Raw genomic sequence first — 288,358 nt, 5'->3', positions numbered from 1 at the left:
CTATGTTTAATTAATACCTTGTCTTATGCACAAATTTGCACCAGTTTTAGTGGGTCAGTTTTAAAACACTCCTTTAGCTATTAATTATTATTAGTAGTTATATTACAGTAATCCCAAAAGGCCTGGGCCCCCTTGTGGTCGGCCCTGTACAAGCATATACTAAAGAGATGGCCTCTATCTAAAGAGTTCACAAGCCAAGTACAAAACTGTAGACAACAAGCTCTTCTTCAGGTCTGGGAAAGGTACTGAGAGTGTCAGAGCTCAATACAAGGTGAAAAGGATTAACATAAGTAGTTAACCCATATTTCAAGGGACCCTTTGAGGTGAAGTGGCCCATTAACACCCCTCCAGTCATAAGGAGGAAGGAAAAAGGGGGGAAATGAAACTGGGTGGGGGGAGGTTGTTTGAGGATTATAGATTGGTTTAATAAACCATCAAGCCAGCATCTCTGTGTAGTGGATGAGTTTTAGGCTTCGTCTACACCAGCACTTTTGTCAGCAAAACTTTTGTCTGCCAGGGGGTGTGAAAAAACACGCCCCGACCAACTTAAGTTTCGCTGACAAAAGCACCGGTGTGGACAGCACTGTGGGGAGAGGAGACGCTCTCCCAACAACATAGCTATGGCTGCTTGTTGAGGGTGGCTTAATTATGCCAATCGGAGAGCCCTCTCCCGTCAGCATAGAGTGGCTACCCAGGAACCCTTACGGCGATGGAGCTGTAAGGTCTGTAGTTCAGACATAGCCTTAGTGTCTAGCAAAATTATGAATTTAGGCTCCCAAGCTCATCTTCTGAAAGCGTCGTGCAGGCTTGCTCTCAGGATGAGGACTGAAACGTCAGATATCGAGTGATTACTTTGTGAAAAGCGTTCACCTACAGGTGATAGGGTGTTTTTGTCTTATTTTCCTGTGTGAGTTCATCTGAGTGCGTAGTGATGGTCTGGTTTCACCCACATGATTGTTAGTGGGGCATTTAGGACATTCGGGTGAGGTACACCACATGTCATGATAGGCACATGTAAAACCCATGGATCTTGGGAGGCGAGTTGGGGGGGGTGTTGATCATTGTAGTAGTGGGGCTATGTCTGCAGGTTTTGCATCTGCTGTTCTGGCAGGGTCTGGTGCTGCTTTGAGCGTGTCCCCCTTGGTCTGTGGGGAGCTGCTTCCGATGATGAGCTTGGAGAGGTCGAGGGCTTGTTTGAAGGCTAGAAAAAGGGGTCCAGGAAAGATTTCTTTCAGAATAGGATCCCCATCAAGTATGGGTTGTAGTTGTTTGATGATACCTGTATGGGTTCCAGTGTGGGGCAGTAGGTGACAACCAGGGGTGTGTGGTCAGAGGGGATTTTATTTCTGTATTGAAGTAGGTTCTCACTGGGTATTTGGGTGGCCCATTCTATTTTACTTCTCTAGTGGAGTGTCCTTGCTTGGTGAAAGCAGTTTTGAGTGTGTTAAACTGTATATGCCAGAGACGCTTGGTTTAGGTCTTATTACAACAAACACCCCCCTCCCAGCTGCCTTTCCCCCGCCTTCCTTTTCCTCCCCATGACAAGGGGTGGTGACAGGTTACTTCACCTTGAATCATCCCTGATTATGCTACTTATGCTAAACAATCTGTTGCACCTTGTATTGAGCTGTGACATGGAGTAATTTCCCAGACCTGAAGAGCAGCTCTGTGTAAGCGTGAACATGTGTCTCTCTCACCAACAGAAGATGGTCCAATAAAAGATATTACCTCAATCTCTTTGTAAATTTACAGAGCTGTATGAATGATTTTTCCATAATGTATCTACACATACACAGTTTAAGTCATATGTCAATAAGGAGTTAAAAGTTGCAGAGCAGTTGTTCACAGGCAAAGACATTGCAGGTCTGTGGTTAACAATGTGTTAATTTGGTAGTTGCCTTGGATCAGAATTAAGCACTTTGGATGTAATCAGAACCATGGTAAGCACTGAATAGAAATGAAGGCAAGTCAAATGTGTAAGTTTGTTTGCTGTAAATGGTTACATACAGTCATATGTTCATCCTACCAAACAGACTAAAAGACATGGAGAATGACAATGGATAATTGTAGTTATCAAGCAGACATTGTTGTATGTGGATAATTAGTCATGTAGTATCCCAGGTCACTGACCGGTTAAAGGATCCTATTTCAGAACTTTTATTTACTTTGCCAGAGAGATAACCTGGATGGTGTTTTATCCCAAACATTAGGACTACCTACTGCTTGAGCACACAAGTCTCTTGGAAATTGCTTCTTGGCACTCAAGGTCTGCCAAAGGGACCCTTGTGCTATCCTGCTGAGCCTTGAGGTGTGATTACAGTAGCGGAGGATGCAAAGATAACTTGTCCTGTTGCACGTTGCTTGTTGTTTCCTGTAGCACCCATGCCATCTTGTGAAATGTCAACTCTCCAAGGACAAACTGGGCTTGGCCAGGTCAGGGCTTGGTTGGGAGGCCTCCAAGGAGGCACCTCGGGCAGCAGACTTCCCAACCTTTCTCACACCATGACTTCCCTCCCCACCTAGCCATAAAGCAAAGAAGGGTGGTCACAACTGTCTGAAACCTGTTCACAACCTGCCTTGGGGATTGCAATCCCCAACTGGAGTACAATGATCTAGATGGTGTTGGTGACCTAGTAGGGGGCACTCCTCTGTGATTCACTACTGAACTCTGTGACCCAGCCTGGCTTCAGAGGTCCATCTTTCACATCACAGTTACGGCCCTGAAACTCTATTTAGGATCCAAAACATAGACAGCCTGATTTTCAAGTCCGCTGAGCATGTGGAATGGCCTCACTGGGACTTGTACGGTGCCTAAACGTGGATTAATTTAGGCACTCAGGTTTGAAAGCAGTAGCCATTCATTTTTGGCTCTCTTGGAGAAGTCGGAAAAGGCTGACTTCGCAAACAAAACCTGGGGGCTCCATTTTGACTTATTTGGCTGTGCAAGGCTTTGAAATCTCCCTGCTTGGCTCTGAGGGCATCCAGGAAATCTTTAGAAGCTTTGTTGGCTCACACCTCAGAGCTACAGTCCATTACAGGTTAGGAGGAAAAATATTTAGGGTTGTATTTGGAAACTCCTGGCAGGATTGTGACAGAAAAAAACTTCAAACCAATTTTTCCCTTTACTGACTCCATAGGAGTATACTGGAAACAATTATAACTGCCTGCCTCGATCATCCATTACTGAGATTCTCAACACTCTAGCTAATAGCAGTTCCAGCAAATCCAGAACCAGCATGTTGCAGCTATTGAGAAGTAGTACGTGACATGCAGAGAAGGCTAAAAAATATGACCTGTGCCAAAGAAATGTTGCTGATGGAACATGGGAATTAGGAACAAAACCAATTGTTGCTGGGTTCCCTGTGACCCCAACCACAGCAGCATAACCAAGCTGAGACACTGCCCTGGTTTCCACTTGTTGTGTCTGATAATTAATGTATGAATTGAATCCACAGCTGCCAGGTAGGGAGTCCAACTTCCCCTTTTGCCTCTGCTTGGCTACTCCTTTAAGTCCACGGTGTGCGGTGAATGTTATTCACCTGCCTAGCACTGAGCACAGGGGAGGTGCATTGGCTGAACACCTAGTTTGAAGAACAGACCTTTTTGGCCATCCACCTCTACACGAGGGCAGCCGCTGCAGAGGATGAGCTTTGTCTGAACCAGGGCAAAACCCTGTAAAACCAAGATTGCATCTTTTCAGACTGAACGAGATGGCTGAAGTTTCTGTGAGGTGGGGTTAACAGGTTTACTGCACTTGATAAGACACTGAGCAAAGCTGCAATTTAATGACTCATCCTGCAGCTACTCAAGAGTTGTAGGGTGCTTCCCTGTACCCTCCACTCCACCACCCCCGCCACTTCAGGCCCTGATTCAGGCTAACAATTAATGCACTTGCCTCTAAGCATAAGATGCTTGAGTCCTCTTGGCCTCAATGGAACTTAAGCATAAATATGTGCTTAACTTTAAGTTTGAGTGCTTTTCTGAATCAGGGCCCCAGTGAACAAATGGAAACCTGCCCCACAGATCCAAAATGGGGAGCAGCACAGAAAGGGGCTGTGCAGGTCATATCTTCCTTCCAACCCTACGGAAGCCCTCTTACAGGTACTACATGGGTTGCCATGATAAAGGACTTTGAGCTTCCTTCGGATTGAAAAAGACAGCACTTACAACATACCCAACACCCCCTAGCACTATGTGAGGGGATCAGTTCACTACCGACACAGAAGAGTGCTACCTACTGAATTGCTAACGTATCTCCCTGTAGCACATAGATGTCCCTTAGGAATCTCCTAACTAAGTACTGACCTTGCCCCTTGCTTAGTTTTTGATGGGCTCAGAGCACAAGGTGATATGTCTGCGAGGGGAGGCTGACTACTCAGACAGTGGGATGCATAAGTCATACCAAGCTATTAAAAACAAAAGGCTTTGTTGAGCATATTCCTGTTGGCATTTGTTCATCTCCGTGTTCTCTCTTTTACCCCAGCAATGCTCACTAAGTTAAATAGATTATTTGGTTTTCATTAACAAGCACTCAGACAACTAACGGCCAAATGCTAAATTCTTATAGAGAGTGTTCATTGTTTCTTTAAGCATGTTGCTTATGTTTGGCTTTCAAGGACATGTACATACTTATCTGTTGTTAAAAGGCACACTAAAATGGCCGAGCAACTGTACAGCAGAAGAGAAAGTGTCCATAATCTTTTATTAGCCCCTAGAATAATAGCACCTGAAATTATTTCCTATTATCTGGTCTAGTGCAAGATGTAACCATAATGGGGATAGGTGGTGCTTTACTGCCATCTCCTTTTGTTTAGAAGTCTTGTTGAAATTTAGAATCATGGTAACTTACATGTTAGCTGAAGCATTCTCTGTATTACTTGGTTGAGCTGTTGGGTCACTACAGTTCCTTGAATTTCCACCATGCTGGCTTAGGTTATGAAAACTAAAACTATAAAGCTGGAGAATTTAGTGTAGTATTCTCTCTCCATTGTACACTACTAATTAACATAACAATTCTTCCAACACGTTCTTATTCCTACTTTATTTCACAAAAGATCATGAAATGGTTTCATCTTGGTCACCAAAAAAAAAAGTAATCACCCAGCCCAGCTATATTAATCTGTTTTTAAAACACTTCATTTGTTTTTAAAAACCCATGTTTTAGTGCTGAAAGGTGAAACTCATTTGGTGCACCAGGAAGAGAATGCAAAATCTACATGTTTGTGCAGTGTGAAATATGGTCTGCTTTCCACACTAGCTCCAAAAGGCTGCATTAAAAAGATTCCTTGTGCTAAAAAAAGTGTTTTGGGCCCTTCCAGTTTAATCTGAAAGGTTTTGGGTTTTTACAGCCAGGAAAACAGAGAGATTACAGAGAAAAACAAGAAAAAGAAAATAGTAATTTTAACGTTTTGAGTACAATTTGTTGTGCAGAAGTCTTTGAAGTGTCAGACAGAAAATAAGGCATGTGTTGGAGAAGCAGAACACATCTGGACTTTAGAAAGACCTTATTTATAAGAAATTAGTTTTGAAAAGCTAGCTTCCTGACAGCAGCTGCAAGCAGGAACATGTATCCTATAATTCAAACATTTGAGTATTGGTTATTTAACTCTACTGCAGGATGATACTTGGGAAAAAAAATCATTGTTCTACTCAAAGTTAATCGGTCTGTTGCTTTAAATACATTCTCTAAAGAAAGTTGTTGTGTTTGTCGTAACTAATGAAAAAATCTGGAGGCTAACAAGAAAAACTGCTATTTTTTAAAAATCAAGGGCTGAATTCAGCGACAGGCGCAGGCTGGCAGAATTGTATGGTTTATTTCAGGTACTTCACTGCACTCCCATGTAATAATGGAGGGGTTGAAGAGACTGTCAGGCTAATGTAGATTTATTTTCTCAAAGAGTAGATAATGTGTATAAAAATTGGACAGATTTTTACTGTATCCCTCTCCCCCACTCTTTCTATGTGGCTTGGCCTCTCAGTGGGGCAGGGCGTTATCACCTTGACCACTGTGCATGCATGCAATAGCCCACTCGCGGTCCCTTCATTACTGGGCTTTGAGGCAGAGGCTATGTCTTCCTTTGTATTTGTGCAGCTCCTAGCACAATAAAGCCCTGATCAGGCCTGGGGCCTTTGTGCACGGTTGCAACACAAATCATCATCATCAGACTTTCACTGGCTGAACCTACCTTAGGACAGTTACCCAGCAACTACTGAGCGTGGATTATACCTTTTTGTGGGAGTCAGATAAGTCATACAAAATATTTTGAATGATACTGAAGGTGTGATTGACCATTCCAAAGACTGCTTAGTATTAACATGCAGTGGAGCAAGTATGTTAACTCGATGGAGCAGATTTCACTCACTCAGTGAGGGTTATATGCAATGTAAATCAAGGCAGAATTCAACCCTTCAGCCTAACTTAATGTAGGAGCGTAATGATGTTATGCTTTAGTTTCCATCACAGGTTTCAAGTTTGTTGCTTTCATCTGGTTACTCACAGGGACTAATACCAATAACGAATGTCCACTTAATTGAACAGTATTGATTAAGTAAAGAGAATACACATTGCTTTATAATCTGATCCAGTCTCACAGCTATAGACTACACAGGTCCATTGACACGGCAGTTTATAAGGCACTAAAATAGCATCTGAATACAGATTAGGGGAAAAGAGGCAAAATGTTGTAAGTGATGGATTCAAAATGGGTGAAGAACAGGAAGGCTAAAGACCCTAGTTAGACCAGCCTTTCAGGGTGCCAAACAGAGGGGACTTAGGGCGGGGGAGAAGGGGACAGGGAAAATCTAGTTTCACTATTTGTCTGCAGTTTAAAGGAAATTTGTAGCTAAATGCAGGCGTGACCTAAATCCTTTCAGCATGCTGTTAACCAATAGTATGTGTTATGGTACATATTATAGAAAAAGGAATATATGCTAGAGCTGTGTCAGTCAAAGATGCGGTGAAGGTCAAGCTATTCAGAAATCAAATACGGGGTGAAATCTTCAAAAGTGCTCCTGTGACTTAAGACCCTAAGGCCCATGTTCAGAAGTGATTTAGGCACTTAGCAGCTTATGTCTTTTTGAAATTCAAGGGGATTTAAGAGTTTAAGTCCCCTTTGAAAAAGTGACTCTCACATACAAGCCCAAGTCACTTTGACGACTTTGAACAATTTCCCCCTGGTGTTTACATATGTTAAGAGTAGCATCATCCCCTATGACGGAACCCTATTACTGCCCATAATCAGAAGTTAATAGCGGCACAGCTCCGTTGAAATGTTCCTATATCTTGCAGAGGTACTTGGTTTGAGCCTGTTATCGTCCTTCGCACAGGACAGCTTTAGAGGGGCCGTAATGTAATGTAACAAATGAACAGTTTGGGGCAGGCCGGTTTCCTGTCAAATAAAGAAATAACAGCGCGTATCCAGAAACACTCCTGTTGATCAGAGCCTGCAGTAGAAGAACAATGAGAGCATACAGTCGGGTGGGTCTCTTGTTGGTTTAATCAGTTGGGATTGTGGTCACAATGTGGTAGTCTGGGCTGGAGTTTCCTTCCATTATACCTGTCATTTGCTTTAATATGTCATTTCTTACTCATCCACCCCCCCCCCATCCCACCCACCCCCCTTTCTTTTTTTTTTTTTTTTTTTAAAGTATAGGGCTATTTCCTGCATAATAATTTCCCCTTTAGCACCTCACAAGGGCTGAAAGCACCTTTACTTCCTAACAACTGGAAGTAGGGCGCTGGACCCTATAATTATCTACCAGGCTTCAGGTCCCTTTGTTCTCAAAAGCTTTAACCGAGAGCTTGAGTACCTCAGATCAAAATGACAAGCATTTTTCCAAATAGAATCCATTCCTGCTGGATTTGTGACACATAACCATCCTTTAAAACTGGTTATGTTTCTGGCTTTTGAAAACAGAACACCCAAATCTGATAGGGGTATGATTTCATAAGGAGTTTAAAATACTCCCTAGAAATACATAAGGGCTATAATTTAAATGGAATATTTGACTATTTCAGCAATACAATCTGTAATTGAGCTCTAAGCAGTGAGAGTGAGGTATCGTTAGGCACCCGACATTCCAACCAACTCAAACGCAAGCCACAGAATAAACAGCATTCACTCCACGATGTATCCCAAAGGTCTTATTGTTATGGCCACAACATGCCAGCATGCTTTAACAAACACAAATGGCTACTGCTCTAGATAACACCTCCAGAGGTTCTCTCATTTGGCAATCATTTCCCATGGTTTGAATCTACACCAATTCCTTGCCCACTGTACATACAGGGATACGGTGTCATACTTTTAAAATCCCACTGGCAGGAAGTTATATGGATTTGAACGCTACAATGCCAATTTCAACCCCCCCCCAAAAAAGTCGTCCTGCTGTTGTAAGGAGTCATAGAATATCAGGGTTGGAAGGGACCTCAGGAGGTCATCTACTCCAAACTCCTGCTCAAAGCAGGACCGATCCCCAACTAAATCAACCCAGCCAGGGCTTTGTCAAGCCTGACCTTAAAAACTTCTAAGGAAGGAGATTCCACCACCTTCCTAGGTAACACATTCCAGTGTTTCACCACCCTCCTAGTGAAAAAGTTTTTCCTAATATCCAACCTAAACCTCCCCCACTGCAACTTGAGACCATTACTCCTTGTTCTGTCATCTGCTACCACGGAGAACAGTCTAGATCCATCCTCTTTGGAACCCCCTTCAGGTAGTTGAAAGCAGCTATCATATCCCCCCTCATTCTTCTCTTCTGCAGACTAAACAATCCCAGTTCCCTCAGCCTCTCCTCATAAGTCATGTATTCCTGTCCCCTAATCATTTTTGTTGCCCTCTGCTGGACTCTTTCCAATTTTTCCACATCCTTCTTGTAGTGTGGGGCCCAAAACTGGACACAGTACTCCAGATGAGGCCTCACCAATGTCGAATAGAGGGGAACGATCACGTCCCTCGATCTGCTGGCAATGCCCCTACGTATACATCCCAAAATGCCATTGGCCTTCTTGGCAACAAGTACACACTGACTCATATCCAGCTTCTTGTCCACTGTAACCCCTAGGTCCTTTTCTGCAGAACTGCTGCCGAGCCATTCAGTCCCTAGTCTGTAGTGGTGCATGGGATTCTTCCGTCTTAAGTGCAGAACTCTGCACTTGTCCTTGTTGAACCTCATCAGATTTCTTTTGGCCCAATACTCCAATTTGTCTAGGTCCCTCTGTATCCTATTCCTACCCTCCAGCGTATCTACCACTCCTCCCAGTTTAGTGTCATCTGCAAACTTGCTGAGGGTGAAATCCACACCATCCTCCAGATCATTTATCAAGATATTGAACAAAACCGGCCCCAGGACCAACCCTTGGGGCACTCCACTTGATACCGGCTGCCAACTAGACATGGAGCCATTGATCACTACCCATTGAGCCCGACAATCTAGCCAACTTTCTATCCACCTTATAGTCCATTCATCCAGCCCATACTTCTTTAACTTGCTGGCAAAAATACTGTGGGAGACAGTGTCAAAAGCTTTGCTAAAGTCAAAGAACAACACGTCCACTGCTTTCCCCTCATCCACAGAGCTAGTTATCTCGTCATAGAAGGCAATTAGATTAGTCAGGCATAACTTGCCCATCATGAATCCATGCTGACTGTTCCTGATCACTTTCCTCTCGTCTAAGTGCTTCAGAATTGATTCCTTGAGGACCTGCTCCATGATTTTTCCGGGGACTGAGGTGAGGCTGACTGGCCTCTAGTTCCCGGGATCCTCTTTCTTCCCTTTTTTAAAGATGGGCACTACATTAGCCTTTTTCCAGTCGTCCAGGACTTCCCCCGATCGCCATGAGTTTTCAAAGATAATGGCCAATGGCTCTGCCATCACATCCGCCAACTCCTTTAGCACTCTCAGATGCAGCGCATCTGGCCCCATGGACTTGCGCTCATCCAGCTTTTCTAAATAGTCCCGAATCACTTCTTTCTCCACAGAGGGCTGGTCACCTCCTCCCCATGCTGTGCTGCCCAGTGCAGTAGTCTGGGAGCGGACCTTGTTCATGAAGACAGAGGCAAAAAAAGCATTGAGTACATTAGCTTTTTCCACATCCTCTGTCACTAGGTTGCCTCCCTCGTTCAGTAAGGGGCCCACACTTTCCTTGGCTTTCTTCTTGTTGCTAACATACCTGAAGAAACCCTTCTGGTTACTCTTAACATCTCTTGCTAGCTGCAACTCCAGGTGTGATTTGGCCTTCCTGATTTCACTCCTGCATGCCCGAGCAATATTTTTATACTCTTCCCTGGTCATTTGTCCAATCTTCCACTTCTTGTAAGCTTCTTTTTTGTGTTTAAGATCAGCAAGGATTTCACTGTTAAGCCAGGCTGGTCGCCTGCCATATTTACTATTCTTTCTACACATCGGGATGGTTTGTCCCTGTAACCTCAATAAGGATTCTTTAAAATACAGCCAACTCTCCTGGACTCCTTTCCCCTCATGTTATTTTCCCATTGCCCATCAGTTCCCTGAGGGAATCAAAGTCTGCTTTTCTGAAGTTCAGGGTCTGTATTCTGCTGCTCTCCTTTCTTCCCTATGTCAGGATCCTGAACTCGACCATCTCATGGTCACTGCCTCCCAGGTTCCCATCCACTTTTGCATCCCCCACTAATTCTTCCCAGTTTGTGAGCAGCAGGTCAAGAAGAGCTCTGCCCCTAGTTGGGCAGAGTCACTGGATCGGGGGGAAGAGGCCACTCTGGTGCAATTTCCTAAACTCTAGACTTCCACAAAAGCGTTTCTTGCAGGGCTCTAAGTTTTCTCATGATCAGGCTTAACAGAAAGGAGAATTGTTTTGGAAAGTTTGGACAACTTGGAGCAACCTGCTGTGGAATAATTATAGGCCTGTGAAAAATACATGCACTTCAGGAGTTTAAGATTTTTAGGCTATAGATACATATTTTACTTCACTGAAGTCTCATAGTAAAATACATTTTGAAGAGTCAGGCAACATGACTGTATAAAATAGATAATTTTCTACAGCTAAATCCGCCTGCAGGACCATTAGAGAAGCTCAATATTAAAACTGATTCAGTCAGTCATCCTGCAATATTTCGGTCCTTCAATCCACACTTATCTGAGCAATTGTGATGCAGTATTTAAAACTACGATATATTAATCTCTGCTCAGATTGCCAGGCAGACTCCTGATGCAACACCAAAATCCCATTTCATTGTGTGGTGGGAAATGCTGTCTCAAACCCATGGAATCTAGTTTTCAAGACTAAGCCAGTTTAGACTGGGGTAATGTTTGCATGGGTTACGAGCTGAGAATTCCCAGGTCCAGATTCTGATTTCAGACACACTAGTGTATATCTACAGTAACTCCACCAAAGCCAAACGCGTACCTCTGAACGACGACTCCTTGCTCAAGGCTTTTTTGGCTGATGCCAGCAGATAATTAGAGTACCTCCCACATAAATATTCCTGTGCTGGCTAATGGGTAGGGGGTGGAGCCATGACTCTGCTGATCCCTGGCTCACTCCCTGCACTCCGGCTCCTGAACACTAGCTTCAGGCAACCCACACAGGAGTGGAAGTGGGGGCAGTCCTCTTGTGCAGAGTCAAAAATCGAGCCCTTGAGGAGGTGCTGTATTGTGCAACTAGGAAAGCATCCAGTCTCAGTGAAGTTACTAGTGTGCAACAGTACCTACAGCTCAACTCACAATGCCCTTCTCTACAGCAATCCATGTCATGTGTCCAAAAGATCTTTGCAATCTATCAGTACCAAGAACAAAATAAACAGGACCTTTTGTTGCACTGGATACACTATTGAAGAGAGACACTATGTCTGGCACTCAGCCCAAACCAGCAGAATAACTAATATTTAACTAAAAGCTTGAATATTTACCCAGTGAAGCCTTGTTTATGTTAAACTACTATTTAAGTGGGCTTGGAACCAGCAAAATGTTGGGGGTGCGCCAGTTCTGGTTGGGTGCGAAAACTTCCGGCATCGTGCCCAAAATTTTTGCAGTAGCAAAAGAGGAATTCTTGTGATTGAAAATGCCTGACCACTCCCTTTAGGCCCCAGAGCTGCCATCTCAGTGAACTTGGTTTACATAAGTAAGCTGGATAAGCCATGGGAAAACAGTCATCGAATGATACGCTGAGGTTTAAAACTGAAAACACGAGAAGAACTTTAATATGTAGTAGTTTGAACTTAGTTTAAACAAAGTTTATTGATGGTCCATCATCAGTGGCTGATTGCCCTTATGGAAAAACCCTATAGAATGTAGCAAAAAATGAGAAATGAAGAATGACTCAAAGCCAGCATTTGAAAGGAATGAAGACTTCTTAATGAAGAATAGTATCCCTGTGATAGAGTTCTATAGAATGATCACAAAAAACCCAAACCACAACACACTTTAGAAAGGATGTTCTCCTCTGTTAAACCATAGGGGTGAAAGCATGGCTCCATTGAAGTCAATGGGAATTTTGCCATCATCATCAATGGAGCCAGCATTTCAGCTAACGAGTTTCTGGAGTAATTTCTATGGTATGCTAGAAGATTTTGTAGAATCTGCTTGGTTACACATCTATTAAATTTGCATAAGGGTGTGTGTGTGTAATTGGAATATGATACATGATTCTATTCTCACTTAGCAGATCTACCAGCTGGAAAGATGCTACAGTGTGGAACCCACCCCCACTACAGAAAGTTGGCGGAGTGATTCCAAAACAAGCAACAAGGTGGAACCCCGGTGGAGTGTCTCAAAGGACCTTTCAAAAATATGTCTTGAGGCCCAGATTTCGTGGCTTTCCCTCAGCTGGTGGTGGTGAGGTTCACTAAGCTAAAATGCAGCTCTCTCGGGCAATAGAAACAAACCAAAGTTGCTCACCATAACCGGACTTGACTTTCACCTAAAGTCTCAGTATTCCACCCTTAGAATGTGCTGCTCAGCTTAAGAGCGAGCAGGCTGCTGTGCTCAGGAAATTGCACAGAGCTCAGTTTAAAAGTGCAGCCGAGAATGCTAAAATAACCCTTCTGCCTTTCCTTTCCTGGAGAGTCTGTTTCCACGAGGGCCGAGTTTCCAAAGAGCTTGCATGTGTGAAACCCTGAAATGTGTGCACGCAAAGTAGGTAGCTGCCTATACAAAATGTCAACTGCGGATTTTTTCCTCCTGGAACCACATACCCACAGATTCATCATTTGCGTTTCCAAGAGACCTTTTGAAATCCGTCCCTTGAAAAGTTTTCTTGGAGTCTTGCAGCCTAAAGTACTTACACATACTAGGGAAAATACATGACATTTTACTGTGCAGAGCAAGCAAAGAAATATACAGGCCAGTTACAGAGCACCTAACAGTGGTTAACCAAATCTCCCAGGAAAATGGAGCCTTGTCAGCCTCCCCTGACAGACTATGCCATGCATTGCTCCCCCATTCGCCCTACAACAGCTCAGTTATGCACTGTACTGTACTAGTGTAGGATATCTTCTGGGGGGAATTCAGTAGAAAAAACAGCTTCACTTCGCAAACTTTTCTTCAAGACTGGGTGCTCACAGCAAAAAAAAAAATTTAATGTAATCTAAAAATAAAAGGAAAAATTCCCCATCATGGGATTCAGCCCAGGTCTATGAATCTCAATTTCCCTTTTTTTGAGTCTCTCCTTCAGACTAATCACTTGGGCAAAATAAAGGGGAGCTGGGCTGGTGTTAACTCCTTGTTCTCCAGGAAACAGGCAGTGTCCTTGCCCTCTGGCTCAGGATTCCAACAGACAGCTGCACAAGTTACTGATTCAGAGATGATTACCGTAGTCAACAAGTGTAGCAGAGTTTGGTGAATTCATTGTTTTGGCACCAGCTCACCTTTAATGGCTTTTGATGTCATATTTTGGCCAATTCTGCACTGGAAGAATTCTGTCAAAAAAGTCATCAGGACTATTTCTTTCTGTGTTCTTAATTTGTTGAAGGCCAGTAGGTCTCATGGCAGAAGCAATGCTTGTGGGAAGATCTCACCCAAAATTCAGGATGTACACGCCTCCCTTTGGCAGTGCAGCCATGCAGCTCCTGAGATGGTCAGAAGAAACCAAAGCAGAAGAGTTGCAAAGCAGCTGGACGGAGTTATTTTGGGGATCGGCCACTGAAACCAGTTCCTACAAAGCTGCTAAATATATTATGCAGACAGCTCCAATTAATAGAAATGTAGGAATTGCCAGACTAGATCAGAGTCAGGGTCCAGTCTCCTGTCTGAGACAGTGGCCATTGCCAGATGCATCAGAGGAAGGTGTAAGAACCCCGCAGTAGGCAGATGTGGGATAATCTGCTTCCTCCAGCCTGATCTCTAATAGTTAGAGATTGATGTAAGCCCTGAAGCACAAGGTTTAGTGTCCCTTAATGGTTTGCTTGATTTTCTTTACTGAAGGGTGACTGTACCACAGCCATGGCTTTTTCCTCTTATATTTAGGAATGAAATGTTACTTTCATTACTCGCTTTGCTTTTTGGAAACCCTGCCACTTTTGGTGAGAAGAACAGAAGAAGATTTTGCTCGTAGGAGTCAGATGGGTGCCTCTTTGGGCTTTAACTAGGATTTAAAAAACAGGAACTAGTTATTTTCCTGAAGAAAAAACAAACTGCTAAGTTTCTGCTGACTTGGAGTTGCAAAAATGCATCTTGGATTCTAGAGTGCTTGGTAAAATATTGTGGTGGTAAGTAGCACAGGGAGTTAGTTTAGAAACAGCAGTGTAAATATACAGCATAATGGGCCAGCTTGTTTCAGGTTCTTTTTTGTGGGGTTATAGTCCTGTCTATCTCCTTTAGTTAACATGCAACTAAAACTTCAAGTTTAAGGTCAACCTGAGGCCGCGCATGTTTGATTGGGTGATTATGCCATGTAAACAAGTGCGGCCGTGCCGTAGACCAAAGCCGGTCCCACTCACTAACTTTGGTGCGGAGACAAAGAAAGCAGAACGGTCAGATGGCTTAGTCAATTAGTCAGTCGCAGAAAAAATATGTGGTTCTAAAGTCTGTGTTTAATATGGATGTGTGCGTGCAAAGTGACTCAACCAATGGAGCTAAAGTAGTCAGTATTTATTTTATTATCTATTTGGTGATATCTCAAGTCCCTACTGGTCTTGGACAAGACACTGTATAAGCATATTCTGAGAGAGAATAATAGAGTATCTTCTAAAAAGGTTTGCAGAGTGGTAGCCGTGTTAGTCTGCATCAGCAAAAATAAGGAAGAGTCCTTGTGGCCCCTTAGAGACTAACAAATTTATTTGGACATAAGCTTTCGTGGGCTAGAACCCACTTCATCAGATGCATGGGAGTGGAAAATACAGGAGCAGGTATAAATACATGAAAAGATGGGAGTTGCCTTATCGAGTGTGAGGTCAGACTAATGAGACAATTCAATTAACAGTAGGCTACCAAGGGAAGAAAAATAACTTTTGTAGTGGTAATGAGTGGCCCATTTCAAAGAGTTGACAAGAAGGTGTAAACAACAGTATGGGGGAAATTCGGTTTTGGTTTTGTAATGACCCAACCACTGCCAGTCTTTATTCAGGCCTAATTTGATGGTGCCCAATTTGCAAATTAATTCCAGTTCTGCAGTTTCACATTGAAGTCTGTTTTTGAAGTTTTTTTGTTGAAGAATTGCCACTTTTAGGTCTGTAAGTGCAATACCCACCTGGTGAAGTGAAGAAACAGATTGACAGAGCCAGAAAGGTACCCAGAAGTCACCTACTACAAGACAGGCCCAACAAAGAAAGTAACAGAACGCCACTAGCTGTCACCTACAGCCCCACAACTAAAACCTCTCCAGTGCATCATCAAGGATCTGCAACCTATCCTGAAGGATGATCCCTCACTCTCACAGACCTTGGGAGACAGGCCAGTCCTCGCTTATAGACAGCCCCTCAACCTGAAGTAAATACTCACCAGCAACTATACACCACACAACAAAAACACCAACCCAGGAACCAAACCTTGCAACAAACCCCGGTGCCAACTCTGTCCACATATCTATTCAAGGGACACCATCATAGAACCTAACCATATCAGACACACCGAAAGGGGCTTGTTCACCTGCACATCTACCAATGTGATATATGCCCTCATGTGCCAGCAATGCCCCTCTGCCATGTATCATAGAATCATAGAATATCAGGGTTGGAAGGGACCTCAGGAGGTCATCTAGTCCAACCCCCTGCTCAGAGCAGGGCCAATCCCCAATTTTTGCCCCAGATCTATAAATGGCCCCCTCAAGGATTGAACTCACAACCCTGGGTTTAGCAGGCCAATGCTCAAACCACTGAGCTATCCCTCCCCTCAATGTACATTGGCCAACCAGACAGTCTTTACGTAAAAGAATAAATGGACACAAATCTGACACCAGGAATTATAACATTCAAAAACCAGTAGGAGAACACTTCAGTCTCCCTGGTCACTCAATAACAGACTTAAAAGTGGCAATTCTTCAACAAAAACTTCAAAAACAGATTCCAATGTGAAACTGCAGAACTGGAATTAATTCCTAAATTAATTCCTAAATCATTTCAAATTAGTAGTCAAGTCCAAGGAAATGTGGAGTTGGTGACAAGTTAAACTTGAGTCTGGAAGTGACCTGCTGTGACAGTGAGTCTCTGGCGAGCTGTGGAGATGATGCATTGACAGTGGACGTAGAAGGCATTACTGTGCCTTAGATCTGCCCTAACTTACACCTTGCCCCAAGGGACCTCTCCAGCTGCCAGAGTTCAATGGGTCGCAATTTTTTTGCGATGGGAATACCCCTTTCACATGAAGAATCCAGTGAGGCTGCGGACCATGGTCTTTAAGAGAATTCAGTGATCAGTTAGCTTTATTCACTTATAAGCATCAAATATTACCACAGAGAGACGGCTTGCCATATCCCATTTGTTCTGGTGACTACCAGGGATACCACTAGTGAAGGGTTAGACTCGGAACTGCTCCTTCACTGCTGACCACACTCAGTGAGGGGAATCTCTCTAGGTATGATGAAAGTTACAGGCTAGCCTGTCCAGTTCTGGCTCATCTTCTAAGCCAAGTAGTTCACTGCAAGTGGCTGTGCTTCAACAGTGGTGGTCATGGCTGGCCAGAGTAATGGCTTTTGGAAAAGGGCAATACCAGCATGGGCACTTGGAAGATAGATGAGGAGAGTCTGCTACTGTAATCTGTTCCATCAATCAGCTAAGAAACAGGAGGCGACATCACCATCCAGCAGTCAGTGCTGTCAACTGCCAAAGAAATAGGACTACAACCCGTAAAGGCTAGTCAACATGAGAGAGTTCAAATCAGAGATGGGGTGAGTGAGGTAGGAAAATGTGATACACCTCCATGCAAGGCTTATTTTGAGAGGTCAGAGTTAGAACACGTAGGCCCTCCGGTACCTTCTGTATTTGTCTGGATGCTTCTGAATTGCGATACATTTCTTGTATTGTTCTTCCCCCAAAGGCAGTACTTCCTCAGGCTATGAACTTCAAACAGATTGACTGGCAAGAAGACATCAGTCTTTGTCATTCTAGCTGTTGAAACTGGCACCCTTCCAGGAACAAGGATGGAAAAATAACCAGTGTATCCTATGAACAAACAGGTATTTGGGGGTGAATAGTGGTTAGGGGGTATTTTCATTCCAGTACAGTTTATTATTGTTTAAACAATGGCATATGATCTATACTGTGTCAGTAAATAAATGAAGGACTAGTTCTTATCAGGAAGGAATGGTATAAGGAGAGGTGCTATACTAGAGACAAAACCCCAATTTAAGATTTTTTTTTTTTGTGAATAAGTGCACAGAATATTGTTTGCCATCTTAGATTTTAAGGGCAAAAGAGACTATTACTGTCATCTTGTCTGACCTCCTGTATGATACAGGCTATGTGTGCGTCATTGGTGTACTACACAGTTCAGGAAGTTAAGACTACATAATTACGTATTACTGGGAATCAGGAGTTCTAGATTCTGATCTGGGTCCTCCCTCTGACATGTTGTGTGACGTTGGGCAAGTCACAATCTCTCCATGCCTCATTATCCCCATTTCACAGATGGGAAAACTAATACCTACCTCCAGAGGTGCTTGTAATTAAAGCTTGTAAAGAGCTTCGAGATCCTCAGATGAAAAGGAGTTGCAGAGGTGTATATTATTATTGTTAATAGATCCAGTTTGTTCTGAGCTCTTCTAGCTTTCTGGTTTTAGCCATTTCACACACAGGACCTATTGTCCTTAGCCAGAATACTTCAAGGTCAACCTGAGGCTAGCACCTCAAGTAGCTGGTTGTGTGATGTACTCAGGCCTGGCATTACCCTCCCTCTTGAATCCTTAAGACTGTTGTAAGAATTTGGGGAAGGGATTGTTTGTTTGTTTGTTGTGTTTGTACTGCACCCAGCGCAATGGGGTCTTGGTCCATACATAAATAGTAAGGGTGAAGTCAGGAAGCACATGCAAAGAGCAGCTCAGCTTTTCATCTCCACAGATTGGTTTAAATCCACAATTCATCACTCATGAATTCAGATGTTACAAATTCCACACTGGGAACTCAACAGTCAAACATTGGTGACGTCACAGGATGACCCTGTCCTGCACATGGCTCCTCAGAACCGATGTGAGGACATCAGTTGGACTCACCCAAGTTCCAACCTGAAGCTGTGATCAGGCACAATAGATTTGAAAACTGGATCTTAAAATGTTCCATTTCTCTTCTTTATTTCAGATGAAGAAGGCCGGATTCAACCTGCCCCACTTCTTGCTACAGAGGGCCCAGGTTATGGCCACGCAAAGAAGTTGCAGCTTTCTCTGCCAAAGGGGGAAGGTACATACAGGAGACCAGAGCCCCACTGAGAGCAGTACCTGTAGGATTTGTTGATCCAGTGCATACACAAAGAAAATACACTGTGCATGCACCCAGCACTGACACAACGTATACACCATTTTTGGCTGCAACTTAAGTGTTACCACCCCTAGGGAATTTCTCTTCAGGTAACTTCTGCCAGCCTGAGCGACTAGGGCCTGCAGCCTAAAGCAGTACTCTCAAGCTGGAATCCATTAATTTCCATACCTGGGATACTAAAACTGTCACCAGGCTTAGGAAGAGACAGGGTTTCACCGTGGTCAGTTATATTCCATTTCTTCTAAGTTTCCTCTGCCACAAAGTCTGAACAGTGAAGTTCTGTAGTCCTGAAAAGTAAATCAGATAATAATACCACCAGCCTTTTATCCCTATCCCAAGGCCCCAAAATCCTTAACAAAGGAGGCATCATTAATCACATGAGAATTTGAGGAAACTGAGGCACCGGGAGGGAAGGTGACTTGCTCAAGGTCACTCAGCTAGCTAATGGCAAAGCCAGGACTAAAACAGAGGCCTCCTGAGTCAGGGTCTATTTCCCTTATCCTCTGCTTCAGACAACCCACTACACCCACTTTACAATATTTAGACCAAGCAGATAGAGAAAGTTAAAAAAAAGAAGTTTGACTGAGGCTGTGTCTAACTCCAGTTTATGGGGTGATTCCCCGGCTTGCCTACCCCTACCTGTGCTAGCCCCTATCCAGCTACTATGGGTATAAATAGCAGGGTAGCTGGGTACCATGGGCAGCAGAGGCGCAACCGAGCCATACAGAGGACAAACCAGAGCTTGCGTGAGCACGTGTACACGAGCGGGGAAATCACACCCTGGCTCATACCACAGACACAGCCTCAGAGCACAAACAGGGCACACGTAGCACAACTGGTTACAGAAGGCAATAGTTCTAACAAGTATATATTTAGCTTTTCTTCCAAGAAACTCTGTTGATGAGGTTTATTTAACTCTTCTAAATAGACGGTATATGCCTTTAAACATCCATCAGGACAGCAGGGAGATAAACTGCAACTATTGTCCATAATCCAAACCAAAGGAGAAGCTACAAAGCCAAACATATGAAAACAATTGCTCTTTTGGCTTCACCTAGGCTTTACCACTAGGTGGCAGAGGTCATTGAGAAATGTTCTATTTTATTCATATTCCACCTCATTCCACAGAGACCCAGATTTAACCATGCACTTACGCTCTTGCTTTAGAGAATCTTTGTAAGACAGTCACTGTTGCTTCTGTAATGGATGAATCAGCTGGATTACCCACATGTTGGAATGCCATTTAAATTTCTACACCACCATCTCTCTGATTTGATCCATTCTCCTCTTTGTAGGTACAGAGTTACATTCCTATATCACTTTGCATCAAGATCAGAATGAAATGCCGTCTAGTGCTGATTAGGGCGATTGAAACATTTTGTAACATTGCCAGACAATATGCTAGTTGATCTCTTCTATAATGCCTATGAAAGGGAAGCATTTTATACCAAGCTTTCATGGAGTGAGAAATGGAGTTAAAAGGTGAGTGGCAAACTGATTGGAGTTTTTCCCTATTTGATTCTCTAAAGTCTAAATTTCTTGCATGTAGTTTTAATCTGGGTCTCAGTGCTTCACTTATACTGGCTGACTCACCACTGTATCTGAGGGCTTAATGGTGCATAGCAACAGTGAGGAAGCTGAAGGCAGGCAATCTGGGTACAAATCATCTGATGTTGCACAGAGACTGGAAATTTAGCAGATATGTATGTACATAGAGATAGGTGTAGGTAAGTAAATGCAAGAGAGTTTTCTTGCACATGAGCCTGGCTTTTAAAGTGAATTCCCTCTAGCAACGTTCACAGCCCGTTATGTTCACTCTCCATGGACATTTTTGCGATCAAGTTTGACCAGTGTGAATGGTTGAAACAAGCGAATTTCAAAGCCACAGGCAGATATACTCATGGAAAACTAATTTTTAAAGGTGCTTGCCTCAGTATTTGAATGCCTATAACTGCTCATCTAATCAGAGCTGAAAACGGTACCATGCACTTTATCTGGTCAGTCACAATTACCCAAATCAGTGCAGACAGTAAAAAAAAAAAAATTGCCACACACAGCTAGGCGAATCATTGCATAAATCACAGTGTGCCCACACAGCATCCATGAAAACAGGAAAAGAGGCTACACTAATCAGATCAATCATTGTCTGCTCAGCTCCAGTAAGAAAAGATGAAGAGCGCTTAGGAGCCGATTGCGCACATATTGGAGTCAGTGAAAGCTCCCACTGGCATGAACATCAGAGCTCTCATTTGTGAGAAACAGATATGGGGGGTGATGGTCAATGCAATAAGCTCAAACCTTGTAAAAATCTAATCAGAAAACCAGCTTTGCAGGTCAGCATGCTGGGGGGAAAAGCACCTGTGGTTCCAGAGCTGTGCCTGGCAAATGGAAGAGGAGACTTTGGAACTAGGAACATATCTGGGGAGCTGAATCTGTGCTTTAGAGAAACTTCCCTTTGAGTGGGGAGATTTGGACATTGACAGAGAGCTAAGGTCCATGAGAGAAACAAAATGCACTAATTTTGGAATGGAATGGCTTTCATAGATATTAAGGTCAGAAGGGACCATTATGATCATCTAGTCTGACCTCCTGCACAATGCAGGCCACAGAATCTCACCCACCCACTCCTGCAAGAAACCTCTCACCTATGTCTGAGCTATTGAAGTCCTCAAATCATGGTTTAAAGACTTCAAGGTGCAGAGAATCCTCCAGCAAGTGACCGGTGCCCCATGCTACAGACGAAGGCGAAAAACCTCCAGGGCCTCTTCCAATCTACCCTGGAGGAAAATTCCTTCCTGACCCCAAATATGGCGATCAGCTGAACCCTGAGCATGTGGGCAAGATTCACCAGCCAGATACCCAGGAAAGAATTCTCTGTAGTAACTCAGATCCCACCCCATCTAACATCCCATCACAGGCCATTGGGCCTATTACCATGAATAGTTAAAGATCAATTAATTACCAAAATCATGTTATCCCATCATACCATCTCCTCCATAAACTTATCTAGTTTAATCTTGAAGCCAGATAGGTCTTTTGCCTCCACTGCTTCCCTTGGAAGGCTGTTCCAGAACTTCACTCCTCTGATGGTTAGAAACCTTCATCTAATTTCAAGTCTAAACTTCCCGATGGGCAGTTTATATCTATTTGTTCTTGTGTCCACATTGGTACGGAGCTTAAATAATTCCTCTCCCTCCCTGGTATTTATCCCTCTGATATATTTATAGAGAGCAATCATATCTCCCCTCAGCCTTCTTTTGGTTAGGCTAAACAAGCCAAGCTCCTTGAGTCTCCCTTCATAAGACAGGTTTTCCATTCCTCGGATCATCCTTGTAGCCCTTCTCTGTACCTGTTCTAGTTAGAATTATCCTTCTTAAACACCAGACCAGAACTGCACATGGTATTCCAGATGAGGTCTCACAGTACCGTTATACAAGGCACTGAACACCTCCTTATCTCTCCTGGAAATACCTCGCTTGATGCATCCCAAGACCACATTAGCTTTTTTCACAGCCATATCACATTTGCAGCTCATAGTCATCCTGTGGTCAACCAATACTCCAAGGTCCTTCTCCTCCGCCGTTACTTCTAATTGATGCATCCCCAGCTTATAACTAAAATTCTTGTTATTAATCCCTAAATGCATGACCTTACACTTCTCACTATTAAATTTCATCCTATTACTCCTGTTTACAAGGCCATCCAGATCCTCCTGTATGATATCCCGGTCCTTCTCTAAACTGGCAACCTCCCAGCTTTGTATCATCTGCAAACTTTATTAGCACACTCCCACTTTTTGTGCCGAGGTCAATAATAAAAAGATTAAATAAGGTTGGTCCCAAAACCGATCCCTGAGGAACTCCACTGGTAACCTCCCTCCAGCCTGACAGTTCATCTTTCAGTATGATCTGCTGTAGTCTCCCCTTTAACCAATTCCTTATCCACCTTTCAATTTTCATATTGATCCCCACCTTTTCCAATTTAACTAATAATTCCCCATATGGCACCGTATTAAACGCCTTACTGAAATCTAGGTAAATTAGATCCACTGCGTTTCCTTTATCTAAAAAATCTGTTACTTTCTCAAAGAAGGAGATCAGGTTGGTTTGGCATGATCTATGTTTTGTAAAACCATGTTGTATTTTGTCCCATTTACCATTGACCTCAATGTCCTTAACTACTTTCTCCTTCAAAAATTTTTCCAAGACCTTGCATACTACTGATGTCAAACTAATAGGCCTGTGGTTACCCAGATCACTTTTGTTTCCTTTCTTAAAAATAGGAACTATGTTAGCAATTCTCCAGTCATATGGTACAACCCCTGAGTTTACAGATTCATTAAAAATTCTTGCTAAAGGGCTTGCAATTTCGGGTGCCAATTCCTTCAATATTCTTGGATGAAGTTTATCTGGGCCCCCCGATTTAGTCCCATTAAGCTGTTGGAGTTTTGCTTCTACCTCAGATATGGTAATATCTGCCTCCATATCCTCATTCCCATTTGTCATGTTACCATTATCCCTAAGATCCTCATTAGCCTCATTAAAGACTGAGGCAAAGTATTTGTTTAGATATTGGGCCATGCCTAGATTATCCTTAACCTCCACTCCATCCTCAGTGTTTAGCGGTCCCACTTTTGTTTTCTTCTTATTTATATGGCTATAGAACCTTTTACTATTGGTTTTAATTCCCATTGCAAGGTCCAACTCTACTTGACTTTTAGCCTTCTCACTTTAACCCTACATGTTCTGACCACAATAAGGTAGCTTTCCTTGCTGGTCCCTCCCACCTTCCACTCCCTGTATGCTTTCTGCTTTTTCTTAATCACCTCTCTGAGATGCTTGCTCATCCAGCTTGGTCTACAACTCCTGCCTATGAATTTTTTCCCCTTTCTTGGGATGCAGGCTTCCGATAGCATCTGCAGCTTTGACTTGAAGTAATCCCAGGCCTCCTCTGCCTTTAGATCCACAAGTTCTTCAGTCCAATCCATTTCCCTAACTAATTTTCTTAATTTTTGAAAGTCAGCCCTTTTCAAATCAAAAACCCTAGTCACTGATTTATTTTTGTTAATCCTTCCGTTCAGTTTGAACTAAATTAGCTCTTGATCACTTGAACCAAGGTTGTCCCCTACAACCATTTCTTCTATAAGGTCCTCACTACTCACCAAAACCAAATCTAAAATGGCATCCCCTCTTGTCAGTTCAGCAACTGCTTGATGAAGGAATCCATCAGCTATCGCATCTAGGAAAATCCGAGCCCTGTTATTATTACTAGCACAGTTCCTCCAGTCTATTTCTGGGCAGTTAAAGTCTCCCATGATTATGCAGCTTCCATTCGTATTTACTTCATTAAAAACATCAAAAGAGGGCGCTATCCATATCCAGATTAGATCCCGGCGGTCCCAGGGGAGGCTCTAGTAGTTTTCTTCCCCAATGTGATTTTTGCCCAGACAGCCTCTGTCTTATCCATTCCCTCACTTCGTATTTCTTTACATTCTACCTCATCATGGATATACAATGCTACTCCACCACCTTTACCTTTATTTCTGTCTTTCCTAAACAGCACATCCCCTTCAATACCCGTAGTCCAGTCATGACGACTATTCCACCCTGTTTCTGTTCTCCCTAGAATATCTGGTTTCTCTAGTTCCTCCATTTTGTTACCCAGGCTCCTCACATTGGGTAAAGAATGTGAGCGAGGCTATCCAGCAAAAAATTAAGATGTTTGTACACCAATTAGGCACGGACATTCTACAGCCTTTGGGAATCTGTGATACTGTGGGGTGGGTCTTTGCGGCTTTGTTCCGGTTGGGCAGTTGTCATTTTTGAACCAAAGCCCTTGATATCTGACTATCACTATACTTTGGGAATGGGTTGATCCTGGATCCCCAGTCTGTGGTTCAGAAGTACTCCAACTGAGGGCAAACTATGCGAGGGACACAAGGTATGGGCCAAATCCTGCAAACGCTCCCATGAGTAACTTTACACATCAGAGCAGATTTGCTGAGATCAGTGAAACAGAAAGTCACTCATGTTCATAAGTGTCTTCAGCATCGGAACCTATACTTGTAAGGTAGGGTTTGGTTTATATTTGGAGGTGTAGCACCACATCCAATCTCCATACAACTCCATGTCAGCACTAATACTGATTGGCATGTCCCTGTGACGAAGTGCGACCTGTTTAATCTCTTCTATGAGTGGGCAGACTTTAGTAGCACATATAAAACTGTGCCAGTTTGTATAACCCAGGGGTTTAAGTCTGTATTTAACTTCAAGATTCTGCCAGGGAATCACCCAAAGATACTTATAAGGAGTGAACTACCCACATCAATGTCAGCAGAATTACAGGCTCATTACTTGAGCCAGGCTCAATACTCACTTCACTTCTACCCCTCTGAAGACAAGCTTCCATCAGCCCCTCTCCCCCCACCCCCCGGCCCCACCTTAGAAAATCCTGTGTACCTTCTTAGATGGGATGTACATCATTATTTATGGTCACAAATAGAATCTTTTCAGCAAACGTCTTCTCAGTTTGCAGCAGGCTGACAGTGGGAGACCTGTGGTATTGTTGGTAGTATTATTGCTTTCTCAGAGTGGCATCCCAAGCTGTGTAGTTGTGCCATCAAGAATTAAAGAACTTGCTGCTGGCAGTACCGATTAAATCCAGCCACAACCTCTTCCATGGTGTCCCCAGTTCTGAAAATGGCTCAGAGCTGGGTGCGTGCATGCATGTTAGGGGTGGAGTTGGTTGCGACTCTGGCTCAGACACGTGGCATTTGAGAGGAGGGTTGTTTGTGCTAGACCAAACTCCCTCCTCTCTGCCCTGCAAAACTCCTGGCAATCCTACATAGAATTTGGCTTGTTAACATATACAGCAACAAAAGCCATATCCCCTGTTGGTGTCATTCCACTGACTTCAAAATCCATGTGCCACACACGCCCAGCCTGACAGGTATGTACGCGATCCTTGCTCAAACTCCCAACACTGACAAGTGGAATTTGACCCACCACCTTAGGATTTGAATCTAAATGTGTCAAAGTACATGATCCCTGTTAAGAAAGCTCTTTGCACTCTTCTGTCCAAAGCAGAACTTTCTCCTCATAAACTGTAGAAAGCTTGGTATCCTTTTTCCAGTGTTTCCAAATCCCTCTACAGAGGAGACTTTTCAAAGGCATACAGGTCAGTTAGATGCCCACATCCCACTAAAAGTCAATAGCAATTGGGTGCCCAATTCTCATCTCTGTCTTTGAAAATCATCCCCCGCATCATTATCTAGTTCTGCATGTGCATGTAAACAAGATTAGGCGGGCTTCAATCTAAGAGCCAAATTATATCTTTAGAGGTATACGTATAAAGCCTATTGCTTCAGGTGGAGCTGTTCACATTGGATGAGGGTTGAAGACACGCTGAGAAGAACAGGGCAGAGAAAGGTACTTCCATTTGGTGGAGGATTTGGACATTAAGAAAATAGGATTTCAGTCTGATTTGGAATGAAAGCCCAAAATGTCAAAGTTCTCTCTGAAAGGAAATGGAGCTTGGCCACAGGGCAGTCTGCCTGGCAAGGCGCCCTGGAGCAATAAACTCCATTGTTCCCTCAGAACCTCATCAAAATCAAACTGTCTCTGTGAAATGTTTAGATGTCAACAGATTTTTTCCTCATGAAAATGTTTTCCCCCCAATCAGCTCTAGTCCTAAGTTACCTTCTACTGTAATCATAGGTTTTAAGGCCAGAAGAAACCATTATGATCCTCTCATCTGAATCCCACATAACAGAGACAATCAAATGTCGCATTAAGTTGCTGACCCCAGCAACTTGTGGTTGAACTAGAGCGTGTCTCTGCAGAAGACAGTAATTGCTTGGGCTCATGTTTTGTGTAGTATTTATATACTCTATTGTATTGTATATATTTTTCCCAAACCATTTGACCGAAGTCCATATACAGGCTTTAGATATGAACAAACTAATTTTGGTTCATTTAGATCTAGGTATTCAGAAATTCCAGTTCTGTTGGTAGGACTTCCTTTGTGTTTAAAGGCAATTAATGGCAACACAGAGGTCTGCATTATCAGCTCAAATCCTCCTTCACGTTATGAATCCTTTTTTGCATCAAATGTGTTTCAGGTTGCGGGGGCGGGGGGGGGATTCGAATAGTCCACCTGCCAAGAACCTGTTAGCGCTCTACGAAAAATGTTTGGGGCTCTAATTGCAATTGTGGGGAGGGGGAGGAAGAGCGTGAGAAGCAGTCCAAACCAAAGTCTGCTTGGAAAGGCTTTAAAGGAGAAAGTGAATAAAATGTTTTACAGCCTGTACGAAAACTTTCAACCAGTGCATCAGTTTGAAGTAGATTCCGTATGTGCTTGCATGGGCATGCTGGCCACACCATAGCCAGAAATGAGCATGCCAGGGATTCATGCCCAGCCTCGTGCAAGGTGTGTTGGCATGCAAATGCAAGTGCTCCATAGGTCTGACTGCACAAGTGCCCCACTGGCATCCAGCATTTGCATTCAGAATTGCAGGTGCAAATTTGAAACCTGCCTTTGAAAAGGTCATCTCAAGGCCTGTACTCTCGTAGGTAAATTGCAAGGAGTATTGTCTTTCAAGCAGCTCAATGAGATCTATATAAAAATAAAGAGACATCTTTGCACATTTGTTCTCTATTTCTAGATAGCACAACTGTGAGGGATCAGCCCTGGTATATGAAGACTTTCTACTCTGGATTGCTGGTTTGAATCTAGCACAGATTAGCATTAACTAATGGCTGTTTCGAAGCCCCTATGAAATGAACTTATGGTTCCTAGTGAACAAACGTTTACATATCCCACCACCACAACTGGAACGGTTGATGGCAGTGTTAGTAGAAGGGCAAGGTCTGAATGTGTCAGAGACTAAACTACCTCTCGCCTTATATATGGTCTCTACATTTGAGGGATATTTATAAATGCACGTTACATCAGGCTCCGCATTACTGTCAAGCTAAAATTGCCATAAACAATTATCCCCCAAACTTTATCATCTAGAGATGGGTCAAATCCTGTTCCCCCAGAACCACTCAGAACCACAGTTAGACTGCATCCAGGCCTGGTGTTCAGCCAGAGTTGCAGGGTACCCAGCATCACACACTTAACATATATTAAAACACTAAGGTCTGCCTTAGATTGTTGTTTTAAACACAGCAGGACGGATTCTGTTCCCAGTTAGGCTGATGTAACTACACCAAATTCAACAGAGTTGCTCTAATTTATACCAGCCTAATTTGGCCCTGTGTGCTTCAATGGGCTGTCAGATACAATTGTGATGTGAAGCAGTAGAAATACCAAAATGAAATAGAAGAGAAACCAGACTAAAATGGCCTGTACCCCAGACTGGTTTCAGATGTTCAGAATCCAAGAATTTCAAACTGAAAATGAGCTGTGAATAAATTTGGCAAGATTCAAACAAGACATGGCTGGGCTAAGGGTTTTTTGCTATATGATTCTGTATGTCATTACAAGGAAGTCTTACCTTCTGCCTGGGTTCCCACTGGTATTGTATTCTGTTTGTAATAGAATCTTCAAAATCTGGAGAGCCATTAAAACTGTACAGAACAATTAGTAAACCTGTATTGCATGCAAGCTAAAGCCTATGCTCTCTGCAAACAGACTGGTGACACAAACAGAAATGCAGAATCAAAAGGTACAGAACCACATAAAAATGCAGAATTTGCCAAATCACTAAAATTACCCACAGCACATGCCCGGCAAGAAGAATACAAGTCACCCCAGTCTGACAATATTTCAATATCAGGGCTAGCCCACAATTTCCTTTCACAGATCTATACTAAAGTTGTGGAGGATATCACCAAGACGATGAAAGTAAGTAATGAAGATACTGTATTTTCATGGATGGCGGTAGTAGGAGACTTGAATGTCGGAAATTGTAGTGGTGTGATGGCTAGCCCTAAAAATAGGGTAAATGATTGCATGGGCAGAAACACTTTCAATGGAATAATAAAAGCTGTTAGATTTGTCCTGGCAGTAATCAGAATATAACTGGCACCTTTTTGCAACATAAAGCTAGAAGTACATTTGACACATGGGAAAATGCTACCAGGAAAATGTTATGTACTTTATATTCAGTGGGTGACTACATACCAGTCTTAGAGATTATTCAGTTTTACAGTGATGTAAGTTATTAGTAAATGTATAGGCAATGACAGAAAGAGCTCCACACCCATGGATGATTGTTTCCTGTTTGAAGCCATCACTTCTTTAAAGCTACACTCAGGGGTTTACTACTTATCTGAAGATCTGATACATTTGAACTTTGAGAAAAATATGGAAAACTTAGTGATGGTTCTTTGCAAAAGTAGTTAAAGATGCTGTCACTGATAGTATAACTTTTTTTTTTTTTACTCTTCTCTTGAGATTTAGGGAAATAGACTGAATTATGCTTAGAATTATTTACACAGATAAATAACCCTACTATAGATATTAAAATTAGAAAGCTATTTCTGTGCAATATATACTCCTGCATGGTAGTGAATGCTAAAATATAGTGGCAGAATTCTCCCAAACAAGTTATTGAGGCAGCAAAGAAAGCAGACACATTATGAGCCCCTAGCACCGTGAGCTTATTTGTTAAGTTAGAAGCCAGATTAAGCCCTATGGAGCCATACATGGAATGGTCGGTCGCTCTAAGCACAAGTCTCTTCCCCATGTAGAAAGAAGGGTGTCGCCCCATGCTGTGGTATATAAACCCCTCTTTCGGGCACTTCAGAGAGCATGGGGAGAGGAAAGGGGGGGGTGTCAATCACTAATGTTAACTCATCCCCTCTGCACCAAGGAGCACCTTTGTGTGTGGGACCTAGGGCCCATGCCCACAGGGGAAGCCCTGTCAGTATGGTACTAACATGGCAGTGCCGGAGGCAGGGTGACAGCGAGCCAAGGAAAGCGTCGGGGTGCCAGGAGGGGCCCAGAGGAGGAAGCTCCCGCAATACGGCGGCTGTAGGAGGTGCAGAGTGCTGCTGGTGACTTCCTGAGAGTGACTGTAGGAAAACTGGAAATGCCATTTTAGCAGAGTCAAACTACTTGCAGAAGCTACAGATAACCCAGTTAAACACAAAACTCATTTAATCAAAGCATCTGCCGTTCCCACATCAGGCCAGATTAAAAAAAAACAACACAAAGAAAGCTAATCTGCAATCTTAAGAGTAGTAATGGAAACTTCCTAGATTCTTCCCAGGCCCACTGTATGCCTCGCGCACCTCTGGCCAATGCCAATGGGAAGATGAAGGCAGTGCTAAATTCTAGTTCGTACTGTGGGAGGGCTCCGACCTTGTCCCCGTGGGGCCCGCGCTTCCAGGCAATTTATGCTAGCTTCAGAGGCTCACTGAAACCCTCCACGTAGCCCTTCTCTCTCTAGGGCCAGGAATACAGTCTACTGAGTCCTTTTCATCATAAGCCAGCAATGGAGGATGGTGAGAATTCCCACAGTCTGTTGCTCCTACGGCCTTATGCCAAAACAGTTTAGCCTCCTGTTCTGACAGCGGCCTGTTTTCCCCACCCAGGAGGTGTTTCTGTAGTTGTGGGTTCGGGGGAACCCAGGCCCGCCTTCTACTCTGGGTTCCGGCCCAGGGACCCTAACGATAGCAGCTGTTGGCAGCCAACCTTTTACTGCCAGAGATGCTACATTTCCCTGGGCTACCTCCCCACAGCTCTTCTGCTTCTCCCTTACCTTAGGCCTCCCTTACCAATAACTTGAGGGTGTCTTCATTAACCAGTTCTTCAGCCGCACTTCCTCTCCTCTGGCTCCTCTGCCTGACTAGAGTGAGCCCTTTTATATTATCAGAGGGGCCTTAGAGTCAGGTGGTCACATTAGCTTAATGGCCTCATCTGACTCTTTGCAGGTTAATTGGAGTAGGTAACTTCTGGGTACTCTTCTGGCTCGGTCAATCTGTTTCTTCACTTCAGCAGGTGGGTATTGTAGTTGTAAGAACAGATTGACAGAGCCAGAGAGTACCCAGAAGTTACCTACTACAGGACAGGCCCAACAAAGAAAACGAAAGAACGCCACTAGCCTTCACCTTCCCCCCCCAGCTAAAACCTCTCCAACGCATCATCAAGGATCTACAACCTATCCTGAAGGACAACCCATCACTCTCACAGATCTTGGGAGACAGGCCAGTCCTTGCCTACAGACAGCCCCCCAACCTGAAGCAAATACTCACCAGCAACCACACACCACACAACAGAACCACTTACCCAGGAACCTATCCTTGCAACAAAGCCCGTTGCCAGCTGTGTCCACATATCTATTCAGGGGACATCATCATAGGGCCTAATCATATCAGCCACACTATCAGAGGCTCGTTCACCTGCACATCTACCAATGTGATATATGCCATCATGTGCCAGCAATGCCCCTCTGCCATGTACATTGGTCAAACTGGACAGTCGCTACGTAAAAGAATAAATGGACACAAATCAGACGTCAAGTATTATTCAAAAACCAGTCGGAGAACACTTCAATCTCTTAGGTCTGTAATCGAGTGACCAAAAAGTTGCAATTCAACAAAAAAACTTCAAAAACAGACTCCAAGGAGAGACTGCTGAATTGGAATTAATTTGCAAACTGGATACAATTAACTTAGGCTTGAATACAGACTGGGAGTGGATGGGTCATTACACAAAGTAAAACTATTCCCGCCGCCCCCGGCCCCGTTCCTCAGAAGTTCTTGTCAACTGCTAGAAATGGCCCACCTTGATTATCACTATAAAAATTTCCCCCCCTCACCCCGCTTTTCTGCTGGTAAATAGCTCACCTTACTTGATCACTCTTGTTACAACGTGTATGGTAACACCCATTGTTTCATGTTCTCTGTGTATATAAATCTCCGCACTGTATTTTCCACTGCATCCATCCGATGAAATGAGCTGTAGCTCACAAAAGCTTACGCTCAAATAAACGTTAGTCTCTAAGGTGCCACAAGTCCTCCTTTTCTTTTTGCGGATACAGACTAACATGGCTACTACTCTGAAACCAGCTGATCCTAGAAACTTCTGAGGCAGGGAAGGATCCCAAGAAACATGTTTCTAAATCCCAGCCCTTAGTGGAGGCTGAGAAATTTTATTACTAGCAGGATAAACAAAGGATTGGCATCTATACCAAGCTTTTGGGAAAGAGTAGCTGATGTCCTCCCTTTCAGTGCTGCTAATTACAGGCATTGAGAAACCTCTCCCCAAGTGACCCTAAAATCCAGTGTTTGTTTTTACTTCTGGGATTCTCAGGGACAAGATAATTGTGGGGGACTGGGATGGTAACACCGAGATCAGACTGTCTGCTCCATCTAATTGGTGGATCTCTGCAAAATTAAAGACACTATTTATTGCCTTCTGTACAATTTGGCTGAGATGCCAAGAGCCAGGGATTTCTCATGCCTGGCAATAAAAAGCTGGTAGGATGGGGGATTTACATGCTTTAACAGGATCTTGTAAGGCCCTGCTCATAGCACTGCCAGTGGGGCAGGATCCAAGGAACATGTACAAAGGATCTGCGTCTGCTACTGACTGTGGCTATGTATTCAAAATGATCTGGACAAACTGGAGAAATGGTCTGAAATAAATAGGATGAAATTCAACAAGGACAAAGGCAAAGTACTCCACTTAGGAAGGAACAATCAGTTGCACGCATACAAAATAGGGAATGACTGCCTAGGAAGGAGTACTGTGGAAAGGGATCTGGGGATCATAGTGGACCACAAGCTAAATATGAGTCAACAGTGTAACGCTGTTGCAAAAAAAGTGAATATCATTCTGAGATGTATTAGCAGGAGCATTATAAGCAAGACAAGAAGTAATTCTTCCACTCTACTCCACGATGATTAGGCCTCAACTGGAGTAGTGTGTCCAGTTCTGGGCACCATATTTCAAGAAGGATATGGACAAACTGGAGAGAGTCCACAGAAGAGCAACAAAAATGATTAAAGGTCTAGAAAACATGACCTGTGAGGGAAGATTGTAAAAAGTGGATTTGTTTAGTCTGGAAAAGAGAAGACTCAGAGGGGACATGATAACAGTTTTCAAGTATGTAAAAGGTTGTTACAAGGAAGAGGAAGAAAAATTGTTTTTCTTAACCTCTGAGGACAGGACAAGCAGCAATGCGCTTAAATTGCAGCAAGAGAGGTTTAGGTTGGACATCAGGAATAGCTTCCCAACTGTCAGGGTAGTTAAGCACTGGAATAAATTGCCAAGGGAGGCTGTGGAATCTCCATCATTGGAGATTTTTAAGAGGCGGTTAGACACATCTGTCAGGGATGGTCTAGATGATTAGTCCTGCAACGAGTGCAGGGGACCGGACTAGATGACCTCTCAAGGTCCCTTCCAGTCCTATGATTCTATGATTATTGTGTGTATTATAGTAGTGCCTTCAGACCTTGACAGAGACCTGACCCCATTGTGGTAGGCACTGTCAAAGCCCATAGGAAGACGACAGTAGCTCCCCTGAAGAACTTACAGCCTAAACACAAATGATGGTGAGAAGGGGGAGAACATACAAGCTGAGTAAACACTGATGAACCTTCAAGCATTCTGTTACTTCCATAACTCGTTCCGCCCCTGCCGCCTCCACTCATGGGTTAGGGAAGAGGTTGGAAAAAGCAGCCAATCACCAGAAGGAAAAGAACATTCAAAGTAAAACCATTAGAAAGCAGCTTGATACCACAGTCAGTGTCTGCAGTTCCCTGCTGCAGCTGCTTCTGCATCTGCTCGGGCTGGCAGAGTCTCCATCCCTATCTTTTCCTGAGCCCACATGGTATCTTTCCCCCACCTGCAAGTCACTGAGACACAGAAAACATACAGGCTGGCCAGATCTTTGTGCTGTCTTCTTCTCTGCTATATACAGCATTTTTGTAGCTGTGTTTGTCCCAGGATAAGAGAAAGACAAGGTTGGTGAGGTAATATCTTTTACTGGACAAAAAACTGTCTCTCACCAGCAGAACAGTTATCTTGGAGCACATTAGCGTTTCTTATAAGGGGCCTGAGCTGACCCTTCATTCCCTGAACAACCAGGTCTGCCACATAACTGAGGGGAGTTCTGGGTCCACCAAGAATATAGAATAAGGCCTCTGGTGACTGATGCATTCTAAGCAAATTTTTTGTGGTTCAGCAGCATAATTTAATATACAGTACCTACTGAGTTCCTTGTGCACAATCTGAAACATCATCTGACTAATCCGATGTGAACTGAACCTCCCAATCATTCTCCAATGTCTCTTTTAAAGGTTGAAATGTTTCTGGCTTCTGGCTCCGAGTCACAACGAGAAGGCTTTTTCAGAAAGTGACATTATCTCCATATACTAAAAAAAGTATTCGCAATATACAATTCTGGAGGCTCTGCACGGAGGGATTGAGTCCAGAAGGTCACCAGACACTGGTGCAATAACTTTGAATCCATGAGCACCATATCTATCTCTTAATTGATGAAAAAGTATTTAGTGGTGATCTTCATAGAGCTCCCCAATTAACCAAAGGCCCATTTCCCCAACCAGACGCAGAGCTATTGATTTTTACTTCCTGCAAATTGGAGAAAGACAACAGAGCTCAACTGCTTCAAATTCCTCCATAGTTTTGATTGGATGAGTATTCTTCACGTCCTCCTGTCCTTAGCTGTAGCATTGCTGGGTAGTAAGCAGCCCCTGCATTTCATTCTCCATGGTTGGCTGCATTTCGTGTGGGATATATCTATACTGAGCTTTGACTCCTGACTGAGAGGTAGGCTTACCCTCAGCCTATGTTTGACTCTGCTCCCACTTCAGGGCTGGGATTCTCTAAGGAGCCCTAAGAGATTGAGACAGAGTTGGATCCTCAGACTGAATAGACAGAGAACTGCAGATATCTAGCCAGAGCTTTCAGAGTCACCATGGGCCCACTCGGGCGGGCCTTTCACAGACAAGTTCAGTCAACCTCAGAAGCTTCATTTCTCACATCAATGACTTGAAACGGGCATTTTGCCTGCAGGATCGAGCCTGGTGAGAGGACGTGCTACAGTCTAGGAGCCCCGCTGCTGCTGCATAGGGGGACCTGCCAGCACATGTGAAAAATTGGGACGGGGGTGGGGGATAATAAGACCCTATATAAGAAAAAGGCCACAAAAAATCAGGACTGTCCCTATTAAAATCGGGGACATCTGGTCACCCTACTGCTGCTTGCTAATATTTATTGCTACAATTCTCCATTTTCACTTGAGAGGCTTCATGCCAAGCACACTCCAGAGCAGAAATGTCAGGAATTCAGACTCTGGGCTCAATTGAGTTCTCTCACACAGGGGGGCATCTTGAAAACCCTCTGAACACAGTCTTATGTAGGGAAAGCAAGTTGGGGTGTGCTAGGAGATCTGCTGTCCCCAAACAGAGCCAGGCTATCAGACCTGCAATAATCACTAAAATACCATCCAAGCGACCAGAGATTTATTAACCCATTGTCCTGTTACTCCTGTGAAGAGCTGCAAACTGAATTCCCCCACAAGCAACCTTTAGCTGTAGCTAGAATCACCTCCTTCTCAGATGCCCAAAGCACTTCTTCCTGCAGACCATATGCAAGCATTGCATCAATGGGATCAGTGCCTATGTAGCACTTACAATATCCCAAAGTGTCTCTCTTTGGGCGTATTCAGGTAATAGGCATCGTCAAAAGTTTATGAAGCAGGGGGAAGCTGCAGACACAGCTTGCTCATATTGGCTTGTTTGACTAAGAGTGGCCCAATTATGAAACGGGTGGCTCTTCCAATGCATAAACTTCCTTCAATTAAAAAGGAAACAAAAGCAATCTCCTCTGATGAGTTTCTCTGGCAGGTTGTCTCAAGTTTTCCTGGTCTGACACTCACTCACCTGCTTTCCACCCTTCCCTGCTCCAAGAAAATCCGTTCACAACAAAAGAAACTTGCCTCGGTCTCTTTACAGACAAGCTGCAGGGGGAGTTATTCACATGAAGAAACGTTATGGTTGTTGAAAGGAGTTCCAAGGAGTTCCATGTTTTGTAAATCAGATTAAGGGGCAGAATGTAAAACACGGGACAGCTTCAACTGCCTTTACACTCTGTTGGGATCATAGATTTTGTGTATGCTCCAATCACGTCCCTGGATTAATATTGCAATTTAGAAAACCTGAGCACTTCTATTGATTCTAACTGCTTGGCTTGTTCATCCGTATTTCAATGAGATTTACTAACTAGGAAACCAGACCAGGAGAGGCACATCTGCACATCCTCTGACCTGTCTCCATTTATAAACCGACCTGTGATATAAGGCTCAGAATGGAAGAATATCTTCTTTCCCTGGACACACACCAATATCAAGGGAGACTATCTCAACAGTTGGATTGTTTTCAGGTTCAGTAAAGGATGAGAGGAGACATTCCTATGACTCACAGACACTATTGGTATTTATTTGTGGTAGAATAGTACATAGGGTATGCCTACACTTCGGTGGGGAGCGAACCTCCCAGCCCGGGTAGGCTAGCATGCCAACAAGAGCAGTGTGGACATTGAAACTTTGGCTCTCAAGCCCACCCAACCCTTCAGCACCGAGCTCAGGTGGCTAGCCGGAGTGCCCACCAGAGCAGCAATGTCCCTACTGCTATTTTTAGCATGCTAGCTTGAGCCCTGCTTGCACAAATCGGTCTACCCCAGCTGAGAAACTTGCTCCCAGCTGCATTGTAGACATCTCTGTAGGGTCCCCAGCATCCCTATTGCACTAGGCACTGTAATCATGTAAGAAACAGCACCAAGACAGGAAATGAAGGCTCAAAGAGGCAAAGCGATTTTCTGAAGGTCACACAGCAGGTTTGTGTCAGAAATGGGATGAGAACCCATGCCTCAGAGCTCATAGTCCAGTGCCCAATCTACAGGACTACACCACCATCTTCTTTTGCACCCCTCTTTATATCCCCTCTAACTGCCTCTTTCAAAGTTAGACAGCTCTTCAGAAGCTTGGCTCTAATTGTTTAGAGGCTTAATAAGCTGTAACTTAAAACTAGTTTATGGCTGTACATAGAGAAAAAACTCTTGTTGTAAAGTATTTATTACACTTCCTTTGGAAACGATGACAGTCCTCCAGTGAATGTTTTTATTGTTATTCATCATCTTTCAAGAGGGTTAGAGAGCTCTGAAATACGGCTTTAATAAGAGAGCCAAATGAGAAAGTGCAGATTTAAGGGAAACCTCCATCGATCAGATTTCACTCAGTGCCTGCACCGCTTAGAACATGTGTTTCTGATAGAAAGCTTGACTTTGTTGTACCAAAACTTGAACTGCGTTACATTCATTTCATACGAACTGCAAAAGAGAGAGAAACACACAAAACCCGCTCCTCTGACTCGCACAGCGATTGCTGCGGGATTACTCACCCGAGTAAGGTGAATAGAATTTGCCCCAGACAGATTAAAGTTGTTACATTCTTTAAGGAGTAAGCCAAATAAAGCTGGGTCCCTGGTTTTACTAAGCTGTGATCTGAATGCAGAGCTAAGGTACCATTGAGTCATGTGCTTGAATATCACAGTGCTGGGTTAAGTATAAAACCCTAGAGAGATAAGTATAGATAATCTCTTGGAGAATGGTTGAAGGTTGGAACTGAATATTTTTAACTCCAGTTAATTTATAATCTTGGGAAAACAATCAGTATTTCCCTCAGTAAAAACATATTTAACGTATTATCTTCTTAGAGTGGACTATAGGGAATCACAATTAACCCAGTAAAAATATCATCTTCTGCTGCATGTTACAGTCCCATACACAAAGAGCAATCCCAGGCACTCAGTCTAAACAATTTTAATTTTAGGACTAAAGTATGGAAGTGAAGGCTCCATGAGAGAAAGCACTGGGTCTGGGTCCAACATAACATGCTTCAGCACACCCTCCACCGCCTCATTCCCTTCTTCAGCCCTCACGCTAACAAGACCTGGCTTTGCCTCCTCTCCACGGCTAGGTGTCAGCACTTGAAGGGTAAGGTAACAGGTTTGTGTGGGTGCGCAGGGGGACATTTCTGGATTTGCTGCAGGGAAACTGCCGGAGGGCTAGGAGGTGAATGTTCACCTGGCGAAGGAGGATTTTCTTAATGTTTAAATTTCCTCCTGCTTGGCTTGCAGCACTACTCCACCTCAAACCCAGGCGGCCTTTCAAGTGAGCATGAGATGTGATGCAAGTATTTCACACAGCGCTGTTAACTCTGCTTGCCACTGATGAGAGGGGACTTCAAAAGGAGCAGTTTATTGCGCTTGAGAGATGATAGAAGCAGCTAACTTCATAGCCAAATCATTCTGAACTGAACTATTCATCTAACCTGTATTTGTTTTCTGCAGATCCAAGATGGGGAAAGATTCTGTTTTGGTGCTTTCAAAGCAAAAAAATGATTTTTTAGGACTTCCTGTCCCACACAAACTGTGGCATAGATTGAAACCACTTCAGAGTCACTCAGCCCACTTGATCAGATGCAGGGAGAGCTGCTCCCAGCTGCCGTCATCCAACAGCTTGTAGAAAACACCCTATGGAAAGCCTGTGTATAGATGTTTATGCAAAAGGATGCGTCGGCCCCCCCACGTACCAGCGGAAGCATCTGTTTTCTTGTGAAATCCAAATGGCATTAACTAGCTTTGGAAAGAAGTTTTTGAAAATGGCAGAAAAGTGCCCTGTCTGCATGGAAGAAATAGTGAGACTAATGAGTGTCTGAGTTATAATGATGTAATGCACTTAGACTTAGTTGTCACAAGATTAGTCCCAGCTAAATGCTATAGCACATCCTAAATTGTGTTAACTTGCAGACACTCTAAGTCATCCTGCTGTGCTGTAATTAAGCTGGGGATTTGTGAATTTGCTGTTTGAAAACAGCCCTGGCAGAAATGTTTTAGGACTTTTCCCAGCTAGCAGCTAGCTTCAACCGCCTGGGCTAAGAAGGTGTTAATTTGGAGCCAGAGACCTAAAGAATCTGGCCCATTTGACAATGGAAAAATAGCTTTAAGGAAATCTATATTTAAAAGGAAACTTTATTTAGATTTCACAGGTCTGGACAGGACACCAGTTTGTAAACTTGTCAGGAGATGAGCATTTAAAATGATGTCGGAGGGTCCAGCTCTGCATGAGCACTTCAGTTTTGTGGGGGGTTCGCCCATGCAGAGTGAAGCTCACCCCTTTGAATGCCACTATGTAGCATCCCGGCCCTGTGCACAAGCAGTGTATAGTCCTCGTGTGGATTCTGCACAAGGGACGGGTGTCAGCCAGCGTGCTTGCAAGAGCAAGTCAGTCCTAAATCATCTTCCTTGCAATTGCTCATCCACAAATCTAGCAAACCGAGTGATAAAAGGGGTTAAATGATCCATGATAAATTGTGCCCCGGCATAACCATGTCCCTGCTGTACCCCCTCCAGTCAATGGGGTTGCACTGCATGTAAATCAGTGCAGATTTTGGCTGTAAGCTATTTGTTTCAGCACTAGAGTCCTGGTGTTCCAAACAAGCCTGGCGTTCTAAGCTCATGCTCAAATAAATTGGTTAGTCTCTAAGGTGCCACAAGTACTCCTTTTCTTTTTGCGAATACAGACTAACACGGCTGTTCCTCTGAAACCTATACCACATCATGTGAATCTGTTTCTCCGTCAGCTGGCTGGAATTTCCTGGCTGGTAAGAGGAGTGACTCTCACACATGCGTGGAGGCAATGAATTTGATAGACTTGAAGGATTTAGTATACAAGTTAAACCCTGTGCTGCTTCCAGCTTTCACTGGGCACAGCATGGAGTGGTGGGAGCCATGTCAGGGAGCCAGTTAAATTTCTCTGATTCTCTACCTTGAATAGAAGTTAGAGAAACCTGGTGGCTGCTCTGAGCTGCACCATCTGGCAATGGTCCCAAAATAACCACCTGCCAGCTGTGATTGCTAAAATGCATCAGGTTCCAGCCATGCCCACGCTCCACCCCTTCACACCCTAGGATGCCCCCGGCACCAGGGACTGCAGGGAAGGAGGTATAGACCTCGGCTCTGCCAGCTCTCGCAGCCAGTCTGTGCTCTATTTATGCTGTGTGCGGGACACAGAGGTACTGTGTCCTACCATGTATACATGCAGTGCTAGCTTGTCAATTCAAGTTCCCTACCGCACACCCCATCAGAAAGAGACTGTGGCAGTTTAATGTACTTCACCAATGGACTGAATTAGATGGTACCTTGCAAGCCTTGAAGTGCTGGATAAAACTACATGCTACAGTGAAGCCTGCATTAAAGACTCTCCACTAACAAAAAGAAAAGGAGGACTTGTGGCACCTTAGAGACGAACCAATTTATTTGAGCATGAGCTTTTGTGAGCTACAGCTCACTGCATCAGATGCCGTAGCTCACGAAAGCTCATGCTCAAATAAATTGGTTAGTCTCTAAGGTGCCACAAGTCCTCCTTTTCTTTTTGCGAATACAGACTAACACGGCTGCTACTCTGAAACCTCTCCACTAACAGGCATTCTTCCCCACTGAGACCCCCCCTTTATAACATCTCCAAGGTTTCTAACAATTTTGTTTGACCTGTAATTAAAAAATGACCTTTGCTAATACCACCACCATCCCACCCCAGCTCTTATCTAGCCCTTTCCATCAACGCACTTTACACAAAAAGAAAGGGAGGACTTGTGGCACCTTAGAGACTAACAAATATATTTGAGCACCTAATATATAGTCTCTAAGGTGCCACAAGTCCTCCCTTTCTTTTTGCGGATACAGACTAACACGGCTGCTCCTCTGAAACCTGGCACTTTACACAGGAGGTCAGTGTCATTATCCCCATTACGTGGAAACTGAGGCACAGAGCAGGAACATGACTTGCCCAAGGTCACGCAGCAGGCTAGTAGCAGAACCAGGGAACAGAACTCAATCACCTGAGTCGTGGTCCTGTGCCGTGTCCACTAGGCCATACCGCTAAGCAATTCTTTTTTGTTGGTGTTTTGGGTGAGGTCTTAAGACGGATTTCACTGGATACAGTGATGGATCAACTTCACTTCACCCTTCTTCCAAAATGAGGCCACCTCAGGAAGGGTATTAGCAGCACCACCTAATCCTTTAGAGACAGACAGGCACCAAAGAAAGGGGACAGAGCAACATTTTACCAGTAAGTGCCTGAGGGCATTGCAACCTAATGGAAAATGCTCCTGCCTTGCATTAAGGAGGCTGTTAATGAAGTGTTAATTAAAGTTGTTGGCTTTTTTTTTTTAAGCCTAAACTTCAGCATTTCCCTTGCAGCCTATTAACAGACAATTACCATCAGGCTCCTTGACTGGTCCCTTATGGAAAGTGAAATTTGACATACACTAGGACTTCAGATTTAATTTACACTGAAAACTGACAAAGGGCTGTATCTTGGGAGTGCTCCTTGCTTTGACTTATTTCTCTTATTTCTCTTTGGCAGCAACTTGTCAACATGACAATACTGGTCCTTCCCACTACGGGTCTCCAAGGAACTGCAGGTAAGATTCAGCATTACATTATTCCATTTTCATGCTGAAACTACAGCACAACCAGCATACTTTAATATAGCGCTTCCAGTTTTCAAAGCTATATGCTGAGGGCAAGATCCTCAACTGGCGTGAACTGGCTTAGCACTATTGACTACACCTGTTTCCACCAACTGAGAACATGGCCTTTTCCCTCATTTTAGCCCATGGAGACAAGGAAGCTACCAGGATACAAGTCCAGACTCTAGCATGGGGACTCTGCTTAAGAAGCTCATCTTGAGCTCCCATTGGATTAGGAGTTGAGTCTATCCTTGGCATTGGATAACCACGCACTTTAGACTAGATCTAGGGCTATTTTGTGAAAACCTCATCTAGAGAAAACCTATCATGTAGCAATAGCCTGAGCTGCACTGTAGCTAACAGCAAGAAGAACAATCTACACAGTTCTCTGTGGATTATCTATAAGAGCATCCAGATCTTGGTAGAAATTAGAATTGTAGAGAAAGTGCACATTCTAATGCAAATACTTTCCTGTGAACCACCCTCAAGGTAGCTCACTTGGAGAGGAAAACATTTAAGCGGGTTGTACTGAATACAAATCTAGAAATCAAGAAAGCTAATCATTGTATTGTAAAATATGATATGCCTGACTTCTCAAGGCTTCTTATGACAGTTATGTTGTTTCCCTGAGAATACCCAATTATAAAGCATGTAAATGTCCCCTATGAGACAGGGCAAGAAGACTTGTTGTGTGTATAGACCAAGAGAGTACCTGTCAGATAACATCTGTTACAAAAAACCCAACAACCTAGAAGCGAGCTCATTTCCAGACACCGTACACTTACTGCATTAAGAATTCAAATCTCTATGGTCTTCTTGGTATCAAGGTATTCCATCTGGGACAAAACCAAGAGGTATTTTGAAAAAAAAAGAATATAAACGCGTCTCTTGCTACTACTTCTGCATATTCAGAGCAAGTGAGCGAGCATTTTCAAGAGTTCAAAAAATTGTTCCTGTCTCAAATTGGGACAAAGTCAAAATATTTAAAAGATTTGAACCTTTTTTCATTCTGGGTCAATTAAAACATTTTGTTTTGATTTTGACCTTTTTCAGTTTAATTAGCTTAAATTTAAAAACAAATCAGGAATTTTCATTTAGAAAAATTTTGAAACTCCCTCCCTCCACTTCCTTTGTGTTGGGAAATTCATCAAACCCATCCCCGTTACACGAACTGTTTTGGTTTTGAAAATTCCCGACCAGCTCTACCTGTAACGTTTGCATTATTTAGCCCCAGTAAATCCTGCCTCCTGCTATACCTAGGTCCTTCTCTGGATGGTGGAAGGAGTAGGATTTGCCCCAATGCAGCCAGTGTGCATAAGTTTTACACTACTAATCCTAGAGAAAATGAATGACCATTCAGATGGTGACTTTTGGCTGAAATCACTGTAAAGCACCATGTAAAGTTCTGGGGCTTCAGAAATATTTATTCTGAATATTAATTCACTCTGAGAACACAATCTTGAGCAATTGGAGCTAAGCCAAGCACTATGATTGGGGCACATGCCGACTGAAAACAATAGAATAGAAGCACTCACTGAAGACCTTCTGCTATGTGCTCCTTGCCCCTGCAGCATTGATTCACCAACTCCTAGTTCACCCATGCCTGCCCTCCCATGTAAGAGAAGGGAAGAGTAACAGGGCGGCTTGCCCTTTTAATGGCCAGAGGCCTGGGGCCAGCCAACCCCAGCAATAAGCAGGCACACCTGAGCCGGGATCAGGGTGATTCCCATGCTAAGAGCAGCAGGAAGCTGCAGAGAGATGGATGCTCAGGAAGAGACAAGCAAAGGACTCTGTGGCTGAGGCTCAGAAGAGCTGCAGTGAGCAGGCAGCTTCTGCAGGAGACCCTTAACCAGGAAGAAGGGTTTGGGCCTGGAAGCTTGATCAGAGGGATGAAGGCAGCGGAGGGCCATGGAGAGCAGATTCCATGGGAGTAGGAAAAGACTTCAGCCAGGATGGGCTGAGGGTGGCCTGCCAAGGCAGGGAGGAGCTGTAGAGAGCACAGTCAGGGGGAGACAAGAAGCCCTAGGGCGGAGTTCTGTTTGGTGTCTTACATCAATAAACTAGACCCGGGAGGAAGGAGCATTATTGGACAAAAAAGCCTGCATGGCGTTTATTTAAGAAGCCCTTTGAAGGGGGGAAACTGAGGCAGGCTGCCTGTAGCACGAGCTCAGCCCAAGAGGGGGCACTTGGGAGGCATCCAGCCCATACACTGCCATAATAAAATAACTTTCTAAAGGGGGGCTATTGAACTGACCGCTAGTGGGGACTCCTACAAAACTCCGCTGTTGGGAGGAGTTGCAATTCTTTCACCCCTTGTTTACGACCTAGGATTTGATGAATTCCCAAGTGTCACGTCTTCTACAACTATTCAGGAACAAAACACCAACAAAAAGTGTCACGTCTTCAAAACAATTCAGGAGACTGGGAGGCCGAAGAACAAAGCATGCTGCCTGTGACGATTTTAACTTGTGACGGCCAGAACAGACCACGTCCTAACTGAGGGTCTGATGGATGTTGGGTTGCTTGGTGGTGAACATGGATCTGTGCCCCAAGAGGTGTTTTATGTGTAGGATTCCTTAGGTGCGGTGTTGGGCCACCCAGTGACCGGGGGGTGGGGGGAAGCAGTTTCAGGCCTGGGATTAAGAGTCATTGAAGCTTCATCTACACTGCCCAGTTAACCCAGGTGAGGGGTCAGCCTCACCTGGGCGTGAGCAGCCACACTGAAAAGCCCTACCTGAATTGCTGTGATGCCACTGATGCTGCACTACCCCCTGTGTGTCTGGGGGTGCGTCCCAGGGCCCTTTGGGCCAAGAGGCTCGAGGATTCTTTCCCAGCCAACTGTGTCTATTGCAGGAGAACTTGCCTGTCCTTCAGGGTGGAATTGTAGGAAGGCATGGGGGGGACTAACAGCACTGGAGTGGTTTAGCCTGTGTCTTCACTGCAATGTGCAGGGGTTCCTGTTCGAGCTAAAACAGGGCCAGGCCTCTAATCCACACTTCCAGCCTGGTAAAATAGCATGGGTTTAAAGCAGCTCCAAACCTAGTCCCCAAGTTTTTCTGTGTGGACGGCAGGGGCAGCTGGGCTAAAACCCAGGCTAAGAACTCAGGTTAACTGTGCATTGTAGACAAACCATTATTCAGCCACAAGTATATACTCCTTTCTTTCACCAATATAATTCAGAATATTAAAGGAGAACTTAATGCAGGTTTCAGTTCAGGACTATGGGGAGCGGCAGTCCAAAGAAGCTGGAAATCATTCAAGATGCTGATTGAAGCCATCCCTAATAAGGGATTAAATATTGCTCTCCGTCTGCAGTCCACAGGAGAGTGCAGTCCAAAGGATGGGTGTCATACGACATGCAAGGCCCTTTAATACAATGCAGAGACACAGTAAACAAAGCCAGAGACAGATGGCAGGGATCTCTCTGGTTTACTTTAACGAAGAATCAGCGTTGGGGACCCGAGAGAGGGATGAAGATTCACCAGACTTGATTTAGGCTGAAGTCCGACACACTGGCCACCAGATGCTCTAACAGGATTCATTCCTGGGAGCTGTTCAGTCTTTTGTCTGTTTTCACTTTGTTTAACAGCTGCCCTTTGGATTGTGCTACTTTGTGGGCTGCAGATGGACGAAGACATTTCAGAAAACACACTCAAACATTCATCTACTCGATTCTGATTCAAAGCAGCTTGGCTGGCCATGTTCCTAGGGTTAGGAGAGTCTGTGAATTGGTTTTTAGAGAACGCAACATACCCTAACATCAGAAATGATCAGAACTAAATATTTAATGAAAAGACCCACAATTTTTGGGAGGAAATAATTTTTCCAAGAAAATAGATTGGGATGACAGGACCATATAAATGTCTCTTCCTACTAAACACCGAAACACACTGAACATTTGCAAGTTCCCCCAAGGAACTTCACTCTCATCTCATCCCTTTGAGCTGGTGTTCGGAAGGCTGAGAAGGAGGAGAGCAATCCTCCTTTGGGGAGTTAGGGGGATGGGGATACTGATATGGTTTGTATTGTGCTGTGCAGCCTGATGATTACATATACAGGATGGGGGGAAGTATGTTGCAGTTTGCGTTCCATGATGATCTTGCAGCTGATGGCAGGGAAATCCTGGAACTCAGGAAAGGAAAAATGTGTACACTAGTTTTAGCTCCATCTTAACTTCACCCCAGGGTTCACCTGCATAATGGACACTCCGAGATCTAGAAAGAAGGACACTGAGTACTGTTATCCCCATTACACAGAGGGGGAAACTAAGGCACAGAATGGTTAAGTGATTTGCTCAAGATGCAGGAAACCTGTGGCAGAACTGGGAAGAGCACCTACATCTTCTGATTCCCAGTTCTATGCATTGAACTGTGTTAACCTCCCAATCCTGTGCTTTAGCCTCACAACATCCTTCCTCTTAATAGAGGACTTCATAGTGTTCATTTGCAACCAGGCTGAGGCCTGGCTTTCCTGTCTGTGGGTGCAATTTGCGTCCACCCTTTGGCAGCCACAAAAGGAGTCATGAGTATCAACTGGAGTGGTTGTACTTCTAAATAAATTTGCACCTGGAATCAAGAAGATGTAGCTATTCAGTTTTGCATCGTGCACTGAACTCCAGGTGTAAACATGAGGGTGCACACTTTACCCACAAAAGGAAGGCCACCGTTCTGAAACATACTGAAAGCTCTTGCAACATACAAGAACATCTCAGACTGGAAGCCTCCTGGAGTAGCTAGTTCTTTTGTGACTAGAAAGACAACCCAGAAAGTCATATCTGTTACCTCGATATGTCTGCAAGATCAGTTGTTCCAGTGAAGTCAAGTTACTTCAGGCAGATCATCGCCTGCTGCAGAGTCCATACATTTCCCTTTTTAAATGGATTAAGTAAAGTATCTCTATTAAATCATAAAAAATAAAAATTGAATTCTGCCAAGTCTGCTTATACCATCACCAGCCATCTAGCAGAAGAAATCATCCTCTCTTCTATTTTAGTGGATAAGCACTAGAGTTATACATGTCTAAACTTTACTGAGTCATGACTAAAGGACAGGCTAAAAGCTGATAAATACTCAAAAGAAACTGCAAGGAGAGAGGAGTTATTTAACAAAAAGGGGAGAGGGATATACACAGGAATACTTGGATGAAATGAAGACAGGAAAGATGGTGGCTGAATATCTGGGGAATCTTTACAAGTTACAACTGAATTTATAACATAGGAAGTGTTATAAGCTCCTCTTATGTCCAAAAGCCACCCAAGTGTGTACAGAAACTACCCAAAACCTCATCTACTTTCACCTTGAGTCACAAACCTGACACTCCAGCCAGGTTCATCGTAAGATCGATTAACCTTCCAAGTGAATGCAGAGCTCTACTGTGTTATTGGATTCAATTTAAGAAAAGGGGAATTAATGCATCAGATTCAGACATAGTTGGGGACAGCTTTAAGATGGAAGGTGCTCGTAACTTGGCATCTACTTTCGTATCCTTTTCTTTTACACCACAGTACCAATCACAGGTGACATGCAAAGGCACACAGGCCTTCTGTTGTATCCAGTCAATTTGTAAGTGGCCTTTTGGTGGGGGAGGGTGAGAGAGAGAGCGCGCTCTCCGCTGGGCTTGTTTAGCTGACCTCAGGAAAAGCAAGCCTCATGATGGAAGGTCTCGCCTCCCATCTGGGCTGCAAGCTCTGAGAGGAGCCAGTCGGTCTGACTGCCACTAGCTTTTGCTTGCTTATAAATGCTGAGAACATCAGATAATCCAGGGATGTCAGGGTCAGCTGTTCTAACGGCTTTATCAGTCATAGATCACTCCCATGGCCAGCCTCTTTCAGGAGACAGATTTCAAATGAATTGCGTGTGTGTTCAGTGTACTTGGGACACCGTGTCCCCACCAACGGGGCCTCTGCTCTTTGATGCAAAATGTTATTTTAAAAGTGCCACCCTTATTAGCTGTTCTCACAATATATCTGATGAAACCCAGAGGGAAAAGGCTGCAGATTAGCAAGCACAAATACAGCAGAAATCCAATTTTTTCCTGACTCTACATAACAGGAGAAGTCAGTTCATCCATCTCACAGCATGCTGTCTGTTCAAATCGCCTGTATCTCTTGCAAATAGAATGAGATATTCATAGAGTTTATAGTCAGAAGACACCATTAGATCATCTAGTCTGCTGACCTATGTATCACAAGCCATAGAATTACATCCATTTACCCCTGTCCTGAGCCCAGCAACTTGTATTTGACTAAAGCATCTCTCTAGATATTGGCTCTTCCAATTACAGCACAATAACCCAAACCTGCCTCTTATTTCGGGGGGAAGAGCGGGAGAATTGACGTAAACAGTGGACATAACGTTGTCCTCCTTGCTTCTTTTCCTGGAATGTGAAATGGGAACACGGCTGTTGTCTGTGGCACAGACAGCTCCGTGGCTGTTGTGCTCTGGCCTTCTTTTTCCTGTAGGGTGACCAGATAGCAAGTGAGAAAAATCGGGACAGGGAGTGCGGGGTAATAGGCGCCTAGGTAAGAAAAAGCCCCCAAAATTGGGACTGTCCCTATAAAATCAGGACATTGGGTCACCCTACTTTCCTGCACCTTCAAATATCTAAGGCGGCTGCCTGCCTGCAGGGACATCTGCCATTTTGTGAAGCAAAGTCCAGGCAGTTTTTAAATCTGACCAGATCCAGCAGCTCCCAATCTGCTGCGCTATACATTTGATTTGAAATATATTGGGCCAATTTATCTGTGAAATTCTGGCCCCCTTTAAATTGCTCCCGGGGCCTTGAAACTGGCAGATCTGGCCACCGGGAAATGTTGAGACCCAATTCTGTAACCAGGTTACAGCCCCTTTGCACCACTGTGGTGGCACGTTCTCGGCTAGACATTTGCCTCTAGATTAAAGTCCCTTTGGGCCACCACACACACAATTTGGATGCCAAGGCCCAGCATAGACTACTTCTTCTGAACAAAAACTCCCTGCTGATGCATTTGCTACAGCCCGCTCTTGTGTCTCTGCTTCCTGCCTTGCTAGTGTACACAGCATGGCAGGGCTCTGCCCCCGGGCACCAATCCCCTCCGGTGCAAGGCCTGTGTCAGCAGCACACTTGAGAGCTGCCCAGCAGTCACCCTGAATGGTCATCTGGCCATAACCTCCTCTGATTCTCTCCCATCTGCTTTGAGAGAGGCAGGAAAGAATCTAGCAATTGGTGTAGGCGGCGTGGCCGGTACACTGCTGAACTCTGGCGTTTCTTAGCTGCTGGATCAGCCAATGACAGACACCAAGTGTGAGTTGGAGCAGCTCTTACAGCTGGGCCGTAAGAGCCGATCTGCAGGCTGGAGTGGTCCCGCTCTGGCTTTAGAGGGATGCACAAGACTGGTTTTAAGCCTCTTCCTGCCACATTCCACTCTTGTGCCCAGCGCAGTTCAACGAGACAGAGCACCAGGTCCTTCTGCAGTGATCTGTAGAGAACCCTTACGTTTTACTAGCACTGGAGGAAAAGCTCCGTCAGATAGTAGTACATGTTCTAACTCTTATAAATCCAGCTCATTCTGACTGAAGAATTGGAAGCCAGCTGTAAAAAGACTAAAGACTTGTCTCCAGGAGGAAACTGACCAGCAGAACTTCCGCAGTATGATCTGCTGCAGAAGTGGAGTAATTAGACCAGAATAAAGTAACTCATTCCAGAAGAGCGTCCATAAGGGGAATTATACATAGCTATAGCAGTGTAATTATACCAGTTAGTTTCCTTGGGTAGACGAGCCTGAAAGCTCTAGGCTGGAAAGGCACTAATTCCTTTGCAACCTAGCAAACCACACCATGCCCCTAGAATGCCATTCAGTGTGCCAGCAAACTAAATGGCTATTTGCAAAGAAAACCAATGAGGCCGACATGTTTTCTGAAAAAGCAAAGCTAATACAAGGCGCTTAGTGTGCTTGGCTCCCATAGCTAAAAGGAAGGGAGCACGGAAGCATATAGGTGGCACTGAATGGCACATCTTTGCCTGGGCCAATGCCAGAGCCAATTACCCATCTTAAACAGTTCATCTCTTCTCATCTTAGGCACCCACTTCTCTCGTCAGTCTCACTCCAGCAGTGCATAGAGGCCCTGCCTCAGCTCACCCTCTTTTCCCCCCGACTGGTGTCTTGGCCCATTCAAGGCTCCTGGGACCGGCTGCATAACACAAAAGACAGCTGTTACAAGTAATCTCCTTAATCTCATTGGAAATTCAGTTGGAATGTCTGATCTGTGAGCAGTTCGTCACTGCATTGCTATTACACACTGAACGTGCAATTGTTGGCTAGCCAAAGCCTCCCCCGCCCCCTCAGTAAAGTAAGTAGGTCAGAAACATTTACAATTCGTTCCACACTTACACACCCCGCCCCCCACACACTCCCCACCCTTCCCCACTGCTCTACCCCCTCCCCTGTCTTGGAGGTGCCTGCAAGCAAAGCACTTTCACTCAGATCTGTGCAGAGTCAGCAGCTTTGTAATTGTAATGAACTCTTCACGACCACAGACCCCCCCGAAAACAGCCAAGGGCTGACAGTGAGTTTAGCCCACCCCACAAAGAAGAGGGGATACTCTGGCAACTGCCTTTGAGGCGCTTCCAACATAAAGGTCCAGTCACGGTCCTGTTGGCATCAGTGGCAAAACATCACTGGATTGAACCCCAAAGTAGGGGCCCGTAATTGGGGAATGAGCTCTTGCTCTGCCCAAAATGTGCAGCATTAGAGCCCCGTCCCAATCAAGTGGAATCCCTCCAGTACCCCAGACCTAGCGGAACATTGGTAGCAACCACAGGACATAGTGAACATGACCATGTTGTGAACAGGCTTGGTGCAATGGCTAAAGATGCAGTGTGAGCCTGGACAGAACATTTCAGGCTCTTTTGTTGGGCCACTTGGCAACCCAGCATCTTTCAGCCCTTTAATAGAAGCATGGACTGGCCTAAACATTCACCAGTGAAGAGGCCGGATTGCTCTGCAATTCATCCCTGCTGTAGTTGACTTATGGTCTATAGTTTCTCCAAATGATGATGGATTAGGACTAAGGGGAATGGATAATAATCACATACAATAAATAGGGTGTAAATACCAAAAGGAGGAAGAAAAATTATTTGGGTAGGAAACGGTGGTACAACTAGAAGCAAATAGGATGGAAGAAAAGGAACATTTCAGATGAAAAGCAGGGAGATGCATGTTAATAATGGAATATCTTAGATGTGGATCAAATGCCCAAGGAAAGTGGTAGAAACCATGTCTCAAGTCAATTAAACCCAGGCAGGACAAATCCCTGGAGAATAGACTGTAGGGAACAAGCCTGGATTGGCCCAAGCAGATGAGATAAATGACCAGGTTAGGTCCTTCTCACCTCTAATTTCTATGAGAAAGGGAAACAGCAAAAAAGCCAAGACATCTCTTGTTTCTTTTCAGCTAGGCAGATTCAAACATGCTTTTGTATCTGTTTTTAATTAGTATGTTTGGGTGTGGTTCTTTAAACAGGATAGCAATTTTCACAGTGACCTGCAGTGACATCGAAGACTGTACCAACTATTGTTCTTTTGAGAAGGAAAATAAACTAACATGAAAGCCCATAAAATCATGGCATAAGACATTCAAAGATGGAGCAAGTACATTTATGTAAAAAGTATCTGGTCTAGTATCCTCCTGGAATCTGGTCAATACAGGATGATGCTGACTCAACTGAGACAGGACTGGGTTTCCAATTAAATTCTGAATACATTTTTATTTGTACAGGCACTGGAAACAATCTCTAGTAACAAGTTTATGATTTTCTTCAGTTCTTAATTAAAGAGTTATGCGGACTCTCTTGAGCCGTACAATGTTTTAGTAACAAAGTCATTTAAGAATGAGCTGCTCACAAAACCACTGAAAAGAAAAGCAGGCAGTGCAGTATTTTGAGTTTCTCTGCACAGCAGGGAACAAAGGCAGAAGTACAGTTTGGTTTGTTTCTTGGGAAAGGGGCAGTAGTGTTAGCTTTAAGCGCTCCAAAATCAGAGTTGGAAGGCTCCCAAATCACAAGATTGCCTTAAAAATCAGAAGAGTAAAAAAAAAATATTTTTTTGAGGTTATTTTCTTTGCTTTCTACTTTGAGAGCCTTTAGGATGCACTTGGGTCACATTTTCAAGCTTTTCTCTGCAACCATGATGGCTAGAAAGTTATTTTTCTCTTTTAAACGAAAGCTGTGTGTGATGGGTTCCCCAGGGTGGGAGTGTGGGACTGCTGTGCCCCCTGAACTCTCTCCAGCCTGGGCTGTCTCTCACAGGGCCTCGATAGTGACCAGCAGCAAACCCCGCCAGGCGCTGTGATCACTCAGCACAACTGCAAGTGGAGCCCCACGCCCAGCTAGATTGCATGAATGTGCCCAGAGCCACTCACGAATCACACAGAGCCAAATCCCCCCAGCTCCCAGCACTGTACCCCAGGAATATACCACCTTGCACTGCTCAAGACGAGCGACACAGATTAATTGGTTCACCACTTCATCAATGGAAAGTGGACATACATGAGCCTTTGCAAATCTGAGCAGATTTGCCACACACGTCATAAAACTCACTGGTAAAGATAAATAAATTTGTTTTACTGTTTACTACAAAAGATAGATTTTAAGTGATAGACAAAAAGTCAGAGTTAGTTACCAACAGAAATAAAACATAAGCCCGCAGTCTAAGCTCTCAGCTCTATTAGACTGGACAACAACCAGACCAAGCAGGTTTTCTCACCTCCACTGGATATTGCAGTTCATAGTACACAGATTTCACCCTTGAAATCTGGGCCACTCCCATCAGTTAGAGTTTCAGAGTATCCTTGTTGCTTGCACCGTAGGTGGGTGAAGGAGAAAGGCCAAGCCTGGCCCCCATGTTCAATTTATACCCTCAGTCCATGTGCTTGGAAAGCACAAGTCCAGGCATGTCTGGGTGGGCCTTGCTGAGTCTCCAAGCATGGTGGAGCAATTCCCGTGTGGCCTCATGCAGGTGTCTTTGCACTGTAGCTCCCTTGCTGGACAATGGCTGTTGATGGGTTGTTTAACACCCCACCTGGGTGTTGGTTACTTTCCTTGTTATTGCCTCTGATGAGCGAATATGTGGCTGATTCCTCCACTTACAGCACTGACAACCACACAACCCAATTCTCATAACTCCATATATATATGGACAGAGAAATGACTTGCAGCAGATTATAACCTTTCCCCCGATACCTTACAAGGCCTGCTTTATGTACGAGATCATGAGGATTTAAAAAATGAGGAATACGGGGACTCCACGACACTCCCCCAAGGTACAGAATGTCACACTGAGGCCTTGTCTACACTGCCACTTTACACCGCTGCAACTTTCTCGCTCGGGGATGTGAAAACACCCCCCTGAGCGCTGCAAGCTTCAGCGCTGTAACGTGGCACTGTAGACAGAGCCACGTTCCCTCCCATAGCTACTCCCCTTGTAGGGGTGGTTTTTTCACAGTGCTGGGAGAGCTCTCTCGGAGCGCTTTAAAGTTGCTAGTGAAGACATACTCTGAGATTCTAACCTAATCAGAGCAGGGCTTCACTTGGGGTAAAATCGAGAGAGCAGGTAACACCAAAGGTGACAAGTGAACAACAATGAAAACGGAACTCTTTTGTCCCCTAAACTGTGGGTTATTTCTTATTGCACCGAAAGGTAGACTCTTACTGCACCATCAGGAAAAAATGACTCCCAAACTGACCCTGCAAACAATTAAGGATGGTGCCCTAGGACTTAAGGATTTGTGCTGGACCTCTGCAGAGGGTTGAATTTCACCGGTAGGGAATGAAAAGAGGTGTGGAAAGAGGTTTCAGAGTAACAGCCGTGTTAGTCTGTATTCGCAAAAAGAAAAGGAGGACTTGTGGCACCTTAAAGACTAACCAATTTATTTGAGCATGAGCTTTCGTGAGCTACAGCTCACTTCATCGGATGCATACCGTGGAAACTGCAGAAGACATTACATACACACAGAGACCATGAAATAATACCTCCTCCCACCCCACTCTCCTGCTGGTAATAGCTTATCTAAAGTGATCATCAAGTTGGGCCATTTCCAGCACAAATCCAGGTTTTCTCACCCCCCCCCCACCCCAAACTCACTCTCCTGCTGGTAATAGCCCATCCAAAGTGACCACTCTCTTTAAAATGTGTATGATAATCAAGGTGGGCCATTTCCAGCATAAATCCAAGTTTAACCAGAACGTCGGGGGAGGGGGGTAGAAAAAAAACAAGGGGAAATAGGCTACCTTGCATAATGACTTAGCCACTCCCAGTCTCTATTTAAGCCTAAATTAATAGCATCCAATTTGCAAATGAATTCCAATTCAGCAGTTTCTCGCTGGAGTCTGGATTTGAAGATTTTTTGTTGTAAGATAGTGACCTTCATGTCTGTGATTGCGTGACCAGAGAGATTGAAGTGTTCTCCGACTGGTTTATGAATGTTATAATTCTTGACATCTGATTTGTGTCCATTTATTCTTTGACGTAGAGACTGTCCAGTTTGACCAATGTGCATGGCAGAGGGGCATTGCTGGCACATGATGGCATATATCACATTGGTGGATGTGCAGGTGAACGAGCCTCTGGTAGTGTGGCTGATGTTATTAGGCCCTGTGATGGTGTCCCCTGAATAGATATGTGGGCACAGTTGGCAACGGGCTTTGTTGCAAGGATAGGTTCCTGGGTTAGTGGTTCTGTTGTGTGGTATGTGATTGTTGGTGAGTATTTGCTTCAGGTTGGGGGGCTGTCTGTAGGCAAGGACTGGCCTGTCTCCCAAGATTTGTGAGAGTGTTGGGTCATCCTTCAGGATAGGTTGTAGATCCTTAATAATGCGTTGGAGGGGTTTTAGTTGGGGGCTGAAGGTGACGGCTAGTGGCATTCTGTTATTTTCTTTGTTAGGCCTGTCCTGTAGTAGGTGAGTACACTTGTAGAAAGTGGTGTTGGAGAGCTGCCGAGCAACCTCTTGTTCATATTCTGACCTATTCATGATGACAACAGCAACTCCTTTGTCAGCCTTTTTGATTATGATGTCAGAGTTGTTTCTGAGGCTGTGGATGGCACTGTGTTCTGCACGGCTGAGGTTATGGGGCAAGTGATCGGAATATGAACAAGAGGCTGCTTGGCAGCTCTCCAACACCACTTTCTACAAGCCATTACCCTATGATCCCACTGAGAGTTACCAAAAGCAACTACAGCATTTGCTCAAGAAACTTCCTGAAAAAGCACAAGATCAAATCCACACAGACACACCCCTGGAACCCCGACCTGGGATATTCTATCTACTACCCAAGATCCATAAACCTGGAAATCCTGGGCGCCCCATCATCTCAGGCATTGGTACCCTGACAGCAGGATTGTCTGGCTATGTAGACTCCCTCCTCAGGCCCTACGCTACCAGCACTCCCAGCTACCTTCGAGACACCACTGACTTCCTGAGGAAACTACAATCCATCGGTGATCTTCCTGATAACACCATCCTGGCCACTATGAATGTAGAAGCCCTCTACACCAACATTCCACACAAAGATGGACTACAAGCCGTCAAGAACACTATCCCCGATACTGTCACGGCTAACCTGGTGGCTGAACTTTGAGACTTTGTCCTTACCCATAACTATTTTACATTTGGGGACAATGTATACCTTCAAACCAGCAGCACTGCTATGGGTACCCGCATGGCCCCACAGTATACCAACATTTTTATGGCTGACTTAGAACAATGCTTCCTCAGCTCTCATCCCCTAACGCCTCTACTCTACTTGCGCTATATTGATGACATCTTCATCATCTGGACCCATGGAAAAGAAGCCCTTGAGGAATTCCACCATGATTTCAACAATTTCCATCCCACCATCAACCTCAGCCTGGTTCAGTCCACACAAGAGATCCACTTCCTGGACACTACAGTGCTAATAAACAATGGTCACATAAACACCACCCTATACCGGAAAGCTACTGACCGCTATTCCTACCTACATGCCTCCAGCTTTCACCCTGACCGCACCACACGATCCATCGTCTACAGCCAAGCTCCAACCCCTCAGACAGAGACAAACACCTACAAGATCTCTATCAAGCGTTCTTACAACTACAATACCCACCTGCGGAAGTGAAGAAACAGATTGATAGAGCCAGAAGAGTTCCCAGAAGTCCCAAAATAGAGACTGGGAGTGGCTAAGTCATTATGCAAGGTAGCCTATTTCCCCTTGTTTTTTTTCTACCCCCTCCCCCACCCCCCGACGTTCTGGTTAAACTTGGATTTATGCTGGAAATGGCCCACCTTGATTATCATACACATTGTAAGGAGAGTGGTCGCTTTGGATGAGCTATTACCAGCAGGAGAGTGAGTTTGTGTGTGTGGTTTTTGGAGGGGGGTGGGGGGGTGAGAAAACCTGGATTTGTGCTGGAAATGCCCCACCTTGATTATCATACACATTGTAAGCAGAGTGGTCACTTTGGATGGGCTATTACCAGCAGGAGAGTGAGTTTGTGTGTGGGGGGGGTGGGGGGTGGGGCGGAGGGTGAGAAAACCTGGATTTGTGCTGGAAATGGCCCAACTTGATGATCACTTTAGATAAGCTATTACCAGCAGGAGAGTGGGGTGGGAGGAGGTATTGTTTCATGGTCTCTGTGTATATAATGTCTTCTGCAGTTTCCACAGTATGCATCCGATGAAGTGAGCTGTAGCTCACGAAAGCTCATGCTCAAATAAATTGGTTAGTCTCTAAGGTGCCACAAGTCCTCCTTTTCTGTGTGGAAAGAGGTGAACCCAAACGAGCAGTTTGGAATTTGAAGTTCATTCATGTATAACTTATCCGTATTAGGGTAGAGCCAGAGGGGCCACCCAATGGGCGTGGCATCGTACAAACAGATAACAGAGTCCCTGTCTAGAAGAGCTTACAACCTTGGAGGGGAGATGAGCACAGACAGGGGAAAGGTCACACCCCAAATTAGTGGCAGAGAACTGGGAACAGGACACAGATCTCCTGCGCAGCCCAGTTCAGTAGGCTACTGATCCACCCTGTCCTACAGCTTTCTAGAGCTACAAATAATGCAAACAGTGTTAAAAAAAAAAACCTTCTTCCACTGAATAGGAAGGAAAAAACAAAAAGTTAATAGGAAGAAGGAAGGAACTTACATTCAGCTGCAGGTTTGCCCTGGCCAGTTTGAGTGGGGCTCTAAAGCAAACATTACTAGAAAAAAGTAGCTTACAGTTTGTTGTCCTCGGAAAATGAAGAGTTGCTACTTAGCTAAAGTCCAGAGGGACATGATCTTTCCCACCCCTTGGTAAGAGAAATTTACAGCTAGGTTTTCAGCTGGCCCCATTCCATTGAAGTCACTGGAGCTATGTTGATTTCCACCAGCTGAGAATCTGGCCCCAGGTCTTTAAATTGTGCCTTCTTTAGTATCCAGTGGCTGGGCATGCTCCTCCTTTCACTCCCATTGGTTTTACAACCATTTCAACTTCAATATAATTTCTCCTGATTTACAGCTGTACAAAGACCATATTTACCCTTGCTTCCCCCTCCTACAACCTCACTGAAGTGAGCAGAGTGGGGCATAATTTGTCCCATCTTGTCTAACTTGTTCCACATGGAATAAACCTCTTTCACCCTGTTACTTTCTACCTGGGTAAGTAGCTTTGTTCCAGTGTGTTTTCCCAAGTTGCATAACGGAAGAGAATTATGTTTATCACTGTGCACATGACACAATGTATTGTAAGTTTTATTGCTGATTCACCTACTCACTTGCTGGGTGACCCTGGGAAAATCACTTCCCCCTGGGCCTCAATTTCCTCACCTGTCAATAGGGATGAATTATCATAGTTTATTTGGTGTCATTTCGTAGCACCTAGGAGCCCCAGTCATGGACCAGAATGCCATTACGCCAGGTGCTGTACAAACAGAAAAAAGACAGCCCAACACAAAGAGCTTGCAACGTAATGATACTGACTCAACTTTGTACAGTGCTTTCCTATAGCATTAGGAGTGAGATCCTGGCTCTATTGAAGTTAGCAGCAGAATGCCAACAGAATCACTGAGCCAGGATTTCACCGCGAAGTTGTGTGTGTGTGTGTGTGCTGGTACACATATATACAGAGTGTTAGAAGGGTGTTGTACAGATTATTTCATTCTGCTTACACAGGACTAGAGACTGATATCCTTACCCACGCTGAGTGGCACCTCACGCCTTGAATAGTTCTAACTGATTTCAATGGGACCAGACCAGGAGTTAGGTACTGCTCAATTTAAGAATCACAGTTGCTAAAACGGCAATGAGGATTATGGCTTGTGCTAGCAGGTCATTTCTGCTCTGCTATAGAAACCCATTTGCCCCTCTGTGTTTTATGGAGAGGCCTGGTTCTGACACGCCCCCAGAGCTAAGCATGTGGTAGGAAAGCACCTCCAGCGGGCAGCCACACACTGTGTTCTCCCAGGCGTGGTGATCAATCGGCAGCCCTCTAGCATTTATGTGCTTTGTGCACCTGCCCGCAGCACTTTGTTTGATCCTTGGCTCATACTTTTCCAGCTTGTAACAAAGAAAGCACTGCTGACATCACGGTGAGCACTAGGAGACTCAGCCAATAAATAATAAATTCAAGCACCACTGTTACCAACTGGATGTCAGGTGTCACAATGAGAGGAAATAAAGACCTGACCACACAAACAAATCACGAATGTGCTGTCATTTCAGTACCACAGTACCTTGGCCTGCTGTCCACAAAGCCACTCCCTTACATGTCTCATCCAATGCCCAGGGACCAAAGGCTACAGATTCTCCCAAGTCAACAGACCTTCTGTCTCTCACATGATAAACTTTCTTTTCAAAACCACCCAGTTGCTATGAATGGATCCTTTATCTATAGCCTCCAGCAGTCTTAAGCATGTGCAAAAGATGAGCCTTTAAGCCAGGCTGAGATGATTTGCTTGCTAGCCAGACAAGTTTTTTGGTTTTAAGTGTTATCCTTGGGCGATTGGTAATGGAACATAGAGCCTAGTACATTTAGGTCACAGTCTTGAGTTTGGAGAAGATCAGCAGAGCCCAAAGGCTGTTACTACCCTCTGTGGGTTATTTGGTGACTTAAGGGAAATGAGTTGATGGGATAAGTCTAATTTGCCGTAGAGAGGTACCTCGACATATGAGCTTCTCCCTCATCACCAGGTCCGTCTGGCACAGGACCTAGGCACTTTGGTGGAGAAGAGTCTGATGCAAAGATCAGCTGATGTCATTAGAAAGACTCGCATTGAATTCAACTGGCTTTGGACCAGCCCCACAAGGGGGTGGGGTGTTCCCTGTTCCTCTTTCTGTACCTGGTCAGTGAATGAATATTGGGCTTCCCTCCCCAGGCCTTTCATGAGCACTACAATTAATTTAATAAATTAATTTAAAGGCCAAAACACTTATTCTCCTCATGTGGCACATGACCCGAGGGCAAACTAAGCTGAAGTTTTGAATTCCTCCCTGCTCAGCTTTTAGTCAGCTTCTCTGCATGTTTATTTCTATTCTAGAAGCAGAAGGCACTGGCCTGGGAATCGGAAGATCCGGGGTCAGTTTCCAGCTGTGTCACCGACACCCTGTGAGGCTTTGGGCAAGTCACCTAGCCTCTCCATGCATCAGTTCCCCATTGGTGAAATGGGGCTAGTGATATTCCCTTTGGCTGTGTGGATGTTAAGCTCTCCGGGGCAGGAACTGCCTCTTACTCTGGGTATTTTCAGCACCTGGCACAGCGAAGCCTGGACACTAAAACACAAATCACATTTTCCGGTGGTTCTGCTGTGTGTGTTCAGATGTGTGTAGCTCATATTCATAGACCCGTCTGACCTCCTGCATAATACAGGCCACAGAACGTCCCCAAAGTCATTCCTAGAGCAAAGCTTTTAGAAAAGCACCCACTCTGGATTTTAAAATGGTGAGTGATGGAGAATCCCTCCCCCTCCCCCTCGACCTTGGCCATCATTTGTACTGTTTGCTTTGGGTTGCTACGGCTCCATCTGCCTAGTGTCTTCCCTCTCCTGTTTTGTTGACTCACCTTCACGGTCTATCCATCGTGAACATTCCTTTCCTTGCCCAAACGCAAATGCTATGCAGATAAGACTGGATTTTAAAATATTTTACATGGACAGAAAGAAAGAGCCGCATTAGCAAGAGAAAAGGGTCAGGTCCATAAAGATATAAGGTCCCTATAAAATGAGCTAAGCGAGGGAAAGGTTAGCTATGTTAGCACAACAGCCAAGTTAAACAAGACACAGTGAGGGGCCCATTCAGATCCCCCATCCAACTTTCCCACAAATATCACAATGCCCAGAGGTGCTTTTATAGATCTTTGCAAAAGCCAAGATAGAAAGGCTGGTGGTGGCAAAACTGGAGCCCGGGAATTTCAAAGGAGCCCAAGGGGGTTGGGTGCCTAAATCTCAGAAATTCAGGAGGTGGATTATCGGTCTCCCCTAGGCTCTTTTGATACAACCCAGCTGCAGCCATTTTATGGGGGCTGCTATATAAGTGAAATCAAGCTCTTCACATGAACTTTGGTGGGTAACTTCACAAGAAAGGGAGCCTTCACTGTGCTGTACAGTGTTTATGACTGTCTTCTGTGTCCTGCAGCTTTACACTGAGACTCTGTTGGAGGCAGCTGACATTGCGTATTCCATTGAGACAGACGGTTACACAGAAGATGCACTCCGTGCCGTCTCCTGCAGACTGCGCATTTGTTCTGCATTCTCTTTTTCGTGTTCCATTAATCTAAAATGGAAGTCACTTAGACTAAACATACATGGCCATTCTCTGTCTTTGGATAACATCCACTAGTCCACTGCTGCAGATGGAGACAGGTCAGACCTGAGAGTTGCATAGTTTGCCTAGGACAGGGGTTCTGTGGCAACCAATTGCTTTGTTCTTACGGCTGGATGGTACAGAAGAAAGAATTAAAAAAAATAATTCTTGACAACTGTACAAGGGGAACTGGACAGAAGCAAGGTAACTCATTTCACGTTGGTCTGTGGTCTATCGAAAGGTAATTCAGCTACTATTGGCCTGGATGAGATTTGGGCTATTGGCCTAGAAAGGAAGGTTCTATAATCCAGTTATCAAGTCCTGAGACATCCAGTTCCCCAGAATTACACGTTCAAAAACTCCCAAAACATGACCCACAACAGACTTTAAATTCGCAGGCTTTTATGTAAGCCAGTCCCCTTATACAGCAGGCTTACACAATATGTGGTTTAAAAAAAATTCTATATGTATTTGCAGGTGTTAAATTAGCCACCAGAGGGAGTCCTTGTAGCCCAGTGTCAGAGAGTGACGGAAAAGGATGGAATTAGAACAACTCTTTAGAAGTTCCATGAAGTCTACAGTTTTCAGTTATGGTGCATTCTCTAGTACATCAAATACCCAGAAAACGGTCTGTGTTGGTAATGGCCCCCAAAGGGACATCATAATTTTTAGAAAAATCTAATATTTGACAATTTAATAGCAAATAGACCAGGAGAGCAAATTGTGTGTCCTCGTCTCACCTACTCTGTAGACTGCCTGGGACTCTCATGGGTGTTCTCCTTAAACATTAATGTCACTACCCACATGGAAAAGAGATGAGCCCAAGCAGCCGTGATTATTATTTACGCCACCATGTGAGTACCTGGCATGCCGGAGACTTGGCTGAGGACACTGTCCCTGCCCTGAAGAGTTTACAATCAAAGGGCCTGATCCTGCAAGTCCTTCCCTTACTCTGAGTATCTCTCTAGTGAGTAAATTGATCAGAATGTGGGATGGAGAGAGAATAGGGGAGAACAGCGCTTAATGTTTGTTCAGTTTAGACTTGCTTCTTGCTGGCTCTGGTTTTAACTCACTCCCATTTCATTCCACTAAATGCATGTGTAGTTTGTATTGTTTTTTACTGAGAGGACAGGCAGGCAGGGACAAAGGGGAAGTGAGGAAGGGACAGAACTTGTGGGAGGGATGATTGAGGAGGAACATGATGGGACACAGGTGGAAATGGGAAAAGGAAGAGGAGGACTGAGATGAGGAGAAATCATATGTGAAGCAGGGTAAGGGAAGAGAATGGCAGAGCCAGCCATTGGTGCTCAGTTAACAGGAGGCAGTGAATGTATCAAGGAGGGAGGAGCAGGAAGGGGGTGTTGACTATTGCAAATGGCAAGCAGCAAGCCACAAGTCAAACAGCCTGGATACTAGTCAGTAACCCAGCTCTCCCAGTCTCTAGGGTTCATCTCAACCAGCTAACAAGCATGTGAGCTCTTTGCCATGTTTACACTAGGATATTAAAATATGTCCTGTTTTAAAAGCATACCTTTCTCCCAGGCTTCACATACCCTGGACAAACGCTTGTAAGCTTAGAACAAACATTAGGAGAGGGTTCAGACTAGCCTTTAGGAGGTGCTAAGTCCTTCCAGTTAACCGTAGTCAACTAACAAGGGAAAAACTCCAACCTGGAGGTTGCAGCAAAAGCAAAGGGGTTTTGTTAAGGGTGTGAGCTAAACATCTTCCATTCTTAGTATCATAATACTGAGTTCACATTGCACCAGATTCTCCTTTCCACTGGGGCTAATTGCCATGACACCACTGAAGTGGATGGCATTGCTTCAGATTTACACCAGTGCCAATGAAAGTCAGAAGCAGACTTCTCAAAATGTCCCTCATAATGAGGAACAGCCATTCGTTTTCGCCTGAAAGTGCCCTGTGTTTCATTCAAGTCTAGCGTCCCCTCGCTTGAATTGCAGGAATCCATTTACCTCTGAAATAAAGCATGATGAAACTGAAGTTATAGAAAAAGTTATTCACCAGAAAAGAGCACATCTCCCAGCATTTTAAAATTTCCTGCATGAATAACTTGTCTCTCAGATAGTGCAGCCCACATTTGGGCCTTGGCAGATTAGGAGCAGAATTTGACCCAATGTTTGTTCCTCAAGCAGTTTGCTTTGTGTAATAGGCTAATCCTACACCTCCAGAAACTGCATGGTTCTGTTGCCTGTAAAAACTAGAGAAAGTGGGCTGATGAAAGGGAATCCTGCTGTTACAATTTCTTTGTCAGTTTAACTCTGTTTATCCTAGAGTCAGCTGAAATTATTGAACATTTTTGTGAAAATACTGCCTTTTTGACATCGAAGTGGTCCATCAAAAATGTGTTTAAAATGATACAGTGCTAGAGCTCATAAAGCTCCCCCTTGTGGGCTACGCATCAATACCACAGTGGAAGCTCCATATTGCCTGTGAGTATGATTATAGAACTGCCTAAAATGATCAAAATGTCTTTGTGATACATCATCAAGCAAGGCTACGTGAATGGATTATCTGGTTCAGGATGCTCTGTAGCAATTGCAGCCAGCGACCTATGGAATTCCACGCAGAAAACGCACTTCTGGCATAGCCAGCCTTTGAGTGAGACGGTTCTGCGGACCATCACCTCTCCGCTGCAGATGCACTAGCCATCCAAGGCATTGGTTTCCCTGCATTAATTCAGCAGATTGCTTGAGGAGCCATTCATAACTGAAAAAGGAACCGCCCTACTGACATTCTCCAGAGTATGCAGGCTCCCAACGTGAAGCCCTTTGTTAAACAGTTGGGTGGGAAGCCCACAAGAGAGTGTGAAATGGGGTAGCTGGAACATTGTTATTTCTGCCATTCCAGGAGAAATTCTGAAGCTAGCCTGCCAGTAATGCCTCTGTACAGCCAATCCAGTCATCCTCTGGCACTTCTAAATACCGGTCACCTTGGTATCTAAGCACTAAATGTACAAAAATGGCAGATGGTCTTTGGGCTAGTCTTCACCACAGAGTTAACCCAGGCTCTCACTCAGGTGTTGCCTCTAGCCCCCCTCCTGTCCACACACAAAACTCTCTCACCTGAAAGGGATGGGGCTAGCTGGCCCTTCTTGGTGTATTGGCTAAAGCCCAAGCCAGGCTTTCACTGGTAACCCACGTACTTTGCAGCGAGGATGCAGGGTAAAGCACAAAAGGTTCTGCCTTCCCGCAATTCCTCCTGTGCGCCCAGAAGGGCGGACAGGTTGTCACACAATTCCCTGGAAAAGAACTAGAGTGGGCCAGCTTACTACAGTGCTGAGAACCACGGGACAGGCCCGCAGAAGTCCTAGCACCTCACAGGAGTGAGTGCAACCCCAGCAATGAGACAGCCGAGCATGGCTTTGCAGTGTGGCCCCTCACACCCAAGTGCCGATCTGCAGTGCGGTTTCCATTCTCAGAGCTTAACATTAGTGACCATTCTAATTACAACACAAGGCTGACAGGCTCATCAGGTGCCCCTTCTGGTGAGCATATCTACAGGAGCAGCCAAGTGAGCTCCGTCGGACTGTTTGCATGAGTAAAGATCTGCAGGATCAAGACCCGTCTGCCAGGACTCTTCAGACAGCAGCATGTAGCTTTGCTGATGCAGAACACTGGGCAAACATCTGTTTTCGTTTCCCATTTGTACAATTGTGCTGTTACCGCAGGAGTTCGCAGGGGATCTCATCCAGACCGCTCAGGATAGCTTCATTTTACCTGGCGGGACAAGGCTGGGCAATCACAATCACAGTACAGCTTGCAGGGCATCTCACATGAGCACTGATGTGGTGGCATCACGTCAGTATTTAATTGTCCTCAGAAGCTCCTAATTGTGTTTATATTCCAGCCCCATCAACCACATTGCTTGGAGCACCCACAATGTCGATCAGTGCCTTGCAGGGTAGAATAATCTTACAACTGCAGGAGCTATGCACAATCACATTGAGTTGATAGATTATTCCTCCCACCAAGCTAGCAGGTAAATCTCCCCTCCTTCTTTCTCTTCCTTCTCCTCATCTGCTCTGTCCCCTTTGCCCAGCCCCTTTCCCTCACTTGTCTTGTTTTTCCGTTTAGTTCATCCCCAACTCAACCCACCTGCCCCACAAAATCTGGGAACTAATGAGATTTTGAGCACCATCATGCTGAGTACACTGCTGATATGTTTTGTCCCTTTAAGCTACCCTGTGTCAGTCTTGTCTAGTGCTTTGGGTCTGTGGTTGTACAGCGCCTAGCACAGTGGGACCCCATTGTTCATTGGTCCCGAGGCAATACTGGAATAAGCTTGATTAATATTAAAATAAAATAAATCCATAGACTGTTTAACCAGTATGTTATCTTAGCTTACGGTCACTTCAAGTCCCATTTTATCCCAGGCACTATTAAGTCTGTATGAACAGATGAATGGGCTGAATTATGTTGTTCTCTCTCTGGTGGCTTTCAGATTTTGTCCATCCATTATTTCCTGAAGATGAAGGAGAAGCTATTGCAACCTTGCTGGGGTCTTTGAATGGTGTGCCAAGATGTTAAAACAGCTGTGGAGCACGCCAGAGAAGTCTCTCAGCTGACAGCCAGCATTACAGATGGAGGAGTTGGCAAACATCTTAGACGCTTAGAACACTCAAATAAGTGAAAGGGAAAGGTTCCCTAAGGCAAGAGACAGAAATGGGGGTGAACCCTGACTAAGGTTATCCCACCAGGACCAGAGGTATGTAAGGATATCTACTCCCTCAGCACTCTGGGGGACAAATACATTTTTGTTTTTAGGTCTTATGAACACCAGCTGCCCACACCCATATATTATTTGATTTTTAAAAGCATTTTTCCTGTAACTTGGCACGCCCTCTGATTGCCACAGGATTTTTCATTCTTTAAATAAACACTGCATAATGCACAATAATTACATTCTGGGGATGGAAACTTAAAACAACCACGGAGGGCTTCCAGACATTGATCTGTTGTGTCATGCAAGTGGTGGAATGCAATAATATTTCATGGACACACACAAATAAGTTAATGCCATGTGCACACAGGAAAAAATAATCAGGAAATTCAAAGTTACGGCTTCTGCAGAAATGGCAACTCAGCTCTTTTATCGATGCAGTATCATCCTTTGTGGCAGTAACTTTTCTGCCTGCATAATGAGGCAGAGTAACAGTTGCTGTGAACACCACAAATATGAATATACTTGTGTATGTAAAATCTCATTGAGAAAGTAGCAGGAGTATTGAGTTTTTGCTTTTAAATTCCTTGTGGGTTTTTTTTTGTTTTTTTTGTTTGAGAACTAGGATTCCACAATGTAAATGAAGTTGTCACATACCTTGTTTCTGTACTCTCCCATCATCAGGAACTCATTCATCTTGAATGTCTTAATCGGTAACCATCCCATTTTTAAACAGCTAAATTAAATCTTAGCAAGCTTCCAAAAATAAAATAATCCACATCTGGACAGAGAACAAGCACCTGAAATTTCAGGGCAACAGAAATGTTCAAATCAAGCATTTTCTCAACCATGTTGCTAATGCAGCATCCACAATATGACTATGAGGAGTCTGATGACACCTTAAAGACTAACAGATTTATTTGGGTATAAGCTTTCGAGGATAAAAAAAACCCACTTCTTTAGAAGTGGGGGTTTTTACCCACAAAAGCTTATGCCCAAATAAATCTGCTAGTCTTTAAGGTGCCACCGTACTCCTCATTGTTTTTGTGGATAGACTACCACGGCTACCTCTCTGATACCTGGCACAATAGGACTGACTTTCCTATCACTAAGAGATTGACAGTGCATTTCACTGGTATCATTTGCTGTGAACACATGTTGGAAGCAGGCTCCGGAGTATTTTGCGTTTCCATTCTGGTCTAGTATGGAATGGAGCATGCATATTACTAACAATGGTTCTACCACTATTGAATCATTACTCTCACACACTGAATGGGTGAACCTTCCTCGCAGAAGTGGTGCTAACTCAAGGCCAAAACAAACAAATAAAAACGCAATCCGCAAATCAAACAAAGCTTCCACATCCGTCAAGGATTAGGATACTGCATGTACCTGAAAAAAAAACCACCCTCTGAATCAAAAAAAAAAAAAAAAGTGAAATCTACAGACTTTTTTTAAAAGAGTTATTTGTTTGTGTATCAAAATATAGATTTGCCCCAAACTAAAATGGGTAGCTTCAGGGCTTTGCTCTAGGGTATACCAAATTGACTAATTATTTGGACAATTTTTGCTAATGCCACATTCCATTCTGGATCTTCAGGCTACAGTTCTATGTTATTTTGTGTGTCACAAGATGTACCATAACCTGTTAACAGTACAGTTTTAGCAGTTGGCTGAGAGCACACGTACTATGAGCTTTATAGAAACTGATCAATCTGATTTAATCCCCAAGTCCGTCATGGAAGGTCTTAACAATCCAATGGGTATTTCCCTTCTACCACTTCTATAATTCTTCTTTCAGGGCACAACAGGATAAGCCTACTGGAAGATCCTGGTGGATGAAGGCTGAGGGCAGAAGGGAAATACCTGTTGGAGAATGGCTGGATGCTTGCCAGTCCATATGACTTCAAATAAAAGGAGGACTAACAATTTAAGGAAATAGTTGGTAACTAACATTACTCATGTTAATGACACTGATTTCCTTTATTTCCCACCTTTCTTGCCCCGAGGCCTGGTGCCTGTGCTAAGCTCTGGATATTACTTTTCTAAAAAGACATGAAAGTAAAATGCCCTCAAGCAAGGATCCTGCAGCTGGGCCCTTCCGATAACATTATGCCCATGTATTAACTATAGTGCACAGCTGGGTCCATCCTCACCGCTGAAAACAGAATTCTGTGCCCATGGTGTTAATGGGTGTCAGCGGGAGGACAAACACAAGTGTTGGATGGGATAGCGAAGGGAGGCATCAGGGTTTGCAAGGAGGAGAAAGGAAGTAGGGGGAAGAAGAGTGAGTGTTTTAAACGGACACTCACACCAGGTTCCAAAAGGCCCATTCAGCAGCAGTTTGGGAGCTGCCAGCCTTCTAGTTATATGGACAAATGTAATTAGGATCTGCTCTACACTATAAAAACCAAATGGGAAGGAAGTACCCTGAATTTGAACCTGGTTGTGTCAAGCACTGTTGCTAGAAAAAGCTCCTAGGGGATAGGAGGAAGGAGCCCAGATGGAAAACTCAAGAAGGGGACAACACATTGGAGAATATTTAAAAAAGCCACACAAAATACTCTAAAGGTTAGGGAAAAGGGGTGTAGAGCCTCCCTTCTGGACATCCTCTCCCCTCTTCCACGGAACTACTTTCCACGGTGAAAGGATATACTGCATAACCTCCACAGGGTGTTTGTAAAACTCTTCCCTTGCAGTAGGAAGCCTGTGCCAGAGGGTGTACTTCAGCCAGCGGACTGGGTGGAAGCCAATTGCCCTTGGCCAGCCCATGCCTCCCCATGCACACAAGACACTCTCCAATGGCACATTGGTGCCCATGCCATGGGGGTTTATTGCTGTAATGCAGCCTCAGCACATTTCCCAAGATTTAATGGCTGAATGAATTCATTTAGAAGAGCAGCTCTGTCTTTGGGCAGTACCTATAATGCACTGGAAAGTCTCATAATGGCTTTGAGTACGTGAAGTTAGTGCCATTGACACAACGTAGATCTTAACGGCTCCCAAGATGGCATAACTGTCTATTGTTTCAACGATCAGGAGATTAAGGCTTCCTTAAGTAGTGCAGAGCAGTCACCATTCAAGCTGTTACAACATTGCTTTCGCAAGCAGATAACATTACTGCGGTATAGGGAATGCCATGGGAATTCTGGGAACACCGCGGTGATGTTAGTTACTTGCAAAGGCGTTCAATGGTGACCACTATGCTGCCTATAACACGATAGATGATTCCGTTGTGTGTGTGTGACGTATCTTGCTGTGATTCATACACTTAAATTCCATTTATAATCTCAGGACAGTTGATAGATACAAAAATGAAGAAGTGCCTTAGATCTGATTAAATAGTTTCTGGGATTATTATAATCGTAGCTCAGTACAGGTGGTGCTTTACCAGAAAGTATGAAGGCAAGGCGACCGAGCTGAAGACTTTATAGTCTAAGTATAACGGTTACATTTTACACTGTGGTTATATGCTCCAGAGATTACGAAACTGGAACAGAGCTCGGAGCAACTCAAAGCGACTCACTGATCGAATCATCATCATTCCTCTGAAAATGAATTAGGACCAAACACTGCACTGTTTCATCCTTGAATTATGCTGCAGAGGGCTCATCACAACTGCAGATGATGTGCTAAATACTAAGTTATTATTCTGGAACAATGTGGGACAGGTAGGGCTGGTTGAACGTTTTCTGTTAAAACTTTAGGGGTTTTGAGTAAACAGAAGTGTCATGGATAGTGTCTGTTTTCCTCAATTTTTTTTTTTTATTTTTCCTCCAAAAACTGAAAATGTTTTAGTTTCAGCCATTTTTGGCCAAAAACGGACACATTTTTCTTTTCATGTTTTTGAAGAAAAGTAAATTTTTGCAGGAAAAAGTTCCCTAATCAGCTCTAGTGACATGTTTAACTCTGAACTTCCTTGCATTTGTTGCCTTGAATAGATAAATTCTCATCTTTTTCCTTCTAGACACAATACGTGGAGTTACACCAGGGGAAGGTATGGAGCTTGTGTTCAGACAGGCACCCAGAATTTAGATGCTTATCTGAAACTTACCAGCACTGAACTAACCAAACCTCTTCATTCTAGAGTTAATGCTTCTTTCTTTGTTCCTCCAGTCTGGTATGCTACTGTACCATCTTACCTGCTCCTACTTAAGTATGCTCCTCCGTTACTGTTTAGAGGCCAAGTTTCTTTGTGGTTTGTGGGTCTGCATGTTTTCTGTCAAGCTGAAGTTCTTCCATTGATCTTTGATGCAGCATTCCAATTGTCAGTTTCTTCCAGGGGAGTTGATAAAAGTGAATACAATATCGACTGAACTGTAGCAATACCAGCTTCTGATCTTACTCCAGACTACAACATGATACATCTAACATGGCCTCTATTACCATAGTATCTGAGCTCCTCACAAATACCCCATGAGATGGCGAATTGAGGCACAGAGACAAGATGGTCCCTTCTGACTGTAAAGTCTATGACACTTTGACAGAGCAGGCAATTGAACCCAGGTCTCAAGCTGGTCCTTAGTCACTGGACCATCCTTCCTCCTCAAGTCTTAGCCATTCTGAGATGACCCTCACCCAAAACAGAATCAAGCCAGGTTTGGGGTTGTTTTTTTATTTTTTTTCCCAGTTCAAGGTGTCAATTAAGTTCACTTTAAAAGATCAGAAGAACTCTTTACCATTGAGCCGAGCAGGTGAATTTTATCAAGGAGTTCAACAATTTGGGATCCTGTCAGTTCTGTTTCAAATAAAGTTGAGCGTATTCAAATGTCACAGAAGCAGGCCCCAGAACCCTATTGTATCCCAACATGTTCTCCATCCCTAGTCTGAAGAGAGGAACTCTTCATGCTCTAGATGAGATGGTGATGGGAGTTGTCTGCAATGACCTGCAGCACCTTCCGGCGCAGATTCCCTTGAGGCTAAAGGAAGAAAAACTCCATTGATTAATTTACTGATGTGCTGGGTAGTTATTTCTCATCTGTCCCTGCATGCCTGTCAAGCTTTCCCTATGCTCATTTCTGTGGGCCCCCTTCAGTAATGTCATTTCAGGGAAAATAGCCCATAGCATTTTTGATGTTCCAGCTAAATCTGGTAGCCAAGTCTAGAAGAGCAAAAGAAACATTGAGGTTAGATGAAGACATCTTTGGCTGCACCTTTCTATATTTTGAGTTAAATTACAGTAATCATCTATTTGGAGGTACAAAATCTCACTTATAATAACCCAGACTACAAATGCCATGGCCATTAAAAAACTGAACATGCAAATTGGTGAAACAAAATTGTAACTCTTATGACTATCATTAGTAGTGTTCATGTCTTTGGAAAGCTGAGGCAGAAATTATACCGAATGATCCCAAACTTCAAAACCTTGTAAGTAAAATAATTATGATGGGGTTTATTCATCAGAAGAGTTATGAGGCCTTTTCTGACTGCTGGATGACTTGGAACCAGTTCCCGCATATTTTGGGCAATTATATTAAAATTGGCAGGGCTGAGGAAGCCATTTTCCCCCCATTGTCCAGGGCTGGGTCACAGATTGTTGGAAAAAAGGAAGGAAGGAAGGAGGAGGAAACTATGTAAATAGCTGTCCCTACCCCTGTCCAGGTCAGTGCCTGTTTCAACAAGGCCTTTTGTGGCTAGAGAGAAGTGAGGAATTTGGGTTTTGTTTCGGTATTCAACTGGATTAAATGAAGTTGTCACCAGAGGCACATCCTAGCTCTCAAATAAGTATCCCTGGAGGCTGCCATTGGTGGGTCCTCTCTGACGGTCCATATGCCTATGGTTGAGAATTTTGGGGTCAGAACCGCAGTTGTCTTGAAGAGCTAGATAAATTCATGGAGATTGGGTCCATCAATGGCTATTAGCCAGGATGGGCAGGGATGCAAAAACATGCTCTGACTTATCCTAGCCTCTGTTTGCCAGAAGCTGGGAATGAGCGACAGGGGATGGATCACTTGATGATGACTTGTTCTGTTCATTCCCTCTAGGGCACCTGGCATTGGCCTCTGTCTGAAGACAAGATACTGGGCTAGATGGACCATTAGTCTGACTCAGTATGGCTGTTCTTATGTTATGGAGATGTTATGCTCAGTATGGGAAGACCAGTGAACTCCGAGCACTTGTTGCAATCTGTTTGGCTTCTCCCATATGCATTCATCATGGTGCTTTGGATTCTGCAATGGGGAGTATGTATATAAAAAGGGAGTAGGAATTAAGCAAAAAGATATGCCACAGAACTTTGCACTCACAGTTAGGCTTTGAGTCTCCAGCATATTATACTTGATGGTATGTGAGCATATTTTGTAACACTTTATAATCTATTAAGTGTATTTATTGTCCATACAGCTAACAGATACCTAAAGATTAATTGTAAAAAAACCAAGCAGGCTCACTCTCCAGGAATACTTCACACTAGGTACTCAATAGTTAAGCTGGAATTTTTGAGTAGTATTATGTTACAATTTATTAAGCCCCACATAACAGTAAAGGCTTCTTCTTAAAACCCACCTTTACCCTTTGTTGTGTCCTCAGAATTGTGGGTGCAAATTCTGGACACAAAAAGAGAGTCTGGGTTAAAATTGCTTTAAAAATTCAGGCACAGAATGTTATCCTAATGTTTAACCATCACCTGTGCTAACTCCAAAATCAGCTACATATTTTAAAGTGTCCCACCATCTCGCAATAGTTCTGATTTCACAGGATATATTGCCTGGCTTTTGGACAGGATTAGTGATTCTGGAAACAAAGTGCTGAATGCATTGCTGAGCCCAAGCAAGCACTGAGCCCACCTGGGAAGGGAGCTACAGAGATGGTATTTGTGGCTCCCCCATCCTGAAGCCAGCTTTCCTCCAGCCCTACCTTCAATACAGTTTTGAGCAGGCTTAGCTGGCTGTCTGCCATTGCCTTCTAGTCTCCTTCAGCAGAGGGAAGAGGAGGGGGAGCAGCTGTGGCCAGAACGCTGCTGCACTCCAGCAATCCCTGGCTGGGGTAACAGCCCTTTGTGGGCTATGACTTGCTGGGATAGTTGAAACTAATCTGCAATTTATGTCTGGGACCAAATTGATCCCTAGCATTCGCAGGGATCAGGGAAGAGTAAAAGGGGTGTACGGGCATCTTTGCCATTCCTAGCACACCCAGGGGTCCTGCATCAGGCCAAGACCAGCTGGACCCCAGGATGAGGCCTTAGACAGTAATGGGAGAATCACTAAACTGCAGGATGAGTTTGCAAAAAATATCCTCTGACTGCCAGAAGCTGGGGCTGGAGGATATGGATTGGGTCACTCGATAATTGTCCTGTTCATTCCCTCTGAAGCATCTGGCACTGGCCACCAGGATACCGGGTTAGATGGACCATTGGTCTGACCCAATATGGCCGTTCTTATTCCTGTAATTGAATCTTCTCTTTCCCTTAGGGATTATAAACAATGTTGGTTGGGATATAGGAAGCCGGTACTATTTTGGGGGGATAAAACCCCCAATAGCAAAGCTGCCACAATTGTGAAAACTACATAGGACAAAAATAGGTGTTTTCCCATATTAATTCCCGTTGCTTGCATCTCTGGGTTTGATTTTCACTCTAGGTCTCTTTTTTCTCCACAGTTTTCCTCTGATCTCATTTCCTCTCTCCCCTCCCCACACAGAGAGCATGAACCCCATAATGTACATGTTTCACTCACACTGTTGAAACCTCACTGTTTACATGGGTTTGTAGTTCAGCAAAGCAAGCTTGCCTCTCCCATAGAGATTTGTGTATTTGCATTTTCTATCTAAGCATTACCATTTTTTTTTCTCACTGGTGCTCTTGAAAGATTAGCAATACTGGGAAGTTAAATCCCAACTTTTAATTGCAGTGTCAGATGCTAGTTTGCAGGCCAGATACTTCACACTAGCCACATTCAACTGCCTAACGCCAGGGTTTGGAAGGACCATCCTTTTCAGAGGTGAATGGAAGTTCAGCCTCCTCAGAAAATCAGCCCCTGCTACAGATTGTGTAATAGTAGACAGAGTGGTGCAAAATCACATGTAACATTATACAATGCTCACAAGAATCCAGCCAGAACTAAATTGAGATGACCAAACTCCTGTCACTTTGGACCCTCAGAATAGACTGGAATTATAATCCCAGAGATAATAATGAGGCTTTATTCCAGCCATCAGTCAATCTGCCTCCACTCTTCACCTGCCCTCCAGAGAACACTTTGAAAGGCTACAGGCTTATAGATGATATTTTATTACATCTCAAAAAAATAAATAAATCAGGAATGCAGTTTCATTTGCTGTTTCCTGAAACCTGAGCAGAAAGTTTATAAAAACTTTCGGTCATGTTTGGACTTCAGGAAACAGCATGAGAAATCCTTCTCCTTTTCCTATTTCTGTTTGCTGAGCAATCCCACCAATCCAGGAACATTCCCTCTTTATTATCATCATCATCATCATCATAAAAAGCATCTTAGTTCCAAGAGGAGTTCTATTGGCTTGGAAATAAATCAGAATGTTTGGGTCTGAACAAGATATTTCTTGTAGTTCACACACCCTTTTACAAAAACAAAGGATTAAGAAAGCAATTTGATCCTCATTTCCTAAGTCTAAATTGTCTGGAAACTGCTGTTACTTAAGGTTAAAAGAACAAAACAAAACAAAAAACAAGACCTTGAGATCTAAAGAGTTTTAATCACCATCTCCCCCCCCAAAAAAGTAGACATTCATACTAGACTAGGGTAATAACATGAGAGGTGCAAGGGAATCCAAATATGATCAGCTTCAGACTCTTCATTCATTCTTTGACCTCCTGTCTGACCTCACCTTGCAATGCTTGTAAGGGGCATTGTCACACTCACAAGCTAGTAGGCGGACAACAGATCCATGAAAAAGTTACATGCTGCAAAAAGTATCTTGTGCAGAAGTATCATCTGGTAGCCCCCCTTCCCTCACTAGAGTAATCTGGTTTGCGTTGTTTACACAAGGAAAAAGTTTAAATGGGAAGCATTTATTGCCGAAGAGAACTTGTGCCACTGGCAGACAGCAACTGGACATTGACAGCAAAAAAGACAGCGGGCAAGGTGTCTTTGAATGGGTGTCACATGGAAGGAGAGGGGGCTTCCACAGAGCGTCATGTCCAGAATACAGTATCGGCAGCACAGGTAGAGATGCCTGCAGTTAAAGTTGCTTGACACTTTCCATTATAAGACCCTGTTTTCAGTTGCTTATATGTTTGCCAAACCTCAGTCATACGGGCTGAAATTTAACATGCCAGGGCCTGAATTGGGACAAATTTTTGGAAAGTTTCAACTAAAACGATTCAGCCATTTTTGAGAACAAGATTTGTGAAACACAGTTTTGCCCATGCTTAAAATATTCTTACAACCATTTAACTGAGAAACTAGCACCTCCATGTTTTGGAGCATAGAGTTGACATTTGGCAGAGGTGTTGTCCTGCAGTCAGGGAGGCACCTTTTGCTGTTCCTGTGAAAATTAACCCCCGCATTGGCCAAGTTATGAGCCTCTGACAAGTTAACACATACTCAGAGACTTGTAGAGTTTGGCAACTAAACTGTCTGAAGATTCTGTCCTCACTGAGTATGCTCCAGCCTCTCAGCTTCTAGTGCTGACCGCACTCCACGTGCAAAGCCAATCCTCTACACACTATATTAATCTGAAGAATTTAGCCAGAGCAGTGGTGATTAGAAACATCAAATGGCTTTTGAATAATTCTGGAATTGCATCAACAAGTCACTGCTGCTCCTGCTGGCCACTGCCAGTTTCTGAGAAATGGAAACCCACATTGCTTTCTCTGTTGGACCCAATTCAGCTTCTAAATACTGAAAGGAGGGAGTCACGCAGTATTTACACTGGAGGTACCATGCAGCCTGTCCAAGCACATTTCGTGAAATTTAACTTTATTGCTACAGATTGCCTGGAGAAGATGGCGCATAAAGACCAAGAGTGGCCGTTCTCTGGGATGGAGGGCAAGAGGAGAGGTGAAATGGGAAAGCACCCCATAGCAAGTTACTGCTGTATTTACAAAAACTATCAGAAGTGATCTGTAGAGTCAGGTGAGATTAAAGTTAGCTACAATGCGGTCGCACTTGAGCGGAACTGGGCCCAGCAGCTGACGTACATAGATGACAAAACAGCTTCCCACTTGTAAATATTGTGTATTGGTGCATTGTTATGAGGATCTCTTAACAGACAGGAACACAAGGATACCATCAAAAGGTGGGCAGGCACTTTAAGGGGAGTTGATGTATATACAGTACTGACCTGGTATTTCTGTGAGCAGCCAGTGCCAGGGACCAGATATCACAGGGGAACACTTTGAAGGGACTCAGGGGACTGGGGACATCTACTGTTAACCTGAAAGGCAAAGTAAGGGCTGGCATAGTCCAGAGGAGAGGGCTTGGGTAGCTAGCAGGCTGGTGGTATTAGGGAGCAGTCACCCAGCTAAGCACAAACAAGAATCCCTCTCACAGCAGGCAGGGGATAAGTGACTCAGTCCTGGGTACCCCCAAAACTGTCCCACTTACTGACTGAGCCCTCCAGGCAAACCACACAAAAGCAGCACAAGAATGAACATATCTAGTTAGGGAGACTGAAGGGCCAGGAGAACCCCTGAGGAAAGCATGAGGGTGGTGGGGGGCAGGAAATGGCTTTCCTGTTCCAATCAGAATGAAAAAGTAAAATCAGTTCATGTCAACTGAAGTGTTTTGTTTTGATTTTTTTTTTACAATAAGCTTAAATGTCTAAAACCAAAAGTAATTGCCACAGACTTTTTTCCATTTTGAAGATTGACAAAATTTTCAATTTTTTCCACAGCTGACACTTTCCAATTTCCAACAAAACACATTGTCAAAAATATTTCCAACTACTTTAGTCTGAGAATCAACCAGACAGGAAACTGAGGCAGCAGCAGGGTCTAAACTGGATTAGGTAAAAACCCTATTATAGATACCTACACTACAAACTCATTGTGGTGGATGAATAATGGACATCAAACACTTGTATTCAATACCACTGAGCTAGTGGCAGGATTCTGGGTCCTTCAGATATTTTTACGCTAGAGACGCCTAAATTCAAAGACTGTTTTTATAGTTATGGCGATGGAGATTCATGTGCTCTTCACACTTGATCTATACTCTACTATTCCAGCTGCTAAATCATTTCAATTTGGAAAGTAGCTTCAAAGAACAACAGGTTTAGGTGGTTTTTTTGCCTGCTGAAAAGAGATTGCACACATGGCTTTCCAGCAGGGATCCAATGTTTTAATCATTTGGGCACATCACAACATTGCACTGTGCTAATGAACGACATAATACACCAGAGTCAAGAGATGCTGCCAGCTGAAGATTTGAAGGAAGATGCCGCATATAAAAGGCTAATTTCATCGAGACAGCTTCTGTCAGTTATCAAGACAGGAAGACTGATTAAGGAAAGATAAGGCAAGGAACTCATCACAGCCTTTGCTTGTTAGATAGAAATCAACAAGGCAGAGTGATGGAAACTTATACTTCTATGAGCAAAGCCTCAGAGGGCCAGCCAGAGAGAAATGGTATGAACCAGGAGGTAGCTATCCTTAGGAAAAGGATGCACATGCAGATGAGGTATTTTTAAAGTGACAGAATATTAGGTGTCCAAGTGAGAAGCATAGTGATCTAAAATTTAACATGATATTTCTGTGAAGAAAGCCTCACATAGGAAAATCTGAAAGCCTGCTATGAAGGCCTAGGTAGAAATAGGGTGACCAGATGTCCCGATTTTATTGGGACAGTCCCAATTTTTGGGTCTTTCTTATATAGACTCCTATTATCCCCCACCACCACCACCGTCCCGATTTTTCACATTTGCTGCCTAGGTAGAAACCATGCCAACAGCTGGTCTTAAGGGAACTGATGTCCCAAATAACTAATTTCCCTCCCACCTCTTCATACCGGAGAATCAGAACCAGTACTATCTTACTTTTATGACCAGTCACAGTCAACCAGCCAGGATGGCCTTTCCTTGCTGATTGTCCACTTCTGACCAGCTTTCAATTACCCTAAGAGATCATGCTGAGCCACATTCTAAGAGCTCTTCTTTTCAACTCTGTCCCTGCATGTTCAGATTCACCACTGAATGCTACCACCACAAACATGCTAAGCAAAGACATTCTCTGAATAGAAAAATACACTAATAACGACTGCCCATTTTACAACTAACTTATCAGATGCATTTTTAGGTTCATAAAGAGCAGGATGAAAGTATCTTATGATATTTCTTCCTCTACCAGAGTGCAATGAGCCTCTTGTCCTAAAAGGCAGAGCATCTCCTGGATGGAACACCTACACATATGCATTCCAACACAAACCTCTGGTTTGGAAGGATACAGAAGGATCAAGTCCAGAACTATCCATTTCAATCTGATCTCTAGAGGCACTAATGATTTTTGACATTGCATTGGACACCACCCCCAAACACCTTCATGATCCACAGAGGATAATCTCCATCTCTTCTCTCTTAAGAAAGCCCCACCAACCGGATATGCCTCAGTCAGGGTCTGCTTTGCACAGCCTCTTTTTAAGACTTTCCTCTCTTTCGTGTGCATGGTAATGATGGGCTCATGCCTGGATACTTCCGTATCTGGGCCTCTAATTGCCTTTACGGCTTTTGTCGGGTTATATTCATATTCTTCCCACTTTACTATTCTTGACAGCCAGAGACCTCAACATTCCACTAAGCTTTCCAGAACGGTCAACAAATTTCTTTTCAATAGATGAGACAAAGCTTGCTAGAATAGTTCTGAATAGTCAGAAGCATAAATACTGACTCCCATCAGCAACTGCCATGTGAATGCAGCATTAACTCAATGCCCTGTGGTTTACTATGAGACACACTAGACTTTCCTTTAAAAGTAAGATAAGCTTGATTACATCAGTGAATTTAAGAGTCCAGCTTTGCACACCCTTGCTCATGTGAGCAGTCTCAAAGTCCAGTATCAGAAAAGTCAGATAAGCATAAGATAAGAATGGCCATACTGAGTCAGACCAACGGTCCATCTAGACCTGTATCCTGTCTTCCGACAATGGCCAATGCCAGATGCTTCAGAGGGAATGAACAGAACAGGTAATCACCAAATGATCCATCCCCTGTTGCTCATTCCCAGCTTCTGGCAAACAGAGGCTAGGGACACTTCAGAACATGGTTTTGCATCCCTGCCCATCCTGGCCAATAGCCACTGATGGGCCTATCCTCCATGAACTTATCTAGTTCTTTTTTAAACCCTGTTATAGTCTTGTCCTTCACAACATCCTCTGGCAAGGAGTTCCACAGGTGGATTGTGCATTGAGAGGGGTACTTGGTTTTGTTTGTTTTAAACCTGCTGCCTATTCATTTCATTTGGTGATCCCTAATTCTTGTTTCAGAGTAGCAGCCGTGTTAGTCTGTATTCACAAAAAGAAAAGGCGGACTTGTGGCACCTTAGAGACTAACCAATTTATTTGAGCATAAGCTTTCGTGAGCTACAGCTCACTTCATCCGATGCATTCAGTGAACTAGTTCTTGTGTTTGAGTACATAGCACTTCCTTATTTACTTTCTCCTCACCACTCATGATTTTACAGACCCAGAAGTTCATATGCCTGTGATGCACCTAATTGCCTGGATGCTTCAGAAGTATCCAGATTTCCTGGATATTCAATACTGGCCTTGAAGTACAGTTAGAACAGCAAAATCAACAAGGAGTCCAGGGGCACCTTAAAGACTAACAGATTTATTTGGGCATAAGCTTTCGTGGGTAAAAAAAACTCACTTCACTAAACACCATGAGAAAAGCGGTCAATGCGTCTGGTCAGCCCTTCACTACCAAAGAAGCCAGTGGAACCATGTGATGATTCTTGGGGCACCAGGACTGAGTCACCTTGTTACCCCTTGCCTCTAGTGAGAGAGAACCTTGCCCGGGGTGAATGGGTGTTAGCCTGTTAGGCACTTAAGCACTCACCTCTAGGCTATGCCAGCCTTGTCTTTGCTTTGCAGGTTATCAAGAGGTGCACCCCAGTCCCCTTATCCCATTGAAGCATTCCCCTTTGACATCCAGCCCCTGACACTGGCTAGTCACAGGAAATCCAGATCCTCTTTCCCCAAAGGTACAGTGTACCCCAGCTTACTAGTTTTACCTTAAATCATCGTTCCTGTAAGCCACACAGCACTTGTAATAAAACAAAGGGATTCAAGAAAGAATGGTTAACTAGAAACAGGAGAGCGTGGAGGAAACAAGGCTACAATACAGAACAAAATCTTAAAACACGAACTTGGGTCTGCACTTAACATTTACCTTTCCTACCTAACAGATTTTCCTCCTGAGGCCAGTCCACTGCAAAGCTGGCTGGCTTCACAGCAATTAGGATCTGATTTTTCATGAGAACATCCCCACTCCCCAAGCTGTCTCCTCAGTAAATGATTACAGAGTGCCTTTCCCCCGTCTCCCACTGTTTTTTGTTTTTATTCTTAGGCAGGACGATCCAGTCAGTTGTAGTGTCTTTTTTACAACTCCAGTTGGTTTTGATTGTTTGCCATGGTCTCTGATGGTTTCCCACTGATAGTTTGAGATGGAGCAAGACCAGACAATTGAGCCCTGCATTACAATACCAGTTAAGCAAGGCTGGGTGACAGCTCCTTTCCGCATGAATGGGCCATTACGGAGACACATCCAAGTGACTAACTTACTCCAAGTCCATAAAGCATACTTTCAATATAATTACATTATTCTTAAATATTACCTGTACACGTGTCTTGCAGTGATTATGAATCTTGACAAGTTATGGCCCTTTCGTAGATACCTTACATGTTACATTCTATGGCTAAATACCCTGTAAGACAGGTTTGGAGTCGTGAGTTTGACAGGTCTGATGCAAGAGTTGGTTGGAAAGAACAGGAAACCCTTTGCTGAGGGGGCTCTGCGTCACAACTGCTCACACGTGTAAGGGGGGGCAGGACCAAGCAACACTTTACTGAATTTTGTAAAGAGCTTTGAGATGTTTGGATGGAAGCTGGTGGCAAAGTGCATGCTGGATCTGGAGTCTGTCACCCAACTCTCTGAACAGCATCAGGGAGTTTAGGACATTGGTCTTGGAGGTTCTTACTTTAAGGTGGTGGAAAAGTTACTCACACAAAATGTGATTTTAATTCTAAAACTGTTTCACAAATGTAGGCTCCTCCTTCCACAGATACTTCAGTTTTGGGCTCAAATTCCAGGGCTAGCCCCAGGCACAAATCCAAGCACAACCTCTTAACACTGGCTGCTATGGGAATTGGGCAGGGATGCCTCCATTCCTCCTTCAGAAAGAGCCATGCTCAAAGTTCAGAAAAAGCACCTAAGCTTCTTCCAGCTTCTTTCCCAGTAGGCATTATTGCCTGGTCTGGGGGTGAAAGATTCAAGGCAGGCTCACCAGGGTCCAAACAACCAGTCATAACAGGTGGTGATGCAAGAGGAGTAAGGCATCCACAACACTTTTTAGTTTTGCCATTGGTTTTATGGGCCATGAGCCTCCCTCTAAGTATTTTCATACAAGTGAAATTGAGCGGTAATAAGCATGTCGCATCTTAAAATTCTCTTTAGTCTCCCAGTGACTGCCTGAGGCACTAGAAGTTGAGCAAAAGGCACATTCTTACATTAAAAGTGTTTGACATTTCAAAATATTTGTGTTGTATCCCCCTCCCATTTCTAACCATTAATTGCCAGAAGCTGTGCAGTTTTGAATGTTTCCAAGCAGCTTTTATGACAGAGTAGAGCAAACATTTTCTAGGCCATCATGTTTCAACTTGCCCCATAGCTGCATGTCAAATGTAGCATCATCGTGAAGAATAGTTAGCATCTCAGTCAACTTGGAACCTTTCTACCCAGAAACAATCCTATCTATACAACATCCTGCCCATCCTCTCATGCTTTGTTTTAATGACCCAGTCTGGCCTTTCCTCTTTAAGGAGGGCTAAGTGGCCTTTGACATGTTGAGAGAGAGTTGGGTCGAACATCAAAATGTTTATAGATGCTTGAGATTGACCGTAGCCAATACGAAGTCTCAAGCAGGGCAGACCATTCTGTTGGGGATGTGATAAGCAGAGTAATATCCTTCTTTACTCTGCCGAATCTGCAGGGATCTTCCAAAACCTTCTTTTGTCAGAAGAGGAAGCAGGCACGAATTAAAGACACAGTGGGACAGATACACTGAGTAAGTCGGTGACATTTGCATACCGCCGTCTTATATGGCATTTGACTCCAGGGGGATTGCAACTGCTCACACCAGCAGCGAATTTGGCCTGGTGTATCTACAGCTGACCAGAACCACACTTTAAAATTCTGTGAACTTCCAGTGACGTCTTAAACAAGAAACGGAGCATTAGGCATCGACTCTTATGTGAAAACCCAGAGTAAACATTTGACATACACTAGATCAGCTCATTCATCCTGGAACAACACATCGCTTATTGTTCCTTAAACAAGTTCTTCTGTGTTTCATTTGCCTGACATTTCAACTGGGGTTCTAATTTGCTTTGGTGACACCATGCCCTCGGGCTGCATTCTTTGGGCATTTTTGATACTGGTGCATTGTAGCAGCAGGATGCTGCCAGCCAAGTGACTTGGTTACATCACTGTGCATCTGAAGCATCAAACCCATGCGATGCAGATCTCTCATTTGTGTCTATCAGCCAGCAGACCTGCCGTCGCCAAACTGTGACAGCCTGCCGCCAGACTGCATAAGCGTGGGCAAAGTCCAAAGAGGTACTAAGGCCTTGCTGGCCCTGGGAAAGAAATGCCCACAAGTTTGAATATGATTAGCAACCCCAGGCTGGCAGGGCATACATGGCATTTATTGTTCGAGGGCACAAGAAGCCTTTAGGAAAAAGTCGCATGGAGAGCTCTCATTTAGAGATTAAACTATTTCCCTTCATAGCTATTATGCACCGAGATAAAACTGGCGACAGCAGCTGATAAAGTGTCTGACACAGCCTTTGTACATGCCACAGCCTCTTCTGTTTCAAGCTGTTCCCAATGGGGAAAACGACCCCAGAATTTAAGAGGGACATTCTCCAGATATTTGTTTGCCTCCTGTAAAGTTAGAGGAGACAGTTGCTTTGTTGACTCTTTTGTTGTGAGCAGTGAAACCTTAAGCCTGGGTTCACGCAGGGGAGGTGGTTAGGAAAATGAGAGATTCCTAGAGTTGATCCATCTGCTCTTTTCACCCATTTCTGAAGCATTTTCTTAGCCGCAAGGCTCCAGTCAGTGAGCACTTTTCCAAGGAACCCTTTCACCTGCAGACACCACCAGCCTGAATGGCAGTGCCCTCCTGCTGCTGATTTGGAGCCTTGGCACTTCAGAGAGGTGATCACACGGGACAGCTGCACTCTTTTGCCTAGCAGGGCAAGTGCTGCCTTGTTCATATAACAGCTCTGGATTATACATAGAATCAGGAGCCATTTATTTCGGATTTTTATTTTCTTGAACGGGTCAGTGACTCAGGAACCCCAAAACCAAAGCATCGCTGGGCTGCGGGAAAACCCTCCCCGCAGCGAAAGGGCGGAGCCTGCGAGGTGCGAAGCACCTAATTAGGCTGGATTGGGTGGGTGGGGCTTGCACTAATCACCACATTGATTTGTAGGCACTTGCCACACAGCAACGATTTGAATACGAGACACATTCACAGAAGTGGGAAGTTGCAGGCCATCTCTGGGAGAACTCTTGTGACACCAAGAGAATGGGAAACGTGCCAGTGAAAAACTCCTTCCCAGCAACAGACGCGCTAGGCATTGCTGAACCATTCTGGCTCTATGAGCCTGATCTAAATGTCAGCAGGCTCCGGCCCAGACTCTACTTCCCCTCTCAGCCACACTGGTCTCACATTTGGTTTTCCCCTGTAGTTGTGTTATTCTCTTTTGCCTTTTGTCATCTGGTGTTGCATTATCTGAATCTTGGGGCAGACTCAACTTCCCTGCTCTGTGCAGTGGAGCAAAACCTCATGGCATCAGGAAGAAGATGGATTTTGACACTCAGAGGATGGAAGCCTTTCAAGAGAGGCTATATGGATTGAAAGCATTCAGCAGTCAGTGCTATACAAGGGCCACCTTTTGCTCTAACTAGCTTCTCTCCTGGTTTTAGGATTAAAGCCATTAATTATTGTCCAACCACATCTGCATGATCTAAAAGTGCAATTCATCCTAACATTCAATGGGGGAGGTAATTGTTACAGTAGAAAATGATCCAGCACACAAATTTCCTGTTATTTTTCCTGCATCGTACAAACGGACTGGGACAAAGATGTTAAGTAGGGTATTTAAAGAAAAAAACACTGCAGAACTATTCTAGCCTATCTTTAATCAAAGCCCTGATGACTGACAGATACAGTCTCAAATGCAGTAATTATTGCCATCTTTGAAGCATAACATGAGTGCAGAGTGTGCTTTCCACACCTATTTCAGCCTCACAATATTTACCTCATCCTCAGTGTACCTCTTGCGCAGCAACTCCTTTGTAGTCGGTGCCAGGGAAACTCATTGCTGTTCTCCAACAGAGTTACTTTTTGGAACAAGAGACAGTAACTTTATGCAGGAGAGAACATCAATCAAACCAAGTAACCGTGGACAGCAGCTCACATCGTGAGAAAGCCACGGCGTTTATCTGTAACCCCTTGACAAGGAGAAATTAAGTGATTGAGTTTCCAAATAAAAATATCTGATGTGCACATCTGATGCGTGTTTCTGACCCCCACCTGGTCCCCTGCCCCCAAACCTCTTGAATGAAATTCTCTCATCTTTGGTGCCTCCTTTCACAGAGACAAGATTAGCGTGTCTCATCAGTGGAGCTCTGCACAAGTTCAGTAAAAGGTCCCTTGGTGGAGATCAGAGCAGCTACAGTTTTAGCGTGGGAATGTTGGACTGAGGGCAGCGGAAGAAGAATGAAAATCTCTAACCAAATGATTTGTTTGTCCTAATTTAGGCTTATGGGCTGAAGAACAGAGATTCTGAAATATATTCATCAGACAAAGCTACAGACATTGCTGTGACATTCCAGTAGGAAAGCATCATCCTGGAAGGTCATGGGTCTCCTGGTGGCATCTTTGACTTGCCAGGCCAATATGTTCTCCACTGTGGTTATTCCCACTTAACCAGCCTAATAAAAGAAGAGGTCCTTGATCAATGCCCAGGCAGGACTCAAATGTAACTGCTTGTTCATGATGCTACCACCCATCCGTTAAGAGGTAGCACACCTGATACTCATGCACAGGGTTGTCCTGCCTTTGTTCATGTGTACTTGATTGCAACCTGGGAAGAGCAAAAGCATCTATGTTTTGGATTTTTCACTAGGGCTCCCTTCAGATGTTTTCCGCAAACTATATTTTCCAAAGGGAAGAATCTGTTTCTGGTGTATCGTTAATGTGAGAAATAGGCTGAAAGTCATCTTCAGGAGGTTCCTGGAGGAGTTTAAAGGAGCTGTTTGTCATCAGCATTTTAATTCATCTTTCCGGGAACAGGAAACAAACGTGCAAGGAGTATGGGGTGTGGATCCTGGAAGGATCTCATGGGAGAGGGAAGTCAGAAGGAGAAAAAAAGGATAGGTTTCTTACAGGGTCCGTTTCTACCACCCTTTTCTCTGAGTAGCACCCTTACTCCCCAGTAAAAATCAGTGGGGCTATGGCTGGAGTGAAGCATTATTCAGTGGGAGTAAGGGTGGCAAAATCAGCTTCATAGTGTTGAGAAGACAGAAGCAGAATCTAGCAGCCTCTGTGCAGGAGTAGAAGCCTGTTTTAATCCTGGTTCTGACTCCCTCTGTGACCTTGGCCTAGTCAGTTCACCTCTAGCTCTGATTGAGAAAGAGGGATAATTGACATGTGCACCCAAGACCAGAGATAACAAATGGCTTGAAGGGAGCTTAAGGTGTGCTAGGAATGAATGATCAGCCACAACTGTTGGCTGCCCTGAGGCTTACACAACCACCTATTCTTCCTGTATTGGTAGCACACCACCCAAAATGTTTAAAAATCTGCTTTTTAAACAGAAAGAAAAAAAGTGTTACTTTTGGCGATATGGCTGCACTGCCAACGTGGGCGATAGATCCAGCCTTCTCCCGTCTCAATGTTTGAGCTGTTCTGATCCAGAGATCTGGGCCAGTCCATTGTATTTAATTATGGCCAGCAATGAAATTGGCTTGGATTTGGATTCTGAACCCCTTCAAAATTTGAGAACGTTTGGATCCGGAGTTCAGGTCTGAGCCCATGTCTAGCTCCCACAACAAAACACAGGCTGATTCTTAGGCCATGTCTATACTACCCCTTATGTTGCAAAACTTCTGTTGCTCAGAGGTGTGAAAAAACAAACCCCCCCACAAAGCCTGAGCAATACAAGGTTTGCCAGCATAAGCACCCATATGCACAGTGGTATTTCAGTGGGAGACGCTCTCCTGCAGATATAGTTACTGTGGCTACACGAGCCATCCTACAGTGGCACAGCTATATCGGTACAGGTGTGCCGCTGTGAGGTCACTAGTGTAGACATGGCCTTAATGTCTTGGTGTCTCGCAAGGGGGAAAACCGAAGATGCTCAGCGAGTGGGAAGAGGGTCAAGGGTCTGGAAAATAAAGCCCCTAATGCACATTTTTATTTATGGGATCACCGAAAGGAAACTAGCCATAAGAAGAGGTCACAGTGGCTATACTTCTGCAGCCCATAGACATTTTATAAGGAATTTTTGCCACACTAACAAAAACAATTTCCCGTGAATCAAAAGTTAGCAATAAACTGCACCCAGGAAGGCAAGAGGCTAAAAGCGGACTTGCTGTCTCCCGCTTCACAGGCCTAGAGAACCATCGAAGGCTGCCAGTGTAACTGGCAGCCAAACGCTGCTGCTGGAAAAACTCTTCCAGCAATTTGGCACCCGAGTCTGGCAATTGCCATCTGAAAGGAAAGGGAGTGTGGGTAAGGTGGCAACCGATTAAGACTTCTCTTGTGTAATTGTTAGAGAGAACAGGTAAAAAAAATTTAAAATATGCTCTTTCAAATATATTTTGTGCAAATATAATTGGATCATCAAGGAGGAAAAAATATAGATGGAAAGCAGAAGGGAGCTTTACCAGCTGAAGCAATTGATACCCTTTGCAGCCCTTATACGTCATGAGTGTGGGCTAAAGATGAATGGTTACGGACATTTTGACACGTAACAGATGTTCTCTGTACGACATCTTTGCTCATGATATTTCATTCAGCCAAGATGGGACTATGTCAGAATCACTGAGAAATCGAAAGGCTATTGTCTGGCCTTACAACATTGTCGCTACATCTCACCAGCTCAGGCCGCCAGTCAAGTTGCAGTTATGCATGTCAGACCATAAGTTTCATGAAAATTCAATAGGAGTTTAGGCACCTAAATCTCTTTGGAAAATGGGACTTAGGTGCTTTTGAAAATGCTACCCTTCGTCTCCTGGTAATGGTTTCCATCATCTAAGAGATATTTGCCCAAAGAGAAAACAGATTTGTGTGCTGTAGCTAAGATCTTACCCCAGGCCGTGAGAAGAGATTTCATATTATAAAGCAGTGAAGAGAAATGGCAGAACTTTGAAAGGACAAAGACAGCCTGAGGCAATGAATAAGAAATAAAGCCATTTTAAAGGACTCCAGTATGTCCAACTGTGCACCTAATGTCCACCAGCAATCATCATAACTGCACACACAGATCTGGAAAGCATCCATGCAAATACCCCTCTAGATACATTTCTGGGAACTTGCTTGTGCTGTTACACACCAACACAATTTTAAACACCAAGTCCTGGAGGAAATTAACATTGGCAACCTGGTATACGGATTGTGCTGTTCCGATAAAATTATTTACCAAAATTTAAGAGAGGTAGCTAGTTGGTGGGATGTAAGAGGTGGTGTTTTTTCAGGACCTGACTGAAGAAGTGTTTCTCTTCAACCTGGTGCTCCTGGCATGGTCATCTGATTAGGGATGAGGGAACTTCTTTATCTCAAGACTTCTCATACACAGTGGATTAAATAAAATAAAATATTAAGCAGCAAGTGGAGTTGGGGTGCTCACTGACATAGCACCAGCACTTCCAGCTTTCCCCTCGGAATATTGGGGGGAGACAGGGATGGAGGCTAAAGATACTTCTAGTCTTCCCTCCTTTCACTAGTCCCAGTGAAGAGAAGAGGAAGAGACCGTTCTTCTGGGAAGCTGTCCCTTGAGCTCAGGAAAAGAGGATGACTCCCTCTAGCAACTCTCCCAAGAGGTCTGCTATGTCCAAAGATCCTGGCTGTTTCAGTACCTACTCCTCTCACAACCACTCTTCCCCCTTTGACTCCTGTGTTCCTGTGGAGACTCAAGCTAACCGAGGCAGATTCACTATTCCAATCTGGCCGTGAGCAGGCTCACGAGATCCATTATGGAGCGTTTGAGGCAGTTCGGAGGCATTAACATATAAGAGAAGAACTCTTTCATATGGGGGCAAAGATTCCAGAGACCCAACAAGGAACCAAAACATCTCGATTAACGTATGAAGGTTATTGAGAACGCGAACTCTGGCACAGAGCCCAGCTGTGTGCAGTAAGCTGTCTGTTTTCATTTCTGTGGTGTTAAAGCTGTGAGATTTTACAGGAGTGTTGGCATACCATAAAAAGGAAGGAGGCTTTTAACGGAGCATGGATATTCTTCTCTATGTTTATATCTCCGCTGAGCTTAACACTGGTGTCATGCTTTGCATGCTGCATTCCTCAAGAGAGGAGTTATATCAGGCTGTTGTATTTATGGTAGATCTGGAAAGCTGGGAACTGAATCCATCCAACCGAGCATAAGTGATTCCAAGTGAGACATGCCCTGAGGAAAGAAACTGACAGTTTGGTTTGTAACATTACAGAGACAGGTTTCAGAGTAGTAGCCGTGTTAGTCTGTTTCAGAGAAGAAAAAGAAGAGTACTTGTGGCACCTTAATTTGTTAGTCTCTAAGGTGCCACAAGTACTCCTCGTTTTTTTTTTATTACAGAGACCGTACTTGGAGAAGTTTAACACATTATAAAATACTTCAAATCATTCCTAACACTGAAGGAGATCAACTGTACATATTGCAAAGATGCAGGTTAGCAAACCGTCCGGCAGTCTATGTCACAAAGCACGCAAAACACCTAGGCCCTGATTCTGGAAAGCATCTGTATTTGGCTAACATGTACTTCCGTGCTTTCTTGAATTGGAGCCTTGGAGATCACCCGCATGTGGATTATGGTAGGTTCCAAGTATAGGATGGAATTTTCAATGCCCAAACCCAGTATCATCGGGTTATAAAGCACTGCAAACACAGAGGGCACTGTTAAATAGATATGGTACCATACGTAAATTATCCAATTCATTTAGCCTCTTTCTGCGTGCGTTGACGCTCAGTGACAAAAGATATCCACAAATCTCTTCCTTATTCATGAGACAAGGTGGGTGAGGGAATATCTTTTATTGGACCAACTTCTATTGGGGAGAGAGACACGCTTTCGAGCCACACAGAGCTCTTCTTCGACCAGACCTGAAGTTGGTCCAAGATATTACCTCATTCACCTTGTGTCTCTAATTTCCTGTGAGCAACAGCTACCAGCTTCCTTATTCAAAACTGAAGATATTTTTGTTAATGCTGGTAACTCCACTGACTAATTAGTGAGCTACAGCTCACTTCATCGGATGCATTCAGTGGAAAAACCACTGCATGCATCCGATGAAGTGAGCTGTAGCTCACGAAAGCTTATGCTCAAATAAATTGGTTAGTCTCTAAGGTGCCACAAGTCCTCCTTTTCTTTTTGCGAAAACCTTCAAAGAGCTTATTGCTCTCAGGAATCACTACTGAAAAGGGTTTGTGAATGTGATTCAAATTCCAGGTTTAGATCGACAGCCAGATACAGAGGCCCTGATATGCCCAGCAGGCAAAGAGGGGGAAAAAAAAAAAATCAGACCAGGGCTATTTTAGTGCTAATGATGTACCTTTCTAGCACACACAGTTCAGAGAGTAGAGAAGATTATCTGATATTTCAAGCCATCTTGCGAGTAAGGCTTCTGCTTGTCAAATACCAGTGGATATTGCTGCTGTGCATTGCGGGAATTATAAATCTGTGGACAATCTATTCCAATGCCTTTGGGAGTTTTCAGCCCATCAAACCTCTGGCCTCCTTGAAATACAGGGGAGCCAATTCCCTGTGAAATTTTGACTCATGTCATAAAAATAAAGAGGTCAGCCAAGCATCAATGTGCCTACTGCAGTTTACTTGTGAAATGCGTAAATGCAACGAGACAGTCATGTTTACGGAAAGCTGAAACCCAGGAATTCGCAAGGCTCAAATGCAGATAACATGTATTAGTTGTCATTTAATATTCTCAAATACTAGAAAGTGAAACTGGGGGGGAAAACCCAACAAGTCAATATTTGAAAAGGAGCCACCCCACGCAGATTCCTTTAGAATCATAGAAGATTAGGATTGGAAGAGACCTCAGGAAGTCATATAGTCCAACCCCCTGATCAAAGCAGGGCCAGCCCCAACTAAATCATCCCAGCCAGGGCTTTGTCAAGCCAGGCCTTAAAAACCTCTAAGGATAGAGATTCCACCACTTAACTAGGGAACCCATTCAGTGCTTCACCACCCTCCTAATGAAATAGTGTTTCCTAATATCCAACCTAGACCTCCCTCACTGCAACTTGAGACCATTGCTCCTTGTTCTGTTATCTGCCACCACTGAGGAACAGCTTTCCTCTTTGAAACCCCCCTTCAGGTAGTTGAAAGCAGCTATCAAATCCCCCCTCACTCTTCTCTTCTGCAGACTAAATAAGCCCAGTTCCCTCAGCCTCTCCTCATAAGTCATGTGCCCCAGCCCCCTAATCATTTTTGTTGCCCTCCTCTGGACTCCTAATTTGTCCACATCCTTTCTGTAGTGGGGTTGTACATTGGGGGTTTGAAAAGGCAGAGGTTATCAACCCATCATTTACAGCAGTGCTATGGGGTAATAGACCCAATCCACCCTCGCACTCAGATTCTGAACATCTGTCCCCAGCATTAACAGCAGCCCTAGCAAGCTGAATGATTGGCAGTGCTTGCTGATTCCTTGCTTTGGAGTACTTAGCTCACGAAGCACATTTTGAGATCTTCACTGATGGCTTGTCTTTTAAGGGGTTAAATTTTTTTTTAAAGTGTCCTCCTCTCCCCACGCCCAAACTACATAAATATAAACCATCTCATCTTGAGGTGTTTTAATGTCAACAGAAGAAAAATAGCAACTTCGGCACAATTTTCCTCACTTATCTGATGTCAGGGACATGCCTTCTACACCACCTTAGCCATCAAAAGTTGCCTTTGGCTGTTAAGCACAGAGGAGTTGAATCTTCTAAAGCACTCGTCCCCTCTGCCCTGAAGCTCTGTAGTCCATGCTATTTGTAAAAGCCTTTGGGGTATCAATACAATTACCACCTTAACTACTGAGCATGAACAAACAGCACTAGTGGGCCCTGCTAAAGCCAGTCAGGTTATTTATTAGGAAGGTATTACACAGATTGGGCCAGACCTCTGACAGACAGACCTCAGTTTCCTTGTGATCTCAAGGAAACCAGTTTTTTTTTTTTTAATGCTTTGAAATCCAAAGTCTGAGTCATTAAATGACTACAAACATTTATTTTCTTGTCATGTAGGAAAACTAAAACATCACAGCTGTTCCAGTAGAGGCTAATGGGACCTGACCGACCGGGCTACGGCCTCCCATTATTCATAGCAAATTCTGGACACTCAGGTGCCTTTTGTCTCAGGATGCTGTACAAAGCATTACGTGTGACCCCCACTGCGCCGGTGGGGGAAAATGAGCCACGGGTCATAGTTTTCAAAGTGGCCTTCCCTGGATGCCAAAATGCAATTAATTTTGACAAGGTCGTGGTGTTTAAGAACGGGACTGCCTTTTTGTGGCAGGCTGGCTCAGCAACAGCATAAAATAGCCACGCAGCAGTAACCCGTGGAACAGCTCTGACTGTATAAACACAAAAATATCAGGACCCTCAGTTAAAACACACCTAGAAGCAATTGTCTGGGCACAGCTTAGGAACAAAGGAAACACCAGACTGGATAGAGCAGCAGTCCATTCAGTCCAGTACTCCGTCGTGCGCAGCAGCCAGTATCCGCTGCTTCAGAGAAGGTGCGAGGATGCCTGCAACGGGCAGCTATAGGCTAAAGTTTCCTCCTGACCCCATCAGCTGGCTGATGCCCCGAAGCAGGAGAGTTTATAGCCCTTCCCAGACTCTGGTTTTTAATATTCTCTATTCTCTCTCCAGGTATTCTCCATATCTGAATGTCCAACTCCTCTGAAACCTGCTCAGCTCTTGGCTTCAGTATCTTGATGGTGAATATTAGGCCACTTTGGTGCAATGACAGGCAAGCTGAGGATTGTAACTTCTGCCACCCAGCCTCCTCCTCCTCTCCCCCCAGGGAGCCACTTGCAATCTCTCCCCCTCTCTCACACACAGCATTGGAAAGATTAGGCTCAAGCGAGGTGTGCGGCTTTGGCAACGAAGGGGTTAAACAGTAGCCCTGCACAGTTAGAAGTGGCTGTGAGTGCGTGACACACACTCTCTGGCATCCTTCCCAACTCTCCCCAGTATGCTTCAGGTCATAAATATGGGTTTTCTAAAAGGGAAAGAGCAGACTTGCCCAGCTCAATCCATAGCGTTCTGTCGTCAGGCACAGAACATACTGTATCTGCCGATACTGTGGACCAGTTTATACACTAATACTCGACGCATTGTTTCCTCCGCTCGCAGAAGGATCAGGACTGGAAGAGCAGCAGCGTGGCAGGTCGAGAAGAGTGAGGTGCTTTAGCAGAGCTGGCTTGGAAGTTCCAGGACTAGAAGAGCAAAAGCGTTGCAGATCAGGGTGAGGAAATCCTGTCCAGCATTTGGCTGATCTGGGCATGGCTCCCAGCACTGCGGTTATTGTCCTGCTTGTCAGGAAAGCTATGTTCACCCGCACAGGTAAAGATCCAGAATAATTGTTGTAAAAGTCACAGAACATTGCTGAAATGTCAGGGACTCCGCTGGCCAGCAGCGTAGTAAGGCACTGGCTCAGTTCCAAAGACACGTTCCCCTGCTGAACACACAGTTCTGCTCGGCTCACACGCCCATCCTATTGTTGTGAGCAAGCAGGGGACTGAAATGTACAAGACGGACAGCAAGATGATGCTTGTACATTTCAATCCCCTGCCAGCTCACAAGCTTGACACAGCAGGGAGACAACGCAGCGTGACTGCATCCTCCTGCAAACGGGGTTGGGATGGGTCTAATGCGAGACACAGTGGGCTTTGAATTGATGTATTGTCTTTGACATAGGGATGTAGCCTTCACCTACCCCAGAGCATCATTTGAACTGCAAAGAGTGAGAGTTAGCTTTAAAAAACGAGAAGGACAGGTACAAAGTAGCCCAGACCATCCTAAAGTAACTGAAAATTGCTTTATTAAGGAGGGGCTATGGATTAGCAAATTTCTCTTGACACTTGTGGGGAGAATGGTCATCTGAGCCCAACGTTACTTGAGATGGAAGAGGGGGAATTATTCAGACTCGGACTGGACATTAGCATAGCCACACGTGTGAGTATCAAGTTTAGTGGGTGCCCTCATTGGTTTGAGTGTGGTTTGGCACAACTTCTGCCTATATTCCACTGACATGAATATGCCTTTTGGTTTAACAATAATGTGGGCCGGCATATCGGGCATGGTTTGATTCGCTGGACTTACGCCATATCCCATTCAAGGTAAACATCCAGTGGGAAGGGGGTTAGCTGGGGACTTGGGAGACTTTGGTTCAGTTCCCTCCTCTGCCAGACTGCCTTTATGAAAGTCACTTTCTCTGTACCTTAGTTGCCCAGCTGTACAATGGGGATAATAGCATTGCCTTGTCCTCACAGCAGCCCTGGGAGGGGCAGTATTAAAGATGGCAAAGTGCTCAGATCCTACTGAAGTGGAAGCCATATAGGTACCCACAGAGGAAGAAAAATCTTGGCGGAAACATTCAGTTTATATCCTGGAGAGCCCCAGGGTGCTGGGGAGGAGGGAGAAGGAGGTTGCTGGGATGGATCAGGCAGCAGTCAGGGAAGAGAAGGGAGCAGATAGATCCCCTGGGAAGCCACTGCAGGAGGGAAAAGCTAGCAGGGAAGGGGAGGTGCTGCAGCGGGAGCAGCACAGAAAGGCCAGGGAAGACCGGCACTGGGTGTTTGGAGACAGTAGAGGAGGGCTCTGAGCAGTGGAGAGGAGATAATGCACCCTCTGTGTTTTGAATATGGAGAATTTCCTCCCGGCAGCAGGAAGGCAGAGCAGGATGTGGGCCTTGGCACCTCAAAAGCAACCTGGCACCAATGCTTTGGAACTGAGCAGCCCTGCTCACGTGTTGAGCTCTTGAGTAATGAAGAGCCAGATTGTGAGAGGCCCCTATGTAGGTGCACAGGCATGGGGCCGGGGAGGAGGTAAAAAAAAATCACACGGAGTTCCCCCCACTTTTCACACACTGCTTAAGGGTCTGACACTGGTATCCTTCACACTGCCCAGGCAAGATCCTACCCAATGGGAGGGAAGAGGTGGGGCAATGGCTGTAGCCCCCCCTCAGCCCATGGAGCAAGCCTGGCACAGTGACCAAGCTAGCTACAGCCACTGTAGGTTGTAGCAGCAGGTCCCCCAATTTCCCCTTGGGCTGGGGGTGGGCTTTGCTCCTCCATCTGGCTTCTACGACTGGCAGCCAAAGGAGAGAAGGCAATTCTTCGGGGCAACCTCTGCACAGTCTCACGTGGCCCATTCCAAAAGTGACAACGTGGAGCGGTGATCTCAGAACTCCCGTTATAGGTGAGCAAGCTGCATATTGATGCTGGGTCCGTATTTATTACACACAAAATAAATAGTTTTAGAAAAAAATTAAGATTTATTCATGTTCAACCAAACCCAATGTCCTGTACTCTGGTTTTAAAGTCCTTGCTCGGGCAAGACTACCATTATCTTTAATGGAAATTTTGCTTGAGTAAAGACTTGAGGATTTGTGCTTTTAACTCGAGGGTGCAAGTTGGGTGAGCAGCTCTCCTGTTCGCCTGTCCAAATGTAGACTGGGTGCACAAGGACTGTCTCCACTCATCGTCTGACACTTCGATTGTAAGCTCTTTGGGGCAGTTCTTGTTTATGCAGCGCTGAGCAAAATGGGGTGTTGGTTAGCGACAGGGGCTCCTGCAGTCTATTGCAATACAACGAGAGAATGGCTTGTGGCTGCCAAATTCTTTGGCCCAGTTAATGAGATGTATTCCCTTTTGGAATAGGCTGGCCTGGATAAGGGATGGCACTTGGAAAGATGGCAGCCATCTAGCTATTCCATCAGGGTTTTCCACGAAGTGTTACACAGTCACAATTTAGCTTTCAGCCTTTGCTTCATTTCCCCACCGCACCATCTTAAAATTATAACCTTTTATCTCCACTCGTTATAGAAATGTTTTTGCCATTTGTGAACTGGTTGCAAAGCCAGCCTGTAAGGAGGATTGCTATTGTGTTTCTAGAGGATACTCGCGTGTAGCTGGCCAGTATCCTACACTGAAACTCCAAGCAACTGTCAAGGAAAAACACGGTCAGGGAGTTTCCTTTCCCAGTCATTGCTATTTAGTGTTGGACTAAAGGACAACAAATGCACGGGGCTTGCACTATTCCCTAACTATATAGTTCCTACCCTCACTGCCAAGGGCTAAGTCCCAGGTAAATTCTTTTCAAGTGTTAATTACAGTAGAACATGGTTGAATCTTATGGACTCCATCAAACCTGACAGACAACCTCTCGTCTTACCCAAATCCACTTAAAGGGGAAATAAAAAGTGGAACATTGCTTTAGGCTCAAATATTTGTTAGTCTAAAAACCTGCAAGCTTCAACCGTAACCTTGCAATTTCCCTCGTATGTATTTATACTGATAACAGGTTCTGGACAGTAATTACTGGGCTTGTAAATACAAGCCAGTATCAGCTCCAAGGGCCAAAGGCCAGAATGAACGACAGCGAGCAGTCTACAGGAAAGCTGGTGACTTACTGTCACTGAAGTATCCACAAGAAAGAATCTTTTTATTCTTAAATTGAGACAAAGCGGGAGAAAATAAGCTGCTTGAAAATCAGGCAGTGAAACATTGTACGAATATAATCTTGGCATCAATAGATCCTCATTTTGCGCCTTTCAATCCAACTGACCCAGGTCCACTCCCTGCAGATGCCTCAACCAGAAGCGTCATTCCAGTCATTCCGATTTACTCTTTCCAAACACCCCATATTCCAGCCAGCCTCCACCCTGGCCTAGCTACCCACACAATAGGGAGGCATGGCCAGTCTGTGTACCTGAGACTCCTGTTTGTCCGCGCACATGGCTGTTTACACATGGAAAACAGGTGCAGGCTCCTTACTGCAGATGCAGAGAGACAAATTAAAGGCTAGCCCGGGTCAACAACTCTGTAGATTTTCATTATGAATATCAGGGTTGGGGAGGACAAGGGAAATACGTGAAAACAATAAGATGAACACTTTAAAAATACCACCATTTAATACCCTTTTATAATGTGTGTCTGTCCGAGTAGAATTGCCAATTAAGAGAAGATAGGAAAAATAACTGAATTAGAAGACAGACTTCATCTTACTTCATTGAAACAAACTTGGGTAAGAAAGGGAAAAAATGAAGGAAAAAGGACACATGCAAAGTATTTTTACCTGTTTGTGGGGTTGTTAGTGTCTTTGTTCGTTACGTGAGCCCCCAGTTGTTTAGTATTTATGTTGAAGTAGCACCTAGGAGCCAGTCATGGACTGTTGTGTTAGGTGCTCTGCAAACACCGAACAAGAGCTGATCCTCGCCCCTAGGAGTTCCCCAAGTATTCCACTTCATAGACCAGATGGAGGCATGTGAGCACAGCCCTGTATTCCTCCAGATTAACTGCACCCTGCAGTACCTGTGGGATCAGAATTTGCTCCTTTCTGCCGATGCTAGGAGTGGAGCAGAGGAGACTGAATAGGGGCCTTTTCTTCATGCCCACTGCAAATGGAATTTCTAATGGAGCCACTGATGATGGGCACATGAACTCTTCTGCTGCTCACAACGATCCGTATCCTCACATGGCGTCATTCTCCCATCAGCCCTCCCAGGGCCACACCCTGCATGCAATACAGCTGGGCTCCACACCAGCTCTGCATGTGCCACCATGGAGAGGTGGGGCACAGATCCATTTGGCCATGACTCCTGTAAGAAGTGCCGCAGGGAATGCGATATTCACTACAGATCTTCCCTAGGCCAGTCGGGTGGAGATTGAGACCACACCCTTTTGACCTCCATGTGCCATAAAGCCTATTTACTTGGGCCTTATATGTGGGGGGAGCAGTAGGAGGAGGAGGATGGTGAATTTAATCTGCAATGAATACCCAGAGGGAGCAAGAACAATTGCCTATTTATTCATTATTATATTGCACAGTAAAGTGTCATATGTTGAGTCCCACTCTAAGCTTTGATGAAACATGGATGGGCCATCTGGACAATGAGCACTCTAGCAAAGAGTCTGCTGCTACCGCCCTTACTCATCTCAGTATTACTTTGGAGTCGATTGCCTATTCATGTGAGCACACGTTACATTAGGAAGATTTGCAGAATCAGGGACCTAAACTCTGTTGTGTTCACTTGTGCAATTTTGGATGAAATGACCTCCTCTTAGGCAGACGTTAATAGTGTCACCTCCTCTAGCTGGCACCTTCATAGATACTAAGGTCAGAAGGGACCATTATGATCATCTAGTTCGACATCCTGCACAACGCAGGCCACAGAATCTCACCCACCCACTCCTGTGAAAAACCTCTCACCTATGTCTGAGCTATTGAAGTCCTCAAATCGTGGTTTAAAAACTTCAAGGAGCAGAGAATCCTCCAGCAAGTGACCCATGCCCCATGCTACAGAGGAAGGCAAAAAACCTCCAGGGCCTCTTCCAATCTGCCCTGGAGGAAAATTCCTTTCCGACCCCAAATATGGCAATCAGCTGAACCCTGAGCATGTGGGCAAGATTCACCAGCCAGATACCCAGGAAAGAATTTTCTGTAGTAACTCAGATCCCACCCCATCTAACATCCCATCACAGGCCATTGGGCCTATTTACCATGAATAAAGATCAATTAATTACCAAAATCATGTTATCCCATCATACCATCTCCTCCATAAACTTATCAAGTTTAATCTTTTGCCCCCAAGGCTTCCCTTGGAAGGCTATTCCAAAACTTCACTCTTCTGATGGTAAGAAACCTTCGTCTAATTTCAAATCTAAACTTCCCAATGGCCAGTTTATATCCATTTTTTCTTGTGTCCACATTTGTAGTGAGCTTAAATAATTCTTCTCCCTTGCTGGTATTTATCCCTCTGATATATTTAGAGAGCAACCATACCTCCCCTCAACCTTCTTTTAGTTAGGCTAAACAAGCCAAGCTCCTTGAGTCTCCTTTCATAAGACAAGTTTTCCATTCCTCAGAGCATCCTAGTAGCCCTTCTCTGTACCTGTTCCAGTTTGAATTCATCCTTCTTAAACATGGGAGACCAGAACTGCACACAGTATTCCAGGTGAGGTCTCACCAGTGCCTTGTATAATGGTACTAAAACCTCCTTATCTCTCCTGGAAATACCTCACCTGATGCATCCCAAGACCGCATTAGCTGTTTTCACGGCGATATCACATTGGCAGCTCATAGTCATTCTATGATCAACCAATACTCCAAGGTCCTTCTCCTCCTCCATTACTTCTAATTGATGTGTCCCCAGCTTATAACTAAAATTCTTGTTATTAATCCCTAAATGCATCACCTTACACTTCTCACTATTAATTTTCATCCTATTACTATTACCTTCCATCCACTCCAACGGATGAGATTTTGCACGGACAGGCCAGGCCAAGGAATACTAGCTATTAGCACCAACTTTCAGATGCTCAAATGGAACCTTCAGAACTTTCCAGATCCCCCCTCAGTAGCAGAAACCGCATTTGTAGCTCCTCTAGATTGTTTAGTTCTTTGAACCCAGCTGCGGGAAGCTGAAACCCAATTCTCAGCCAGCAGTTGGTGACTTGCTTAAGAACTGTGCCCCAAATTCCCTAGCTTTCTCAAGCTTATTCTTTATGCCCAATATTTCTTAAGGGGTTGTACACTTTACTGAAGTGGCATTGAATTTCTCTTTTCCCTTTCAAGCCCATTTCTCCCTTCTGCTCCTTTTCTGCCCAGCTAGGCAAGCGCTCAGAGTGGATCGGGCTGGGAAGGAAACTTGTTCACAAACAAAATTTGCAGTCATGGCTCTGATGTATATTTCAGAGACAGCACAAAGATTTTTGCTTCCCGAGTGGGGAGACATTGTCTGGAAACGGTCAAGTAATAACAGGGTTGGAGTACAATTAGATGATGCTGAGAAGACTGATCTGCCTAAGGACTTTTTTTCTGATGTAAATATATTTAGTGGGGGCATAAAGAAGCCATTTCTATTTCAAGAGAACCGGATTTTAATGAGTTGTCAGTTTCCCACAGTGATCAAGAGACAAGACTAGGCTGTCCTTAGTGCTTCACTGGGTTCAAGGGGAGCTTCTCCCTTTCCCCTTAACCAATTCTAGCTCCCAAGGATCAGAGTCTAGCATGGGTTGGGAGGAGAACAGGAGATATCACATCTGATCACTGCTACTCTTTAGTAGCTCAGGTGAGGTCACCTAAAAGGTTAAAGTAGCCATTCCAATTAGGCTATAAAGATTTTTCTTTACTTTTTCTCACTATGGGCAGCTCAGAACAGCTCATTTCTCTTGTGATTGCCTTAATTCGGTCTTTAACAACTTCTAGGCAAGAATTCAACGTCAACATTCAGAATCAGAAGCAAAACCCTCATTCAAGAGTCTCCCAATAAATATGTAAAAAGAAAAGGAGTACTTGTGGCACCTTAGAGACTAACCAATTTATTTGAGCATAAGCTTTCGTGAGCTACAGCTCACTTCATCAGATGCATTCAGTGGAAAATACAGTGAGGAGATTTATATACATAGAGAACATGAAACAATGAGTGTTACCATACACACTAAGGAGAGTGACCAGGTAAGGTGAGCTATTACCAGCAGGAGTGTGGGGGGAAACTTTTGTAGTGATGAGTGTGGGCCATTTCCAGCAGTTGACAAGAATGTCTGAGGAACCGTGGGGGGGGGGGGGATAAACATGGGGAAAGTTTTCCTTAGTGTAATGACCCATCCACTCCCAGTCTCCATTCAAGCCTAAGTTAATTGTATCCAGTTTGCAAATTAATTCCAATTCAGCAGTCTCTCCTTGGGGTCTGTTTTTGAAGTTTTTTTGTTGAAGAATTGCACTTTTAGGTCTGTAATCAAGTGACCAGAGAGAGACTGAAATGTTCTCCAACTGGTTTTTGAATGTTATAATTCTTGATGTCTGATTTGTGTCCATTTATTCTTTTACGTAGAGACTGTCCAGTTTGACCAATGTACATGGCAGAGGGGCACTGCTGGCACATGATGGCATATATCACATTGGTAGATGTGCAGGTGAACGAGCCTCTGATAGTGTGGCTGATGTTATTAGGCCCTATGATGGTGTCCCCTGAATAGATATGTGGACATAGTTGGCAACGGGCTTTGTTGCAAGGATAGGTTCCTGGGTTAGTGGTTCTGTTGTGTGGCTGCTGGTGAGTATTTGCTTCAGGTTGGGGGGCTATCTGTAAGCAAGGACTGGCCTGTCTCCCAAGATCTGTGAGTGATGGGTCGTCCTGCAGGATAGTTGTAGATCCTTGATGATGCGTTGGAGAGGTTTTAGTTGGGGGCTGAAGGTGATGGCTAGCGGCGGTCTGTTATTTTCTTTGTTGGGCCTGTCCTATAGTAAGTGACAGAGCCAGAAGAGTACCCAGAAGTCAATCTATTTCTTCACTTCAGCAGGTGGGTATTGTAGTTGTAAGAATGCTTGATAGACATCTTGTAGGTGTTTATCTCTGTCTGAGGGGTTGGAGCAAATGCGGTTGTATCGTAGAGCTTGGCTGTAGACAATGGATCGTGTGGTGTGGTCTGGTCTGGATGAAAGCTGGAGGCATGTAGGTAGGCAAAGCGGTCAGCAGGTTTCCAGTACAGGGTGGTGTTTATGTGACCATCGTTTATTAGCACCATAGTGTCCAGGAAGTGGATCTCTTGTGCGGACTGGTCCAGGCTGAGGCTGATGGTGGGATGGAAATTGTTGAAATCATGGTGGAATTCCTCAAGGGCTTCTTTTCCATGGTTCCAGATGAAGAGATCATCAATGTAGCACAAAGAGTAGGGGCATTAGGGGATGAGAGTTGAGGAAGCGTTGTTCTAAGTCATCCATAAAAATGTTGGCATACTGTGGGGCCATGCGGGTACCCATAGCAGTGCTGCTGATTTGAAGGTATACATTCTCTCATATGTATATTCATAGTGAAAGCCTACAAAACATCTTTTATCCATAGATCTCAACTTACTGTAGAGTGTGGGCGGGGTATCATCTCCATGTTAGAGACAGGGAAATGGAGGCACAGAAAAGTGAAGTGATTTGCCCAAAATCACCAATCAGGCAGTGACAGAGCTGCAAACAGAATTCCAGTCTCCTAAATCCCAGCTCAGTGCTATATCCACTAGGTCACATTGCTGTTCCTTCAAAGAGAAGCCTGAGCCATAAGGTGCTAAGCCCCTTTGACTTCAAGGATCTGGCCCTAAGGGAGGAGGCGTGCAGGCAGAAAAAGCTCCATGAGTTACTGTTCAAAATGCAGAATCGAATTCTGCCCTCTGACACAGCTCCCCTTGACTTCCGTGGCAGGGTGTGCCCATGTCAGAAGCCAGTCATTTCCATGAATTTGCTGTTTACTCAGAGTCCCTTTCCCATTATACATAGGCTTGGAAAGATTAGATTTGGTTGATTGGTAAGTCTACACTGTACACACAAACTGACAAATTTCTATTACTTGAAATTTACAGCTAGGCAAAGATACAATGGTGCTCGATTTATTTTGTATATTCTGAAGTGCAACGTTGACAATTTGTGTTTTAACAGTTATAAGTTTTAACTTTTGAATCTCAGAATACTGGTCGTTAAATAATTGTCTGACTCCCCCCTCATTGTCTGACCCTTGAATAATTTCTCAACTGAAAATCTAAATAGATAACCAAAAAAGCTTTAAAATGATTATCCACCAAAATTATAAACAAGCTAATTCTGCCAAGCCTAGTTATACATCAGCTTCTGTGCTTTGGAAGGAGAGATTACAGAGAGCAGCGACTGAAATGTGGTGAAAAATGAGCAGCCCCTTCTCCCTAGAGGTGGTCACTCCTAGGCAGACCTGACACACCCAGGTAGGCGGAGTGGGGAAACCTGAGATGCTGCTTCCCACATTGTACCTGTGGGCGAAGAACATCAGTCCCCAGGGCTGACAATCTAGCACTGAATTCCCAGATAGATGTGAAGGAAAGAGTTAGATGGGAACCTTGGAGCAGTTCACATTGTGTCTGAGTCCCCGCTAATCCAGATCACTGAACTCGCCAACTATCGGGTTTCTGAGAAGGTAGAGAAGGGGGAAGAAATAGAACCATAAGAAATGTAAAAGGAAACCTCATCCACTAAAAGCGACCTATCTGCTCTGACAGCAACTCCAGACAATTGTGTTTAATCCCTTTCCGACTGAGTGGCTTTGAAATCTGAAAAGAGCATACAGGGGGGCTGGCACAGCCCCCCAACAGATGGAGTTTACCATGTAGTAAGTGCAGTAATTGGAAGCTGCAATGGACAGATGAGAGCCCTGGCAAATTTAGGGCTAGAGTTTGAATTTAGGCTGAGTCCTGAGCAAGGAGCTGCATTGTCTGCATCACTCCAGGAGTGGTCCCAGAAAGTATTGGGACCCACTCCTGCCTGCTCCTTGCCGCTGGTTTGTACCAAGAGGAAGTTACAACATTTCACCACACACCCCAGCTAAGCTGTGCTAGCCAGTAAATACAAGGCATGGAGTCATGGCTCCACCCACTCTTCACCTGCCCCATTGCTTCTTACTCTTACATACAGAGACCCACGGTCCAGGTAGCCCATGTAAGGGAGGTTCTCACTCCCCCCTTGCTAGGATACGTAAATCCAGTCACCATCTAGGCCTCAGGAAGGGATCAGATTTTGAAGGACACGTTCACAAGTTTTTCAGTTGGATTTGAGACGCCTCCTTGAAGTGCTCTGATTCAGAAGGCCCTTAAAATGAATGCATGTTGTCTCTGAAATCAGAGGGACCTGCAGGTGAGACCCATATGCTCCATTCTTTTGCTGTTATGCCATCTTGTGATTTGGCTTGTAAATGCATTGGGCATGAGGTACAATGTCAATTTCCTCCACTTCCCCTCCTTAAATCCTCCTTCCCCCTCCCCTTTTTCTATCTGTTAACAGCAAAACACCACACATTCTAACCTGGGAAATTGACTTACTGTCACATAGGGTGAAAATTGACTGAAAGGAACAAAATGGCAGCTATAAATATCCCACATCTCTGCAGTTTACTTCCTAGAGATTCAGAGTCACTGGAACCATTACCAATGAACATGAGCTGAGGATCTGCCTCTCGCTAGAATTACAGCTAGTAAGAAAAAATCCTCACCCCAGTGAATTTAATTCAAAACTGCTAAATAAGCAGATTTCATTCATTAGCCAAGAGGCTGAAGGTATCAGTGGTTCAGTGGGTTGAGAGGAAGGCTGGGCTAGTGGTGAGAGCTCTAGCTTGGGATTCAGGAGAGCTGGGATTAATTCCCTGCTCTTCCAGACGTCCTGTGACATGAGGCAAGTCAAATCCCAACCACCTGCTCTGCAAGAGTTCCAGTGATCACAATGTGTTCTCCTCCTCCACAGGAATCCCAGGCCACTAGCTCTGTATCTCTCCCTGGGAAACTCAGTTTAAATGGAAAGGAAGGTTCATTCCTCTCCTCAGCCATGGTAACTAGCATCATGTGTAACGGGATCAGTTTGAACTACACCCACCAGCTGTTGCTGCAAACCTCCCACTCTTCTATTCTGTATTCTTGATGGAGATTTCTTGAAGCTGAAGCCACCATGTACAGACAGAGCTACTCAGTGAGCCAATTATCTTACACAGTCTCCAGTCGGCTTTGTATGCTTTGATGTTAAAGCGGTCATTCTCCTCGATTTTCCTTTGTGGCCTTCAGCACCCACAGTAGAACCATGATTCAAAACTAGCTACATTTCATGTAATTAGGGAACACCTGATTGGTAACGCTAATGCTGTGGATTCCTGGATTGGCCATCATGACCCTAAGTCATATTGGAGGCAAGTACGAATAGGTGTGTTAGCATCCTAATGACTCCTACCTACAGACGTTGTGTTATTAGGAGGCAGCCAGACTGTTTCCAGGAATATGAATGCCAGCTTTGACAAGGGCTTGGACCACTCTCCACTTTGACCCAAGCTGGTTCAGACTACTTGAAATGGGCCAGACTATTTGTGTGAAGCGGTAGTCCATCTCTCCTCCTCTCTCCTGGCGTGGAGGCTTAGACAGAGGTGGCTATTCTGAATAGCCGGTGGGGCTAGTGTGACTGCATAGTATACAGGACTCTGCTCCTCTCCGCAGCCCAGCCCTGCTCCAGACTTTGCAAAGAGGCTACGCAGGGCAGCCTATGCCTATCCTACGCTGGGCCTGCTGGCAAATGAGCTTTTTACAGCCCTCTCACCACTGCAGAAGCATAGAGGCCATGGCTGGCTGGAGAACCACTCCCAGAGTCTATGCATTTCCTTTGGGGAAAATTCTGGTCTGGTTTCAGTGTTACACCCACACCATGCTTCTCTTATGGATTTTCTCAATGGATAACATACCTGTGGCATAGTCCAACTTTACTCGGACTATTTTGCCGTTAGATGTTATAGCAACAAGACGAGACGATGCACTTAACCAAGAACTGGCACATGGGAAAATAAAAATCCAAACCTGAACTATGGTAGAACCAGGTTTGTCTGCTCTTCCACCTCGGGTGCAATGCACTGGCTGTTCTCTCTAGACAGCTCATTTGCTGAAGCTTTCAGCACACAGCTCAATAACACGATCCATATCATCAGTTTGCCAATAGTTGCAAAGCAGTATCACATGTGGTCTTCTCAATCCCACTCCACAACATAGCAACATGAAGCTCCCTTACCCAGCCCCTGTCCCCACTGACTCAACAAGTACCCCACACTCAGCAACCCCCATCCTTCCACCCCTCCCACATCCCCTTTCAGAAGCCTCTTGCCCTTCTCAACAGGGATAAAAATGAAGCTGTGACCCAAATTGCAGAAGGACTGCGGGATATTGTGGGTGGTGGGCCAACATTTCAGCCATTTTGTGGGGCACAGACCCAAGGTGGTCAGGGGAAGCACTGCCCCAGCGATAGCAATCTGCACTGCCATGCAGGAAGACCAGGTGATTGTCAGTCCTGGACAGCCAACCGGGGCTGAGAATGTCACAGAGAAAAGTGCACTCAGGGCTTGATGGAAGGAGAGAAGGTTTCACATGGCCCAATAGTAATGGCGACTAATTACAGACAAAAATCACAGTAATCATTGGTGCTCGGCTGTGAGGATGATAACTCATAAGGGAAGCAGAAGAGGTCCAGCTTCCAGACTTTTATATTTGGCATCTGGGCAGACTAAAGGGTAGAATTTTCTTTCTAAGCACAGAGATAGAGTCATTCTATTGCTCCTCATTATATTAATGGGATTTGTGTCTCTAAAATCACACACTGAGGTGAGTACATATGCTTTATCTTTTGTCTGCTTCTTTTGCCTGATTGAACTCACCAAGTTACCATTTTTACTGTACTTTTTGTCTTGGAAAATTTTCCATCTAAATCAGAGCAAAATTTGAGGAGTTTAATGAAAAACATTTTCTGTTTTGAACACGTTTAAGGAATGTTCTTAGTGCTTTGGAATATGGCAAAGGGAAGCCAAACCTCATACTGCAGTTTTTGAAAGCAAGAGATCTGACAGTATTTCTTGAGCTGTCTCCTTTTCAGCTTCAAATGTGGAAAAGATTAGTGGCCAAATCCAGTTCTCACACATGCCCTTTCCTCCTAATTGTGTTTTTTCACCAAGTCCTAACATTTAGTACAGAAGGCGGCTTCATCTGATTATATTTTTGTTTTGTTCCCTCCATTAGTATCACTTACACTAAGGAAATTAAAGTATCCTTTCATATAGTTGTCAAAACAAGGCATACAGCTATGTTTTTTCTATCCTTTTATTATTTCACTTCTAAGTCTTTATGTTCCTTTTGGATTCACTTCGGTCTAATTCAGAGTCAGAGTACCTTAGACAAATCAAACCGATTCTACGGTTTCTTTTTCGATTGGTAACAAAAAGACACGGACTTCAGATAAGCCTGTAAATGAACACTGTCTGCTTCAGTTATGAACACGGGGACTAACTTATCATTTACACTGGTGCAATTTCTGACTTAAGCACAGATGTATCTGTTTATGCCAGTGGAGAATGTCTCCCATAGTGTTACTGTGCATTTCACACCAAGTAACAGCAGAATTCATCTGGTCACCCATCTCCTACCAGAGTTGTGGATAATGCCACCCTAATTCATGGTGTAGGATAGATGTAGTATTAGACCCAAACAACTAGCACAGACAGTCCAGGAGATTCCAACAAACATGCTACTCAGAGACCACTCTATGTACCAAGCCCAGATCCAGCCAATAACTTTCCTGGGGTGGCCTTAAAGGCACAGTCCACTTTACAGTAGAACCTCAATATTTTGAACACCAGAGTTACGAACTGACGTAACACCCCTCATTTGGAACCGGAAGTACACAATCAGGCAGCAGCAGAGGGCCCCCTGCCCCCCAAAGCAAATACAATACAGTAGTGTATTATATGTGAACTACTAAAAAAATAAAGGGAAAGTTTAAAAAAGATTTGACAAGGTTAAGGAAACTGTTTCTGTGCTTGTTTCATTTAAATTAAGATTGTTAAAAGCAGCATTTTTCTTCTGCATAGTAAAGTTTCAAAGCTGTATTCAATCAATGTTCAGCTGTAAACTTGAAAGACCCATAATGTTTCGTTCAAAGTTACAAAAATTTCAGAGTTACAAACAACCTCCATTCCTGATGTGTTCATAACGGAGATTCTACTGTAACTAGAAATACAGATCTACACTGCTAGAGTGTAGTAAGTTTTGGTATGAAATAATCACACAAATAGGGACAGGGAGTGTCAAAGCTTTAGGGGAGAGAAGAAGTTTGAGAACAGAATATACTTTTTTGCTCTTCACTTTGACTCATGCCAAAAACTCTCTCCTCGTTATTTTGAGGCCTAGGGCTGGACCATTCTGGCCTCCCTAGTGGGTCTAATGTAATATTTAGAGCACCAAATACTAAACAGGGTTCTACATGCAAGCATGGCCCTAGAAACAACTCTCTGCTCTGTGCTGTGCTTACTTCTGGCAAAAGCAAATTCATGGTTAGAGGGGAGCTACGTTAGTTAATTCCTCTGTCTCTTATAAAGTCACAAGCTCACTTTCCGAGGTGCTAATTAGCTCATGAAGAATTCTTCACAACAGCAAGTTTCTTCAGTAGCAAAGATGCATTGGCTGCACACATCTTTCGCTACACCTCACTCCTTAAAAGAAGCCAGGTTACCCAGAGATATTGTTCATGTATTTAATTTTGAAGCCTCTGGCTATTGCTGTACTATGTTATTTCTTCAATAGCCGTAAAAAGATTGGACATTTGTTGGTTTTCACCCTGAGTCTTTAGGCTGCTATTCTTAGTAAGTCGGGTTTCCCAAGTCAGTCAGCAGTGTCAAATGAAACTGCTGTTGCATTCACCCTACAGATAAACGAACAACCCATGAATGTTTGTCTCCCAAAGGAAAAAAATACCAGTTTTTGTAAAATCCTAGATTTTCCCTGCATAGCATCAATTTAACAGATTAGTATGAGTGGCTCACTGTTTAAAAGCCTTGCACACTGACAGCTGCTACAGGCTTCAGAATCCTGCTGGCTCCTACCGTCTGCAGCGTATCTATATTCAGAGTTTTAATCTTGCCCAGTTTTATAAATAAGAATAATCTGTTCAACTAGTTCAAAGTCAACAACTGTACGCTCCAGTGGCAAGTTCCTGGGAACAGATAAGTTTTATCTAGAATGATTATGGTCTCAATAGAAGCGATAATAGAAATGTTTATTGTTTTGCATATTTGTGCATGGAAATAGATAATTTTGCATTTATGCATTCTTTACGTTTTATTGGGAGTTATGAAATTAATTTGTTTTCTTTCTTTTAATACTTATTTTGTGAGAGCGCTGCCGTACCTAACAATCAGTTCCGCGACGGTGTGGTACACTACACAAAAAGGTATACACAAATATAATGCCTTTTTCTACTTAGAGCTCTATCCATTATTTCATCTGTGAACCCTGCAGTATAGAGTCAGTGATTATACACCTGGAGAAATCCAGGCCTACATCTGCAAGAGTGACAAATGATTGCGGGTACCTCAATTTTTGGGTGTCCAACTTGAGACACTTTTAAAGGCATGATTTTCAGGAAGCATTGACCAACTACGCCCTCTGAAAGTCAAGTCCCTTGGTGTTTCAAGCTGGGCACCCAAGAAATGAGCCATCCATATCAGTCTCTCGAAAATGTAGGCCTCATCTGTCTATGGGTCACTTGTCCACATGAGAAAGCTGCACTGAGTTTAGTTGCATTGGTGCAAACCCTCCCTTCCCCCACCGCGTTTCCACCCTGACTCTGAATTAGGTTTCACAGCACTTTGTTGATTTAGCCTAAGTTGATTCCTAACCAACATAAAATGCCCCTACCAAAAATCAGAGTGCTCATGCCAGGGGATTACACCTGTTTAACTAAAACAATTTGTTTATACAGAACCAAAGTGCAATGGAATCCGGATCCATGACTAAAGCTCTTATACAGTATGGTGTAAAAAAACCCCAACCCTAGTTTAATTAAATCAGTGCAACTTTCTTATGTAGAACGTCCTTGGGGATTTATTACTGGAAAAGAGAAGACAGCTGTAGGATGCATTTTCAGTGAGGCTTCTAGTGTTTAAGAAATGCTCCCACTGTTGATACTATGTGGCATATGCACAGTGCGTATCTTTTCATGGGCACATGCATTTTCCCCCAAGGGTGATCACCACCCACAATCCTTCTGGAGGTTATTTTTTGACTGCCTGGCCTTTGAAGATGTGAGCTATCAGTGCTGAGAGGAAGGGTACTTTGGGGAATTGTAACCTCATGGCACGGAGTTAAAATGCCATAGAAAACCCATATCACATACAAAGTAAATGTCATTCCAATAGTCTCATAAGCCTCTAGTCCGGATCCTGCTTCCATTAATGTTAATGAGCATTTGCCATTGCGTATTGGAGATGAGGTTATCTATACCCATTCTAGGGGCTGTGACAGACTGTACCCCACATTACCCTCTGTACCGACTGTGACAGAGCTCCTTCTCTGCCTCAGTGGATTCTGCGCTTCCACTTAGCGGTGGGCCGGGGTATTCCTCTCTACCTCAGAATTTCCCCAAGTGCCTGGGCTTGCTGTCCATACCTTGTCTAAGCAGGGTTTCTCCCGGCCTCCCTGACGGGGGAGAGGGAGGGGAGCCTCTTAGTCTCTGGTACGCATGGTGGCAACAAACCAGGGACCCAGTTCAGTCTCTCCCCTCAGACTTCTGGGGCCTGGAAGGGCTGTTTGCTCTGTCGGGTAGGGTTTCCCCTGTCCTTTGCCTCTGTACCTGTGGGGTTTTTCCTCCTGGTATTTGTCAGCATCTGCACTGCCCAGATCTCCGTGTGCTTTTCTCCTACAACTCCTATCACACGCCCCTATCTGGCTGGATGGGAGGTTTTTAACAGGTTCTGGCAGGCCCTTGTTTGGCCCCAGGTGTCCTAATTAACCTAGAGTAACCTCCATTCAGTTACCAAGGGAAAGGGGACCTGCTTATCCTCAGGCTAATATACCTGCCTTCATTTTAAAAAAAAAGCACTCCTGTATCCATCTGGCCTGACCCTGTCACACCACATATTCACCACTGTTATGATGATGATAGGTTTTGTGTTGTACAAAGTATGCCTTGTGAGGTATCCTTTGAAAAGTCTGAATTTGATGAACCTCATTCTGTTGAAATGCATGTAGCTGTGTCTATGAAGTTGACATTTTGCCATGTTTGTTATGGAAACATGCGAGTCTGGGAAACGCCCACAGACTTGTCCCTCAGAGAGGACAAAACCTGAAAACAGTGGCCACATGCCAAGGCCATACCTAGAGGCCTCACGTAGACAAAAGGTGTGAGCAAAAGTTTGCAATTCATAATCAAGGATGGTCAGCAGCTCATACACACCACGAGGGCTGCCTAACCCCTGATACAGCATGGATTTTTCTAGCACCTGGAGAAAAGCATCAATGAGGGACAGTGATGTCACCGGGGGCCTGCCTCTTCCTTCCGATCTCTGCACAAGGGAGCAAGAGAGTCTGGAAAACCAATCTCCACTGAGACTTTGGGAAGGGCTGGACCTAAGTGGAAGGCGTTCCAGTTAGCAGGAACTGCTGTGAAGTTTTGCTTTTAGAATTACTAGTCTGGTAACATTCAGGATTTAGATTGCTGTTTTCCTATTTTATTTTATTTGTAACCAATTCTAATCTATGCCAATACCACTTAGTCTCTCTCTAGTAAATAGATTTGTTTTGATGTTTAATCTAAACCAATGAGTTTGTCCAAAGGGCTTGTGGGATCTGCTCAGATTACAGAAGCTGGGGCATGTCCACTAGACTTCGAAGGAGTGGCGAACTAATTAATGAGCTTGCATTGATCACAAAGGACTTGAGTACAAGACACACATTTCTAGGGTGCAAGGCTGGAGGAATTTGCCGGGGTCTCTCTGTATGCTGTTCACAAGTGGCTATGAGAGTCTTCATGTAATTTTGCTGGGTGTGCCTCTGTAGACTGATGGCTGAGTGAACAGAGCCTGGAGCGGTTTGCTGTTCACTGGCATAGCAATATAGGAGACAGCCTGGCAGGAGATTGAGAGAGGGCACAGGGGTTCCACAGTCCAGATTGTACCCTGGGGCATGTCACAGAGCATCTTCCAGTCTGCCCCAGGCTTGTTTCCTACACTTCATTTGTATTGTAAATCCCAAGCAATAAAGTTAGTGTATCATAAATCCTCCTTAGTCCACCGCAATCATGGTAATTTGAGATAATTTTGACTGTGCGCTCATACTTGAAGTGGATTTCTGCACATAGCCAATCACTGAAGTGACGTGGCAATGGTCCCCAACACATCTGCGCTCAGTGTTCAGTCTGCAAGCTCAAACTCCTCAAGAATCATTCACTGAGAAAATGTAACGTGAGTAGGCCCAGAAAACTGCATTTCTAAATAAAATCACTCATTCCCCTTTCTCCCTGTTTCTCAATTAACATCCTGAAAAGGTTTCTAAAAAAATAAACTGATTTGAGATAGAAGTAGGTGTTTAAAAAAAAACCTGAGAATTTTATTTCAAATTCAGTAAAGGAAGGTTGCTCCCCATGCAAAAGGCCAATTTTCAGCTCAAAGTGCAGTTTTTATGAGGAGTTACAAGCCTCTTGAAGCAAGATTTGGTCCTGGAAATACTGACAAGTTGAATTCTAGTGGCATGATAGGGCGCCACTGGAATCCTCTTAACTGCAGAGCTGCAAACCATTGTACATGGCAGGGTGGAGCGCAGGACAGTAAAAATGGAGGCTGTGATTTCAGTCCTATCTGCCAAAAAAGTGAAATTGCTTTGCTAGTTGGCATGACAGTCTCTCTGTATAAACAAACCTTGGTTTAAATGCTCCATTTAAATGTTATGTAAACAGTTTCCAAGAGAAACATTTTCAATGCTGATTATCTTGGAGTCTCTTTGCACATGTGTACGAGCTTGTAAAATCTAGAGAGTTGTGTGTTTAAAACATATACTGGCCCATATTTAGCAATTGCAACTATTGGTTTCAGTGGGCTTACTCCAGGGCTGAATTTGGTCCAAGACTAGAGCTTTTAGAAGGAACATTTTACAGCATGGCAATATCCAGCCCTTAACTGCGAAGCTTACAAAAGCCCAGGGCTAACCCTGAACATCGGCAAATCAAAAGTTCTCCAAAAGTTCTCCACTAGCTCCTGGTCAATCATGAGACCCAGCAAGGAAGTTCTACACTGACAGAAGAACTGGAAAACGTAGAACACTTTGCCTACCTTAGCAGCCATCCCTCACGGAGGGCAGACAGACGTCGAGATTCAGCGCAGAATTTGCTGTGCTAACCTTGTCTTTAGCAGACTGTCTCAATGAGTGTTCGACAACCACAACATTAGAAGACACACCAGACTTTTCGTTTATAAAGCCGTGGTAATCCTAACGTTCACTTATGGCTGTGAGACTTGGGTGACTTGCAGACAACACCTGAAAAACCTGGAATTCCAGCACTAGAACTTTCTTTGGAAGATCCTCAACATAAAACGGGAGGATCGCCGCTCTAATGTCAGTGTCCCCACCGAGGCCTTTCATTCAACACCTTCCATATTGAGGCCCTGATTATCCAGTACCAGCTGAGGTGGAGTGGGCACTGTGTACGCATGCCTGATGCGCACCTATCAAAATAATTGCTGTATGCCCAACTCAAAGGAGAAAGGAAACGGGGAGACCAAAAGAAGTGCTTTAAAGACACCCACAAGACAAACAAGAGATGTGGCCTCGACACCGCACACTAGGAGACAGTAGCCCAGGAAAGGGCTAACTGGCAAAGACTTGTCAGAGAAGGAACGACCACTTTGAGGAAAATAGCCTTGCCCTGGCTGCAGAAAAAAGCCAGAAAAGAAAGGACAGACAACTGTCATGCAGCAATCGTGGCCCAATCCTGCCTTCCAACATTGTCTACAACAGCTGCCAATGGGTTTGTGGCTCAAAGATTAGACTCCTCTGTCACCAAAGGGCCCATAAAAAATAAAACCTGTGGAAGAGATCATCATTTACCCCAAAGGATCAACGACGATGACCACCAGACAAAGTCATTGGTTGTCAAGGACCAAGGTGTGCTACAAAAGTTATAATTGCTTTAACTTTAATTAGAATGAATCAATTACAATCTTATTGCTCAGCAGAGGGGGTTTAGTTTAACTAGCAACAAAAAGGCTTTGGGATACCCATCATGGTCATGGATGGTACTTGATTTTCAACTAACAGTGAGGGCTGATATTGACTATATTAAAAGTTGATTGCATTAGCTAGTTCCAGGTATGCTGTCCGAGTTTCCCAGCAGCTCTGTTAATGGACCTCCAATATAACCTATACTACCCTGCTACTCTAGTCCTGAGCAGACAAAAATCCTAAACCACACACACCTTGCCTGGCTTATGGTTTTGTTACAGACTTGAAACCCAGAAGTAGTTCCACATTCAACTAATTTCAAATGCACCTAAACTCAGCCTTGGTTTGAGTTTGACTCATGTTCCCAGAAGACAGCCAGAATTTTCTTCAGGGTTAGACAAGCTTTTCTGGAGGTGCTGAAATGGTTTGTTGGTACATTTAAATGTCTCATCTCTGTTGGCTTCCCAAAGTCACATGGAACAAGTCATGCTCTCACTGGTTGGCTGAGCCCACTTTGCACTTTGCAAAGCCAGCAGAAGCAATATCACTTGATTGCTCAGAGATGCTGTGCTTTATGCTGAGCTCCCTCACCCAGACTTCAACACAACAGCTAGGATAAGATGTTCTTTCAGACTGGCCCCCTGCCACACAGGTTAGCTGGTATTTTTAATTCGGTCACTTAGTGGAAACCAACTGTTTTAATAGTTAGCTTCATTGCAGCACATATTACTGTTGTGGCTTTGCAAATAAAGCATTCCCTAGCTCTAAGTCCAGGCTCAGCCAGTGCCCCCAACCTCAGCAGCAACCAGACCCACAGGCCTAACCATTGTTGTTATGGCTGTATATAGTAGGGGCAATTCATGCCTACACAGCAATTCTGGTCAGCTGCATTGTCCTGACACCCCAGGCCATGACCGCCCTGCCCATCCCACACCTCTGCATGGTGTTCTCCTAATTAGCACTTCCTTGGACCACCAGCTGCCTTTTTGAGGAAGCGACTGCAGGTGACCCTGCGCTCAGTACATCCTGCTGCAAAATGGTCCCAGAGCACAGAACAGCCAAGGCAGAGCTTTATCCTGGTGACCCAACTGGACCAGGATATGCACTTGGCTGATCCTCTTTTCCATGCTCCCCATAACCTTCCAGCCTTCTCCTTCCACACTCCCCCCGCACCATTCCTCTCCTCCACTCCTAGCATTAAAGAGTGAGGGTGAAAAGCAAGCTCTCGAGTTTGCTCTCTGCACTCTCTAAAATGGCTTCTCTTTCTCTTTACTAAATCTGCATAGCAACTGGTTCCCTGCCAGTCCTAGTGAATCCATGTGAGGAAGGCGCACACACCCCTGAAGCGTGCCTATAGGTTTGGCAAGTGAGATTTAGACATGGGAAAAAAGGGTCTGAACCCCAACCTCCTTGATCTTTAGAGTCATGGAAATGATTTTGACACAGAAAATTCACTAGCCCGTTTCAAACCAAACCTCATTGGCGACCTGCTGCTCTATTTAGAAACCTAGGTCTACTTGCAGTGTCATTGAAGCCACAGTAAAGCGAATACTTTGATACGAACTCTGGGTTCCATTAAAGGAGGTCCCGAGTCAGAAACTCTGGGTCTAGATTTCATCATCTAGCATTTCTGTGGGACTTCAGTCCAGGGGGTTTGTTTTCATTTTGGGCTCATCTCTGTGTTTTCAACTGAGTTGTTCAGGCTCTGTCACCTGGGCTAGGAGGAAGCTACAAAACACATTTCATTGGCTGCCAAATGCAGATGTTTACCCAACCCTCTCGGAGATGAATGACTCGTGTTTTAAGTCGGTACTACTTCTGAGCTTCCACCAACTCCAGTGGGTGACCAACTAAGGGGGGGCTTTTCCATTTTCCAATCACCTCTGCCAATTCTACATCTGCACCTCTTTTGTAAGCCAGTAAAGCATTTACATTTATGGAACAGACTGATGCTTAGCAGATACTATAGGATTATGCTTAGAAAGGGCACATAGCAACGCTGGGACTCATTACACGCAGCACTTTTATGTTGCAGTTTTATGAAAAATTATGTGAGGAAGGGTGTAAAAGGCCATGGCATGCTAATTTATACAGACATGTTCTGGTGTAAAAATAGGAATGGGCCAGCAAAGCTGTGAAACAGTACTGTTGGCTCCTTGATATTTCAGCCGATCTACAAAATGCAGAGATGTCTTCCATCCTGATCAATCATTTGGTTAAGATCATGGGTCAAATTGGGCCAGCTTACAGCCGCTCTAGGACCTGGCTGTTTGACTGTTTTGCGATCCAGCATCTAAACTTTCACTTAGAGAAAATTTAATTCTCAAGCCTTTATTAAATTGTCAAGATTACACATGAATCACGTTCTGCAGGGTAACCGAGGCAGAGATGTTTGCCTGAGTCATCAAGCAGCCTGAAAAAAATGGGAGCCCTCTCTCTCTAATGGACCTAGCCTACTTCTTCCCCAATCACCTCAGCACACAATTTACATTCACCCAGTAGATGTGGCCACTTGGGAATTCCCTTTGTGTACTGAGTCACTCAGGTGTACATGGCCATCATGCCAAGTTTTACACCATATTCCTACCCAGCTGCCAGTGAAGGGGAGAAATATTTTAGCCTCTTGCTGGGGAGGAAGGATCCTGTGATGAAAGAATACAGTTGGAAATCAGAAAACCTGGGTTTTATTCCTAGTTCTACCACACCGTGTCAGCTTAATTTCTCTGTGCCTGCACCTTATCTGTAAAATGGGTATAGTACTTATCTCACAGGAGGACAGTGAAGCTTAATTCACTAATGTTTATAAAGCACTTTGAGATCTTCAAATGGAAGGGTGGAGTATCATTCTATAACCAGAGGACCAGACTCTGATACCCTTCCTTCGGCTGTGTAGAACCTTACTCCAGAAACAGTCTGATTGAACTCAGACGACAATGAGATGAGTCAAATACCACCTCAGCCTCAGTCAGGGTACCAAACATCATGGTCGACAGTTTAAAATTCCCCAAAGCTGTTCCCTCAATTCTTACATTGATGGAGCAGCCCTAGTTCAGTTTCCAAGGCCTACTCAACCTCTTCCTCTTCAGCTGAGCCTGCTAAAGGCAGCATCAGTAACAAAGGTGGTTTTCATGATGCGAAGGACTGTTCAGTAGAAATATCGAGCTTCTTCCTTCGTGTCAACAGCTATTGAGAGAAAATTGAAAAAAGGCGAGCAGAAGGACAAAACCAAAGCTAAGCACAGATCAGATAAGCAATTGCTCACGCAGGGCTTTGAGAGCTGTTGTGAAATGGGGCATTTTCAGTTTCCAAACTATCTGTATTTGCCTAGTGAGCTAAACCACCATATCCTGTTTGTAAGCAGAAGGATCAACAGGATTTCGAGACCAGCGTTACCACAGTCTGAGAACCTTATCGCAGAATGGTATTCTTGTGTTTAACATTCCTGCCTCTGATGAATACAATGCCCCTCTTAATGCTTAATTAACCGCCATCAGGGAAGACCACACAGCAAAGGTTATTAGCACAGCTGATTGTATGTTTCACAAACATTCTAAAAGGTACCACTTACCAGTCTGACTTTAAGGATCGTCTTCATTCCCCTTTTTGGATTAATCTTGGCATAGTTTATATGCATTAACCACATTTCATTTGGTAATCTATGTGTATCGGACAACATCCTTGGGCCCAATTTACCTGTAAGAATTAAAGATTGAAATATGAATGTAACCCCATTGGATATGTAGCACTTACCAGAAAATTGGTGTTTCAGATACATCAAAGATACTTGCTCAGTTCTTTTATAGCCTGCAGCATGTGCCATAGTTGAAAAATCAGTAATCCATGACCTGACTGCTGTCAGCACTGGGTAGCACATTTAAATACTGGACCTAACACAACATTTAGAGTACAAACAGATCTTGTTGGCTAAATTTAAAAGGTGCTAATTTCACCTAAGATCATTTTGGTAGGAAAGAGATCCACCATTGCTAAAGAGATCTATTATAGGTTGGTAAGTGAAATTTGCGAGACGTTCAGACAAATCTGGCAATGCATTTAACAGTTATATATGAAAGTTACATAGCAAACACTGCAGAAAAGATTTATCCTGAAAAGCAACCAAATGAGTCATAAAAGTACAGTATTTAAAAGGCAACGTTGGTGTCCAGTTCGGTGCATGTAACTGATTGCACCTGCAGAAGTGGGTACATGAACATTTTACACCTCAGCAAGCCATTTGCACACAAACTGGAGAGTTGTGTGCCCAAACTCCCAGCTTGCCTGTGCAAATGACCACAAAGTGTGTGCCCACCATCAGAGCCTGGGCTGAAATTTGGTCTCAATGTCTCCTTGTGATGGTACATGGGAGACAGCCGTCAGAACAGTCATTGACCCTATCTAACAAGGAGTTGCAGGTGTGGCACTAGGGACATGCTTTGCAGCATATAGAATATATTTCACTATTTGCACATAAATATTTATTGTTCAGCCATATCAATACAGTAGGATAGTCAGCCCCACAGACAGCATTTATATTAGACTATTAAGCTAGTGAAAGTGCATAACATGGAATTCAAGTACAAAAATATGTATTAGCCCCTGATGCAGGACGTTCATAATAGCATCCAAACTCGTCATCCGAGCATGTCCAGCCGCAAAGCTGTAGTTAACGCAGGGGAGGGCAGGGCTGGTTTTGAAAGCAGCCGCTACACAAGATAGCGCTTGGGGTGACAGAAAAATGACATAAGTGGTGATAATGCCTAAAAACCAAAATGCTAAAGGCATTTTTCCCCGTTGGAGGGAACTTTACGATCTCAAGGCACAACCCACAGATACAAAGATGGGGAAACAAGGCCCCAACTTGTTTTATTACAAGTTTCTGGGCGCTCTCAAATAAAACCCTACAAAAGGCTTCACTTCTAACGTTTAAATGGCTCTCTTGCCTGGCACAGAAAGTTATCGCTACAGTTGTATAGGAGCTGCCTAGGTGGGCAGATGAGCAGCCAAGGAAGTCCAGGGAGCCTGGGCAACCTGCCCAAAGCCTGGCAGGAAACCAAACAGGCAGATTGGCCTGTCAGCTAGCCAGCCTGCCTTCCATTGAACATTTTGACAGAACAGACATCCCCGTGGAACGTGTTGATCCCACTGAATTAGAAGGTTCTGATGGAAAGCTGGTCCATAAGAAACACTTTTGACCAGCTGTAATCATACTGTTTAGATACCCCCGAAAACATGAAAAACAAAGAAAAATATGCCTGCAGAGTGACTCAACTACTGCATTTACCTTCTAACCAAGGACCCTCTTTGGGGAAAAGACCCACTCAATTACTTCGCTCACCAGGCTTTTCCAGTGAACAGTCGCCACTGCCGGTAACGTAGACACCGATAACATAAGGCGGATGTGATTTGCTAGCATGTGTTTGCTAGAGAAAGGATGCAAATGTTTTAGCCTATTTTCTTCCTTCTGAAGTAGCACAGGAGAGACTGAGAATCATAAGAACACATGAAGGTTAAAAGATTCAGGAGTAAATCACATTTGTAGAAGGTTTTCTGCAGAATGGTATGCGGCTATATGGGTTTTTTTCAAACGCTTCCAATGGCCAGCCCTACCTAGCTTCCTGTGCCTTGTGTTCAATGCGACAGCTGAACACGGGGCAGAGTTGTTGCTTATTGTGCCATTAGGGACAGGGGCTAGATACACCATAGCCCCTGGTAAGTCTGCTTTATGCCACTCCTCTAGCACAAAGCAGACAGACCTGGCTTAAGTAGTCTGCTGAGGGTTCCTGTGATGTAGGGGAATAATCCTCTAGTGCAGCGTTTCTCAAGCTGGGGTCTGTGAGGGTACTCCAGGGGGGTCTGCAGGCCCCGCGATCAACTCCTCCCCCTCCCTCAAGCGCTCGGAGGGAGAGGAGAAGGGGCGGGGGCACTTGGGGAGGGGTGGGAAAGAGGAGAGGTAGCGGTGGAGCAGTGGCAGGAAGAGGTGGGGTGGGGCCTGGGGCTGAGCAGGGGGCTTGGGAGTCAGTAGCAAAATTTTAAATCAAAATGGGGGTCCCTGGGTTACTAAAGTTTGAGAACCGCTGCTCTAGTGTTCCAGTGCCGCCCTAGACAGCCCTACGTTTCCTTTGCAGCGCTGGCCGAGGTAGCATTTCAGGTGCATGACCAGAGCACTTCAGAGTCCCTGGCTGCACAATAGCCCCTTGTGCCACTGGGCCCTGGAGATTGCTCCAAGTTGCACCAAGCTGGTCATAGGACCAAGGGCACAGGGGTAACTTCAAGCTTTTTTTTGCCTCCATCCTTTTCTGATCCCAAGCTGAGCTGAGCTGCTATCCCCTTTAAATACTGGTTTGCAAATCAATGCCAAGACAATCCCTTCTGTTCCATGCACAAATTCTCTATGGAGAGAAGGAGTCTAAGCACAGACAGGAGCAGCCCTAGGCATTTTTCTGGCCAGGGCAGACACTGCCCCTCCTGCCAAAACAGCCAAGACAAGAAGGTCAATCAGAAGATTGAAGCAAAAACCAGTTGAGTGGAACAGCGCCCCCTAGAAGTTGGCACCCTGGGGCAACTGCCCTGCTTACCTGCCCCTAGAATGTGCTCTAAGAACATGGCAAAGAATAATACCTCAGACATTCTCAACCCTCTGTTTATGGTAGGGCTACATGATGTTATTCTGTATCAACTTGTGAATAACCATAGTTTTAAACCATAAAAAATATTTATAGATCGCATTCCCAGGACTGTAATTCCAGGAGTTAAGAACGAGGCGTCTGTCCCTTTTTCTTAACTGGGAAGTTTCTGAAAGGTGAATAGAAAGAATCCCTTCATGCCAGGATCCTCCTGGAATGGGGAGGTTCAAAGGATGCTGCTCACTATACCTTTCGCTCACGAAATCTGTTTAGAGCAAGTCACCGTGTGCGGCCTCTGCACCTGCACATTGAGCAAACTGATAACTGGACCCACCTTCTGGCCTTTTTAATGGTTTATTTATACTGCTTTTTGAAAATGGCCGCATCAAGCCAACTCATTAGCTTGATTTTTATCTCTACTGAAGCACTTCCTTCCACCCATAAATAAGCTGCTATACAGCAGTTTGACCTTTGGACACAGAGATCAGGATATTATTTCACCAGCAACGATCCTTAGCTAGTAGTTCCCCACTTGGGAAAAAAAAAGAAACAGTTTTGAGCCCCTAAACTCAAGCAAAACGCCCATCCCTGCCAATGAGTGTTGCCTTGTAAGTGTCTCAACATTTTTTTCATCTTTGTTTTAACAATGTCCAGGAAATAGCACAAGTTAGAGACCATCCCAAAGCAAAACCCAATCTCGGGCCCTTGGCACCGAGTTACTATGAAGATGGTGCCCTGGAAATACCTAAGAACACCCTCAGATGTTCTGAAAGTTTGGATGCAGATCCCGATTAAAAATTGGCGGCGTGGGCCCTTTCTGAAGGGTGTGTCTGCAAATAATCTCGTGTGCGCCAGTGGGTAAATTCTCTCTCCAGGCCACTTCCAGGAAGCTGGCAGTCACAAAAGGATCCCCCTGAGGGCACTGGTGAACTTCCAGCTCCTCTTCATAAAGGCTGCTTCCTCCAGCATTAACAGTGAACAGCTCAGAACCTCTCACAGACAAGCAATCTTAACATTGGGTGGAGGAAAACCCGTTACTTTTATTGTGTACAACAGCAGCAGCAACTGGCAGCCGATGCCAGGAGGCAGCCATTGTACTTCCAAAGCAAAGAAGAGGAGATCATTCCTGCCTTTCACCAGCACAGGAGAAATCCCGGGGGTTACCTGGTGGCAGTGAAATGGTGCACAATCAATTGCATATGGTCAACGTCCATTGATTAATGGTTATGAAACGTGCAAGTAGTCCAGGGATGTCAGACCTTTCTGCTAAGCCAGATATCCACTGGCTCTAACTTCACCTAACAGTGCTAACCCCAGTGGGTTGCAGCTAGCCTGGGCACTTCTTCCTGGTCCATCTGAAAGCAATGCACAACCTTTAACTTATCTGCGTTTGCTAACCAGTACTCCAAGAGATCTTGGTGCATTTCCCCTCTGCACTACCAGCATGGAGCGCCAAGGAATGTTTGCAGCTTTCATACATCTCTAAACATGGAAAAAATACTTCTCGTTAGAACACCTTGATAAGTTCACAATGGGGGTGTTATAATGAGGTTGCCTATAATGGCGTATGACCCATCTGCCACTGCTATTAGCAAATATCTCCAACTGCCGGAGACGGAACACTAGATGGGGAGCGTTCCAAGTTACTACAGAGAATTCTTTCCCACATGTCTGGCGGGTAGGTCTTGCCCACAGGTGCAGGGTCTTACTGGTCACCATATTTGGGGTAGGTCAGACTGGCAGGGGGTTTTTCACCTTCCCCTGCAGCATGGGGCATGAGTCACTTGCTGGTATGAACTAGGGTAAATGGTGTTTCACAGCAGCGTTTTTCACCCCTTTTTTCACCATGTCTGAGTACCGTGGTGCCATAGATGTTGCTTTTGGTGTTTGGAGCCATATGCATGCCAGGAATTTTGGTGTGGTTTGTTTGTCTCTGTCTCTTGCAAGCACGTAACATCCATCCTACATGTAAGATGGAACATCACCCGTCTCTGCAGAGAGCCCCTCACCATTGAAACTGACAATTTCAAGTGCTATTTTAGGCTGAAAGGGGCAGTTTATGTTGACCTTTATGACTGTCTTCTATTGCAGTCTCAGTGTGTACGGTCATCTTTGGTCTCCCATGGTTAATTGCAATGGGAGATTAACAACTGGTGTGACAACAGGAACTGACCCCTGGATATCAGTCTTGCCTCATGGTCACAGAGCAAGTTAGTGACAGAGCCAGCCAGGTCAGTTACCTGGCCCCAGGGGTGTTGTACAAATTAACTAACTGATGTTGTGCAATCAATTGTTTATAAACATCAAGACAAAGGTTGCTATACAATTATTATTGCACATGCAATGTATTAGATTTGTCCTTCATCTAGAATGACTAATTTATTTAATTGTGCCTACTTTCACTATGATTTAATCAGAGTGGCATCTGATCTACATTGGGCTAGGCTGCTAACCCTTATGGCTGTTGGTGAGCACTTGAACAGTCCTCCGATGGATCAGTAAATGTCAAACTGAGTTCAGGCTGAATAACTGATCTATTTGGAGGACAGAGCTAAGGGTAAAATGCAAGAATGAAAGGCTGCATGTGCAGTACTGCACCAACATCATATCCGTGAGCCCTGCACCGATGCCATCCTGAAGCACAAACTCCTTGGCACCTTCTCTCTTCCCAGAGCCAAGACACAGGCCCTGGTTAACATAAGAACATAAAAATGGCAGCCATACAAGGTCAGCACCCAGGTCCATTTAGCCCAGTATCCTGTCTTTCCACAATGGCTGGCACTAGATGCTTCACAGGGAATGAACAGAACAGGGCAGTTATCGAGTTGTCCAGGTCTAGCTTCTGGCAGCCAGAGGTTTAGGGACACCTACAGCATTGTGCTGCTTGCTAACCATCTTGGCTAATAGCCACTGATGGACCTATCCGCCATGGATTTATCTAATTCTTTTTAAAACCCAGTTCTAATTTTAGCCTTCACAACATCCTCAGCAACAAGTTCCATGGGTGGACTGTGCATCATGTGAAGTACTTCCTTAAGTTTGTTTTAAACCTGCTGTCTATTACATTTCATTGGGTGACCCGATTCTTATATAATGGGTTAAGGGATAAATAACACTTCCCTATTCACTTCCTCCACACCATGCATGATTTTAGAGACCATCATTCCCTGCCTCCATCACCTTTTCCAAGATAAACAGTGCCAGTCTCCTCCTGTGGAAGCTGTTCCATCTCCTTCATCATTTTTTGTTGCCTTCCTCTGTACTTTTTGTAGTTCTCATGTCTTTTTTGAAACGGGGTGACCAGAACTGTATACAGTGTTCAAGGTATTGGTGTACCATTGATTTATATAGTGGGATTATGTTATTTTCAGTTTTATTATCTAGCCCTTTCCTAATGGTTTTTAGCACTGTTAGCTTTTTTGATGGACTATGCACATTGAGAAGGTGTTTTCAGAGAACTATCCACAAAGATGCTACAATCGCTTCCTTGAGTAGTATCAGCTAATTTAGACCCCATCACTTTGTAAAACATAATCCCAACTATATATACGTGCATTACTATGTACTTAACATTGAATATCTGTCATTTTGTTGCCCAGTCTCTCCATTTTGAGACACTCCTTGGGAACTCTACCCAGTCAACTTTGGACTTAACTATCTGAGTAATTAAGTTGTCTGTACATTTTGCCCCATCACTCTTCACTCTTTTCCAGATCATTTAGGAATATGTTGAACAGTACGGGTCCCAGTACAGGTTCTGGTCTAGTGTAAATCAGCAGTAATTCCAAAGTCATTGGACTCACATCCGTATAAAAACCTGTGGAGTTCAATTGGATCCAGGTCCAAGGCCTGAAAAACTGAATCCAGCCTCGACACAGTTTGGTTCCAAAAAAATGTCAAGACACAGATGAGTTAGTTATTCTGACTGCTGGGGAACTGCTGACTCTGCTGAAGCATTAACCTGCTAGGCCATGGAGAGCAGCCAGGCTGAGCCTTCCTCTCTGCACAGGTAACTTCGTGTATCTTCTGTTAGCCTACAGATTGAACACAAGCTATTTGGTATATGCTGGAAGTGCTAGGTAGAGGTGAATGGAATGCCGGCTTAGCTCATATGCAGAGCACTTCTCATTTAACATCACTGAAAAGAAGGTTCTGCAGATTAATATCTATTAATTAATATCTAATTATTCTTCAGATTGCTCTTAATATATTCATCTTAGGTTTCCATGAATGCAGTAGCACCAGGTTTTCCAGCATGAGAACTTTGCCATGTAACAAACGTTTCATTTCAACAGCATGCTAAGTAAGTGCAAAGGGTCACAGGAGCTTAAAAGAGGACATCATTCACTTTACCATTAATCCTGTGTTGAATATTATCCAGGAGAGAGTAATTTTTAAATGAGGCCCTGGTTTGTCTTGTTTAAACTTGCACATACCTGAGCTGCTTTTAGGCCTGAACCCACAGAAAAGAAAATACAACTTGGCTTGAGTGCAAAAGAGAGAAGTGCTAAGAGTACTAAATCCACCTTCTTTTCTCTTTGCGTTTGCTCAGTAGTACAGAGTAAATATAAGAAAATGGAGATTGTTACATTAAGGCACACCTAATAATAGTACAACATTCTTAGTGCCAATTAACTCCACCATTTCAACATTGCAAATCATTCCTAGTGCACTTCAGATAATACAACTGATGGCAGCAGTAAAAAAAGTACAATGCAATCAACAGTTCTACATTCGATCAATTTCAACAAGTGGTACTAGCAGAGAGAGTTTATAATAGCAACACACAGCACCTTTGTTCTGAGGATCTTCAGGGTGGGGGTTTAGCAATAATTAAACAAGCCTCAACACCCAAGTGAGGGTATTAAATATTGTGGCCACAAATGTGGGTTCTTAAGGTTAAGCCCACCAGTCCATATTTAGGCACCTAAAATATAAATTTTGGAGTCTAACTTTAGGTTCTCAGATTTTAAACTTTTGGTCTGTTTTACAAAAAGAAAAAGACACCGGGGAATGAAATACTTGGCCTAAGTTTGCACAACGAATTAGTGGAAGAGGCAGAAGTTCCGAGCCCATTTCCTCTCCACCATGTGTGTTTCAAGACATCTGCATTAACCTAGAACTTACTCATGCAAGCAGTCCCATTCACTTCAATGGCTACTCACACAAGTGACAACTACTCATGTAAGCCAAGGATTGGAATCAGGCCCATAGAAAGGATAAATTCATGAACACTTGCAGTTTGCAGAGGAGTACAGATTTTTCTACTGTACTGGGAGCGGTTGGTTTGTTGGCAGGTGGAGAGGCTTGGGCTAGTATAAGTCTCTAACCTATTTATGAGCAAACATTTAGGGCTGTTATACAGTGATGTCCAGGTGATGTTTACAGAAAAGTATTGCATATTAAAAGAAAGTGATCAGAAAAGGTGGTGAGGTTCTTTGGTTTTTGTTTTCCACAGCCTTCCAGAGGACTGCTAGAAACACTACAGGGTCTCCAGTAAGGTTCTAAAGTTCCTGATGACCTTTTAAAAGTTGGAATGTGGTTTTCTGACTACATAGGCAGATAATTAAAAAAAAAAAATCTTAGGCCTATCCTAAGAAATGGAGCCTAGAAAACTGAGTGATTAGGGAATTTCTCGGGCAGTTTACAGTGTCTGAGCCCCACATTTCTGCAGTGCAATGCAGGAATAGGTTACAATTATTTTTAAACCTTTATCTTAGGGCAGCTGCTAGAAAGCTCAACCACGTTGTTCTAGGCACTGCACAAACACAAAATGACTATCCCCTCCCCATAGAACTGGTCTCAGAGACAAGAATCAAGAGGTGAATGAGAAACAGTTGAGCCAGGGAGGTAAGAACAGATGAGGTAAAAACAGGGCACTTTAGGACACAGTATGCGTAGCTCTTAACCACTGAGTAGCAGTGATCAAATACTGGGCCCAATTCTGCAAACTCTTACTAACATTAAATTCAGTGGGGTAACCCCTGGCAGTAAGCAGTAGGCAGAGCAGTAAGTGCTTGCAGGATCATGTCCAGTGCAAGCAAGGCCTGATCCAAAGCCCACTGAAGTCATCAACTTCAGTACACTTTGGATCAGGAGCCTTCGAGTTCTGACATTTCATGAGTATTGAGTGTTTAACATGCTCACAGCACTTAATCGCTCATTAATACTAAACAGCCTTCCTCCCGCAGGGCTTGCGAGGATAATCCCCTTTGCATAAATGGGGGAAATGAACCAGAAGGGTCAAGTGACTTGCCCAACACCACACAGCTCCACTCAGCTCTCCAAACCACGTTGCCTCTTAGAGGAAGTGCAACCACTGCCCAGTCTGCCATCTTCCTGATGTGGGGTAGTTCTTACTGAACTCAAGAAGGTTACTGGAGGTGAGGCTACTCAGGGGTAAGCACTAAACCTTGCCTTAGCAAACTGTCTGCATGCAGGCTACGATTTACTGGAATGTATTTGTTATATGGAATTCTTCACCTGTAAACAATTCTTGCTCCATAGATTGGGTGTGAGCAGTTTGTGGTGAGTATTCCAGGCCATGTTGGTCAGCTTTGCCAGGATGCACAAGTCACAGACTATTGTTTCACTCATTGATTGGATAAGAGTTCGCTCAAAGAATCTGGTAGCCAGGGTGAATACTGACAAGTTCAAAATGTGCTTTTTCTAAACAGGCTAAACATTCCTGACAGTGGGCTCGTGTACTAGAAAGTTTGAAGAATGAGAATATACCAAATGGTGCAGGCTCAGCTGAAGTGAATTCAATTTTTTATTTAGTAAATATTTGCTGAAAAATGTTTTGGAGATATTTGCCCAGTAAGGATTGAGTAAGAACTTCAGGATTAGACCTTTAGACAATTTCACCCCCCTCAGAGCGCACACACCCATTCAGACATGCAAACTTAGCACCACAAATGCAGAGACTTCACTGATCTCTGAAGTTTGCAACATTCCAATAGATTAATTTTTACATCCCAAGATATAACCTTGTGGCAGGTTTCCCAGACTGAGAAAAAAATGATAGAAAAGGCATGGTAACCCCACAGTTGATAAGCAAACAGACCCCAGAGACTGAATAGATTACAACATGGGACAAAATTGAAAAGTGAACTTTTAATTTTCATGGTCTAAAGTTAAGTCATCAAGTTTAATTATTTCAGAGATGGAAGGTATGATCTTCATTTCTAAATATATGCACAGAGGCCTGTCCGGGGGTGGGGGAGACTCAGAGCTCCAAAATCAATAGGCAATTCTGTTTTCAGGGAAAGAAAAGCCCTAGACAACTCTAAAACTGTTTGAAAATTCTTTACGGCAGGGATGGAGGCTTTGTAGAAATTACAACCTATATAAGCGTAAATTTCAGCTCTGACCCTAAATGCAAAAACTTTCAAGATGAAGGATAAATTTACAAGTAAAATAGGACTTCAGTCCAAGCAACCCATTGAGAGAGTTCTTTATTCAATAAGCTCATTAATATTAATGGAGCAAGGCACAAAAGAGTAAACATATGATATTAGCTATATATCTGTTGGATCATTTTATGTGTTTGTTTGAAGATCATTTGGCTTGTGGTCTTACTTTTAAACCTCAATACAACACGACATCCTCATTAGCTGTCCAAGGGACTGATACTGTTCCCATTGTAGAAAGTGGCAAAATCACCAATGACTTCAATGGGAGTAGGATCAAGGCCTAATGTAGGGGCCAGAAGCTTAGCTGGCAAGTGTAAATCAGTGTAGGACCACTGAAATCAAATGAAGCCAAGATTATAATTTGATTAAATGCTGGAAGGTACTGGACAGATAGGAATGAAATTTTTTCCATTGAATTGCTTTTGGATTAGTGTGAGAGAATTTCCATTTTTATCAAAACATTGGAATTTCCACTGAAAAATAAATTCAAAAAGCTAAACTTTTTGCGGGGTGGGGGGTGGGGGGGGAGGGTTGGAGTTCTTTTTTTTCAATGGAAACAATTTCAAAGAAAAGGAACAATCACTCCTGTTTTCCATTTTTGTTGAAAATTTTCCAAGGGAAAAAAATTTCATTTCCGAGCTGTCCAGAGCACTGAATCAGGTGAGGCTGAGTGTTGGCTTAAGTTTAAAATGATTTTTTAAAAAGTTTGATAGCTTAGACTTTTAAAAAACTTGAATACAATTTATAAAAGCAATTCAATCCATATTATGGATTAACCACCCCCATCCTGATGATGTAAAAAAGAAACCATTGGTCAGATAGAAAGAAACTTCTGAACAGTTACATATTTTTACACTGGTACTCACATAACTAAACCAGGAGATTTGTGCCAAATAGTTGCTTTTGTTAATGCATAGCATATTCTCTCTACAGCATAGCCTACATGTGCCAGTTTCACCCTGAAGCTAATGTTTACAGCCCAGTTATAAATCCTTGGAAATGCAAGTTCATAATTCTAAGGGTTGCAGATCTGTTCTTGGAGCAATGCACATGTTGTCCATGTGGTGATCTATGGCCTGATGACCTACAGACAATACAAATGGGTTTATCTGGAATAACTTAAGGGACTTTTTGCTAATAAAACAACATTTGAATAAGTGTCAAGAAGTTTACTATAAAGTCATAAAGTCAATCTGGGTCATTTAAAAAACCACTTTCCTGGTGCAAACACAGCCTTGCTAATGTTCATCTTCAGTAAGAACCTACCAATTGCTGTTCAGTTTAAACATGTAATTTATGCCAATATAACAGTCATTCTTTCCAACAGCATGTTATCTGCATCCCTCAGCAAGAGGATTAGAACTGCCACAATCTCACTGACAACAGGTGAACCCACATGGTGCTGAATGACTATTACTAAGGCGGCGAGTCTATCACCAGAGGTCATGGATTCCATGACTTCCATAGCAGCCCATGCGGCCAGCACGGGACCATCTGCGGTGCCCCCGGGCCACCCCCCGCCCCAGAGCATCCAAGATTTAGTCAGGGGTATATAGTACAAGTCATGGACAGGTCACGGGCCACGAATTTTTGTTTACTTCCCATGACCTGTCCATGACTTACTAAAAATACCAGTGACTAAAACGTAGCCTTAACAATTACTTAATATTTATATTAGAATCACCCCTAGGAATTCCAATTGGGATTGGGGTTTTGTTGTCCTGAGGACTACGTAGACACATGAAGGAAGATATTGTCCCTCTCCCAAATAGCTTGCAATCTAAGACATCGATTACATCTTCATTGTACAGAAGTGACAGGGCTGGAAGTGTTTAGAATAAAAGATATGTTTGCTTATATTGATAGCATCAGCCAACCGGGTTTATGGAGGACAGTTTTTTCCAGGCATTATAAATGTATAGCTGCCCACGCAGGTGCGGATGTATTCACCCAGGGTTGAGGGTTTTGTTACTAGTACTTTAGAGTGTGTATCTTTGCTTAAGTATCCCTTTACTTGTACACAGAACACATTTGGCTCCGGTATAAACTGGTCCAATTGCCCATGACTTCATTGAAAATTGGACTTGTTAACTCCAGGAATGATTTTGACCTGTGCATTATAAGTAATATACCCTATGCTCATGTTATGTATGTCTCTTGTACAGTTCATAAGTCTTTATACTGTAAATATGCCAAAATGCCACATTTCTGCATTTTGTGGGTAGAATTTTTTAAGTTTACAATTGAAAATAGGTCTTAATGAAATTCCATACTGGGTCAGATACATACAGGACAAACTACACAGTTAATTCAGGGTCACCTCACCTAATTTATATGCAATTTATAACCCGAGGAAACAGCCACGTGAATACGCCTAAAGATTTAGTGGATGCCGCATGGGGGAAAGTAGCAGCCATCATGTTAGTATAGTAGAAAAAATATAGCCAGAGCTTTTAATCTAAAAGATATACTTTAGGGTAATTTGTTACTTCATATATGTGATAGTAACTGCATAAATTAACTGAAGCACCTCTGTGGGTATCGTTTTACTGAACGATGAGTTACTAGAACAAGTCTTGTACATACATGACCTGACAGACAGCAAAGACAGCTTTTTTGATTGCAATCTTTCCTTTGTTAATCAGAACCAGCCCTATTTAGCTAAAACACAAAATTAAAAGCATGTCCCATGGCTGCTTAGTTGAAAAAAGTGAAACCAATGAGTAGGTTTAAAGTTATGTCTTCTTTCCTATCAGATTCGATCTGGTTAGTCATGAAACAGTAATACCAGAAAGATTCTACATGGACAAATGTTGCTTCAATTAGTCAGATCCAGTTGGCAAGAAAACAGAAATGTTGATCTTTTGGTTTATTTTTTGCATCTTCAGTTGTGTTGGTCAGATGTGATAGGCATTCCCTTGGCTTAGATGCCCGATAGATATATTCAGCCACAGCTTGCTGTGCTAGATTTCCAGATGCTCCTTTTCTGTGTTCAACACCATATTAATAGCAATCACCTCTTCAACACTGCATCAAGGCTACAATTCTGAACAAACTGTTTAGTGATGGAGCTAGGTTGACTACTACTGCAGTTCCCTGGCTCTGAAAATCATGCCTAATCTGGGAACTGAAGATGGAGAAAAACACCTATTGAAGTCCTGGGAAGGTGGGCAGGCACAAGCCCACCCACAGCAGAAGGCCCCTTCCCCGGCGAAAGGGAAGGAGCTACTGAACTCAGGGCTCAAACAATTTTGAGGGACAACAAATGAAAACCTAATGGAGAAAAACAAATGAGCAGGGAAAAAAAATCCTGTTTTACCCTCTTTTGGAAATGATGGGATTCCCTGAGATTCTGTTTGCCACAAAACCTAAGGGAGGGAAAAGGAAACAGACTGACAGTGCTGAACAGCTCAATGGGCCCCATGCTGACTGAGGCAGGTATGCAGCTTTCAAAACCGCAGGAAGCATGACAAGCCCACCAGATAGCCACAATTTTCTCCAGCTGAGGTCTTACCTCTATTGGAGGTGGCATGGGCAAAGACAGTGAGTGCTACATTCAGAGATGAGTAAATTGGTGTAAATTATCTATCATGCTACATCGCTCTTCTCATCCATCTTAGACTTCCTTACATTGAGTTGGCCAAATCCAGAGGTAACGTCCAACGGGTCATTTAGAAGGGAGTCTAAATGAGTGTCATAATACGGAGGGGACCAGATGAAGGTGCAAGTTACACCAACTTCTGAATTTGGATCAGGTGCTGCATCACAGAGCTTCAAGGCAACATTGACTCCACTGTCTCAGAATAAATGCCCAAGGCACTGAACCCCAAAAAAGGCTCAGAGATGAAGTTCAGATGGGGGTACACAAACATTCCCATGTAGATGGAAAATTCACCTCAGCTACCCAGACCTCATGAGTAAAATTGGCCTGGAAATACCATATCACCACAGACTCCTTTGGGAGATTCACACTTCTTCCTGCTTCTAGTAAGGCTTGGAGTTTCACCAAGGGCAGCCGTTCTGCGGGAATTTTAGAACTTTGCTTTTGGTCCGAGGCAGAACCAGACTTGGTGGTTTAGGTCCATTTCCAGCTTGAGGGACAAACTCAGGGCAGCTCTCATGTTAAACACCACCTCCAATAATTATAATCAATGCACCTGCACAGCTCCTGCCACCTTCTATTTTAAATATTTAACTAGTTAATCCTAATTAAGAATCATTATCCGTATTTCACATGCAGAGAGAGGAAGTGCCTGGGCCAAAGCCAGTAGCAGAGTCAATAGAAGAATACGGGCAAGGTTCGAAACCAGGAATTCCTGGCTCCCACTCCGTTCAATTAAGACACAGTACGTCACCTCCCAGTTTGTTTTCTCCAGGTTTCCTATCAGTAAACATTTTTTCCAGACTTTCAGTAAAATGTGTGTTATGTGCATTTATCTGGCTGCTAAAACTAGAAACTCCAAGAGGAGGGAGTTTATTAAATGAGAAACAAGCTCTGTAAAATAAAGTATCCATGCTGCAGGAGTAATACCATGTGATCATCCATATAGAACTTATCTGATGTTCATATCGCACCAACCACTGCGTATCCAATAGAAGCGGTCTTCAGTGGCCACACAGGGATCCCTCGGGGTGAGGCCAGGTTCCTAGGCATACACTGTTGCCAGTACACCTCCCTGGGCCAGCTAGGTGATCAAAATGAAATCCACCCCAGCAGACAGCAGATAGCCTAAGGATTCTCTTTTAGGATTACTACTTAGAAGGCTCCATAGAAGCACCACCAGCCAGGGCTGACCAGGGGAGGTACTGGCAGCCAGGAATACTTTAAGATGGTAACTGATAACTGGAGGCTGCCTAGAGGAGGAGCAGGCAACCTTACTACAGGTTGTAAAGTGGGAACCAATCTCTCTGGGTGTACTTGTCAGAACGGGCACACTACATTTATGCACAAAAGACGAAGGACACTTTACTCCTGTGATGTCCATATGGGCTCTACATACAGTTACATTGAGGCTGTTAGAGGTAAGCACTCGGAGCTGGGATTCCTGGATCCTGTTCTCAACTCTGCCACTGACTTGATGTGAGACCTTAGGAATGTCACTTACCCCCTCTGAAGAAGGGTTTTCTCCATCTGTCAAATGCAGCAGGAGGTGGGGTGGGGTTAATATTTATTTGTTTTCAGATCCTTGGAGGAGAGATGCTGTACAAAGCAGAAGTATTGATAAGAGACACATGAATCTCAAACAGTTTGGAGCTTCAGGTAAGCATCTAAAAGTTTTGATTTCTCAGCTAATCTATGATCTTGTACCAGGCTCCTGAGTCTGAAAAGGGAGCTGGAAATCGCACAAGAATAAGCATGCTCACAGAAAGTTTAGGTTACCATCCTGCTCTGAGTTGGTCTGGAAATCCTGTGAATAGGCCTACAGCCTCCCACAGTGTTTTAGCACTTCTCCTTCCAATCCCTGCTGGAACCTGGAGGGGAGTGCGGCACAAAACACAACTGGGGGGAAGTTAACTTGACCTCTCTCTAACGCCAGGAAGAGTGCAAGGGGATTTCTTATTTTCTCCATTCCCGTTTGCCCATCCCTAATTAGTATCTCAAAAATCCATGTCAGTATTTCATAACCTTATTAGAACAAGGTGTCTTAGCCAGGAAATTTAGAGTTTACTCTCCATCCTGTTCAGAACACCGTCCTTAGGCGCCAAACTGCCTGGATGTTCCAACGAGACGGGGCCAAACTCTGGTCTCCACATTTACACTGCTATAACTCAGAGCACGGTTTGGCCCAGTTGTGTCCTAAAAGGGCAGCTGAAATGGGGTCCTCTGGGAGCCAGACTGGGGTGGCTCTAGATTACCTGCCGAATACTATAAGGTACTAGCTTGGCGTGTGGGTGAGGGCTGTTGCCATCTAGGGGCTGGCCCACAAGGCAAATGAAGAAACTACTACTCCTAGCAGCTACAAGGGAGTTCTGTCTTAGCTGCAGTGGTAGAGGCCTGTTTAAGAGCTGAAGGAGCCAAGTTTTAATCCTTGTTTCCGACATGGGTGGAAGAGATTTGCCCAGTAGTTGGGGCTGTCAGTTGCAGAGCCTGAATTTGCCACTATACAGCACAAGTAAAAACTTATGGATGTTCACCCACAACAAATGAGACAGGAAAGATGACAAATTTATGTTCTGACCAACACTGGGATGGAATTTGTTTGGGCTCTCACTGGTCTCAGTGCTGGAATCCTTGCTTGGGCAAACCTCCTATTAGACCCTGTTTGAGTCCGCACTGCAGGGAGAAGCAAGCTGTGTGAATAAATACAATAGTGTTAGAGCATCTGGGCTTCTAATGGGCAGGCTCAAACACTGAACTCTGCATCATCACAGCTCCAGGACTAAATGGTTAATATTTCCTCCTCTGTCCAGCTGTAGGCTAAATTTTCCATTATATAGTCCTTACTCCAGCAAAACTCCCACTGAAATTAGTGCAGGGTTTACTGGGATGGAAATTTTCCAACACTGACTGACATGCTGGGGGCTCGGCTGAACGTGTCCAGCTGCCATCCACACTTAGTATTGCAGTCGTTTGGCCTGAACTGTTGCAGGGGCATTTTGAACACTTGCTCCAAGACAGTGCCATCACCCCGACGAAGCATTAGGAGTGTTGGAAGGTCTGCGGACACTGTTTAGAAAGCATTTCGGGTTCCTAAGCCGATACTGGCAAAGCTACAATCCTCCTAGCACCAGTCTCCTCACATTTCCTCATCTCTGGCGTGGGCTCCCATGCGGGTAGAACAGGTGCTAGTTTAGGGCAGCAAAATATTTAGTGACCGTCTTGCATGAGTGATGATGCACAGCAGGGCGGGAGTATATTTCAGTTCACTAAGGAAGCAAACCCCTGCTCAAGGAATTGAATTAATTAAAGCCTGGATAAGCATCTATACTTTGGGAGCTTATCCAAACCAAAGCAAGCATCCAAATCTTGTTTTACTTGCCTTTCTTCTGGATTTTGTTTTGATTGGTGCAACCATCTTTGGAAGTTTCAACAGCTCTCAATGTCAGCCTAGCCCTGCTCCCATGGAAGTTAGTGGGAGCTTTACTACTGACTGCAATGGGAGGAAGTTATGATGCCACCACTGAGTGCTTCCTAACATCCCAGCCATGGAATAAATTAAAACAAAGTACCTGCTCTTAGTGGAAGGCATGGTCTACTGGTGGGAGCACGTGATTAACACCCAGACACTCCTGAGTTCTAATCCTACCTCCAACCACGTTTGCCTAGGACAAGGCAAACACTGCTGTAGCCGCACCATCTGTAAAATGGCAGTTCTAATACTTAGTTGGGATGTTTATAAAAGGTCTTTAAGAGGAAAGGAGCCCACCAGACCTTAAGTATTACCAACTGCCTGTCTAGCTATTTGTATCTCTTCAAGGTACCTGAGTGCTTCCACAGTTTACAGGAAATTTTGCCATCTTATTGGTTCCCAATAAAGTTATCCATGCTAAGTCCCTGGCAGCGTTAATTCTTATGTGTCTTAACAGAAGTGTCAGAGGCTCTTACACAGATCAGGTTGAACCATCTGCAACCCACTCCATTTCAAAGAACCTGCTGTATGTAAGGTACTAAATCGATGACCAAGGAAAGCCTTCCTCTTATAGAACACAATCATCCTTGCAAGTGAACAGCTGTAGAGGCGAAAAGGGGAATTCCATTTAGAACAAATTACTTGCAAGTATCTCAAGGAATAGAACTGGCTGGAGACTTCAAATGAATATTTACAAAGTTTCTTTAAAGTTTCTGGTCACACTCCCTTTGGACTTGCCAGATTATTCTCAGGAAGCAAGCAAGTTTCCTAGCAGGACTATTCACCCAAATAGCCAATTTTAAGGTAGTCAATTACACAACACTGGCAGAAAAAAAAATAATTTAACTTTGAAATTCCAAGTGACCACATTAGAAATCTGATCCTAAGAGTTACACTCACCCAATCAAGAAGTAGAAAGAATGCCATGTGATCTCTGTACCCAATCAAAAAAGTTTAACTATCAAATACAAAGTGACTGGCTCACAGACAAGCTACAGTCTGAGAATCTGTATTTGCAGAAGTTTTTCCATTTTGAATAAGTTCATTCAAGAAAATCGCCAAAAGAGGCGGCTGCAAAATTCACTGAATGAATTATTCATTACAAATCATTAGGCCAACTCTAACCAGTAACTTAATTTCAGATAGGCTAACGATTCTGGGCCAGATCCTCACCTGGTGGAAATCAGCATAATTCTATTGTCTAAAAACTTCCTGAAGTCTGCATAGACTTCAGTTGAGCTACACCAATTTACACCAGCTGAGAATCTGACCCACTGATACTGCCTCTGGAAGGAGGGAGCTTGAGGGATGTCTTTCAGCGTGCACACAGAGCCCAGAGTGCTACCAAGAGCATATGATACTCAGGTCATTTTTCCTTGAACAGCTGAGCAAGAAGTAGCAGCTAAAGGAATAGTCTCCAGGGGAGAGCTTTCATTTTAGCGAGAGAGACACCCTTCCTGATAATATGTTGCAGTTCCCCCACTAACATCTGGTGCATATTTATAGGTAGCGGATTTAGCCAAAGTGATGATTCCACATATGGGGCTATCCTGTTGCCTCACAACCTCTCAAACCTACTGCCCATATGTATTTGAGCTCCGACCCCTTTCTAGGTGTTGGTGGGCATCTTAAGTCCTCAGACATAAGCAGCCAATACAATAAAAGGACATGTGAGGAAACAAGAGGAGAAAAGGAATGTAGCACTCAAAGTTTATCATGGCAGCTCTAGGAAACCAAGCGAAAGTTATCTAGTTTGTATAAGATATTATGAAACCCTGTGTCAATCCATCATGTTTTGTATTAAGCCCAGATGTAGGTCCTCTTCTCATCAAAAGAAGAGTGCTATAGTTGTTACAGTTTGCCAGCTGGTTTTAAACTCTTTTTCCCTACAGTGTAATATATCCACTGCTCATTGGAGCTCATGTCCCACAGAATAGGTTTGCAATTTGTAACCAGCACGCAATATGCTTCAGCTATAGTTTCATAAATCATACTGGAGCCTCTGTTAAATAATAAATCTTCCAGTACTTCAGAATTGCAAGGGACAATGGAAAGGTCTGAAATGAGAGTTTGACTGTATAAAGCAAAATAGATTTAAAGACTTTTGTAAAATCCACAAGGGGTCACTGTCTTGGCAGAAATAATACTCTAAAATTGACTTTAAAATGTATAAGTGCTCTTATCTCAATTATTCTTTTAGTATACTTGTGGCAAGGGGCTAACGGGGCTTGGATTTTGCAGGGTCAGGTACATTTCTTGCAAGACAAAGAATAAAAAAGAAGAAACCAAATGCAAGAGACCGTTCAGTTTTAATGGAACACAAAACCCCAACCTCTGCATTCACAGTTAGAGGCACCTTGTGGAAATTACTCATAGAAAATATTGCAGTTAATCAGAAAGTTGAAGTGGGACTTTGGTCTAAGTATAGTATAAGTTTTTGTGACAGACTCCCATCTAGGAAGAAAGCAGGCTCATGGACATGAGCTCTCTCCCTGAGAATTGCTCACATTTAAAAAGTGTATGGCTTGAAGGTTATTGTTTATTATTTGTATAACAGTGCCTAGAGAGAGGCCCCAACAAGAAGCACGGCCCCTGTGCACCGAGCTCTTGTACACACCCATAGTAAGAGAAGCCATCCCAGCCCCCAGGTCTCAAGTTTCAGGCCAGGGCTACACCATGCCATCTCTTAAGAAAATAGATTGAACTTTTTTCCCTTGCTATATTTTCAGTGTTGTAAAATATCCCACAATATGATTTTATGTCGCGCGCGAGTGCGTATATATATATCTCCATCCATATACCTCCACTTCTACTCTAGCAATAGGTCCTACTTCAAAGTCCCAATCTTCCCCTTCCACAATATCTGTGGTATTGGCCACTGGCTTGTCATTCAGTATTAAACTAAAGTACTGCCTCCATATATTTAATTATTGTGATGTCCTCTTTGTTGTCATCATCTTGAACCAGGATTGTTATTTGTTCTTCCTCCTGACAGCAGTCTACTGCTGTCCACTTTCTTCCCATCAGGTTGTTCTGCAGCCATCTGTGCCATTTTTTAATTCATTTGCACAGCTTGCTTCTCCCTGCAACGCTGACTCAGGCAGTGTCTAATGCAGGGTTGGGCAAACTTTTTGGCCCGAGGGCCACATCAGGGAATAGAAATTGTATGGCAGGCCATGAATGCTCACAATATTGGGGTTGGGGCTGGGGATGAGGAGTTTGGGGTGTAGGAGGGTGCTCTGGGCTGGGACCAAGGGGTTTGGTGGGTGGGAGGGGGATCAGGGCTGGGGCAGGGATGCAGGAAGGGGTACAGGTTCCAGCTGGGGCTCTGGGGTGGGGCTGGGGATGAGAGGTTTGGGGTGCAAGAGGATGCTCTGGGCTGGGATTGAGGGGTTTGGATAGCAGGTGGGGGATCAGGGCTGGGGCAGGGGGTTGGGCAGGGAGAGGCGCTCTGGGGTTCAGGCTCCGAGCAGCCCTTACCTTAAGTGGCTTCCAGAAACAGCGGCATGTCCCTTCTCCAGCTCCTATGCGGAGGTATGGCTGGAGGCTCTGCACACTGCCCCATCTGCAGGCACTGCCTCCTGAAGCTCCGATTGGAGCACTGAAGGGGGGCCACTGGAGTGCATAGCAGCTGGAGCGGGGCCATGCTGTGGCCCCTGTGCCCACGGGCTGTAGTTTGCCCACCCCTGGTCTAATGGGAGGTTTGCAGGAGGAAGGATTCCAGGACCAATGGAAGCCCACACCAATTCCATCCCAGTGTTCATGTGAGCATGAATTAGTCATCTCATGTCTCATTTATTGTGGGTGAACCTCAGATTTTGCACATTCCACATTTGGCTAAGGCTTGTGCTGTATAATGGAGTGACACATTCACATCCTGCAAGTGACAGCCGCAATTACCAGGCAAATCTCTACCACCCATGTCGGGAACAGGGATTAAAACTCTGCTCCTTCGGCTCTTAAACAGGCCTCTACCACTGCAGCTAAGACAGAACTCCCTTGTAGCTGCTAGGAGTAGTAGTTTCTTCATTTGCCTTGTGGGCCAGCCCCTAGATGGCAACAGCCCTCACCCACATGCCAAGCTAGTACCTTATAGTATTCGGCGGGTAATCTAGAGCCACCCCAGTCTGGCTCCCAGAGGACCCCATTTCAGCTGCCCTTTTAGGACACAACTGGGCCAAACTGTGCTCTGAGTTATATATAAATGTGTAAATGTGGAGAGCAAAAGAGATTTGGCCCAATCTCTTTGAAACACCCAGGCAGTTTGGCCCCTAAGGACGGTGTTCCAAACACCTTCACCACAGGTGGGTCAGAGGATACACCACAAAGATTTCAATAACTTATTTACCAGGGAAGAGCACGGAGCTGCTCCCAAATTAAACCCAAATTTGTATCAGCGTAAGGATGTTTCAGGATGCATCTCAGTTAATTGCAGCACATTCGAGGCAGACTCAGCCACCTACAGCTCTAATGCCAATGTATTTAGTTACTGCACAGCTCCCCGCTTTGCTGAGCCTCGCTCTTTGAGAGTTCAAAAGATAAGCAACACTTCTCAGCAGGAGTAGGCTGTGGAATTGTATTTGAAGAGAAAATACTGACTTACGGATGTCAGTCCTGAGCCACCTGCAGATGAGTGGCATCTTGCTGAAAGAGACATCACTGAGGACCTCAGGGGGAGTATGCAGAACCACTAGCCCACCTGCTTTAGCCAGCAGAAGATCCCTACATCTATTTATAGCGAAACAATATATAATACACTTGGGATTAACCCCGCATGAAAGCACAAGGAAGGTTGGTGATGAATTTCATACACATGGCTACCTATCACAAATATCACTTGATTTTTATGCCAACCAGCTACCATAATGAGCAGACTCAGCAACATAATCATCATTAAAAGCTTTAGGTCCAGTCCTGAAATCCATATTTAAGCAAAATTCTAACTGGAGTCAGTGGGAAATTTTTCTTGAATATGGTCTTTATTTTAAATCCATTCCAGTGCAGTGGAGGACCTCTCATGGGTAGATTTCCATGAAGTCCACCTTAAAATCATGTAGGTCAAGTATAGCAGCATGAGAGTGTGTATATTGTGTTACATGCATACACTGTGACTAGAATGTAATAGCCATCAACAATCCTGTTTGGTGTGTACATTGACTTCCACTGTTATTTGTGGGGATTTGCACTGGGTTTTTAAGTGCCTCAGGCAGAAAGTAATGGGGCCAAAACAACAAAATTCAACTAGCTACGTTTTTTGAGATGGTTTACTTTTTGCATCTGTCAGCACTTTGGCCCTGATCCTCCAAAGGACAAAACACCAGTACAACTGTGTACATGAGCAGTTCCATTGACTTCAGTGTGGCTATTCATCTAAACCAAGCTATGCCCAAGTGTTCGTCTTTGCGCAATTAGGATATTTATGTGGTCAGTTGGTTTCCCCTGAGGTTTGTGCAAATCTTTCACTCTGAGCAATAGGGATTAAAAACATCTTTATAATAGGAAAATGTGACAATTACAAAAACTGGACTTGGGTCAGGTGAAATACCTATTAAGTTGACTGCATCCATTGAAATAAAAGCTAATGTGCATTTTGACATCTGATCAATTATCTCTGCCCTCTTTGCAATCTGTGAGAGCTTTACTTCGAAGACAGGGGAAACCATAAAAGAGCTAGCTGCTAACCACACTATCATAAATTTCAATCTGGGAGGCACACACCATGTGGTACATCCAAAAGACAGAAGGACTGAGATAGAGAGACCAGTCTACCTTGTACAAAAGCCCAGCATCTTAACACTATACAGTAGGTCGAAAAAAATTAAATGGGACAGCTTTGTGTTGGAAAATGCTGCTTTGTCAGTCAAAATGTTTCAGAGGAGCATGTTGATTTCTATACAATCTGACAAAAATTTCACAAATGTTTGAATCAAAATGGAATATTTCATTCCAACTTTCTCATTTTGTTCTGGCAACTTTAACATTTAACTTTATATTAAATAGCATGTCAATATTAAAATGAAATGTTTTGGTAAAATCATTTTGATGTTTCCAAAACAAAATATTTCAGAATTTTGACATTTCCTCCTTAAGCAGTATGAAAGAAAATTTTAGAATTCCTCATAGGACAGAAGTTTCATTTCCCAACCAGCTCTACTTAACTTTTCTATGCGAGTTACATCTGTACTGTCAGCTTGCAGGGTTTTAGCATAGGTTCCATGTTAAAGTAGGTCTATCATCAACTTTGTTTTTCTCCTTTCAGGTGAAATACTACTAATAATCCATTGGGGCTTGACTTTAATTTGGAAAAGCTACGGGTTATCATTAATGCAAAGAGCTCTCCGCTATCTCCAGGAAAGAAAAGTGTACATGACCTATGTATGGGTCAAGGGCACAGAGAAAGGAACTCTCTTCCTTCTGAGCTTGTGGGCAGTGTTGTGGCAGAAGGGGAAACTGATAAACAGCAGATCCAGGGTTAGGGAACAAAGATATGTTGTCTCAGGAGAACACTCAGGGTGTCTTCAATGCAGAGTTAACCTATAGTCTTTTCCTCTTGGATTTTAGCAGTGCTTTAAGGCTATTGCTCAGGGGAATCTAGCATGCAGGCTGGTAACCCGCCCATTTTGCAGCAAGGACTGAGGATACAAGCTATACAACTCGAGTGCATGGTCCTCCAATGCCTTCCCATAATTGCCCCATGTGCCCAGGACAGACACACAAGTTCTCCCACAATTCTCTGAGAAAGAATCAGATCAGCACAGCGTACAGCAGCACACAGCCTCCAGAAGTCCTAGCACCTGACAGGAGTGCATGCAGCCCCAGTGTGGACACAGCTGAGTGGACACATTCAAATCTGGCTTTGTAGTGTGGCCTCTCACACCCATGTGCCAATCACCCAAGGTAACTCTGCAGTGACAACATGCCTTCAGGGAGGTGGAGACTTCCTGCCCGGCTAATGGTTGACTAAAAGGAACTACATGGATTCTCAGAGCCGTGGGTGCATGGTATCTACACTGCGGCTGGGAACAAGCCTCCCAGTCCAGGTAGACAGTCTCACACTAGCTCTGTTCAAGCGAGTGAGCTAAAAATAGCATGGACCTTGTGGCACTGGTGGCCGTTTGAGCTAGCCATCCAAGCTCGGACTGAGGGGATCAGGCAGGCTGGTAACCCAAGCCACCTGCTGCACCCCAAGGCCCACACTGCTGTTTCTTCGCATGCTAGCTCAAGCAGAACTAGTGCAAGTGAGGCACAGTCCCAACTGCAGTGTAGAAACTCCCAGAGGGCACAGACTGGCCAGGCTCGAAGAAGAGACAAACCACCTCCAGCTGGCTGGGAGACAGGGAAATGGTCTGTAGAAAACACTTTGAAAAAAGTGAAAATTCCCAGCCAAAAAGGTCTCTTCAACTTTTGATTTTCCAATGAAAAAAATTGAAAGTGTTCGGGGGTGGCCAGGCACTTCCCACAAAAGTTTACTTTTCATCTAAACCCAATTTTGCATAATTTTTAAAATTATTTTGGTCAGCTCTACAGACACCCCAAAGAGACCTCCACTACACACGGAGAGGGGAGTAGGAGGGCTCAACAACCAAACACTACAAGGCAGCACACCTCCCCTTTTTGTGCTACTTCTGGCTCTCTTGGGGTTGGAGCAGAACCCAACCCTGGTGCAAACTCCTCTTTCAGATCACATTCAATAGTTTCATCTAAAAATTAAACACTTGGTAGTTTCTCAAGTAACAGTGGGTTAAAATAGCTTCAGTTAGTTGATGCTTAAGTGGCAACTCTAATATGTCAGTTCCTTAGATAGATGGGACTGTTCAACCCACATTATGCGATCTGGACCATCAACTTGCTTATGAAGTGTTAAGAGGAAGAAGAAAAACATGCTGAATTCCCTAGTATTTGAATCATTTAAGTGTTTGCCAAGAATGGGTCTTCCTCATTACAGTTCCATAATTCTTCAGTCCTTTAAGAGTTTAACTCAGACACATCATTTCAGTAATAATTAACTGTTAACTGCGCAGGCTCTGAGTACTCAAGTCCTATGTGTTCAAGCTTGGCATACAATAATGAAGCTAATAGCATTTTGATGTTCAGTCTGTTTCATTTGTTACACTATTTAGAAAAAAATAAATGGAAAGGAAGCAGTTTGCAGAAGTCTGAGGGGTTTTTTCCTCCCCCCTTTAGATTTGGAGGATGAGCATTCCTCTCCCAGCAGATCTCATGTATGTTCTTTGTAAACTGGCTTGTGGTTTCAGTTCTGTGCTCCAAAGCAGCATCCACTGAAGTGTCAAGTAACCCCACCGCCACAAAAAGACCACGCATGCTCAGTGAAACCGGTTTCAGATGTTTTACATTAACCAACAGAATCTCAGTTTTCACTTAGCCCTCAACCCTCATTAGGTGTTGGGAGTCGCTTTTCTCAACATTTACAAGAATAGGAGGAGAACTGGTAGGTCTGACCGATGCCTACCGATACACGTACTGTCAATCAGATTTGTAACAACTCACCACTCTGGTGGTGCATTGCTAAGATCTAACACCTTCCTTGAGGTTTTTTTTTTTTTTTTTTAAAAAGATGTTCACCAAAAAGTAGAAGATACTACAGATTTTGGAGAGAGGCCTGAAATAAACCAGGAATAATCATGGATGATTTACATTTGACAACAAGCAGAAGGAAGAAAACACCCCCTCAACGAAACAGCTGGCCTACACAATTAGAACAGAAGGGATGGCCAGCAGTTAGGGCACAAGCCTAGAATTTAGGAGACTTGGGCTCATGTCCCTGCTCAGCCATTCGTATCCTGCTTGGCCTAGGACAAGTAACTGTGTCTGGGCCTCTGATCCTGATCTATAAAATGGGGATAATAGCACTGCTGTACCTCACAGGGTTGTTGAGAAGATAAAAATATTCAGTGCTCAGACTATGGTGATGGCATTTAAATTCCATGGATACAGAGAATTATATCATCTTCCAGTGCAAGAGCTTCTACCATTCAATGCTGCAAAATGGGATTAAAACCACCACCACACTCCAATCCTGCAAAACCAAGCACATGCTTCAGTTTCCACCAGGGTAATCCGACGCAAGTTAAGCACATGCTTAAGCGTCTTCGGGATCAGCGTCTAAATTTCTTGGAACCTACCGGAGCTGCCCCTTCCCCCACCCCCATTTGCTTTTCCCTGTATGTCATAGCTGCACATTCTCTGCTCTGAAATGGCAGATCAAAGGAATTGCCGTGGTGACAGAACATGCTTTTGCCTGGCATGGACAGCTGACTAATAACGAAACAACTGTACAGACTGCAATCAGTGCAAATAGTTATTGACTTTCCATTCACTCCCTCTGAGGCTCCACAGCTATCTTACCTGTGTGTGTGTGTGGGGGGGCCACCTTAGCCTGGGAGCTGAAGTTCCTGTTCAAGAGGTCCCAGTAGCATCAGGTTGCAGATCCCTCTGTTTGGATTAAGAGTCCTTTTAGGAGTGCATTACCTATTCCATTAATGGAAAACGCCCCTCATGACTTGCTGGAGATACTAGTGCTGGATAGCTAGCTGCCAGAGAATCGCTATGTAATAACTTAAGAATACAGAGGTGTAATTGTTCTATTAACCCTGTAGGTGACCTGGTTCATGCTGGGTGCATTATTGTATGTTGGGTTATAGGACTTTTCCATGTGATTATGTTGTTCTAGCTTAATAGGGGGCTGTAGGGAAAACGATCAGGGAAACAAACACTATGGGTCCAGATACATAACCTCCAAGACAAACACCTGGTGGCAATGACAAGACAGTGGGAGAGGCTATCAGCTTTGAGGATCCAGATCCTGTCTCCAATGAAGATACAAGCCTCAATTTGCCAGGCTGGGAGCCAGAGATCGTGGGTTGAAAAGCCCTTCTGAGGAGAGGAGGGCAGGGGTCAACCAACAGGGAGACAGGTTGATGAAGATGTTCTCTACAGAGGAATCTGAAAGGATGGGTTTTCCCCAAGGCTTATTGCTGCCTGGACATGGGGAAAGGAATGAGTAAAGGCAACACTGGTTTATATCTTTAAGCTCTGTTTTTTATTAAATGCTTTTGTTCTAAATTAAGACCATACTCTAAGGTGGCTGTCTGGTCACTGGCTACCACTGTCATTGCTCCTGGAGGGAGAGGAAACAGCCACTGAAGTCAGGCCGGCTGAGGTAATCATAGTTGATCCCAGGGGAATGTAACCCAGGACCAAGCCTAAGAATGGGAAAGTCACATGATTCCACCTCAAGAGAGACCAAAGCCAGGTGTCTGGGAGTGGAGGAGAGAGGGCATCAAAGAGACCAAGAGGGGTCAGAGGTGCTGTTCACTGGGTAACTGACAGCTACCACCAACAAATAATTAAGTTTTGTGCTATGGATTTCGTTTGCAGCTTACCAAACAGTCAACTGCTTGTGAACACAGTCCTACTGAATACAACTCTATAAATCCAGTGCAGATGTGATTTCAGAGACTGCATTATAATCGCTCTTGACTGTATGACAGTAGTGCCCAGAGGGATCTGTGAAACATTGTGTATACTTTCAGAAGGGTTCCATGAGGAGACAGTTCCAAACACTGCTGCAATGACAGCTAACAGTATGCTGTGGTCCCGTCTTCCCAAGCCCTGATCTGCAGTGTTGAAATGTCTGGTTGAATGCATTTCCCATACATAGACAGATACTATTGACCTATGTCGGTATCCCAACAAGAGAAATGCCACAGCTGTATAAATGAAACCATAACTGTTTAGCATCAAGTGAACATCCTATGCTCCTGTATCCGTGTCAATGTCCAGATTTTACAAGGATTCAGATGCAGAGACAGGAAAAGGACTGGAAAAAGCTTTCAGTGCATCAGGAATTCTGCAGCCCTCCCTCCTCTGCTTTCTATTTGTGGTTTGGAGTGGAAGAAGGGGTGGGTGTGGGGAAGAATGGGGGGAGAAGGAGCATGAAATATTCTTGACATTCCATGGAGTAAAAAACCTTACAAGGGCCACCGTCAGACTTGGGAGCGAGGCACTTTACTGCTGTTAACCAGTCCTCAGTCATCAGCTCAGCCCACAGTAAGATGTATTTTAGGGAATAAATGTGGGGAGGGGTGGGATCTGCCATGTGAGGAAAGTATGTAGTGCAAAAGTTAAACCATTTGACAGACAAGTAGGAGGGGGAAGGGGTCGAAGCAAGATAGTCAAGCTCATGCAGACCAAGTCATGGAGCTCCTACGGCACTGGTCATGTAATGAAGGCAATCTAGGTTTCTCTATTATACCCATTAGAGCTAGATATAGGCCCAAACCAAAGACCTCAATTTGCTTTGGGGTTATTTAAAACCCCAGAATAAATTAGGACTGAGATCTAAACATCATTAAAGAGATCTTCATAATGAGAAATTCCTAGTGCCTTAACCACAAGAGCAACCTGAGCTTCAGGATATCGGAGTTCAATTCCAAGCTCGGTCACAGACTCCCTGCATGACCCTGGCCAAGTCACTTAGTCTGTCAATTTCCCATTTGTAAAAACAGGAACAATGAGAGTCTTCCCCCCACCCCCCTCTTTGTAGTCTTGAGTATTCAGGCCTTGATCCTGAAGTTTATAATGCCCAGGTACAGGAAGAAACGCCTCCACTCAGATCTACCAGGTTGAACCCTGTCTGTCAGATAAAATAGTTACAATTATTTTTCTGCAATTGGTGGATAACCTATTCACAATTAATTGTTTTCATTCAGCCAGCTGTGCTTATCAATAAACCTGGACTGACACCAAGATTAAATATATTTAAAACTCTGTCTAAGAAGAATACCAGAATGGATATGAGTTACCTGGTTAATATTAATACACACCACCTCCTAGGATAATTTTCCATTAACTCCTCAAAGCAAGAGACTCAATGTAGTGGGGACAAGGTTGCCCTACAGGCTAGAGGCATTGCACTATAATCCAGCAGCATCTGAAGACACAGATGTGGTGACCTCTAAGCACACATGCACCAGGAGAGGCCATTGCACACCTCCGTACAAAAACAGGCATGTACATAAAGGAATAGCTAGAAGAGGCATGCAGAAAATACCCACTACACACCAGGGCCTATGGCATATTCCCACAATGCCCTGACAGCCATGTCAAGACACTCTGGTTGTGGTGTCATTTCCCGAAGCCGTGTTTATTCTCTGGAAGGCAGCAGTGCTTCCTATAAAGACATTTTAGGAACCAGGACCGGCATAAGGGCTGCCACATCACTGGTGAAAGTACTGCTGTCCAGAACAGTGCTACGGGTGCAATATTGGCAACAGCAGGCAAGGAAACACATCCCGAGTGCCAAACACACGTCTCTTCTGAGGATTGCTCTGTAATCCTCTAACCCGTGTCTGCTACTTCTTTCTTGATGTATGATGAAAACAATGGTGGGACTAGGACCTGGCCAACTTCAGTGACTGAGAAAACCAAAGCAATTCCTCATTTAAGGGTTCTTCTGTGTAAAGTAATCCTCTTATTTTAATGCACCTCCTTTCATTCCAAAGTGCACTAAAGCCAATGTGAAAAGAATTCTAAAGGGTCACTTCACCTCCCATTGCTGGGAAAATGCCTTTGGGGAGAAATGCGGTGTCCTAACCGTATATTGCAACTCTCCATTACAGTTCAAGACAAGCAACAAATACTTTATCCAAATAAAGTTGCACCATGACAAAGGAAGCCCATCTTATCTGAAAGCCACCATCTTTGAGTCTAGTATCCCCAAGGTGCAAGACTCAGGTTCCCTGGGTCATGTTAGACCCAGATTGGAACTTTGAATCTTGGGCCTTTTTGTAGTTTTCTAAAACTTTAGTTTTCAGAAATTTTAAAGACATTTCAGGAGCTTCGTGGGCACACATCCAGGATCCCCCTAGAGCCCCATCCTTCCTTCTTTCACTGCCCTCAAGTGGCATGCTTTGTGGCAACTCTTCTTCTGGCCATGGAGAAAGGAGAAGATGCAAATGTTTTGCCATGGTATGGAACGGGAGAGTAGAAGAATCTGAACACTAGCTTTGCCTGGTAAAGAGCCAGTGTCAAGTGTTAACAGATGCATTTTCAGAATTCCGGCTTGCCCCAAGAGCAATGATGACTAAAAAGTGTGAGCTTAAGAGTTGCAAAGGTTCCATTCAGTTCATTAAAGAAATTAAATGTTTGGATGCTCATCTGATGCTTACCTGAATCTCATTGGTCTACAAATTGGGCTGGATATCACCCAAGGAAGCCTGTACTTGTGAGATATCCTGTATTTCCTGGTCCTGGCTGAGAATACTGTGGGAAAAGCTTTTCTCACAGAACATTGGTGGCTCTACCTCTGGCCCTGACTGAAACCGGAAAACAGAGAGGCAGGAAAAACACTGACGCAACATTTTTTCAAGCCTCACGGAGTTGTCTGGGTTATTTTTATTTTATCCAAACCTGTTTGCCTACTAAAGAGTAACATTTAGCAAGTTATTCTGAGCAGAGCTAAGGAAAGAATCTACCTACAAGACTGACATTTGTGAATTAAGCCAGAAGGTTGTGATAGGAATGCATCTTCTCTATGCCACACACACACAGGGACAGTCAACGGGAATCCCCTGTGTGGGATTGTCACTAGGCAATTAATGGCCAAACAAACAAGAAGGGCCAGGAACCTCTGAATTCTTGGTTTAGAGACTGTCTCCATTCACAAACCATAATTTCTCTTTCGGGCCTGTAAACATTCAGACTCACTACCAGCCAACAAGTTCTCCGCCCCCTTCATTGGGCTGTTTTTAGTCCTGCCATCTAATGCCTTATGGCTCCCTATGTTCAAGCTGATCTGCATCCACATGCCCAGAGATTTGTTTTTGACCTTCGTCTTCCAAGCCACCATTATCCACTGAGCTACGGTGTTTTGCAGCAGAGTGAGCAAAGCAGTTGTTAGAGAGTGATTTAGTGAGTCATATTTCCTCAAGAATTCCGGGAAATGCTTTTCTGCTTTTTAATGAGTAGAAGGTTTTTCTGATGACTTCCATAGCCAAGCTAATAAAAAATGGAAAGGAATAAGAAATTCCAGCAGAACAAAGAATGGGATAGGAGGAGGACGACTCTCTCGTGTTTGAATCTGTCCTAAATGGGACAAGATAATTAACCACATACATCTAAAAAAATAGCAACTGTAGATGCAATTTTTGGGAATGCACACTTCAAGAGTGCTCGCCAAAAAAGCTTGCTTTTATGGAAAAGAAATGGTTTCACAAAGGCACAACTGTAAGAAAAGTTGCAATTGCCCAAATAAAATTTAATTTGATCCATGAAATAGCTGTGGTTTATTGTGTAATATATGTGCTGTGTGTTTTAATTTAATAGGTTTCAGTATAATTGTAAACCAGTTTAGTTGCAGAGCAACTTTGGGTTGTTCCCACAGTGTACATCGTACAGATGCTACTTTGTGCCTGGTCATAAATCAGGAAAACAGATTAGAATTTCCAACATAGCAGCAAGCAAAGCTTCATTGAAGAGCAACATGATAAAACATTCTAGGAAAGCAGGATTAAAACTACTTGGTATGAAATAACCCTTGGTGATCAACTGCAGTGTCGCACTGAGACATGTTCCTAGATCTGATCATAAAGACCATAGGGCACCTGTATGGAAATTAGAACCTGAATACCACAAGGCATCTAAGCAGTTACCTTCAATCATTTACAGTGGGCATTTTGAAAGGCACTAAGGCAATTAGCCACCCAAGTCCCATAGAAAGTCAAGGGGTGCCAGTTGGGAGCCTCACTGACCCCTTGTGCCTCTGAACATCTCCCCCTAAATACATGTAAGTCTCTGAAGGAGGATTTCTTACACCTCAACAGTGAGGCTGGTGCATAACACACATGCCTGTCTTTCAAGAGCCAAGATACGTGCAGATAGGTCCAGCCCTCCTATGGTATGAAAGAAGGGATCAGGAAAGAAGGAAAGGAAATGACAGAAAAGGAGCAATGAAGTCCCATGCTACTCCTAATTTTCCCTTTCCCCTTTACACTGGGCTCCTCTTACCTTCTTTTCTTTTTCTATCTTTTATTACTTTTAACTGTCCAATTTTTCCTTAAATACAGCATGTTAGGAGGGCTCTGAACAAGCTCCATAAAATGGCATGAAGCAACCATCTGTGACATTAGAATAACAATTACAGCCATTTGACTGGCATGCTCAGCTTCCTTGTGTGATTTCCATAAGCTCAGCAATTCAGTGCACCTTGTAGTCTCCAGAAAGGAGAGGAGAGAAAGGTTTCTTCCTGGGTTATTTCAAATTCAAAATTACTTAATAAAGATTTTCATTTAAGGTAGCAACTAGAAGCTGCAATCGAGATCAGAGCCACATTAAACAAGATGCTGTACAGACACTTAAGGCCTGGTCTATACTAGAAAATTAGGTTGGCATAACTACACCAGTCCGGAGTGTGAAAAATTACATCCCAAGCAGTGTAATTAAGCTGACCAAAGTCCTCATGTAGACAGCACTAGCTGTCTCATCATCATGGGTAGTGTCTACAGTGAAATGCTAGGCTGTAGCATCTTAAGTGTAGACAAGCCCATAGTAAGAAACAGTCCTGCCCTGAAGAACCTACAATCTAATGAGACGAGACAAACGGTAGGAGAGGAAAGAGTGGACTAGAAGGGAAGCATCTTGCTCAAAGTCACACCTGCTCAGCAGCAGAGCTGAACCCAAGTCTCCTGACTCACAATTCATCACCCTACCCTTAAAACGGCTTAGAGTAAAACAACAATCGAGGTAGCTAAGTAACAGCAGAGTCTTCACCAGCCCCATCTTTCACAGAACTCCCATGATGAACCATAATTACTCATTTTCTGGCTCCTATAAATTTGACACTGCCTATATAATAAATTCATTCTTGTCAAGTATAAAAAGTGTGTGTTAAAGGTTAAAGTATATTTAACCTTAACTCTGACCCACGAACTGGTCACTCAAATATATGGTACCTAAAAGTTTTCTTTGAGAGAATACTGTTCGTGAAAACATATGACCAGTTAATATATTTTGTCAAACTGGCAGCTGGACATGTTTAGAAAAGTACTGTACTTACAACATTCTCAAGAAGAAAGCAGTTATGTGCGCCATATACTGGGAAGCGGTGCTGCCAAGTAGATAAGGATCTGGAAGAGGGGAGTCAGTAATAGTAATAAATAGCCAGGAGATCTTGGGGTTCTAGCCTTAGCTTTATTGCTGTTAAATATTTCTATTCTAGTAGCACTACCAAATCCCGACTGAGATCCCATTGCACCGGGTGCTGTGCAAACCCAGATCAAAGACTATTCCTGTGCTGCATGGCTCACCAGCTGACACTGCTCTGCCATTGGCTTTGGGCAAGTCACTAGTGATCCATGCCTTGGTCTTCCCATTGGTAAAATGGGGATACCTGCCCTCCTTTGGGGAGAACTTTGAGATCTACAGATCTATAAATGCTGAGCTGTATTCTGTGGAATTACGCACACCATTGCCAATGGAAGGCAAAATCATGTATGTTTGTAGCCTTGAATTTGAGGTTGATAAATGCAGGTCGGTAACTAAGTAGTTGCCATTAGCAACCTTAACTGGGGGGTTTTAATGAAGGGGAGGAGGGTTGTTTTTGGAATTTCTTAATGTTTTCTTTTTTCTCTTTTATTTGTGGCTTTTGTATAGGTGCGTGGGTACTGCACTGAGCTACATTAAACGAACACAAAGGCTCTGATCTATCCAACACATGGCCTAGCATAGACCCTGTGCCCACAGAGTCACCCTGAAGTCACCAAACCCAGCCACTTAATAGCAGGGACATGGTCCTGCAGATAAACACAGAGCTCCTCACTACAGCATCCACATGCAGAACCTTAAAATAGTCCACCCCCCTCCCCCGGTTTTTAAATATAGATACAGATGCAGGACCAGATGCTCAGCCTTTCTTGTGTCCGCTTCATGCCACTCCAGAAAGCGTAAAGCAGACTTAAAGGTGACTTAAGTGGTTAACTAAGGATTCCCTTTGCACTAGGAAATTCTCCAGCAACATACAGCTGGCCTTGCTAGATCTATGCCACCACCCACTGCCACCCCAAAGGAAACACATCCTAGCCAAAGCAAAGGGGGAGCAGCCAGAAGACTCTTGCATACCAGTGATCCCCAGCTATTGAAATGGCCTCCTGGGGACCACTGTGATTCATTGGCTGAGGATAAAAGAGCAAAAATGAGGGCAGATCAGTGCTAAGGGTCAAGCCCACCATTTAAAACCCATTGAAGTTCTGGAACCAGAGAAATTAATGGGCACTAGCTAAAGCTATAACCCACCATTTTGCTTTACTTTTTAAAAATTATCTGTACAAAATAAAAAGTTATGAGCTGCGTTTCAGTTTTTGAGAGGGGAAAAGAGGATGGCCATCGTGCATGACGCTTTTAAAACAATAGCCCCTGTTTTTCCATTACATTCCAATACAAAAGTGGCAAAGTGCACGGGGGAAGAGAGCAAGGAATCCAGCGTGGTGGGCCAAGATTAGGTATTGTAAATTTCATCCTCTAGAAAATGTTTACTGCAGAGATACCACCCTGAAAATAGAGATTGTAGCGTAAAGAGTGACAGACCCTTAAGCACTGTGGCCAAAATGGCAGCCCTCTGATTTGTACAAGATCTGATGTGGTACCTTAGCATTAATTTTTTTTATATTCTGTGCTGTAAAAGGAAAGGTTATTTTCAAATCAAAAGAGTAACGTGCACCAAAGGCAGGAACAACGAATGCTTTTCTCACTGCAGGTGCCTGCTTCCCCAACTGCCTCTGAAGGGGAAAACATCCATTTTCTTCTCCAACAATTTGCTTTGCAGCAATTGGCTGATGCAAAATCAACATATTGAACAGATTTTTTTTTTAAAGGCAGTTTTATTCCATTTAAAGGGATCCCCTCAAGTAACTACATTCTGCAGAGCAAAGCCGACAGGTTTTTGCTGAACTTCATACAAGTAGAAATATTAATTCAATGTTTTTGATTCCACTGAAACCGTTTTGTTCTTTAATTTGGACTTTCCACTGCAATATTGGAAATGGGGGACTGATTCTGCAGTCAGATACCCACTGGGGGATTCATGCCTGGGCAGATCTGACTGCAGGGCCCAAGTACAACTTTGTGATATTACTTGAAAACCAGAAAGGGCTCCAAACTGCTTCCTCCCCATCGACACTGTCATTAAATTGTGTCAACCCTAGATCAGTGGGCCCTGCTGCTGGCAGCCATTTACAGTAGTGAGTAAGTCTTTCTAACAAGCTTCCATCTTAAATTATAATTATTCCCCTGCACACTTTTACAGAAAACTGTGAATGATTTTAAAGTGGGTAGGTACAATCCAAGACCGTTTTACACCCAACTGTTCCATAGGCTCCGCCTATCATCCCAGATGGCACTGGACAAGAAATAGCTGGAGACCTTCATGTTAAGAAAAGTAACTCTTAAATGTAGCAAGTTGATTGTTCACATCAGAATTGCACAAAAACTTTTGGAGGACTGTGCTATGCTTAGTAAATATTTATTTTATCCTCGGCTCCCAAAGGTTGCTGGCCCTAGCATTCATCTTCTAACAAAAATGGCTAAGACAAACTGTTCTAGATGGAAATGGCAAAAAACCTGTGACAGCCTGACCAGAGGAAGCTGCTGCTAGCTGCAAGCCAGGAATCACACTTCAACCCAAGTCTATGATAGGCTTTGGAGGTTAATTTTTCTGTATTAGAAGAGGGTCCCTACCGCCATAGAATAGACAGAACCCACTATAGCCTGGCCTTTCAGACTCCCCTCTCAAAAGCACCCTCGATAAGTAAGAATGAAGAAAGAGGGACAAATTCTGCTCTCATTTACAAGGGTGAAGCTCCCTTTGAAATGTAGGCAGGGGCATCTACCGAAGACTTTGAAGAGCAGTAACATGGAGGTGTAACTAGAAACAATGGAACAAAAAAGAAAACAGGCTGAATGTCAGGAGACATGTCCTGTCAGTGAGGACTACCAGAATGTAAAACCGTCTCCCAAGAGAAAAGAGGGAAACCCCATCACTTGAGACATTTCAAGGACTGGACAGAGCGCTAGAAAAATCAATACATGAACAATTCTGTATTGGCAGAAAGATGGACTAGATCAGTGGTTCTCAACCTTTCCAGACTGCTGTACCCCTTGCAGGAGTTTGATTTGTCTTGTGTGCCCCCAAGTTTCACCTCATTTAAAAACTACTTGCTTAAAAAAATTAGACCTAAAAATACAGAAGTGTCACAGAACACACTATCACAGAAAAAACATTGACTCATTTTTACCAAATTATAATAAAATAAATCAATTGGAATATAAATATTGTACTTACATTTCAATAGAGCAGTATAAACAAGTCATTGTCTTAGGAAATTTTACTTGGTACTGACTTTGCTAGTGCTTTTCATGTAGCCTATCGTAAAACTAGGCAAATATCTAGATGAGTTGATGTACCTAGCCATGGAAGACCTCTGCGTGCCCCAGGCTGAGAACCACTGGACTAGATGACCTAACAGGTCTCCATCTTAAGCTAACATGTCTTGCCCATAAGATAGTCATCAGAGTTGCCTAAATGCAAACCTGCCATCAAAAAGGGAGATTACTTATTTTATTGTGTTTGGAGTTCTTTGAGATGTGTGGTCCCCATCTGTATTCCACTGTGGGTACATGTGCTCTCCATGCATCCGAGACTGGAGAATTCTCACGAACACCACTGGTGGCCCACACTTGTGCCCTTGCTAACCTCCTGTTCCACATATAGGGTAAGAGGGGCAGAGTGGAGCAACTGCCTGCCCAGTCCCTTCTTTACTCCAAATCCAGTCATGATCCAAAGGAGAGGGCAAGGGAGACAAATAGGGACCACACATCTTAAAGAACTCCAGCAAGATATGCAACTTCCCTTCCTTCTTCGAGTGTTGGTTCCTTTGTGTATTGCACTGCAGGTGACTGACAACCAGTACTCAGATGAGGAGGGGGTATAGCTGCTTGCGGAACTGCCATCCCAAAGGAGAAGTCAGCAGAGGAGGCTTGGACCAGGGCATAACGTCTCAACTGTGGATGAAACTCCAGGTAGCTACCCTGCAAATATCAAGCAGGGGCACCTTGAAGTGATGCTACTGAGGCTGCCTGTGCCCTTGTGGAATGAGCTTTTACCCCACACAAGGAGGAAGGTGGGCCAGTTGGTAAAGTAGGATCAGTTCTAGACACTGGAGGATTCCAACTCCAGCCATGCGGTGATAAGAAGGGACTGGAGCAGCATGGGCACAAGGAAAGCAGAAGTGCAGACAACCAGACACTGCTTGCAAGAATTCCCTGCTCTCAGGTGCATGGAGCTCATGCATACCCAGAGTGGAGTACACAGAGTGACCAGTACATGAAGAACCAGTGGCCTGTTTTGCCTCAGAAATCAACAGGAACCATACTTCCCTCTGATTTTATTTTTAAACCACAGGACAAATTCTGTCCCAACCCAGCCTCCATACTCTGCTGCCATGGGATACAGCATCCAGACTGTGCCATAAGGGACCAGGGGGATATCCCCTTAGATCAAGTACAGCTTAGGGCTGCCATAAATAGCCCTTAAGTTTACCCCCAAGAGCCCCGGTCCACCTGTGCCGTTCTCCCTCTGGGCCATGCCTTTAGAAACGTGCCTCCTAGAGAGAACACAATCTCAACATATTCTCAAAGAGCCAGAGTGACAGGGGAGTGCAGTAACAGCAGTTACCTGGGGTGTAATGCTCATCTCAGTTATACCAATGCCACCAAGAGGGAAATTAGGCCCCTTCATTAGACCTCTGATGCCTGATCATTTTAAAACACAAGATAAACACTTCTAGGTTTAGAGTGCACTATTCTGGGCTAACAGATGTCTACTTCTCCAAGCAAGTTAGCCACATAAACTAGCAAGATCCATCCTGAGCACCCATCATTTGCCTCAGACTCTTCTCTCTGGATTAAGTTAGTGTTCCCTGCCATTACTATGGGCAGTGGGTGAAGGGGGGCGGGCTGAGAGTTTGATCAGGGCCACTGGTACAGGGGGAAGGGGCTGAGAGCTCAGCCCTGGCCAGGATCAAGCTCTCAGTCTCAGCTGGGACCATGGCAGATCTCTCTGCCCTGGCTGGAGCCTCAAGCCCCTCCTGATTCCACCCCTTCCCCCGCAGCCCTGCCTTGTTCCACCCATGTGACTAAGGAGGAGATATAATAGAGGCCTATAAAATCATGGTGTGGAGAAAGTGAGTAAGTATTATTTACTGCTTCAGCTAGCACAAGAACCAGGAGTCATCCAATGAAATTAATAGGCAGCAAGTTTAAAAACAAACAAAAGGAAGTATTTCTTTACACAATGCACAGCTCACCTGTAGAACTCATTGCCAGCGGATGTTGTGAAGGCCAAAAGTATAACTGGTTCAAAAAAGAATTGTGTAAGTTTATGGAGGATAGGTCCATCAGTGGCTATTAGCCAAGATGATCAGAGATGTAACCCCATGCTCCAAGTGTCCCTAAACCTCTGACTGCCCCAATCTGAGACTGGACAACAAGGGATGGATCACTCACTAATTGCCGTTTTCTGTTCCTTGCCTCTGAGGCAGGCACTGGTCACTTTCAGAGGACAGGATACTGGGTTAGGTGGACCATTGGTCTGACCCAGAATGGCTGTTACGTTCTTACTGATTTTGTCACACACAAGGGAGTTTCCTGAGTGTGGCACTGGTGTTAGGGAGAGGCACTTAGCCCCATGGTTGTAGTTGAGCATTTGTAGTATTTGGTATTTGTCCCACCCAAAATACAAGTAATTCCTCATCAGGGTGGGGTGGGGGACAACTAACTTTCCTTGTTTCCTGCCCAGACCTACACACTGCTGACATATCTGGAGCCTACTGCTCTTCTCTGCCACTGACAAAGGTCTTTTAGGTGCCTGGTGCCCTCTATAGTGGTTGTCAGGGGAAGCCAGTTCTGGAGAGGATTTTCTTGTCCTGTGCTCATCAGCAAATAGTCAATTTGTCCATTGCATACACAGGCATTGAGGGCAGGAGAAGAGATAACAGCACCAGGGTGTGCCATGCTCATGAGAGGAGCTCTCTTCGCTGTACCTCGTGTCATAGGGTGGCCCTGCCTGGGGCACCTAGTGGCAGGCTGCAGCACCACAGGCCTGTTTGCCTCAGTTTACCCTTTTCATCCATGAAAGGAACAGTCTTTCAGGGTCTGATACAAGCTCACCTATGTGCACACACTATTCATATCCACCTGTGCAGTAGCGCCTCACTAACCCTGTAGTGAAACCATTTGCCAGTTCCTACAGTAAACATCTAAAGATACAGCAGGTTTTCCCAGTCCCCTCTCCAGAGACATCCCCACCAAGTCACCTCTGTTCCCTGTTCCTTTGGTCCCCAAGCCAGGAGCCCACCCTCCAGGCCTCCCTGCCTGAGAGCAGCCAGTCCGCCCACAGCCCTTCACTCAGCTCCCTGTGGGTTCCAGTCCCTACACCTCCCTGCCCAAGTCTTACTGTGCTCAGGGGGATCCACTCTCCCGCAGCAACTGCCCTTTGCTTCCAGGCTTGGCTTCCCCCAACCAGGCTGGATCTTCCCCTTTCCCTTAGGGGTTGCTGTCCCAGTGTCCTGCTCATCCAGGGCTCCCAGCTTTGAGCAGTCCTCACCAGCATCTCCTTCAGCTCAGACTCACCCAGGCTTCCTCCCTCCCTCCTTAGGACTGACCCAGTCACAGGTGAACTGGCCTTTTCCCTCTTAAAGGGACAATGTCACCCTGTAATGCCCTCAAACAATTCAGACAGGAGAGTGCCCATTTCCCTTAGGAAGACCATGACCGACCCTACATTAAATGACAATCCTACAATGTCCAGTCAGGAAATGGATAAACATTTCCCAGAGTGGCCAAAACCAAGTTGACACCAAGCCTTTAACCATGGTTTCTAGAGTCTCTAAGCAGGAACTGAAGTCCCCAGCGCAGCCCATGCTCATAGATACAAATGTGTCTTTGCCTTTATCTTTTGCGGTCAGGCATCTGAGTGCTTTGCTAGGTGAGCAGCTACCAGACCCGTAGCATCACTGGTGACTGGCGGACCAGCCTGCCCCCCTCAATGCTGACTGCTTGGAAACCAGAGGGTGAGGGGCAGGAACAGCAGGAGCACCAGAATAAACAAGGTGCTAGAGGACATTAACATTTTACATGCTGCATTACCTACACCGGCTTTGAACAAGGCTAGCTAACTTGGTGCTTACATCAACTTCCTCCCTCAAATGCAAAAGAGGGGACGGGGGGGGGGGGGGGGGAGAGAGAAGAAGAGTATTTACACCAAACTAGCCTGGAGCAAATTATTTGAAGCTGTACTTTGCATTACTGTACCACTTCTAGTGATGGGCCTGATCCAAACCCCTGAAGCCAGCCAGCCAGCCACCAAACTTTGGGGATGTTTAGAGCTGACCTTTGCTCCTGTAGTTCATTTCTACTTATGGCTGGTTTTTTTGTTGGCACCCACTTTCAGGGCAGGATTTGGTTATTTGCGTTATATCCATTTAACTTGCATCAGCAGTAAGAGAACATCATGTTTACTACTCAGACACATCTCAGGATTTAGAAGACCATCCATTCCTCCCCATGGTACCAGCACTTTCCACACAAACACAAAAGTAATTATTTTCTTGCAGCAGAAGCAAACTTAACTATGCGTTTGGTCTCTGAGTCAGGAACAAAGAAGAACAGAAAACCCCTTACTTACCTTAGGTAAGGCAAAACCAATGTTGTTCTAACAGGGCCTGAAAGAAGCTAGGCTTGTATTGAGAAGAGACTAGCACAACTGAAAATCAAGGTAACCCTATTACCTCCCTCAACTATTAGGAGCAGGTGGCTATGGTCTTCCCATTTATATAGGGGAGTGCATGAGGCGGAGCTAAAGACAGTTAGTTCTCCACTTAAACTCCTGTAGCTGCCTGCATCAGGTTTGTGTATGTCATATGCATTTAGGGAGAGAACTCAATATGTGATTGACTGATTGATGGAAAGCCTCTTCCCACTATGGGGGAGGAAGGCAGATTTACTGCTTAGGTGTGATTCAAATGCATGTTTTTGGCTTGACAGTCAGTGTCTGAATCTTTGAAAATAACTGAGCTGGTTTAGAAGGCATTGGTGCTGAGCAGTTGGGTAAGTGAAGTATTTGATGGCTAGCTCTGCTACAGAGCATAGAGTCAACGTGAAAACAGGGGAGACTGGAAGATTTGGTGGGTTGGAAATGGGGTCCAGAGGAACTTGCTAGTTCAAATACAACATGTTAGCAGTAAGCTCATTTACCACTTGAGGGCTGCTTGGTCACCTATGTGAAATGAGACTGTGGCCTCACTCCCCTTCCCAGAAAACAGGTGTCCAACTCACACAAAAACACCACCACAAGCGACCCTTGGGGGTAGCTCTAGCTGAGGAAATACGAATGTGAATAAATATGAAGACTGATCTGTCCTCCTGCCTCGAAAGCTGGTGTCTCCGAGCTAGGATTGAGGCATGCTGGCAGTACATGCATTGGCTAACTCACTACCAAACTAAATTAATACGGAAAAGGAATATTGGTGAAATAAAAGCAGCATGACCAAGAGTCCAAGCTGAGGTTATCCTCAGAAAAGGCAAAATGAGAAGCTTATTCACCTTCTTCAGAGGCCAGAGAGAACATTCTTTTCTTTTTTATCTTCTGAAAACCATCTTGTTTAGGCTGGGTTTCTTGAACTTACAAAGCATGACTCATGAAGTGACTAGAAGTGAGTTCTGGGTGGTCTGATTGCAAGGTCTTTTTAACGGGACACTGCTTGAAACCACACTGAGGGCTGTTGGAAGTCCTGATTTATAGTTACCAAACAACAATCAGGTTCAAAAGTAGTGCAGAGACTTGAGTTCACAGAAGATTTAACTTAAGCACAGTGAGGATCTAGAACAGGGTAAGGACTAAAAGGTCCTAGTTAAATATATTAAAGGACCCAACTTGGCAGTGAAAAACAAAAGTTGATGTCTTATTTCATAGCCCCTTCCTAAAAGCTAAATTGCATTTTGCATTTCAAGAGTCACTGTCAACTGAAATTAGCTTCCAGATTTATTCATGGAAAAGTGTACATGAAATTAAAAATACAAAAATCCTAAATGTAACCATTCCATTGCACATTGGGAACCTGAACGCTACCACTGTGCCATTTCATGAGGACCTATAAGTGATACTGGCCAGGAACTGAGTTCAAGAAAAGTCACTAACATTGTTCAAGCTGAGTGAAGTGCAAAAATTAAACAGCAGAAACAGTGCAAAGTAAATGGGATGTCAGAAATTCATTCTCTTTTATAAAGCCAAGATGTTATTAGTATCACAGGTAATTACGTTATAAATAGATGGAACCTGACTCTGCAGCGCTGTGTCTAGGAATTGATTTACACCTGTCGAAAACAGAGGTAAAGCTATCAAATCAGAACGGTAGCATGGGCATCAAAGGATGACAGCAGGGGCAGTGCAGTGGGTAATCAGGCCCATGGTTTTCATTGGGCCAGGGAGGGTGGGAGTACGTCCTATGGCATCTACATGATGGCAACCTTCATCTTTATTACTGGGCAGTGGCCTGAGCAGACTTTGGGTCCTGGGTACTTCAGTGATACAGAAGTGCATGCTGGGACTTGTAGTCTCCACAGGCAGAACCTGGTCCACATCAAAGGTGAGGGGTAGTACAAGCTGATCTATTTTATGGCCTTAAAAGGAGACCATCAGCTACTAAAGCCCTAAACACAAGCATGATAAAAAAAGAACAAGTTTTATACAATCTAACACTAAAATTGTTCTCATGACATGAAAGAGTAAATGAATAATGGGAACAGGAAGGGTTTGGGCTTGGGTTTTTTGTTGTTTGGATTTAAAATATCCCCCATACTGTTTTATCCAAACCCCAAGGAACTTGCCAGTACATGTGAATTAGAAAATGAAACAAACCACTCTCTTTTCTTTGCACAGACAGACTGAAATGCATGAAGACTGGAGTTTTTCAAAGGGGCAGAGGCATTCAGTGTCCAACTCTCATTGAATTTCAGTGGGATTTGGACTTCTAACTATGAAGAAGGCAAAAAGAACTTTGAAAAAGGTAAATATCACAAATGGTGAACTGTAAATTAGACCATTTTTTTTTAAGTTAAATAATCAAAGTTACTATCTGAAATGGAGTAAGGGAGAACTGTTCTTTTTTAAAGAAGTGACACAACATGAAAGTGTCCTTTTAAAATACTGCACGTGACAGATGTAGCCTGTGATGTAGATGGTATGGCCTTATGCAATAAAACTAAGCAAAAAGAAAAAGATCAGTACATTATCTCAAGAGCTGGCTTTAAATGATGGTTACATGTTTTGACACCATCGTGACAATAATTGTTGTAAAATAAACAGAAAAATAATAAAGTAGAATATTAATATTTATGCTGCATGACATCAACCAATCTGGTCCCGATCAAATATCATTTAAAGTGTGATTATAGTTTGAAAAGTGACTGTGAAAATGGCACCGTGGCATTCCATGCTTGTGTCTCACTGACTTCCCAATCAAGTTTGCTTATTTTACAAGTGAGAAGATTTTTTTTTCTAACTGCCCAAATATCATAACGCCATGGTATAAATATGTGGTACGCCCAGACCCTGATGCAGTTCTGGCTGACTCGTAGGAAAAAAGATATATTAGAATTGGAAAAAGTACAGTGAAAGGCAACAAAAATAATTAGGGGTATAAAACAGCTTGCACCCGAAGAGAGATTAAAAAGACTTGGACTGGTCAGCTTAGAAAAGAGATGATTTAAGGAGGTCTGTAATATAATGGACTGGGGTGGAGAAAGTGAATAAGGAAATGTTATGGACTCCTTCCCATAAAACATGAACCAGAGGTCATCCAATGAAATTAGTAGGCTGCAGGTTTAAAACAAACATAAGGAAGTCCTTCTTTGCACAATGGAGTCAACCTGTGGAACTCGTTGCCAGGGGATGTTGTGAAGGCCAAAAGTATAACTGGATTCAAAAAAGAATTGGATAAGTTCACTGAGGATAGGTTCATCCGTAACTATTAGCTGAGATGATCAGGAATGCAACTTCATGTTCTGGGTGTCTCTAAATCTCTGACTGTCAGAAGCTGGGACTGGACAATAGGGGATGGATCAGTCAATAAATGGGCTTGTTCTATTCGGTCCCTCTGAAGCACCGGCCACAGTCGGAAGGCAGGATGCTGGGCTAAATGGACCATTGGTGTGGCCCAGTATGGCCATTCTTATGTTACGGCAGCCTTGTAAACTCACCCTGATTTGAGAACTGAGCAGTACTGCGCCTGGCTTGTGCATTCTTACTCATTATTGCTACAAAAAATAATGAATCAGGTCCCCCAAAATCATGACATTGACTTAAGTTCATAAGATTTTTTTTTAAATAATAAATTTGGTGTTCTTTTGATGTGCCTTCCAGTTTATTAATTTTTCAGGGTCACATTTTCAAGCTTTTCTCTGCAACTATGAGGGCTAGAAACTGACTATTTTAAATGAAAGCTGAAATTCTCACAATCTCAGGACTTCAGAAACTGGGGATTTATGAAAACAAATATTGGGAGACTCAAAATAAAATGGCAAGAGGTAGCCACATTAGAAATGAACAATGCAATTATCAACTGTACTGATAACAATGCAGGAGCCAGAAAACTCCCAACATTCTCCCATGGCTGGGTGGGCTTGGAGGTGCTAACAGGAATAAAAAGTAGGAAAATCACATCTTCCGTCAAAAAAAGTAAGCAGATTTTACCCTGAATTCACAAAGGGTGCAGATCTGCTAAGGCAGGAAGGGCCTTTTATTTAGTCACTTTTCTGATCACAACTGCACCCCGTAATCCAAATGGGATTACAAAACAATGCTCTGCAGTCTTAGCTGAGTGGCTGTGATATAGACTAGTAGAAGAATGGCAGTACAAGCTTCCTGAGAACCATGGGGCCAAAATGCCTCAACAGTGTTTGAAAAGTGACTGGAGATCTTGGGTGCCTCCATTTTTGGGTGCCTGATCTGAGATACTTAAAAGGCATAAGATGTTCTCAAAAGGGTGCTCAAGCACTTTAAGAACCTAAGAACGGCCGTACTGGGTCAGACCAATGGTCCATGTAGCCCAGTTTCCTGTCTTCCGACAGTGGCCAATGCCAGGTGCCCCAGAGGGAATGAACAGAACAGGGAATCATCAAGTGATCCATCCCCTGTCATCCGTTCCCAGCTTTCTGAAATTCAGGCTGCTTCAAGGCATATCATCAGGTTGTGCATTCCAAAAATGGAGGCACCCAAAACTGCCAGTCGCTTTTTAAAATCTTGGGCTTCTCCACTAAGAACTGAAGAGAGACTGAATAACTGCAAGGCCTTGATACTGCAAACTGATCCCCGTGGACTTAGTATTTCAGGATCAGGCCCCTGATTGTATTCTGTCCTTTCCACCAATCCTGTCACCCATTAATTTGCTAAATGTGTGTGTGTGCATGCGGGTACCCACACACACACTTCACTACATCCCAACTGGCATACTTGTTTTACCAACCGGCATACAGAGCAGCACACAAAACTACATTTTTAAACAGATTTTCTTTAATCCTTTTTTCCACCCCCTTGCTCTTGGCCTCCCTTCATGTATGAAGCACTGGAGACAACTGGAGCCCTCTAGTCAGAAAGGAGTTGATTTTTTTTAAGTGAATTGGCATGGATTTGAGCCTGCAATCTTCACTCTGGAAAATCTAAATTGACTCCAGAATGCCTGAGGAGAGACTGCTCAGAACTTTATTTAAAGACAGAAAAATAACTGTTCTTCCCTCTTTGGAAAAAAAAAAAAAAGACAATGAAAACCCCCTATATGCGAATACTTTATTATCAATGAGTGACTGGTATTAGCTTTTTGTCTGGTATTAATAATATTTCAAAAAACCATACATCAAAATTAGGTCTTTTTCCTATTTTTGCTGTATAATTTTTTTAAATCTGTATTGTAAGAATTATATAAGCCAAAGTGCATTTTCCTTTTTTTGTCCATATACACATTGCACCATACATAAATAATTACATTGTAAAAATGACTCCATAATTACAAGTATAATATATATTTTCATATAATATATAAAACTTTATATTAAATCTAGGTAGATGATATTTGGGATAGTCTGTGTTTGTTTCTCTCTCTCTCCCTCTCTCTCTTTTTTTTCCCTTTCTTTCGGCAGAGGCTGATTGTTATCTACTGTTGCTGAGTAATATCTCCAACCAACAAGGACATGACGTGATGAACTGTCTCGAGTAACATGGCCCCCATCCTTTAGCAAAGCTTATCCGAACGCTGTTTGGGTCGTAGGGCCCATCTGCATAATCCAGATCCATGGCGTGTTGTAAGAGGCAAGACTTCTCATAATCAAATACCTTTATCGAATAGCCAGGCATCACTTTGCGTACTATTAAAGTCCTACAATTGGGAATGTCCAGTGTTGGGGAGTTGACGAAGATAGGATGCTCACTGCGATTGTAGGCCCACACACCATCCGGTTCTTTGCTAAGTAAAATCCCATAGCCAATTTTACTTCGAGTCCTTCTAACAGTCTCACTCCTATTTTCCAGGTTTAGCTGTCCGAGGCAGAAGCCATTTCCTTGAGGTAGGTCATAAAATATACTGACAGACTGTTCATACACTGTGTAGAGGCGTCCCACACGAGTCCGATGTTCCCAGTAGGCAACGTTACACCAGTGGCTCTGCTTAATGGCATCAGGTGACATACTGGCATCTGTGGGGGGGAAAAAGAAAAGATACATTCAAGGTTGCTGATATAGCATTGGCCTATTTCAAGCCACACACGAATAAATAACCCTTTTAATAATTACCACTGCTTGAAAATGACACAAGGAAAGAAACCCCAAACTAAGTCAATCCCACAGCAAACCCTCTGTGCCTAGATCAGAGCCATCCAAATGGTCTACGCTGTGGGCCGTTCCAGCGACTTATCAGGATCCCGCAGATCCCACCTATTACACTTCAACATTTGTATTGTGATAGTGCCTAAAGGCCACAAGCAGGTTGGACCTTATGGGCTAGGTGCTATACAGACATATAAACAATGGTCCCTGCCCCAAAGAATTTACAATCCAAAAGACAAGACTTAGCAGGAGGATGATACAAACCAGGAAGGCCAGACTGGGTGGTGGGTCGGGAGAAACAAAATAAATACGTAACAGGAGGTGCAAATTCTTAGCTGGTTAGTAGCACTGATTACAACTTAGGGGGCTGAACATGCAACACTGACTCAGGCGAGTCATATTAACTGACATGAGTAGTGAAATTAACAGCCCCTTAAATTTTCTGGAGGAAGGGGAAACCTAGCTGACTGTAGAGCTCTTCCTCTTTAACATATAGGTAGGGGTCAAGGAAATCAAAAGTCTCAGCCTGCAGTGCTCTGTCTTGGGACACAGAAGCCTGGAATCTATAGCCTCCATGGTATGCTTTTCAATATTAAAGGTGAGGATGGTCACAGGTCTGACAGTTCTCACTGATCACAGCAAGTGACTCAACTGCATAGTTTCAGACTTTAGTATCCCACATATTATCTGCTGGCCAACTGCACTTTTCCTCAAATACCAACAGAACCAAAGCAAGTTCCTTCATGTCCCACCTGATGTCAGGGGACGGGGGAAGTATTTTATCAGAATACCAGGGAATAAACTCCCATATTAACTTAAACATTAATATTCTCCTTTGACAATCTAGGAGACCAAAGGACACAAAATGTCGGTGAAATTTCTTCCAACTCAATTTTGAAAACAGAAGTTACTTCAGCCAGGCCTTCACTATCATCGTCATGGAACATATAAAACAATGTACCTTGGTTTTCAAAGGCAAACTCATATTGACGTGTAATGTACAGATATACCCATGAACTGTTATTACCTGTCAAGGTAAAGGATTTGAATGCAAGCATATTCTGGAAGATTCCTCCTAGCTAACAATCTTTGACACAAGCTCTGGTGTCCCTCTACTGAGAACAAGAAATGTGAGGCACCCTTTCATGCCAAGGGTATAATATTTTCCATAAAACCATACAAATATTTGTATGTAACCTTGAATTACTGATCTTCCGGACCAACAGGAAGGTCTCTTCCTTCTCCGAGCCACGTTCAATAAAGAATGAAGGTATTGGGACAGTTGGAGGTGCCTTTAAAGTTCATGCTTATCACTATTTACAGTGCCTCTAGAAATTGTACAGGAATTTACACCTCTAAAAGGGGCCCTAAAAGGTGAAACAGGCTCTTTCCAAACACGTAATCCTGATGCTTACAGGCCATTTTCCAAAAATCCACTCTGTGATTTCAAGGATGACCGTATAATAAACAGAGAGACTTCATCCATATTCTCCATTCTATCTGAGTCAGTGGCATTTCAATTAGCTTTCGCTTAGATCTTCCAGCTACTAGTGATATACAGCATCAGAGTTCTCTCGGCATTCAAAATACTAATGAAGTGCACAGATTAAACCCATCAGAAGAGTGAGCTATGCACACTTTCCTTCACCTATACGAAGCTCCTTTTTTTTAAGGACATTAACTTTGGAGTTAGATTTTTCGGCTTTAGATTTGTTTAGTGCTAAATGGTTTACTTTGTTGGCAAAACTATGTTTAGCTACAAGTGCCATGCTTAAATAAATAAGCAAACAAAAAATTAAAGAAAACAATTACTTCATTTGTTACTGCATGTAGGGACTGGTCTTTTCATAACCAATCTAAGTTGGCCACTTCTGTATAAAATACGCCTAACATTCTTGTTCTGGGCAAGGGTCCCAGAGCTATAAACCCGGCAAGGAGCTCTGCTTTGAGCCAGCCTTGTTCTATACCGTGCATTAAGCTCCCTGACAATATATCACAAGACCGTGGCCTGTTGACCTCTCTGCCTTCATGCCATCAAGTCTGATTAACTCACACACAGGGTGATGCCATTATTTTGCTTCAGAGACTCTATTAAGGCACCGGATTTAAAGCACAGGCCTACAGCCCCATTTCTTTTCATTCTCAGATTACACGGGAGTGGAATGGGCTTTCCTTCCCATTAACAGTCTTTGAATTAAGCTGCTTTGTTAGAGTTTAACTTGAGTTGTAGCTATACAACTTTAATGGGGGGGGGAAGCAGGAAGGAGGAGAAAAATGGTAGGTAATTGGGCTTTTCCACCTCTAAACATAGAACAGCCTGGCGAAAATCTGGCTGCAAGCAAGACAAGGATGGGGAATGTTTATTGTCGAGCACTAGCCCCTTTATGTTGATGCTCATGAGCTGTCACAGGCACAAACCTCAAAGGAAGTATGAGAACGGCTCTCCCGATCCCCCATACATCTGTATATATAATTTCCAGGACCCAACACACTCGCGCATCCAGGGGAATGGCTGCCAAGCAGAAGCTCCAGCCCTGTTTCTACGGAGTCCCCACCCGGAGGTTTGAAGGCATTTACATTGTGGGGAATGAAACCTGCTAGCTGATTCCCTGCTGCTTAAGGTGGCTTAGACAAAGGAGCAAGCCAGTGCTCAGCGACTACCAAAAATTTAGGGCAACATCCTGGACCCATTGAAGTAAAAGGGCAAAACTCCTGTTGACTTCAATGTGGCACGGATTTCACTCTCAGAGTCCTCCAGCTTTTGAAACCTGTTTTTCAACTTCCTCCGTAAAAGGCTAGGCAAGGCTAAAAGCATCTTTTGGCTCCACAAATGCTCTGGCTGTAAACAGGTTTTCTCAGAAGCTGCACGGTCAGTAGCGCTAACGCTTAAACAAAGAAATTTATCTGACTGCCTTTCATAAGCAGGCTACTAAAATTTTGGATGAAAAACAAGGTAGGATCCTGGGGCTGAATTTACTCCGACATTACACAGGCGATGGACTTCAGATAAGATTCTTCTTCCCAGGATCTTAGAAACAGAAGATGCATAAGGTCTATTAGTTAATCCAAATCCAGCTCCCATGACTGTTCTCAATAGTATGTTTTCTACTCTAGTTTGTAAAGCTCCAAGCAATGAGGTTCCCTGGCGTGCGCACAGACACCCCCGGGGAGATCGCTACACACTCTAATTGAGCTGTCAGAAAGTTTTCCCTAATATTCAGCCTTAATTTCTCCCTTCTTACTTTTGCCCTGTTACTCCGAGTGATATTCCTTGTACCACCCTAAATACATTCTCTTTATCTCATTACCACCTTCACTACCCTGTGAATCATTTCCGTGACCTGGTCTGTATCCCTAACAATTTCAGTTAGGGGTGCGATTCTCTACTCAAGTAGTTAAATTGTCACATCCCCAGTGTGGACATAATTATATTGGCATGAAGGTACCTTACACCAATACAGTATATTCCCCTTCCCTTGCATCCACACTAGGGGGGTTGTGCTGCTTTAACTATACTGTTAAAGCCTTACAGTTTGTGTGTGCAGACAAGCCCTTCGCCAGTTTATACAGATGTAGCTCTTTTAGTCTTTTCCTAACAGCCTTTGTTTCAAAGATTTATTTGATTCTATCAGTGAGGCTTGGTGAATCTGCAAGGAAACAGAAGTCCCCAGCTCCACTCTGTACTACGGCCTGGCCAACAAAGGGAAAACAGAAAGGTTAATTCAAAAACCACTGCTGGTTATGTCTTACTCACAAGTTCATAGGTGAATTTTGCATAAAATAGACACGGATGTGCAGACAGGTATCACTTTCATACGCTGCAAGAACAAAAGAAAGTGGCAACACACATCTCTATCTCCTAATCCCAGCTCTGTGGCTAAAAATCCAAAACAATGAGACAAAGGATGTTGCTGTAGAAAGCTCAAAGTTGGTATGCATTAGCGTAAGCGCTGTGTTTCTACATATACTGTGCCAGGAGAACTCTGGCTTTCCTGGGAGTGAGCGTGAGGTGGGGATGGAATTACATTTAGGCCAAGTGGGATGGGTGAGCAGAAAATACACAGTGGATTCACTGCAGCTTCCCCTTTCCTCTATTATAGTTCTCCTTTTCTCCACCCCAACGCTCATCCAGGAACACTCCGAATCTTTAAACCGGTGGTGGGAGGAAGGGGAGGGACAGGAGGGAAATACTTCCAATGGGAAGTTAATTTTGTTGGTATAGGGTTTTATACATACAGAAAATAAGACATTCATGGCTGAGTTTAGCAATATATACGCCAGTTTCTCACTGACATGTTCTCCATTCCTGAGCTACCTTTGATATTTAGCTTCTACACTTAGGAGCCCAAATTCCACCAAAATCTTTCTTTGTAACATATGGCATACCAAATCCAGCTCTGTTACACCTACATACACCAGTCAAGGTAGCTTTCCTGAAGTCAGCGGAGCTGTTCTGCTGCTAGTGCTTGGGCACGTCACTTCAGGGCCGATTTGTCAGCGTATTTCTACAGATAGGTGCCAAAATGCCTTTAAAAATCTGACCCTTTGTGCCTCCATCCCCCAATTGTGAAATGGGGATGTTAATACTTACATGGGGTTCTGAGCAGGAGTTCAGGACTCTTTGGCACTGGGTTACTATGGCAACAGATGCCTTAGAAATGCCGATAAATAAAATAAATGAGAGCATGTGCTAATACTGATTTGGTTTTTATTTTTTTTAGATCCATAATTAGCACAAGGGGAGGTCAGGCTAGAAGTTAATGCAAGCTGCCGTGATTTGCAGGCTGGCCCATTCCTTGCTGAAGCAATTAAAAGGGGAACGGGTATTAAAAGTGCTCTCCTGTTTGCACTGGAAATACCTTCTGGGCTTCCTGTTTGGAATGTCCACTGTCCAGCCTGAGAAAATGAGTGCCCCGGATGAAGAAAAAGGGCGTGTCTTGAGCTGAGCTTGATCTTCGGCACAATATACAATGCTTCTGCAGACGGACTATGGATTACGGTGCCCTGAATTGTGTTCAAGCTAGCTGTGAATTAGGTCCCTAATAACCAATGTAATAAGCACAGAATAGCACAGCTCTGAAAACAGTACCCAAGCACACTGAGCCTTCCTTTGTGTACAGCTCGACACAAGAGTCAAACGTTGAATTTCTATCTTACATATTTTTATGGGCCCCATTACCAAGGTATCTGAGCCCCTCCCAATCTTTAATGTATTTAGCCTCACAATCCAAGTTGGGGAAATACTATTACCCTCATTTCTTACAGCGGGGGAACTGGGCTGCAGAGAGGCTAAGCTCCCTGCCCAACCTCAGCCGGGAAACCTGTGGTAGGACCTTAAACCCAGATCTCCCAGATTCGTAGGCTACTCCTTAACCACTGACCCATCCCTTGGTGTGTGTCACCTTGCTTGTCAGTCTTTCAAAAGCCACTTAATTTAGACAGGAATTTAGCAGCAATCTGATCGAAAATTTAGTCCAACTTTATGGTACCCCTACTTTAAAAACAAGTACATCACCTATCATTACGAAAAGGTTTCGATCCTAGAGTGGAAGGACCAGAACTACTGTCACAATGAAAAAGACAACATACGTTTAAATGACTGCTTGTTGATCTTTTTTCTTTTCACAATAAGAATCACTGTCAAAAGACAAACAGCTGCACAATGGAATAACTGGAGCAGGGGTCGGCAACCTGCAGCACGCGAGCTGATTTTTAGTGGCACTCTGCTGCCAGCCGGTGCCCCGGCTGCTGGCCCCGCTCAGCCCGCTGCCAGCCTGGATGGACGGAACACCCAGGGCCGGCAGCTGGCTGAGCGGGGCCGGGACCCCGGCTGGCAGGGGCTGGCGGCCGGAACCCCAGACCGGCAGCGGGCTGAGTGGCTCAGTCCGCTGCCAGTCCGGGGTTCCAACTGCGGGCCCCTGGCAAGTGAAACCTTAAAGTACAGTAAATAAATGAAGACTTGGCACACCACTTCTCAAAGGTTGCCAACCCCTGGCCTAGAGAGAGGTTAATGTTGGGGCTGCGGTTTTCAAAACTGCATCAGGGAGTTCGGTGCCCAAATCCCACAGAAACTGACTGGGAGTTAGTCGCCTAAGTCACTTAGGTGCCTTTGAAAATCTCAGTCTGAATCCAGAAAATCAGCAAATTACATAGGCTGGACTGACAAAACGGGAGTCTTTTGTTCTCCCATCAAAGTCATCCCCATGTTTTTCTTCTAAACTTCACAGATGAAGTCTTTAAAACTGTATCCGCCGCCATTCTTCACATGCACACACCCAGAGATAAGAGAAAGGTTTATTCAGTTCTTGACTAGCTCACAGGCAGTCACAAGGTTAACCTTTCACCATCTCATAAACCCCAAATGGCATATTCCATCTTGGACTCTACCATTTTTAAATCCACCCTTTAAATAAATTTTTAAAGCCAAGCTATAAAAGATCTGCCACTTGCCTTCTGACACACTAAGCGTTAGCATGTGTCAAACTGAATACAGTTAATTGTCAAAACCTTTGGGCGGAAGTTAAAGTTCCTGTTCAACTAAGAAAATTATTCTAGGGAAGTAACGTCCAGCACAATCACATAACTTAGCCCTTTGGCTCGACACATTGCATTGACCTACATTAACAAAAGCACCCTTACAACCTGTTTGCTTTGGGCTCCAAAGCAAAAAATGAATCCCAACTCCGGCAAATTTCCCTTCCATCTTCCTAAAGGGCTGGAAACAGCTCAGTGAGTCACTATATCATAAAGAGCCCTTCCAAGTTCTCCAGACTGTTCACAGCACAATGAATTTGTAAACACTGAAGATTTTTTTTCTTTAACCCTTTGACCAAAAGCCTTTATCTCCTTTACCATCTCGAAAGAACCTACAGCCCATGGCTTACAGGGGAGTTAAATGATCAGCATGCTTTCTCTGGAAGAGCCATGACTTCATCCACAGTTCCGTGATGAACATGTATCCAAGCACATCAATAAATACTGTCAGCTAGACTCTGCTCTTCCCAAAACATGTCAAGATGACTTGCCAGGCACTAGTCATGGGAACATGCAGTTTTAGGAGAGTGAGTAAGGGAAGAAGATTCAAAGTTAATTTTGACTCATAAAAAGATCTGTTTAGATCCAAATATGACATAGCGAGTTCTTCAACCTCGCAAATCTCTAATCGGAATGAAGAACAGTAATTTGCAAGACTTAAGGAACTGCTTAAAAAGAAGTTTCTGAACCTCTTTGCAGTATTACTGCAGTATTTGCAAAACTGCATTAATATAGTCAGTGGTATTAACATAAATCTGTACTTGACTGAAGTCTCAGCCAGTCAAGGATTTCCAAAACACTATCAGCCAAATCAAATTCTGTCCTCAGTTATGTCTGTACAACCCACTGAATTCAAGGAGTTTGGAATGAGTATAACCAACCTGGCCTTATATTACAATTTCCCCCTGTCTATTGCCATCCAGTGAGAATACTATTTTGTTCCAGGTCTGCATGCCTATTTTCTTCTTTATAAAATACTAAAACATAACAGTTATATATTTCTATTGAAATGCTTAAATTTTATGAGGAGAGCAGAGGATGACTAACAGACGGAACTATAGTAGAAAGAACAGAAATCAGGTACTGAGCAGCTGAATTTCATTTGTAATTAAATCTTCCACGGTGTACAGTGTAAACAAACATCATTTGCTGTGCAGAAAAATTGTATCTTTTGCTAGCTTTCTAGATCATCTTTTCCCTAGAATATCATGTATCTGAGATGCCCAATGTACCCCCACACGAACTGTTAAGTTTTGTTGTTGTCCCACATTAAGTCTTAGTCAGACCAATAGATTGAGCTACAGTAAAGTTTGTGGCTTTTCATCTGTAAAGTCTGGAGCCTGCTAGCAATTACAGAGTTCTGCATCTGTTTAACCTCACAACTTTTGCAAAGCCCTGTTTGCCCATTAGGTAAGTAGTTTTTGTTATTATATTTTTCAGAAATTACCACTTAACCTAAATTTCCCTACAAACTAAAGAGAGGATAACTTCAAAACTTGATTTTGCATTGAATTAAAAGTAAAATTCTTTAGAACAGTCAGCATTAGACATTTTTAATAGGTGTTTTCCATTCTTTACTGCAAATCGCTCTGCCTTCTGTCCAATAAAACCAACGATGAAGGAATGCAGCATACGCTCTACATCAGTTTCCAGCTCTAATAGCAGGCTGTTAGTGTCCCTGATAGTATGCGTACTTTCCAAGAATATGCAATAATTTGATAGGAATTCCTCTCCCCTGTCCGAAGTAGTGAAAACAAGGGACTTGAGTAATGGTCTCAAGTTGCAGTGGGGGAGGTTTAGGTTGGATATTAGGAAAAACTTTTTCACTAGCCTAGTGGTGAAACACTGGAATGCGTTACCGAGGGAGGTAGTAGAATCTCCTTCCTTAGAAGTTTTTAAGGTCAGGCTTGACAAAGCCCTGGCTGGGATGATTTAATTGGGGATTGGTCCTGCTTTGAGCAGGGGGTTGGACTAGATGACCTCCTGAGGTCCCTTCCAACCCTGATATTCTATGATTCTATGACTTTTTTTCAAATAGGATGTTCCTAATCAATCATTACATCACTGTTGATGAAGGCAGGCGATTAGATGCCTTTATTAAAATAACTTCCAGACAAGACTTGAGAATCAATTACCCCCAAACTGGTGTGTACACACACATCCATCCACACACCCACTCAATGTCTCTAATCCAAAACAACCAGCCAACACACTTCATCTCTTTTTCCCCTCATTTCAGTTCCTTTCAAGGATATCCAAAAAGGAGGGAGGTAAGCAATGAAAAAAGTATTTGAAACATCTCCTATGTTTAGAGCAGAGACGGATGTTAGTTTTAGTTAACTGTGTTTGGACGGACAAGGCAGCTAAATGTCTCCCCTGCAATCCCACTTTTCTTTGGGGGGTGAGTGGGCTAATAATGGCTTTTAAAAGCCATGCAATAGCTGAAAAGGAAACCCATCTACGGCCCAAAGGCAAATAAAACACACTGAAAGGAGACAGTTAAAAGGTTCAAATGAAAACCTCCGGAAAGCTTTCTAAAGGGTCTCTTTATGTGCCCCGTACATAGCCTCCCTTTCGGCAGTCTCCCCTGCTAAACAAAGTGGCTGCCTGTGCCGAGGTGGATTGGTTTTCATTCTTTTATCTCTCAGCGTATTCAAACAAATCCTGAAAAGATGAACTCATCTTGCAACCCTGACATAAAGCAAGCACTTTAGCCAGCCTCTATTACAAGAGAGCCTGCTCTGTGTCTTATCCACTGCCAAGGATTAGTTTCGCCTCCAGCCATTAGGCTCTACCACTCACCAGACAGCAGGGGCAATGGACAGAAAGTCATATCCCTGCGATTTAAATAAATAGCCTATTCCCCCCCACTTTGCATGCTGCCCTTTATGTGCTGACGACAAGATCAGGAGGGATTTTTGGACAGAGCCATGCTTGTTCAAGTTCTTTCGGAAGAAAGAGAAGTATGTTAGCCCTATACTGCCTTCCTCAGTGGTGGTACAGGCCACACTTTTAACAACTATCATTGTAGGCAGCGACAACTTATTGCAACCACATTTTGGCTGGCGTCAGAGCTATCTCTGCCATCAAAGCCGGCTTTATCGATCAGATATATACACTGGAACTCTGGCTCTTGTTTACTTGTGGGCTTGTTCCTTAGCGTCACCATTTCCCCTGGTGAAGCTGTACCTCACAGCAGACACATCCAAAAGGAAATCCAAAAGGAAATTCTCTCTCTCTGTGTGGGGTCTCAAGGTAAAGAAAACATAACTTGAGGTTTTGACGGTTTGTGAGCTGACAGCACTTTAAATGTAAGTAAAGTTCAAAGCACTTCACTAATAAAATGCTTCTTGTAAACAAAATGCTAACAAAAAATGTCCTTGCTGGCTGTTTCATACTGCCTTTAAAAGCACAACAGAATTGTCCAACAAATTTTACAAAAATTTTCCAAAAAACACAGAAAAATCACTAGATATTATACAACATGAAGGATTAACATATCTCCGCTTCATACGTTAATGTTTGAATTTAGGCCCCAATTTAGCAGTGTTTAACTATAAGCATATACTTTAATGACAGGTCTCAGAGTAGCAGCCGTGTTAGTCTGTATTCGCAAAAAGAAAAGGAGGACTTGTGGCACCTTAGAGACTAAGGAGAGGTGTAGCTTATGCTCAAAGCTTATGCTCAAATAAATTGGTTCGTCTCTAAGGTGCCACAAGTCCTCCTTTTCTTTTGCATATACTTTAAGCCATCCCTATTCAGTAAAGCATGTGCTAAAGAGTTAGGTCCAAGCTGTTCTGTGCAGGGAAAACCTCAGCACCCATGTGGCACATCAATGAGGCTCCACCACAAGGACGAAAGCGGTTCTTCGATGCAGCACACTTTGCAGAATCGGGACTCTCAGTGTGTTAAATTTGGAGACTAAATTTAACCATTAGCATGTGAAATGAAAGGATTTTAACAGTACTTTATACACTAATCTGAATCCACCCTTAACTTTAGCATTACTAGGTGCTTCCATAATACAGATACATGGTTGTGAGTGAGAGTTACATATCATGTAGCATGTGTGTTTTCAGAAAATTATTGTCAAAGTTTGGTCACTATTCTGTTATGATTCGGACTATGGTAAACAGGCAATGGAGACTGGTAGTACTTTTGTTCTGAGACGGAATTTAATTAATAAAATGCTTTGACGCTTATTACCATTCAAGTGCTATCATATTTTAATAGTCACAAATCAAGCTGTTTTATTTTCTAAGCAGAGACTCCCAAAAGGACTAAGAACTGTAACCCCACTCTATTGCATTTTTACAGACTAACCCAAAAGGATGTTGTTTACATATGTTATTATGGGTTGCCCAAAGGAAAGGTGATGTAACAAAGTTACTGCATCACCCAAACTCTTTTAACAGACAGGAATTTGAATATCTGGGTCTGTTTGTAAAAGAGTTGGGGTGCAATTTTATGAAGTGGCCAAATTATTTAGGAGCACAAGTCCCACCAACTTTCAATAAAACCTGTGCTCCTAAGTCACTTAGGACTTTTGAAAAATCCCACCCTTGATCTGTAATAAAGAATTTCTAATGTGTTACTGGGCCATGTACCATTTCTGGAACCTTATTATGGAGTCATATCCTTCACTCACTCCATGGAGAAGCTTGCAGAAGGCCTTCCATTCTACTTTTATCCCTCTTTAGACTATATATATATAATCTTTCTTTTATTTTCAGTAATATCTTACCTTTGCTTCAAAATAAACATGACATATTATAAGAAAGCATAGAACTGAGATAATTTTAGAAAAAAATGTTGGCAGTGAATAATTTCCTAAGCAAGGTCCAGCTAGAAAGTGCGGCAGAAAGAAAACGTACATATTCCAAAAAATCTTGTGACAGACCCCGAGGGAGCCATCAGTAGAAATGAACCCTGCTAATGTTCTTTGAAACAAGTTCCAGGGTAGCGAAGAGGTTAAAACTTTCCACAGCAGAAATGGAATTTTTATGGCCCTACAAAATACAATTAATTGTCAATCTGCCCCAGCAATGCTCACAATCGTTTTTGTTAAACCAATATACTTAACATACTTCAGCCTTACAAGTTTCAGCTGGAATGGATCACTAAAAAAGAAACAAACAAAAAAAAAATCCCAACCACTACATTATATTAAGCTCCAACATAAAGAAGCTTGTGTGGATTTTCTGCCTGTGGAGAAATTACATCTGTGATCATGTATACTGAATAGAACATGATAATCCCAAATGCTCTCATTTTCCACTGTTTTCTTACAAACATTTATATCTGCTTTTCTCAGGTGCAGAGATATTGATTTGTGACAGATGGCAGCATTTTTCAGTTAAAATATCACTACTAAAATTGCTTATTTATGGAGGCTGATTCTTTGAGATACCTTCAGAGCCACTGGTTCCTGTTCTATCTGTTCTCAACAACCGGAACTGCCATTTTTCGTTCAGTTCTAAGATTCAGAAAAATAAGCCACCAATCCTAGGAAAGGCAGATGCTCTGCAAATGTGAGTTATCCCCTCACAGGAGAGCTCTGGAACTCTTTCAGAGTCCAACATTTTGCCACTTTGTGGAGGAACTGAAAAACAAAAAGTTCCCCTCAATAAGCGCAATTTCTTTTATTGATTCTCTTTCATGTGTCACCAAAGTAAGCGCCTCTAGGGCTGGAACACAGCATAAAACAGCCCAGTGTCAGGCTTCAATTCTTAGTGTTTGTCCCTCCCGCAGGAAAATCCAATGTAGGATAGAAAAAATATGAGATGTGAGGGTCCCCCCTGTTTGTTCCCATCGGGAGGAGCTAAGGGGTTCAGCACCCTGCACTGGAGGACAACTCAGGAGGATACTGTTGAGGGACTGGGAGGGAGGGAGAGAGGAGCAGCAGATATCGTTTGAGGGGAGGAGCACTGGGTATGTGAAGCTCCCGTGGAAATGGAGTCATGGCTATAGAGCCATGGGCTGCCTCCCTGAGAAAGGGACATACAGCCCACTGCAAAATTCTGCCAAGGGAAAGCCAGAATGTATGCAGAAGGAATTGAGCTGCATGTATCTGACTGGGGGCTGCACAGCTGAGGAGAACTTCCCACAGGCCTCTGGACTGCATGGGCACTATAGGCCCTGCTCCTTCAAAAAGGCCACTGTGCCTCACTGAGAAGGTGATGGGAGGTGAGGATGTCCAGAGAACAGCATGGGGGCTTGAAGGTACCATCGCTCTCTCAGCAGGATCTTCTCTGGAAGAGGAATCTCTCCTTGTGGAATACAACACAGACTTCCCTTCCACACAAAGGACAAACTTGTACCATTTGCATACAGATATCCACGGACAGCGCCACTCCTGCCATTCCTGCTCAGGAAAAACTTCCAGTGTTTGAAGAATCCATCCTTTAGGTTGGACATTAGGAAAGTCAGGGTAGATAAGCACTGGAACAAATTGCCTAGGCAGGTTGTGGAATCTCCGCCATTGGAGGTTTTTAAGAACAGGTTAGATCAGAGGTGGCCAAACCATGGCTTGCGAGCCATATGCAGCTCTTTTACAGTTAAAGCGCGGCTTCCAGTTCTGGTCTGAAAACTCCAACTTAACACTCTCAACTTGGGATTTTTTTTTTACAGCATTTCAAGAAACTGGTTTCTGACACATCATTCCCTTGCCTTTTAAATAGTATGTCCTGAATATTATACTTAAATATCATATAAAGTTTTTTTCTACTCCCCTGAGGGTCTCTTTGGCAAGAGAGAAACTGGCTATTCAGGAGAAACAATGAAAAAGCAAACAATTTGAAAACCAAGTATTTATTTTTAGACTCATAGACTCTAAGGCCAGAAGGGACCATCACAATCATCTAGTCCAGTGGTTTTCAACCTTTTTTCAATTGTGGACCTCTAAAAATTTTGAATGGAGGTGCGGACCCCTTTGGAAATCTTAAACATAGTCTGCAGACCCTTAGAGGTCTGTGGACCACAGGTTGAAAACCACTGATCTAGTCTGACCTAGAACTGCAGAATCTCGTTCACTCACTCCTGTAACAGACCCCTAACCTCTGGCTGAGTTACTGAAGTCCTCAAATCATTATTTAAAGACTTCCAGTTACTAAGAATCCACCATTTACACAAGTTTAAACCAGCAAGTGACCCATTCCCCATGCTACAGAGGCAGGCAAAAAAAAACCCCCAAGGTCTCTGCCTAGTTGACCCAGGAAAAAATTCCTTCTCAGCCTCAAATATGGCAGTCACTGGCACCCTGTGCATGTTGCTGACATTTTTACTTTATTTGCAAACTCCATGGAGTACAGTATTTTCTGGTACAAAGGTGATTTTTTTTCCCAGGTAACTTAGTCCCTTTAATCTCCATTTCTCATGGTTAAAAGTTTCATAGGCACATCCATGACATTTGAGCACATCTGTGTGTTATGCTGTACACGTAACTGCTCTGTAGATGGCATGTAAAGTTAACACAGTCATCTAAATATGTCGTAAAAAGGAGCCCAAAATATAACCACCTACATTTGCTGCCAATTATGAAAGCAGCAGAGCTGTCATCAGCCCCAATTTGGCGGCGACTCTTTCAGGTTTTGGAAATCAGCCATGGGCAGTTCCAGTCCCAGCAAATGTCCCAGATTCTGACCAGCATTAGGCTGCTGTACAGTAGTGAAACAGCAGCACCTCTTTGGCAGCTTTGACTCTTGTGATCAACTGCCTTATTCCACTGCCTGCCAGGGGCTTCTCAAATGGAGATCCAGCCCCTCGCTACCAGTTATTTTTCAGTTGTTCTCCGAGTGCCCACTCCCATACAAGTCAATGGGAGTTTTGCCACTGACTTCAACGACAGCAGGATCTCAGCAAATACTCCAGTCAAGGACATTTCTTCTGATACAGCAAGAGGGCAAGAGGCCAAGGCCTAAAGAGAACTGGGTGATATGTACTCCATGTCAGAGAATAAGCAGCTAGTCCTGGCGATTAGTGGCAGAGGAGTCTTCCTGGGGTAATGAGCCCTGACCCAAACAGACAGGAATCTTCTACAGTCCAGGAGGAGGGGAGAGAAACAAGATGGAAGATGGGAAGTGGGGGTTGCAGGGGAGGAGAAAAAGGTTACAGAAATCAACTTGCCAAAAAATCTGGGGGCCTACAGCTACCAGAGGCTTCTGGGCTCATTCTGGCAAGATTTAGCTTTTCTCCGCTTTTTTTCTCGTGCCCTTCAGCTTTGTTCTCAGGACACAAAACAGGCTACATGGAGAAATCACCCACACAGCGCCCTCTGGAGGTAGGGAGAAGGGGACTGTGAAGTGGCACCAAAATCTCTTAAAAAACCCCTCTACCAAAGTTTCAAATCTTGGGAACTGTGACTCTCAGATCCTAAAAGCGTGCCTGCAGTCCTTTACCAGAAACATAAGACAGAAAACACTTGCAGATCTGGGAGAACTCATATAATAAATCATTCAGTTGTATGTTTCCCTTTTAGCCACAGCAAAGTCAAACTCTTCCTTCCCCCCACTGTTAACCATCCTTTGTTTGCTTTATCTCTCTGCTGCTTGGGGTGGCACAGAGCCAACTCTTGTTATTAATTAATCTAGGGGACGCATGCTGCATTCCTGGCCACCCTAACCACTTCCTACTTTGGCTGGGATAGCGGGCAGAAATTCAGCCTGCCAAATCCTTTTAGTTACATTAGGCTCCTTGCAATATCTCAACCATATCCTGTGACCACAAGTTGCAAGAAAGAACATTTAGAATCAAACATAAAAAGAAAAAGAAAAAACCCAACCACCCTTCTGACACACAACAATGTACTAACCATCTAATGCAGTTCCCACAGTTGAGGTGAGATTTCCATTGGATTAACTCTGCTCCCACTGAAACCAATAAGAGTTTTACCACTGACTTAAATGGAAGCACAGTTAGATCAATGCAGAGTGTATTAAAAAATCCCAACTTTAATGCTGAGAGAAAACTAATCTTTGACAGATGGGGAGATAAAACTGATCAACGAGCAGAGATGGGGATGCTTCCCCGAACCAGTGGACCCTGAAAACAGTCTAATAGTAATTATTTGTGCCTGTAAAACATCTTCATCTGAGATCTTCAAAGCATTTTACAAACACCAACTAATTATTAGGTACACTTTCATAGTAACAGAAATAATGCTACTTTGCACTTCCATTTCAGGCCTAGCTCTCAAGGCACTTTACAAAGGTTCATGAATGAAGACTCAGCTCCCCTGTAGGAGAACTATTTTACAGATGGAAAAAGAAAAGCAGAGAGAAAAGTCAAATATTTCTCCAACTCCAAACAATGAGTTAATGGCAGAGCCATGAATAGAATTGCAGAATTCCCAGAATTCCCAGTCAGCTGCTTTAACTACTGGACGATCATCTTACAAGAGGATAACCTGAAGCACAGAGATTTGGGGCGGTTAAATCACCGTTTGTGCATGCTTCACACTAACAAACCATAAACACTGCTCTTCCGGCCAGCCTAAACCAGGAATGGCCACTTTACAAAGGTGTTCTATGCGGCCCTAGACACGGTTTTTGTAAGACTGCCGTTTCAGGCAGCTGTAAAGGCATGTCTACAAATGTTCAAATCCTCACACCTCCAGCCGGTGCACAACCGCCAATGAAGTTCCACTGGCGATAAAGCAGCTGTGTGAACACTAATGTCCATCCAGCGTTGATATCATTATGATTGCAGTATTATGTATTCATCATATTGAAGCAGTCCGTAGAAGCCCCAGTTGACCACCACATCATCTGACCATGGTCAAGTTAAAAGCATGTTAAGCCGTGTTCGAACTCCGGACTCACATTCCCTCTAATCACTAGTGATGCGGCCTCCATGCTGAGGATAGGAAAACCGGTGGCAGATTTTTCCAGGGTTTTAGGATAATAACTAACAGGGGAATAAGCATTTTAGAATAACAAAGGACAACTGTGCCCAGAAAATGTTGCAAGTGCCATGCTAGCTAAGTAAGCATATCACTAGCTATTCATGCTATTTTGGCCATTGTTATCCTCAGTATTACTAAGACACTTGTAATTGTCAAAGTGAAAATATTTGTACACATTTGCTTGCACTCTCCAGTCACAAAAGTTTCTGCACACTGAGGGAGTGGGAGCTCCTGCCAAGCTCTGTGCCTATGAACAGACTCAGTGGTAAAATCACCCACGGTAGGAAGGAGCTGTGAGACTCCCAGTCAAATGGCAGTTCAAACAACTAGACTCATTTCTAGGTTATCTTTAAACCCAAATCTAGTCTAAATTTTCAGAAGTGACTAGTGATTTGGGTGCCTCAGTTTTTGGGATATCTTAATGGAATCTGATTTTCCAAAGGCGTGCACTCAGCACCTTCTCAAAATCAGGCCCTTTAAGGGGTCTCCAGCTGGGTGTCTGAAAGCTGATATCCCACAGTGCTTAGTTTTGAAAATTCAGGCCTAAAAGCTTTTGAACAACATCAGATACAAAACAGGCTGTGAGTGAAATAGCTTCTGAGTGCTTTCCTATAAACCAGAAAACTAGTAATGAGGCTTCTTTAAAAAGAAAAACCAAACCACTGATTAGATGCAGATATGATTTCATGGATATACATTTGTTTTTTTTAAGGAGCCTACAATTAACTCCCAACTGAATTGTTTCCTACTTAGAGAAAATTCACTCAGTGCCATTCTGATCTCGGACTTCATGTTGACACTAAAGTGATTTTCACAGGGTTTTTTTGTTGTTGTTGTTTTTTGCTGTGGGAGGTGTTGGATGTAGGAGGCGGATAAAAGTCTGATAGAACTGAGACCACGTTGACCATCACGGACTGAAGATGGTAGGATTTGGCCCATGGCTGCAAGCAGCGGACTGGAGAGAAAATTGGGGTTCTGGAGACAGGCATCTGTGGCTGTACACCAGTACAACTGAAAATACCCCTGAGTGTGAAAGCTCAAAGAAAACCATATCGCCGACCCAGAGAACAAGCTCAGGCTGAGGAATATCAGGTTGGTGGGGCTTGCAAAAGGCGAGGAACTAGGGAGCTCATCCAGTATTTTTCTCCAACTGGGCTGTGAAATGGCTGAAGAGGAATAATTTTGCTTCCTCTCTACAACCCCATTGCCACAGTCCTGCTCCTGAGTAGGGTGATACTGTGACACCCCACATGGCTCTAGAGGAATGTGCAACCCTTGGCTCGAGGAATAACGTTTTGAGTTGAGCAACATGTGGAACCAAGCCCAGCTTTCAAGGGCCGGCAAGGCCTCCTTTATCGCGACAACCTGTCATGGCCCAAAGGATGGCGTGGCATCACCATCAAACCCAGGGTAAAAGCAACAATCTGTGCTCTGGTACATTTACAATAAGGTAAAAGGGGTAGATCACATTTAATACCCTAATGTAGCAAGGACAAGTTGTAATTTAACATGTATTCATGGGGCAAGTGGACTCTTAGACCCAGGTCTGGATGGGATGGCTGGGCTGGGACATTTCTCTTTCTCCCTTGGATGATTTGGCGTTTTGGGACAAGAAAGGAAGTGACGGTGTCCAGAAAAGTGTGAAGGAAATTACCTTCAGAGGGGGCCCTGCAGCACGGACAGTTCTGTGCCTGTTTCAACTGGAGTGCAAGTTTTATCATCCCACCCCCCCACAATTTGGGTTCTTTGGGGTCCCCTTTTACTTCCTTCCCACCACGCTAACTCCACATCACAGTGCGCCTCCCTCTGCCCAAGGAGGTCAGGATAATCTTGCAAGTGACTCCCATTCCTTGCCCACCGGAACCAGCCCCTCGCCCCATATCCAACCACCGGGCTTTTTTCAATACATGATCAATACCCACACATACATGGGAGCAATACACAACGTGGTTTGCAACATGAAATAAGATTCCAGCTTTGTTCCTACTGGGCCAAAGCCCAATGCGGTCCTGCCCCAAGAAACACTCCCACTGAGGCCTTGGGAAAGCACTGCAGGATTTGGTCTGTGGCTCAACTGATGTGATTCTGTATAACCTAGTCGGGGGGCTTGTTGATTTGCTTTGGAAGGAGAGGGGAGTTAGGGTCAGTGTGAATTGGAAAACTAATTGTCCTTTGTACCTCTGCAAGTATGAAGCCAGCTGAGCTCTAACACAGGGATATAATTGTATCGTATATCGGTTCTACCCCTCTTTTCCTTTGGAGAGAGGCCGACTGATAACGGGATGAGGTCTGTGCATTGCAAGGGTGATTCTGGGGAAGTGGGCTCTTTGTGGTCGGTAGCTAACTCTGCCCTGTGGGACAGGACTGGAGCAATGGTGGGGATTAAGTAGCATCATCAGTAGCACTTTTAACTATCCAGATCTGGATGGAGAATGTGGGAAAGATTCCTGCTCTTCCCCGGTCTGCCAGTATTCTCACTCGCCCGAACACACGCATACAGACGCCCCCAAACGCATACGCGCGTGCACCCACGCACACACACTCAGGCACATAAACGTGCACCGCTGCACATCTACACACATGCTGGGACGTCCTTCTGATCACCAGCTTGTTTATATACGTGTAAACATTTCAATAACTATTCCAGCCCTTGCTTACAGTCAGCAGCTCCTCTGCTCTGCCTACCCCCACTGAGGATTACTCATGGCCCAAATACTTGGGCTCTCACTCCCGCATAAACAGTGAATTAAGGGGCCCAGGATTTCAGCTCTATATCAGTATTTATTTTTGAATATTCATAATCATCTCACTGAAAGTTTCATGTTGGAGACTCCTGCCTCTCTGAACTATCCTTCTCTCTCTATGAAAGCATCACGAATCGGCCCCTATGAGAGAAAAGATCAGTGGAAAATAATTCTTGCCATTTGCATACTATACTGGAGCCTTGATTGTGTAGTTTAAAGTGTGTTGTTGAATACTCCTCACTCAAAATTCGGTAGAGAAAATTAATAACCCTAAGGGAGCAGTTGTACTACATGAGGGCACATATTGGATGGTTTCCCCTAATGTGGGTTAAACACAGTTGTGGAAGAAACTTAACCATGTTTTATATACTCACTACAATGGGCCCCATAAATGCACTGAAGTCTATCAGATAAACATAATGGAACAAATTCAGACAGGGAATTGGCAGCTGCAACTCCGCTGTGGTTGCACATACTTTCATTTGGTGAGACTGGACCCCATGTATTTATTAAATTATCTAAAAAGCAGGTACATTCAAGATAAATCCATAGCATCTAGCAGAAATCCATTACAGCCAGCAAGTCAGTAATGCATGGCTTTCATAAATCCCCCAAAGCATTTTCACAGTAATCTCCCATTTGACAAAATCCCTAACCATGCATGTACACATGAGAAAGGAGGTGACTCATGCCAACTACCCACCCTTCCCAAAGAAGGGTTTTCAGTTCTAAAATCATTGTTTTTTTTAAAGTGGAAACAAAAGAAAATACCAACATACACACACACACAATCCCCAAATGAGGGGACTGATGGAAGAGAAACCAACTCACGGAAGAAAATTCCAACTCAATGGATCATATTCTGCTCTGTTATACTCATACAAATCCACAGTAACTCCATTAATCATGTCTTGTTTTGTGTCACCAAAGAACAGGGGGCCTGATTTGATACACTATGGTATGATTTGATATTTGATATGATACGTTAGTACCTAAGGCATGAAGCGTACAGTGAAGACACAGGGACAGCATTAATTTTGAGTCTCCTGTTTTCCGTGTCACTCATTCAACGTAACGTAACTGTAATCATTTGTGGGTTCGTTATGGGATTCATTGTAGTCAGGAGAAATATGATTGTTCCCAGGAACGGAAGGGCCTTCAACTGACTGATATATCCTCCAAGCTTTCTTGGACAAGCGGACATCTTTGGGGGCGAGTACAAGACTTTAAAGCTAAATAAATCACCTTTTTAGAAAGCATTCAACTTAATCCCAAGAAACAGCAAATCTAAAATTCCCAGCCTGATCAGCATTACTGCTCTTAGCTCTGCCAGTCCTTCACTTAGGCACACAGAACATTCCTGCAAAGAGGGAAAGTCACTCTAAAGAATTCAGTTTTTAACACTGGTAATTAAGACTGCTTGATTGAGTATAACACTAAACGACTTTCTCAGTTAAGGAAAAGAGGACAGGAGGGGCAGTAGGAATGTTTGCAGATCAGGGGCAGTCAGATTAACAGAGCATGTGAATGCTTCACTGTGGCTAACGAGTTCAAGACTGTACACGCTACACACAGTTTAGCACCAAGGGACAAATGTTAGTCTCTCTCTCTCTTCAATGTGAATTGATTAAAAAAATAAATAAACATTTTTGGCAAAGTAGGTCCAATTGCTAAAAAGATTACCTGGCACCATGCTATCTCATTTCACTTCATTGTTAAAGTCCCTTGTGAGTACAGATCACACACACACAAATATACATATAAAGATATAGACCCAAAAGCAGCAGAAAAAATATTCAATGAAAAAGTGAAGTCTGTTATGTTTTGCTGGAGTAAATCAGCAGAGTGGTTGACACAGTTCCACAGCCTGCACATGCGTCATTCCTATTTACACCAGATTAGCGTTACTCCTTGTCCTAAGATTTCCCACTATTTCTGGTGGGGAGAGGAGTGTGAGTGAGTGGTAGGTAAAGATGGGACACTGTTAAACCTGAATACAGTAAACAATGCTGCTTGCATTATACATGCTGTCCAGTTAGTGAACTAGAATCCTTACATGGTTAAAAATAGGAAAGAAACTGCACAATTCACATATTTTATAAAGTTGGGTTAAATCAACATCTGCAAAAAATATCCCCGTTAAACAAAATAGCAGGATTTCATTAAGTAAATTGCATGTTGGCAAAAATTCTGAAAGAAAGGGGGAAAAAACCCCACAGCCAGCCCTGTAATTTAAACCTTATTTTAACTGTGACAATATGACTGCAATAGGCTTCATTTCCAAATGAAAAAATAAAATAAAGTCTAAAAAACTCCCCATCCTCTTCTTCCCCACCTCGGTGGACCGCAATGTTTAAAGTAATTATAATGTTACATAGAGCTTTCACATGGAGAGAAAGGGGAAAAAAACCAAACGAATGGAGCCCTCTCATTCAGTCCCCATTGTCATTGTAATGAAATTTACAAAACCTGGCTGGAGTGGGAAACTCTCCGAGTTTCTTACAAGAGGAGCGTCCAGATGTTTGCACAACTGAGGGGCTGCCGATTGGCAACGCACCCTGGGCCTATGGGATGTCCTTGATTTGTATAAAATGTAGCCCACTGCACTCAAGTTCACCTTCACTAGAGTGGTGCAGCCAGCAAAGACTACAGGTTCCCAGCATACAGGCCTCCACCCTGATCCAAGCGGAGGTTGTTTAGATCAAGGTGCAGCACTAGGTCTTAGGTTTCAGAGTAGCAGCCGTGTTAGTCTGTATCCGCAAAAAGAAAAGGAGGACTTGTGGCACCTTAGAGACTAACCAATTTATTTGAGTATAAGCTTTCGTGAGCTACTGAAGTGAGCTGTAGCTCACAAAAGCTTATGCTCAAATAAATTGGTTAGTCTCTAAGGTGCCACAAGTCCTCCTTTTCTTTTCACTAGGTCTTACAGTCTCTGCAAGCTCTACCTATTCTGTGGCTGCATGCACACAGAGGGCAAACTTCTGCCCTACACTGATATAAATCCAGGGGTGCTGGAACAATTTGTATAGAAGGGGGTGCTGAGAGCCACTGAACCAAACTGTAAACCCTGTATATGATGGAAACCATTTTAAGCCAGGGGGTGCTGCAGCACCCCTAGTTCTCGCATCTATGTGTAAATCTGAAGTAATTCCATTGTCACCATTATGATTCTGGGAATATGTGACTTTAACTGGCTAATTCTCACCAGGGACGGTATGACAGGGTTCCATGAAGTGAATTCTTCAATGGAAAAGAGACTGGCCAAAAACTTTAGTTTGGCAGCTTTAGCACGGAGAAATATATCAGTCCTTGTGATGCTCCATCGCACGCACCGTTTTAAATGCGTAACGTTTTTCTGCAGAGGACCAGAAGCCAGCCGTGGGTCCAATGGAGTGGGAAGGGATGGCTGATAACTGTGCCGTCTCATTTATTCATTTCACATTTTAAACTAAAACTTGTGACACTTTTATCTGTAAGTCTTTGGAGATGACAGTTATCATCACTATTTGTATTACCGTCACGCCTGAGAGGTCCCAGTAGTACCCACAACGCTGTTTGTATCTCTGATTCACACCAACTTGGCTTAGCAAAAAATACAGCAGCCCCTTCTGAGTGGCGCAACCGGACGCTGTCACCTAACCCTTCCATGCCTTCTGCTCCATCCATCATGCCTGCCTCACAGCTCTTTGTGTGTCCTTCTCCTACTCCGGTCTTCCTGCCTTCTTCCGTGGGGGCTTTGGGTACATCTCCATAGCAAAAAAAATCCCCCGCAGAAGCGAGTCTCAGAGCCCAGGTCAATTAACTTGGGCTCGCACTGCCCGGCTAAACATAGCAGGGTAGGTGTTAACACTCCCCCTTGCTGGGATTCAGGGCCCGGGCTCTAACCTGAGTCCAAACGTCTATACTGCTACTTTTCGCCCCCCAGTGCAAGCCTGAGTCAGCTGCTGCGGGTCCTGTTTTGCTGTGTAGATGTACCCTTTAGGTGCACGGAATTACCTCCTGGTCTCACGATGCCAGGCATCCAGCATCTCTTCATTCCAACCCTTCCAAAGAGCCTCTTAATCCCAGAGACCCAGCATTACAAAACATAAACATCCCACTACTGAGCACGCCTTCCTCTGGCCTGCCACTGCACTGTGGTTTCCTGGCTCTGTCTTCTAGCTTGTGAGCTCATGTGGAAGGCCATCTTACACTGTGTGTTGTCCGACAGTGAGTGACATTCTTAGGGCCACACTGCGAGTTTAGCCACAGCCCAGAGCAAAGGCCAGTGAGCAAGCTGCCCCACTCTGGAGTACTGTAGGAGGAAATGAGACACAGAGACCCTCTTGAGTCACAATTCCTCCCCTGCTTGCTCCTTGCTCTAGGGGTAGGAATTTGCTGCTCACCTATATCAGCAGCGCATTACGACACCTCCTATGCCAAGGTGCAGCGGATAGGGATGGGGTAGGTATAAGGGTACCTACAGTGCCTGCTTACTCCTAGCCCATCCAGGTGGAATTCTGCGTTTACCTGACAATTTCTTTTCTTCGGGCACTTAAAACATACAGTGAAGATGCTACTACGCGGACAGGAGAGCTTCGCTATAACCGCGTCGCTCAGGGGTGTGGATCTTTCACACCCCTGTGCGACATAGTCACACCGCTATAAGTTTATAGCGTAGACCTGGGCTTAAAGTAATAAGCTCCACAGACCTGTTACAACAGGTACATCAGCCTGCTTACAGCTAGGGGGTGGGACCAGCCTTGCCAATCACAAGCAGCAAGGGAATGCCCCACCCCCTGAATCTGTCTCCATCTGGGAAAACATCAATAGCCAAGATAATTCATTTCTACTTCCCCGAATTACAGACAGTATGACATGTACTTTGATTAAAAAACACAACATCTCCTATTGCAGAGCTTCAGAAATTCCCAACGAGACAACCCCAAATCTCTGGCTGTCAATTTCCATCACTATTCTGGAGGATCCGTTTGTCTCCAGCATAGGCCAGAAACTGTGGATGATCTTACTCAACCTCGCTTGCACTGTGAAGCCTGCAGGGGCAAAGATGATCTCCCAAAAGGGTAAATGCGGCCCTGGGACACAGCTGGGAATCAGACAGACACACTACTGAGTCCAAATATTAGTGAGGAATTGGAAATAAAGTCTGCAATTTCCTTCCCAAAAGCTCTGCAGCAGGAAAGGCAAGAGGAGTCACCGGCCACTGGGGAGGCAGAGAAAGCGGATGGGAACTTCAGAGGTGGGGCTTCCCCATCAGTCAGCGATTGACAGGGCTGGTTCTGCCCCCAAGCTGCAAGCAGCTGAAGTACCCATCCTAATGGCTCTGTGCACCTCAGCAAAATGAAGAATTGCAGGCTTTTACTTCCCCTAAGTTCTGTTGTGCAACCAGGAAGCCCAAGTCACAATCTAGACTTCAGTGTCCAACTAAATCCACCTTTCTAATCATCTAGAATACCACCTTTGATGCAAGACTCTGCTGCACAATGAATGTTAATAAACAAATACAGTTACCTCTGAAAGTGACTATTCATTAAATAAAAAGCAAAAATAAATGCAACATTCACTGAAACAAGAGGGATGTGCAACCTTGGGGATGAAGTGTAGCATTTTGAAATGGAAGACCAATTATTTGTTTACAGTGATTTGCCTTCATTTTCCCCCCTGGCATTTAAGACTTCAGTCAGTTATTTTGGATGGCTAGTCTCTGTGTACAGAGCTGAGAAACCAGCATGCTTATTTCCTTTGTGATCTAAACATCCGTTTGCTGTGCTAGTGGGAGAAACTTGTGCATCTCAGGGAGCACAAAGCAATCAGCAAGTCATACGGAGTGAAGAGAAAAGAACCCACACATGCGGCTCAACAAAAAGCTGAGCACAAGTTCTGAGACTGCTCACGATCCAGTTGTTGCTTAGGGCTCAGTGAAGTTATGACCTATTGCCACTAAAGTGTGTGTCAATTCCTATTCAGCCTTCTCCTTTAATTTAGTTGGACAAAAAGGGAAAGCAGTTTAGTAATGGATGTCAGCAGGAGGTAAATGAAATCAGTGGAATAAAATCTGTTTGAAGGGTTGACATGTGTGCGCACGAGAGGGAAACAGACAGACTTTCAACGAGGCGATATGGTTTTTTCTAGTAATGCCAGCTAGGAGGAGCATTATAGTATGCGCCCCTGAATAAAAGGAAACAGCAACCACCAGGGGTCTGGACCATTTTTTCTAAAGTAGGCCAAAAAAAGGGCTCAGTCTAGCAGTATTCCAGCTTTGTCCAGATTCTCCTTGGAGGGACTATTTCACTATGAGGGCCTGGGTGGTAATTCTACACACCCTTTATCGGAGTAGTCCTCATCCACATGAGCCAACTCTAGTGGAAATGCCAGCAGACTCAGTTAGAATCAGGCAGCTGATTTCTACTGGTATCTGTAAGATCCAACCGAAATAACGCTAGCCCTAATAACCACTACCACCAGCAGATCCATTGCTCTGTTCCAAAACCTAGCTGACCAACTGAAATCAGTTGACAAATTTCCACGGAATTTCCACTAGGGGTCGCATTTACCTCAGTGGACCAACCAGTGCAGCAAGGGCTTATTTGGGCTGAAAACTCCCACAAGGTGTTGTGTAGCAGCAAGACCCAGTGAAGTCCGAGGGATTTGAAGACACGTCATGGCAGTGCATAGCACCTTACAAGGCTTAATCACAGTCAGCCACCCGTTTCTATATCTCAATGCTGGACAAATTAAGAAACTACCAACTCACAAACTCCTCAGCTGCACAGTCAGAAGAACGAGAACGCCCACCCTCAGTTCCACAGAGCCAGATTCTGCTCTCAGTGACACTGGACTGAATAAATGAAGTGATTCCAGATTTACTGAGCGCAGAAGCTGGTACAGAAAGATGGAGACACATGGAACTCGTGCAAAGGGATGCCACCATTTTGCTTCCATGGCGTCTTCAGAGCGGCAGTTCCCAAACAAAGGCAGAAGTCTGAAAGCTGCACTAAGCTGGCTGTCTGATCACTCAGACATCCTGTTTATTCCAACATCTCTGCATCCCTCTGGAACGCATGGGTGGAGAGTGAACTCGTTGCTATAAATGATCTTTACCCATGGCTAATAGTTGGTGGTGGGGAGAACATTTTAAAATGCTGATGTTTAAGGGAATGTAGGGGGATCGAGCTACAATAAAGTGAGTAGAACAGAAGGGAACTGAGGGCCTCATCCAGCTCCCAGTGAGGTCAAAAGGAGCCTTTTGTTGACTTCAGCTGGAGCTGAACAGGATGCTAAATCTCAAAGAACACACAAGTCTTGTGACACGTGTAAACCAAAATATTCAAGCTTCTGTCTACCACCACAAGCCTAATCACATGGCACCACCCATCCGCATGTGGTGTACGCTGCCCACATACATTGAAAAATGAATTGGACGACAGCAGTGCCAACTGCCTGAAGTGATTTTGCATTTATAGGAAATATTGTAGTGTTACTGTCACAGGAATCAAAAGGAAATTGAGGAAATACTGGAGCCTGCCTAATCTCCACTAACCGACAGAGCCTTCCAACCATCACTGTAGGATCACTGTATTCTTTTAGGAACACAGAAGGCTAAGTGGCTAGTCACAAACCATAACGTTAGGACAACTACAGCCACAAAAGCTAACATAATCAGAGTTCTAAAATATATATATATGTAATAATTACGTTTTGCACTAATTTAACTTCTTGCATATATGGCTCTGACAATGCTTTATGAACATTAATGAATTATGCCTCACTAGATTGCGATGAGACAGTAAGCTACACTCTTCTCCGTGTCAGAGACAAGTAAACTGGGATACCAAGGTCAGACACTTGTCCAAAGTGTGGCGGCAAAGCTAGGAACAGAATCAGTCTTATTAGTTCTCATGACCTGTCCTGACCTCCACACATTAAACAATCCTCTTCTCTGTTCCTTAACTCAACCCTAGGAGCTAGGTAAAGTGGCGTGTAAGGTCAGGAGACTATTCTAATGTCTCTTGGCAGAGAATCTGATCAGCTACACTATCCACCATCACTTGAGGAGCTAAAGGCAAAGTTTCAGTCATGATTCTGTATTTCCTGGTTTCTGAGGATTCAAGACAGTCATTAATGTTATTTATAGGTTCCTGTGTATGAATTTCCATTTGTTTGTCTATTTAAAAGCAATTAGGTGAAAAAGAAACCCCTGGAGCACAGACAAGTTTTTTAAAAATGCATATTAATCGTCTGAAGGATCTAAAAAGATCAACAGCTCCTTTGGAGACATACCAGAGTTTTCTTAAATGCTTATTGTGTAAATATTTAAGGTACTTCATAAAATTCCTACAATGTACTTAGCAGGACATAAATCTCTATGTCAGAACCATTGCTGTCTACCGATTAAGCACATGTGTTACAATTTTTAAAAATACAAACACAGACATTTTCGAAAGCTAATTCTGGACCCAACAGACCATAAGGTCTTCTTAAACAGTTACAGTCGATTGTGACAAAGAGCCCTTAGAGAACTCAAGAATGCACACCATTCCTCTGCTACACTTACACACTGGGTGCTCCTCATGCTAAAAGTCAGCAGGAAATAATTACTAACCTGGTCCACCTCTCTCTCCCCCCAAAATGGAGTGTGGATGTGTAATAAACCATTACAGTAAACACAACTCCAGTGGTCATTCAATATTTTTTCCAAGCTACCTACAGTAGCCACACAATAGTCTGCATTATGGATGGAAGACCTGCAATTTTTCAATTTCAAATACACTGCTGGATTTTTTTTTGCAGTCAGAGCAAAAATGATGTAAATCTGAAACAAGTCACTTCTATTTGTTTTGCAGTCCTACAGCTTCAAGAATGAAATGATTTTCTTTCAAATGCTGTGTGCCAGGTTTGAAGCAAAACCTCATTTGTTACAGCTGAATTCTAAAACACTTCCTCACTGCAATACAGATCTCTATAGCAGAAATGCTACAGGCCCTTCATTCTAGCAGCACTAGTGGATGCTCTTGGAATAAGCCATATCCCCAATAGGTGAATACTTGCTTTTGTAAAGGAAAAGATGTTGTATCAACTACTACATCTGTAATCAGTAAGCTCTGAAGATTGTGCAGTAATTTGCTTGATCACAGCAAGTGACCAAGCTTAACTAAAATTCCTAAATAAAAGCAGACCTTCCTAACTAATGGGGCAAACAGCACATTTAGCAGGTTTCCATTAAATTGTTTCTTTACTGCCATTTAGGTTTTTTTGAGGGAAAACAAAACAAAAAACAAAACCCTCAAGAAACTGAGCTGGGGAAGTACAAGTTTCCTGAAGTTGCAAATTAATAGCATTGTATTGCGTCTGATGAAGTGCAAAGAAAGTCACTGAAGACTTGGATGGCAGTTAAAGGCTGCTGTTTTCAAGATGAAAGTGTGCTATTCTTGAAATGGTTACATAACTTTATCTCAGACAAAATCATCTGAAGGCTTTCCCGTTCCTTGCTTTTCTAGGACTGTTCAATTTTTATTTGTTGTTGTACCCCAATGCCCTCAGCCGTGAGAATGGTGCCCTTTGAGGCAACTGGCTTTAGAAAAGGTAAGTTGTGTCAAGACATAAACGTTCAATATGTGCTTGATACCCAACCCAATTATACCGTGAGCAGCCTGCACTTACTTTCTAACCAGCATTAATTTTTTCAGTTTATTCTAAACCACTCCCCAGGATGAGCTCCGGTAGCTGAATTCAGTGAGACGGATGTATGTTCAGAGTAGCTCCATTGACTACATGTGTGCTGGATTTACACCATTGTAACTAAGAGCAGAGTTTGGTTCTGGGTACTCAATTCTCTCTCTCTCTTTTTTCTTTTTTTTAAATGAGCAACCCACTTTAAATATCATTCTCTGCTGTCAGTTATTAAGTAGCTAGCTCTCTGCTGACTTCAACAGGGAGTTTTCAATAAAGGCATGAGACAGTGCCATGAACCAGATACATAAAATTCACCAGATACTTTTTTTTTTATTGTGACACAAAATTTTATCAAAACGAGAGGGTTCTTTCTAAAGAAACAAGTAGCCATACTTGATCTTGTCTATAAACATTTGGGTCATCTCACATTTCTCACAGACTGTATTTCATTCTGGGAGTTCTAGTATTAGGTCTTGATAGAGGCAACAGAGATGCGATGGGAAGTACTTTCTGGTTTGGCATCCTCACAAAGGATCCAATGCTGTGAGATGGCCTGATCTGACAGTGAGTAAGGAGCCTGAGTCCCATTTTCAAAAGAGACTCAGGCATTTAGGAGCCTAAGTCTGATTGCAAGTCAATGTATTAAGCTCCTAACTGCCCATGGTCCAGATTTTTAAAGGTATTTAGGCACATAAAGATGCAAGTGGGCAGCCAGTAGGATTATAAAAAGCACTTAGTGTCTAGCTCCCATAGGAAAATCCCAATAGGTGCCTATTTGCATCTTGAGTCTCCAAAATTTCTGAAAATCTGGCCCTGAATCACATTTGAAAATGGGATTTTGGCTCCTAAATCCCTTAGGTGCTTTTGAAAACGTTACCCCTATTTTAGGGCCAAATTCTGCTCACCTTGCTTACACAAAACCATTGTGACTAGTAATGTTAGTAAAACAAGGAGCATATTACCCTTAATAAGCTTTCCACTGTTCTGTCCAAAAGCTTCTGAAAAGCCCTGTGCTCTCTGAAATATTCCAGATACAGTGTATAATAAATACATCACACTATGCTTGTCTGTACCACATTTGTCTTGTTCCTTTACGGTCCGATCTAGCAAAGCCTTAAGCACCTGCTTAACTTTAAGCACACCGGTAGACCCACTGAAGTCAAAGGTACTACTCATGTGATTAAATTATAGTATATGCATTTAGTTGAATCAAGGCCTTAGATTATCTCCCTTTATGGAAAAGACATAGAATTTAAATTAAAACTGTAATCTCGCGATAGGTATTTTTAGCCACTCTACAGAATTGAAAAGATTATATGTCCATCACAGAATTCTATCGGACAATTAAAAGAAAGGGAGGGGGGAAACAGAAGAGATATCATTCTCTACTAAATTCTGCATTTACATGGAATAATTTCTATAGAACCCTATTAAATATTTATGAAACCCTATTGGTTTCATCCATATCAAATTCTATAAGACTTTTCCATAAACGTTTGACTTTATTGGTTTAGCATGTTTTAGTATAAAACTCCATATTCACTTATTAGAGAGACAAGGTGGGTGAGGTAATATCTTTCATTGAACCAACTTCTGCTGGTAAGAGAAACAAGCTTACATATAAACTCAAAAGCTTGTCTCTCTCACCAACAGAAGTTGGTTCAATGAAAGATATTACCTCACCCACCTTCTCTCTTATTCTGGGACACACACAGCTATACCAGTGCATATTCATTTATGGTATTCTTTAGATAATCTCTGTTGAGATTGCTCTACATAGCTGTCAATTGATAAAATGACAAGTATAGATATGTAATATGAAGGTAACACAGTGTTCATAAGCAACCCTACAATAACAAGCTAGTGTTTGCGTAATGGATCTGGAAAACATTTTGGAAGGGGACAGATTTCTCCTTTTAGCTTCCAAAGGGTTACTATAAAAGGAAGAAATAAAAAGATGATATTTTTAAACTCCTACTCAGATGATAATTAATGCTATTTGCTGCTCATTACATCATGTTCTTGACTTCAAACAATGACACTAACCCAGCTCTGATTAAAGTCAATGAGAATTTTGCCACTGATTTCAATGGGAGCAGATAAAGGCTGATACGCTGAATTATTTTTGACTTTTAAAAATGGGTTTTCTCCCTCACATGCCATAGATGATCATCCGAACACCCCTCATTAGCTTGGTTGCCAAAGAAAATAAACCAAGATGGCAAAGTTTCATACCAAACACAGGGCATCAGGTGCCACCTCAAATGTTACCTCAAATATTTCTCCACCCATTAATTCCATACAAAGCCAAATTTTAAAGGTCTCCTGTGTTTTAATGTTTTCACCAATTTTACAGGTAAAATACTCTGTGCCTCTATTTTAGTTTGGGCTTAAAACTGTGCTGGAGACGAACTGTGCATGCAAATACTAGCATTTAAACATCTAGCTATTTGCAAGCACAACAAAGGTGCAGGTGCCTACATACTAGCATTTGTGCCCTCGCTTAATTGCAGATGCAAAACTGAAAGGTATTTTTACACGTTTGGCCCAGGTTGTTTTTCAGTGTATCTGAAAACAATACGCACATACCTGGTTTCAAAGCAGGAAAAAGAGAACCCCCCCAATTGCTAACATAAACAGGATGGTCTTTTTAAATATAAATACAATTCACAAGCCCCACCCTGGCAAAAATCAGAAATGACAATCGTTAATTAGAAAGCTTACTTATCCAGGCTGTGGCTAGATTATTCAGCGTGCTGCGGTGGGGACTAGTTTGCCTGCTATAACTAGTATGATTCTATCCAAAATGCCATTTACCGGGAATAGCATAAATAACACCAAGTCATAATTCAAATACCACAAACCCCATTAAAAAGCGAACTGTTGTACGAGGACGTGCCAGGCCCCATTCACACACGGTGTCAAGCGTGTAAACAATGGGTTGAATTGAGGCGGCATTGAGGATGTGGATTAACTGACGCTGAGACATGGGAGACCCTAACGTTACAAATCACACCAAAGGTATGAAGAATCACTTTTTAAAAATAGAAGCTGCTATTAAGTTGTTTTGCAGTTTAAAGGATCCACATGTTTCGGTTGCCAAGGACAGACTGTTAAGCCTGTAGGTTAAAAAGATTCTTCTAAAATTATGAAGTTTTTCTGCAGCAACAGAACTTGTTAAAGATTTTGTTTTAGGTGCACAGTCCACATGCACACAAAACCCTGCTTCATTCTGTCCTGGGTTCATGATTAGCCTTGTAGGTTGCATCTACCAGAACAGTCTTGCCGGCACCACTGAATATTCACACTGCTCTTCCCCTTCCCCTTGTTAACCAGGTTCACTGTCTCCACCTTCTCATTTGCTGCAGGAAATTAAGCTTTGCAAAGGGCCTCTTGAGTTAGTCAAGAGAGTCACTGGCTGCACAATGAAATCCTGAAGGCAAAAGGAAGCAGCACAACTTACAAAAGAAGAATGAAACCCAGTCTTCCTTCATCCACAAGTTGGCTTCATAGCTTTGGTTGTGTGGCTGTCTGCTTTGTGGCCTATCACCACATCAGAGTGTGTGTGTGTGTGTGCGCACTCACACACCTACAGAACACTTCTTACCATTCCAATAACTTGAAGATGAAGCTTTCTTTCCTGCTTCCATTCCACTTTCTCCTTGTGCACAGAAAACCCCTTGGACCTCGCCAACAGATCTGGCTGAACTGTTAAGACTACAATGTAACTGGAGGTGGACATCCGTGGCAAAGGCAGCGCGCCTCTTGAAAGCTGAGCAGAAGATTGCATCCTGGAAATACACTCTTTAGTATGGGACACACAATCCCAGTCTGAGTTATATACATCAGCTCTGTTCCCAGCCCATAACGTTCGTATTAGAACAGCCATTCATTCCTGAACTCTTTAAAGTTCACAGCCAATTCGATTTTCCACTCATTTTCACAGTGGTGTACAGCACAGAGACTCGTTATAAGAAATCGGCAAACAGTAATTTGAGCTAAACTGTGCAAAGGGGGCGGGAGGAACCAATTAGAGCTGTGCAAAACTTTCCTAATGAGACCCGAGACTAAGCCAAACTCACCTGGTTTCAGGTTTCCTGACAACTCCAGAAACATAAATATGTTTGTAATTCTTTTGGTGAATCTGGGCCAAGTTTCTAGCAGGCCAGTGCCCGGGACTGAAATAAGGGGAAAAGCAGCAGTTTTAACCAAAAACCAGGAAAAAAATACTTGGCAGTTTCGGACAAGTTTTGTTTGATCGCAAAACTCAGGGCTCAGACTCCCACGATTCTGAAAGTGCTGAGATTTGTGGAGCCCTGTACCAATCCAGCCCCTAGACTAATCTCAGACCTTTCCACAGGCATCTTTTCTTGTCAGTCCAGGGTTGTCATTTTGAAAATGAAAATGAATAGAAGAGCCCTCTTATTCATGGATGGCTGAAAAACCCTATGATAAATGGAGATGACTTCCAGTTTACTTCTTTACCTTGCCGCAAAGCACACCTTCTGTTCACAGAGAATTCTACACAGTCACACTAAAAGACTATTCACACACACACACAGCTTCAGAGGTCTTTGCTCCTGCTGTGAAGTCGGGTTTGAAAAGCAGGATGCTTGGCCGAGGCTTCTCTTCCCTCAAATAAACAATCCACAACCTTATTCAAAACAGAGAGGCACCACTGTGGAAGTACTCGAGTCGCATTATTTCCAAATCTTGATTCCTGATTTATTCACCTCCCCAAGGGAGTTCCATTGGGCTAGAGAGCATCTTGGAAACTGAACACCGGCCAAAGCAGCCAAACAACAGTAGTCTCTGAGAGTGAGGCTGAAAGGAGAATGAAATAGAGCCTCCACATATGAACACTCTACCTTTTCCCCCGTGGAGCAATTCAGTCATTATCCCACACACAGGATGGGACTAGCATTCCACAGGCTCGGAAACCCTTTGCATCATTCAGATGTTTCCCTGCATCTGACTCTGTGAGTTTTACCCCATCAGAAGAAAGGCACTAAAGGGGGAACTGTGGATACAAGGTCCCCAGGCACTACAGTAATAAAACAGGCAAATAATAATAATGCAAAGTGGCTATGGGCTGCTAACTCCTTTGCCTTTAGGTGACTGGTTCAAATCCATCCTGTGATGGTAGCTAGTCAACTGCGCACTGTCAGTTCACACAGTGTTCTCAGACCAGCTGCACAGATCACAAGAATGACCACTAAAACCAATCAGGAGGACCAGGGACTGAACGGCGTTGGAGGGCACGCTGCCAAGTCAAAGTTGATGCAGCTTGATGGGGCACTGTGGGGAAACCTACGTGGCCGCTGGTGATGTGGCGTGTCTTGTAGAGCGTATCAGCCTGTTTGCATGACATCAGCACGACATTCATAGTTAAAGAGGAAAAAAGTAAACCCCTCAAAAGAAGGCTCAGGGCTATTACTGCTAACATACAGAAAAGGGTATGAAACAAAGGTTCTCTCCAGACCCATGGAATCTGTGAGACAAATTCAGCTCCTAGGTAAGTGGACAAAACTCCTCTACAGTCACACTGGGGCTGAAAATGGCTCCTTGTCCTTTGCTGAGTCAGTCCGACACCGTATGCAACAGATAAACTCTGTTCGACTCTTGTCAATACTGTTGAGGAAGTGGGTTTTGTGTCTCGCTGTGAAGGTGCAGAGGATCACACGCATTCTGATCTCCTGGGAGTGAGTTCTGGATTCACGGGCTGGGCACCAAGGAAGTTCTGTCTTCAGCAGACCCCACTCTCACTCCTAGGGCTGGCATCTCCATTGCCCCAGAGGAATGTATGTGTGATGGCAGGCTGTGATCACAAAGGGTAAAGCAGTTCCCTCTGGTAATTTAGATGGATGCCAGGGAGGGATTTGAAGTGAGAACCAAAAGCCTGATAACCAATTATTATTCCATCAGTCTTTTTGTTTTACCAAACCAAAGGAAACCACTGCCGGCGATCGGTGGATATATGAACTGGCTCAGTCACTGGTTCCAATCCATCCCGAACTGGCAGTCAGTGAAGAGAATGGAGCCCTAGGATGAGGCGCTCTAAGTGGGCTGTCTTGCTGAGGAAACTGATTGCTGCGCCCTGAACCAAGTGTAGCTTTGTAAAGGTCAGTGCATTCGTTACCATCATCACTGCCCCAGGAATCAATCCGAAAACACTTAGCACAAATTATAACTTTCCAATAGGATTTTTCGGATCGTCCAACTGAATTGAACAGAAAATTGCATCTCTACTATAGACTTCCACATCAGAAAGCCTAGAGAAGTAGCATTCTTTGATGAATTCTATAGCTCCTTAGTATACTTTCTATAGAAATCTATTGGTTTAATCCCTACTCAATTCCATAGGGCTTTCCCAAATGGGGAGGAGGAGCTGGAAACTCTACAGTATTCTGGACGCTTCCCATCCTAATCTGTGGTGAATCATACGGCTGTGCACTACTAAGCAAAGGCTTGATTTCACCCTGGAGGTGGTTGCATTTCAGCCACGGGTAGAGTAATTGCTGCAGAGATATGATCTATACAGCAGATCCAGCAGAATATATCATCTGTAATATAAACATAATTCCCTGTATATGTTTGGGCTACATTTCAAGTTCAAAACTTTTCTACTGCAAGCACCTCCAGCCAATCTGAGGCACTAAGGGCCTGATTTTCAAATACACTGAGGCCCCGAAAGATGCGATCGGTGTGTAGTGGGATTCGCAGGAGCACCTAAGCAGGACACAGAAATTCCCTTGAGGTTCCAGCATGCCAAACTTCTTTGGAAGGTTCTCCATAAACCTGAAGCAAAACATGTTTACATGGCCCAACAGTAAAGGGGGAAAACCCATGAGAATATTGTATGTTTCAAAAGCAACAGACCCAGGAGCAAAGCGTTTTGAAGACTATGAGAGCTGAAAGAATGCCAGACAGGCACCAAGAAACAAGAAATGAACGTGAACTGGCGTTGCTGTAAGCCAATTTCAACCTTGCCAGGCCTCTGCACACAGCTTGCTCCTGCCTTCAAGGGAAAATTCATTTTCATAGTCAGCTGTTTCCAATTGTGTACTTTTCACAGCCTGCCTAACTACCTGGGGGTGGGAGGTTGGAGGGTGTAAGGATTTCAGTAATATTGTGTATAAATCTCAATGAGAGTGGAAAAGGGGGAAGGGCAGGAAAACAAGATTTTTATACACCGGGGTACTAGAGAAGTTCAAACTACAGCTGATCTAGGATTATCTTTTAGCTCTCAAAAATGTTCTTGTGTAATTTAGTTTGTCCCCACTTAAACTGGGATTGCTCGTGTAATACAAATAAACCTCTCAAATGCAGTCTATTCATTTGGATCAGCTGGGTAACACAATCCAAATATAATTCGCCACAAATGAAGCCTTTACATTTGAAGTGGACAACAAACATGCATTTTTTACACAATGCCTACAGTCGTTTTGTATTCTGCTATTAAAGCAGTTCCCACTAGCATCATAATACCCAAGGATCCGAAGGCAGTTCTATTAGTATCTTTTTATCCTGCATTTAAAAAGCAGTAATTAAAATTTGCACTGCACTGAAATTCTGCATGCAGGTATCGTGTGCAAAATATGTTACGTTTGCCAGTTCCTGACATTTTTGCATTCAAAACTAGATTACTTTTGGAAAAAGAAATTTTAAAGTGCCGAGCCTTTCAGTATTTTTTTTATTAAATGGCCATCTACTGGTGAACCATCACCGGTTCAAATCCAGCTCAGGTAGGGAGCTTCTGTAGCCATCAGAAAGCTGCTGACTGAGTGAACTAAACCAATGGTCTCAGTTCAGTTGCTAGTGACCAGTTGTCTTCAAATCTCAAAATCCACCAGCATGTTCCTTTGGTTGACAGTCACAACAACCAGCCCAAGGACTAAATGATCATGGAGACTGAAGTGTTCTTTAACCCTTCCAGTGCTACTGCCTGTATCCTCCTGTTCTGTGAAGAATGAGAACTTCTGTCTCCCACGACTGCCCATGCACCACCCTTTGCCTAGCCCTTAAATTCACGCTTGAAAAAAGAAACAGAAATCAGTTTAGCAGAGATCTCAATGTTTGACAACTGCTGTATCTTTTATTCTTAAAGGAATGTGACACGTGCCATAAGCTCTTTCTTACAAGGAAGGACGCAGATGGCCATGGCAGTAATTAAATGGGTATTTTTGCAGTTATCTCATTTTTAAAATTGTTTTATACGACTGCTTGGGAATTTTTCAGTGTGTTTCCCCCGTTGCACCTAGGAATAGCAACCAATTTAGAACAAGCTCCTGCAGCTGCTCTGCATACAGAACCTACACTGATGTTGTCAATTCACTTAGTTTCTGCATGATTATGTTCCTCTTTTTAGAGATCTCAGAAATGCAGATCTGGTTAGTGTGAGTTCTGCAACACTGGGGCCTATTGCTGGATGGCAAAGGGAGGAGGTAGACATGGAGTTTTAGCCAGGCCTCTGACTTTTCTGACCCTAGCCACAGACTCTGGGGAACTCATTCTACCTCTCAGTTCCTCATCTGTAAACGGGATAATAATACTGTATTGCTTTCGCCACCTTTTGATTGTCTATTTAGATTGTAAACTTCTTGGGGCAGGGACCATCTCCTACTATATGTTTGTACAGCACCTAGCACAATCCCTTAATCTCGTTGGAGCCTCAAGCAACTGTTCTTCTTCAACTCCTAACCAAAGAGTCGGACATAGCGATCATTCGCCATTCAGTCCATTCCTGTGCGAGCACAGGGGATCGACGGGACAAAAGCCCAATGTGGAACAGACTTGACACACCCATGTAACAGGGGTCTGCCTGTGGGCTGCCTCCACCCGTCCGTCAGCGGAATTATATCCCAGATGTTGCAAGCCTCCCGGAGAACAGCGCTCCCCGGGAAGTCTTGCAGCATTCTGGCAACACGTCCGAAAAACATAAGATGCCGTCTGTGGACAATGGCCCCAGTAGTCTGTAAGCAACTACTGAAATGCCAATACATTATTATTATTAATCCACTTCTGGCAGGTACATTTGTAGAAGAGTGTTGGAACAGTATTTGAGTGTATTGTATTCTGTGGGTGTTTTTGGAAATGTGCTTGACAAGGAAGGTGCAAAAACTACAGCATAAACAATTCCCAGCACCAAATACGCCAAACACAGCCACAAGGCAACGAACAGGGAAAACTCTTCTTTTTCCTCTCAAAAGAGCAATATATTAAGAAAGAGGGGCAGGACAGTAGTAATGGAGGAAAATACCTTCTGGCGTTAAATCAGTCACTCGGTTTGAAATAGATTATTTCTCTGCTAGATAGATAGACAAACAACATGGATTCCTTGAATTTCCTATGTCCTCGGACAAGAGTTGATGAATTTTTATGAATGAAGGATATACCCTTCCAAGTTACAACACGGGCCCATCATGGGCAACACCCTGATGCCAATGTATGATGCTCCACCTTGATAATGCAAACACGGAAAAGTCAATGGACACTATGCGGTCCCAGAAGACACTATCTTCCAGTTCCCTTTATGCTATCTGCTTATGCCTTGAAACATGAGCTTTGATTTCCTGTGCCCTAGCATGGATGTTTAACTAAAAATGTTATTACTGGTCACAAACTAATCCAGCTCTTGTAAAATCCAGCCAATGTTTTGACTGAATGGCCACCTACAGCAAAGAATTCCGCAAGACGGATACATGTTGTTTGAAGAAGTCGTTCCTTTTGTCATAGGCTGAAGAGTGACCATTTATTTCATGCAGTGCTCTCATGAAATAATGAAATACTTTCACGTCTAGTCCCCTGCACAGGACAGTTTGGGCAGAGGTTTGTTGGGACTGGTGCCAAAATTTTAGGAGCTGTAGCTTCAGCCCACATTTTCCGTGTTCTCCAGCATCTAAGTTTCATTGATAAAAGTTTTTCCTCTCACACCTGTGCAAATCAGGAGTGAAGCCATGACGTGCAGGAAGGATCAGGCATAAAGTCTCATTTTAGCAATATTAGAATGGGACCAAACGGTGTCCTGATGCAAGAGAGTTCAGTGTAGAGGGGGACAGATTCTGTTCTGATTTACAACACTTGCACCGCCATTGAAATCAATGGTGTTGCAAGACAAAATGTAGCCCTATAGGAGGTACAGCCATTTACACCAAGGTTCAGTTAGGGTTTCAGATTCTCAGACAAGTGACTAGAAGCCAATCACTCCATCTTAAGTCAATGTAGTTCCATTTCAAGGGAGAAGTGGTTGTGGTTTTGGGGAAGAGAGTGTCAACATGCAACAAAGGGAAAAGTAAGCACCCAACAAACCCCAATATTAAATGGTTCCTACTTGATCTTGTCCACTCAGATGGCAAACATTCCATTGGCCAAATTTCCAAACAGCCTCCCAATTTTGCACTTCCAGTTTCACACACCACCTTACTGCAGATAAAAACCAGACTGACCACGCATCCCTGTCATACATGCAACATATGTGAGCAAATGTATGCGCATGCATGCTCACACATACACATTTCTAAGTGCCTAAAGAATCTACATGTTCAATTTTTATTAAGAACGAGAATTGGGCATCCAAATCATAGAATCATAGAATATCAGGGTTGGAAGGGACCCCAGAAGGTCATCTAGTCCAACCCCCTGCTCAAAGCAAATCCATAGGTGGCTTTGAAAATGTAAGCCTCGTTTTTCTTTCCTTAAGATTTGAACTCAGCCAGTGGCTGAGGCTTCCACCAAAAGCAACAAGCCTCATGGGCAGTGTATCTCAGAGTCTAAAATACGAAGTGTGAGTGAGCCTTTGAAGCAAACCCCTTCAAAGAAGAACACATACCAAAAGTCGCTGAGGTTTTCTGCACAAACAAATTCAGTATGGCAAGAGCAAAACTAATTTGCAAAGATCTTTAATGTTAAAAGTTTCAAATGACTGACCCTTTCAAGCACAGCTGAATTCAATTCCAGCTCGAAAGATTCATATCGCTGGTTCTGAGTGGAAAACACTAAGGGTATTTTAAGAATATATGGCCATAATTACCTGAAAACTTTAAAAAGCCACTGGATTTTTTTGTTTCATAAAGCAAAGGAGCTGCCCAGAGTGTTTCCATTCTAAAACCAGCTCTGTGTTTGTACATACTTGTGCTGACATTTCCCTTTCATTAAAATAGCTCAATAATGAGGGGGAAAACAACTCTCCATGCATACAGGATCTTTACCTTACTTTGTACTTGCAAAGGAATTTCCTTGATCTCCTCCAGAGTGGAAATTTCCATACATCTCAGGCTTACACTGCATGCAATTCACTTAGGAAAGTGTCCTGCAGTATGGCAAAAATGGGTTCAATCTCTTTCACTTGTTTCTTTTTGACGGGACATGGGCATAAATCTTTCCAGAATGGGCATAAAGGAGTTCAGCTAAGAGAATACAGATGTGACATATTATCAACTGGGTGAACATGCAGGGTTGGAAATTTCCCAGGAAAAACTAGTTTAATACCATCTTAAACCCAGTTTAAACCGGGAAACTGGGAACAATAATTGGATCAGTGTCCAGCAAGCCCAGAACAAAGCTTTTCATACTTTGGATGCATCCATTCAAAACTGAGGGACAGGCTTGGTCTACCTGCTGCACCAGAGTTGGTCTTCTGCTGCAGAATGCTGCATGGCTAAATGCACCTGGACTGAGTCTGCAGCTCTGCATGCTTCCGACTGCTTAAATGCTTCAAGCCTACAACACTGCATTACTGGCGTTTTCATGGAACTGAATGTGTTTGACTTTTGTTTATACAATATTGAAAACTGAAATAGGAGTCATGACATGCATAACTTCCTTGAAAAAATACCAAACCAAATCATATACAGACATTCCGATGTTCAATAGTCTAATTACCTATACTAGTATTAGCCCCATTTGCAATTTTACTTTTTTAAAAAAATAAAAATAAACTGGGCCTTGCTAGTTTTTTCCAGGGCGGTGAAAACCACCTCTGGTAAAGAGCATGCCATCCCTGTGAAAACACCTCTTAAGCACTGGGGTTCCCAGAGGTAAACTTGAAAGAGCTGCCCTGCCTCCATGCCAAACAGTTGTGGATTAGCCACAGAGGTGCCTGAAGGCAGGGAGGAGACGGAGGAGAAAGAGGGATGGGGAGGAGACCTCTTAATACTGTGCAGCTGGCTACAAACAACAAACAGTTGCTTTAAACTGTTGGCAAAAAAACTTAAACCACCACTTTAGGTTGACGTATTCATTCTTGCCAGTGACACATCAACCTGTTCGGTTAACAACAGCAGAAAACAGAAACTTCGCCTTTCATTTCACTTGGCAGGCCACAAAAGTTTGGACTCCACTTTTTAAAAAGGAGAAAGTTGACGATACTTTCACCAGGGTCCCCCCACACTGTACATTGTAAGCCGCAATGCTGACGATGAAGTAGCAAGGGCTCCCACACAGGGAACATCTTACTGTGTTTAGAGATGGGCCAAAAAAACCCCCCAAACCAACCCAAGCATAAAAAAACGCCTTTCCTCCAAACTTCTGCACCCTTTGCCAGCTTTGGTGGGTCTGAACCATCTCTGGTTTCGGTTCTGCACACCCACCTCCTCTGACTAACTCCAGTGCTGTTAAGTCCCAATGGGAACATTATGGGCCACATTCTGAAACCCCTACACGCAATGGGTGATATTCTGGCTCCCATCCCATGGCAAAACTCCCATGGACTTCAGCTGGGCCAGGATTTCACCCACAGCTTACTCCACACTGGGTTTGATAGCACTACTCAAGGAGTCAGGTATTACTTTGGTAGGAACAATCTAGCCCTTAGTTTTGGTGGAGTAAGGTGGAGCAAGGATTTCAGAATCTGGCCCTTAAGAACTTACTTGTCTTTTAGAACTTATCTCCATGAGAAAGTTGCACCAGCATCAGTGTAGTTAAACTGGTGCAAGAGGCTGTGTGGAGACTCTGATTTCTGTATAAGAGCAGCTTATTGCAGTTTAGCTTAAGTCGATTAGGAACAGGTCTAATTAAACTGAAATAAGCCACTCTTTTACGCATATGAGTCCACATACCAGTGCAGTTTTCTCATACAGATGAGCCCTCAGAAGCTCAGCTCATCCAACGATGAGGGCCATAGACAGCAGACAGATTCAGAGTGGGCAGCATATTACCAGCTACAGGTTACAGGACAAGGACAGTTACAGGACGAGGAGTAATGGTCTCAAGTTGCAGTGGGGGAGGTTTAGGTTGGATATTAGGAAAAACTTTTTCACTAACAGCGTGGTGAAAACACTGGAATGCGTTACCTAGGGAGGTGGTGGAATCTCCTTCCTTAGAAGTTTTTAAGGTCAGGCTTGACAAAGCCCTGGCTGGGATGATTTAATTGGGGATTGGTCCTGCTTTGAGCAGGGGGTTGGACTAGATGACCTCCTGAGGTCCCTTCCAACCCTGATATTCTATGATTCTACCAAATTTGGGGGGGGGGAATTAAAAAGCCAGAGAATTTCCTCTTGCCTGCCCCCCACAACCCTCCCCCAGGTTTCTCTTTCCCATTGGATAAAAGACACTGACACAAAAGAAATATGGGTGTTGGTGGGGGGTGTTAAAGCAGGACAATAATATCAAGATCAAGTGACTCCAAACAACAGAGGGTCTCAAAAGTTCAGAAAAGATCTCCTTTGCAGCCTGCCTGAATGGAGCCATCTCTATTTCTCCTTCTTTCTTTCTGAGCTGCAGCACCACATGCATCACCCGGGAACCTCTGAAATCCCCTTCTGAAATTGTGCCAGGCACGGATCCTGCCTGAGGTCCGCTGGGTGCCTGCCTCCAGCACAAGGCAGTGATACCGAGCCGGAACAGGTGACTGGCCTGAGTGTTAGGCTGGCAGCGTGCGTGCTGTTCCTCTCCCTCCGCCAAGTTCACGGCTGGCATGAACGCAGCCCCACTGCCTTCAATGGTGTTGTGCCTGGCCATGCCCACAGTGAATCTGGTCCTCTCTTGCTTTATAGGGAGAGGCTGGAATCGCGAAGAGGAGTGGGATAAAAGCCTGATCTACTAGTTGCTTCTGTTGTATGTGGGGGTAGAGTGTACCCTGGACAAGGCATCAGCAGCAGACCCCCAGGGCTGCTTCTCCGTAGAGCACCTCATGAGGCCTTTCAGAAGAGCAAAACATCCAAAAGATTGTGGGTCTGCACTAGCAGCCACCGATGGGCTAGACAGCCTTCACGGCAGTGACGCACAGCCTCTAGGAATGTCTCCCTCTGCTGCCATCTGAGCTTGACAAACTCTTAAGCTTCTGAGCTACACAGAGCTCTTCTTCACACTTGAAGAAGAACAAACCGGGACCAACACTGCTACACCACCACTGCAGATATCTCCACTGGCTTTCGCACCTAGGGTGACCAGAAGCCCCAGCAATGTAACTGGCCAGGGGAACAGGGACCCAGTCATCCCACCATCAGCTGTGCAGCTGCAGCACTTACTGACCTCAGTGGAAGTTGTGGACATGAACCCCCGTAATCTCTGAGGAATGTGTTTTCAGAATCCACCCCAGACCTGGATTTCACTTCTGGCCTCCCTCTCTATAACTGGATGAACCTACACCTTGCACTGGACACAACCAAACTTTGGGGAGGCTGGAATCCAGATCTGAGTTTGGGAGCTTGGGCTTGTCACTAACTATGAACAACTATTTCACACAAAGTTAAGCTTGAGTCAAGCGGACACATGTTTAGGAGAATAGCAAGACTACATCACAGTTCCTGTCACCCCAGCTCAGCCCAGACCCACTAGAATGGAGGGGTTCAGTCATTCATTAACAGAAGTGATATTTCTTTTATCAGCAGCTCCATTACCTGTTAGGCCTGCAAAAATGAATGATTCTGAGAACACAAGCAGCACTGGGACATAGTCACTAAAAACACAGATAACCAGGAAAGTGAGGGGAGTTCCAACTCTTCTCCTTCCTGTTTCTGCACTATGAAATGCCACTACATTTTTTATGCCATACAAAATCCCACCACAGCGATACGTGAATCACAATACATGAATGTTAAAGGCTAATAATGCAGATTTAGGTGTGTGAACAATATGCTCAACATTATGGCACAGAGAACTCCAAGAAGTAGAAAACTATATTCCTAACAAGTGATATTAGCTACATCGCCCCCAAAAGTAGCCTATATATTCATGAATGTTATTTTGTGTGGTATCTTAAAATAGCAGTTGTTAGTAAATATGTAGCATACTCCATCCACAAAGTTCCTAGCTCTGTGCTCAGATCCTTTCTCTGTAAATTCAGAAAGGGGAAAATTTTCCCTACCTATTAATTTTCTTTCTTCAAGATCTACTACTCCAGCCCGGGCTCAGGTTTCTGAACCAGTACAGAAGACTGAAGAGACAACCTCCTTATAGGGAGGAGTTAAGTATTTGGGCCAGATCCTCAGCTGGTGGAAATCAAGGTAGCTCCATTGACTTCAATAGCTGAGGATCTGACCTATCTTCTGTTTTATGCGTATGGGTGACTCCCTACAAGAGTATCATTAAAGGCTGGGTGAGTTGTACATGGCGGACATCAAATATACAGAAGAGGTGATTTAGTCAAACACAACTTACTGGTCTCGTTACCAGGAGTCAGTGGGTGACATTCCATGGTTTGCCTTTTGCAGGAAGTCAGACTATCCAACGGTTCCTTCTGGACCTAAATTCTATGAATGTAGGGGAAAAAAGCTAACATGTGTAGCTTGTTACATGTGTCATATGTACTGTGAACGGCAGCTGTGAGGGTAAATGGGAGCACAGTTTTAATGCTCCGAGATCACAACTATAAAAGATGCGTAAGGATTCAGGGGGCCAATTCTGCCCTTGTGTATGTACGTACTGCTCCTGTTGGCCTGGCCGAAAGCTGTGTATGTGTTTTCAAAGGCAGTGTTTGGCCCTAGTGAATAAGGATAACTTGTCATTCATTCAGAAGTGACTAAAAACAGAGCCTGGGGAGTTTACAATCCCAACGGTCAATGTTTGCTTTCTCTGCTCCATGTGCACTGTTGAGGAGCAGCCAGGGATGTTCACAGATTACTGAGCCTCTTGGCTGGAAAGGATGACTCAACCAAGTCATTCTCTGAACTAGACAAACTCACATTTTCCCAGAGTATCGCCTCACACACAGACCGTTGTCTGAATCCCAACTCTCTGACAAGAATGGGGAACAAGTGTTCAGTTGTCGAGGGTCACACTTTGCAACAGTCACGAAAAGGAAGGAAGGAAGGTGAAGTGCTGCGGATCAGCACGTATGTCAACCTGGCACCGGCGGGGGCCACAACCTCAGCTGCTGTAAATCAACGTATCCCCACTGAATGGAGCTGGTCCAGTTTACATCAGCTGAGGATCTGGCTCCAACGTTCAGAAGTACATGTCCCCACACCACTTTCTGTGCAACCTGGAGTGAGACCCTTCTCTTCAATCAAGGAATGCTTGCGGTTTGTTTTTTTAATAGGCAATTATTTGAAGCAAACTGTGTTAAAAAACAAAGAAAATGGTCAACTATCTTTTTTTTTTTTTAAACAAAGCCTTCAGCATTCTTTGGCTTTTCCCATGGAAAAAAATCTCAAACTAGGCCCTAATAAATGGAAAGATCCGAAAAATAGTTGGCCTGCTGGAGCATTTTTCTTCCCTCAATGGGCTATATAGATAAATCTGACACACTCATTGCTAGGGCGCTACACGTCTGCTGAAGAACCCGCTCCCAAGCCCAGGTATTTCAGATGACGTTCTTCTAGGACGTTATACAGCTTTTGAAAAGGGGTTGGTACTTTCTGAAATCCCATTGGTTAATAGTAGGCACGTGACCAAAATTAGACACATGCTACTGCCCTCCCAAGTGAGCTACAGTCCATGTAAGAGGGAATTCATCGGAGGACATCACAATGCAGGAGAGCTTGATGCTCCAGGAGTGCAGCGGAAAGGTGGCCTCTGCTATGTGCTATCAGGAGGTGCCTAGCAGCAGGAGAAAGGCTCATGCCTACTCTTCCTTTTCAGCAGCAGCCTTTGGGGAGGAAGAGGAACATATCCCTCTCACCCCTGCCTCCGAAGAGTACTTCTGACAAGAGAGCGCCCCAAACTTCTAAAATCAGGGTGTGGGCAGTGGAGTGGGGAGGGCAGAAATCCTCCCAAATAAACGAAGCTGTTGATCAGGGCCGTCCTTACACATACACAAAACACGCAGCTGCATAGGGCATCAGGAAATGTGGGGCACCGTGCTGCTCCAGCCCCTACTCCAGCTCTTCCCCCTGTTTCGCCCCACTCTCCTGAAGACTGCAGCCAGGCCCGACCCTGAACTCACCGCTGTGATAAGTGGAGTGACCCAGCCCCAGCCTGCTCCGCTCCCCTGGCTCCCAGGCTTGGGGGGAGGGGGAACCGCCCCCCAGCACTCGCCCGGCTGCGCAGCTGGGAGCCAGGGGAGCGGAGCAAGCTGGGGCCGGGTCACTTCACTTTCCGCAGGAAGTGGCCAGCCCCTGTCCCCCAGAGAGGCCTGGGGTGGAGCCCCACACAGCCCGCCCCATGGAGGCCTGGGGCCAGCCTCCCCTCAACTCCTCCCCGGGAGGGCACCAAAATAGCTAGGGACGGCCCTGACGATGATCCTCATCCCACCCTACCTTCTCCTCAGGAAGGGCTGTGCAAATTAGGGACAGTGTCTGTCTTCAAATCTCTCTGTTTAGTATGCAGCTTTGGATAAGACATACACAGATCCCAGTGACTTCAAAGCCACGCACACACTTCCAGGTCATCCACGACAACAGGAGAGGGAGGTAAATGGTTTTAATAACTGCTGATCCCCCTTACACTGTACACAGTATGTTCGGCCAAGCGCAGAAAGAAATGTAAAGTCCCAGTGCAGCGTAGCCTCAGGCCAGGTCTACACTACCGACCAGTATCGGTATAACCACATCGCGCAGGGGTGTGAAAAAGCCACATGCAGTTATGCTGACCTAACCCCCGGAGTGGACAGCGCTATGCTGATGGGAGAGCTTTTCCTGTCGACTCAGCTACCGCTCCTCGGGGAGATGGATGAACGATGCCAATGGGAGAAGCTTTGCTGTCAGCGGAGTAGCGTCTTCACTTAAGGGGTACAGTGGTGTGACTGCACCGTAGCATTGTGTATGAAGACAAGCCCTCGGCCCACATCCTTTCAATGAAACATACCTGTTAGGCGGTCTAAGAACATACGTCCCAGTGTCATGTGCAGCTGAGATGCGGCAGGTGGTCGCACAGTACACGGCAGCCACGCCAGCATCCGAGCAGCCACAAAGAAACATCACTCTTGAGCTGACTAGAAGGTGAGTTTCAAAAGCTTCTTTGCTACTACGGCATTGAGCCTTTCAATTGCCTGGTGTTCTCTTAAGGCAAAACCCTCTGTGCCGGAGTAATGGGGCGAGAGGCTAGGAAGGCGGTGAATAATCCCCCCGCCTGAGTGCAAAGAGCTGGCAGAGCTGTTCTGAGGCTGCTATTTTCGACTACGAGTCGGAGTCACCTCCATGGTTCTAGTCCTTCCCTCGCAGGAGAGAATGGAGAAGCCACATAAGACTGGATCTGCCTCAAGGTCTCCTCTGCCCACAGGGAAAGTACATGCAGCTGGGCCTCACCCTACAATGGGGGTGCCTGCCCTATGTACAGCCCCTGCAAATGACACACAGCAGAACCACACTGGTCCTGTAGCCCGATGGCCCTCTGCCCTCAGGAAGGGCCAGGGGAAACAGGATTTCCCACTTCTCAGACAATGGATATTCTGTGATCTTCTGATCCAATGACTTCAACTGGGTGTCTCCCATTCACACCAGTGGAGAATTTTGACTATTTGGTTTTCTACAGCACCTTTCATACATAATGTGCATTACAAACCAAGGAGTTTAACAATGCTGGTACAGCAACGGCATAGGTCAGCACAGCAGTTCGTCTGTGCTCAGCAATTCTTACACCCAGCTTTAGACTCAAGAAAGAACAGGTTTTATTACACAAGAGAACATAATCCTGGAAACCAAGGTTGCTCCTTAGTCACAACAAGCAGCTTGGGATGTTTGTTTACCTCCATTTAGACGGTGACCAGAAATCTCAGCTCAATAGCTCCCTGAAGGCTGGCACCTCTGATGGACTGCCACCCTTCGGTGCTGCACAGCAGAGCCAGACACGGGCATGACCCAACACCCTGATATCGGGCTCGAACCTAGAGTTTTCTGGGCCAGGGAGAACGGTGTTGCCAACAGACCCATGCACACAGAGACTGTTGTGTGCTAAAAGCAAAATGCTTCCAAAACTGTCAGCAAACCGATGTCAAATATTTTTAAAAATACATGATAAAGTTCAGCAGAGGGGTTCGCTTTTGGGGGTGATTTTAAACTGCATCTACTTCCAGGTCTGATGCTGTCAACAAACTGAACTCCCTTTATGACTAACTAAACTGACATTCAGATTCCCATCAAGGGCAATAAACCAAGCAAATAAATCAAGGAAGGGGCCAGCGGAACAGACTGTTAACATGCTCCAGGGTTTTATCGCTGGACATGGTTTAATCCCTGTTCCAAACCAAGGAGCTGTAAAGGCCATTACAGTTCAGCATTTAGTAATTTAGGAGGAGGTCAGCCAAGACGGGCATTTCCATGCAAAATATTTTTATACTTACAAGAACACCAAACAGCCGGTTTTATCAGTCTTAGTGCTGGTGGCTTATTGCACAACTCTCTTCTTACTGCAGCAGGTCACTCCAGCCCTCCTTTCTGCTTGAGGGCTGTGCGGGTACTTAGACCCACAGCAACGCTTTCTTCAGATTAACCCTGGTACCCTCGTCCTGAGGGAAGCGTCTGAGGCAGGAATGTGAGCTATAAGGGACAGGAAATGCAGCTCGCTGCTGGGAGAAAGCACTAGATAAAGCTGGCGTTTTACAGTCATAGAATATCATAGAATATCAGGGTTGGAAGGGACCTCAGGAGGTCATCTAGTCCAACCCCCTGCTCAAAGCAGGACCAATCCCCAATTTTTGCCCCAGATCCCTAAATGGCCCCCGCAAGGATTGAACTCAGAAGCCTGGGTTTAGCAGGCCAGTGCTCAAACCACTGAGCTATTCCTCCCCACATTCTCTATGTGTGGCTTCCATCATTCTGCAATTCTTTGCCTCTAGGGGGCAAGATATTTCTGAGATATTTGCATAATGGATCACTTTTCTGGCCAAAGGTGAACAGTGGGGAATAATAAACACTGCCTTGATATTAAAGAATCGGAACAAACTTCTCTGGACTGGTGCCCTGTGGATGGAGGCCATGCGTAATGGAGGCCAGGAAGCACATCATCACATGGCTGAGGATCCCAGGGAAGGCAACCAACAAAAGTACACTGCAGTTAGCCCCCGGGAGCGGCACTGGGAGTGGGCGGTGGACGCACTGTCTCAGTGTGAGCTCCCAGGATGCACGGTGCCTCAAACACAATGCCCCTGGGAGCGCAGCCGCGGCTATCCTCAGCATACATTCCCTTCCTGAAGCCAGCTCCTCCCGTAGCACCCACGTGGAGATGGAAATGGGGCTCCCCTCATCCCCTCTGGAATGCCTAGCCCCACTGTAGGCACAGGCTTGCAGCAGACCCCGCACAGAGGACTAGGATTCCATGCTTTCTCTCCCCCCTGACCTCCACACCAACCAGGGCAGGGCAGAATGGAGCACGGAGGTGGAGATACAAACAGCAATGCACATGTCTGCAGTCCCCTCCGACCCAGAGACAAGACTGCTCTGCCAGCAGACTTAGCCTGTGGTCCCAGGGAAGCTAAGCAGTTCAAAGTCTCCGGCAGCACAGCCAGAAAAGTAAGGCCTGTACTTGTCAGCTGCTGAATTGCACGGTAAAATCCACACAAACACCCAGTGTTCCAGAGAGGCAGGTTTAACCACCAGGATCTCTGGAGAACGGTGGACGTTTTCCTGGAGTCACTGTTTTTTTTCTTTCCAGTTTGTCTTAGGAGGAGGGGCTTTTTGTTGTTTTCTTCCCCCTTACTAAAACATGTCTCACACCGCACACCCCTTTTAGCCTTGAGCACCCTCCAGAGGTGAACGGCTGAGTTAGCTGTCGGCTTCCAGGAAAGGAGGTACCTTTGATGAATACCAAATCTACAGACTTCAATCATTTCGGTGTGCGCCACGCTTTTAATAAGTTATTTCCATGGGAAACCTTAGTAACTCAGTTATAAATCAAGCCTATAAACACCTCTCCTCCTCAAAGCACCAAAACAAAACATCTATGACTGTAACTCTGAATTCTAACTTCTCCCTACCAGTTCATATCAGAAGCCAGAATTTCTCCTTCATACCATTCACCCTATTCAAAGGTCGTAAATAAGTTATCTCCAGCATTCAGCAAATCTGTTTTAAAAACAAAACACACACACACATACAGAGAAAAAAGTCAAGCTCAAACAAAGCTGTCCCATCAGATATGCACTATTTAAAAGATACAACGGGAGTTACATCAAACACGTTTTTACTACCTAGAAAGTCACATCCAATTCCTAACAGGGAACAAGATTGTAATGTTTTGGCTAGAAAGACTAAATTCATTTATTTTTAAATAACTTGTTTATTTCCTGATGTTTCCTTTTTAAGTGTGATGCTTGGAGAAACGAGGGCTATGATTATTCTGTGATTCAAGGTCAAACATCATAGCTACTCAATGAAACAGAGACAAAAACATAGTTTATCTGGTGTTATGCTTACTCAGAGAACTTCTACATGGAAAACATTCTTGCTAACTACTCAAACCCGCTTCCAATTCCAGGTAAGGGGGGGAGGAAGGCAAACTGTTTGTCTTTTTTGTAAAATGAACAGTGAACCTTCACTTCACTAAGCTACTTAAATGGGAAAGTCAGTCCTCTAATATTGCCTGTCCCGGCTATTTCACCTGTCCAAGCCAAAGACTTTCTGATTAGACAAATCAGCTCTGTTGAAAAACAAAGTGCTCTTGGAGTTATTGTTTCGGGCTGTCTGCAAATTCAGACAGGCATTGCTGCACCAGTTCACAGTGAGTTCAGGTTTGGAAGGCTTCCTTTGCAAACGTAAGGGTTAGAGAATTTATTTCTTTGTAAATCACACGTGAGATTCTGGAGCACAAATCATACAGCAATATAAAAACGATCTGGAATTATGTGGCAATGTACCCATGACTGCATTCTGCATGGTCCCTGGGCATCCCATTTAAATCAACGGGAGCTACATGTGTATGTCTGAATGTAGAAGTCTGGTCTGCGGGGTAGCTCTGATATAGTGGATTTGGCGCAGGCAAAACGCTGATGAGACCTAACTTTGAGTGCCAGTTCTACCACTGACTGTTTATTTGACCCTGCTCAAGTCATTTCTCGGTGCTTCATTTTCCCATTTTTTACATGGAGACAATGGTGATTTTCCACTTTTTTCAAATGCCGTAAGATCTATAGAGAAGTGCAAGCAATATTCATCATAATGGGAGAGGAAGCACAGTTTTTTGGCTAAGGGCCTGGGCTGGGACTCAGGAGATCTCAACTCAATTCCCAGCTCTGTGACAGATTTTCTGGGTGACCCTGAACAAATCACTTACTCTCTCAGTGCCTTGGTACCACGTCTGTGAACGTGGGGTAAAAATCATTTTCTCCTAATCTTCATCTATCTGGTCTATTTAGACATAAGCTCTTCGGGTCAGGGTTTGTACAGCACCTAACACAACGGGACCCTGATCTTGACTGAGGCTTCCAAACACTATTGTACTAGTACTACCATGGTCACTTACCCTACAGTGATTGTGGTTCTTCAAGACGTGATGTCCACACAGATTCCACTCTTGGCGCACATGCACCCCATGCACACAAGATCAGATTCTTTTTGAACCAAGATGTCCACTGAGGCCCCGCACTCTGGGAGCTGTTGCAACTACCATAGCCCAGAGCGTAAGGGGCAGGGCAGCCTGAGGCACCTCTCAGTTCCTTCGCCAAGAAAGAATCCCATATGTCAGGATGCCGAATTATCAGGGACACCTCTCAAAGAACCACAGTTACTGTAAGGTAAGTAACCATCCTTGCGTCTTCGAGGGACGGTCCATGCAGATTCCACACCTGACGCTTAGCGAGCCATAACCCATGCTCAGAGGCAGGAAACAGGAATTCTATTTAAATATCAACAGAAGGACCTACTGAAATCTACATCTGCTCTAGGAGCCTGCTGCAAGGCATAGCAAGTACTAAAAGTAGGGACTGAACTCCAGGTCACCGCCCTATGTACCTCAGTCAAGGGGACGATACTCAACAAAGCTGCGGACGCTGCCTGGGTTCAGTTAGCCTGAGACCTTTCTGCCACCCACTGAGATAGTTTTGGCAAGGATAGCAGCTGCCCGCTCATTTGTTCTGCAAATGCAACAAATAGTCTAGGTGAGGCTCTAACTGACCCAGTCCTGTCTAAATAAAAGCACCAGGCTCTCACCACACCCAGCACTGTGCTGTCGTCGTTTGCACTGCACATCCAGAACGTACCCAGTTCCAGCGAATGGAGGGTCATCCTCTCGTCTCTCAGCCTGTCCAAGATGGGAAAGTCTGGTACCAGTCCCACAGCTAACAAGCAAGTGCCGAGAACCGTCTTGGTGCTGACGAATCCGTCCATGCCATCTGAACCCAAGCCACCTTAGCTTTGGTGCCAATAAAATGGGCATGGATATTTTCAGTGCCACTCAGCAATAAAGTAGGTTCTGCTGCATGAGTGGCACCAGGGGCAGCACAATCATTGCTGCGTGACGCGACCACCTGAGCCGATTTTCCAAGACTCTGCCTTGAGGCTCTTCGATGTCAGAGCTTTGGGGAAGAACTTTTGTCTCCTGCCTGGGGAGGGAGATCTGTGCATGCCCTGGTCTCTGGAGAATTGTTTCTGATGGCCTTCTCCTGGCTCAGCGCACGAGTGGTGGACCAGTGAAGCTACTGAGCACCCTTTGAGCACAGAATAACATCATGGCTCACGGGGAGAGAGGGGGGCAGTCACCAGGGAGCGTAACTGACCATGGGGGGAGGGGGTCCTCTCTGGTTGCTTGCCTGGATAGGAAGACATCTGCATTGATCTTCCTCAGAGATGCAGCTTCACTCTATCTTCTCTGAGCGCACTTCGAGGGGATTTGCATACTGAACAGTGCTCAGGAACATGCCCTTCTCCTAGCCACAAGAGACAGGGTGAGTGCCCGGTATTTATGGCATTACTGTGTCAAAGATGGACTAATCTCAAACTCTGGAGACTTAACTTGGGCCATCTGGAGCATATGTTTGCGGGAGTCTATACCTTGCACAAGGGGGTGAGGGAAACAAGAAAACAAAGTCCAAAAGTAGCTAGGCAATAGAAAGGTTAAATAAAATGTATCTAGCGAACTAACCACCAACTAACAGTAACTCAGACACTGTGAGCTCTGTCTCAAAGCCACCATCGCTAGCAAGGAAACGAGAGGTGGTTGAGGCCACTCCACCCTTTATAACTTTGGCTACGGTGGTCGCGAGGGCTCCCAAGAGGCAGGTGTGGCCCCAACAAACACTGTTGTTCAAAAAGTATCCGGTCTCAGATGCATGGGGCACATGCACACCTACTGTGCAATCCGTGTGGAAAATCAGTTGGGGAACTATTATCGTCATAGTTTGGTCCCAGGGTGCAAAAACACTGATTAAAGAACCTCCTCCAGGCAAGGAAAGTGTCTTTTATTTACCTGTAAAGCACCATGCATGGCTACTGTATGGCATTATGATGTGCAGTGTGCAGGGAAACAAGATGCCAAGTGGACATGGGTCCTACAATATACAGGTCCATGCCATGGTCTTCCTCCAGCTGCCCCTCTCTGCTCCCGTAAAATGAAGCTGGGAAGAAGGCTACTCTTGGCTGAGTTTCCTTTCCAGCCTTTAAGCAAGAAGGATGTGGTGTAAGAGCTCACGGTCTCTGCATACCTGATTGTGATGTCACAGCCAGGGACATTTTCCCTCATCCCAGCCTGGAAAATGCCCTTCTCAGGAAGCCAGTATGATTATGTGATTACTTCCTTTCGGCCATGTAAAAGGCAGATGAGCTGAGAACAACAAACTTTACTTGATGTTAGCAAGAGCTGGAGAGTTAATTGATTTCATTATACATAAGTATCTTACTGCACCCACAATGGAATACTCTGAAGGCCCTGTTCACTCGACATGCTTATTTTTCATTGGCTACTAACACAGCTCTACTTAGGTTTTATTTCAAAGAGGAGGAGGCTGCAGGTAGGCCCATAACAAGGTAGGCTTTTTAATGAACAGGTGTAACTCACCTCAGAAATTCTTCTGCAATTGCTGACCTGTTGGCTGAATTTCTTCTCCATTCAGATGCCTGACACTAAGGCGTACATTTCCCAAGTGAGTCTCCACTCAGGGTTTGATCTTGCTCCCACTGAAATCAATGGGAATTTTCTCATTGATGTCAATGGGAGAAGGCCTTAAATATTCACCTGTAGGTTTTGTTTGAATAGTTACATGCATGCACAAATGACAGCAGACTCAAATACAAGGTTCATATTTAATTTTGCAACCCAATCGGTGATGTGTTGCAATATTTAAATGAAGTAAAAACTGTGCACAGGGATTTATCCTCTGCAGTCTGCTATAGATTATAGGACATATAACATTCAGCTTGATCTTGGGAGCTTTTCCTTCCATTTGCAAAACATACACCAGGTTATATTCATTAAGTCCAATGGTTCCAGACAACGTTTTCAGCAGCACATGGCGCTAGTGGACCATCTTGTATTATATTATATTCCTTATTCCTACACTAATATAATGGACTCTCTTTCTATGTTACTAAAAGTCAACCAAACTGCACAGTCTATTGCTTGTTTTTCAGCCTTCTCTTAGAAAATAAATTTCATTCATAAAGTTGTCATCTAGGCCACCTACAGAGGTAGGTACAATTCTAAATCCAGTGCAGACGCCCATCAGTGTCTTCCCTTAAACCTGTTGGCTTTTGGTGTATTTAATGTCGATCCAGAAAGACTTTAAACTTTTGCTGTAAAATAAATTACAACACCTGGATTTCCCTGCCACCTGCGTGTTCCAAAATATTATACATGCCATATCACAGACTTTCCCTAACTTTCCTTTTAAAGATTAATTAGTTATCTGAACAGTGATTCACCTTGTTGTATGCAAGTGTTGGCTTTGATGTCAATTCCAGACATGGTAAAAATTCTGTATTAACAAAAACAAAGTGAAGGTACCTTACTGTTTTGGGTTGGGTTTTTTCAACTTACTGAGTAATGATATTGCTCAGTCATGCTCTGTGATTTTAATTTAAAGGTTTATAGAGCCTTTATATGGGGAAAGAAGCCAAGAATTATTTTCTAAAGTAAACTGGAAAATAGATGCACTTTATTTCCCGTTGGCAAACTAGGACTATGGAGGGAAAATATTTAATATAAAAACATCTGACAAAGCACCTCCAGGATGTATTTTTTTTTTCATCAAAGAAGTAGCTCTTGGCAACAAACACGCTACCCTGACAAGAAAACTTTTTAGCCGAGCCCTGATTGTTATAGTCTGCTCAGAGTGGGGAGACATGCCAACTAACCTGAAGTTAAATATGAAAGAAAAAGGAAAAACATTACAGGCGCAAATAAACATCTGTCTACGATTAACCTGGATGCACAGACTTGCATTGGCTTTTTCAAAATGAACTTTTAAAAAACGATGCAATAATTTTACTATTTAAGACCCTGATCCTGCAAATGCAGACTACCCACTTGCATGGAGCCCCAATGAAATAAAAGGGGCCCTGAGCCCAGCAGGCTGCTGTACATGGTAAATTGCAGGATCAAGGCCTAACTCAGGGAGCAGTGACTGTTGCCTACACAAAGAAATGGAGAGCCTGGTACAAAAAATGATTTCATCTACTGCCACAATCCCAAATACAGAGCGAAATGACAGCAAGAGGCGGAACCCGCGTTCCCAGGCTCACAGGCACCACTACAGAAACAAACGTTTCACCACCAACAAAAAATTCCTTCCCGGTTTAATTTATGTGAAAAATAATGTCGGGTTTTCTATTAACAGATAATTTCACAATCTCTCTTCAAACCTGGAAAGGTTAATGTTTGCCCAGTTTCCACACACATCCGCCTCAGATATTTAGAGGCTTTTTTTTTCATACTCCTAACAGAGGAGATCTTCATAAATTTCCTTCTTAGCACAAATCTTGGCAGTCTTTTGGGAGGGATGGGCGGTGGAGAGGGGGTATTCATTTCTCCAGTCAGTTGGGCCTCAAAACATGTTCCCTTACGTTCATCCTAAATGCTTGCTGAAAGCAGAAAATACCATGCCCATTGCTTTGTGCCTTAGCATTGTTTTGAGTTGCAATTCAGGAGCGTATTCCTTCTTGATCACTAGGACAATTCCATTTCCACAGCCTCCCTCCTTCTGCTGCCCCATTCACACACCCACCTATGTGTCACCCCAACCTCAAACAAAGCCTAGATCAAAACCACTCTCATTGTATTTAAAAACCCTCCATGACACCTACGTGTCACCCCCAACCTCAAACAAACCCTAGATCAAAACTGCCCTCATTGTATTTAAAAACCCTCCAAGGATTTCCTTCAGGCTGCTTCATAGCCAGTCTCTCTCTATTCCATTTCTTGTTCCTCTGCTAGGTTAGCACTGGCCTCCCCTCTCTGTCCCTCCACATTAGTGCAGGGTGAATAATTTGTAACAAACCATTTATTTGACAACTCTCACCTCTTGTCTTTGGGAGCCATCTGCAAACAGAGCTGTATTTTCTAGACTCTACTCCTTATTCAAAATGTTCATTAATTTCCACAAATAATTCTTTGTCTGGTATGAGCATTTGACATTCGAGCTGGTCTGAGCGGAGGCACGGAGGCCACATGGTGAGCTTTCTGCGCCCTCACTGGAGACCGTGAATAAGGATTCTGATGTGAATAGCCATGATCCCAAAGCTGAAATCTGCTTTTCACTAATATTCTCACAGTACTAACAGTCACCGTTTCAGATACACATTCCTGTCAGCACACTCGATGTCTATGGGACGCAAACTCATCCGGGGTGTGAACGCAGCAGAAGTGAATAATTTTAAAATCCGGAAGAACGCATGCGGAAAAATGTCCGCTGCGTTTGCCCACCTCTGCTCCACAACATCTGCCATTATTAGTGCGAGAGCCTTCTCCTTTTCAGCTCCTGCCATCTGCAGCTGCTTTCCTGTCTATCTCCCCACCCACCGCCTCTCCATTTCATTTCAATTCTTGGCCCATAACTCGTTTTTCTCCCTTTCCTGTAGTTCTTATCCTCCCCCCCTTTGCTTTTACACAGTATTTAATTCGAAATCACTTTGACGTATTGTACGTGACTCTGCAAGGTGCTTAGTGCCTCCAGAGTCAGAATATTGACTCCAAAAGTCGACCCAAGAATACTGACTCCAAACAGGAGCTTGAAGGTGTGCAACATCTTACAGGGTGGGGCCCACAGGTTATGCAGGCTGGCCTGGTAGAAAATAAAACTGAATTGCATTGGATCAGTAGGCATCATTACACATGTAACACAGACACACACCCTACGAAGGGAATAAAGTTTCCCTTCGGACAATGTTGACACCCAGGGTTAGCACTTTGCAGCAAACACTCAATTCTCAAAGGAATTTCCATAAGCACAACACAAAGATCTATACAGCCCCTGATTAAGAGAGAAATAAAGAACAGGCACGTAGCGACACATGAGAAGTTGTGGAGACTAGCTGCTCATGTTGAGAGAAAACAGCCTTCACACAAGCTTGGCACTGACTCTGGCATGGAACAGGGCACCACCCATTATTCACTGAACAGTTTCCGTGGAGGCACGCAGATCGATCTCCGTCTGGCATAATGTGCGCACACTGGGTTAAATGTCCCATGGCCCCCTGCACAGGAGTGAATTTCACCCACAGTTACTGCAAAGCTGATGCCAACCTGTTTCTGCATCTAATATTTATGCCCTTCTACTGTTGTTCCAAAAGGAATCTAGCATCCCAATACCTCTGCTTGCTCTTGAAGCCCCAGAGGGCAGCTAACTGCTCCAGGCTTTAGTCTATCATAGATAATAATAAAGACAATAATATTTTTCACCTTCTACCCAAGCAGATCAATATGTTTTCAAATCATTAATGAACATCTGAGGTCCCTGTGAAGCATATGCTATTAACCCAATTTTATAGATGAAGAAACTGAGGCATGGAAAAGTGAAAGGGAATTTGTGAGTCACTGACAGTGCCAGGAATAAAAACCAGGAGTCCTGACTCCCAACCCCAGGCTCTACCCACGGGCTCAGAGCCTCTGAATGGGGATCTTCATATGGAAATGACGGAGCCGCAGGGGACAACGCTCAGCTCCTAGGAGTGGGAGTGGGGTTATTTGTTATGTGATCAAGCTAGGTGCTTGCCATCAGGCTGATGGCTCCCCTCAAAGCACTGGGCAAAGAATGGGGACATGGTCAGTACTCAGAGTAAGCTCCAAATGGGACCCATCCTGAGTGGTGCCCGAGCATTTGGAACCCCTGCTGAAGTTCCTGGAAGTTACAGATGCTCAGCCCCATTCAGGATTTGGGCCACTAGGAACTTAGTCTGATGATGGAATGAGAACCGAGTGACAGACTGAGCCTGTTAGGAAGTCAGATTTGCTGTTGAAATGCTAGAGATGCAAAGCTCTAAGAGAAGGAGACTGGAAACCTGTAGCATGCACAGTACTAGGGATAATACCCCCAACACAGCCATTACTCTTCATACAGCACATGGCATATACCCGTCCAGGCTCCAGGAGCAGCTGACAGCCCCACTAAATCAGAACTGGGGGTCACTGTTCACATTCATTTATTACAGCTGGATAGCTGGACAGACATTGAGCTGATGTACAGCCTGCTGGGTGCTTGGCAGTGGACAGTAATGAGGTGCCAGGCTATAGGGTTTTGAAAAGCTGGCTGTGCAGGAGAAGACATCCCTCAGTGCTCAGGGACCTAGAAAGGTGAGCAAATTCCACTGCCCCATGGACCGTCCTACACAGTGCCTACTCCGTCTGCTTGAGCGTGTCACAACAGTAAAGAACCAGTTTCCACAACAGCGCAGCCCTCTAAATGCCAGGCAAGTCTAACGGGAACAACAGCTTCTTGGCATTTCGAACAGGAGCCAACTGTCTGGGAAAAAAATTATTGCTAATGTTCCATCAATGATGAGTCACGGGGCTGAGGTTTTGATTTGGGGCTGTTGGCGTTTTTTGTCCTTTGAACTAGCAGGCCCCACCATCTCCCCATGGGACTGCAAGGAGCCCAGGGGTGAACACTGCAGCACTGCGGACCCAGTCTGGAGATTTGCTCTCTGCAGTCAGTGAGGGCGGGTATGCTGCTCCGCTCTGGTGCAGGGTGTTGCATGCACGAGGGCAAGGTAAACAGTAGTGAGCCGGGCACTACTGAGTGTACTGATGGATGGCTGCCAAGCTCCCCAGGACTAGTAGCAGAAGAGCAAGTCTGGGGTGGGGCGGGGCGGGGGGAGAAGCCTGAGAGAATAGCACTGTCACGCCCATCCCTTTTCTGCCCTTTGACTTGCAAGTAAGCGAGTAGGCAAGGAGAGCGTCTGCTGAAGATGGAAGATGGCACGTTGTTTGAGTCTGACTTCAATTGTGTTCATACCTAGCATCCGCTCACCAGTGCACTGGAGCATGAGCAGCCAGCGCCCCCGCCGTGTATCTCATAATGACTCCAAGGATCGGGGCCCACAGCTGGGTCCTGCTCACACTGAGCGGTTCTCCTAGCAATACGTAAGTCCTTCTTACCGAAGTTTCGACCTGGCCATCACTGGACCAACCACACGCCCCTTCTCACGACTGAGCCATGGGTCACTCTGTATGTACACATGTGCGTGCATGAGTGTGTGTGCGTGTGCACAGATAAGGACTTGATTCTGAAAAGAGCTCAGCATTCCGGTCCTGATCCAAGAAGGCCCTTAAGCATATGCTTAATGTAAGTATGTGTACCAGTCTCTCTGATGTTCTCAGGCCATTGCAGGATCAAGACCAACTTGTCCTGTCCCCCGACCCCCTTAAATACAGACCCACAACAATCAGCAGTAATAATATATAGCAGGGGAAATAACTCCAATGAGGAAAATATATGACCTCTCTTTATACTCCCAAACCCTAAATCTACAGCTACTTGAACTAAGAGACTGGAGACTTTGGAACCAAACAGTCGTATTTGCCTTTTCTGTGCAATCCTAATCTTCAAAACCTGTTATTTCTTATCAAGAAACCAGAAGCAGCAACCCAGGCTCCAGACTGCGCTGCCTTTACGGGTTGCTTGCTCATGGGAGAGTACGCTTGGCACAGCATTATCCCGGAATAAAAGATTTACTTTACTGACCAAAATGTTTTAAGCCCCAGCTGAGGGAGGGTCCAGGGATTCCACGGTTGTGTGCATTTGCACAGAACAAAAGTGTGAACATTCTGCACAATACATTTAAGAAGCTTTCCTTTATAGCTTGATAAATGTCTGTTTTTTCCAATGCAATCTTAAGAAGGCTTTTGATAAAGAGAAAAGATAAGATTAGCTTTGGTGTGTCCTTTTCCAGGCTATGATTAAGCCACCCATACTTTTCAATTTTCATAGTGGATTTGCTGGTTCATTAGAGACTTTTCAAGATTCCTAGGATCAATACAGTGCTCATGAAAATAAGGCCAAGTTCAAAAGGAGAGGGGTTTTGTTTTGTTTTACAGAGATAACCATTTGACTTCTTGCTAAAACTTCCTGGCTAGAAGTTCATCAGCTAAACTAACAACAGTGAAGAATGGACCTCTTTGTTACCAGAAAGTGAATTTTGTGGTTTTAGTAGGAAAAGCATTTTTGGTGATCAAAGCTAAAGTAATAAATAGTAGCGGCTTGATGCTAGATCCAAAGTTTTCTTATTTTTGGAACAGGAGTTAAATGCACACTTTGGTTTCTTAGATACACGGAGAAGGCATGGCAGACCTAAGTTTTGTATGTCATTGCATATATGTAAGTTGCACCAGAAACTAAACAGACCAAAATATGGCACTTACATTGTTCTATGTTAAGTTTTTCACTTCCTGCTTGACAAATCGCATGGGTTAATTTCAATGAAACTCTTATCCTCTATCTGTAACCATGGCCACTGGGAGAAAATAAATCACCTAGCCCCAGACTCTTATTAAGAGTTGCACCACTTGAAACTACACAGTGGGAGAGAAGGTATCCAATTTCAGTGCAATCCTGGTCACGTTAACATTATGTTGTTCAAGTAAAAGCTAAAATATCTCTTCTACTGCGGAAAACCTTGCAGACGTCCAACTCAGATAACACAGTAACTAAATCAACACCATCCATAGGAACTCTGTTTCTAAAATTCTGCAGCTACAGTTAACAGCTATCATCCAAGTGCCATAAAAGCTAGGGACATCAGAAGCATTATGAACTTATACACAGCACAAGGAAATTGTTAGAAATTGCAAACATATATTTATTACAATGAAACTCAAAACAATCCAACTCCCCGCAATCAAGTTTTCCCCTGCTATGGACAATTGACAACAGGCACATTTGATTCAGTTTGTCAAAACACCAAGACATATTCTGCACCAAAAGAATCCTAAAGGGCAATGAAAATGAAAAAATGTGTAAGGGAGAAGAGCTCTAAGTTATTATTGTGCTGCAGTGCCAGCCACCACCACATTCCTCTTCAAAATGCCATGTGGTATGGAACTATTTAAATGCCCCAAGAAATACATCACTCTCCCAAAGCCTGTGATAAACTCTTTGACAAAATAAAGGGAGTAGGGCAAAGAGGCAGTCTCCTAACACTATTATACAGGCAACATCACTCAGTCCCCTAGGGGGAGCCACAATCCTCCGATGATCTTTAAGCATGTCTGTAAACCCAATAACCAGCAAAGTTGGGATTAAGAAAACAAAGGGACAAGAAAGCTCATACCTTCTGGTGTATTTAAAAATTGAGCCTTGCCCATCTGGGCTCACCTTGTCACTGAACAAAACAAACAAGACTCATCTCTAATACTGCACAACATGTGAGCTGTATTAACAGCCACTACCAAAACTAATTAAAAGTAGCTGTATCTTTCAGATATGTAATTCTGGAACAATAACAAGTAGGTGTGATAAAACAGTACCACCAGGCAAAGGAGCCATAAGGACTAGAGCAGCAGCTCCTTGACTTTATTGGTTAGAATCATAGAATATCAGGATTGGAAGGGACCTCAGCAGGTCACCTAGTCCAACCCCCTGCTCAAAGCAGGGCCAATCCCCAATTTTTGCCCAGATCCCTAAATGGCCCCCTCAAGGATTGAACTCACAACCCTGGGTTTAGCAGGCCAATGCTCAAACCAGTGAGCTATCCCTCCCCCCAAAACATGGGCATGACACACGTACAGCAGTAAACTCAGATCCACCTGAATGGGCTTTGAACTGGAGTTTGGCATTCTCAACCTGGGATTCAGGTATTGGCCCGAGATTGGTGGCACATTACCCTACACCTCTGAACCACTGTTTTAAAAACTGCTGTGAATGGATGAAACATCAAGCTCACGTATCGTTATGGTTTGGGAACAGCTGCACTCGAGGATATACCGTATGGGGAAATCTCAGACTGGCCAAGGAATGGGCAAGTTGACCTAACAGACATGACTTCTATAATTCTGTGAACCGTTACAAAAGAACGATCAAAGGACGCCCACTCCGTAAGTGCACGTGCCATTGATTGAACATGAAAGGTTGGCCAGCCATTCCGCCAACATTTTATCCTTGCTGTCTGAGGTTCACCAGAAAGAATGGTTCGGCCCACCACCGCACTGCAGTAAGTGGAGTTACACCAGAGATGAATTCCATGGAATTGCACCATGGTTCCTGTCCAAAGCATCTTACAATCTAAGTCTCCAAACCTACAAAGTCTTGCCAGCGAGTCGACCTCTCGGCCTACGTGAAGCCCCATTAAAATCAATGAGGTTCTGCACAGATGGTGGGGAGCCAATTCCAGAAGAAGGGCCTATGGGCCTCATTTTGCAAACTCTTGCTCACTGGCTTCAACAGGACTGTATGGGATAGAAGATTCTGCTCGCCTGAGCAAGGGTTTGCACACTAAGTCCTGAAACACAACAGTTAATTCATGCTGTAAGTATTCACCAGGGACAGTACAAAAAACTCCATTAAATCTGAACTGCCCATTCATTCTTTTTATGATAAAATATCTGGCACTTAGAGACCATTCTTAACTCACCCTTCTGTGTCAAGGTTTGAGCAGGATCTTTTAACAGAGGGTGATTTTATCACCCTCCAGAGTAGGAATCAGGTTCCTGCCCTAACTCCGAATCTCCTTGCTTTTCCAAAGGTGCATCAGACAATTAACAACATTTTAATACAGCTTGGATTGTGCGAATAGCTCTATTTGACCAACCAACTTGAACAGCCCCTTCGTTTTTTTTCTGTTTTCCCTCAGAATCTCACATACAAAACTATATTTAGTTCTGCTCTTCTGCTAAAACCAGCAAGTACAGCTCCAACACAATAACCATTCAACGGCTGATGTGTTAACGTCTGCCAACCTGAGAAGTCTCCAGGAGTGATGTGTGGTGAGTTAGTAGCCTCTGTTTCAGTGTAAGACAACGTGGAATCTGATAGATCTGGAAAACAGGAGGAGAACATTTAGTACTTCTATGCCACAAGCACAGTGCAGCCGCTCACGGACACACTGTGCCACTTTGCCTGCCCACACCTTCCACAGTGAAACTGCTGCTGACCCAGGGCGGAAAGTAAGTGCTTAACTTTTCTTCTCTGACATGCAAAAATGAAAAGTTTCAATTGCTTCGACCACAAAAATAACTACAGTTCAGTTGATTAAACAAGTAGAAACTTGGTGCGTACTGGATAAAGTTACGTTAAGCCTCTAAACAATTCATAGTTACTATACCTAATTATCACCATTAAAATTCTTGAAGCTGTTTATTCTTGCTTCTTTCCTTCCTTCCTCTTTGCTGAAGCGAAGGAAACTTTGTTTTAACAAGTTAAGAGTCCTTGTTATTCTCTCTTGCCTACCCCTTTAATTAAGCACTCAAACGTTTGCTCACAGATTATTTTTTCAGTCAAATAAATCCACGAAGCACATCTCACTGGTTTCCATACCTGCAGCACAAGCAGCTTCTAAAAGGAATTAATTTTGAGCTTATTTTTTCTTATGTAATGTCAACTTACACGACCAGCCCTTTTGTTTTCCGGAGTACGCTATGGCTGGACCTCTGGTGTGAACCATTAGCCATGAAGCAGACTATCCTCCACTGCAAAAACCACTGTGAGCTACTTCTCCGGGTCAGATGGTGCCTCTCAGCAAGGGGCAGCAAATGCACTGCACCACCCCAAGTGTAGTCCCAGGAAACCCTGTGACTCAGAAACACCCTGCCAGGACACAGCTCCCTCCCTAATTCCCTTGCTCTGGGGGTTAGTAATTTGCTGCTGGCCCAGACCATCAGGGAATTAAGAAACTTCCCACACCACCTCAGCTGGCACTGCCCACCCCTCCCTGCCTACCTGCTCCAGGATGTAGAGCAGTGTTGGGCAACCTGCGGCCCGTCAGGGTAATCCGCTGGCGGGCCGTGTGCAGCCCGCGGGTTGCCCACCACCGACGTAGAGAGTACCAGGTACACAACACCCATGTGCTCCACAGCAGCCCGGCCCAAGGTCTGAATAGCCTGCATAAGGAGCGTAAAGGAAGTTCTCACTTCCCATTAGGTCTCTGCACAGGTGCACTGTGCCCACCATGGTCCAGCCTTTGGCTTTTGTTGGGATTTTTTTGGTTGCTCGGTTTTCTTGTTAGCTTGTTCTGGGTTTTTTTTAGAAAAGATCAAAGTAGCCATTTTGAAATCTTTCCTCAGTCCTTTGGGTCTGTATGACCCCACAATTCCCAGTCTGGTGTTCCTGGGTGCACAGAGAGTTCAAGAGTGGGCCCTCTCTAAACCCCTTTGAGACCTCAGAGTAACGTATTTGCCAAGTGTCTCCTTATCTATTTGGCAAATTCTGAATGTTTCCTCATCCCCCCCTCTCCGTGATTCTAACAGCTCTGTGATGAACTGTGATGAACTCTCTTTGCGTACTTCCTCTTTTGTGAGCCAGCATTACTGACCATGGGAGAACTAAAGGAGTAAGATACCATTCAAAGTGACTGTCATTGGAAGAATCTGGCCCATTGCCTACAGAGTATCTCAAAAAAACCACATCAAACTTCCCCCCTTTGAGGTGCACTTGTTACTTCCTATTTACCTGGATACCGTGAAAGCCAGGGCAGAATTTGGCACAGCATCTACTAAGGGAATATATGCTTTGGAAGGCATTCGCTATTGAATTTTGCCAATTTTAAAGTAGGTCACATTTTATGCCTCGCTGTGACCAGATTTATTTCAATGATATTTTTAAAAGTCGGAATAATTCACTGGAAAAAATGAAATTCCATTCAAATGTTTTACAGTATGGAGCTTATAGAGCTCATGTCTCTTAATAAACACTGTACTAATAATCCTTAGCTCTTACATAGCACTCTTCATCTGGAGATCTTAAAGAACTTTACAGTGAAAGTATAATCGTCCCTCTTTTACAGAGTGATAGGCCCCAGGTGACAGAGCAGGACAGTTACAGAGCTGGGGATAGATCCCAAGAGTTCTGACCCCCACTCCAGCCTGAAATCCGATCTAATATCCAATAAAAAACTTTAAGTCTGATAACCAGTCATTACATCTTCATTAATAATGACAGTGTTTCACCTGAATGCAGATTTATTCTGAAAAATACAGATGTAGCAAAGAATGTGTATTCATATATAAAACCCTTCGTAATAAAGATATGATAAAAACATACAGAAGATTTTATTTTTATTGTGTATTTCTGATAACTTGTCAGCTGATGCTCGTTCAGAATTAGCGATGAGCTCCACGTTCCTATATTTTGACATTTGCCTTACACACCAGGCTGGAAACGACCCCAGTAAAAAACAATACAACATTTTGGTTATGAACCGTGAATGTCCTAAGAGTTTGTAAAGAGAAAATACTTACCCAGTGGCTTTTGCTCGTCATGAGGAGACAGCCGAGAATAAGGAGGCGGGGGAGACTCTGGAAAAACAAGACCTCATATTAGTGCTGTATCAGGTTAAAAGTTCAAACACTCAAGTTTTCCCTCCTAGGAAGTAATACTTTGGTGGTAAGGTAAATCCCCATTTAACATGGCAGAAAAGTCATATGCAAATAACTCTTGGCCAAGATATTTCAAAAAGCAGCTGGTGATTTTTGGTGCCCAATTTAACACACCTATAAGGGGTTTCCAAAAGTGCTGAGCACCCACCCTCTGGAAATCAGGCTCCTTTAGAGCATCTCCAAAAATCCAGTTACCCAAAATCATCAGTCCCTTTTGAAAAGCTTGGCTTTTATCGTCTGGTCATCTGTCTAAAATATTCCTGTTTCAAAACATAAACATGGGCTTAACAAGAATTAGCTGGATATTGTGTCACAAAGACTAAGAAGCTGCATAGCATAAATTAAAAGACACTATTGTCGGACATAAAAGAAAACATCATGATCCAGATTCTGATCTCATTCACACCAAGGTAAATCCAGTAAACCCAATGAAGCAACTTAGGTCTGTCCCTATAACTTCCTAGGTAGAATAAAAGGTCAGTAGTAATAGCCTACCATAATGGCATGTTATCCAATCTAGCTACACTACCCCAGCCTTGATTCAACAAAGTACTTATGCATGTGCTTAGCTTTAAACATGAGTAGGTCTACTGACAGTTGACTCAAAGTTGAGCATGTGCTTAAATGCTTTTTGAATCAGGGCCACCTACATAGCTCTTGGACCACTTGCATAGATAAGGACTACTCAAGAAAATAATGGTTGTACGATAACACCCTTTAATTGGTCAGACTTTTCTTTAATTGATCAGGTTTGAATGATGAGAGTATAGCAGTAGGAATATTCTACCTACCACCTGACCAAGAAGGTGACGGTGATTGTGAAATGCTCAGAAAGTTTAGAGAGGCTACAAAAACAGAAAACCCAATGATGGGGGATTTCATCTATCTCCATATTGACTGTCACCTCAGGACCGAATGCAGAGATAAAATTTCTAGACACACTAATGATTGCTTTTTGGAGCAGCTAGTTCTGGAACCCATGAGGGGAGAGGCAATTCTTGATTCAGTCCTAAGTGGCACACAGGATGTGGTTCAAGAGGTGAATATGGCTGAACCACACAGTAATAGCAACCATAATGTAATTAAATTTAACATCCTTGTAGGGAGGAAAATACCAAAGAATCCCACCACATTTAACTTCAAAAAAGGGAACTACACAAAAACAAGGAGGCTAGTTAAAAAGATAGTAAAAGGAACAGTCACAAGTGTGAAATGCATGGAATTTTTTTAAAAACACCATAAGAGAGTCAAAAAGCAAAGGACCACAAAAATTGCTACCATGGCTAAACAACAGAGTAAAAGAGGCCATTAGAGATTTTTAAAATATTATTTTTAAAATTGGAAGTCATATCCTATTGAGGAAAATACAAAGGAACATAAACTCTGGCAACTAAAGTGTGAAAGTATAATCAGACAGGCCAAAAAGAATTTGAAGAGCAGCTAGCAAAAGACATAAAAACTAACAGTAAAATTGTTTTAAGTACATCAGAATCAGGAAGCCTGCCAAACAATCAGTGGGGCCACTGGACAAGCGATGATAAAGGATCACTCCAGGAAGAAAGACAAGGCCATTGCGGAGAAGCTAAATGAATTCTTTACATCGGTCTTCCCTGCAGAGGATGTGAGGGAGATTCCCACACCTGAGCCTTTCTTTTTAGGTGACAAATCTGAGGAACTGTCCCAGACTAAGGTGTCAATAGAGGAAGTTTTGAAACAAATTGATACATTAAACAGTAATAAGTCAACACAGCCAGATGGGATTCACTCAAGAGTTCTAAAGGAATTTAGATATGAAATCACAGAACTACTAACTGTGGTATTTAACCTATTATTTAAATCAGCCTCTGTACCAGATGACTGTCGGACAGTTAATGTAATGCCAATTTTTTAAAAAGGCTCCGGAGGCAATCCTGACAATTACAGGCTGGTAAGCCTAACTTCAGTACCAGGCAAACTGGTTGAAACTACAGTAAAGAACAGAATTGTCACACACATAGGTGAACACAATATGATGGAGAAGAGTCAACATGGCTTTTATAAAAGGAACTCATGCCTTGCCAATCTATTTGAATTCTTTGAGGAGGTCAACAAACACGTGGACAAGCGTGATCCAGTAGATATAGCGCACTTGGACCTTTAGAAAGGTTTTGACAAGGTCCCTCATGAAAGGCTCTTAAACAAAGTAAGCAGTCATGGGATAAGAAGGAAGGTCTTCTCATGGATCAGTAACTGGCTACAAGATACAAAACAAAGGGCAGGAATAAATGATCAGTTTTCACAGTGGAGAGAGGTAAATAGCAGGGTCCCCCAAGGATCTGCAGTGGGACCAGTGCTGTTCAACATATTCATAAATGATCTGGAAAAAAAAGGGTAAACAATGAGGTCACAAAGTTTGCAGATAATATAATTACTCAAGATAGTTTAGTCCAAAGCAGAATGCAAAGAGTTACAAGGGGATCTCACAAAACTGAGTGACTGGGCACCAAAATGGCAGATGAAATTCACTGCTGATAAATGCAAAGTAATGTGCATTGGAAAACATAATCCAAGCTATACAGAAAAAATGATGGGGTTTAAACTAGATGTTACCGCTCAAGAAAGAGATCTTGGAGTCACTGTGGGTAGTTCTCTGGACACATCTGCTCAGTGTGCAGCAGCCGTCAAAAACGCGAACAGCACAGTATGTGAGGCACCATTAGGAAAGTGACAGAAAATATCATAATGACATTATATAAATCTCTGGTACATCCACACCTTGAATACTGCGTGCAGTTCTGATCACTCCATCTCAAAAAATATATTAGAATTGGAAAAGGTACAGAGATGGGCAACAAAAATGATGAGGGGTATGGAACAGCATCCACAGGAGGATTTAAAAGACTGGCACTGTTCAGCTTAGAAAAGAGAAGACTAATGGGGGATATGATAGAAGTTTATAAAATCATGAATGGTGAGGAGAAACTGAATGAGTGTTATTTACCCATTCACATAACACACAAATTAGGGGGGTCACCCAACTAAATTAATAGAGAGCAGGTTTAAACACAAAAGCAAGTTGTTCTTCACACAACGCACAGTCAACCTGTGGGACTCGTTGCCGGGGATGTTGTGAGGGTCAAAAGTATAACTGGGTTCAAAAAAGAATTAGATAAGTTCACAGAGGTCCATTAATGGCTATCAGCCAAGATGGTCAGGGACACAGCCTCATGCTCTAGGTGTCCCTAAACCTCTGACTGCCAGAAACTGGGACTTCATGACAGGGGATGGATCACTTGATAAACTGACCCAGCAGGGCCATTCCCATGTTCTTTCTTTTTTTTAACTGTTATATAAATTTGCTTTTAAAAATTTAACATTCTAAAAAGTGAGGGCCAAATGCTATTGGCAGGGTCATATCAATTAATTCCTGTTAAGCAGAAATTCCCACTGGCTTCAATGAGGAGTTCTGCTTACAATTCAATGGCATGATGTGGCCCCCAGACTATTGAGATTCGCGTGTTTTCTACTGTGACTTGTAAACAAACGGTTTGGGCAACACAATGACTCCCTAACCTATCTGCAGTTCAGTTTGGATTACTTTATTAAAAATAACCTCAATCTCCAGAGCGTGATGGTTTTGATTTGGACTGCAGTCATTCACTGCTTCTGCAAGAGTAAAGGTCCTACATCTTGAAATGAGCATCAGTAACCATAATAAAACAAGAGCACACAATTCTCTGCCTCTGCTCCAGTGCACAGGATCTGCACAGGCAAGACCGCTTTCTCCCAAGTATTTAAGAGCTTCAAAGAACAAAAAAAAGTAGCCAACATTCCAGATTGCGCTGATTCTAAAGGAATGGGATCTAATTGCGTTAGTGGTGTCTGCAAAATGTACTTCTTACATTCTAAAAACAGACCTATCACAGCACTAGATTTCCTGTGTCATGCACAGATAGCATTTTCACACCCTTCTGCTAGTTACACACTGTAAACCTAGTGATAAAGGGGTGGGTATCCAATGTGAACACACACATCAGAATCCAGAGTAGGCACATAGACATGTTTGAAGAAAGGGCATCAAGGCCAGATCCAACTCTTACTGAATCTCATTTCCAGATTGCCCTCAATGGGAGCAAAATCCAGCCCCAAGTGGGTCCCAACACAAATTGGCAGTATGAAAATGATAAGAAGACAGTTAAGATCTGTGCTGTTTCTTTGTGGTTTTAATTCTACATGGTTTGGAAAGCTTTTCCATAAAAAAGTAACCTGTACATTTCTGCAGATGTAGCCTTCTCTAACGTAAATACACATCTGCTACAATAAAAATGCGATTTCATGCTCAGGCACCGTAATCTTCAGGGGGAAAGAACTGCATTAGTTCTCTGCATAAAATACAGTCGTTTCTTGCAAAAAAATTGGTACAGAGCTAAACAGGATTTCTGCTTGCAAAATAAATAAATAAATAAAAAGCTCTTCCCAAGAAAAAGGAACATTAACAAGATATTTAACAAAAGAAAAACAGCATTTATGCATGAGCTAATGAACCTCAAGCAACTTCAGACTATGTGAAAGTTAAGAATGTTCTTTGGTCAAGACTTTCCATCTTGGAATTTCTTTCGTTCTTCTATTCTCACCCTGTATTTTTACACAGAAAAAGGATAAGTAACTTCCATTATTTAGGGTGGGCTATTTGGTTCCCTCCGCCAGGTTTTCTTTGCACTAAAACAGCTATCACAAAGGAGTATGTGCTTTCTTCCCCTCCTAAAGCCTAAACTGGCTGGAAGAAGTTAAAAAAAGGGTCACTGCAGCTTTAAGAAAGGCAGCGGTAATTGCCTAGATCCCCAGTCAGCCAGATAAACAGCTCGTCAGACTGGCGCCAGTAACATGCAAACTGCATATTATCACCACTTCTTCACCTAAATAGCGGGGGGGGGCCTCCTTAGGAAAAAAAGGGCTTTTTAAGCACAACTTGAAACTGATCTCAGTGCAAAGGGGATAATGCCGGGCCACATAAAAGAAAAGTTTTTGTCTGTTTAATTCCTGTATTCTTTGCTTCAGCAAACCTATGTTTTTCTAGGCTGCCTTCTAAAGTCACTTAAAAGCTGTGTCTCCTTCGGTGTGATTTAGCTTATAGTCACAAAGTGACTATTATGACAGCAAAATAACAAATGGGGAAGCAAAGAGACTGGGGTTTATTCCTAGTTCACGGAGGCTTCTGGGAGAAGGGGCTTTTAAAACATCAGTTGTATTAGTGATTAAAGTATTTCTTAGAATGTCCATCCACAGACATGAAACAGTCTATGATCTGTTGGGTCAAAGGCAGGCTCCTTTTAAATGAGCACAGACAGCTCCACACCACTGATCTCAGCAAATGCAGCTCTCTGGAAGTTTTCCTGCCGTCTCGAAATGGGGGGGGGAAGTGCCACTCTTTCAGATGTCCTTTTAAAAGCATGTTTGGAGAAAGAGCCCAAGGAAAAGTCCAGTTTGCCTCCCTCAATGACAGAGATTACACAGAGCCTTATCAAGCCACGCATCAATGAGTGCCGGCTATGTGCACAATGCAACCAGAGCCCAGCCGCCTTCTGAAAGAGGGGCTGCGGGCTCCCTTTGGGGAGGGCTAGCTCAAAAAGGGGTGATTGTAAGGGGGGTACGAGACTTTCTCCAGCTTTGGGAGCCTCCTCCCCCATTGTTTATAAACCCCTCATCCTCACACAGGCAATCTCCAGTGTTGGGGGTTAATTCATTCCGGGGATCTGAGTAGATTAAATCTACAACCTCACCATGGGCTTTGCCTAGTGTAGAGTCTATTGCCCCCCCTGGCTGCTCCCGCTCCCTCCCTGCCTACACACACACACACATATGCTCCTGGGCCACTTGTGGCCCCTGACGGACAAAAACAACAGATCCCAGCAAGTAGGTAGACCAGCACCAGGAGAGCTGGTGAAATGGGTCTCAGCCCGGCTCTCACCAAGAGACCAGGGCAACAGAGTTTGCCATTTCTGCCCCATGCCACCCGAACTCACTTGTCTGTTGTGTCATGTGGCTGGTGCAGACCAGCAGAGTGCAGGGGGGCTGGGGCTGAGACCTACTGCTGGTGCCCTGGACGGCTTCTGTTCAGCTCCGAATTTGAGCAGCCGCAATTTAGAGCAGCCTTCTTCCTCCCTCCGCACTACTGCCTCCTACTGGTCCTTGCACAGTGGGACAGAAGCGCCCCTGCCAGGCGAAAAGGGAGACAGAGGCTGCAGGGGGGAGGGGAGTGTCTCTGCTGGGTTGCACTGAGGCATTCTCAAACTCCTTGAATGGGTGGAAAAATACGATTCATAACATCAGCCGGCTGGCTGCGTATTAAGAGTGTTTCCTTGACTCCATCTGGAAACCATGGTGCAATTCATGGACTACACCAAAGCGGTGAAAATCAGGAGGAAGTTCAGGCTTGACAGATGGACACAGGTACAATGTGTGATGCACCCGGGAAAAGGTTCTGTACCTTCCTAAAATCCAGTCCCGCAAGGCTGGGGATAAACTGCTACACACAAGGCATTTAACTGCAAGAGGCGTGGAGACCCCACACAAACGGTTCACCATTATCCCACTGAGAATTATCAAGAGCTAAATTTCAACACGGGCTTCTGAAACATATGTGATGGGCTACTGATCCGAGCAAAGAGCGTACAATCTTAAACCTAAATCAGGGTACAACTAGTCTTAATCAGGATACAAATAGTCTTAATTAAACAGAAAATAATGGTCCAGGTGTTGCAAGAACTAAAATATTCCTTCCCACTGGCCCCACTTTAGTTTTGGTTGGTTGGTTGTTTGAAACACCTAACCCACCGATCATACCATCTTTCCCTCTAATAAAAAAAAGCTCTGGGGATGAATAGTTCCTGATGCCTGCCTGCACAGCAAACGACAATCTAATCATGAAATAGGAGCAAAAAGGGGATGTTGCCAATTTTCTTGGCTTTAGGGCTTTTGGCTTGTGTAGGCCTTTATGCATCTTTGCTTATGCCCCTTAACTCTCATGCCTGGATATTGTGAGATCCTGAATGCACCAGGGATAGGCATTTTGGGTAGAGGTCTTCTTAAAGGGTATCAGGTTCAAGTGCAAGTTATTGCGGTTAATCAGATGCAGATCTGACAGGTTTTGCTCATGGTGGAAACAAAAGATCCTGCAAAGAATTTTACTTGGGGGGCGGGGAAGAGGACAGACAAAAATAAAAACTGACCCAGCCCTGCAAACCTAGCAAGCCCGCCAGGTGCACCTGGGTTGCCCAACCATCTGTATTCAAAACTTAAATCGTACGCGGCGATTAAACCAAGCGGGGACTCTAGAGGAGGGCTTCCCAACTCCTTGCTTAGAAGTCCGGCTAATTCCCGTGCCATTCCCCCCCCCCAGCTCGACGGGGCGCGATCTCTGCTCTCAAGGCTGGGGCGAGGGAAGGACTCTCGAGGCTGGGGGTGAAATCACCCCGCTCCAGCGCCCCGTCTCCCCTACGCGGGATGCCTCTGAGCGCCCCCGCCAAGGGAGACACCCCCGCCCAGACCCCCGCGGGGCCGCTCCGTACCTGGCCCACAGAGCCTGCTGAAGTGGTAGGGGTTGCAGCAGACCGTGGGGCTGTCGGCCAGCCCGAAGCTCTGGCATTCGCACAGCGGCTTCAGCTCCGCCGGGTGCTGCAGGTCCGGCCAGCGGAACAGCCTGCCCAGGAGCAGCTGCGGGGGCGCCGCCTGGCCCCCAAGGCGCAGCTCGGTGCGGGCGACCAGGACGCAGCCGCCGGGCATCCCCCCGCGGGACTCCACCGCCTCCACCAGGCTGTCCAGCGACCTCTCCTTCAGCCGCTTCAGCAGCGAGTAGGTGACGGACTTGAGCTCCTGCTCCAGCAGCAGGAGCCGGGACCTGGCCTCCCGGCTGCGCGGCTCCGGCGGGGCTCGCCGGCTGAAGTCGCAGGACCGCAGCTCCCGGCGGCGGGGGGAGGCGCCCGCGGGCCCGGGGCTGCCCGGCTCCCGCTCCTTGAAGAGGCAGCAAGTCACGGTTTTGCCCTCGCGCTCCGGCGCCCGCCACGGGCTCTCCTCCTCCCCGTCCTCCGCCGGCCGCTGCCGCCGCCCGGGGCAGCCCCGGGGCCCGTCCCGCTCGGCCACGGGGCCCCCCCGGCCCTCCTGGCCCGGCTCCCGGGCGCGCAGCTCCGCTGGGTCCCTCGCCAGGGTGCGGGTTAGCGGGCGGATTTCCGAGGAGGGGTTTTTCTCCGGGGTTTTGCTGCGGCTGGGGCCACCCCCGTGGTCGTGGCTGTGCCTGGAGCTCCCATCTCCCCCTTCCCTGTCCGGGACGACACGGCTTCTCCAAAGTCGCCGCACAAGCCCTGCGCGTTTGGACCTGAACATACGACAGCTCGGAGCTGGTAATTTCGGGGGGTTTTTTTCCGGGGGGGGGGGATTTTATTTGATGCCCGCTCCTTCCCCGGCGCAAGCCCCGCGATCGCCACCCCGCCTGAAGCGGCGGCCCCTCGCACCGCCGTGCAAAAGCCTTGCACAGCTAATCGCCGGGAGACTGCGACAGGGCTGAAACATGAGGGAGACGGCGGGGAGGGGAGGAAGCAAGGGCCGAGGACGCGCCGCGGGGGGCTACATCGACACACACTGGGGGGCGGGGGGGGGGTCGCCTGCAAACGCTCCTTGGCAGCGGCGGGCCCGGGAGGCGCTCAGGAGATGCCCTGCATTTACTAGCAATTTGCAGCCAAAGACAAAGCAGCCAGAGGGGTCAAAGGCAAACGCGGCTGCTGCTGCTGCTTCTCAAACAAGAATCCCTTCCTTGAAAACTAGCCCCATCGACTGTCTTTCTTTGCCATGAAAACAGTAACAGGGGAGGTGGCAAATCCGGAACGGCTGCTCTGGATCAGGACACTTGCACCGGGTCCTAGACTTGGAGACACTTGGGAGTTATTTCCCTTTTAAAAAAAAAACAAAAAAACAAAACAACAACAAAAAAAACAACCCACACACGTTTCAACACATGAATGGAAATTGTAAATATCCCGGAGAGAGCGGCTGGAAATCCTTAATTAAGGAAAACAATAACAAAAAACACCAATCCACTATCCTGCACGTTGGAACGCCTGGAATATGGTCCTGCAGCAGCCCCCACCCCAAAAAGTGACTTCTGCTTGCTCTGTTGCGATGGGATCTGTTTAAACAGCACTGTGCCTTTCTTTCTTTCCCCTTCTCCCTCTCTCTCTCGCTCTCTCTTTCTCTCTCTCTTTTTTGTTCTTCTAAAACACACACAGGGCCCCCTAGGAGAGAACTGGAGTCATTGGCTGCCTCCCATCATGTGCCAGTCTAGACACTTTGGCGGCTCTCTGCTGCACTGATTGTTGCGCAAACAAGGTTTCAAGTTTCTTAACTCTTAAAGGAAAACACATCCCTTGCAAAGGCGCAGACACGGGGGAAAGGTGGAGGGGGAGGGCATGGTCTTTCCCCGGCCGCGTGACAGCCAGCCCCTGCACACACCCCGTCACCGTTTGCTAAAAAAAATGGACCCCGAGCACAAATGGAAGGGGAAATTTGGGGATCAAAACCCAAAGTGCTTGCAGGTCGAGGGGAAACTCTCCAGCTGAACTCCGGTGCCGGGAGTAACGTGGGGTGTGTGGCGCATCTGGTCTTGTTTCAGCTGGTAAATGCGAAGTCATTGATAGCATCCACCACCCTTCATTTTTTAATTGTATGAAAAGCAGTGTCTTGCCCATGCCATCCTTAATCACCGGCGGCTGAAGAGGACTTTGATCTTGCTTGGCAAAGGCAGAAGGGTAATGCCTGGGCATGGACCAACAGCGAATCCCCACCGAATTAACCATCACTGCAGGGGGAACGAAAAGACGTGAGCCCTCTCTTTGCAGCACCGCTAAGCCACCTTTTAGCTGAAACAAAAAGTACCTCTTGTTACTGTGTTTTCTGTTCCTGCCCTAATACACGCGTATTTCCAAGAAGTGCTTCCCAGAGACGCCTTGGGACGCCCTGGAGTTATGAGGCTGCTCTTTATTGATGTTATAAACAGTAACTCATACACAACCTTCGGGTCTTTTGTTTAGGTTTTATTTATTAATTATTGGTCGACTATGAGTATTGAAGGAGCAGTTCCAAGATGCAGTGCAGGATCAATTGATCTGCAATTCATCGCCAAGCTTTAATCTGTCCATTTCACTTTGACCCAGTCATGTAACATTTCACTTAAAATAACTTCCTATTTAACAGGTTTCAGAGTAGCAGCCCTGTTAGTCTGTATCCACAAAAAGAAAAGGAGGACTTGGGGCACCTTAGAGACTAACCAATTTATTTGAGCATAAGCTTTTGTGAGCTACAGCTCACTTCATCGGATGCATGCAGTGAAAAATACAGTGGGGAGATTTATATACATAGAAAACATGAAACAATGGGTGTTACCATCCACACTGTAAGGAGAGTGACCAGGTAAGGTGAGCTATTACCAGCGGGGGGACGGGGGGGGGACGGGGACGACCTTTTGTAGTGATAATCAAGGTGGGCCATTTCCAGCAGTTGACAAGAACATCTGAGGAACAGTGGGGTGGGAGGGGGCGGGGTTAAACATGGGGAAATAGTTTTGCTTTATGTAATGACCCATCCACTCCCAGTCTTTATTCAAGCCTAAGCTAATTGTATCCAGTTTGCAAATTAATTCCAATTCAGCAGTCTCTCTTTGGAGTCTGTTTTTGAAGTTTTTTTGTTGAAGAATTGCCACTTTTAGGTCTGTAATCGAGTGACCAGAGAGATTGAAGTGTTCTCGGACTGGTTTTTGAATGTTATAATTCTTGATGTCTGATTTGTGTCCATTTATTCTTTTATGTAGAGACTGTCCAGTTTGGCCAATGTACATGGCAGAGGGGCATTGCTGGCACATGATGGCATGTATCACATTGGTAGATGTGCAGGTGAACAAGCCTCTGATAGTGTGGCTGATGTTATTAGGCCCTATGATGGTGTCCCCTGAATAGATATGTGGACACAGTTGGCAACGGGCTTTGTTGCAAGGATAGGTTCCTGGGTTAGTGTTTTTGTTGTGTGGTATGTCGTTGCTGGTGAGTATTTGCTTCAGATTGGGGGGCTGTCTGTAAGCAAGGACTGGCCTGTCTCCCAAGATCTGTGAGAGTGATGGGTCGTCCTTCAGGTTAGGTTGTAGATCCTTGATGATGCGTTGGAGAGGTTTTAGTTGGGGGCTGAAGGTGATGGCTAGTGGCGTTCTGTTATTTTCTTTGTTGGGCCTGTCCTGTAGTAGGTGACTTCTGGGAACTCTTCTGGCTCTGTCAATCTGTCACCAGCACATCTACCAATGTGATATATGCCATCATGTGCCAGCAATGCCCCTCTGCCATGTACATTGGTCAAATTGGACAGTCTCTACGTAAAAGAATAAATGGACATAAATCAGATGTCAAGAATTATAACATTCAAAAACCAGTTGGAGAACACTTCAAGCTCTTTGGTCACTCCATTACAGACCTAAAAGTGGCAATTCTTCAACAAAAAACACTTCAAAAACAGACTCCAAGGAGAGACTGCTGAATTGGAATTAATTTGCAAATTGGATACAATTAACTTCGGCTTGAATAGAGACTGGGAGTGGGTGGGTCATTACACAAAGTAAAACTATTTCCCCATGTTTAACCCCCCCCACCCCCACTGTTCCTCAGACGTTCTTGTCAACAGCTGGAAATGGCCCACCTTGATTATCACTACAAAAGGTCCCCCACACACTCTCCTGCTGGTAATAGCTCCCCTTACCTGATCACTCTGGTTACAGTGTGTATGGTAACACCCATTGTTTCATGTTCTCTGTGTATATAAATCTCCTCGCTGTATTTTCCACTGAATGCATCCGATGAAGTGAGCTGTAGCTCAGGAAAGCTTATGCTCAGATAAATTGGTTAGTCTCTAAGGTGCCCCAAGTCCTCCTGTTCTTTCTATTTAACATTAATTTACACCCTCACCAGGAGGGTGGCGGGTTGTTGGTTTTTTTCCAATTGGCCTTTTTGTTTTCTGGTTCCGGATGCTGCTGAGCGATGCGCCGTTTGACAGGTGCCCTCCGAAAAGCCGGCCAGACAAGCGTGTCGAAGATACGACTGTTGCAGCTAGCCGTTCAGCACATGAAGAGTTAATGTCGTTTCCTCCGCTGGAGTCAGGGAGACTGGGACACACCTCCTGGATGTATTAACTTGTTCAGGGTGGCAAAAGTTCAGGCTTGTAAAGTCTCGATTGGCTCTCAGCAGAAATGTGCCTCGCCCCTTCGATGCGGATTGGTTGGGCTAGTGACCTGGAGCAACCTACTTTATATCACCGATTGTCACTGAATGAAAGAAATTCCGTTATCGTCATTGGTCCTCAGCGGTATTTATGCATCGTTCACGTTATGTTGGTCCGTGCAGTGTGGTATAATGTCTAGGCACTTGCAATAAAAAAAGAAGCAATCCATGATTTCACAAGCCTTTGCCTTCGGTTTTGTTCCTGTTTAGAATCTGCTCCAGAGTAGGTTTAATGTGTTACTTGCCAGCTTGCTCTCGCACCCTGTAGCTCTCAGCATTACTCTAGCTTTAGTTCTCGGCAGTTTGACTACCTCACTCCGGAATAAGTCTCACTCCGGAATTTCGGAGGCTTTGGTTTAGATCTTGCATGTTCCAGGGCTGTGAGCAGCGTCTCTCGCTTAATTAGAATGCCCAGACCCCGCGTGCCGGAAGCACCAAATAAAATGACCATGGGTATTGGGCTAGAAACTACGAGTGAGATTAATTATTAGATGGCAGCGAATTTAATTGTTCAGATGACACCCTATATTATGAGCACTTCAGCCGGCTGTATGTACGTCTCTCTGTCACAGGTCCCAACAAGGAAGCGGTCTTACAAGGTCAGTCCACTAGAGGGAGGCTCTGGCAGCTCAAAGCCTCAATGACAGGTTTCAGAGTAACAGCCCTGTTAGTAAATTGGGTAGTCTCTAAGGTGCCACAGGTCCTCCTGTTCTTTTTGCGAAGCCTCAATGGTTTTGTTAGACACTTGAAACAACGTTTTCTGGGGCAGAGAAATGGATTTATTCCGCCCATTAATAGGTTAGAGTTTGTTAAAAGTAGCAGCAGCTTTCTCCTGCTCGGAACCTAATCTTTGGCGTGCAACTGAGTGGCTAACAAACGTGTTCTCCCGAACTACCTACCTGCGGATTAAAAAAGTGTAGTGAAAACTAGATGGGCTTATTATAGTGAAAATACTGATTTATAATTTGTATGACCTTTCCAATCACATTGAATGTCTCTTTTAAGTGGCAGCCGCCACCTTGGGGAGATTTCTGAGTGATACTGCAAACCCGCTGCTTATTAAATGTTACCTTTATTGTACAACATTTTGGATGTTTACCTTGTCAGGAAGGGACATGTATAAAAATGTGTAAATAGCAAGGGAGAGGTTGCTCCTGTGAGATAACTTTGCTCTGGTAGGTTTCAGAGTAACAGCCGTGTTAGTCTGTATTCGCATAAAGAAAAGGAGGACTTGTGGCTCCTTAGAGACTAACCAATTTATTAGAGCATAAGCTTTCCTGAGCTACAGCTCACTTCCTCAGATGCAAGTGAAGGAAGTGAGCTGTAGCTCACGAAAGCTTATGCTCTAATAAATTGGTTAGTCTCTAAGGTGCCACAAGTCCTCCTTTTCTTTTTGCTCTGGTAGTGAACCCCTGCTTGACTGATGTTCCCAATGCAACTCTCTCCTACCAGTGTTATAAAGGGCGCAGACGTGGTGAAAGGTCGCTCTTGAGTAGCAGGAGACCCTTCCAAACTCCCTGCCAAGTATTTTTTATTGTGCTACAGGTAGTAAAAGAGTTCTCCACACGCCATCACTTCTCTGGGCTTTTAGCTGCTCAATTCCCCTTTCTCTCTTCATTCTCAACCATCAAAACAAGGTAGTTTGCACCTAAGGATGGAGGTTTTTCACAGACACAAATGCTTAATGAAATAATTGTTTGGGAATTCAGAGCTATACATCAGAGACAAATATAACCAACAAATATAACAGACCCTTTAACGCTGATCCTAGAACCAGCTGAACATTTTTGATACACAACCATACATACTCATAATTTACCCCCATGCCACTTACCCCTCCCGTTCCCAACCAGTGATTGAACTGCTCAGGACATGTTAATGAAAATGAAATTTCAATTAAAAAAATCATAAAATTAAAATGTTCGTGGTTTCTTCCCTCTCCTCTGCAGCATTACAGTCTTATTTATACAGTTCTCCGCAAGGACCCCTCGGCCTGGTCTAAACACAGAGTTGCACGACTTCAACTAAAGCTGTGACTCTAAACTGATTTTGTTAAATCAGCACAACTTTGTGTGGATACTTAAACTGATTTAAACCTGGCCAATAGCAGTTTAGCTTTCCCCTGTACATTCCAATATAACCACTTTTAAACTAGTATAAGTGTGTCCACAGAGGGGTTTGCACTGGTTTAGCTACATTTGTGGATAGACAAGTCCCTTGACTTTGGAATTCTCTTCCGCTCCATTCCAAATCAGCCCAAATGCAGTGACCTGCAGGACAAGCTGTGCAACTCTTTCTTCTTCTTCCTCTTCTTCTTTTCTTTTAAAATCAGGCTGTGGAGTGGTGTTTCCTTTGGGAACTGAAGACAATGGGGAGTTCGGGTTTGGTGATGTGACTTTGCTGCCTGGCTGGTATGTGCTGGGTGGGACTTGGGGCTGTTTTGGTTTTATATGGTTCTGACCTGTACGTTGCATTGAGGGCAGCATGCCTAGAGCTTGGGCTAGGCATCTTTTTCTGATCTTAAATCAAAATAAATCAATAACACTTATTAAGGGCCTGTCTACAATGGGGACGTGTGTCCTGTTGTAGCTACACCAAGGCAAACCTCCTGCGCAGCTGTAATAACAGGCTGGCAGCAGGGCAGTGGTCCTATACTGGGCATTTGCATTATAGCTCCATCAGTACAGACATCCCCACTATTGACAGGCCCTTAGAGTCATAGGGCACCATGCCACCCTGGCATCAGCTGGCACTACTTGATGTAATTTCAGTTGCTCCTGTTTACCCCAGACTTCAGTCTGGCTCCAAGTGATGAACTTTCCTAGGTAATTTCCATGACAAAAAATAAAATGCTACCCTCTGATTGTCATTATTTATTATTTGACTGACCATAGCTCCTAGTCGCCCCAGTCATGGAGCAGGACCCCAGTGTGCTAGGGGCTGTACACACAGAGAATAAAAAGACAGTCCCTGCCCCTAAAGAGCTTACCTGACACATCTCTGGCTGCTTTCTGACACCCAAGGCTCCAAAGGGTGGATTCCTTGGCTCGTATTTTTTCAGTTTCCCAGTTTATGCTTCCATGGCTTGAGAAGACAAACTAAAAAGGGGTAGAAAGCTGAAGTCACCATTTCAAGTGGAAATGCTTGATGATCCCTATTAGCAGCTAGCTGTGTGACTGTGTTATATAGGGAGGAAGACAGAAGTTGCCATTGATAACTCACTGCACTTAGCCCTGTAATAAATCCACTTTGTTTCTCTTGGTCACTCCAGCACCGTATTCGAACTACACGGCTGCCTCATATAATGAATACGAGGCCAGAGCATCATAGAATCATAGAATCTCAGGGTTGGAAGGGACCTCAGAAGGTCATCTAGTCCAACCCCCTGCCCAGAGCAGGACTGATCCCCAATTAAATCATCCCAGCCAGGGCTTTGTCAAGCCTGACCTTAAAAACTTCTAAGGAAGGAGAGTCCACCACCTCCCTAGGTAACGCATTCCAGTGTTTCACCACCCTCCTAGTGAAAAAGTTTTTCCTAATATCCAAAATATTCCATGTGTGTGGCGTGCGTGTATCAGGGGTCTCTCTACAAGTGGGGAGCACTCACCTCTCTCCACCTCCATAGGGTTTTCAGGGCTTTAGGGGGCAGAGCAGGGGATTAGCTATTCTCTGCAGTACTGTCTCCAGCAGACCCACTAGATTTCTACGCAGAAATCTGGTTGGGAGTGAATACAGGGAATCTCATTTGAATGTTACTCACAAGGCATGGAAATTATGTCATGTGACAGACCATGATAATACTAGGATGTCTCATTGCTCAGTAGTGATCTGCAGCCTAACAACACTTTGCACTTATCTAATGCTTCAAAGCAATTTACAAACATTAGCCAACGCCCCACAGAGGCAGGTAAGTATTATCCTCATTTTGCAATGGGGAACCAGGGCAGAGGTTACATGATTTGCTAAGATCACAGAGGAAGTCAGTTTCAGAGCTGCCAGCAGAATTCAGGACTTCTGAAATCCAAGGGCTGTGTTTGGACCAGACCCGGCCTCATGCTTTTTTATAGGTCAGAACTTGATGGATTCCAATGCCTTTAAAAATTTGCCAACTCTTTTCTTTCTAATATCAGCATTGCAAACTGGTGCCCAAATTAGACTGTCACAAATGTGCAATTACTAGTGGCATCTAAATATAAAAATCTGAAATAGTACCTCATTTAAGTAACTGACATGTTATTGTTTTGGCAAGCAAAGTATTATGCTTCTCAACAGTGTATAATCATCCTGCATACAGTATGGCTCAAAGAACAATGGAGCCTTCAAGATAATAACGAAGGCCTGCTATCATTGTAAGCACAGGTATGCAACACAGGAGTCCCAAGTTGACTAAATGTGCCATTGATTTCATTTTTTTCCCAACAAGATCACATTTTTTGGCACTCTAAAATGGGGCAAGAAAAACAGAGACCTCAATTGTACTTGTCATAATGTGCATATAATTTATAATAATGTTGGTTATTAAAGGATTTTTAGTAATTAATAGTGGTGTGTTATTTCACTGCATTTTTTTTTTTGGCCTCTTATAAGGGCAAACATTCTTGTGAGATGCTCTCAAGCTTGTCATATAGGTCTCAGAATAAAAGCTAGATGAAGCATCAGAAGGTTTTAAAAGTTTGCCAGTTACCTAAAATTGATCCTTTTTTTATTCTTCCCAAAGGTACTGTACAAGGTCAAATCCTCTAGAAGGACCACAAGTGGCCCCAAAGACAGGGGAATGAATCAGCCTGTTTCTCCCGCCCAGAGAGAGCCAGGATGCAGATGCATTATGCAGGGAGATGGGAGACAAAGCACAGACCTGCAGTGGCTGCCACACCAGCATAAGGGGAAACTGAGGTCAAATCCTGCATACAGGGACCATTTTATTTTATTCTTTTAATAAGAAAAATAATCTGGTAATTTTCTAGATTTTATACCTTCAGTATATTTAAAAGTCTTTAAGAAGAGATTTTAAAAAATCTGAATAATTAACATGTAAATTTTAAAAATCCCAGTATTTTGATCTGATATTATTATTTATATTGCTGTAGTACCTGGAGGGCTGAACTCCGTTCAAGCCCTGTTGGGCAGGGTACTGTACTCACATGTGGTAAGAGATAGTCCCTGCCTCACAGAGGTTACAGCCTCAACGGACAAGACACACAAAGGCTAGGAGAAAGGAAGAATGATCATTCCCCTTTGACATAATAAGGAATTGAGTCACAGCCAGCTTCAGTGACTTGTAGAGTTGGTTTGAGAAATTTCAACGGAATCCGATTCCTTCAGAAGATGCGACTCCTTTGAAATCAAAAAGTCTTGTGAAATTGAGTTGCTTTTGCCCGAATTTTGTTTAGGAAGAAAACCAGTGGGAAAAACAAGTTCTGACCTTGCTGACCCATCCTGGTTTGAACATTTTCTGAACGGAACATTTTGATTTTTCATTTTGAAATGATTTTGTTTTGAATTGTTTAGCTCTTGTGCTATATTATATAGTACAAAATTTAAAATGTCAGAATTGAAACAGAGCATTTCAATCATCCCATACACAAAATGCCTGGCCACCTGCTTCGTGAGGAATTTCAAAATTCGGGGGTTCCAGTTTGGAACCAAACCAAATATAGAAATCTTGAAATTCTTCGGGAAACCAAACTTCCATCCTCTTGTGACTTGCCGAAGGTTCCCCAGGAAGACCCAAAGAGTTCACACCCCTGACAGCCAGTGGAAGACGAACATGAAGATCAGAGGCGGGGAGGGAGACACAGAAGAGAGAAGTCGTCTGTGCATCCTGCTCCCCTTCCTTCCTGACCCTGCAGCAGTCCCTCAGCCGAGGCTCCCAGAGACTGGGGTTTGTGGGATCTAAGCAGTGGAAGAGGAAGGTGGCGGGATGGCTAGTGCGCTTACCTCAACTGGATTCAATTTCCTGCTCTGCCACAGACTTCCTGTGCGACCTTGGCTGAGGCACTTCGTCTCTCTCCATGTCCCAGTTCCCCATTTGTAACATGGGGATAACGCCCCACCACCTGGGGGTGTTGGGAGAGTGTTACATTAAAGATTGTAAAGGTGCTCTGATACTACAGTACCACAGAAGTATCTACCCTCCCAGGTAGGAGATATCCCCCCTCCTCCGGATAGATTTATATACTGCCCCAGCGTATTAGGCAGGGAACTGCCTGAGCCAGCCAACAGTAGGTGCCGAGGAGAGGGGCGTGTCCAAAGCCTGCTCTTCTCAGCAAGTTAGGCCCCTAAGTCCCTGTGAGGGTCTGGGCCCTAGATGCTGCACGGATGGGTGCATTACAAATCATAGAATCATAGAATATCAGGGTTGCAATGGACCTCAGGAGGTCATCTAGACCAACCCCCTGCTCAAAGCAGGATCAATCCCCAATTAAATCAAGCCTGACCTTAAAAACCTCTAAGGAAGGAGATTCCACCACCTCCCTAGGTAACCCATTCCAGTGCTTCACCACCCTCCTAGTGAAAAAGTTTTTCCAAATATCCAACCTTAACCTCCCCCATTGCAACTTGAGACCATTGCTCCTTCTTCTATCAGCGAATGCCTTAGACCAGTGGTTCTCAACTCTTTCCATGGCAGAACCCCCCTCCCACCTAGTCAGGAGCCCCCCCTCCCCTTTAGCAATTTGGGAAGGGCAGGATGGGTGCAAGCCCCCAGAGCGATAACCCATGGCTTAGGGGAGAGCGAGAATACATCGTGCATCTACTGCTTCCAGGAGTGTTAGATCAGTCTCCTTCTCCCCACACCAGAGCCCTCCTCTCCGGGACAGGCTCTTGGGCAGGTCTCAGTTGCTTGCCCACTGGCCTCGGTGCTGCTAGGAGAGCCGGGAGGGAGCAAAGAGGCACTAAGGGGAGCACAAGTATTTTCCCTGCAGATCCAGGGCCTTTGTGGGTCCTGGGAGGCCTCATCCCTGGCTTCTTTTACAACCCTCATGCCCACATCAGCAGGAGAACAAGGTGCTGAGTATGGGGAAGAGTTAATGGAAACTTGACAAGACAAACTTAGCTGAGTTTCCAGGCCTTCCAAAGCCCATCTCCCGAGTATCAGCTGTGGGTGGGGCGAGGCTAGCCCAGCGTTTCCAGGGCTGTAGTAGCATTTCAACATGTACAGTCTTTATTAGGCCCCACAGCCTCAGGGGCTGACAGCAACGGGCATATTGCAAACCCAGCAGCAGATAAAGATGCCTTTTCTTAATAGATTTCCTCCCTGCTCTCTTCCTTTCGGCTGCTTCGTGGCGATCATTCCTACTCCTCCTCACTGGGTTTCTCCATTCTCTCTCCCCAGCCCCCCCTTTCTTTCTTTCCTCTTTTGCCCCAGGAAGAAAATTTCTTATCGCTGCAAAAATTTTCAATCCCTATTCAGTACATAGCTGTGGGCAGAAGAAGAAAAGTAACAGAGACTCCAATCTGCAGACAGCACCCAGCTAAGAATATGGTTCATTGTCTGGCCTACTGTCCGCTCAAATGTCTTTGACTCTGACACTCTCATAACGCAGCCAAAATAATATTTTTAACCCCCATATCTCATAGTGTAATTTCACAGTCCAGCAAGAGATGAATGCTCACAGCAGTGATCATAAATCATGAGTGGCTACCTTAAAACACTTTCCATCCTCCTCCCTTGAAATACTAGCCACTTAGAAATACATCCTTACTATACAAGTTTGATAGTATATATTCCAGCAAGTATTCTTCTCTGGTATTGTCAAAAAGGATAGATTGTAACCCAGATGGACAACTCAGGCTGATTTTAAAGAGGCCAAATTCACAGCCTGGGTCATGTCATTTTCTGCCAGTGTCAAACAAGGTCCCAATCCCCAGAGACAGAAATAATTGCAGTTCTCAAAGATTAGGGTTTCTACTTCAGGGCCCTCTCTAAACCAAATCCATGGAAAAGCCAGAGCACAGCAAAATATCACAGCAGACATTTAGTGTAATGAATTCAGACTTCGTAGGATTTTTAAAAGAATCTGCATCAAATGTTTCCTGTATATTACTCCAAAACTCCTCTGATGTGCTCCAAATGAAATAAGAAGTTGGATGGTTCTCAGCTCTCCTGTCAGTTTTAGGAGAGACATTGAAATATGGAAACCAAGTACAGGCATAGCCCAGCTAACAGTTTCTGGTGGTGCAGAAAATGAAAAACAAAAATCACAGATGATAGGAGCAAGTTGCTCACGAGCAGACACAGCTAGGTGATGTCATAAGAACAAGAGAAACCAAACCTAAGCAGGTTTCAGAGTAACAGCCGTGTTAGTCTGTATTCGCAAAAAGAAAAGGAGTACTTGTGGCACCTTAGAGACTAACCAATTTATTTGAGAATAAGCTTTCGTGAGCTACAGCTCACTTGATGCATCCGATGAAGTGAGCTGTAGCTCACGAAAGCTTATGCTCAAATAAATTGGTTTGTCTCTAAGGTGCCACAAGTACTCCTTTTCTTTTTGCAAACCTAAGCAGAGCTTTCTGTCCCCTAAAAGGGTGAAGAACCAGAGACCTTATGGAGGCCACATGGGACTCTGTTTCACCATCGCCTTTGCCCACGCCTCACTGAAGTTATGGGGAAGTTCACAGATGGTGATGGGCAACAATACAGAACTCTAAAACTGACATGTCAGAATCAAAGGTAAGTCAGCCTCGCCTGCTTTTAGTCTGGACCTTCACACTTAGCTGAGTTTTGAACACTAGGCAATTCTGATGGGAGATGATCAAATAGGTCAGGGTAAAATAAAAAATGGTCTGATCTGAACCAAACCAAACTTCTTCTGAGCTTTAACAAATTGCTTTCCCCTCCTGATTGCTGTCTGAACCAGAAGTGACGGTGCGGTCACGGGTGAGCCCATTCTCACAAGATGTCCTTCCCAATGTTGCAGACTCAAGCTTCAGTTAAGCTTCCAAAGCTGTCATTGCCTCTGCAGACTGAACCTTCAAACCCTCTGAGCTTTGCCTGCTATAATCTGCCTGTGCCCCTCCATTATAGTATCTTTAATACATTTATTCTCATAACACCCCAGTTACATAGAGAACTACTCTTATCCCCACCCAGATTGAGAACTGAGGCACAGAGAGACCCACCTATAGTCACACAGCGCCTCTGTGGCAGAACAAGGAATTGAACCCAGATATCCAAAGTCCTAGGCGAGGGCCCTACCCATTGGACCATCCACCTTCTCTTCAACTAACCCTGAATTGACGTGTACTGTATGCATATTATTTCTAACGTGGTGCATAATGCAGAGGGACCGGTTGACTCAGGGGAGCAGTAATAGGTCCGTGCACCCTTCATTTCTTGATCTCCAGTTCAAAGCCAGCCCAGAATGGTAGCCCACAAAATGTTGTTGCCATCCAATTGCCAGGCAGTGAAATAAGGTTGGTGGTTTCTGCTCGGATTTCAGTGGGCAAGTACTCACCAAGGGCTGAATGGGTCCCGGAGACAAGACCATCATCTTGAGCTGGTCACAATAGGAAGTGCCTTAGACACATTGGCCGGCTCATGTCACTCTGCCTCTGCTTTACTTATTCTCGGGGTGACCCAGGACTTCAGCCTCCAGGGTCACAGTCCAGCCCTAATTTCACAAGGACGTGAGTAACAGGTAGGGTCAATGCTCTGTGTTTTGTAGCATAAAGACAGAAGCGCTGCTCTGGGGGAACACACTGCTAGCCACCAAACCAGCATACTGTAACATTTGGAATTATTTTCAGCGCTTACAAATTAAGTAGGCAGGACAAAGGGCAGGAGGGGTCTCCTGAATCCCTGTCTGGTGCCTTGCCCACTAGGACACACTGCCTCCCAATACACACGGTAGGGGCTGAGCAGGCGGAAGACATGGTATTCACATGGCTTGACATTCTTGCACCACACACACTGGAACTGAATGAACATGACTAGGGCGTTGGAGCGGTCAGTTTTCTGGGGGCATGGCTCTGACTACAGAGTTCACCCGGAGGAGGCATCACTGGAGGAGGGATAAAAATATGGTGAAGGGAATTCATGGTTAGCCAAACCAATATGGGGCCCTATCATGACCCTGGCCATGTGCTCATGCTGCGGGGAGTGAGCTGCGTTTGTCATCCTTGCCTAAGGTGGACAGAGTCTGGGCTCCATCCCTCCAATACAACAGCCAGTGCAGAAGAGGCAGTAAAATGTGCTGGGAAAAAGAGCAGAGCAGTTTACCGGCTCCATTAAGCAGAGGTGGAAGCAGGGACTCTCAATCACAATTCAGTCCCTGCTCTGGTCCAGGGACAGCACGACTCTGTGCTGCCCTTCCCACCGGGAAGATGCTGATCCAGGCTGCGGTATACACATGAACAGCAGCTAAGAGTCTCACGGAGCCCATGTCTCAAGCTTCATTTCTCCCATTCTTTGATAGTTCCAGCTTTAGATAGACAAGAGGGTTTAGCAGTTTGAATTCCGCTGGCTCTGTTATGACTACAGGAGTTAGATGATATCACAGAAAACAGACACTTCGTTCAGATCGGAAGGGGAGTACAGCAACCAGTGTGCACATGGGGATACATTCTACAAAAGCTACCACCCATAACAAACACGTCATATTTTGTCTTTTTTATCAGCATTTATTCAGCAGCCTATGGCAACAGTTTGCCTTTCTGGCATCTTTTCCAGGCAGATAACACCCAGTGCTGAAACTGCCCTTAATTTTTTTGGCACAATTGTTGTGGATTGTCCTTTTCCATTTGGAAACGTTCGACAGTAACAAAAACACTCTGGCTTTGTATGTGCCACAAACCTGATCTGGAAACAGACTGGAAACAACCTGCCAACCTCACATTAAAAAAAAACATTTTTAATAAAAAAAATTGACTTTAATTAACAAAACTCTCTTGCTCTCCACTGCAAATGGCTGAGGGGCACCCATGCTACCATTGTAGCCCTGTTTCAGAGTAACAGCCGTGTTAGTCTGTATTCGCAAAAAGAAAAGGAGTACTCGTGGCACCTTAGAGACTAACCAATTTATTTGAGCATGAGCTTTCGTGAGCTACAGCTCACTTCATCGGATGCATTCAGTGGAGCCCTGTGAGCTAAAAATGTGGTGGGATTGGATGAAAAGAAAGCATAACTTGACCAAAACATCAAAGCAGACCTGAGAGAGGTCAGATATAAATGGTATTCTGTCCTTTTATGCAAGAGTTTGCTCTTCTATTTATGTTGGTATTTTCTGGGAAGAGCTGGTCAACGCCAACTAGGGCAGGCTTGTAAAAAAGATAATTTTTTTCCCTTGGAAAACACAAAGACAGACAGACGGGGCTGCTGGCTTTCCTCCCTCCCCAAGATCTGCTGCCCTGGGCAATTTGTTCTGTTGCAGCAGCTCTTTGCTGAAGTGACTGGCGTCTGGTACATTTCAGAGCAGACGCCAGTCACTCCAGTAAAGAGCTGCTTACCACATCTTTGGTAAATATTTTCTGCAGTGGTGCAGTAGCGATCTTATAGGGCAGCACTGTTATTTCAGAGTCATCTCCAATAATAACTCAAATGGAGCAGTACAGAAATGCCACAAAATACCAATCAGCAAAAAGCTGCCGGGACAGAGCAAAAGTTTGGAGCAGCAGGAACAGGGGAAGGAAGAGGGGGAAACTGCCCCTGAATGTCCAAAGAAAATGAAAACTGTTGATTCTGAGTTGCTGGCTAAGGAGGATCATCAAAGTGAGAGTGAATGGGTTCACTTCAAGGCTCATTCAGATGTGTTAGATGCTTCCCCCAGGCTCTATCCAAACCTCTTGGGTCTTCCAAACTGGGATGTGGGTCTCATTAAAAAAACAGGTCTCTTCTAATTAGAGCTGATCGAAAGTATGGGGAATTTTTTTACAAAAAAATTCATCCCTTTTTTGGTCAAAATGTCAACCACCTCTAGATTCATAGATTCATAAATACTAAGGTCAGAGAGGACCATTATGATCATCTAGTCTGACCTCTTGCACAACGCAGGCCACAGAATTTTACCCACCCACTCCTGTGAAAAACCTCTCACCTATGTCTGAGCTATTGAAGTCCTCAAATCGTGGTTTAAAGACTTCAAGGAGCAGAGAATCCTCCAGCAAATGACCTGTGCCCCATGCTACAGAGGAAGGCGAAAAACCTCCAGGGCCTCTTCCAATCTCCCCTGGGGGAAAATTCCTTCCCGACCCCAAATATGGCAATCAGCTAAACCCTGAGCATATGAGCAATCATTCTACTTTCTGGTTGACTTGCAAGCTCTGCAAAGCCAGCTCAGGAAGTAAAGAGGTATGTAAACATGGAAAGTGATGGGGTGCGGAGGAAAGGATCTGACCTGGAAGTCCTTGGTGCTCATGGGTGTAACAGAGGGTACATCATCTTTAAATACACATCAGGCAAGTCAGGGTATCAATAGAATCCTAGGTGTTAACGGGAATAAACTCTGCTAAGAAAGGAAGATGTCGTTCAAAAGTCACACCGATCTCTGGAGAGCCTTGTCTATTCTGTTGCCCATGATATGCCAGTGGAAAGAGATCCCCATTCTGAATGCTGTATCCATATATTAAGTGTTTCACTGCTAAATAGTGAAGAGAAATCTCTCTCCAAAAAACCCCTTCGTTTTGCTGTGAGAAGAACAGAAGCAGTGGCTTATTTTCCAAAACATCTTTAACAAAAATCTGCCTCCACGCTAGGATGCAATCTCAGATGCTGTTGTAAGACGGCGTAGGCCTAGACCTGGACATCAACTTCTCTTTCTCTGTCTGGACAAAACAAAATCTCTTTGCAAGATCAAGATCAATCAGATAATCCCTTGTGATGTTTCCCACTTGGGACAGGACATATCTACCTCCCTTGTAGAACCCAATCCTATTTCTTAGGACTCTTACTTGAAGATTTCCAAATCTCTCTCTGCATCTACAACAAAGCTGAGACACATTTCTCTTAACATTTGGGTAACAAGCCTCCAGGTCCTCAGCTGGCGTGCATCGGCACAGCTCCATTGAAGGCAATTGGAGCTACACCAGTTTCTACCAGCTGCGGTGCTGGCCCATACATTTAAGTTCTCCTGTCTTTTGTGGATGATTACCTGGGGACATACACCAATACCTGACCTAGACCTGGTAGCTGACTTTTATCCACCCTATTCAAAGCACATCGGTCAGCATGTTTCCGGAGTAGAATCTGCAGACAGTGCTTTGCCAATTGCATAGTACCAAGTATCTGCAGAAATTCACAGAAAGCTTTGAAAACTTACCCGTCGTTATCAGTTTTTACTTAAAAAAACCACTAAAACTAATTGCTTCCTGTGGCCCATCAGGTTATATACACTGATAATATGTGGCAAGAACACCCTGCTTCTCATAAAGACCGTGTATGTGGGTCTATTACCTGTTTTAAAATGTCCTTTAAATAAAAAGAACAGGAGGACTTGTGGCACCTTAGAGACTAACCAATTTATTTGAGCATCAGCTTTCGTGAGCTACAGCTCACTTCATCGGATGCATAGAATGGAAATAAAAGTTGATGATTTTTAGTCATCTGTTTTTTTAAATTTAATTAATAAGTAGATAGCTGTTAATTAAGCACATCTCTACACCAAAGAGGATTAACTCAGAGAGACACAGAGAAAGACAGGGAGGATGGAGGAAGGTTTGTTATTAATTTAGGGGCCCCAAAGCAAGCTGTCAGGTTGGGTGCTCAGGAGGCCACAGCCATATGATAGATACAATGAAACAATACGACTGCTTGACATTTCTACAGCACTTTTCATCTGCACATGGTATGTTTTCAATCACCACTGAAAAGTATCCACCTCTGGACTGGAGCACAGCAGCTGTTTAACTGCGCACAACAGCTTAGGACAGGACGAATTTAGGAAGGAAGGTCATTACTTTGACTAAATCACCAGGATTAGGTCATGACCTATATGTTACCTGAAAGATGCAACTGCCAACACTACTGAACTCTCTAGCCCCAAGCTGGGCATAGGTTCTATACCTGGCTCAGACTTAAGAGTGTTGCTGACTGACTCACCAATATTTCCACTCATATGAAGTTATTATAATGGGTCACAGTTTGGGAAAACAATAGAATGGATTCCCAACTATCCAGACAGAGATGCCCAAAAACCTTCAGGTAACAACAGGAGGTGACTCAGCATCCCTTGAAATGCAGGCTCAGGGTCTTCACTCCCTAGATGCAGATATTAAATACATCGTACTAAATAATAACAGCAGCGATCACAGAGCTAGTTATGAATATCGTCATTAGACAAACAACAAACGTTGCTCTCTAAGGCATAAAAGCAAGGGTAGCATATTTATTAGTTGAGGTTTCTTTATTTTTTATGGCCATATCCACAAGTGCAGAGAGCCAGAGGGAATTATTTGTTACTTACATTAAAGCAAAAAGCCAACAGACCACAGCAGCACATCCACCCCTCATAGCATTACTTCTTCTCCAGGATTTATATTATTCCCATTGTTAACCCTTGCCCAATGCAGTTATCCTTACAACACACTGAGTGCTCAATCACTTCTAAGTAGCATTAGTATTCATTGTTATTACTGCAGCATTTAAAGTATATTTTGGTTATATTAGAAGGAATATTTTGCCAGCCAAGAGACATCCATGATGTAATTTGTTGATGCTAATGCTGCTCCCAGTAACGACAATGGTGAAACTAGCATTGGATTCCAAAGAGAGTCAGATTGGGTGCTTAAAAATACATCACACTGTGATTACCTGGGATGCTCTTGCTCTCTGTGCCAGCATTAATCTGGGGGTGGGATATTGTTAATAGGGGCCCTCCTTCTTTAGGTCTGACAGAACCTGAAATTGGCAGCCTTTGGGAGAGGCATAAGAATGTAGATCCCAATCCTGCTCCCTTAGTGGGAGTTTGGCCATTGATTTCAATGGAAGAAAGATGGGCTACAAAGTCCCGGGTGGGTATTTTCATTGGGCAGAAGGTGGTAATAGCAGGGAATGGTCTATTTGTTGGCCATTGACTAGTAATGGCTATTGTTAGGATGGATGCAATAAAGAGAGACACAGAGATGGCCCCAATCCTGGAGTTAAATTATACCGGCAAACCTCCGCATGGTCCACTCCCCAGGATCCAATGGCAAGCTCAGCGTCTGCTCCCACAGCCCTTACTCACATGAGTAATCCTTACTTACAAAAGTGGAGCTCAATGGGATTCCTCCCAGGAGGGTTACTGATTCAAGTCTAAGGAACATTTATCTATACACAAATATATTCTTAGTTAAAGAAATACAAAGACAAGAAGGCTTTTAAAACAGTTTTTAAGCAGCTCAGTTAAGAATATTCAAGGTCTTTGCACCCTATATGCTTCCTGTGTATTGGCCTGTTCCCCTTAACAGCTAATCTCACTGAACCTTGCTACATTATCACCATCGAAACAAATGTGCATGATGTTTAGTTATATTGAGTTTAGTTACATTTAGACAGGTTTCAGAGTAGCAGCCGTGTTAGTCTGTATTTGCAGAAAGAAAAGGAGTACTTGTGGCACCTTAGAGACGAACCAATTTATCTGAGTATAAGCTTTCGTGAGCTACAGCTCACTTCATCGGATGCATTCAGGTATTTTCCACTGAAGGCATCCGATGCAGTGAGCTGTAGCTCTCAAAAGCTTATGCTCATATATATTGGTTCGTCTCTAAGGTGCCACAAGTCCTCCTTTTCTAGTTACATTTAGTTACTGAGGGGTTGAAATGTTTATTGCAAACTCCATTTGCTACAAAGAGTTAAGATTTCATTTCTTAGCCTGTTTTTGTTTCTATTCATGTGTCAGCTCCTGTCATTTTTTTAGTCAATAGGACATGTCCAAGGGCTGGAGACAGACTGGGTTAGTCATTCTGACCATGGGTCGCCAGTCACTGAGAACTGCCTGAGGTCATTTCCAGATATACCCCTAACAATGAGAGGGAATCTAGACCCAGGAGACGTGCAGGAAATAGTGCTGAGATTAAAGACAGAGATAGTCCTCTACAAATGTACATTGGAAGAATGTTCCTTATGTTCTGTCAACAGAGTTTCTTCCTTGCTCCAGACTGTCTTTCTATTTTAAGTCTGCTTTCAAACCAAAAATGGTAATCCTATTGCTTAATGACTACCAGCCAAACTTGCACTACTTTGGGCTGCAGTTTTAGCCATAGGAGCTATGTTCAAGGAAATGAACCTACAAAAGCTGCTTTTGTTCCTGGAGTTGCTTTAAACAACATCTCCTTGTCATGGAAAGTCTCTGATAGGTTTGTTTCTTTGACCAGCTAAATCACTTGGCATTAAAACCAGGCTGGAGTCAGGGCCCTTGATACCATTCCGGACTCTCTGCAACTGACAATTAACACTGGTGTAGCCTCTAGACAAACTCAGTGGATTACAGCCACAGGGCCAGACTACGATACCCCCCTTACTGCATAACTAGTCCCATTAACATGAATGAGGCTGACTCCTGGAGTGAGGTATTAGTTATGGCAGAAACAGGCCCACTCTTTGCACCTCCATAGTTAAGGCTGGGTCAGCACTTAGATAACTGTCCTCCCATTTTCTTAAGGTGTTTGAAATGCAGCCATGACTATTTGCTTCTATCTCTTGAAGCAAATTTGGGGCCATGAGAAATCCACCTGGTAGCTAACTTATTGGGGGTAGGGGGAACAAAAGCAAAAAGCAGCTTGGGATGAGTCTTGTAATTGGAAAACGGCTTCACGTTTTAACTAAACCTGTGCAGGCCATTCATTGTCTACATATAAGGTGCCTTTGGCTGTTCTGGAAAAACATTAGTAACCACCACATTATTGGTTTAAAAGTCTGATTTTCCATCCCTACACACTAAGTGCTTTTCTACACAGAGCATCAGTGGGGGTGTGATTCTACCATGCACTAAGATGCTGCATATTAAACGATCTGCATAGACCCTGTTGGTGCAAACTACAGGAGTGCTGGTAAACAATATTGCATTAAAGTACACTCGGGAACATTTATTTCTCACTAGCAGGGTCTACACAGCCTAAGTAATTTGCAACACATTAGTGCCCTTTCGAAATCACACCCTCAGTACGCGCTGCTGCTCTCTAGACAAGCCCTAAAATTCCATGAGGCTTTTCAAACCCAGAGTGACCACATGCCGCTTCATGTCCCAGGCAGATGGACATCACGGCTCAGACTAGAATGGGTGTGGCATAATCCATTGGCAAAGCAAGGGCTAAATTCTGCCCACAGATGCATGTATGGTTCCCGTTAACTTCCATGGGAACACATGGGTCTAAGGCAAGACTCAGAATTTAAGGATCCGTATGGTAGATTATACTCGCTCCTTAGAGACACAGTATCATGCTGACAACGTGCTGCTGAACAGAGGGGCAGGAGTGACCTGAAGCCATGCTAGAGAACAAACACACTCATTGCTACCTATACCCAAGACCATCAGCATTCTTAGGGGTTGATTTTGTGGAGCTATTTATGTCCATACTGCAAAGAAAAACCAGTGGCGCCCAGTCTCAGAGTCTGGGTCAATTGCCACAGGCTTGTGGGGCTTGGACTGCAGGGCTAAACATAGCAGTATGGCTGTTCCCGTGTGGGCTGGAGACTGGGCTCCAAGACCTTCCCCCTTTGCCGGCTTTCAGAGCCCGAGCTCCAGTCCAAGCCCAAGCCCAAACCTCATGACTGCTATGAGCCCAAGTCAATTGACCTGGGCTCTGAGACTCATGGCAGAGGGGGTTTCTTTGCGGCATAGACATATCTTTAGCAACACGTCACAGGTCAGATCTTGTACAATTTTGTGTGTGCTGCTGCTGAAGATTCAAATCACAGAGCAAAGTCTTCCTTCCTTGGCAGCTTTCCTGCATTAGAGCTCGGTATTAAACCGGGCTAGAGGCTGCTCTAAATGGCGTCAGGTGTCCAGGGGCCAGTGACCAAGACATTGGTACAGCAGCCAAGGATTGTGAGGGTGCGGAGTTACCCCAGGTGCCCTCTTTTCCCCAAGCCTGCACTTAGGAAGGGATGTGTAGGAGCACTATGCCAGCTCTGCCTATTGCAGGAGTCCCCTACCCAGAGGTTACTCTCCCTGGTCATGCTGGCTGTATGGCTTTTTGTCCCAGTTTTCTAGCACGATCGGTCATATCACAACTCAGAGCCTGGCCATCGGCTGCTAATGTGAGCCCTCTAATTCTTCCCCTGCCCAGCTGACAAAATGACTTCAGCTTATAGTCATATGTTCTTAGGAGAGAAAGAAAGCGTTGTCAGTGCTAGACGTTCCCATTCTTTGACACTGGTGCATTGTCCTCTGTCTGCTCTGGAAAGCACTGACATCAAGAGGGATGGGAATGTGCTGCCGGTCAGTGCCGCTCTCCCTGTCAGAACTGTGCGTACATTTTCATTGAATCTCTACCCTGTGTTGTCACTGTGCCTGAAAAAGAGGAAAGGAGGAAAAAGCCGACCGAAAGCACTTTTTAAAAAGGAGGAAAACCAGTTCACTGCGGCGGTTCCAAGGGATTTTCAGTTTTCCTGCATTCTTATTTTGTATTGGTTGTAACAGGCTTTAGGGAGGGTGGGGAATCTTATTTAAGGACAGTCATTAGTAAATTGTATTATTATTTATTTATAATGCCGTCGTGCCTAGATGCCTCAGCTGATGTCTGGGCCGCACTGTAGTATGCACTGTACAGACACATAGGCCTGGTCTACACCTAAAACTCAGGACAGCCTAGCTCAGGGCTGTGAAAAATCCACACCACTGAGAGACATAATTAAGCTGACCTAAGCCCTGGTGTAGACACCACTAGACTGACAGAAAAATTCTTCCATCGACTCTCAGAGGGGTGGTTTTACTACAGTGATAGAATAACCCATTCCATCAATGTAGCAAGCATCTATACTACCATGCTACTGTAGACATGGCCAAAGTACGAGACAGTCTCTGCCCCCAAAGAGCTTGCAATCTAAATAGACCAAAGGCGGGAGGGGAAGCAGAGGTGAACTGATTTGTCCAAGGTCTCACAGAACAGCTGGGAACAGAACCCAGCGCTCCTGAAGCTTAGCCCAATGCCCCACTCACTAGACCATGTTGCCTTTCAATTTTTCCATGAAGATTTAATTTGTTTTGCTCCCCAAAGAAACACAAAGGAAAACAGTATCCTTGTTTGGGATGCAATTGGATTTTCAGTGCTTTCAAAGGGCTCGATCCATCAGAAGCAGAGGTACTCAACACCTCATAGGATTGGGGTCCAAGGCAAAAACACAAGTAAGTAAGTGGTTACAGCATATGGACTACATTAAAAATGGGAATTTGCTCTAAGCTTTGTGCAAGCCAATCAGTAGTGCTCTAGCTTCTGCTTTTGATATGCTCAAAGCAACAGAACAGAGTGTGGACTGAGGGGCCCAATTCACAGGCACCCCACATCTCTACCCTTTTGCTCAGCTCCAATGCAGAGATTATCATCGCTCAGATTATTGTCTCCAGGACTGATTTTCCACTTACTTACATGGGTATTCCACTGGTGTAACCTTACAGCCTTCAACTGAATTACTGCTGATTGACTCCGATGTGCATGAAAAGAATAGAGCATTTGGGTTCGTCTTTGGGCGTGAGGAAAACCTGGACCCTCAGTTCACCACTGGCGTGCTGCTCTGCCTGGACTAGCTGTATTGTGCGGGCCTTTTTTCCATCCTCTCTCTGAGCAAGTTTAGATGCTCCAACGGGGGTAAAAAGGACTGAGTCCTGTCTGCATTATGGCTACCACCTTTGCTGCTGGACTGGTGCAGAAGCCTCTGTCCTGATGTAGATGAAACTCCTGTGTTTCCTGTTGGAAAACATCTTTCCCCTTTCCTGCCTATCAGAGATTGCTCAGATATCACAAAGCAACGAGGGAAAATCAAAGAGACACTTAAAAGAAACTATGTTACAAATCCATTGTCAGCGTAAAAATCTTCTGAGACCAATAACTCTTTCCAATAATTAAACTTAAGTGTCCGGTGAAACTAGATTCAGATGTGCCTTCATTGGCAAGGCTGTGAGAGTACTCACAAACTGGAACCATGTAGAGAAAGAGGCAGATCTCTCTAAGTGTGAGAAAACCTGTGGACAGGGTGAGGTTAGCAATGGAGCTGGGAGGAGAAAGGTCATTCCATTTTGTGGAGGATTTAGATATTTTGAAATCTGGTTTCACCCCAACTCTGAACAAAAATCAACAATTTTGAAATTCTCTGAGAAAGGAAATAGAGCCCCGGTTCCAGGGCAGGCTGCCTGGTGGGATGCCATGGAGACAGGGATGTTGGAAGACCCAAGAGCATGGGCTGCCATGAGCCTGGGCTCCCAGGTGATCCTCTATGCATCAGCCTGCCATGTTTTGAAACATGCTATGTTCCATCAGAACTTCGTCAACATCAAACCCTCACCACAAAATGTTTCAATTTTGACTAATCAGCAAATTTTGCTGAAAGAAATCATGTTTCATCAGAGTCTTTCCAACCAGCTCTCGTTAGAGCCAGTGCCATCAGTGTGCTATCATTCCACAGTGACAGAATTTGCTGCAGAATTCCCCTCATGCAGCAGAACTGTGCCCTGGAATCTCAGCTTTCATTTAAAAGAAAAGGTATGTTTCTAGCCTTCACAGTTGTGGGGAAAACATAGAAAACGTGACCCAAGAGTAACTGATGTAGTGATCTCTATCTGAACTAGCAGGTAGCCTAGAACAATAGCTCTGAGAGGTGTGAATTGTCCCATTCATCTAAAGCAGACATTAACTCTGAAACCTAAAGAAGACAGTCTGCTATATATTAGAAAACTCGTAACGTGGAGACAGCATAAAATAAGCTGAATTTAATATCAAAATAAATGCACTAACTATTGTTTATTTTCATGTGTATTGCATTACAAACCTCAATTTTGCAAATTTATCTGAGGCTGCTGCTGAATTTCCACAGGAGTGCTGCTGAATCAAGGACTCCTGCTCTACAATTTAGGTACAGCTTACCACAGGGTACCTGGGCCTTGATGACAGCCACACAGCTTACTCTACAGAGAAGTGATATGCAAGTCAATTCTTTTAATTTTATTATTGAGACATACCAGAGTCTAATGGATTAGGCAGGAGACTAAGAACCAGGAATTCCTAAATTCTGAGACTGGTTTACCTGTGTGGCCTTGGGGAAGTCACTTAGTGTCAGTGCCTTCACATCCCTATCTGTAAAACGTGATTTATAATATCAAGCTACCTCAATGGGGTGTTGGCAGTAGATATGAATGGCTGAAATATGGTTTATTTTTATTAACATTTGAAGATTTCTCAAATGTTTTACAAATATTTCTGAACAATCCCACTGCTTCTCTCCATGGGATTTTGACCCAGATCCCCTAGAAATCAATGGGAGGTAGGTGCCTTTGAGGAACTGGGCCTTTCCCAGGAGCTGCTTGCTCTGACATCTCATCACCTACCTGAGGATGTGACACCTCTGTTGCCAAAGCAACCATAATATTTCCACTTTTGCTGGAGACCAATGAGCTGCCTCAGGTAAATGAAGAGACATGTAGAAATCCTCCTCTGCTGCTGACATTGCTACATCCTGCACTGAAATTGACCAAGAGAAATTTAACCAAAAAGTTGATCTGCATAAAATACATCATTCCTGCACCAGGACACTGGGGCGATTCTTTGAGCTAGCAAGCTCTGATTGTTTACAACTACTCCAAGATTCTCCACTTATATGTAAGGCTGTAGTGCAAAGACCAGGACAAAATTCTGCGCTCACTGAAGTAACTCTGCTGGCTTTTATGGAGTTACTCCACATTTACACCAATGTCAATTTAGTGCTGAGTTTGGCCCAAAGACTAAGCACACTTCAATGCCCAAGTAGAGCGTGTATTGCTAAGATTAACCGCGTTGTCACATTGCATATCTTGGGAGCCGTTTATTTTCCTCTTCAATATGTAAGTTGCAATATATTATTGTAGGAGCTGATAATTGTAAGGTCCTGTCCCTCCCTCCGTTAAAGCCAATGGGAGTTTTGTTGTTGTGTTCAATGGGAGTAGAATAGGGCCCTTAGACTATAAGCTCTTTGGAACAGAACTTTGTTGTCTGTTTTGAAGTTCAGCTGTTTTACAGAACTCTGGACCCTTCTCTAATAAATCACTGGTGAGTAGATCATGCATTCCTCTTCACTGATGAGCGATTGTAAGTTCAAGACCCAAACCTGGATGTCTCACACGTAAGCCAAACCCAAGAAAACAGTTCCTTCTCAGGTGATCCAGGTTATTATAAGGAGGATGCAAAGTGAGGCTGAAGGAACCCAGGCTGGAACTGCTGGAATGAAAAGATGGCTCCAAGCTACTGCTTGCTAAAACATGCAGCCATTTCTGAACTAGTGTATGTCTCATTAAAACTCTTCCCTTATACTTTAGCTCCAGTGTACCTATCCTACTCTTTATTCATGCTCTCTGGGCAAAATTAACTGGTTATTTATCTAAAGAGACATGACTCTGGAAATGCACTTAGCTGTCATGTGAGGCATACATTTAAATGTGACAATGAAAAAAACAATTCTCCACTAACAGCTGTCAAAATCCCAGTGGAATATACCATGGGGGATTGTTTTATACTGATGCAGCATAGGGACAAAGAGTGAGCCGGATGCTTTTCCTGATGAAAAGCACAGCTAGGGGTAACCCGCGGACACAGGAAAGGCTTATGTGCTTTATTCTTATAATTAACTTAAAAAAGAAAATATGTGAGGATGAAATTGTATCTCCATTGGTTCTTGAGTTCATGCTGAAATTGTCAATTAGGGCAAACATGCATTTTCTCCCCTGGCTCTTTCCAACTTAGATGGATTTATTAGCTGAGATAGGCAGAACACCTCTGAGGAAAAATAAATAAATAATCACAAGTTTGATAGCAAAATGATGATGATACTGGACTTCCAGGATAGCAAACTTCATTTTTATCAGTTGTAAGCCAGTTCAGCGCTACTAAGGGCCCAATCCAAAACACACTGGTATCAATAGACTTCCACGGTAATTTGATCAGACCCTGTCAGAATTACCATCTGGCTGCCCATCCATCTATCCTTCTGTTCACCTTGCTCTCCTGTATCTTGATTGTTACTGGGAGATTTTTTTTGTCATATTTTCTCCCCAAGTTTGTTAGAGCTCGTGGGGTAGCTGCACATAATAGAACAAAACCCAAAAGATAAGGCTAGTTTAATTAATGATGGAAGAGGACACATAAGGAGAACTGGCCCCTATGCAGAAGGCAAGCACAAAACTTAGGGTTTAAATGGGGCTTAATTGCTGCATAGGCCTTTTGTAGACCCTACGAATTTCACCTGTACCACATATGCGTTTGGTAACAGTAATGAGGGTCATATTCACAATGACGTGCCAACATTTGGATTCCATCAAATAACAAACCATGCTGTGTGTGAAGTTTCTCTCTTTGATTCTCCTGCCGAATTCCTAAATCAGTGACTTGGCTATAAACAGACTACTTTTCAGAAGAGTCAGTCATATTTCACTCCTAAATATTCCCTGCGTCCCTCTTCCTGCAGCCCTTCTATATCAGATCACATCACATACTTTAAGCAATGGCTACTCTGTCTTAAGATCTCTGCTTCACAGGGAAAGATAAAACAATACAACATTCTGAGCTCAACTTCAGAATGGAGGATTTGGATATTGTTTTATTTTCCTGTTTTGTTTGCACAGAATATTTCCCCTCTATGGAGTCACTTAGACTCCAGAAACAGACTATTAATAAACTTTTGACTGCTTTGGATAGTCCAAGCCAAAGGCTGAACTTAGAGGGGGAAAGGAATATAAAATTTGTATACAGCTTTTCATCCCAAAGAACATATAGCGATTATCCACCACTGAATTACAACCATCTCCGTGGTGGCACACAGAAGCTGTCTAACAGAACAGAGTCTAATCTACTGATCCCTGAACTTGACTGAAATGACGTTCTGAATGCACAGCACGTGCTTTTTTCTAGCTTGGATACTGTTTGGTGGCTTTTGTCAGTGCCTTTTGGTCGACTAAGAAATGGCCATATCAAAGGGGAGAAGGAGTGGTCTTGTGGTTAAGGCACAGAGCTGGGAGACAGGAGTCTAGCCAGGGGTCTGAAGCCATTCTTGTTTGGCATCAGCAGTTCCCTCCTGGCCCCATCAGAAACTGCCTAATGTAAGCTGTCATTTTTAGAAGGAAAATAATAGTTATTTTGGAGCCTAGGCTTCCACTCAACCAGCTCCTATGTGCCAAAGTACAACTTGCCTTGTCTACAGCAGAGGTTTAGAAGGTGTTAATTACAATATGCTAGCTAATACATTCTAAACCCCACCTCCAGCCTGTCCTCCCACATTTTAATCGTCGTCTAGACATACCCTTGGAGGAAGAACCATAAATAGATCCCAGATCTGACTCCCAGGCAAAAACCAATTCAAGAAAATTACAGTCTCCAGTGGGAGCTGAAGGTGCTCTGTACCAGGTATGAGAGGGATCTTACAGCACTGCCAAGCTTCTCTTCAGTGGTAGATGAAGTCATTTCTATATCTAGGTTAGATGTAAAGTGGTTTGGGATCAAGGGCATGAAAGGCCACCTGTTAACGTAAAATATCGTTATGCAACACAACATATAAACAAAGAGTCTGAATTCCCAAAGAAACATACAGGGATAGAGATTATGGGCCAAATTCCGCTCTCAATAGCACCAAAATAAATTCAGGATAACTCCACTCTGGATTTGCACCAGTGAAACTGAAAGCAGAATCTGGCCCCATGTGTCTTATTTTTCCCTAAGTTTTCAAATAAGAGCTGTGTAAAAATGACACATTTCTCTCAGACTTGAAAAATAACTGTTTCTCCATGAGGGCCTGCATTTTCAGAAGCACATTTGTAAAATCCCAGAAGCTAACATACAGTTTTTGGGTGTACACATCGAGTTGCACACACCCTGTGCATTTTGTGCACGCACCGTTAGTATGTGCTTTTATAAAACTTGGGCTGTTTTTGTCCTTTTCCTTTCTCCAGCTTATACAATTAATAGAAGTGTAGAATTTCAGAAATGTATTGAATTATTTGGTGCAGGGAGAAACAGCGAGATTGAGAGCAGCACTGTCAACCCCAAGTGTTCACAAATTGAGTCAGGGCAAAAAAGAAGTCACAAGTCTGGCTTAAAAATCAGAAGGTTTAAAAAACAATATATTTGCGGATCACTTTATTGGCCTTCTAGTTTCTGAGCCTTTTAAGGTTCATATTTTCAAGCTTTTCTCTGAAACCATGAGGACTGGACATTTCCTTTTATTTTAAATGAAAGCTGAGTTTCTCATGTAATCACGTGGCTCCAGGACCTGACGCTTTACCAAAAAACGTAAAATCCTGGCCCCATTTTAGTCAATGCAAAAACTCCCATTGATTTCAACGCGGCCAGAATTTCACCCCAAATGTAACGAAACGTGGTAAAATCATCAGTTGGCAAGACAAAGAGAGAGAGAGAGATTTCCAGGTATTGGTTGTTGCTGCTCTGGCAAACAGTCAGGGGATCACAATAATACACAGTCTCAAACCGGCTCTCAGAACAGCTACACCATACCATTCCCAGCCCCAACCAAAACATAATAGCACGAAAGGAGCTGACGCTCACACCAACCACGACATTACAGCCTCTCACTACTTCTTGCAGCTCGGACTTGAACGAGCACTTCCACTGGTGGCCAGAGCAAGGGAACAGAAAGAAAAAAGTGATTGGTGCACCAGAAAACACGATATTAAAATGATCCTGCTGCTCTCCATTAAAAAAGCCACCCAGTTCCGCAGGAAACCCACAGGTCTGGCAATACTAATGCTAATTTATGAAAAGACCCATGTACATTCCAGATGTTTACTATGCAAGGAGGGGAAAAATAAATTAGGACTTTTCTCCTTGCCTCTATTGAATATCTGTTGGAAATATTGCTCTAGCATAAATTCCTCCAGCAAGTCCAGAGGCACCGACAGGAGAGTGACGCTTTTCATTACAAACCTCCTGTAGCCTCCATCTCCTGGCCCATGGATAAAAACGTCACAGCAGTTAGACAAACTGGCTATTGAGTTCCACGTACAGAAGGGGTTTTTTGTTAGTGCGTGTGTGTGAAAAGCAGACCTTAAATCCACATTGTGCTGAAATTCCAAGCTCTTTTTCACCAGGCGGGAACAAAGATCATGCCGAAGTGTAGCTGTGAATTCAAGTTTCTTCCACAATTTTGCCTCCGTTCTGGTTTACTGAAATCATCTTAGATGAGGAGAGTTGGAAAAGTGGCTTCCTTTTACACTGATAGAGTTTTGCTGGGTAAAAAAAATCCAACAGCTGTACATTTCGCTTCCTAGAGACACGAGGACTGTGCATTCTGGATCTGCAAGAAACTGAATCAATCTAACTGTAACCCCTGTGGACCTGACCTTGGTTCTTGGGTGTCTCTGTGCTCATAGCTCAGGGAGAGGCATCTGTGCCTTGGAGGCAGGGGGGTCAAGGATAGACTCAGAATCCTGGGTGCTAGGAAACCAAGAGGGAGAGAGAGGAGATGCTCCTTCGAGCGGTAGAGGCCATGGGGAAGTTATTGCAGCAGGTGTCTAGAAGGCCACCAGCATGCCTGCTCAAAGATGCACACTGGAGGGGGGGGAGGGGCTGGTTTAATGTGTGGATAATTGACAGGTTAAGCCAAGGGCAATGAATTAGCCTAACCAATGAGGAAGGCTCTCGTGATGAGCAGGCCCCTGAGGAGCCATGTTATGAGGAGAGACAAGCCGTGTTAGGGTAGAGAGGAGCCAGCTACTGAAGGGAGAACATGCTTTTTGGAGAGCTGAGGAGTCCTATGCCTGCATGCAGGATCATCCCCAAAAGCTGGCCTCTAGGGCCTTGGCAGCCATAGACTTCAACTTGTTCCAGTCCCTGTTCATGGTAGCTCTCAGTTTATAGGTTTCAGCTGGGAAATCTCTTACCTAGTTTAGCACTAGGTTAGTCCCTTAGCTCTCTAGCTAAAGCAGTTATTATGCAGCAATAAATCCTTCTTGTTGCTAGCTCTGGAGTTCCTGCCTGCTTTAATCTGTAGCTGGGCTATACAGAATAAGAAATGAGGATTTGTGATTTTTTAGAATTATTTTTATATAGTCTGGGCCTGTTCCCTGAGTCCCTCTATGGGGAAAGTTACCTCAGAGGCAGAAGCAAGATACTTTTGGCAGTGAAAAATTCCACATGACCAGCATAGGATAGCATGGATCTTGACTGAGACTCTCAGACCCCTCCTACAGCTGCTGAGGGAGCCAGGCCAGGATTTGAACCTGAAGATCACCCACATCATGTAGTTTGTGAGTGCATCAACCCTTAGCTAGGTAGTTTGGGCCACTGAATGGAAGTTACCTATACAACAACTGTGACCTAAAGCATTGGGATAACTTGCTCTCTGTTCATTGACCCACATCACCCGCACCAGCCAGCCCCTATATAGTACACACTGGACATTATTCCCTTCTGGGGTAAGTCACAGGGTTGGGCATTGGTGACCATAAAAGTATTTGTTTGCACTGTTAATTAATGTTTACCTTTATTAAAATTACTTGGTTTGACACACCGTATGTCTCTGGGTTATTCCCTGGGAATCTCCATACATCAGGTGGCTGGGCAGGGTTAGACAATAGTTAGAAATTTTTCCTTCCAAGCAGCACCCGCTGGTACTTTTGCCAGGGAGTTGGAAGAACTGCCAAGTGGTTGTGTACTGGGACAAGACAATGAAAACACTCAGGCTTGGCTAGAGACAGGACCCAGAAGAACCCAGGCCTGTCTGCCAAACCCTCAAGAAGAATGGTGCCAGAGGAGGTAACCGAGTAGCATAGGGCCATTACATATTGATAGTTGTATTTGTAGTCTCTTTTAACCATGACTTGGGGGCCTCTGTGTGATGGCATGAGACAGCGTGCTCTGAATTAGTCTGGGAGCTACAGAGCAAAGGAGAACTTGAGATTTTCATAAAACTAAAAGTGACAAAGGGGCCTAAACTAAGGGGCCTAAATCCACATTTAGGCACGAATCAGGCCTTACTTTCAAAAGTGTTGAGACCCCACTAGTTCCCACTGACTTGACATGAGTCTTTTCACAGTTTAGCATCAGTGCTACTGGATCTTCAGCACTTTTGAAATTCAGGCCATATTTAGGTGCCTTCATGCGAATGTAGAAACATAACTTGAGGCACCTATTTACTAAAATCTTGTCCTCTGTCACTTTCCAGTAACCTCAATAAAGCATCCACTTCATATTTGTTGGAACTGAGTCCTGCCTCCCCTTTACCTTGTGAGACACCACAGAGTGTGCTATTTTCAATGGTTTTCCTTTAGGGAGCCACTTATGAACCCGAAATTACCCCAGATCTAGTCTTCTCATGGTATACTCTCCATCACCCAGGAAGTAAAAGAGTGCTGCAAGATAGATCTCATGTTATTTTGGCCCAATAGACAGCTCTCCTAAGCATTAAGAAATCTTGTGACAAACGCAAACCTCAGTACATAACCCATGCACGTCCCTATACTGAAAATCAAATCAATGCTTTTCAAAGGATCACTCATGGTGTGTCTTTCCATGATCACTTGTATTTACATTACAGCTTTCAAAACATTCAGTCCATATATGTTTCAGCTGAGTGGCACATGCAACAGACTATGTGAGGCTTCCATTTGCGCAGTTTAAAGGAACATTTTGACTCCTCTGTCAGCTTTGTGAGACCGATTTGTGGGAACTTGCTTCTGCCCCATCAGATTAATTGCTGTTAACATCATTTACCCAAGTTATTCGTTCTTCACAGTGAACAAGGAAACACGCATAATCCTGGCATATTAAAGGGAAATACATTTCATCATATACAACCTTGGATTTCAGCTATACATTAAAAACCTGACACCAACAGGGCAAGAGATTTGTGTTCACGAATTTCTCATGGCAGCATCGGATTGAAGTGACAGCCTACATTAGACGGGTGTAGAGATCTACATTTTCAGTAGAATGTGTGTGTGATTGTGCGCCCCATGTCTGGGGTGGTGTTCTTCACACTGTCACAAGAAGAGCTTGTGTTAAACAAATGCATAGTTTTAGTCTTAACTGTACCTCCACCTAAAGTACCCAGACCAGAACTCCCATGTGCACCAGGCCCCGTTCTGGCCACCATTGACGGAGCAGTGCTGCATTGCCTTTGAGCTCTCCAGCCACTCCTGCAGCCTTACCTAACAGCAGCAGCTCCTCCATACTTTTTGCATGTACAACAACCTTGACAGTGCAGAAAAGTGTGGTAATTTACAAATGACGCACACAGGGATGTATCTTTTACAAAATCATTTTTGCATAGATGCAAAAGCGCACGCCCTTGTCTGAGATTTTAGTCTATTGGGATAAGTCCATTTCTCACACGTTTGTCTTCCTCCTGAAGACAATGCGAGATGCATGAGGGTATATCTGAGGGCAGAATTTAGCCCAGAGCGGCATACTGCAGTACATGACAACTGTAAGAAATATAGACTAAAGAAGAAAATAGGGCGACTGGCAGCTCTTTGGGCTAGGTAGTGCCTACCTGATCTTGAATCAGGTGTATCATGAGCTTTTACCCACTGCTGTAAATGAGCTCAGAGGACACTTCAGTTTCTCTTCCCCTCTTTCCGGTGTCACCAGCTTCCCCCGCTCTCATGAAACAGAAAATAAAGAGTCCTGCACTCCGTCCCCAGCGCCTTTCCGCTGCTCTCCCCTTTCCTGGCTTCTATAATCACACCCATCCAGCCCATGTATCTAAAATCATGTTTTAAGGAAGAAACATCAGCTGTATTTATAGTGATGAGCATCTCCCATGCACTAACTCTAATAGTCTCAGCCTTCCCTTGTGCTCCCCGCAGCAGTTGGTTGTATCTCATTTTACACCGAGGCCATGTCCTCTTTAAACAGGACTACATCAAAGCAAAGTAGGAACCTTTTGGTCTGCACCTGCAGTGTCCACATGGGGGAGTTACAGAGCAGAACTTTGGAGCTCACCTCTATTCAGTAGTCCAAACTGCAGGGCAGTGTAGACATAGCATAAGCTCTTCTGACAAGGAACCTTCTTGTCTTTGGGTGGGTGTACAGCGCCAAGCACAACTGGGCTCAGATCTCCGATTGTACCTCAATACAAATTCTAAATATGTTCGTAAGATGTAAGAGCCACGCTCCAGCACTGAGGATATGCCTGGCCTTTCCTCACAGAACAAGAAAACACAGCCCAGCAAAAAGATATTTGCACCCCCGTGATAAAGGATGGGCAAGTCAGTACTGCTGGGTGTCTTGAGATGATGCAGTGCAAACCAATTTAGGTTTAAACAGAGCTTTCTGCTTGCCACCAAAATAAGCACCTTATAGTATCTCTAGACTCCATAAACCACAATGTCGATTTAAAGAACCTCTGTTCAAGTATTAAGGAGTGAAATATCTAATCCTGTTGAGTGTGTAAATATGTGAGTCAATCACTTAATGCTGGGAATTACCTACCCGTTGACAGTTGCTCTGCACAGCAATTAGTGTAGCCTTCAAAATCCCAGGATTCTATCTGCTAAACAAAACTGACAAATAAATCTGGACTGCAGGTAATAGCTAATGTAACGTGCATGTGCAATAATATTATTGTGGTTGCCAAGCGACTAACAGGAGGTACAGTGAAAAGAGAGAGAGAAAAGATTCTGAATAAAGGAACACATTCTGTCCTCTTTGTAAGATTCTCTATTTATGCAGCCTTTATCTGCTGTTGCCCAATAGTTAGCAGTGACGGTATGTGAACATAAAAGAATAACAACTCTGCAGAAGACAGTGAATGATTTATAATAAATTGGGGCCTGATCCAAAGCCGACTGAAATCACTGAGAGCCTTTCCATTGGCTTTCTTGGGTTTTGGATGAGGCCGTTGGTACCTAGATACTATGTTGATGAGTACGTTAGAAACAGACAGATGAAACAGAATTTAACACCTGTGCTCTATAGCCAGTGGAGTTCTTGTGACACTAAGGATCATGATTTCAAAACTAGGTGTTTACGTTCCTCCTGCAAAATACGTATGTTCTCAAATACAGAGAGAAATGATTCACGCAGTATATCCAGTTATGCAGGCTGGTACCTGTTTTGTGTGTGTAACTGTATCTTTTACACATGCAGTCACTTGTTTGTGTCCACTTATGCATATTGGAAGATGCAACATGGGCAACTAACTGTGGCCCCAAATGGCCTTTAACCTGTAGTACGGGCACCAGAAATACCCAGCCATGCCTTGCCTTGCCTCTAACGAACACAGCTGTAGTCAGAAAAAAAGCCCTTCTTTCCCCCCTTTGTCAATGGGAATTTGAGGGTGCTCAGGACACCTCTGGAGATGTTCTAGAACTCACAGGATTGGAGCCTAAGTGTTTGCTCTGCATTAAAATAAATAATGGACTGCCCTTTAAAAGCTGGCCTTCGGTTTTGCTCCTACACCTAAACAGATCATTTAGAAACTAAACATCTGACTCAGCCCACAACACAGGCTGTTTAACATCTGATGACATTGCTTGCTCCAGCCACTGTCTGTGCCCTCAAGTACTGGCAGGTGCAAAACTGAAGACTGAAGCTCCCTTTAAAAATTTGGTCCACCAGGTACAATAATACAGCCTCCATATGCTGAAGCATTGACTATTTGGGTACCACATAAAACGCCACAGTACAGAACATGGAGTTAGGGCAGAATGCAAGGCAAGCTAATGGCCCGAGATGGCCTCTCACTAAGTGTGCAGGAAAATGTGCCTCTTTTATTTCTTGTGGATGCCCTTTAGGTTGTTTTTCAAGTTCTACACAACTACTGAATATGCTGAGACCATGCACCAGAGTTAGAAAGCCAGGCACTGGGAGACATCAGGAGATCAGAGTTAGTACCATTAATCAACTCCTAACGAGATGCTAATTTCCCTTTTCTATTAACAAACACAGCATACTGTAAGGATACATTTTAAGGAACTGCTCAAACTTACCTCCAGTCTCATGAAAGTTGTTAAACTGCCACGTAACAACAAAAAAGAAAATAGGAAAGAAACTAGAGTCTCAACTCGCAATACTAATTTCACTGCACAATTACTGGCACCAGTTGTTCTATTGAAAATACAATAAAAACAAATAAGAGGAAAGTAAAAAACCCTCAGGGAAGAAAAGAAAGCAGCAATAGCAAGGCAACGGCAGGCACAGAATAATTGCTGGGTGTGTTATTCGTTGAGTATAATACCTATTGCGACTTTCACCCATTTTTCAGTCCACAAATGATTTGAATTAAACTCGATTTCTACTGTCATCGTTGTTATTCAAAACAGTGGCCCATGTGATTTATACAAATTTCAGCTTGTAGGTTGTTTGCCCTCTGTTCACTTTGCCTACTTACTATTTGTTGCTCAGGTGTGTGTTTTGTCACTTAAGTCAGATAGAATTGTTTCCAGGCCCTGATTTGGTTATTGAAATTAACAGCAGACAATGAAAGCCTGTGAAGAATTTTCAGAGGGATACTCATTTGTGCTGAGAGTCATTCATCTTTAGGGCTTTGGGGATATTTTAATCAGTACCTGGCTGCCACCCAAATACTTGCAAACAACGAAACAACAGCTTACATGTAACTCCGAATCAAACTCTCCATTTGCATTTGCAAATCTATCATTGTTTTATTCTACCAGCTCGGCTACACAAGCCATGAATCATTATGAAGAGATCAGAGGAAAGTTCCCCTCTGTTTAAAAAAGCGCTTAATCTCTCAGATTATAGTAGGATGTGTAAACAGATACGGTCTGGGGGATGGGAATGTCCCTAACTCTCAGGCTCACCCACTGTTTAGCCTTTTAGAGCATTCATAAATCGGTGGGCAATTTATGATGGAGATCAGTCCCCCACATACCATATAAGTTACGCTGATGGTATATTTTTTATTTACACAGAGCTAGTGAACCTGGGATCACAATCGCACTAAACCCCATTCCGGGTCAAACCCACCTTGATTTGGAGGATTTATGTGAGGACTTCTGCACCAGGTAAGGCCTGAGATGGAACCACATGGACAGAGCCACCAGAAGACCAGTTACACAGAGAAGCTCCCTGCATGCCACAATGGCGGGGCGAGGTTGTCTTTTTGCTCTCCCTGCATAGGCCAACATAGAGATCTGCATATGGGGTGTGCAGTGGATGGGTCCTGGAGTCATGATTACACAGCCTCCAAGGCCCTGGCACTCCAAGCAATACAGAGAGAGGGGCTGTGACCTTTATTCCAGCCCACAGGCTGTAGTTGCAACCATGGGTGGGACAGGTTGGAGTAGCTGATTTCAACCCCCATCTCCAGCTCACTTTATCCAACTGCTCAGGCTTAGTGTAGGTGAACTGTACTCCATCCTGTAACAGCACCTCTCTGTATCCAGCACAGTGCTTTGTGGAACCAAATTACAGCATCAGAGCAGAAACCTGTCTGATACCCCGAGCAAACACACACCCATCTACAGTATTTACTCCTGCAAGAAGCAGGGGTGTATAGGAGCCATTGGGGTATGTCTTCACTGCAAAATAATAATAATAATGGTGTGTTCTTAATTCAGGTTAGCTATCTCAGGTTCAAACAGCAGTGAAGACAAGGCAGCTCAGGCTCTAACTCGGGTTCAAGCGTGTAAGGGAGACTGGGGTTGAAATCAAGCTGTTAAAACCAGAGTTGCTGTGCCTTCCCTTCCCGAGTTAGCTAACCTGAGCTAAGAACTCCCGCTTTCTTGCAGTGAGGACATACTCGTGAATGCAGAGGCCAGACGCACTGAGCTCCATGTACCACCCCATGACCACTCTCTGGAGCTCACGCAGAACAACTGGGAGCAGCTTCAGGGTGGAGGCAGAACTGGGGCAGAACCATTTGGCCTTGCAATTCTTCTCCTGGCTACCTCGAGAAGCCAAAATTTAGCCCTTGACAGCAAAACATTTTTCTACGTAGAGTGTAATATGTTGGGGTTAGAAATAACTAGCTGGAACTAATACCTCTGGCCCTAAATCCAGCACTGGATGCACTGGGTAACACAGGCAAACCAGCACTCCTGTGGGATGCATCATAACATTTCATTGTTATTTCCCTGCGACTCTGCAATAGCAAAGGAATGTAGGGGCAGCCCAGAGTGTAGTTAAAATACGAGCGTGTATTACTTCTTATCCTGCATTTTTGTGCTGGCGTCATATCTGGTCTTGTTCAAGAGAAACGTTTAAGCCTGGGCAGATAACAATGTGCAGAGTGTGGCTGGGATAGGATCTCTTACACTGAACTTTTGGATTCCTTACAGTACAGAACTATATATTATCCCCTCTCTGGCTCCACATGATGTCTGTGAAAGATGCAGCTAGGAATACTCAAGTTCACCCACTGGGGAAACATTGTGTTACGTGAAGATTTCAGCTTTCCGCCCTTATCTTCAGCCCCAGTTGATGAAGGGCCTGGCGTCAGTCTGGCAATTCTGATGGCTCCCCATTAGCACCAGCGAGGGCTGCCTATCAGCAGAATGCTGGGGCAGAGAGCAGACAGGACTATCTAATCACATACCTTTTGCATTAGTGCTGCCATATATTTCTTCCATTTACAATCAGGAGACTGGACCGCACTGAATTTTCACAGGAATGAACTGTCAACAACCCCGTCCTTCCCAGGGCCTAAAAATGGGCCATGCAGCAGGGAGCTTTATCAGGGAGGCCAGTAGACTTCTTTTCTTAGACTTCCAGGCAATGGCCAGACCAGACTTGGAGTCCCCATGAGCGAGACATCAAGGAGACCTTTTCGAGATAACAGCAGTTCACTTGGCTCTCTTGAGAACGCCTCATGGCTGTTCCTTTTCAAAGCTGAAGTAAGGAAACTAGCTCAATTAGAGCATATCAGGAAACTTTGTGTCTCCTGGTTTGTTTACCTTTTATCAGTACGCTTAATATGCTTTCCTGCTTTTCCAAGAGGAGCAGGAGAGCTGCTTTGTAAGCTAACGTTTTTTAATAAAAAAAATAGCAGGCAGATTTTTTTAAAGCAACAAATTAGAGTTACTAATTGGACAACAGTGAACAACTGCTACCCATTTTTTGCTAGATGGAATATTTGGTTTCCTTTTATTGAATTTATTTGGCTGCATGATTAAATCCCTTTGCATCTTAGTGCCACACAGCTATACAGTCTTGCAGTTTAAATGCACACAACAGCACCCTAACATTGTCCAGGTTCTGTTTTGACATTCAGTGCAGCTGTGGGGCCGGTCCTGGAATCCTTTCTCAGGCAAGGCGCCTGCCTCCCCCGGGAGTTTGCCCTGAATAAAGAGGGCAGCATCAAGTCCTTACTTTGTAAAACATCTTCCAGACAACCTGCATCTTAAACCAATTTATGAAGTCAGGCCCCAGCCCGAGGGTGGACTCAGTGCAGATGGGCCCTCTGAGCCCATGTGGAGTCCCACTGAAGGTAGATTTATTAATGGTGGTTGAATTTTGAAAAGTTCCAAATCAGGTTTCAGGTGGGACAAGCACCGAACATCTTAAATGGGACCAAATTTTGCTTGCCATCGATGCCTGTGGGGCTAGCCATACAAAGCAAGCCAGATTTGCACCTATCTGCATCTCTTGAGGCTGGGATTTTCAAAAGAACCCAAAGGAGTTAAGCAGGCTCTCAGGTTAGTGGGAGTTGGGAACAAAATTCCACCAGGCTCCTTTGAAAATCTCAGCCTGAGATTGCAAATCTCAAGAGAACGGGTTTCCCTCTCACTGGTACTTCCTGCTCCTCCACTCAAGCTCTTGCTCCTCCAGTACCCATCTTCTCCTGGATTCAAGCTGGAAACCCTGCAAGAACCAGGATTTGGGCACTATTGCTTCCTGCACCAAGAACATCCCAGAATTTAGGAAGAAAAAATACCCTTTAAAAATGGATTAGAGATTGATAACGAGGAACCAGCAGAAAGGTAGGTACCATCTAGCTATACTTGGAAGGAGCAGGCCACATTATATGACCATCTTCTCTCTGTCCCTCTAGGAAATTCATTTCATCCAATACTTTTCAATGAGAGATGAAGCTGTAGCTCTGTTCCACAACCACCCATTTTGGCGTCCTTTGGGTAGGATACGGTAGCTTTGGAAATGCTGTCATCTATGCTTCAAAGTCCTGCCATAAAATATATCTGGCTGCAAAGTGATCTCTTGAAACCAATAAAACTTTCAGTAAGAGGAGTGAAAATACTAGTGTGAGCTCACCCACCCACAGCTTCGCCATGAAGTTTGGGTTCAAACAAATCCTGACACCCATCACCAACTACTGAAACCACCTGGGGCCCATATACACCCATCCCCACCCCAACAAAGTCAGTAGGAGTCTGCCATTGAGCTCAGTAAGGTCGGCCTTTCCTCCCGCAACTCCAGCCACATTCTAATTTGTAGTGCAGAGATGTTCCTATCATCGGGATTTTTCACATCACACCGGTCACAGGGTAACTACCTAGTGGCACAGGCACCAACTCCCGCCTTCGGCCCTGCCCGCAGCCCCGCCCCAACTCCACCCTCTCCCTGCCCCTATTGGACTCCTCCCCAAATCCCCGCCCTGGCCCCTCCTGTTCCCCCGAGCGCTCTGCATTCCTCCTTCTCCCCCTCCCTCTCTCCCTCCCAGCGCTTGCCACACGAAACACCTGTTTCGCAGCACAAGCGCTGGGAGGGAGGGGGGAGAAGCAGGACGTGGCGGTGTGCTCACGGGAGAAGGCGGAGGTGAGCTGGGGCAGGGGGACAGAGTGGGGAGCTGCCGGTGGGTGCAGAGCACCCACCAATTTTTCCCCATGGGTGCTCCAGCCCCAGAGCACCCACGGAGTTGGCACCTATGCCTGGTGGTACTAAGGGGTAACTCCTGCAAATGGGTCAAGCTGGGGGCACCTCAGTACCACTCGGGGCCCTGCAATGCACCCGACCAGATCCATGTGCAGGATCTAGCCCTAAGACTTCAACCATCCATAGCAGGGCAAAAGCCTTAGATACAGCAGTGCTGATGGGCTCTAAGTTTCATATAGTTTCTAACAAAACCGAGGTACAGTCAAAGCTTATGCCAACCCCTTCAATACAAATACCCGAGAAATTTGGGGTATTTGAAACCTACATCTGAATTGTGCAGCTCAGGCGCATATATATAAGCAGCCCTTGGTCCAGGCGCTCTGCAAGTTTCATGAGCCCAGTAGAACCTGACCTAATTCTCAGGCTTGTGACCCCCAATTCACCTGGTTTTAGGTTTCATGGTAAAGGTTCCGCACAGCTCTAATTCCAGGGCCAAAAGGGAGCGAGTGATTACAAACGGCTGCTACCTTAGCTGCCTGAAGACATTTAAAAAACTGCCTGTGTGAAACATTATACACATAATTTTATATATATAAAATTATGTGTATAATGTTTCACACAGGTTTTTTAATTCCACTGTTACTTGTCCCAGCTTATTTCTAGCAACAAAATATTATTTTTTGATTATCTATATATCTATATATCTATATATAGATATATATATCTCCAGGATTCAACACTATATATATAGTTAAACAAAAAAGTAACAGCAGAATCACTGCAGAAGTCTCTCCACCTCAAAAGCGAAGTGAATGCTACTCCATTAGAACATTTAAAAATAAGATCCAGGATTCAACACTCGTCACAACTGCCAGCTGTATTTGGGTCTCTCTTGTTTTCTTATTGATGCTTGTTGTGGAAGGGGGTGTTAGCTGGCCCCTCCCCACTTTTCCCACAGGGGTCTAACTCCCCTCTTCCTTACTCAGCAGAAATCGGGATTTGCTCTGCTGATTCCACAGAAGTTGCAGTGATTTGACCCCAGTGTAAGTGAGAGGAGAACGAAGCATGCCCAGGGAACACAAGAAGCAGCATTGTGGAAGCTCCTGTGTGAGTGTGCTATTGTGGCAGATGGTTCTTTCCACCCCAAGTACGCCCATAAAAGAGCGGCCTGCAAACTTCTGTGCAGGAAACATACGTGAATTTCACAAAGTCAAGGCGAATCTCTCAAAATGAATACGAAGAATAAGAAAATGACAGGAATATCCTGGGGTTCCATGACAACTTGGGACTTCAGGCCAAATTCCACCCTGACCAAGCATCTGAGACTGCACATGGCTCAGTGTCTCATTTTAGAGTCTGTAAACCCATCATCAATACGTATCCTTTCTCTATGAAAAAGAATGAGCCCTGTGTCCACTGACCAGTGCTGGAGGTGGGGCTACAGAGAACCTAGAAACTTTCCATCACTTCTAGACCCCATGAGTCCCATCCCCACATTTCATGGTTCTAAATGCTACACACCTGGGGCCAGAGGTTCCACTACCTTGCAGTTTGTGTAATCATAAATACTAGTGCAAAATGGGTGTAATAAGCTACCAAATCAGCCTGCTGCATTTAGCACCCACTTGGCACCGGTGTAAATACCTACACACAGCAGTATGGAATCAGGCCCAGTGCCCCTCTGGGGTTTTCTATTTTATCTAGGATCTCAGAGGCAGAAGATCAGTGATGAATTCCCCCTTAGGCTGCATACCTACAAGTTGTCTTCCTTCAGCAGAGGGCTTTTTAGAAATACTTAGAAACACCCTTTTTTTGGAAATACCTTTTGGCTCCTTTGTCCTTAGCTAAAGAGCAGACAGGTAGGTATTTCTGAGGCTAATCACCTCACTGGAGCGCTGCTGTGGCTGGTGTTTCTTGGCTGCACATTTGGCCATTGTTGTCATCCCATTTATCAGACAGGCTCAGTCCTACCCACCGCAGTACAACAAGATCTGTACTGAGCACGTCTCTGCCGGGTATAACGCCATCCCACAGGCAACTGCTGAAGCCTGATTAATCTGGTTTTTGTCAAGGCACGTCTACACTATTGTCAGCTGTGCCGCTATAGTGCCATAGTTAGATGCTTCTTCCATCAAAGGAAGGGGTTAATCCCTCTCTCCAAGAGGCAGTAGCTAGCGAGGAAGAATTCTTCCATTAACCCAGCTGCGTCTACACTGGGGTTAGATCAATCTAACTACAGAACAACATTTTTCACGGTCCTAACCAAGGTAGCTAGGCTGATCTAATTTTTAAGTGTAAACCAGGCCTCAGGGTGAGCTAAAGTCCTTGAGTGATATCCTGGTGCTCCTGAAATCAATGGGAGTTTTACCATTCACTTCAATGGGGACAGGATTTCACCCCAGATGCCACCAGCATGCCCAATCATTCCCTAAAGCTTGTAGGATTTCATCTCTGACCATTTTTTAAAAAGAAACTGCTTTTTCTCAATGAGCCTGGGCAAATGTGCATGGATCACTGAGTCTTTGAGGTATAAATATAATATTAGTCACATATTAACACTGCTATTTATTTAAGACATTTGGAGAGGTTTTGTTTTATTCTCTTGTTTTATTCTGACAGCTGCCTGTTGCACAACTCAAAGTATACTCCTCTCTAGAAAAGCTGTCTCCACACGGCTGTTACGTTGCATAAGATATAGTACAGTACTATGAATAAAACACTAGCGCCATTCAAGAGAATGCTCCAGTCACATTTACCCACTGGGCCAAACTTTCAAAGGAGCTTCTGCCCAGCATCTCATTCTTATCCCACGCTATCGTTTCCGCAGAGAAATGCCAACCTGGGCTTTCACACGCGTAAACACATGGACCCAAACAACTCAGCGTTGCTAAATGTCGCAATTTTATTGCAATCGTTGATGTTTTTCACAAAGCTCTAGGCCCTGGAGGCCTGTGAATACACCAGAATCTCAGGTTTTGTTTGTCAAGAAGTAATTTTTTAGCTCTTGTAGCTGCAGAGAAAAGCTTTAAAATGTGAATGCCAAAAGGTGCAAAAGACAGGAAGGAAACAAAAAGATCTCCATACTTATTATTTTAAAAATCTCATGATTTTTTGCCAATCTCTTGCTATTTTGTGGGCTAACTCGTGATTTTTGAGCACTGGGGGTTGGCGATACTGAAAACTATACCCTCAAAAGCATGGGGGCACAAAACTGCATCCTCAGTCTTAAAGCCCGCTTTGGAAAATGTGACCAGTTAAGGCAACTACTGTGCCCAGCTGTGGCTTCTTAGCCCCATTAAGTAATTCACTAAGATTTCCTCCAGACATGCCCATTTCCAGGCTGTTTTTCAGCATGTTACAAAAACTAAAGATGCATTGTACATGGCTTGCCTGCCTTTGCCAAGGTAAATAAACTAATATATGCCTTCTCTCCAGGCATTCACAGCTGAACTAATGCAAATATTAACAACCATTAAATTAGAACCAAACTGCTGTGAGATAATGAAGAAGCTGAAGCTTATGTCACGTGCATATTGCACTCCCATCTATCTGCTGCTTTGCCGCTAAAAAATCTGGCAATTAATAGAAAGGTGATAAGACAGAAAGTAATATTTCCAGGAAGCAGAACAGGGTTTCGGAAGAACTACAGTCCCGTTTGTTTTCCTTGGAGTGGCCTGTTGGCAAAAAGACGTTACTGATTCTAGAGTGAGGGAAAGGCTCCGAGATTAACACTGGCCAAATACCCAGCCTCAGTTGCGTGAACGCGCTCCTCCAAAGCGAATGTACCTGGCTGTATCATGACCACAGCTGAGTGCTTTCTGCGTGTGCTGTGAACCACTGGGAGTGCAACTCCACTCACAAGTCAATCCACAGGCTGGGTCCAGCTCGCTTCCTGGTCTGCCAAAGAGCACCTCTGTGTGCATTATTATTTGTATTACCATAGTACCAAGGAGCCCCAGTCAAGGGTCAGGACTGCATTGTGCATGGCACCATGCAAACACAGAACAGAGTCCTGGGCTTGAAGAGTTTACAATCCAACCAGACACCCAGGTCGGCACAGAGTGCGAGTGGCATTCATTGGCGTCAGTGGGGTAAAATAAGCTAGCTGCTGCACTGGCCTATTATTTTGTGGGTGGGGTCAAATTTGCACCCGCATGGCAAAGGCAGTTATCCAGGTGCCATTCGCATTCAGGTGCGAGCTAGTGAATATATGCCAGCGCGGCCAGAACTTTGCCACTTATACTTGGGCCCACGACAAGCATAAAGGAGACTATAAAACCAAAGGGCACCTGATTGGGCCACTGGCTGTTGCAGTGGACAACTGAGACCCCCAGTGGGGTCATCATGGAAGCACCTATGGTGGGTTTATCAGGAATGCAGCCACTTAAGGAATTTCTTTTAACACTTTTAACACTATTTCTTGGCTCTGTTCTGGCTGAGATCAGTGTGTGCATGTAACCACCCACCTGAGAACTGGCAGTAGCGTAGCTAGCTGGGGCTGGATATGAGGGTATGTCTACACTACGGAATAAGGTCAAATTTGTAGAAGTCGTTTTTTTAGAAATCGGTTTTATATATTCGAGTGTGTGTGTCCTCACAGAAAATGCTCTAAGTGCATTAAGTGCATTAACTCGGCGGAGTGCTTCCACAGTACCGAGGCAAGCGTCGACTTCCGGAGCGTTGCACTGTGGGTAGCTATCCCACAGTTCCCGCAGTCTCCGCTGCCCATTGGAATTCTGGGTTGAGATCCCAATGCCTGATGGGGCTAAAACATTGTCGCGGGTGGTTCTGGGTACATATCGTCAGGCCCCCGTTCCCTCCCTCCCTCCGTGAAAGCAAGGGCAGACAATCATTTTGCACCTTTTTTCCTGGGTTACCCGTGCAGACGCCATACCATGGCAAGCATGGAGCCCGCTCAGGTAACCGTCACCGTATGTCTCCTGGGTGCTGGCAGACGCGGTACTGCATTGCTACACAGCAGCAGCAACCCATTGCCTTATAGCAGCAGACGGTACAGTAGGACTGGTAGCCATCATCGTCATGTCCGAGGTGCTCCTGGTCGCCTCTGTGAGGTCGATCAGGAGCGCCTGGGCAGACATGGGCGCAGGGACTAAATTTGGAGTGACTTGACCAGGTCATTCTCTTTAGTCCTGCAGTCAGTCCTATTGAACCATCTTATGGTGAGCAGGCAGGTGATATGGATTGCTAGCAGTCCTCTTGTACCATCTTCTGCCGGGCAGGCAAGAGATGAGGATGGCTAGCAGTCCTATTGTACCATCTTCTGCCGAGCAGCCATGAGATGTGGATGGCTTGCAGTCTTTCTGCAGCGTCTGCTGCCAGCCAAAGATGTAAAAGATAGATGGAGTGTATCAAAACAAGAAATAGACCAGATTTGTTTTGTACTCATTTGCAACCCCCTCCGCCCCCTGTCTAGGGGACTCATTCCTCTAGGTCACACTGCAGTCACTCACAGAGAAGGTGCAATGAGGTAAATCTAGGCTTCATCGTGTGGACGGGTGCAGGTTTACGTCGAATTAATGCTGCTAAATTCGACCTAAAGTCCTAGTGTAGACCAGGGCTGAGAATGGGATCTACAGAGCACCTCACTTCTAGGCAGCACATACACTCCTCCCTCCTAAATGACGGGAAAGCAGCTGCGCTCCCCAAGAGTTTTGGGAATCATGATACCTCTTGGAAATGGCCCCTGCTCCAGGCTGTTCCACAGTGGCACAATTTGGCCCCAGATCTTTTCCCCTGGCTTTTCCCCCCCCCCAGTACTAAACACTCTATCTCATAGGCAAGTCCAAAAGTTAAATTGCATCCTGAGAGAGGTTAGTGCAAAAGCAACCTCACTCTGCCACTGGAGAAAGCCCATGCTTTACTCAGAAGAGCAATTAAGTAAAACTATGGAATATCTACAGTATACAGTTCAGTCTGGATCTCTGTTGCATTCAGTGTGGTGCGACATGCTGTCACTAGACTTGGATAAGACTGATTTTAAACACACAGAGAGGTGGAGGCTCACGACAGAGTTCCACCACATACATTATTGCAGTGGCAATGACATGGTGAGTAATTTTTTTAATCGTAGGATAGATTTGGAGCAGTTTTCAGACGTTCTTACTGAAAAAAAGCTTATTCTAAAAAAAAAAAAAAAAAAAGTCTGTGTGTTGGGGAACATTTTATAAGCCCTACACCTGAAATTTAGCTCTGATTTGGTGATAGGGTTTTTAACTATGTGGCTCCCTTTGTGCAGCTTAAACCCACTGCAACATCCTGGCAATTTAAAGCCACAAACTTTAATGTGGACTGGTACCTGTTAGCACTTATTTTGTTTGTTTTTTAAATTAGTGGTTGCATTCAAGAGTTTCTGGATAAATTTACCATAGTAGGGATTGTGTCACTTTCTGATCATGCCAGTTTGAGGATCAAAAGAAAAGAAAATGAAACTCAGAGAAGAATTTGGTCTAAGCTGCTTGAGAATTTCCCATGCAAAGAAATGAAATGAGGACCCCCTGGCACCTTGGTGTCTGGCTCCAGCACTAAAGTGGTTTCCACTAGCAATAGAACATGCTGACAGGCTCTCCAGATAAGTAGGGCAAGGCTGGGGCACTCAGGCACTTGGCAGCATTATACTTTGGAGTCTTGCTTGCACAGCTTCAGAATTGGTTTTAGAACCCCAGCTCCAGGGCCTGTGAACAATTCCTGTACCTAAGGTGTTTAACGCAGTAAAGCTTCTTAGCAGATCTAATCAATAGTTCAAGACAGTTGGAAACCCTCAGATCCCACATTGCAAATGTAAAAGAATGGGAAAGCAGCCGCTGTGACATCTGGACAATGTAATCTCCATGTTTGGTCGCAAATTTCAAAAGGGCTTCAATCTATCTACGATGGTACCTGAACACCATCCACAGAAAATACATAAAAAGAAAAGAAGGACGCATCCGATGAAGTGAGCTGTAGCTCATGAAAGCTCATGCTCAAATAAATTGGTTAGTCTCTAAGGTGTCACAAGTACTCCTGTTCTTTTTGCGGATACAGACTAACACGGCTGCTACTCTGAAACCAGAAAATACATAGCAACAGTCTACTCACTAGGCGTGTTCATGGAGTCACTGGGTCTTCTCCCTTTTCATGGCAGCAATTTTGCTTGGGGTCAGGGTTTAGATTTTGGATTTTTAAATGTTAAGAATGAAAAATGAATTAAGTTAAATGTTTCAGAGTAACAGCCGTGTTAGTCTGTATTCGCAAAAAGAAAAGGAGGACTTGTGGCACCTTAGAGACTAACCAATTTATTTGAGCATGAGCTTTCGTGAGCTACAGCTCACTTGATGCATCCGATGAAGTGAGCTGTAGCTCACGAAAGCTTATGCTCAAATAAATTGGTTAGTCTCTAAGGTGCCATAAGTCCTCCTTTTCTTTTTAACTGAAATGTGTTAATTTAAAATTTACTTTTTAAAGGTTTATTAGACTTGGGGTTTGAGGTTGGTTGGGGGGGTTGGGCAGAAAGGTGGGGGGTGGTTCTACAGGCAATATCTATAGAGACTGATTTCTTGGTTGCAGAAACTAATCTGCATAGTTTGGCAGTGTCAGGGGCTGGAGTATTACATGTGCTGTTTGGGGTTTGCAGTTAATTGTCCTGATTTCTGTCCCTTTTAGCTATTTCAGTGCCTTCCTCCCAAACATGAAGTGCTCGGTTCCTATACGTATAGCTTTCTTTCTGCAGCCCTGACAAGCACCTATCATTTAGGTCAGTTTTACCAGAAAGGGTTTTTTCCCTCAAAATAACATATTTCAGAGAAATATGCAATAATCTAGACTGCCTGTGAAACATTTGACTTGAGGCGCCTTGGTGCCTATTATTAAATTGAATGGTAGCAGCTTCCATGGGCAAGTGCCACATGGACCAGTTTTTACATACATTACATGGAAATGGACAAAATGGCCTTTGGTGTCCCAATGCTCGGAAGTGGAGCCAGCCCTAGACCTGCACTGAGTGGGAAGGGAGCTTAATCAGCCACTCAGGTTGGGTTCATCTTGGACATATTTTCCAAATTTATGAACATGGAAAATCAAAATCCCATTGTTCACCTGGGACTGCCTGTGCAAACATACATACTAGCTAGCTTAAAGAATACATAGAAATCAGTGAAAAAGGTTATCTTCAGTGACAAGTTGCAAGGTTCTTGTAATATGTTGATATTTCACACACAAATTATGTAGTGGCATAAAGGTCTCAACTCCAATTACACAGCTGCACAGTACAGTCCATCAGCCCCCGCCCCCTATATTCTCTCTCACACAAACACACACACTTTTTTATAAATCTCAAAGATTGTCATTCATTTTTAGTTAATTGCACGGAGGAAGAAACTTTTGGATTAGCAAAGAAGCAAGGTCAATAAATGCTGTCCTGCCTCTTACCTGAGTGATCTTTTCTTAATTAGCTGACCGGAGATGGAAACCAGAATATGGGGCGATGTCTCCCCCATGCAAAAAAAATCCTCTGACATGATGCCCTGTTCAATGAAGACATTCGCTGGCTGCATCAGAAGGAAGGTAGTTTAAGAATCTGGACACCACCTGACCCCTGTACTGGTGCTAATTAAAAGCAGGCACTAACGTCTGAAAAATGACCCACACCCAAGTACCAGTGAATGTCTGTCAAGGAATAAAAATCTAGGGCTGTTCACTAGAGGGCAAAATGGTTTCAAAATTAACTTACTGTCACGGGCAGGAAGGGGTTAAAAGCTACAGAGAGTTCAGGGGCCTATGGGACTCAGAGTATATGATTCATTGACAGAAGATTAACAATTTAAGGGAGCCAGTGTTTGTATGGGACTGACATGTTTCTGACAGATTATTAAAGCAGGAATGCTAGCTATTGTTAAGGTAGCCTAAACTTTTCCAACCCTATATGACAGGTTTCAGAGTAACAGCCGTGTTAGTCTGTATTCGCAAAAAGAAAAGGAGTACTTGTGGCACCTTAGAGACTAAGGAGAGGTGTAGCTTATGCTCAAAGCTCATGCTCAAATAAATTGGTTCGTCTCTAAGGTGCCACAAGTACTCCTTTTCTTTTTGCCAACCCTATATGTCGTCCCCCCCAGCTCTTTTCCAGTTGCTAAAAATTTTCCAAAACCTTCATAGAATACCTGTCTGTACTACACTGCAAAACTCTCACTGATTTCAAATAGAGGAGGATCAAGCCCCAAATCACGAGAAAACAGCACCTTTTTGCTCACACAAAAACTGTCTGGCTGTTAGGTTGTCCCTCTGCATTATTGCCAACGATGCAAGGCTGGGGCTGGCATGATATATCATTTATTGCTTGAGCAACAGAGTAAACAGAATCCTACATCAGTCATTCCTGTATGAAAGTGTATTACATTTCACGGCTGCCATAACTGACATACACAGGGCCCTCCCTTTTGGAAGGCTTTTCTGTTTTCTTTTACATTCAAGCACACTGATTTTGCACATGATCAGGGAAGGTCTGGTGCTGGCTGAATTTGCCCTCTGTTGAAGATGAAATTGCCAAATTTCCTGGGAGTGGGATGAAGAGGTGTTAATGAGAGAAAAGTGAGAGAATGAATCACAGCCATCAAAAGTACAGCCTGCTCTTTGGTTGTCTACAGAACATAATGTTCACAGGGAAGTGGTTGAACAGGTTTCTTTCTCTGAATATGGCCTTAAGAAGAACTGGGATTGTTTTCATAGGGCAAATGTCAACAAAATGTAACTCTTTTTATTGTAATGGAAACCCAAAATAAAACAGAAGAGAAGCACATGGGGCATAATTCAAAGTATGCCGTCTAAATCTCAATTCAGAATTATATCCAGTCTAGAAACATTCACTTTTCTTTTTACACCTCTTCCCAATATGATTTTTAAAAAAACACGCAGCTACAGAAACATAGCCCAGTAGATGACCCATCAATTCTTTTCACTTCCACTTCCAGACATATTCAGTAGGTATAATCCTATACTCAAAACATCAAGATCAAATTTTTAAAATATACATGCTGCATCTAGTTTCATAAAGAATAAAACATGCAAGTG

The 288,358-nt window shown here is 44.2% G+C and overlaps 1 protein-coding gene and 2 long non-coding RNA genes across 3 annotated transcripts; 1 reads left to right on the top strand and 2 right to left on the bottom strand.

The window, feature by feature from the left end:
- Positions 1-162,016: 162,016 nt before the first annotated feature.
- SMAD6 (SMAD family member 6) lies at positions 162,017-238,686 on the bottom strand. Its single transcript, XM_073304417.2, has 4 exons — positions 236,723-238,686; positions 229,038-229,094; positions 226,542-226,619; positions 162,017-162,931 (listed from the first exon to the last, which is right to left on the bottom strand). Exons 1-4 carry the CDS (start codon positions 237,531-237,533, stop codon positions 162,390-162,392), a joined length of 1,488 nt encoding a protein of 495 aa, XP_073160518.1. The 5' UTR covers positions 237,534-238,686; the 3' UTR covers positions 162,017-162,389.
- On the top strand, positions 236,775-279,397 carry LOC144930930 (uncharacterized). The gene is made up of 4 exons (XR_013636455.1): positions 236,775-237,550; positions 249,985-250,130; positions 274,441-274,533; positions 279,286-279,397. It is a non-coding gene; the product is annotated as an uncharacterized LOC144930930 (long non-coding RNA).
- Positions 238,800-247,485, bottom strand: LOC144930931 (uncharacterized). The gene is made up of 3 exons (XR_013636456.1): positions 247,397-247,485; positions 244,449-244,557; positions 238,800-239,062 (listed from the first exon to the last, which is right to left on the bottom strand). It is a non-coding gene; the product is annotated as an uncharacterized LOC144930931 (long non-coding RNA).
- Positions 279,398-288,358: the final 8,961 nt, after the last annotated feature.

Source organism: Lepidochelys kempii, chromosome 10 (assembly GCF_965140285.1).
Source record: "Lepidochelys kempii isolate rLepKem1 chromosome 10, rLepKem1.hap1, whole genome shotgun sequence".
NCBI classification, from domain to species: Eukaryota; Metazoa; Chordata; order Testudines; family Cheloniidae; genus Lepidochelys; species Lepidochelys kempii.
The sequence above is the reverse complement of the archived record's forward strand: the minus strand, read 5'-3'. Positions and strand labels throughout refer to the sequence as shown.

Excerpts from the sequence above, each read along its gene's own strand:
- SMAD6 (XM_073304417.2), bottom strand. The coding sequence starts at position 237,533 with ATGTTCAGGTCCAAACGCGCAGGGCTTGTGCGGCGACTTTGGAGAAGC. Across the intron at positions 229,095-236,722 it reads CAGCAGGCTCTGTGGGCCAG|AGTCTCCCCCGCCTCCTTAT; the intron begins GTACGGAGCGGC and ends TTGTTTTTCCAG. Across the intron at positions 226,620-229,037 it reads TGACGAGCAAAAGCCACTGG|ATCTATCAGATTCCACGTTG; the intron begins GTAAGTATTTTC and ends CCTGTTTTCCAG.